General features: G+C 40.6%; 1 protein-coding gene and 2 long non-coding RNA genes across 21 annotated transcripts; 1 reads left to right on the forward strand and 2 right to left on the reverse strand.

The window, feature by feature from the left end:
* Positions 1 to 5,512: 5,512 nt before the first annotated feature.
* On the reverse strand, positions 5,513 to 12,177 carry LOC139827195 (uncharacterized). 2 transcript variants are annotated; one of them, XR_011737511.1, is made up of 6 exons: positions 12,110 to 12,177; positions 11,396 to 11,552; positions 9,724 to 9,752; positions 9,592 to 9,641; positions 8,261 to 8,378; positions 5,513 to 7,702 (listed from the first exon to the last, which is right to left on the reverse strand). It is a non-coding gene; the product is annotated as an uncharacterized lncRNA (long non-coding RNA). The 2 variants fall into 2 exon arrangements; XR_011737510.1 differs by having other exon boundaries at positions 5,513 to 8,378.
* A 33,384-nt stretch (positions 12,178 to 45,561) lies between these two features.
* LOC139827196 (uncharacterized) lies at positions 45,562 to 56,028 on the reverse strand. Its single transcript, XR_011737512.1, has 2 exons — positions 55,882 to 56,028; positions 45,562 to 48,052 (listed from the first exon to the last, which is right to left on the reverse strand). It is a non-coding gene; the product is annotated as an uncharacterized lncRNA (long non-coding RNA).
* COBL (cordon-bleu WH2 repeat protein) lies at positions 47,996 to 223,250 on the forward strand. Of its 18 annotated transcripts, none has more exons than XM_071804407.1 (17): positions 48,069 to 48,087; positions 56,193 to 56,258; positions 102,397 to 102,603; positions 115,029 to 115,239; positions 115,999 to 116,227; positions 118,299 to 118,343; positions 120,580 to 120,674; positions 124,290 to 124,373; positions 148,400 to 148,597; positions 170,714 to 170,852; positions 173,772 to 173,936; positions 196,910 to 197,186; positions 210,010 to 210,107; positions 211,346 to 213,351; positions 213,946 to 214,065; positions 216,197 to 216,451; positions 218,546 to 220,326. In XM_071804407.1, the coding sequence occupies exons 2-17, from the start codon at positions 56,215 to 56,217 to the stop codon at positions 218,567 to 218,569; spliced, it is 4,197 nt and encodes a 1,398-aa protein (XP_071660508.1). In that variant the 5' UTR covers positions 48,069 to 48,087; positions 56,193 to 56,214; the 3' UTR covers positions 218,570 to 220,326. The 18 variants fall into 18 exon arrangements, with proteins under 18 accessions (XP_071660514.1, XP_071660508.1, XP_071660507.1 ...); XM_071804406.1 differs by lacking the exon at positions 48,069 to 48,087 and adding an exon at positions 55,082 to 55,394; XM_071804405.1 differs by lacking the exon at positions 48,069 to 48,087 and adding an exon at positions 55,742 to 55,913.
* The last annotated feature ends 65,108 nt before the right edge of the window (positions 223,251 to 288,358 follow it).

Here is a 288,358-nt window from a genome sequence, read left to right on the forward strand (position 1 = left end):
GAAAGACAGCTTGTTAGCATTTTTGGTTCTCAGACTTGTTCCTACCAGGCAATTAATGATATTTCAGGAGTTTCCCAAGTGACTTGCTTTTCCTACTTCCACAACGAACAACTTCATTTTCAAATGAAGAGAATGTATTTTCTCCAGGGATGAAACCATGGAAATACCAGCATAGCGGACACTAATAATGCAGAAGTCAATATTGTCAATGCACACTTTTCTATAACGCCTGGGCACAGATGAAGGGTAAAAATGCAGATGCATCTGTTTATTTTAACAAAACACAGCCCGGCAAACATCTGATTCTGATCTGAAATAACATCTCTCCTGAAGTTACAACATGCAGTGCTGTCACGGAAAAGACTCAACTAGCTAAAGATACAGTTTGAGACTATTTTTCTGAGGCTCTGTAATTAACAAAATATTCTCCATATTTTCTGCAGTATAGCATCTCCTTTCTTCAAACGTGAATATTTGAGAAAGAATTGCTTTACCGTCTTAAAACATGACAAGCTTACGTAACATTAGGATGATCACTAGCGGCATTAATACTATTTTCAAGTCAGCTTACATTATCCATACAGACTTTTCTTCCATAAGAGGACAACTGCTACATTCAGTGCTTATCTTATTGAATGTTTGCAAGAAAATGGATTAAAACAGAATATCAGTGCATCTTTTGAGAAGAGGCAGGTAATTCACCCGGACTTCTTTTCAACTTCACCTCCATTCCATTGTTAATAGAAATCTTACCACTTTTTCAGTCAAACCCCATGTTCCTCTGGGCAGCAAAGACTTCAAGGGGTTTGGGGTCTATACGCGTACACACACACAAACCCTTAATTGAACAATCTCTTGTAGAAACACAGTAAAAAAAAAAAAAACTTACACATAAAAATATCTTACAGATGGCTTTTTATTTTCATTAAATTATTATTTATTATATAAACTCATTTTTCCTCCCCAAACACTATGGTTTTTGTTTGCTACAAAATGGGAAAGCTGGACAGGAGTATATGTTTCACCGAGTCACACATCTACAACATAAGGAAAGGAATTTTTTTGGCAGTTAAAATTACTTTTCTTCAAATATTGCTTCAAATCTGTGGACAGTCTCAGCTGGCTGGAGCAAGTGGCAATTGATCTTTGCTTAAACACACACCTAATGTGAAAGTCATTACTGAGGATAATTGGCTCTGGCTGAGATGACCAAGATCCTAAGCTCTTTCTGAGTAGCAACCACAAGTCAATATGAATTATGGAACATTGATGCAAGGTTGTTTGTTCGTAGATTGTTTAACAAATGAGTCCATAGCTCATGCATTTAAATTACATTTTCATCTTCATAATAAGTCATAGCGTGAAAGACTGCATGACATCAGCATAACCTGAAAACATGCAGATAGGCAACGTGTAAGCAAACACTACATCTGAGGAGAAAAAGTTTCGCTGAACATTTAGGGTGCAGGATGCCCACAGTAACCTTTTCAAACTCTAGTAAAAAGAATCTATGCTCAGGGAAAAATAAAATATTTGGGGAAAAGAAATTAGGTATGAACCATGAAATCTTTTCCAGCTCTTTCAGACAAATGGTGGTATTGTCGTGGCCAAAGTCAAAACTGTTTTCTTGGCTTCAAGCCTAAACAGGAATTCCTACATTTAAGTCATGTGCTTGTACCACCTGGGTGCCCCAAGAAGTGGTGCTGCTAAATGTCATCAGCCATGTATTGTGCACATCCTTATTAGATTAGTTGATGGCTGTATTCCATCCAGTTTCCGTCAAATCAGAGGTTACAAAATAAGGCCTGTAGTCTTCAGCTATAAAGAGCTTTCAGATAAAAGCCCTAATCCTTGCTGTGATGAGCCTCTCAAGTGAGTTTCTGTTGTCTGCTGTGCTGAAGGTGGGTGAAGAGAAGCTTCATTATCACAGAGCCTCTCATACTGAATGCAGACAGAGTTTGGAAAAAGACAACACAACTGTAAGTAGATTAAGAAAAAAAAGGAAAATACAGAGTAATATGGGCTGTTCAGCACTTAATAGTGAGACCTTTTAATCTCAGTCTATGGGTTGATGCATCTTACGTATCACAGTACAGGGGTGAAAGTCCTCTAAGTAACCTGGGAAATCATGAGTTGTGGCATAATTCAGAAAGTGTGAACAAGTTCTTTGAAAAGTGATATTCTAGAGAAACATCTTTTGGGTTGTTTGAGGTTTGGTTGGTTGTTTTTTAAAAATAGCTGGTCTACATCATAGCAGGGACTAGTTGAAAAGACTATTGTTTAGAGGTAAAAAAAGCCCTCAGTCTTTTATATAAAACAAAATGAGTGAGCTAGTCCTGCCTCTCTTTTTTTAAAAAAGAGAGAAAAGAAGCTAGGAGACCTGCTTGTTCCACCTGAATAGAAAGACAGAAAGGAGGGAAAAATCTAAGGCGTGGGAAAGAAAAAGTGGGAAAGCAGTAGTTCAGATGAATCCTTGTTCTCAGGTACCTTAGGTAACAGCCACCTGAAATTCAGGCCCATAATGTTGGTTAGCTAGAAAATGCTATGAAATAAAACTTAGCAGTAACATTATTTACCTACATAATCTTTTCTGTGGGTGATGTTCCTCTTACTGACCTGCTTTTGATTAATCTGAGAGATTCTAGAGTTGGATTAAGTACATCACAGAAGCAGTGGCTCTTTATAATGTCTGTTGCTGTTTTGTAATTGCCTTTGCTCTTTCTTGTGAAAAAATGACCATGTGTATTTAATGTGAGGTAATTTACTTATTTGCCTCTTCATTCTCTAAATTGTTCTTGAAACTTCATTTCTTAATTATTCTGAAACATAAATACCTGTACCAGTTTAAAAACAAAACAGTTTCTGATACATTGTATTTTTTTACTGGTTCTGTTATAAAATCATAGGGATTTAAAAAAAATAGTTTATATAAACAGCTTGATATTTTTAGAGCACAGGCTCAAGCAGATCAGCTTTTAATTAGACACAGATTAAACTTTGATCACTCCTGCAGAGCTCTCCAGCATTGACTAAAGGTAATCCTTACAAGCTTTGGAGTGAGCGTAGTTGAGACCTCTTGCCAGTGACTTTGCATTTAGAATAGAAGGTCAAAAAGTCAAAGCAGAAGACTAAAGCTGGGAAGACTTAGATCTTACCAGGATACAGACACAAATGATGTGCTGCTGGGAAACATAAAAGAAGAGCAATCCTGAAAGACAAATCAAATGTTTAAGTGCTCCTAAGCTTTCAAGGTCAGTTCATTGATTTATGGTAATATGTGAATATGTTTGTTTCACAAAGACTTAAACAAAACTGCTTAGTGTTCAAGTTCAGACCTGAGGAACGAAAATAACTTCTGTTTCTGTGATTTTTGGTCACATAAACTACTGGTATCTTCAAAATGAAATGAAAAGGATCATGACATTTGAGTAATGGTATATGTATTTGTCATCTGTCACAATAATCTTTGAGATGTTTATGATGTTTCTACAATGATGAACTATGTAAATTGATTTATCCATGTACATGTTTGAACTTTAACTTTGTTTCAAAAAATTTACAGCTACCAAAAAAAAAAAAACCCAAACCATGTAAAAAAAGTCTCATAAGGACAGAAGGGTATACATTTACTTGCAAGAAAAGCATCAAAATTAATTAGTAAAAAATATTCTCTAAGCTACCATTTAAACATCATTAATTAAAACGTTGGGTGCAACTGCAGTGGCAAAAGTATCCCTGCAAGAAATTCGAAGTGATAAGATAGAACAAGTACCTTTCTGACTATGATTAAAAACAATGAAAAAATATTATTAAACTATGATTAAAAGTAACAAAACTAAAATAGCAAATTAAAAAACCCAAGTAAAATAACAACATTTTTGAGAAAGCTAGTTATGAAAGCACAGTCCTTTGTGCTTTATTTACTTCATTATGCTTTATTTAACTGCCTCAGAAAAGTCTCTTTAAATGTTTAAACATTCTCCGTGCTTGTGTGAGTGCACATCACAACTTAGTTTACTGTGAAATCTCACTGAGGTTTTCTTTAAAGCCATTCAGCCCAGTGGACAAGTCAGCAGACCTACATTTTATACCCAGCTCTAGGGTAACGCAGTTGAAAACCATTTTTTGTTATTTTCCTTAAACTTTTTGGGTTACCTTGCCCTATTGGAGTACCATAGGTATATGGAATTTAACTGGATTATCTTGCTCCTTGCTGGTATAGTGACTATTAGGCCCTAAGTGAAGGGCATAATGACGGGATAGCACAAATGGGTGGTGGTGGCGGCTGCCGTAGCTCTCTGAGCATCTTCCACAAGAGAGGCGGTCAGATATAAATAGTCACTCGCTTTGTGGGGAGCTTCTCACTTATCTCTTCAGACTGAAGCGTATTCAAGTATTTGAGATTAAAATAAATTACTTCTGGAAGCAGCCTGGTTTTAGTAATTGAAGGTGTGTGTTTCAATGCATGTGCAGCCTTGTACGCTCCTTTCATGGTGCCCTGAGACTTGGATAAGCCCACCTGGCAAATTTTGTGTGTGAGTGAGCAGATGGTGCCACGAGAACATGGAGGTATCTGTTTACATCCTTAAAAAACATGTTTGGCTCTCAGCTTCTTTTCAGTTTAGTATTCAGTTTAGCATCTTTTGTATTAATCTTTTCCATGTTAAGCTGGGCTGGAGTGAGTTTAAGTTTGTTTTACTCTCAAGGGTGTCAGTCTTGGGATACGTGATTTGGGAATACAGACAGATGTTCCCGATACTAAACTTTCACAGGGGAAACCTTTTTTGTCAAAAATGCGGAAGTGAAGGCGTACTAATTTCTACGAGAACTTTTTCTAGAGGAACAAATAAATGCAATTATCACTTAAATTTTAAGCATAATGCTAATATTTTCCTAAGTTATTTGATTGAATACGGTGAAACTTTGAAAAGCTGAATTTAGACTAAAAAGGTCTGACTTCACAGAAGCTGGGCATTCTGATTAGTAAGAAGTTTATTTTCAAGGATTTCTTAGACCCAGCTTTCCAGGCAAAGGGCAGAAAATCTCTGAGCAGAATGCAGCAAATTCCGATTTGGTTTTTCAGAAAGACTCTGAATGCGTAGACAGATGAGCTGGATTATTATCACTCTCCTGCACCTATAATTTTACACCTCTCCCCGGTCTCTTTTTCAAACTGATGTACAATGATTGGCATCTCACTGGGTCTTTCTGCCTCACGTTTATATTTTGAACGTGTTTTTACTGGCCCTAAGGCCTCCCCGCTCACCCCAGCACCAACACTTGATAAAGCAGCATGTGGGGACAGGTCACTGTCACTAGAGGGTGCTGCACATTTAGCTTTTTGAGCACTCCGGGTTCTGCTGTATCTAACGCAATTTGCTGCTGTTGTGTTTCTGAACTTTCTGATGAGTTGTTGGATATGTCTGATAACCCTGGCAAGAGAAATGTACGACTTTGGCAAATTACTAGGAGGTATCTCTGCCTAGAGTTGGACTGGAGATGCTGTGTGTGATTTTTTTTTTTGAGCTCTTTTGGTGTTAAGCTGTGCTTAAAATCCCCAAAATAATAGTAGTCTGCCTGTGGCATTTTCTGGCTTTTTGTGTATTAATTTTTTAGACATGCATGGCTCCAGTTTTTCGTTAATTTTTGCATGTCATTAAAACATAAATTAATTGAGATTTTTAATTGGATAGGTTCATACTTTCTTCCAAACATAACTTGTGCACATACCCAGTGCAGCTGGGTTTTCTGGTAATGTGCAATGGGCAGGCAAAGCAATAGTTTATCATAATGATCTATACTTGTAAAGCTCGTTACTTAATTGCTATGAACACCTATTGACACTTCACAGCAAAAGCTATTGTATCTGAAAAGCATGAATCTGTGAGGTACATTGCTGTGACAGCAAAATTAATATGCAACTAGAAATAACACCTAAACCCCAGTATTATTGTATTCCTCTTCTGTTACCATTTAAAGCAAGTATTTGCTCTTTCAAGCAGATATTAGCAGCAGTATGAATGTGGCCTGTGCAGCAGCACATTACCAGATACCAAAGCCAGCTCTGAATAAATTGGTATGGCTGAACAGCACAAGAAGGGTCCTGTTCATTCACCTATGGGAAATTTAATGTAGCTGCCTACATCTGGGATGAGCTCAGCCTCTAGCAGGATCTGATCGTCATCCTGCAAGGACAGAAGTGTTGCCACTCAGGTCACCATAGCTGGAGTGTTTGTTTCATTTTTAGGTTAAATCTTGAGATCTGAGAGAGGTGTCCAGTTTGGAAATAGTTAGGCTTCAGCACCGAGTTATTTCAGTTTTTATTACCATCTGAGGAACAGGAGTATGTCATTATCACAGGACTCATCAGGAAGTCTGGCAAGGATTTTATTTCTTATGTTGTGATTATCTCAACCAAGAAACAGAAGGGACAGGCATGCCAGATGCTCACTTGAGGGGATACCTTTTCTACCCTCCAGTTCCTCTGAACAGAGTATGGAATCTGCGCCCATTACTTTCAAATCTGTAAAGCCTTTCAGGGAAGTTTATTTCAGTGTTAGTATAAAGAGCTGTTGTGAAGCCTTCTGAGCTAAAAAATTAGCAGTGATGAGCTCACAAATTAAGCACGGTACTGGAGAGGGATAAGGTTGGATATGTGGGCTTGCTGGGTGTATGGTCTCCCTGACCTACCACCTTCGATCACCAGCTGAGAGATTTGGTGACTTTGTGCTGCCTGGTGCAGTGGGATTCCCAAACCTTGGTTCCCACTGCTCTGGGTGCGCCATGGCTTTGGGATCTTAGAGAGAAAATACTGGATTGTTCTCTAACTTTTTTCATTTTGAGTATGTTCTTTTTTAAAGACTCAAGTTGGCTGGATGGGCATGTCTTTGAAAATAGTGCTTCCAGTATAGTCGGAACAGATGTGCTTCCCATTGGTGCACAAATGAAATGAGCATTTATCCAGTGGACGTCCTGCAGGATTGTTCCGCTGATGAGGCACAACCATGCCGAGATGTATCGTTCCACCTCTTCTTGGGCTTGGCCCAGAGACCACCCTATGCTCATGAGCAGCTGGTGTCTCTGCTCACCAGTTACTTCTGACTGGTCTGTCTGACACGGAAAAATATCTTCTTTTGCTGATTAAGTACTTTACAGTTAATTAGTTCTAATACAAAATGAACAGAGATCCTTTTTCAATAGGGCATAGACAGTTCACCATGCCCAGGAGCTAACATTCTGCATATCTGTTGTTTGCACACACACACTTGGAGGTGTCTGACCTTGTCAAAGCCATTCTTGGCATTCAAAATGGATTCACTTTATCCAAAACCTCTCCATGCTTGAGCTTACTTCTTTGCATCAGATCAGGTTTAAATTGAAGCTTCTCCCAGGCCAGCGTCCAAGTGAAAACTACTCTAAGAAAAGCTGATTTGCTATCTCATGGCAAATAACAAGTGTTAAGCAACACTGGAAACAAATATTTGGGGCTATGAAGTCTGTTCTGAGTCAAGGTCATCAGCTGACGGCTTCATGTGTCACAGACCTCATGGAAACAGGATTCAGCAATCACTGGAAAGCAGCAGCTTCAAACTTGGGGTCAAAGAGGAGAAAGTTTGTAAACATCTTCTGGCATTTATTGCTTTTCATTGTGGAAAGGAGAGGTCAGAGCTTTTAAGTCCTAGTCCTCAGATCTGGTTCAACCCTGATAGGATAGAACGTTTTTCCCATGAAATAAGTCCTTTAACTAAGAAAATAAAGTCTGGGGAAAGTTGCTTTCCTCAATAACATCTATAGTGTCATAATTGTCACTAATCTGTGAAAATCATAAAAAAGCCCCACAGCTAAAACATCACTACTGAAACAGTGACATCCAATGTTCAAAAACATGAGATACTACAATGTAGGTCAAGTCAGTCTTTTTGCTACAATAGCATGAATTCTTCAGCTTAATTTCTCTTACCCAAAAATAGCTAATAATTCTGGTTGTTAGGGTATTCACAGAGATGCAGAAGGAATGGGTTTAAATCCTGCTAAGTGCCAAACCTATTTTTGTATTTGTCCTTACAGGTATTTTTGGGATGGCTTTGCTTTGGTTTGGAGCCTACTAAGAAACTGTGTCATAACCATGGTCAGAATTACAAAGCCTTATAAAACTTTTCCGTGTCAAAAAACTGATATGATATCACCTAGGGAAAAAATATCTAAAAAAAAAAAAAAAAGACCAAATCTTCTCATAAGTGGTATAAACTCAAGCACAAACCTTCTTCCATGAGTTTCAGTGTATTTTTGTATCCTTCAGTTACTGTATTAGGACCTTCCAGTTATCCAAATTAGGATAAAATTGAACAGCCCCTATCTGTTTTCTTCTTCTCTGGTACCTGGACAAACAACAAAATTCAGCAAGTATTCACTGGTGTCCATACGAGGAATTCAGGGTAGAGACAGATTTTTCAGAAATTACATTTATTTCTTATGTACTTTGAGTAGTTGGCATTTCATGACAGCACGTTGCATTACTGACCACTTTTGGCACAACACTGCAATTCCTTAATTATTTGAAATCTCTTTTTAAGGCCGTTGGTTCAACTAACATGTTCTCTACTGCCAGTGGAAATGACCAGTGATAATCTTAAAACGGTGTAGCGTGGCTATGCCTGCTGTCTGTTTTACTATCTACTCCTTTTGTAGGCCTCTAAAAATTGGGACAGGTAAGCGTCACAAACCCTGGCTGTCAGTTGGCATGGGAACAGTCCAGTTGCTTGTCAAGACTACGATGAGTGAAACTAGCTGTGCCTTGAAGAATGACAGCCGATCTGCTAGCGATTCATTTTGTAGCTGTACCCTCCAAAATTAGGTAGTGTGTGTGAGGCAGATGAATATTTTTGTTCCATTATGTAGGTGCTTAAATTTCTTCTAACTTAATCAAGGCATAAAAAGTGAGACATAAAACATTTTACCAGTCTCCAGGAAACAAAAAAAAATGCAGTTAGTATTTTTATGTCCTTCAGGTTTGTCACTTTAGGTATTCATTATCTATGAGATCAGGCTTGGTTTGACCCAACTTTATTAATTTATTTTACAGAATATATTTGACACCTCAGTGACAGATGATTTCTTGTATTCTCGGGGGTTTTCTTTGGTTTTGGGGGGTTTGGTTTTGTTTTGTTTTTTTGTGGGGGTTTATTTTACTTTGGGTTGTTGTTGGTTGTGCTTTGTTTTGTTTTTTTAATGGCAAGCGCTGCTTTCTTGTGTTGGGGGTGTGCGTTTTGTTTCTTGTTTTTAAGTTGCAATTTTTACAAGACTGGCAAAGCTGGGAGGCTTTGGACCAACACCAAATTGCATTATCAGAAAGCCTCAGGAATGATGACCTGATTAGCACCTCTCAAGAGGAGGCGACTGGCTAAAATTCACACTGATGTCACCTCGATTAGCTTCGTGCTATGCAAATAAAAAGCAAAGGTAGCGCAGGTTGATCATATGGCAATCTTGCATCAAGAGACTAAAAATAACGAAGAGAAGGAATAATCTCTGAGTAATTTACTTCAGAACAGAAAGATTTCAGTAGGAAGGGAATCAGACTGTTCTGCTCACCTGTGCTCTGGTTTTTCCAGTGTGACAGTCTTTTTGGTCCAAGCTGACCCCTAGGTAAAAGGTGACAAAAATTGAAAAGGAGAAAGTGTGCAAATGTCGTGGCGTGAGAATTTGTACTGGGGAAGGACTTACTTTGGCTGCTCTAGTTCCGTGGGACATCTCTGAAAGGGAAGAATAAAAAATCTGCCATCTGGCTCTTGTACCTGAAGCACTGACTGATATTGCACACACACGCCCCTCCCCAGTTTACACACACATGACACATATTCATTCCTGATGGCACATTACAGCAAGCAAAAAGCTGTGAAAATGAGCTGCTTCCATAAAATGAAACTTGTAAATCCATCTCCTCCGGGAAGGCAAAGTGTGATGGTGCAGCGTTGATCACTTTATCCTGTGAAAAGATGTCTCTTGTTCTTCATAGTGCTCTGGAAGCCAAAGGTTAAAGGCTGAATTCTCCCTATGCTTTTTCTCAGACTGAACCTTGCCCAAGAGATCAACCAGATCCAGGCTTTACGTCAGAAGCCCTTGCAAAAAAAATTATCTCAACTTGAGAATGTGTGAGAAAAGCTATGAGATAAATGATTGATAGGAGAAATATGAAGGAGAAAGATTCTTTTTAGCATCTACTTCATTTTGCAATATAAACAAAGCACCTACTTGTTCAGTTAAGTTTCTTTTTTTAATGTAGTACCAAGTAATGGAGGGAAAATTGTTCATTCTCACTCAATGTGTTATCCCACTGTTGTGATTTAACCCCAGTCCACAACTGGGACTACAGTAGCTGCTCCCTGGCTCCCCACCCCCCAAGCTGGACAGGGGAGAAAATCAAAGAGAAAGGGAGAAACTCATGGGTTGAGATAAGAACTGTTTAATAAGACAAAGTATTTACAATAATGTACTAAAAATAATATCATATATATAACAATAAAATAATGCTTGGTGCAATTGCTCATGAACTCTGGTGGTGCTGAACAGCCAGTACCAGAAAGGGGCTTCACCTTCACCCAGAAAAACATACTGTGAGCTTTAAGTAGTGCTGTCTAGGCAGATGGGTAGATAATATGTTGGGCAGGTGTTTGTCGACAAATTTTTTTAGCAGTCATAGGTTGCCCTATGCTGTAATTTGCTCTTGTTGTACTTTTATAAGTCCTGGGGCAAGGTATTGTGTGGGACAAATACTGCTTTATGTCCTTGCTGATGGCTGTTGTTTGATTAGCTTATGGTGTTTATTCAATCTTGGCTTGAATGGACAAGTCCTGATCAGGTGATGTTGTCAAACATACGGTCAGAGTTTCCTTGGGGAAGAAAGAGGAAGAAAATAACAGGTTCTTTGATGTTTCTCTACTTCCAACAGATAGAGAAAAAGGGGATTAAAACACACGTGAAAGCCTTGAGCAGGTTCTCTATTGACCTTCCTCAACAGAGGTTAAAAAGTGTCCATTACCTATTGAGCATTTGTGCTATATATTTTATTTCCTTTGAAAGAAAGATTTTTATCTTGTTGCTTCAGAAGAGACCAGAGATTTGTTTTCAATATCCTTGTCCAAGCATACTGGCTGCCAGATAGTCTTTAGATATTTGTAGTTATAAGCAGAGAAAACAAAAGACTATGTGAACTCATATACCACTTCATGTTGACTGCAAAGTGTAAAAGGAAACAGGGAAAACATTCAGAAGCAAGTTGTAAAAAAAAATGTATTAAAGTCAGGCAGAAATGGACATGTAATAGACACCAAAGCAAATATCTTTTAAAAACAAAAGGAAAAAATACTGCTTTGGGGTGTTGCTGTGGTCTACTTACCTTAATATATGTTTGAGGAGAAGGTCACAGCTGTGATAAGATTGGACTTCAGATTTTCCCAGTCTGGAGCTGAGTGCACCAGAGATCCCCACTGTGCCCCCCTTGGGTCCCTGCCCGCCCCTGCAGTGTGCCAGCAGTGCTGAGCAGCCTGGAACTTCTGCAAGGAGTGAAATGAAGAAATAAACTTAACAGCAGAATCAATTATACTGTTAAGTGGCATTCTTTATTTTATCAGCGCTGGGGAACACTGGGTATCATCCTCCATAAGTGCTCCAAAGACTGGATGCTCTTGCATTGCTTGCATTCACATGGTTATTACATATGCGTCACAATTTTTGAAAATCTTGACATGCAATACATCTATACTAAGAAATAATTGATGATGTTAGTTATAATTGTTTAGTTTCTTATGATACATCTATTAATTATTAAATATAAACTAAGCACTCTGCTTCTAGACAATGTATCACTTAATCTTCTGTCTCTCTGTTGTCATGCATCTAAAACTTGAAAAATATCCCCTCATTTTGCAGGAGGTCAGAAAGCATTTATCATGTCAAGTGGTTAATGATGGGGACATCTTTTGTAACTTAATCACAGTATACATTAATTTGGCAGCTTCTCTTCAGGAGCATCACTGAAAATGTGGATGGACAACTCTTGTCAACAAGTGTGATAATATCAGAACTGAAATTTAGGGAAGACAGCACATACCTGTGTTAGCTGTTAAAAAGCTTCATGTTGACAGCACCGTAGCCGTTCAGCAACACACTGAGTTAACAATCTGGGCAAACTTCCAGTTTGCAGTTTAACAGGGCTTTGACCTTTAACTTCAGTGTTCCTTATTTTTTCCCCATTATATAACCAACTTCTATTCTGACAAGACATAAATAACCAGCTGTTAAATCATAAATACAGACTGTCATCTCATAAGTCTTCTTATTTAGAACAACTTTGCCGAGAGCCTTGAAGTAAGTGGCCACCAGAATAACAAGGGAATACCCTATTTCACAGTATCACAGTATGTTTGGGATTGGAAGGGACCTCAAAAGGTCATCTAGTCTAATCCCCCTGCTGGAGCAGGAACGCCTAGGTGAGGCCGCACAGGAACATGTCCAGGTGGGCTTTGAATGTCTCCAGGGAAGGAGACTCCAGCGCTCTGTCATCCTTGCTGAGAAGAAGTTTTTTCTCAAATTTAACTGGAACCTCTTGTGTTCCAGCTTGATCCCATTACCCCTTGTCCTATCATTGTTTGCCACTGAGAAGAGCCTGGCTCCATCCTCATGGCACTCACCCTTTATACATTTATAAACATTAATAAGGTCAGCCCTCAGTCTCCTCCAAACTAAAGAGACCCAGTTCCCACAGCCTTTCTTCATAAGGGAGGTGCTTCACTCCCTTAATTCTCTTTGTTGCCCTGCGCTGGACCCTCTCCAGCAGTTCCCTGTCCTTCTTGAACTGAGGGGCCCAGAACTGGACACAATATTCCAGATGGGGTCTCACCAGGGTGGAATAGAGGGAAAGGAGAACCTCTCTCAATCTACTGACCACCCCCCTTGTAATACACCCGAGGATGCCATTGGCCTTCCTGGCCACAAGGGCACAGTGCTGGCTCATGGTCATCCTGTTGTCCACCAGGACCCCCAGGTCCCTTTCCCCTACACTGCTCTCTAATAGGTCATTCCCCAACCTATACTGGAACCTGGGGCTGTTCCTGCCCAGATGCAGGACTCTACACTTTCCCTTGTTAAATTTCATCAGGTTATTCCCTGCCCAACTCTCCAGCCTGTCCAGGTCCCGCTGGATGGCAGCACAGCCTTCTGGCGTGTCAGCCACTTCTTCCAGCTTAGTGTCATCAGCAAACTTGCTGGTAGTACACTCAGTTCCCTCGTCCAAATCGTTAATGAATATATTGAATAATATTGGCCCCAGTACTGACCCCTGAGGCACTCCGTTAGATACTGGACTCCGCACCATTGACCACCACTCTCTGGCTTCTCTCTTTAAGCCAGTTTGCAACCCACCTCACTACTCTATTGTCTACACCACACCTCCTCAGTTTAGCTGTGAGGGTGCTGTGAGAGACTGTGTCAAAGGCTTTACTGAAGTCAAGGTAGACCACATCCACCAGTCTGCCATCATCCATCCACCTTGTTACATTCTCATAAAAGGCTATGAGGTTGGTCAAGGATGACTGGTGAAGCCATGCTGACTGCCCCTAATGACCCTCTTATCCCTGATGTGCCTTGAGATGACACCAAGGATAAGCTGTTCCATTACTTTCCCAGGGACAGAGGTGAGGCTGACCGGTCTATAATTACCCGGGTCCTCCTTCTTGCCCTTTTTGAAGACTGGAGTGACATTTGCTTTCCTCCAATCCTCGGCCACCTCTCCCATTTCCCAAGACTTGGCAAAAATGATGGAGAGTGGTCCGGCAATGACTTCAGCCAGCTCCCTCAGCACCTGCGGATGCATCCCATCCAGACCCATGGATTTATCGATGTCCAGACTATTTAATTGTTCCCTAACCCAGTCCTCATCGACTAAAGCAAACTCCTCCATTAACCTGGCTTCATCCGGGGCCTCAGGGGTACAGGGTTCCCCAGGACAGCCTCCAGCAGAGTAGACAGAGACAAAGAAGGCATTCAGCAATTCTGCCTTCTTTGTGTCTTCTGCCACCAGGGTACCTACCTCATTCATCAGTGGGCCTACATTGCCTCTGGTATTCGTTTTATCTGCTATGTATTTGAAAAAGTTCTTCTTGCTGTCCTTGACCCCTCTTGCCAGCTGTAATTCTAAGGAGGCCTTGGCTACCCTAGCTGCCTTCCTACATCCTCTAACAGCAGCCTTATATTCCTCCCAAGTGGCCAGCCCCTGCTTCCATGACCTGTAAACTCTCCTCTTCTGCTTGAGCATACCCAACAGGCCTCCTGGCTCCCTTCCTCGACTTCCTACGTGTGGGGATGCTCTGATCCTGAGCACGGAAGAAGCAATCTCTGAATGCATCCAGCTCTCTTGGGCCCCTTTTCCTTCAAGCAGTCTTGCCCATGGGATTTCCCCCAGCAATTGCTTGAAAAGGCCAAAGTTAGCCCTGCTGAAGTCCAGGGTTCCAATTCTACTTGCTATTCTGTTCCTGCCACACAAGATGCTGAACTCCACCATCTCGTGGTCACTGCAACCCAGGCCCCCCTCAACCTTTACTGCTTCAACCAGACCCTCCTAGTTAGTGAGGATGAGATCCAGCAGTGTACCTCTCCTGGTCAGCTCCTCCACCATCTGCATGAGGAAGTTATCATCAATGCACTGGAGGAACCTCCTGGACTGTGGCTGGCTGGCTGAATGGTCCTTCCAGCAAACATCAGGGAACTTACAACCACCCACAACAACCAGGGCCTGTGACTGTGAGGCCGCTCTCAGCTGCACATAGAAGGCCTCATCAACTTCCTCAGCTTGATCTGGTGGCCTATAATAGACACCTACAACAGTATCACCTCTGCCAACCTGCCCCTTGATCCTGACCCATACACTCCTGGGCAGAATTTAGTACATTGTAGTTGCTCTCTCACATAGACAGCAACTCCACCACCACGCCTGGCTGGCCTGTGTTTACTGAAAAGGGCATAACCATCCATGACCATATTCCAGTCATGTGAACTGTCCCACCATGTTTCTGTAATTGCCACCAGATCATAATCTCCCGACCGAACATAGGATTCTAACTCCTCCTGCTTATTCCCCATGCTGCGCACATTGGTGTACAGGCATTTCAGGGAGCAAGCAGAGGACACCAATTTCTCCCTAGGGGCACAGGATGCCACCCAGTCCTCATCAGTTTTAGAATGCTGCCCCACTGGGACAAGCCCAGCTACAACCCCATCCCCCTTTGAGCCTAGTTTAAAGTTCTCCAAATGAGCCCAGCTAATTCCTGCCCCAGCATCTTTTTGCCCCTGCAAGATAAACCTTTCTCGCATAACACTGTCCAGACTGGAGTCTTATAAAACCAGCCATTATCAAAAAATCCAAAGCCCTGCCTGTAGCACCAGTTTTGGAGCCAACCATTTAGAGACTGAATTTTCCTATTCCACCCCACATCGTCACTTGAAGATGGAAGGAGCAAAGAGAAGATCACTTGGGCCCCTGAGTCTTTCACCATCCTTCCCAAGACCTTGAAATTGTTCATTCTCCTCAGACTATGGGAAGCAGCTTCCTCCCCATCTGTCTGAAAAACCAGCAGCGGGTAGTAGTCTGTTGAGTGCACCAGTCTGGGGAGCTCTCTAGCAATATCCTTGATCCGGGCTCCAGGTAGACTACAAACTTCCCTAAGATGAGGGTCAACCCTGCATATTGTGCCCTCTGTTCCTTTCAGAAGGGAATTTCCTATTACAATCACCCTTTTGTCTTTCTTATCAGAGGCACTCTTAAGTTGTGAAGTCAACCGCCTCTTCCTACGTGGTCCTCGTAGGCAGGCTTGACACCATTAAAACTTTCAAATTTAAAAGAAAAACAACAAAATCTGACTTTTAGATTGTACTAGTCATAGAGCTATGAGGATAACTCCTCTGAAGGTGACTTCTAGGAAGTAGAAGCAACAAATAAATTTGAAACAGCAGTCAAGATTTCAAAGGGTAACTTTCCGCTTGAGGTGCCTCGGTTTTTATCCCTGATCAAGAGTCCAAAGACATCTGTACTGTAATGAAAATACCCTAGGAATCTTCAACTGTCTGCATATCCACGTTTAAGTAAATATAGGAATTCGCCAAATCGTGTCTGTGCATATAATGGGTGAAGAGGGTTTGGAATAACCTGGAGAGGTGAATGTTTGCATAGCAGTGGGGAAGATATGATCCATATCAAAATAAAAAGCGAAACTAAGAATTTCATGCATGAAATTGTATGGACATGATGACACTGAAATAGAACTCAAATGAAACAAACAAACAAAAAAATCTGTTTTACTTATAACTCAGCAGAGCTCTGTGGATGGTGATTTAGCTGGGCTAAGTCAGGCTCCTTTTTGCACGATCTTCTGAGTAACCCATCTCCAGTGTTACTGTGTGCCTATGGGGTGTTGTCATGCCTTGCCTTCACAGGACACAGGAACATCACAGTAGACAGTTATTTAGAACAGCTGTTTAGGGACAGTTAGTTATTTAGGGTCAGCCAGCCCTTCTGAAGGGACATAGGAAGCTGGTGGTACCATGTATTAAGAGTATGTGTTCTACGAACTCAAATATTTGAGTATGGCTTGGATTTTATTATTTGTTTGTTTGTTTGTTTGTTTGTTTGTTTTAACATCTTGTCTATTCGGAGGTTTTGTGTAAAGCACCACTCGAATAGGGTCAGGGAAATAGAGAAACATAATGGTTCTGTGTGGATTATACTATCTCACTTTGTCATTGTTTGTTTTTTCTTGGCAAGAGATCTTCGGAAGAAATATGGTAACATATGTAGGTGAGGAACTAACAATAATGAATGTGCCTCCTGGATAGAAAATGCAGACTACCTTTGACAGCCCTCCAAGATTTATGCTACCAGCCAAATTAGTAGAGTTTCAATTCAAGTGAAAACCTCTGTTGCCTAGCACATATCACAGTTGTGAGATAAGCCCTCAGAATTGCTCAGAGAAGTCCTTCATGGCTGCTGCTGCTACTCCTGAGAAAGCTAGGGTGTTGTGGACAACCAGGAAAGAGGTGACTCCTGCATTCCTTGCCACTGCCCCTGTCTTCCCTGTTTGATGGACCTTCTCTCTGAGGGTCAACAGAAGAAGTTCTCTGGTTTGGGAGGTTGTAGTTTTTGTTGTATTGGTTTGGTTTGGTTTGTTTTTCTTTCCTGGAGGAGAGGGGGTTCCCCACACTTAATGCAGTTTAACATTTGAAGACTGAGATCCTGTTCTGAGTATCCAGCAGACATGAAGAAGGTGCTGCCTTTAAACACCTAAACACCCGTGTTGATGCAGAAATACCTCTTCCTTATGCCTTATGATGTGACTTGAACACTTATCGGTGGGAACCATAGCCTGTCAAACACATCTTCCTACAAATATTTAGCTGAATACTTACATGTGCTTTGTTTGTACTTAAGTACTGTTTGTGTTTTCTTTCAACAAGCACCCAAGCAAGCAGTATTACTTGCAGGAATATATTTGGGAACTTTTTATTTTTAAGCAGTGATTGTAAAGAGTTCACAGAGAGCAGGACTTTGTTTCAGAAATGCAACATTTACAAAGTAAAAAAAAAGGTTGGTTAATCATCTGAATAGGAAAATCAGCATTTATTTATTGCATTTTCAAAATACCTTATTTTAAGTATGGTTCCTGAATTATCTGCTAAATCATTATACTGATACATTTTTTTTTGTTTAAAAAAATACTTAATGTGTAAAAAAATCTAGGAAGTTCACAAGAGGATATTGTTGCTCTTGTTTCATATACTTATTTTAAATCAACCACATAGTTCTGAAACCCACTGTTTAATAAATTAATGTCTTGAAACACCAGTGCTGTTTTCTCCATGTGAGCAAAGCTACTTTCTAATGAATCTAAAGACCTGTTCTTAGCTGTTAGTCGTGTGTTTATATAGTTTTAATATGATTCATAGCCATCAACACAAGAGCCACGGGAGGGCAACACTTTCATAGTCTGTACAGGAAGCTGTGGTTGGGATGGCTTTCCTTAGTCTCCATTCCAAAATCTATGGGGCAGTGCAGCTTTTTTGGGAAGAGATTCATCTCTTTCTCCATTAACAGCGCACCTAAAATGAGTGTTTCACAGACTGCTTACGTACACTGCAGAACCACCTGCAGTCCCAGTAGCAACCAGTGAACCTACCGACAGAAATGTCTGATTAGAGAAATATTCAATTATGTTTTAATTCATGTGGGGCCTTTTAGTGAAGAGTCCAAATGAACAGTGTATTCTATTCACACTCCCAGCATGGGAGCAGTCTTGGCACAAAAATGAATACATAATTAAAGGTGGCTTTGCAGTCCAGATTGCTCCAGACTTCGGCTAATTTTCTGCTTTAAACACTACTTTAGACCTCTGACTTCTTTTTTTTTCTGAAAAGTTATTTGAATTCCAAATCAGTAAATTTGCTGAAAGAATGTCCTCTCTTCAGAGAATTTAGAAGTTCATCTTATACTTTGTCTGCATGTCATTTGGTTGAACTACTTTGAACAAAAAACTGTCAGAAAATCACCTTAGATCTCAAAAGAATTCCTGACTTCCCATTCTTATTACAGGTGTTCATAATTTCCATCTTCTTCTATAAATCAGTAGGTGAGGAGCCTGGCTCCATTTCTCCAGAAATAATCTAACAAAACTTTTTCTGAATGAAAACAGGTTGGTTGGTTTTTCCCCTTTGATTTCCTACAGGTATCTCTCTTGATGGTTCCATTATGCTCCTTTTGAAACCAACAGGTTCCAAATTTTCAGCAAAAACAATATTTATCTGAAATGTTTAATCTGAGAAATGTCAAACAGCTGACAGATTTGGGTGTCCTAGGGCAGGTAAAAGGTAGTTCCCTTTTTCTCTACCTCCTCCATGCTCCCACTGATGAATAGTGAGATGCCCACTGCATCTGGGACAACAGAGGCGCTGTGCCACCCCGCACCGATGCTGCCACAAGTGCTCTGACACGTGAGCCATAGGGACAATCCCCTGGAGAAATCCCTCAGTGCTGGCAACGGTGTGGCTCTTGACCAGAACCTCTTGGATCAAGAGGAATACTTCTTATTAAAGAGGATGTGGAACATGTATCTGTCTATAAGAAATAAAAAAGGCTGATATTTTCTTTTTTATTTCTTAATCCTGGCAGTTGAGGCTCATTATCTCTAGAGTAGATTGCAGAAAAAAAAAAAAGACAAACAAAAAATCCCAAACAAACAAAAACCCACAAAAACAAACAAAAACCAACCAAAAACAAAACAAGACATCAAAACCAACCAACCAAACAAACAAAAGAAACACCACCCATGATGGCTTTTCAGTTCTTGGAAAGAAGTTGGAACTCGGGCAAAAAGTCACTTTTAAAATCAGAATTGGTATCACCTTTGTAAACATGATGGGGGGGTGGTGGTAAAAATTTTGAGCTGTATGAAAAGGTACCGATTTAAACTTTCTAGTAGTTGAATGATTTACATGCAGCAAAACAAGTAATTGCAAGCTGCAAGAAGTAAAATGGAAAAAAAAAAATATCTGTGTGAAACAAAGACTCTTTGTGCAATCTACAAGAGCCAAAATGGTTTGTTTAAACCAGTTGGGCAGGTTAAATGTAGAGATGCCCTTTATTTCAACAAGAAATCCCCTGGAATTGTCAATTGCTTTTAAACGTAAACAGTGAGTCATTGTCCACTGAACAAAGTAAAATAGCAGTTGTGACCATGATGATAAAAACACCTTTGAGAAAAAGCCCAGAGCCTTGAGGACTGAGATCTAGGTGACAATGATCCACCTCCAGCCTTAGCTTTCAATCACTCCCAGCTTTTTCCAAAAGTGTGGAGTAGTTCTCACTAAGCACCGTATTTTTGTACGTACCTGCCCAGAACTGAATCAGGTATGCTTGGAAAAAAAAAATACCTGGGGAGAATATTTCTTTTAAGTAGAAGTGAAGGTTTCACAATTATTCCAGCTGTATTCCAGCTGTAAATGTCTCCTGATGTTTACACAGTAAAAACAATTTGTATTGTATGTTAGCACAAGGGTGCTGAATGGAAAAAAAAAATCTCCAAATGATATTCCCATCTCAAAAGTGGTCTATTCTTATCTGAACCTACCTGGTTCCTATTAGCTGATTAGTATTTAAATCTTGTGATAAGCGTATGACGGAAAGAATGAGTTGTGCATTAGCAACCTTGATGTAGCTCCTGTTAGGTATTATAACTCAGAGTGATTATCAAGGCAGAGAACAATAACAAATTATTAAACTTCTGCCACTTCTTAGTGGCAGAGGACGCTTCTTAGTAAAAGGATGAACTGTTCTTACTCAGGGGGTGTCTTTTTAAGAACACTTAATAGATTAGCAGAGAGGTTATTTCTAGTCCAAACTACTCTGTATCTTTGTAATCCATACTGATGGGCCAAGGAGAAATGAAAGAACATCTGTTAGAAGAGCTGGTTTATTGGAAGAAAAAAAAAAGGAATATGTACATTTAACTCTCTGTAAACTTTTTTAAAAATACTTCTGCTTGTTTCTTCAATACAGACGAAAAAATGAGAACTTTCTGGCTGAATCAGACGCTTCATCACAGCACATGAATTCATCCCTACCTTGAAATAATCTTCTAGTACATAGAGCTCCTGCCAGCGTATGAGAGCATCTACTGAAAATGAATGCTGCAGTTGTCTAATGGGTGGACTCTGCACATAAACTCTAAACAAATCTTCCCATAAGCAGCCTGCTTCTAGGCAGTACCTATTCTCAAAAGGTCATCTTATTTTAGCAAAGCTATAACCTTCCTTAGCAAATCTGATAGCTTTCTATATTGGTATGACTGGATGGGTAGATGAGGGGAGAGCAGTGGATGTTGTCTACCTTGACCTCAGCAAGTCTTTTGACACTGTTTCCCATAACATTCCCATAGACAAGCTTGGGAAATGTGGGCTGGATGAGTGGACAGTGAGATGGATTGAGAACTGGCTGGGTGGCAGAGCCCAGCAGGTTGTGATCAATGGTGCAGAGTCTAGTTGGAGGCCTGTAGCTAGTGGTGTTTCCCAGGGGTCAGTACTGGGTCCCATCTTGTTCAATCTGCTCATCAGTGACCTGGATGAAGAGACTGAGTGCACTCTGAGCAAGTTTGCTGTTGATACCAAACTGGGAGGAGTGGCTGACACACCAGAAGCTGTGCTGCCATTCAGCGAGACCTGGACAGGCTGGAGGACTGGGCCATAGAAGAACCTGATGAAATTCAAAAATGGCAAATATAGGGTCCTGCACCTGGGGAGGAATAACCTCAGACACCAGTACGGTTTGGGGGTTGACCTGCTGGAAAGCAGCACTGCAGAGAAGAACCTATTCTGGTGCACAACAGGTTGACCATGAGCCAGCAATGTGATCTTGTGGCCAAGAAGGCCAACAGTATCCTGGGGTGCATTAAGAAGACTGTCACCAGTAGGTTGCGGGAGGTTCTCTTCCCACCCTGGTGAGGCCACATCTGGAGTCTCTATCCAGTTCTGGGCTCCCCAGTTCAAGACAAGGAATTACTGGAGGGAGTCCCGCAGTGGGCTACAAAGATGATAAGGAAACTGAAGCATCTTACGATGAAAAACTGTGAGAGATGCGTCTCTTCAGTTTGGAGAAGAGAAGGCTGAGAGGGGATCTCATCAATGTTTATAAGTATCTCAAGGGTGGATGTCAAGAGGATGGGACCAGACTCCTTTCAGTGGTGCCCAACGACAGGATGAGGAGCAACGGGCACAGACTGAAGCATAGGAGGTTCCATCCAAATATGAGGAGAAACTTCTTTACTTTGAGGGTGCCAGAGCACTGAACAGGCTGCCCAGAGAGGTTGTGGAGTCTCCTCTGGAGACATTCAAACCCCACCTGGGCACATTGCTGTGAGATCTGCTCTGGGTGAACCTGCTTTAGCAGGTGGGTTGGACAAGATGATCTCCAGAGGTCCCTTCCAAGCCCGTGATTTTGTGATAAGAAAGGTTTAGGGTGAAAATTATAACAATGGAAAACACCGAACTGTCTCCTTTTCTCAGAAAAATAAATTCCAGTGTGCATGAAAGACCAAAGAATAAAACATTTCCTAACGTTGGCCAAAACTTCTCGGCAATTACTGGTGGTAAGAAGTTTGTTTCAAAAGGAAAAATCTTGGCAAAATAAGGAAAAAGTACTGTTTAAGCATTCCTCAGTTGTTTTGAGAAGCATGACTGTTGCCTTCTTGATTTATCAGTTACCTTGAGACAAAGAGCTCAGAAACCCTCTATTTATTTTTAGTTTAACTTTCATGACAAATGAGAGTAGATCAGAAGGCCTAGGACCTACTACAGTGAGATTTTTCTCAAAGTATGTGTTCGGTTAATAGAACACTAATATAATAAATTCTGCCAATGAATAACAGAATAGTCTGCAATAAGAACTGAACATTAAAAGCCGTCTTCAAACTCCTGGCATGACAGTCTTCCGATGAAATAAACTCCTCCTCTATCCTACCCAAATTGTATAGTGCCATTAAAGATTTATCTCTTGCTGTGACTAGGTATTAAATTATAAAGAGAAAGCTGGAAGATATTATATAAAGACTGAAGCTACTGTTTCAGTGTCTCATTCGAGCACTGCTCGCCAGCTGATTTACTTATGCCCTGTGCCAAATTACCTAAGAGTGTATTGCAGAGACAAGAATGTTTTTCTCTGCACTTCTGACTAGTTACAAATGCACCCAAAAACTCTTCTTGAGACCCAGAGGTGTTTTAGTCTCTCTTAGATGTTTCTTGTTTGCAGCTGAGGTGAAGAGCTTTTATAAGTGTGAAATAGCAATGGTGAAGTGTTTGAGAGGGTGTAGCTTTTTGAATTTGGTGAATGCAGAAGAAAGTTAATGCCAAGTGCTTTTAGCATCTTTACTCCTTGCTTGTAATGTAGCTAATAGTATTTCATTATAATGAGCTTTGTAAAAGCCATCATCTTCACCAGGTGATATTTTCTTCACAATTGAAGAAAAATATTATTTAGTATGTGTACACTGTTAAAACAAAACAACAAAAACCAAAGAACACACACACACCAAAAAAAAAAAAAATACAAACAAAACAACAGCAATAAACAAACGAACAAGCACAAAACCCCAAACAAACTCAAAAAACCCATGAACATCTTGTCCTGTTAGCTTGAGAACCTGAGTCCTCTGCTGGCAGTGTAACTCACCCTAAGGATTAAAGCAGCAGAGAAAAGAAAACCCTTACTTGTTTGTGTTCATACACCAATGTTGAGAGAAGACCACAGAACACTCAATCAGCTTTTTCCAGGCACAAGTCTTTAGGATCAATACTTGTCAAGCTTACAAACCTCCCAGTGGTTTAGAAACTAGACTAAATTAAACCCTAATTTAAGACCAGTTGCATTAATTGAGAGCTGCTGGCTCAGAAAATCCAAATAGGGGACTCTTTTTCAGAGGCAGTTAAATATGGATGTTGTAGGTAGTCACAGAATGTCCTGGGTTGGAAGGGACCCACAAGGATCATCGAGTCCAACTCCTGTCCCTGCATATGACAACCCCACAGTTCACACCATGTCTCTGAGGGTGCTGTCCAGTCTCTTCTTGAACACTGTCAGGCTTGGGGCCGTGACACCTCCCTAGGGAGCCTGTTCCAGTCAAAACTGGTTCTGTGCAAACCATGTCTGGCCGCTACATAAGAGATGTTTAAGTAAAATTGCAGGATTGATTATGAGAAAGGCAGAGCAGGCAGCATGTTACCTCTGATATAAAACTCTTAAAATTGTAACAATATCTATTTTACTGCAGTTTCCTTTGGAGAAATACACTAATTGCCTCCTTCAGAGTTGTGTGCTAGGGATGTTCTGTTGGCAAGTGTGACCTTCTGGGTCATTTTACAACATGCAAAGACCTTCCTTCAGGGCTAGAACATGTCTTTTTCACCCAGTGGAGCCAGTAAGACCTGAGATGATGACGTATCAAGTAGGGACATTATTTGTCTTGTGAAGAAACTCATTACAGACATGTGTAGTGTATGTTCCACATATCTTATGCATCAGTGACTAAATAGCTGAATATCTGGGGATTTTGGATGCTTAACTATTACATACCAGCTAAAAGCAGTTTTGGTCATAAACCAGAAAGAACTAAGAATTAATGTTACTTGATCCTGTTTTTACTGGTATTTTTTGTGGTCTGTTTTTGTTGGCTAACTTTCCTCTTCTGTAAAGTGGGCATAATTCTCAATACCTGTACTATTTCCTAAGCATGTTCTAAAACTTGGGTAAACTGTTAATTGAAATGATTTGTAAAGTATATGAAGATTTACTGGTGGAAAGTGTTACATTCGCACTAAACGTATTAACTTTTGAAGACTATATATGGTTGTTAAGATAGCAAGCCAGTGAGTTGAAGATTAAAAAAAATCAGCACAGAGGTCCCATTGGCATGCATTTGTCTAAAAATCAGTGGGAAGGAATAGAATAGCTACAGAAAGCACTTAAATAAAAACCAAATTTCTCATTCCCTAGTGTTTCCCCAGATATTGAGATCTACTTAAAGCTTCTGTAAGGCTAACATTTCAGCAAAAATTGTAATGTTCCTAGAGCTTGAATGAACAAATAAGTTATTGTAAGATGAGATGGATCTTTACTTCTAAACTTTGCAAATTTTATGCTTGTGAAAAATAGTTTCCTTCTGCTGCTTTACCAGGAAAAAACTGATTGCATTTCTGGCAGTTTTAAATTGTTTCTGTTTGTGACCCAAGTCATGATCCAAAACTTTATCTGAGTGCCATTGTTCCAATACAGACCTTGTTAACTTATTTTTCCCTGTGCCTTCTAAAGTATTTTGCCTTTTTGCTCTTTTTTCTCACCACTTAAAAGCCATTAGTTTGTTTGAAAGAGTCACTCTTCCAGCTGAACAGATGCAAGCGTCGCATGAAAGCTCCAAGGAATGTTCCATGGCAGCATCTGGTGCTTTGCTTTAAAGTTTATTTTTAACATGAAATAGTTGTGAGCTTCATTTGTAGCTGAAATTCTGTCTTCTCAAAGCAATGCAATTAGGTCTGACCCTTCAACAGGAGGGGGGAAAAAAATAATGACATGCATTTTTAAGGTAGAGCTGTTACAGGCAAGCTGGTGACTTTGTTTTGTTATTCATCACATGTTTGTGCAGCCATGCATATCTATGTATCTTATATGCTAACACTTTCTTTGAAGTCAGGCTGTGTCATGAGGGCTGCATCTTCAGAACCCAAACTTATCAAAAACTTTGGAAAACAGTGGGGTTTTTTTTGTTTGCTTGTTTTCTTTTGGAAGGTGTTTCTTATTCTAGTTTACAGTTTCCTTGTTGAAGGAAATTAGGTGCATTTAATAGGAAATTATCTCCATTTTAATTTTACTCTGTCATCACAGTCCATCAGAATCGTTGCTACTGTTGCTGTGCACAAAACTGTGATGTCACAGAATCACAGAATGGTTTGGGTTGGAAGGGACCTCTGGGGATCATCTAGTCCACCTGCTAAAGCAGGTTCACCCAGAGCAGATCGCACAGGAATGTGCCCAGGAGGGGTTTGAATGTCTCCAGAGAAGGAGACTCCACAACCTCTCTGGGCAGCCTGTTCAGTGCTCTGGCACCCTCAGAGTAAAGAAGTTTCTCCTCATATTCAGATGGAACCTCCTGTGCTTCAGTCTGTGCCCATTGCCCCTCATCCTGTCGTTGGGCACCACTGAAAGGAGTCTGGTCCCATCCTCTTGACACCCACCTTTGAAATATTTATAAACATTGATGAGATCCCCTCTCAGCCTTCTCTTCTTCAGGCTGAATAAACCCAGCTCTCTCAGTCTGTCCTCATAAGAAAGGTGCTCTAGGCCCCTAATCATCTTTGTAAACTGCCACTGGACCCCCTCCAGTAATTCCTTGTCCTTCTCAAACTGGAGAGCCCAGAACTGGATGCAGTACTCCAGATGCAGCCTCACCAGGGCAGAGTAGAGGGGCAGGGTGACTTCCCTTGACCTGCTCTTCTTAATCCACCCCAGGATACCTACAAGGGTAGGTATGATGACAGAAGACGAGAACTGAATACCTGGGAGGCTGGGGGAGGCAATAAAAATGACTTTGCAGTAGTTTATAGTCGCTGGGGTGTCAGTGCTGGAGCACTGCGGGGATGAACCACACCATGGCAGCTGGGGCTTGCTCAGCTGTGGCTTCTCTTTCAGGGCTGCGAGAAAGAGAGAGAGGGTCCTTTTCCTGCCTGGACCCAAGTGTCAGCTCCCATCATTCAAAGGGGAATCCCAGAGCGTGGCTTACAGGAGTTTTCCAGTCCTTTGGTGCCAGGGCTGGAAGGAGTAGGGGAGAATCTATACCCGTTATTTCCACCCATGCAAAAGGACTGACAGGAAACATATTTAAGCAGATGTCTTGTGTTTTAACGAAGTTTCGGTGAGTCATCCACATGCCCTTAGGCATTCAACGCACCAGACAGCTTTTTAATGGCTGTGGCATCTTGCTCACAATCTAATGTTATGCCCACATTCCATGTAGGGAAGGTCCATAACACTTCACTAAGCTCAGTAAATTTGCTGTGCAGCTGAGGACTGATACAACCTTAATCTGATATGGTGTTAACCAGAATCTGATTCTGGGGTGCAAGTGGCATTGCTGTAGCAATCTTTTGGGCCACAGGCAGTGTCGTCTTCAAACAGCCCGTGTAGACAAAAGGCTTTTTGTGAACTGGCTGGCAGCTCATGAGGTACATATGCAGCTGTGTGTTACATTCATTTTCCCCTTCTTTGTCCCAACATGCCGCTTAGGGACTGACTCAAAGTGAATTAAAAGAGTGAGATGGTATACAGATTACTGTTTCAGCTGTTAACAGCAGCAAGCTCTTGTTCTTCTATGGCTGCAAAAATGGATGTCCTAAATCAGGTAAATCGTGGTCTTGTCACATTTGAAAATCCAGTGCAACTACTACTGAGGGTGATAGGAAAGCTTTTTTTTCCATCTGGCCTTTTGACACTCACCTGCACCTTCCTTCTCCTCCTGTCAGTAGAAGTACAGCCCTGTGTACTGCAGTCCCCAGTTAAAGCCATCTAATTAATCAATCCTTGATGAATGGAAGCAGCAGAGGAAGAAATGTATCCAGCTAATGATTTGTCTAGTGAAAGGTCAGGGAAAATATTAGCACACAACCATGGCCTGCACAGCTGATAATGAACAACCCTGCCGGCTTGGCCCTGTACTTCTGGCCTGCCACTAAGTTTGGATGTGAAGCTGTGATTTCTGTATCAGCAGGAGCAAAGCAAAGCCTCATCTTAAATATTTGCCTGGATGACTGCAAAATATTGGCTTGCACATATGCTGTGTGTTTCATACACCTGAAATAACCTGATGTCATGAATTGGCGTGAAACCCTTCCTAGGAATAAACTCTAGCTAAATAAAAACATTACAGAAGCATGTAAAAAAATATTTAAGTACTAACCTGTGTGATAAATAAATTTATAAATTTATGGCAATATGATGTCTACACTGAATATTACGCTGTTGCAGAGCTGACCTTGGATTAGCATAATTTTAGGTTTCTGTAGGCATGCTTTCCCTGTTTCACACAAACAATTCAATCACTTCTTTTTAAAAGAGAAATTAATGTTTTTTCCAGCCAGCCTCCCTACTTATTCTGTAAAAATAGTTCTCATCAAATGTCATTTTTACTTATGATTATTATAACAGACTGTCTAAAGACAATGTTAAGTATGCTATGCTACTAAATATGTTTATGGAGGGAGATGATAACTTTAGAGACGGCTTTGCAAGTGCTGCCGTTTGGTTTTGGGGTATTTTGTTTCTTTGTTTGTTTCCTTTATGTGCCCCCAAATAATGTGCACTACCTTTTTGACTAAGATGAATCCATTTTAATGGGTTTAAACAGAAAGAGGGTAGAATTTCTTCATTATACTTAATGAAGTGCTTCATCATGAAGCACTGGGACAGACTGCATAGAGAAGTGGGTGCCCTCTCCCTGGCAGTGTTCAAGGCCAGGTTGGATGGGGCTTTGAGCAACCTGGTCTAGTGCAAGGTGTCCCCACCCATGGCAGGTGAGTTGGAACTAAGTGATCTTTAAGGTCGCTTCCAACCCAAAGCTTTCCCTGATTTTAGCAGTATAGCCCATATGCTACAAATAGTTGGTTATGGAGCCTCAAAACTGACAGTTACTTCATGTAGCATGACGCAGCAAGGGTGTTTCTTCTCCAAGGAAACAAGGCCTCTTGGTTTCACCCTTTGATTAATTTCAGACTAATTTTGGTTGACCTTGAGCCTTGAATAGACTCTTATCTGAACTGTGTGGAAATACTGCACTGCATCAGCATTGCTGAATTTCTGACATTTGTGCTCTCAAATTCTCTGGTGACCTGCAGAGAATTCACACTGAATCCTAAATGGATGGAGAGGTGATCTTACTTGTGGTGGTATCAGACCTTTTCTCTCTGAAATCTCAAACTGCTGCAGCCTGTTCTGAAAGGCTTTGACTTGCAAATACTCTTCCTGTATTGGAAACTGAAGTCTTGCCACGTAAGAGGATGGCTTCTCTTGCTATGTGTACTTTAATTTGCATTGTTATCAACACGAGTGAGGAAAGTGCAAAATCAGTGTAAAGAACCTGGCTTTTGGAAAGCTCTTGTGAAGCTGAAGCGAAATCATTTCATACACATCTGCTTTTGCAAAGTTTGATACAACATAACATGTGAGATTACCTGGAAGAATGCCTCATATCACTGTGTTTTACTGACAGTAACAGGGAATGAACTTGTGTGACTTTCTCTTAAGAGCCACTATGGCAGAAAACCCAGTTCTATGAAAAAGCCTCATGATCCAGTTGAAGCCTTTCTTGCCGTTGAATTAATTTGGAATGAAAATGGGAAGAAAAATTCTTTCCTGCATGCTGCTTGTGAGTTCCTCTCCTGCTGTGAGAAGAGGGTATGTTCATGTTGTTATTAGTAAACGGGCAGTTTAACTTGCTCTGTATAGTGTAGTTCTTCGGCTTCATTCTTTGATATGAAACCTAAGGGAGCATCAAAATTCCCATGGGCTACATTAAGCAATGTACTAGAAACTGTGATGTAACTGACATTTTAAAAGATGAACCTGAATGCACTGGATGGTGACAGATCTGCAGTGTGGCTGATAGACAGCTGCATCATTACATCCTATACCAGAATTTTAAATACATTAGCTTTACTAGAGATTTTAATCCAAACTGCCTTTTTTTCCCCCACACTTCGCAGCAATCAGTATCAAAGCTCTTTTTTTCAGGCTTTGAGGACAGTCAGGAAACTTGGGTTTTCAGTTTTTTGGCTGGGAACTGCTTTCTTTTCATACTGATGACTAACAGGACTCAGCGGTTTAAATATTTTCCTGAAGGAAAAAAATGTTCAAGTTATAAATTGCATTTAGTCTGAATAGAAACCTGCTCAGTGATGTCCTTGAGGACACCATGGTTATTCATCAAGTAGGATGATACTTTGAAGGTGTAACCCCATCTTTTTTCATATCAAATGTGAGTAAAGAGGTATTGACATCTGTCCCACTAACATCCTTAATCAGTGAGATCCTCCACAATGTGAGTAGGGCTGATGGAAACAGTGCCTTTGTTTTGAAAACAAACAATCTACTGGACTAATTTAGCAACTACAGATATATATGAAGCCTGAAATATCAACAAAAGAGATAAGAATGAGAAGAAACTTCCTAGGACATCTGTAAACTCCTTGTCACTTGACAGTAATAATACATGAAGTCTGGACAAATAATGTAACATGTAAACATCTCTAACATCTCAGAGAATTCTACAAAGGAAATGGAATTGCAAATGTTAATAGGAAGAGTAGTGTGCTTTAAGAATGTGAAGGAAGCAAAGGAAAGATTGTGAGTTTCAGGAAAATCTGGATATCATAGAGCTATTAATAAATTCCACCCTGGGTCTGAGTTCAAATGTTTTTATTCACACAATGCCTAGTGGAAAATAACTTAAGCAAGATGCATCATGCTGACTTCATCTATTACAGAAATGACATTAGCTGTGGAATCTGGTAACTGTATTTCAGAGGAAGGCAATGTTATCCACAATATTTATCCTTGAGCTGTTTGGAAATCAGTTGCTGCTGCTGGAAAATGTTATCTGGGAATGAAATTTTGTGGAAAGGCTGTGCTTTTTATAAACTAAAATGAAAGGAATCTTGACTATAGAATGAATTATATGAACAAAACCTGCCTCAAAAGAATACACAAAAAATGTCAAGAAGAATGTTTTAGAAAAAATCCTCCAGTGATTTGGGAGTGAATAAGTACACTCGATTTAGGCAGAATGGGGCTTACAATCAGTGTTTCCTACATCACCATTGCAGTTCTATGCAAAGCGCTGGTTAATAGTGTGTGGTGAAATATGTTCCACTGTGCAGTTTTCCCTCCAAAGTTGAAAAAGGTTAGGTTGCTAACTAATGTAGAATGTAAACACCTTTGATATATGAGTTTGAATACAGTAGAAGTATTTAATTTCTAACTCTATGTTGAGGACCAAATAACTACCATACTCTTGCAAGCGTCCAAACAATCTGCAGGCATGTGCACTTGTTGTGGTTTAACTTGAGCTAGCAATACAAACACAATACCTACTCACTTACTCCCCTTGCCACTCACCCCTCCAACAGGGGAAAGAATCAAAAGAGAAGAGAGAAACTTGGATTGAGATAAACACAGTTTAATAAAATAACAATACACTACTAGTAAATATATCTATAAAATAGAAATAGAATATAAAATAAAAGATATTCAAATCAATTCCTTACAAACTCTGTCCATACTGAGCAGCCAGTCCCAGGCAGCAGAACCTGATCCCCAACAGCTGATCCCATAGAGAGAAGAGACAAAAAGGCAGAAAGGCCCAGAGGCCTCTGCAAAACAACAGGATGGCAAAAAGGCTGAACTAAATGTCCCAAACAGAACTTTCCTGGCTCCGACAAAGAGAGTGAAGAAAACAAAGAAGCAAGAGAGAGAGCAGAAGATCCCGATTCTCCTTAAATACGAAGCATGACGCTAATGGGATGGAATACTCTTACTGATCCGTCTGGCTGTCAGTCAAGCTCTGCCCCATCCATGCCCCCCTTCCCAGCTGCCTCACGTCTGTGGGCAGAGTGCTCAGAACATCCTTGGCTCTCAGACCAGAGCAATTAAAAACATTAACTCTGTCCCAGGGTGTTATCTTCTTGTTCTCAAACTAAATCCAAATAATGACCATGCTAGCTACAAAAAAGAAAGGTTTCTAACTGCATGAAGAAAATGAACTCATTTTCAGTCAAACCAGCACTGCACTGAAATCAAGTCCATTGTGATTCTGAGCAGGAGGGGCTAGAGCAACAATTCCATTCAAATATCATGAACTCTTTAATGCCCATTAGCTTTTGATCTGAAGCATCACAGTTTATCAGAAAGATATGCAGCTGGAAACATCCATCTCATTTCATATATGCCACAGGTAAAATTTGAACAGCATTAATGTGTAACGCATACATTATATGCCCATCATTCCTTAGAACTGAGGGTCCTAGATCTGTAGGGCAGGTGTCCATCTCCTAGCTGTTGTGTTATGACAGCTGGCTGAAAATTAATCCACTTCATTATGTAAGTAACAGTGAACCCTGTGTACGTATTTAATATTTAAACTTTGTAAGAATTGGGTCAAAAGTAGCACAAAGTTTTGGGAGTTTGGTGCCATTTCCTGAAATGTGTATCTGGGATATGGTTAGTGAATATCTTTTGGCTAGAAGCTCTACCTGCATTGGGAAGCTGTTTTTATTAAGTTTAGTTTTTCTCTTTTTTTTTTTTTCCTTGTTTGTTCACGTTCTCAATAGTTGCTCTACAGAATTTTCCCCTTTCATATTATTTGAATAGGTGCCCAATGGGATAGGTCTGATGTTTCATGGATCCTAACATTCATCAGTAACTGAATCACTTTGTGGAGAGGTACAAATTTATGTTGTGACATTCTTTTTTTTTTTTTTTTTAATACCATCACTTCTGACAGACATTCTTCAATTAGCACTTGAATTTGTTGGAGAACAGGTGTTTGCTAAACAGCAGATTTGGTTAATAAATGGCTTCAGTTATTTTTGGGTCTTTTCGAATATGATTTTCATGTTCATAAATGTGATTTATTTGCAAATCAGGTAAGCTGACTAAGACTGTCTTTTGCCAAGGGAAAAGCACAATATAACAACAAGGAATAGAAAGAGTTGAAAGATGAGAAGCTGAGGTAAAGTGCTGCAGCATTCAAGCTGTAGGCTTAAATGAACTTCTTTCCCTTTTTATGCCCTAAAAAAAGTCTTTTGGCTTTCATTTATTTTGCACCTTATTTGGAATATCCTCCTTGCCGTTTGATAAGACTGAAAGTCCAAGGACATTAGAAAAGGCATTGCTGGTTTTTAGGCAAGTGACTTGCCAAGATCTTCTCTCTGCTGTTGTTGGTCTACATCAGTATTATCTGGACTAAATCTTATTTATCAGCTACAAAGAGGTCCTGATGCAGGTTTCCACCCTGTTTAACGTATACTTCCTCAGCTATCAGATTTATAATCTCTCTTTATACCTAATGGAGAAAGAAAGAGGGATTCATCTTTCTCTACAAATGAAGAAACTGGAGTGTTCTGAACTCAGTTCCATCTCCTGAAGGCAGCGTCTGAAGTAAGAGAAAGTGAGATTCCTCACCTGAGTTAAATGCCTGAAGGTTGCAATCCATGATACCACTAACTTCAGTAAGAGCTGAGACTGTTAATTAGCATGTAAGTAGTACTCGGGTCTCTAAGAGCTCCATCTGCTATTGAATAACTGAGATAACCAGCAACTACCCTACAGCAAACAAGACTTACTTTCGGAGCACTTGCACTTTACAGGTATTTTCTTTTTCCTGTGGGTTTTACAACTTATTTCACAAGAACAACCTGAACTAGACTTACTGCAAAGACCAATGCAACTGAATATCAGCTTTGCAGCCACTGTCAAGCCACAAGCTCTGTTATAGGGCAATGTCAGTGAGGGCATCACTTTCCTCTGCTGCTACCTTCTCTCTCATAGGCAGTAGCTGTGGAAAGACTTTTTGCAAGGACCCTACACAGCCTAGTGAATTTAAAGTGAGCTACAGACCACAGTGTTTAAAAGTGCTCTGAATGTGCACCATAAATTTCACCTTACACATAAGCATCTAGAGGATAATTTTCTTACAGCTTAAGAGCTGTCTGTAGGAAGAACAGGGGTAAAATGGGATTGTATGCAATGCTGTTACTGCTACAAAGCTGAGCCTTGCAGGCTACCTGAAAGAGTAGAGGTAGTGTAGCTAAATGAAAACAGTATTTTATAGCTGTAGTAAGAATTAAATGAGAATCATTCCCATGAGAAAAGCGTTTTCTTTAGGGAATAACTCTTGTCTAAAAGTGATATGCTGGGCTTTATTATGCCATCGGGTGCTTACCAAAAGTCCTTTTCAGCTATTGCCATTTTGTTCATGGGGACTGCGGTCCTCTCCTGCAGGCAGGGCCGCTCCTGATGCCCTTGCTTGGGCAAGTCAGAGGGTGCCTGTGGAATTTATGCACAGTGGCTTTTGTGCACAGCTGCTCCCACCTTTCAGCAACTGTGTATGCATGCTGGAAAGACTGCAAGAAGAAAGATGGAATTACATTTGAGAAGTTGCCATTTTTCTTATTATCCACTAAAGAAAGTTGAGGACCCATGAAGGGTGCGTGTTTTCAACAAGGTACATGGATTAATTGCTAATAAAGAGGTTAAAGGTGATAATACAATTTATCCTATCTAGTGACTCTGTCTGAGGTTCGATTGACAGTTTACCTGTTCATTTGGCTTCCACGTTCAGTAAGTGATAGCATGCCTGGAAGCATACAAGTGATCGTTGTTTCTGTTACAGAGAGCTGGATTTATTTTTTTGTGTTGTTTGACTGTTTTCCCCAGTATGGGTCTCCTAAATGCCACACAAAGGTGTTTTCAGATATATTTGAAATGGGTCTACCATCTATCAGCTCTGAAACCAGAGTTAGCAAAACTAAAATGGAAGGGAAGGGAAGAAAAAAGAAAAGAAAAGAAAAGAAAAGAAAAGAAAAGAAAAGAAAAGAAAAGAAAAGAAAAGAAAAGAAAAGAAAAGAAAAGAAAAGAAAAGAAAAGAAAAGAAAAGAAAAGAAAAGAAAAGAAAAGAAAAGAAAAGAAAAGAAAAGAAAAAAGGAGAGAAAGAAAAGAAAGAAAAAGCTGCCTTGTTCTCTGTGAAACACATGGTGGTTTTCCCTGACAGGCAGCCGCTGCCTGTGTGGAGATAACAGTGCTGGGTTTGCTTTGTAGGGCTCCTTTGGGCAGTATGGGCATCCTCCCCACTTACTAGTGAGGTGCCCCACTGGTGTTCTTGAGATCAGTCATGGTACCTTAAGTGCTGGCCTGTGTAGAAAAAAATCCATTGACAAGAGAGCGTGACTCTCCGACTCAGCTAATATGCCTGGAAGCCCAAGGATGAATATCTTCAGAAACGATAAGAGCACTTCAGAGCTAAACAAGCAGACATGAGCGAGTGTGATGTGATGTCTGCACATGATCTTATCTCAATGCTCTTGGAGAGAAAGGGGGATTTTTTTCAGTTGGTGGGAATTTGATACCTAGGTTTCCTGAGTACTTGTTGGAAATCTTACTTTGAGGTTCATCTGCTTAGGCATGCATTCGGCAAAAATTATTTTTGTTTGGGGGGGATTTTATCTGACTAAGGATGGGAGATGGCTAGGTTCCAAGCTTCAAACAGATTTTTTAATATTGTAACAGATTCATTCTACTTACTACAAAATACAGAGAAATGCAGCTAAAAAAATGTACTTTCAGTGAATACCTGCATCTCTGAAGAAATCTGATGCCCATTAGAAAACATTGAGACTTATCTTACGGACACCTAAGACACAGGGAATTTGTGTGGCATGACTACAGCACCTTTTCTCATGATGGAAAACATATTATTTTACCCACAGGCAAGATGTGTAACCTGTTTGTAGGAAATACATTCCCTGGAGATACAGAATATCTGGTATCTGCTCTGGTCGAACACACAGTCCATATTCAAGTAACAAAATCTAAAAAGAGTGGTAGTACTTCTGTGCATGCAGTAATAGCAACTCTTTTGGTTTTTTTTTTCCCCAAAATGCTTCGCGATCCTCTCTTTCTTACTAAAAACATAAGTACCTAAAGTGTGTGTATGTGTTTTTCTACTGTGTAGGGAATAAAGAGATAGAGACCCTTGAGCTCCATCCAGCAAACTGCTTTTAGGTCCTGAAACTGAAATTGGGATTTTGTTCAAGCCACCCCTGCAACTTCTGAATGAGCCACAAGGACTGAAAGGGGCATAGTAAAACCAGGTAGGCTAAGAGATTGACAGGAGATACCACAAAATGCTATTCCTCCTTTGTTGGAGCAAATAAAGGACTCAGCACTCCGATTCAATGTGAATCACACAAAGCCATTTATTACAGAAACAAGCCTCCTTATATATGCAACTATTCTCTGATCATGCATCCACGCTCCAAGCATGCATTCACTAATTGGATATCATCTATGTTCACGAGCTGTCAACGCACCCAAGTCTCACTGCTGATAGGTCTGTTGAGGCCCTGTTATTGCAGAACTGCCTCCCTCCCATGGCAGGTCCTGTTTTCAGCTTTTCAAGGTGGCCTTGAAATTCCTTTGGGCCTGGCTAGTTCAGTAACAAATCTCCATCTAACAGAAACCCACCCACACTCATTTCCATTGGAAATGGAGTATCTCACTTGTTCAGGCACATTGGTTGTCCAGACACCAGACAAGACTGGTGTATGCAAGACTGTTATACATGTGAGAAGGCTCCAGTTTTGTATATTTTGTATACTTATTTCCAGTGTACTCCTGATGATGGACAGGACTCTTTTCCTTGAAATTTAAATGTACTGGCTAGATGGGTTCCATTTGTCTTTAAATGCCATGAAACATATGCTGAGAGTGTTATCAGTTATAGATTATTTTTTTAATTAAACTTAATATTTGCAGAATTCTTGAGTACTCCCTGATGCTCTCAAGTGCTAATGTTTGTGTTAAGACACCATATTAGCACATATGTGATGTGCTCCATCCCATCCATCATACCATCAGGGCATCCATCTGTCTAGTAACCCTTATCAAATGTGGTAGCTGAGTATCATTTATCTTCAGATCTCACTTATGCCTGAAAACAGACAAGTACAAAACGGTCATGTGCAGGGGTTTAAAAAAAAAAAATCCCCTCTGGATCAGACCTGCTACCTTTGTGGAGATTTACCTCCTTGCAGAAAATAGGGAGCAGCCAGCATGAACTCATCTGCAGAATGGAAATATCAAGCTGATCAACATTTCCGCATTGCTAGCAAGATAATCCTTCATTTGAGCTGCTTATCTGAAATCTGTCTCATGAATCTGATGGGAGGATTTACCCTAAGTAGTTAATTATCGTGTTGCTAAACTTCCTCCTCTCTCCTTATTCCTTCACTGTAAGAAAAGTCATGGAACTATAAAGACTGTAAACTTCAATTAAAAACAAATGAAACATTATCTAGCTGAACGATTATTAAAGCACCTGAAATTAGCATTTTACTTTTGTCCTGATCTTACTCCCTTCCCCAGATGCTAACTGTTGGAGGCCTCTTTCAGAGGGAGGACAATGAGAAAGGTGGATTTTTAGTCTGAGCTAATCTGGCTGTGTCTAAAAAGTTGTGGTGTTTGGGTTTTTGTTTCCTTTTTGTAGTATGTTTGGGGTTTTTTGTTTGCTTGGGTCTATGGGTTGTTTTTTGATAAATATATATAATATATGTATATGCATATTTGTTGTTGGTGTTCGGCTCTGACTCAAGGCACTTAGCTGGAGAACTCTGTGTCAGGTTAAGCCCTGTCTGTTGTCCTGGCCTGAACCTGGCTGTGAGGGAAGTGCAAAGACAGAATAAAGACATTGCCAGATTGATCATTTCTAGAGCATGTGAGAGTGTTCCACTCTAACTGCAGAGAGGAACTGTGATTAAGGGATTTGCTTTTTAAGGTATTTTGTACCTAATTGAGACTTACGATGAAGCTTCAGTATGTTTTACAATCTTCAAGTGCCAAGTTTGACCTCTAATGGGATGATGATAAAAAATTGCAGAGACATGTCGCACATGAAGGAAAACTAACAGGATAATATTGGAAATAGTTTGGGGTCCATTTCTCCTGCATGTAATATGTTTTGCCCGTGAAGAAATGTTTTGCTGGTTATTCAGATTTCTCACCCAACCTCTTTAGGAAGATCCTCTTTAGGTTCTGTTTGCACAGAAAATTTCTTTTCCCTCGGGATGAGCTAGGACAGTGAGATCAATACGTTTATCTCACTGCAGTCACTGAATGAATGTCCATTTCCACTGTGCAAGTGGGTCTGGCTCAGGGTGAGGCTTCTTAGGTAGCTTAGCAAGAAGTGCATCTCATGAGACAGGTGAGAAAGACTTGAAATCAAGTCATAAAAGGCATTTTCATACCAGACAAGAGTACCCATAAGGTTTAAGTTTTACTCAAATAGTTACAGAAGTTTTCATTCTCCTTTTACTGAGTTGCTAAACAGGATAGCCCTGGATTTCATGCGATGCCACTCTGGCCTCTTGGGAAGCTGCTGGGTGCAGCTTTCCTAGAAAGCTCTCCTGCCCAGAGCTGGGTGTGTTGCTCTGTGCAACACAGCCCCTAGAGAAGAAGGAGTGAAACGTACTTGTCATTTTTCATGCCCAGAACAATCTCAGAGACAGAAATGGCTCCTGTCCGACCTCTTCTATTAATTCCTAAGAGAGGTTGAAGTTTCTCCTTGGAAGGTTTAAGACTTTGGGGATGTTCTCAAATTACTTTTCATTAGCTTTGCAACTATAGCTTAATTCTGGAGAAGTCCCCGAAGTGCCCACAAAATCCTCAGGAAGTTTCAGACTCTAGTATTTCAAAAGCAGAGGCATAAGTTAAGGCATCTGCTTGGGCATTTTTGTGATTTTGTTGTTTGCCCCCTGCTTCCCTCATTCAACAGGACAGGTGTCACATTTTCAATGTTTTCTCATTTTTTATGATTTCTCATGTTCCTGGCTGTTCTTAATTTTTTTAGGATCCTTTTGGTATGTAGTATAGCTTTCCCAAATGTGAACTCATTTGAACAAACAACACTTCTGGCTAATTCCTCCAGCTAGGCATTCTCCATGACATGCTGAAGTGTTGCAGAACCTGTGCTTAAACTGTGACCATAAGTTGTTTTCTTCTCCCCCCTGGATTTTGACAGCTTTTTTTCTTGCACAGCATGTAGAATTTCTGTTGCATAGGTCCTGGCCATTTCGATGAGACCAAGTACTGAACTATGACAGATTTAGTATAAAGCATAGCTTCAGACTTTGTTTTGCATTTAGTTTCTCCTGCCACCTGTGCTCAGAGACTTTAGCAGCCCTGAGGCAGTAGGATCCTACATGTGTCACCAGTGGTTTGATGCTCAAAGAAACTCGTCAGTTCAGGGAGAACTATGTGGGACATTACTTTGGATGCAGTTACAGTATTTTAGCTTCTATTGGTCCTCACTACAGAGGGCTGTCTCTTATTCTTACATTTCATAGCAGTTTTGTAACTCAATCAACACATGCTGCAAAAAGAATGTGAGGAAAGAAAATTACTTTTCTCCTTCTTTCCCATACTAAGAAGTTATTTCCTAAGGCTATCTACTTAACTGCAGCTGCTGTCTGTGCCTGGAGATACCAAAAGAAATGACATTATGTCTCAGCACAGCAGCTTAGTCTCTGGTTTTGATTTCTTCTGTATTTACCACCAGGCTCTTTGGGACCCTTGTGCTACTGAGATTGAGCAGATAGATTGTTAAAAGCCCAGGCAGGGGCTGCTGTGTTTCCCCTTAACTGTTTTTCATGGTTGGTGGCGGGAAAGTTTCTTGCCACTCCCTTATCTGAGGTTTATGTAATGAATTGATCATAGGCAGTGCTGCCTCTGAACTTCTTCCAGTTTGGCAGACCTTGGCTGCTCCTGAGTCACTGCGATTCCTGGAGGAATTTTTCCTGACTTCAGATGTAGGTGAGCAAGTTCTCCCTACTATGGGCATTTTAAAAAATGTCCCCCGTGAGAGTCAGGCTCTCAGAGATACTGAAAGGGCATCATTGTTCAGGCACACTCTGAGGTTATAGAGTCTAAAAATACAGACTAGCTCTGACACTGGGATGCAGTTGTGCTTCACTGAATGAGATACTTGCTCTAAGTGCATATTCTAGATACCTCTGCCTGCTAGGGTCAGTCTGAATATCCTTACAAGTGTTTTAACACATGTTGCCATTTATGCAGTGTGTGTGTTTTTTCTCATGGTCACTGATTTCCCACGGACAAGATCTAAGTGTATCCCCACTGTCCCAGGACAAACTAAGTCTTTTGCCAAAAAGTAATAATCATAGAATGGTTTGGGTTGGAAATGACCTTCAAAGGTCATCTAGTCCAACCCCCCTGCAATGAGCAGGGACATCTTCAACTAGATCAGGTTGCTCAGAGCCCCGTCCAGCCTGGCCTTGAACGTCTCCAGGGATGGGGCATCTACCACCTCTCTGGGCAACCTGGGACAGTGTTTTACCACCCTCATTGTAAAAAATGTCTTCCTCATGTCTAGCCTGAATCTCCCCTCCTTTAAACCATTACCCCTTGTCCTATTGCAGCAGCACAATCCCAACTCTCTCAGCCTGTCCTCATAGGAATACCAGATATAATATTTATTGATGGGCAACTCTACCAGCTTCTTTTCCCAGAAGCCTATAGATACGGAGCAGATCAACCCAGGAAAACACTGATAGAGCTGAAGACTCTGTAAGCTGGAAGTTTCTCTCAGTATCTACCAACTTGGGGTTAAACAAAAAGCACAACACACCATAAAACAGGGAACAGTAAGTCCTCACAGTTGCTAAAGGATGTGGTACCCTGCTGACAGTCTCATTGGCTTGCTTCATAGCCAATGGACAAAGCACTCCAAAGTTACAGACCTGGAAAAAAACCACAAAATCATCCCCTCTCCCCACCCCCCCAAAACAAAACAAAACAAAGCAAAAAAAACAAACCAAAATCAAACAACCAAAAAAACCCTAAACAACAAATAACAACAACAAAAAACCCAAACCAAACAAAAAAAATCAAACAAAACAAACACCACCCCCCCCCCCAAAAAAAAAAAAAAAAAAAAAACCACAAACCAACCAACCAACAACAACAACAAAAAAAACACCAAAAAAAACCCCACCAAACTGTGTGGGGTTTCGACAATGAAGTGCATTTGTCTGAGCATCCCTCTCAACTTCTAACCATAGGCCATGTGGGGTTGCTTGCTGGCCAGAAGGTAACTCCTCCTTTTTTCCTCTTTGAGTCTCCTAGGGAGTTTCTGATTCATTTAATCTTCTCCAAAGAGACTAAAAACCTCAGCTCATGCATTACTATTCCTAGACACTCCCTGGGAGACATAAGCAAACATGAGTGTTCACTCACCCTCTTTAGTTCTCTATGGAGAACTTCCCTTATTCCTCTCACCAACAGGTGGAGCAGAGGCCTCTCGCCTGTGCTGCTCTCAACAGGAAACTTGCATTAAAAATAGTACACTTGCTTGTCTCCCCAGAAATGATCCTAAATCTTTACATTATTTCCCCAGCCTTTTTTGCCAACTTGCTTTTACCACCTGTGTGTATGTTCTCCTCCATTGGTAGAATGCAAATGTATCAGATGGGACCAATTATCAAGGCTTTTTTTGCTCTCCTAATCATTCAATGGTTGTAACACAAACTTCAGGACACCTTTACTGAAAAAAGTGTGCTCTTTAATGTGTGCATTCCTATACATTGTGTAGGAAACTTTCTCCCAAACCTGTGCTTTGATCCTAAATTATCAAAAGCGTTCTTCCAAATTGCAGACAGATCCAAATAGCATGTAAAAAGGTTGCACAACATACACATTCCTAAGAATTAATGTTTAACAATGGAGTGCCACTACTGGGAAGATATCTGTAACAGTGTTTGTTTACATGGGAACCCTTTGCATATTTCTGGCAGTGAAGAGCATGTCTCAATAAAATTTACACCTGAGTTATGCTTACAGTTCTTCTAATGCAAGAGAAAGCTGGCTTCCTACAAAATGAGCATGTGATCACAGAAATGATCCTGGGGACTTTTTGTTCACCACTCTTTCATTTGTAATTTATTTTTAAGTATCCTAAATGAGGCTGCTGCATTTTAGTCATATTTTTTCTTGTACAATTACCTTAAAACAAGCATAGATGCTCAGCTGTGAGACTGAGCTTGCACACATGAAAGTACATATATACTTCAGGAAAAGTAGACTTAGGTGTATGTGCATGGACACATACTTTGCCTGTGTTCTTTGAGTTCAGCTTGGGCTCCCTGACACAGGATTGACAACTCCAAAACACTGAGGTCAATGTCCCAGTATAATATTGAGTCCAAAGATGAGCACAGGGATGGAAGGGTGTCAATATCTTAATGGGCCAAACAATTAAAAGAAAAAAAGTAGTATATATATATATATATATGTATATATGAAAACAAAAGCACCTTGTTTGTGTTTTTTTTTCCCACAGCTGCAATAAATAGTATTTTGCTTGCCTGTATTCAGACAATTCATCACTGATCAGGGCTAATGGGCTGTGACCTCTAGAAGTTAATATGTTACACAGCAATAACATAAACCAGGGTTCAGCTAGCAGAGGCTGGAATTAGTGCCAACTCCAGGGTGTTCCAAGTCAAAGTGTCCTAACTGCTCCCATCTTTCCCAGTACTTGGGGTATGTTGCGGTACTGTCATCACTGCTTGAAGATATCACTGCACCACCCTCCAAATCAGAAAACCCACCTGGGTTAGCAAAGACCTTCTCTGCTACTTACAGGTTTTTTGCCTGTTGTTATCAGAAGGGCTGTAACCTGGCAGGGGGCACAGGGAGGCTGTAAGTGCATTTGGGAGCAGCAAGGTTGTCCCCTCTGGGTGAACTGCCTGCCCCACTGCATGCCATGCAGAGACAAATAAAGCTGCTCTGTGTGTAGGGAAGGGGGAGGAAAAGCAGGGAATAGTTTTGCTGGGGACAGACAGGCAGGTGCTTCTTTCCTAAATGGTGCCATCTTAGATTAGCCTGAACTGTCTGTGAAACTGCAGTCTAAATTAAGTTTCATCCAGCATTATTCATAATTGCTCAGAGCTGAGAAGTCTGCTGGAGTCTGGGATGGTATTTATTTATTTTAATACATTGCCTTTTTTCTTCTTAGAATGTCTTTGTTCGCTTCCTTTTCTAACTACACTGCCTTAGTACATCCTCAGACTACATCTCCTCCATCCCACATACCAGTGGTAGCAGGGATCCTCTAGAAAGAGTGCAGTCACTACATTGAAACATTGCTCCTGTTCTTCAGAGGTAGTTCTCTAGCCAGGACACAACTGGCAGCAAAAAGGTCTGGGTTCAAATCGAAAGGAACTGCTCCAAAAGCAGTGACTTTGAGGCCACACCTGGACAACTGGGAAAATCATACTGAACTACCTAAGTTTTCCTATTGGCAAACATGAATCAAACAGTTAACAACGGTGGGGTTTTTTGTTGGTTGGTTGGGGATTTTTTTGTTTGTTTTGTTGTGTTGTTTTTTTTTTCTTCTAAGAGAGAACAGAAATCTGACCAGATAGATAAACAGAGCAATAGTAACTGACTGTTATAGTTATTCTTTAACTATAACAGCTCATAGTCTTTTCCTCTAAGGAAGTAATTTCTAGTCTAGAGCTTTTCCTATGATGTGCAGCATGTGAAAGTTAAGATTTGTTGGGTGATAAACTGCCATGTAAAGCGATGCTCTGCTAGCTGCTTGGTCCTCCCTCCAGCTGCTCCATCTCCACGGGTCCCAGCAGCTCTGCCACCAGCACCTCAGCTCCTGGCCGGCTGCTCCTGACCTGGCACAGCCACGTGTGCGCCTTCTGCAGCGTGGCTAACAGGCTTCGGGACTTCTCTTACAGTGCTTTCATGCTGAGAACTACCCACAGCCACCAGCTGAACTGAACTGAATGGCGAACTGGACATAAACCTTCCAGGAGGTGGGGAAATTGTTTTTTTTTTCTGCCTCCTATGCTTATATAGCCTGCAGCACAAAAATCTTGTGACCCTCTCCAAGCTAGCTAAGCATAACAGCTAACCTTGCACCCGCTGCTGGACATTAGTTATTGCCTTAGGCTGGGATAGCCATTTACCCAGATACATTTCACAAAGCTACAAATAAATTACAAAACTATAAATACTATGGTTATAGCTGCAAACTTTTCCCCAGTTTGTAAACTCTATTTCTCAGCAATGCCTCTCAAGTGTAGTAACACAACGTACAAAAGAAATATTTAGGACATGTCTACTGAGGCTTTCTGTTTGCCTCTCCCTCATCCCACTGGATAGCAAAAGAGCCCTTCTCTGTTGGGGCTTCCCTCCCCTCTGGGGTTCAGAGATGTCTAGATGTCTGAGGGCAGTGTGTGTTTTATTTGTGAGCCCAGTCATCAGGTTCAGGACTCAAAGGGACTGAATTAAGGATTTAAGTGTTTGCCTTCTTTTTTCTTTTTTTCTTTTTTTTTTTTTTTTTTTTTTTTAACACAGGGTGCCTGGGCATACAAGGCACAAAAATACAAGTCTTTCACAAGCAGCTGAAATCATTGTCCTGCTGATGATACAGGCGAAACCTCTGACTCCTGGTGGATTCAGCCTGGCAACTTCAGTTCATCAAAGCAGCCATGAGATCAGGAAGTAAAAAACATCTCTGGCTTATTTTTGCACCGCTCTCTTATCAAAACTGGAAGCTCCAATAACAAATCTACCCAGGGTGTCCTTTCAGTTTCCTGCTGGAGCTTTGCTTTTATGGTGCTGTTACCAGGATCTTTCATCATTTGCCTCCCCAGGGCATCCTCTTCATGCCCATGAATTTTGTTCCCATTTGAAGTAAAATCTAAAAGCTGTTCGGCTTTGCTTAGAGTCTAGCTGGGGATTGCAAATGCAGGTAGCATGATTAAAATAAAATCAGCCTGTTAACCTTTCCAGGAGGCAGTGACATTCTACTTTGCCATCTTGGGAAAGGAGTTTACCCCTCCTCCCAGAGCTACTGATGGGGACCATTGGCCCCACGTCCCCAGGGAGCAGTGACAGAGGCCTCCCAGTGGAGGGGTGCTGAATACAAACATTTTAAAGCCTAATTGTGTAATAAGACCATGGAGAATTGTTGTTTTGGTTTGGCTTTGTTTTGGTTTTGTTTTCCTGCTGATTTCTCTGTTCCCTTTCTCAATCACTAGTCCTTTCCAAGCTTTAATCCAATAGTTGAAACGTTATTAAGACTTTCATTGGCCATCTTCCTGTTACAGATTGTCGCAAGACTGCTGAAGAAATCATGCTCATTAAAATGTACTTCCCTGAGTTTTCCACAGCCTGTTTTCTGATCATACTCTTGCTTACGATACCACTGCAGAACCACTGATTTGATTTTGAGCTTCCATGATCAAATTTAAGCAAGGGATGAGTTCCTATCTATTTTGCTGGTTCAGCTGCTGGACTCTATTCTGTTTCCCTCGAAAAACCTCAATTTAGGAATACGGGATCTGAACCCTGGGGCTCAGTTATGAGTTGACCTCAAATATCCTCAGTTTGCCAATGATGAATCTGATATTCTGACTTGGGTGCACTAACATGGATCCCCAAATTCTCACTTGGGCACTCAAGAATCACAGAACGGTTTGGGCTGAGAGGGGCCTTTAAAGGTCATCTTAGTCCAACCCCCATGCCATGGGCAGGCACATCCTTCACTAGGCCAGGTTGCTCAAAGCCCTGCCCAGCCTGGCCTTGAATGTTTCCAGGGATGAGACATCCACAACTTCTCTGGGCAACCTGTTCCAGTGTCTCACCACCCTCATCATAAAGAATTTATCTCTTACATTTAATCTAAATCTACCCTCTTTTAGTTTAAAACCATTACCCCTTGACCTATTACTATAGGTCCCGTTAAGAAGTCTCTCTCCAATTTTTTATAAGCCTCCTTTAGGTACTGGAAGGCTGCTATGAGGTCTCTACAGAGCCTTCTCTTCTCCAAGCTGAACAACCCCAACTCTCACCTTGTCTTCACAGGGGAGGTGCTCCAGCTCTCTGATCATTTTTGTGGCCTCATCTGGACCTGCTTCAACAGGCCCATGTCCCTCTTATGTTTGGGGCCCCAGAGCTGGATGCAGTACTCCAGGTGGGGTTTTGTGAGAAGCCACAGGCATTTAGATTTTCCAAGTAAGTCAGTATGAAAAAGAAAAAAAACAACACCCCAAAGACAACAAAATTCTAGAATCATAAAAATTATATATGTACACATAAATATACACATTTTATAGTCTATTACATTCTAGTTTACCCATGCTTAGTCTTTATTCATTAGGAAGGAATGAAGCATTCATAAAGCAGTAAGGTAACAAATGTAATTTTCAAGATCAGTATTAGACAACAGTTTGGAAATGCAATTGTGATGTTTAAATGAACTGCATTTTATCATTTTCTAGGGAACCACCTTAAAACTCAAAATAAGGGAGCAAGGTATCATGAATTTGCAGTGACGCTCTTGCAAATATCTTTCTTTCCCAAAGGGTTAAAAATGCCACACCTCAAGTTGCACAAATATCCTCTCATGTTACGATGTTAGTTGCACAAATATTCTCCTGTGCTGTGGCATTAAAATCTCACACAAGCTGAAGGTTATACCTGCACTGGTGTGACGGTGCACTGGAGGCCTACCTGTTTGAGGTACACTGTGATCTTGGCAATGGTTCAACTGGGATTGGGCAACCCGACAGAGAAGGGTTTCGATAGCAGCGAGCCGAAGCTGTGCTGGGGAAGGGCACAGAAATCTTTGAGTTTGCAGTGTGCACGACCAACTGCAGGTGGGAACCCAACATGCTCCTGCATCAGGGCAGGACCCAAGGTCATCTTGAGAGTGCAAGACGGATGACAAGCAGAAGGCTGCTTGCACTGAGCACCCTGAGAAAACTCTGCAGAAGTGATGATTTAGGGCATATAGGTTGCTGCAAGACCCACAGCTGGTTACTCTTGTGCACACCTATGGGATGTGCTCCAGCGGGCCCTTGCTTCATAACCATTGGGGTGTTGTGGCATGTCATATGCAAAGTACACGCGAACAACTGAAATGTTCTCTGGCCTTTCATTTTCTCTTGGGGACTACAAGGGAGCTGTAGACAGTTTTCAAAACACGTTTTGAGTGAAAGTCTCCAAAGATTTCCATATGCATTTTGGTTCAGTAGTGCTCACTTAAGTCAATGTGGCTTTTGTGACACTTGGATTTAAAACACCAACCAGTACTGTGAAAGCACCTCCACAGTTATTGCAGGCATTAATCTAATGCATTTTAGGATGATTTACACTTTCACTTGTCACCTTCCATTAAAAGAAAAAACAAAATAGGTGAATTTGTGAGTTTCTCTAATATTTCATCAGGTTATTAATATAAAAATGAAACAAACCAATGTATTGCTTTAAATCTCTGCAGACACTTGCCTGTTTACCAAAGAGATTGTGGTCCGCTTCACAGCCAGGAAGGCATTTCTGTGATACTTGCATCGTGTGAAAAGACGGGTGTCTGCAGGACTATTGTTTTCCTCCCTTGTCAGCCACCTGTGTGTCAAGAGAGGAGAAGGTGGAGACGCAGTGTGGCTCTGGCTGGCTGCCCGGTCTGCTGAGAACCAGTGTTGTGCCAAGCGGCTGGGACACCAGTGCAGTGCCAGGTGCCAGCTGCTGCCAGGAGGGCTCTTGCCATGGGGGACAGAGAAGGAACCGCATGCTGCCCTTTGCATCAGAGTTTGCTTTCCGGGCTGTCCCTGAGGCAAGGCAGCAGCATGCCACACCATGTAGCAAATTCACAGGAAGCTTTGCAATCTGGTTATTCTAGTCTGCGACTGCAAACACTAGGAAATCGGTTTTCTTTGTTTATAAATTAGAGGTGCTCCATATTTATTTTTCTGAAGGAACTCTAAGGAGCTACTTTGTATTCTTAACGCCCTGAACCGGAGGTAATTTTAACACTGTGCATATTCTGGATACCTGCAGATGACTCACCTGAAGAAAGGGAGGGTTGTTTCATTTTAATTATATCATAATTTATACCACTCCCCCTGACTGAGATATCACGGTGAGGAGATCTGGCAAGCCAAGGAGAAGACAGAGAGATAAAAAAGTTCCAAAGGTTAATCAACCACCTCATGTCAGGCACAGGGTATTTAAAACACGTGACAGACTTTTTCCTTCATGTTGTCTTTTAGGGGCCAGTAAACAGCAGGTTCCTGTGAAGCTTCATGTAGCACCAGTACAAGTGGCTAGAGATAGGATTAAGATACAATTAACCACATGTTCAATAAGAAGAAGGGAGGAAATGAGAGAAGAAGGGTTGTCTAAAACACCCAGTCATTACTGCCCATGTTTGTAAGTGATGTGAAAGACTTGGAAAAACCAGTTGGAGCCAGTAGAAAACCTCTCATTAATATCGTTAGGCTTTGGATCAGGCCAGTGATGTTCTCCAGATAATCCATAGTTCCTCCACCCCTCTTTGCTGGCCAGTTTATCCAATCCCTTCCTTGTTAATTCAAGGAGAGTTTTTCTTGTTTCTAATTATGTCTTGCTTACAGGCGCAGAGTGAGGAATGCAACTGCAACCCTTTCTAAAGAGAGGAGCGTTACCCAATCTTGTCCCTGCATAACCATGTCTGTCCAATGACACGGTGGTGAACCAACTTTGTCTCAGCACAAGTTCTCCTGGATTAGTACCACGGGACAGCTTTGGAAGACCTCCATTCCTCTTCCTTTGTCGTATTCAGCTAACCCATATTTTCTGGAAAGGAGATAAACAGAAGGATTGGTCTCAAGGTATGTTAGCAAACAGAGAGAAAATTATTACTGTCTCATCACTTATTGATATCAAGGTGTAAAACTTCTGAAATGTATGAAGGGAGAGGTAAGAAATCTTTGCTGGTGTCAGAAGGGCAGGTGGTGGGGAAACCACTCTCCACATCAGTGATTGTGTCATGACATGCTGATGGCTAGGAAAAAATGCATTGTACATGATGCCAATGCAAGTATACCCAGAGAGAATTCCTCATGGTAAGTTATTTATTTATTTACCTGTTCACATCTGTAGCCTGGGTCTGAATTGTTTATAAGACTTTATGTACATCAGTCTTCAGACTTTATCTGCCTTCTTCAGATGCTTTCCTGACAACAGCATTCATTGATGCTTAATCCTTCAGGGGTATAAGTCTCAAATTAATATAATTCAGTGATTTCAGCAAGTTCATGAAGTCTGCATTTTGGATGGAAATGAATAAAATGTATGCCTTTGAGGGTGCATGTAGTAATTTACCAGCATGCAACTATGTTCAGTTCATGAAGAATTCCAGAGATTATATGTCAAATAATCTCATTTTTTTCTAAAGAAGCGAAGAATATAATTTAAGTGTAATATTGGCAAGTTTTCACATGCATGTAATACTTTCTGTGCTTTAAGATGTTATTCAACTAAGGCAATCACAAGTTAAGTAACTAACTCAATAGAAACAGCAGCAGCACCAAGTCTGCTACTTTTCTGGTTTTGCATGAGTACACTTGCATCTGTCTTTATCTATAGCATATTAATTTTTATTTAAGTACAGAACCAAGTCCTCTTTTTTATTTATGATGTTGCTATCAATCAGCAGTAACTGCTTTAAATGAAAGGTGCATCAGGTGATGCAAGTGTGAAATTAGAATTACATAGGTAACTATGAAATTCTACAAAATGTATGTTGATATTGATCCATCCTGAAACTTGAAAATGAAACCTTGAGATACCAGTACCTCCGAACCATGGGAACTTTCTAAATTTCAGTGAAAGACTGTACTGAAAAAATCTGTTTTAAAGTGAAGTGGCAGAAGTTTTAACCCAGTCTGTGAGCTAAATATAGTTGTGAACATTGTTAAAAAAAGCTTATCTCAGACAGTGTTAAATATTTATAGAGAGGACTGTGAGTGGATATAATTCTGATTATAGTTTGGCTACATTATATAAAGGAAAATAGAAATAGCCTTCTTGAAATCGAAACCCTGGTATTGAGTATTCAGTACAGACACAGCTCACTTGCAAATTGTTTTCTAAGGGCATTTGGTGACTAAATTATCTCGAGAGTGACCTCAGCAGTTAGTAGCTGCCGCCCCAGATGAAAGCCCATGTTTCGAAGGCGGTGGGCTCTCCTCGCTGCCATCATCTGCAGCTCCAGTTGTGTGGCTGGGAGGAGAGCTGGGCGCCATGTGGGGAGAGGCGCGGCCTGGCTGCAGCACTGGAGCCCTGAGGTGCTGCATCGGCCATGCACGCCGCCAGCAAAACTGGGAACGTGCCGTGTCCATAGCTTACAGAGAGAGCGAGAGCTTTCTCTTTTCTTCATTGCTGCCCTTGACCATGCATGGAATGTCCATTCTGCCATCTCCTTGTCAGTCCTGCCTGGCTTTATGAAAGCTTGGCCTGCCTATACCTGAATGACTGGAAAAGTGTCATGCCAACGAAAAGTGCTCTGCTGTGACTCCATGTCGCTTCTAAATGAACTGTTTTCAGACCTCTAGAAAGTTATTCAGGCAGCAGTCTCATTAAGTTTCCCTCTACTAGTTCTGCTAGGCTGAGAGGTCCAAGGGCTCTGCTTCTCTGCCACAAAAACACTGAGATAGAAGGTAACCCTAAGCATAGAACAACGTGGTTTAATGACAGAAAGCAGTAAGGATGAAGAGACTTTCAGTGACACCAGTATTTGGGAGGCTGTGAGTCACTTCTCTGAAATGCCGCTTTGACAACATCATACTCTCCCTGGCAAGGCAAACAAAGAGCGAAAACCTCACCGTGAGGAAAGGCTGTAGCTGGGTCACCCTGACCAGCACGCTGAGCGGGATTGCCCAGCCCCATACACTGAAGATAACATTTACATAAATTTGTTAATGTTTTGATTCTGATTTGGTTTGCAAGCTGGTCGAGACTGCCCAGATGCTTTTTCCTGTCATATGTTATGACAGGGTCTTAAAGACTAATTTTATATTTTCCCTCGATAATAGTATTGTCTTCTCTGACACTGTTCTCAGGTGAGTATGAGTCATGCAGCTCTTTGATTTGGGGAAATATCTTACATTACCATCTTGCCTAGGAAGGTTCTTACTGCAGCTGAGCCCAAGAACATGAGCTCTGACCCAGCTGGTGAGGTCAGTAGTCTGTTCAGGTAAATAATCCTTTCATTAATGTCAGTTTAAATGCAGACTAGGCTTGGGGTTTCAACTCCTCAAAAAGTTATTGTAAAATGAATGGTGGAAAAGAGAGGATATAGAAGGGTATTTGTCCAAAATATATAGAATGAAATGTTAGGGGAAAGCAACAGACTATAAAACTGTTGGGGGGAAAAAAGGAGAATGGAAGAATAAGCATGTAATCAACACCCAACTTTTAAAATAAAATCCCCAAAGGTCTACACTTCTTAGATTCAAGACTGTGTCAGCATATTAGAGACATATCAGCTTCAGTCTGGGTTATGCTGATGTCTGCCATGTCCACTTTTAGCCACATTTAAAATAACCTGTTTTTAATTTCCTCATGGTTGCGTCATTCACAGAAATTCCTCTCATTCTATTTACATCGTGGTTTAAAACCATTTCCCCATCTCTGTTCATATGCATCACGTTCCCCGCCCTGCGTGCGTGCTCTGAATTACTCTGCAAGGCAAAAGGAACCTCCCTTTCCAGAATACTTTTACCTGGCGTGACAGTGCTCAACCTGCCCTGCAGCAGCGTCGGGCTGGCGCTGCATCACGCGCCTGCTCGTCTGCCGTGCTGCACCGTCCCTCTCTCCACCTTGCTGCTTTCCAGACCACGCTGAGATCAAGCAGGGGTTTCCTCAACAGCCTTTTCCATGCAGAAGCTAGGAAAGAGTCTCTGGATTTCTCCATCACACTTCCAATTCCTTTTTCTAGGTGTAATAAGGCCGAATACCCTCCAAACGCTTCATGGACTTCAGTAAGTTTTGGGAGATAAAAGGAAAAAAATCTCTGAAGGGATCTATCTTTCAAAACAGAACAGCTTGTGAGATAAAAAGACAAAGGGCAAGTTTCAGTATTTCTACATATGCAGAAGCTAATTACCTTATAGCTCAGAAATAATATTAACTATCTCAGCTGAAGCTACATAAACCTTTATCTGTATCCACGTGTGCTTTCAGATGGCTTCTTTGTCATGTTTTCTGAAATTTATTATCTTTTTTGGTTCTTTCCACGGGAGCTTCAATTGACATCCCAGACATCTTTCACTGAGTCTCTAAAACCATGAAGAAAACTAAAATCTATGTTCCAAAACCCCAGGTTGTCCAGGGCAGAAACTGTCCTTGCTGCCTTCTAGATGCTGAACAAGTACAGTCTGGTACCGAATCACAAAGAAGGCTCCCTGCATGACACAAGATAAGTAAGACAAACAACAGACGAACTAGAGTCATCTCACTGATTTACTGTCTGACTATGGGCAGAGCCAAGCACAATAACCTTATTTCCCCGGCGCCCTTCTAAAGCAAATTCAGCCTCTTCACTGACATTTGATAATGTTATGTTAGTCACATATAGACCAGCGAAGACTTCGTATTTGTTCAAAACTACTCATAATTTTTATTCCTTATTTTGACATGTTCCTTTAAAATTGATGCTGTTTGCTCACAATTAGTTCAGGTTCCTAATAAAAATAGGACCTGTAGGGCTAAATCCCAAAACAACTTTCTGAAGAAGGGTGGCTCTGGGACTCAATGAGATGATCTATCAAGCCCTGAAAATCTCATTTCCTTTTTTTTTTTTTTTTGCCTGTGGATAGCAAAATAAAAGCATTTGTGACCTTGGGGCTACACAGCTCTAATTGTTATAATTGCATAGCCAGGAATTTTGCAATTGTACATTAAATCAACTTTCTTTCAGGGACTAATGCTTAAATCGCAATTTCTAGGTTGCTTAGAATGGGAAAAGGATTTATGTGGTTACAAATGTGTTTGCTATTAACTAAACCTAACCACATTAACTAACTTCCATTCACAATCTTTTCCTGCTATAAATTCAGGTTTTTTGTATTTTTGCCTTATTTTAGGCTCAAACCTGTTTTCCAGTTCTAGGATGGTTCTTAAACAGCTAAATCATAGCAAGAGATACGTGCTAGACTAGAAAAAAGGCTCAGTTAACTGGTGCATGTTAGCTAATGCTGAGCTAATTTTAACCTCTTTTTGCTAAATTAGAAACAAATTCTTTGGTATTAGACTTGTCTTACTAGATTCCTTACATGTTCAGTTAAGTTTATACTATACATTCAAATTCCTGAAACATCTCAGGCCAGTTCTAGCAGAAGATTGTAGTCTTAAAGGTTTGACTCAGTAATACTGCTAGCAGTGAAGGCGAAGAAAAGCAGGAATAATGTTTTGAAGACTGAAATTTGAAATCACACTGGTGATTAGTGGGTTTTTTAATTTTATTTTTGAAGGCCTAAACTATTCTGCAGCAGGGATTTTGTCATCTAAATGACTTAATATTAGGAAATCTATTGAGGAGGCACATTTAAATCGAGATATAGCTATACTGACAGGAAAGGGTTAAAAACCTGTCCTGTGGGGGACTGAACATGCTCAGTCTAGCAGACGTTTTATGAGATTGGCAAATACATGCAGCCCCTCTCTGAACTAATGCCCTTTGCCTAAAAAATGAGCATAGCACCCCGACTGTGGGGATTACAATGCACACTAGAAATGCCCCCTTTGCCCTTTTTTTGAGAGCTGGGCCCAGTGCCAAGGACGTTGGAGAAAGGCAGATTCCCATGCCATATGGCGGAGTGTATTCCCCGCATTCCACTCGGCTTTTCCGTCTGCTAAATGGGACTGAAGAACTGGGGCCATGGGCAACAAGTGGTGCCACGCCTAGTGCTCTGGAGATGCATTAGGATGATGATTTTGGTGATTAATAGGCTTTTGCTCTTTTGCTGTGCTATATAAAAAGAAGTGAACATAAAAAGCAAATGTGATTTTGTTGTTTCATGCTTCGTTATGACAGCCTTTATATACACCCAGAATGGTGTTTTGTAGGACCTAGAAAGGAAGATGCTATCAAACAGCAAACATGTACGCAATGCTGCTAGAGAGCAAGCTAACGTGAAGTAGTGAAGTCACTAGGAGAGGATGAGTGAAACTGGAACAGCAGCAGGACCACAAATGTGCAGAGAAGATACTGAGGTGTTTCCTTTATGAAAGAAGAGTTGAAGGAAGGGGTCAGTAGCAGTGAGAGTGTCACAGGGCCCACGGGTGGGGGGGAGAGGCAGGGGTGGGAGAGGCAGGAGCAGGAGGGATGCAGGCTGAGCGCATCCCTGCTCAGGTGCTTCACAGCGGGGCAGAAGTTACAGCTGAGGCAAGGGAAGTTCATTCAGGTTCTTGAAGTAACCAGAGCCATGTAGTTTGCTAATGATGCAGACAGGGGAATATTAGGTTTTGTGCTTGTGCAGCTTTAGCATCTATTGGAAGATAGGGAAGAGTTCATTTAGATCTGGGAGCAAGAAAGCAAGATGAAAAATGATGGAATAGATGACGAATAGAGCTATGAAATCAAGTTCCTGTGATTTAAAAGATCACCATTCATTTTTGGAGCTATGGTAGCTGACAGCATGCAGACTCTGAACCAATCCACTTAAAAAATAAAGTACGTAAGCTAGCCTATTTATTTTCATAAAGGCGCAAATTAGGAACATGCATATGGCTCATTACTGTGGTGTGTGGCTCAGATGACCGGGGTAATTATTGAACTGCGGCAATTCAGTCAACTTCTACCCATGGTAACAGGGACATTACAGACCAATGTTTTGCTTCTGCAAATTAGTATTTTTGTTTCTCTACCTATGGTTAGGACACTCAGCTGCCTCAGTTGCCCTTAGGCAGTCTGTATACATCAGGGACGAGGACCAGAAAGAAGCATGTACTGAGGAGATGGGAATTAAGGGGAGACTTCAGGCTGTCAAAGTAAGAGAAGACAAAATTAAAGATGACTACACTACAATAAATGTTCTCTTATACATTGGGGTAAATGCATCAAAACAGGTATTTTGATCATAATGCAAAAGCCTCAGTACAAAACAAAGGTGGATGTTTACGGTAATATTCCATTCATTTCATACAGAAAAGGTGAATGTGTCCTTTTCCTTTCTGTTACTGGCAAATTAATCCAATGTTTGAATGTACCCAAATATTTACAATCTGCCTGGGATGGGAGTTTCTTGCAGATAGCAATGTCATTGCCTGCATGCAGCTTCTGACCCAGATTTGCTAAGTCTTGCTTGCTGAGGAAGAAACTCTCACTTTTGGGGCCAGAGAAGCTGATTGCATTTACCCTGGTCACTGAGCTGGGCAAGACACTTTCTGATGGGCAGAATATGCTGAGATATGAGCTCGAGCCTGACAGGAGGGAAGAGTTTGGGGAAAGAGGTGACCATTAACTGGAACCTGGGGAACTGTTGCTGAGGCAGACAGGTGACAGGCGAGTCTGGCAGCATCTCCCTTTCCCCTTGCAGTCTCTTGTCGGAGTTTCTCACTGTCACTTTGCTTAGCCTGATCGCTCCTGTCTCCCTGTCCCTGCCTTAGCTGGTGGCTCGACCTGTCTGCAGTCTTTGCATCCTCCAAATCCTGACCAGAAAAGCAAGGTGAAGCAAACGGGGAGGGCTGGTGGGAGCAGGGAAACTCCTGAAAGCTCCAAGAGAGGCCAGGGTGGCCAACGCAGAGCAGGCGCACACTGCAGTAACATAAGCCGGGCCCCCCGCCTCCAGCTTGGTTCTCCTTTCACACGCAAGCCTAACAGTTGCTCTCCTGGGGGAAACGGCGCGAGGGGAATGTTTCCGAAGCAGCACGCTGAGATTTTAACGTGCCACCTCCATCGCCGCCAAGGCTGTGCCGCCAGGCCCATCGCACTAGTCGGGGTGCAAGGCCCGGGGTGCAGGGAGCCCCGCGCTGCCTGCCCCAGTGATGGGCTCGCACCGCTGGCTTGAAACACCCCGCAGAAGCCTGCCTTGCCGTGCCTGCCCAATCACGGCCCTTCAGCCCCTCTCTGACCAAAGAAGCTACTAATTTTAAGAGAGTTGTCTGCGTCGCCTCGAAGAAAAGAAAACTAAAGGTAACAAGAAACAAGGCATACGTGGCAACGCTAGGTGCTGGGCCGGGTGTGCGGCTCACGAAAAGCCTTCGTTCCCCGCGGGATTCAGCCTCGGGGGACAGCCGCCCGCCAAGCTTTGGCTTCTCCAAGTTTATGGCAAGAGAGGTGCAAGAGGGTTTGCTGAGCTGGTGCTGGCCGCGGGGTTTGTCCTTCCTCTCTCCCGCGGGTTTTCCCATCCCCTCCTGTCCCCCTCCGCGGCGTGGGCGGCCGCCCCGGCAGTGCCCGCGGGGGCAGCCGCCGTGTTTGCATTTGTCCCGGACAGTCACATGGAAACGGGTTTGCAGCGCCCCCGCCCGCACTCCCGGGCTGTCCGGGCCGCCGAGCGGGCAGCGGCCAAGCCGAGCCGCGAACAGCCGAGCCGAGCCGCTCGCCCCCGGGCGCAGCCTGCCCCGCCGCCCCCCTCCCTGCTGTGCCCCTTCCTCGGCAGGCACAGCCGAGCTGTCAGTACCCGCGGCGCAGCGTTGATTCCCTGCCGGCCCGGTGAGGAGTGCGGGGGGCGGCGAAGGGCTGCCGTGTGCCGGCTCTGCGGGGCATCCCCGCCCGCGGCCGGGCTGGGGAGCGGGAGGCGGCGGCGCCCCTGGGCAGTGCCACCCGGCGGCGGTGCAGGGCGGGGAGCGGGGCCGGGCGGGAGAGGTGGGGGTGAGGGAGGGGGCGAGGCCGGCTCTCACTCCTCTCTTCCCTCCCTCTCGATCCCCCCTGCCGCCGACCTTCGCTGCTGCCCCTCTGCGGGACCGCGTCCGTACCGGCCTGTCCCTTAAGAAGCGGCGAGGGAGGCCCGGCCATGGAGACCCTCGTACGCCCCGGGGCCAGCAAGCCTCCCAGCGGGTAAGCCACCCGATGCGACCGGGGACGGGCCGGCCGTCGCTCGCTGCCGCGGACAGGAGCGACTCCGGGCAGCCGCAGCAGGCGCTGGCCGGCCGGCCTCAGTGCCTTCCGTCCCTCTCTCCTTCCTTCTCTCGGGGCGGCGAGCCGCCGAGGTCGGAGCCAGCGCACAGGTGTCCGCGCCCGCCGTGCCGGGGGCAGCCCGCCCTGGGGACGCTGGGCCGGCGACGAGTGGAATGAGGGGGCACGGCCGGGGAGCGGGGCGGCGGAGGCAGGGAGCGGTGGGGTGAGCTGGGATGAGGAAAGGTCAAGAGCGTGAAAAGGTGTCTGCTTCGCCTTTCCGCTTTGGTAGGGGGTCCGGACCCCGCTGCCGTCGCTGCCGCTCCGTCTGCAAGACCGGAGAAGTTGGAGAGTGGGGTTTACGTTTGGGGTTGGTTTCTTGCAGAGGGGTGTTCGGGCCGGCCAGGCGCGCTCCGGTCCTGCGGAGCGGCAGGCAGCCGCCACTTGCCGCTCCCGTCCCGGGCCACCGCGGTTCGGAGCGGTCGGGGGAGGCGGGGCGCTGCGGGTCTTGGGGTAGATCGGGCTGGCGGACGGGTCTGGGGAAGCCCGCGGCCGCAGGCGTCGCTTCTCGCCCTGTGCGCCCGTCTGCATGTGTGCGAATAGCTGCCAGAAGCCTTTGAAAGGTTTATTGAGCTGTCCCAGCCGTGGGTCCCTCAGCCTTACCGCACGGCCGCAGCACAGGAAAGAAAAGCGCTGCCAGTCTGGGATTAAAAATGCCGAAAATTGCCAGGGGTGGGTCGGTGACCGCGGTGCCGGCCGGGCCTAGGGCGGGCGCTGGGCGGCTGCCGGCTGCAGCTCTCGGTGCCTCCTGCCTTGGGTGACAGGCACCGCTCTGGCAGCAGTAATGGTAAACAGCGATCAGCCCTAGCGTAAAACACAGGTGGATTCGGTTTTTTTCACGAGAAGAAGTAAATACAGAATATGCCACCAGTGTATTAATTAGTCCATTAATTAAACGATGAGAGCAGCAGTGAGAGGAAGTCCTAAGTGATCTCTTTTGTCAGAGCAGAAGCTGGGCAAGTTTTAAGAACTGTGCTGTCTGCTTGGTGCAATTTACTGCTCTACTTCACACCGTCTGCATGGACTGAAAAAGACTGTGATTGCTTCAGCAGCAATTTTAGTTCTAACGTTTATGTCCTAAATTAATTTTCAACCAAATAGATGACAGCTCTAAGTAGGTGCTAGTGGGCTACTGTAGTTTTGTTAGGTTTTATTTCCTTAGTTTCTGTGTTTGATAGGAAGTCTTGTAGTGCCTAACTCAGAAAATAGAACAGGGAGGTATGAGTGAAGATGCCTTTATAGAGCCATAGTAATGAAACCGTTTGCTGCAACGTTGCTTTGACTTGCAGAGCATGACATAGCTTGCTACTCTGTAAATAAAATGCTTATTTCGAGTTGAAAATGAGCCTGTGTGATCGTAACCTTTTAAGCCTCTATAAAAACAGTGGATATAATGTGCCTTCCCTCTCTATTTAGAGAGTAATAGTATAGCTGCTTTCTAAAATTCTGATGAAGAGGAAGATCTAGGATGCCAATTTACACATGTGCTTTGAACTAGCATTTCTCAGATGCAGTGCTGATTAAAAATGTCTTGATTGCTAAGTATCCAAAGATTCATTAAAGAGTTTGAATTTGGAACAAGAAAGTGTAATGTTAATGCATCTCAGGGATGAGCACTGGAGTCTGAGGGCATTTCTGAACAAACCTCCTCAATCCTACGTAGCCATTTTCATCTGTGTAAACGCAGATATCACATATATGAGCAGAAATTACAGAAACTGCATTAACTTCAGTCAGATCGCTCCTGATACGGCTCTAAGAAGCTAATCCTGTCGTAAGGTGAAGATGTGTTTGTGATATTGTATAGCAAAGCGCATGGGTGTTAATCCACTCCTGTGGAAGCTGGTGGCAATGCTGTATGTACTGATGGAGACTGCCTGTCTGTTTCCTCTGAGCTGATTTCAGCCTCGACATACTGCTTGTTGTCTTTTCTTGCAAGCCAGAGGTTCCCAGATTGGAACCCCTGAGCAGCCTGGTCTAGTGGAAGGCGTCGCTGCCTGTGGCAATGAGGTTGGAACTAGGTGATCTTCAAGGTCCCTTCTGATCCAAACCATTCTATGATTCCATGTGCCTGTGCTGTCAGCAGTGGGTTTCACCGAACAGTTAGTAATTCCCAAGTTGCTGATGTCTGTACTGGCAACTGGTGTATATTTGGTCCATAATGAGGTTTTACTCGTTCAGTGAGGAAGTCCAGTAAGGCCAGGAAAATGCAGCAAGAAGACAGCTTCGTCTGTTCTTGGTTCCTGTGCGAATCCAAAGGTGAGCTGCATCTATGGAGCATGCCAAGGGAACACTGGCTTTTAAGGCCACTGTGGCAGAAATAGTTTCCTTTCATGGCAGAAATGCTGTACACATTTCCAGCTAATTGAGTTTCATAACTTGCAGTTATGAAAGCAAGAGGTTAAAATAACTGCAGCTTCACAGTTTTTAACAAAATTTGGGCAGAGCTGTTTTGTCTCTATGTAAATCATTAATGCAACTTTACGAGTTTCCCTTGTTAAACAGTGAAAAAATGTATCATTTGGTACAGGGTAGAGCAGCTCTACTGTGTGCTTTACACAGATAAATTAACCTCGTGTTTCATGGCACAGCCACTTAAGAACTGCACATTTAAAAGCGGGATACTGTTTTCATTTTGTTTTGTTTTAAATGGCAAAGGAAAAATGCAGTTTGTGCTGGTGTTGCAAGGTTTTTCCCATTTCTCAGTTTCAAAAATAATTGTAGACTTCAGTATGAAGAATTTTATTATTACTAACTGCTAGGCACAAGTTTTGTAAAGCTTTACCAGGTCCATAATGCTTTATTTAATTAACATTTATTTTAGTTTATGAAGATGAACTTAATCAGTAGCAGCAGCAGAAATTAGGATTTATTATTCTGTGATCACGCAACAGGTGCTAGAAGAGAGAAATACACTAGTTTAAAACCTACTGCTTTGGTGGCTGCATATGCTCTTCAGTAGGGAAAGCAGCAATAGGCCTCTGTGGGTGTCTTGGTTGCTGACTCTTTTGACTGTAGAGTAGTGTCATTGACCTACATTGGTTGTAAGTGGCATAGGAGGCTCAAGTCAAAAATGAGACTTGCAGGATCGGTTCTTTTCCACTCCATTAGTTGCTCCACAGAGTGCAGAGCATCTTCCCCTGTCACTGAAAGCATCTCCACCTCCCAAGGAAACCAGCGATTCCTGGATCCTTCTTCATGCCTTTACATCTGAGCACAGAAAACCTTCCTCTGGAATCTTAACCAAATGTGGGGAAAGCCTCTGTGTTAAACAAGATATATGAATGCTTTCTTTAAGTAGGATCTTTATTTTCTGTGCTGCAGCTTCCTTCCCTGTCTCACAGGGCCTTCTAGTACTAACACATACAGGTACGCCTGACACACTGACTTTGGAGGGACTCATCTGCTGGGTTGAAGTGACCCTGGAAGTCAGATAAAGACTGTGAAACATCAATAACGCTTACATGCCGAACCTGGAAAAGCAAACCCGCAGATACGGGGCAAGTTGTGGATCTCAACTTCTTAAAACTTTTTAATTTTATTTTTTACCACATAGTTAAGCGGGTTACTTTGTGAAACTGCACATCCAGCTTAAAAAAAAAAAGGGGCAGGGAGAAAAAAGTGGTTATCATGCTTATGTTTATCATATTATTTGTAAAACTTGACCTGAAAAGCCTGAAGGGAACTGTTGTCTGCAGAACATCTATGTGAATGTCTGTGTGCTACTGCTTGCACCATACTCTATCTCCATAATCTGTCTTCAGATGTTACAAGATTTAGGGTATACAGGAAAACCTAAATGAGTAATCTGTAAATCAAAATTGGAAAACTGGGCAATTTGCGTATGTTTCCCTTCCTTTGTATTTATATGAGATTTCAGTGTATTGTGCAGAGTACTGAACGGCAAAGGATGGTGACTGTAATTAGAAATGTGGAACAGCCACGTGGTACCTGCTTTGAAGGTTGTTGCCTGGGCCTGCTGCAAGAGTGACATTTGTGCTTTTGGCTTTATCCTTTGTGTTGTGGCTCAGTTTGTACATGCGCTGCTCCCGCAGAGTTCAAATGGTGCTTCTTATGTGCACAGCTGAGCCAAGGGACTTCTCTGTAATACGGTTTTCTGGTACCACAAGCAACATTAGCCCTGTCGTCCTCTCACAGCTAGAGTGGGTCCAAAGTACTTATTCTCCTATCTTACTTTTGCCCTTTTTTTTCTCTTTCCTTTCTTGCAGAAATCTGTTAGTCTTGTACCAGAGTAGAGGATGAAATAGATAGCCTCTTGAAGTCTCTTCTATTTCTTGGCTGTCTAGAAGGTTCAGGATTTGTTTTCACTCTCCCAGTCATCTCTCATTATTTTCTTTCCCATAGATACCTTTTGTGGTTTTTTTAGTCTTTTTTTTTTTATACCGCTGCTGCCACTGTTAGATGAGATTGAGCCTTCTCTTTCGTGTTGTTTCCTGTCTCATTTGTTCTTCATATCTTTCCCTTGTAATTCCTGCTTCATTTTTTCTGCAGGTTTTGCTCCTGTAAGTTCACATCTTAGTCAAATTGCTTGTCGTTATGAAAGTGCTTTACTGCTCAGCAGGAAGTAGCGCTACATTTTGATGGGACAGATTTCACTTGCCACCCCACCGGGGCAAGCCGCACCAATTACAGTGAATTTTCCAGGATGCTGCACTAGATAAAGTTGAGGAAAGGGAGGGTTAGCTACAGTTTAGAGCATTCACATGGGTGCAGTTTTAGATGATGCCGACCATTAAGGAAAGCAACTTCTTAAATATTTATTTTGAAGTCAGTTCAGTAAATATGTGGCTGCTTTGTGCATAGTTAATCTTGCTAGAGAAGTTGTTTATTGTTTTTTTGCTGAGTACAACTGATTAGGGCAAGAATGAAGGGATTTTTTTTTGTCTTCAGGGGAATGAGAGTTTCTCATACATGTGTATATATTCTCAAACATCTGTGGTGTTATAAATATTTGTTAAGACTCCTGTTGTCACAGACTTGAGTTATCTCGCAAACGTTTATGCAGGCTTCCTAACAATATTATTTTGGGTTAAAGAAATACATGTAGGAGACACCATTTTGTTTATATAGGTAAAAGTGTGAGCACATTTACTTGACCAGCTCCAAAAGCAGACTGTGGCAGAGTTAGGGAAATACCTCACTTCCCCTGAATCACAATTCAGAGCCTTAACAAGTGTTCCCCTGTGTCTGGCCTTTAGCTACTACTCTGTTAGCATCAGCAAGCACTTGATTTTCTGGCAACGACTATGTTCAGTATGCTGCAGCTTTTTGTGTTGCCCTGGCATTGTGATTTCCATGAAAATTGACAGCTTTCACACTTTAATGCTGCTTCTAAGAGATGAAGGGGTCTGTAGAAATTTATTTTTCTGTAGCAGCTTGAGCCAATTCCTGCATTAGAATTTGAGAATGGGAAAGACTTAAAATCTGTTTTCAGCTAAAACTGTGATTTAAAGATCTTTTAAAAGCAGCTGCATTTCCAGCTAATGGAAATTAAAACCTTTATTAGTATATTAATCTTCTTAATGTATAGCGTGTTTCCAGAGCTGTTAGTCAACCAGTGAGCCAGGCTGCTTATCGTTCAATAAGTGATGCTGGGAATAGTATATTGTTGTCATAGTTTCAGCATGAGAGTGTCAGCGATGAGCCAGGGACTTAACCCATGCCAAGGAGTGAGTCACAAGGATTGCGTGGCAGGGCCACACTACAGTGGCACTAGCACACAGCATTTCGTACCCCCTTTAGTCCCCTCACACCAGAAATGTCTTTTCAGTTTTGTTGTTCCTCCAGCTATTGAGTGGACTAAGACACTGTGCATTTGTGCAGAGTAGTCACTGCAATCAGAGAAATGGGAAAGAAAATGGATTGAGAATGGTTTTTTTTCTGTTCACGTTCATTTGTTTTTACTCTAGCTTCCAGATAGAGAGTGCCCATGGAACAAAAAATTTAATTTATTACTGCTGATGCTGTAAATTCAACCCGATATTTGCATGTTAAGCTGGGTTTTGTGTGTTCCTTGGGATGTGTTGTATGGAAGAGAGTTGTGAGTCTTGGGTCTCCTTTGGCAGTTTCGGTGATGAAATGGAAGGTACTAAGTTTTCTCTGGTAATCAGAAACAGATACGACCCTGGTATACTCTTTTTTTTTTTTTTTAAGGCTGTGAGCATCATTGAAGCAGGTAGGAGAGAGGCGTAAATGAAGTGAGACCGTGGTGTGGGCTGGGTCCGAGGTACTTGCAGAGATGGCAGTAGACAGGCTGCATTTTCATGTTAGGTTCTGTGACCTTCCGTGTCTTATTTTTATTAAAGGTGGTTGGCATGTGCAATAGTTAGAACATTGGTCTGTGAATTGCTCTGCCTCTGTTTCCATGTTACTGTGGCATATGCAAAGAGAAATGGCTCAGGAAGGTGTGACAGAGAGTCCCTCACCTAAGTAATAAGCAGCCAGGTAATTAGGGAGCTTGCTTACAGAAAACCCACTTTCAAGGACCTGCTTGGCACAGAAAGGGCTGAGGATTAAACCTTTACTACCTTTTACTACCTCAAATTGCCAGGACCACCCAACAGCCTGGTGTCCTCACTTTTTCTTCGAGCAAGAAGCCAGGTAAATGCAAACCTCGCTATTCCTGAAGCTGTTGTGTTGCAGTCAGTGTTTCCGTAGTGAGCTCTTGCAGTCACCCAAAGGCTAGAAGAAAATAGGAACTTTCTGAGCCATCTGCGTTTTGTGGCATTAACAGCAAAAACTTCCTCAATAAACTCAATAAAATAAGCAGATAAGACACAAAGTCATACCACGGAAGTGGAGCTTGAGGAAGATAATTACGTTTTATGTTATCAGTGTTCTAAATATAGTCATATTGTAAGGTTCAACAGCAAGTACCAATCCAGAAGTACTTAATCACATAGGTGTTACTTTATGTTTTCAGCAAGAGTGACTAACAAGCAGTATGATTCTATTTGCCGTATCTGTTTTTCTTCACTGTGTGTTGGGTTTTATTTATATTAATGCATGCTGTGCCAGTTGACTGTTACTGATGTTTTATTGTGAAGTTGAGACAGAAGGGTAGAGCTCTAGTTTTTTGGTTATCAAGGGTTAATCACTGCTTATTTTTTGAAGACCACACAAATGCATAGAGGTTTAAGATGGGTGACATTGATGGTCGATGAGATGCTTTCTGAATTTGTAAACATTGTTTTAATAAACATATGTGTTACCATTCATAGTAAGATGATATAAAACATCTTCGTATTAGTACTTTTTTGTTAATAATTTTTTTATGGTTTAATTCAACTAGAGAAGAACAAAATTCAAGGGCCTGCATACGAATGTGCTGTTGATGATCAGCTGCTGCCACCTCCCAGGTCTGATGGTCACTCCTCTTAGTCTACCTCTCCTCTGAAAAGGCAGTTTGTCTTCTTGAGGTGAGGCTGCTGGGCTTCTCCTTGGTATTTGCATTACATGGTGTCAGGAGATGGTGTGATGGTGACGTGAGGAGCTTGTCCTTCAAGGCTGCATGGAAGTCTTCGTGCTGTGCAGTATGTAAGAGCCACCAGATGCAGAATCAGCTCAGTCAAAGCCGACTTCTCCAGGGACATAAGAGGAAAGCTGCAAAGAGCTCTGTTTTAGATTATCTAGATGACGTGTGATTTAAAAGCGTGTCCCTTCCTTCCCACCCCACACATCCCACAGTGGGCATTATCCAGTGCTCGCCCCACAGGTCTGATAGGAGCTATGGCAGTGGCTTTCTGGCGTAAGAGAAAATAAAGTAGTGAATTCTTTTAAAGACCCTTTAAATAGCAATATTTATTTTTTTTCTATTATGTAGAGTTATAGAATAGAATATATATATAAAATTGTGTGGAGTTATAGAATAGAATATATGTAGAATTGTGTAGAATATATAGAACATATACAGAGAATTGTGTAGAATAATAAGCATTATTTTTTCCTGCTTTAGTAGGTTCTAAAAATATAATAAAAGCTCTAAGTTATTTTATAATAAAGCATGTTTAATTTTTATTCTTAATTCAGTGCCTTGATGGCTTTTCTTTCTCTATTTTTCTTTTCTGTTTGAGGTGAGTATTTTGCATGTGCAGCAAAATTAACCCCCTACGTAAATACACCAAGGGCAGCATGTCTGATCTTAACATGCATGGGATATGTGTCTTCCCTTCTGTTTTTGTCTGAGTGTGCCACAAGGGGCATTTCTGAAATCAGTAAACAATTTCAGCCAAATTGGAAGAAAAAACTGTTTTCTGTGCTTTTCTTCCATCTCTCCTCCTCTGGCAGTGCTTTATTTCTGAATGGTGCAGCAATGGTTCTGGGTGTTGATGTGGGAATGGATATCTTGATGCAAGTCCACATTCCTGCCTTTTTTTCTTTTTTTTTTTTTTTTTTTTGTCTTTTGAGTAACTACTCATGGTACTTTTCATGGATATCAAATAAATTACTCCTGGGTTCCTTGGGGGTACGGCTCATGTTTCAGTGTCAGCACAGCTTTCTCTGCAAGAGACCAGCCTTCGGCTCCTGCCATGATTAAAATCTTGGTATTGTGACACCTTCAGGAGCTCGTAAGACTGACTCTACTGATTCATTAAACACAGCAACAAATAGGTCAGATCATGTTGCTGAACTGCCAGTGTTGTAATTAACACGATTATTTATTTTGCTTGCTTTTAATTACCTGTGTTTCTCTGCCTGTGCTGAACTCAAGAGTCACTTGGTCATCTTGCAGCAAGTCAGAGGAGCATCACATGCTCAAATAATGTTACAACATCAGATGGGCATAAACTTGTGCTTTTCAAGACATGGAGTCTTTTTACTGTCTTGTTTTCTGGCTCCTGAAGGTCTGTTGTGCAGCTTCATTCCCTGGGTAGTGCCTTGTCCAGAGGGGGACAAACTGGGAGCAGTTTCTGTCCTCAGTGGGTCCCAAACCCTTTGTGTGCCCAGCGAGGCTGCGGATCCTCCAGCTCTGGGCTGTGGGCTGTATTGGATGTGTCTGAGGTCAGCCCAGCATGGGGATGCTGGGGAGAAACCAGAGTGTGCCAGGGCATCCTCCTCAAAATCCATTGGGGCTTTTATAAACCAAAAGATAGCTCTACTGTCTCACCTACATTAGTAAGTTAAGGATTGCTGTCTTCAGATCAGGTCTGTTATTCCTGAATACATGTAAATACAGAATTACTTTCTTGTTACTAAACCTGGCTCTGCCATTGTGAGACAGACACAGATGTATTCGTGTGTGATGGACAGAGTCTCCAGGATCAAACTTAAGAAATAAAAAAAGGACAACAGCTATGTCTCATCTTTTATGTGGCTAGTTACAGAAAAGTATTTTATCCTAAAGTCAGAGATTTCTGGATTTTCCAAGTTACTGTATATTTAGTACAAGGATAAAAAGTTATACTGTAGTTTTAAGTAATACATTTAATTGTCTCTTCATTTCAAGTCTTGTAGATTGTACCAACTTTGCAAAACTATCTAGAAGGACTATCTAAGCATAGTCCTAGAACTATATGTTGATGATTAAACCATTTCATTACAAAAGTAAAGTTGCTTTTCTTCCTAACTTCTAAGCAAATACAAGATAATGAAATTCGCATTCCAACTCCTGCATGGATTTGTAAGAACAGAATACCTTCCTGAAAGAGCAGTTAGTTATCCTGCAACTAATATTTACCCAGTTTTCAACCTCACAGGTATCAGGAAGCACTTTTCTAAAGAACATGGATTATACTTTTGGTGAAGAATTCTTCTTTCTGAAGAAAACAAATTGTGAATTTTGGAGATAATCTAATATCAATGGGTGCGAGCTGTTATTTTATTTATTTGCTTTTAGTAGTTCTATTTTGCAGTTAGAAAACAGTGTCTCGGTGGGTTTTAGCACTTGATGCCAGGATCACAATACAGAGTCGTCCCTTTCTTGGCTCAGCTGTGTTGTTCTTTCAAATTTTTTTTAAGGTTTATTTTCCTTCAGTCTCATGTAAGACAAGCCAGGGATTTATTTATTCATTTATTTATTTTTCCTGAGAAGCATCCTTTTTTTAAAAAAAAAAAAAGAAAAATTAAGGGTGTTAGCATAATATTGTACAAAATGACTAGTAGGGGCTGGGCAGACTCAGAGTCTGTCTGTTCCCGTGGTTTTTTGGACTCTGTTGGGATGGAGAGGGAGAGTCTACTTGCACTTGCCAGAGAGTGAAGAACAGCAAAATCACTGGTTCATTGTTTAACACGATATCAGAAATGAGGCTTTGGTCAGCTGCTCCGAAGCAGCTTGAATTTATATGACCCGTTTAGCATGGAGGAGAGCAGGCATGGCTGCACTCCCATTGCCTTAATATTCTGTTTTGGAGTTGAAGGGCCTGTGGAGTTGGGTTCTGCTCTGCTTCACTTGCTGGTCGAGGTGTGCAGATCCCGAGCAGCTTGGCTGAAATCTCCGGGTCTGCTCCTGTATGGAACAGCTGGGAGAGGGACCAGCATGGGCTTCACTTGGGCACAGCAGTGAAATAGTTGTGGGTGCATGCTGCCCTTGTCTCTTTACTGGGGTTCTGGTTTATATTTTATCTTGAAGTAACAAAAGTTGAGTATCCCATTATAAAAGACACCGGTGGGTTTGTGTGTTCAGGTAAAGATAGGTGAGTTTAATGCCTGGATTCTCCTGTATTCTTCACCTCCAGTTGCTTTTCTTTATTTACATGATGGTAAACTTCAAAGTGCCATCTTTCTACTAGTGCTTTACAGCTAAAGACTTCTTGGACACTAACAATGTATTGCTTATACTGGTTAAGGTGGTCACTTGTTTCTGTTCTCACTTGTTCTTTTTGCAAGACCAGGTAGTCCTAATATTTTTTTGAAAAGCCCACAACTTCTCCTGCTGTTATGCCTGCCTTATTTAAGAATACTGCTCATCTATATAATTGTTTATTATTGTGTATTCTCAAATTAGCCATAGTTATTTTGGAATGAAATCTCTTCGCATTCAAGTGGTTAAATGTCATACTTTCTCCTATTAAAGTCAAGATCCAGGTCTACTGGAAAATATTTTACAAATATAAAAGTGCCTGAAGTATAAAACCTGTTCATACAGATACTGTGGGTTTCTTGCCATGAAAAGCACCGTAAATTCCCCGTGCTGCTTCATTTTCATATGTAGTTACTTGGAAAGAAATATTGCTTGCGGTGCATTGCCAATTATTTATATACTAATTTGCTACCTGAGAATAATTTCAGATTTTAATATTCAGTTTAGTATTGAAGTGATGGGGGGGGAAAGGTCTTAAACTACTTCATATTTTACAGTTTAGCTTAAATTGACCTGGAAAAAACCTGGCAACACTGAATTTTTTAATTTTTGGGGGTTAGGGGTATCAGTGAGAATTAACCTTTTAAAAAAAAGTGGTGTATGTATAAACAGTTCTCAGTCATTGTTTTTTAATGTAAATTCCCACTTGTATTGTTACAGGACAATATGTAAAATATTAGGCTGTCTTCACGTGCAAATCCAAATTTGAATAAGAGGCCACGTAAAATGACTGGGTGCAGAGCTCTGCTCTGCCATCACTTGGGAGGACATGCATGTCATCCTCTGGTATAGATCAGCCCTTCAGGTGAATGGTCCCAATAGCTGAAAAGGGAAATATATTCTCTTACTTCTCTTTTGTAGGTTATCTTTTGTTCTTCGGGCTTTTGATGGATCTCAGAAAAATAATCTAGCCTATGCTCTTTCTTTTTTTCCCCGAGCAGATGGTAATGAACATTCCATTAGCATGGAGACTGAGTTTTCTCTTCCTGGATTGGCCAAGAAAGGGGTTTACTTGGGAAAACATGATGGGAAAGCTCAGATTGCAAAGAAACCCCTCATGCCCTGTTGAGCACCTGGCTATTCCTGGGCAAGAGCATTCAGATATGTATAAATCTTTCATAAGCATTGTTTATTTGAAGACAAAACCCCAAATCAGCAGCAGGGGTTTTCCTGCATTAAATTGCTTTCACCAAGCATTATTTAAGGTTAAAACCTTAAAACTCCCTGGAAGGGCTTTTCTCAGTTCTCTGTGCTGCTTTTTTTTCTTTTACCAAGAATACCGTCACCAAGTATAGAAAGAAAAGCGGTAAGTTCGGTGGCATTTAAGTGTACTATAATGATGCAGTTAAGAGACTGAAAATAGTATTGTCTTATCTTCGAGCAACCAGACAAATTTTCTTGTGAAATTCGGAGAGCTAAATGGATTGGAGACCTCATGTTCTTTTTGTGCCTTCTGAGGTGCCTGTGATTTGTTCCTGTTGGTGCTTATCACAGAAAACACCTCAGTTCTTCAGAATTAAATTATGTAGGCATAGAGAGGTCTACACAGGAGCTGTTTGGGATGCTGCTTTGTGCGATGTTGCTGAGTGCAACTGCTTGGGAGCTGTGCAGGGGAGGTTTAGTACACAGATGCTTCACGCATGGCTTTAGCCCTTGCCTACAGGTAGTCTCAGTATCCAGCCTTTGTACCAATGGGTAGCACAAGGGAGAATGAGCATGTGGCGCTGATCCATTTACTGCCCATAGAATGAAGTAGATTCTTCTTTGATCCTACTGGTTTGCTTGTCTCTCTCGGCGTTTAAAAGCAAACGTGTGACTATTTTAGGATTCTTTGAAAATTGCAGCCTTGGTCTGAATTAATGTCTTCGTATTTCACACGGAGTTGCAGATGGAAGATTAAAAGCAGTGCTTTGGGCAGCATGTGTTGAGTAATATTGAAAATAAGAGCTACCACTTGGGACCTTGCTTTTGGAGCCAGCATGTCCACTGTGTCATACAGCTGTGCCGTTCCTTCCAGAATTGTTCTGCAATCTATTTACATCGAGCAAATGTTGCAGTCATGGATGGATTTGTGAGGATAATGATCTGACAGACCATGCAAGCTTATAGCTTATAAAATTTGCTGTACACAGGGAAACTAAGCGCTCCTCGATGAAACATTCCTTATTTATGGGGGTGGTACTGGGAGTTGAAACAAAATTTGGGAGGTGGCTTATGTTCCTCAAAAAGCATGTGGAAGATGAGGAGTGAAGGGTATCAGTTTTTATTGCTGCATGGTGGGGTGCGGCCATGTTGACATCTGATGCAGACTCAAAATTACCTGAAATTCTCTACTGGCTTTACAGCTTGGTGCTTACGAGACACGGTCAGAGTGTTTCTGTGGTTTGGCAGTGGTGCCTGCCGATTTCACAAGTGACGGCATTCGGATCTTCATGGTTTTATTAAAATTCTCTGAAAGTACATGTATGTCCCTGGGAGCTCAGAGTACATAGAGAAAACGCTGGAAAAAATGAAGCTGCCCCTTGATAATGAAGTTTATTCCTCCTGTCCTTATTTTAATTCTCTCTCGCAAGCTTCTGATTTTGTGACATGAGAGGAGAATCACGTGCTTGAATTTGTATCTGGAATAAAGTTGTTGCTGCTCGGGGGCTGCATTATAAAAGCGTTGGAAGGAGCTCCCTCTGCCAGGGTTGTTGTCTGACGGCCACGCTCTGCTCGGTCTCCTGCTCTTTGGTCCTTCCAGTTCTGGTCTTGGCAGAGCTGTGACTGCCCAGGTGGCTTCAGCAGCGCTTTGGTGTCTGTAATGGTGTCCTGAATGCTGGTACCGGCCCGTAAAGTCCCAAACCCAGCAGCCCCAGGGAGTGTGTGTAAAGACACAGCTGGGCATATGGTAGAGGGAAGGTCTGGAAGGGCACAGCGATGTAAATCGCTTTCCTTGAGCTGCTTGTCTTTTTTTTCCTTTCCCTCCTGGCACCTTTCGGTTCTCTCTGCTGTCTTCTCTCACCGGGGGTTCCTGTGCTGCAGAAGGCAGAGGGGAAAAATGCGTTGACGAAATAACAAGTTAACTTGTGTGGGTATGGTAATAATCATAAAGTTTTACGTTATTAGATGTAAATTTTACAATGAGTGTGTTTACAAACACTTAAAAACCTTTGGTTTATGCTTCTAGGTGGGATTTAGGTACAAGTAGAACCACTTATTTTTCTCGCTTCGTCCGATTCCACCTCTTTTCAAACTTAAACAATATGACTGTATTCTAATGCATACATTTGTAATTAAGTAAAATTGCTAGCAAGCCATATGACCTCTGGTTACAGATCTAAATATTGGCATTGAATCACTTATTATGTCTGAGTGCGTCTCCGTGCTTAAATCAGCCTGTAATTCATAATGAGCCATCTTTATTACAGTTTGCATAAAATAAATATATGCTAATAGATCAGTGTTTCAACGAACACTTAAATGAGAGAACTGATAATGCACTTATTTTTTTACAAAGAAAAAGGTTTTCCCTTTTAAATAGCATTTAATACTCATTGCCTTAAATTATTTTTGTCACGAAGTGGCTCAGTTTGCATGTACGTATTCAGTAGATGGAGTTACATTGATACTAGTACTTCAGTACATTACTTTTTTTACCCCATCTAAAAGCTTCTTAATCGTCAAAACAAGTGCATGTTGTGTAACTTTGTGATACCATTGTATAAGTCATGACCTTCTGTTTTAGTAATGAAATTAAATGTAATATACAAAGAGCAGAGACCTTTTCATCTACAGAGCCAACTTAGTGAAAGTTCAGAACTTTACTGGTGGCAGTTTCATTTTCTAGCACATCTGAAAGCAATGTTTTCATGTCTGAATCCCATTTTTAAAAAAATACACTTGTGAAAAATATGAGATTTTTCATTTTATACAATAAAAATACATGGCATGTCTTGCATGTTTTGGTTTCGTAGTGAAGGAATTCTGGTTTAAATAACCTGCAGCAAGTTGCCTTTTAGAGAAAGAGGAGGGGAAAAATTAGATTTTTTTCTTTTTTTCTTCTAGATTAAGTTTTAACATTTTTTTCCTCTTTCAAATATGTCCTGAAATGCCCAAATCAAAGAGACTTTTGTTCTCTGAAGCCTGCTTTTGGTTAATTTGATAGAGTTTGATTTACCTACTTAATCTGAACCATGCCTCCTCCTTATCGTGTAAAGTCGCTTACTGTTGCTAAATATACCCGTGTATTTTAAAGAAGCAAAGCCGTGCGTGAGTACGACCCATTCAGTGCAGGGTTGTGGGGTAGGGAGGGACCTGCTGGTAACCTGAGAACAAGAGCAGATGCTAAATTAGCAGCTGGATCGTTAGTAACGAGCCCACAAATGTCTGCTGGGAAATGATCTTCTTTGGACGCATGTAGCGTGGGTGTGTGGGTTATTCAGAGTTTCTAGCATCTAGTTGCTCTTTACTCATGACTCAAAGGCAAGTCATGGAGCCACGAGGAGTTTTATTTGTGGAGTGACCGGCAACTTGTTTTCATTGAAAGTACAGGCTGGATTTATAAATTGTTATTGTTGTGCAGCATTTTTTATTAAGACATGAAGCTGGAAAGTGACTGCAAGTGCAAGGATATTACTGGAAGTATTTTAGCTACAGACTTAAATAAAAAACACTTAAAAAATGTGGAAAAGCCAATAATATCATAAGGGCATCATTAGTAATGGTAGGGTTATGTTCTGTTTCCACCTTTAACATAAATAGGTATCGACCATTGACCGCAGCCAGAAATAGATGAGATCGTGACTGGATGAGACCCTGTTTTGTGACTGAATAATGATGGCTTGTAAGTGTATTAAGTTGTAGCAAAGCAGGAGGATACAAATAAATAAACTATCAGCAGGGAAAACAAAACAAATCAAACAACGAACTTAGGAGAGTTGTCAGAAAAGTGCTATTTATCTGAGAGACAAAACTTTAGTTTGTCTAAGTCTCTTGCTAGTAACGTACTTTGAAATCTATGCAAATATTCAGTGCAGTTTGCCTGCAGTCTGCTCTTTCGTGCCCTCCAGCCCCAGCACACCTTTCCCACTGCAATACTGTTGACTCAGCTATGACAAAGAGTATCTGTCTGGCTTCGCATTGAAAGCTAATATATTTCTTTATTTCTTAAACCAATGATTATGTATGTAAGTGTGCGCATCTACAAGTCATTGTTATTGCACATTGAAGAAGGTGTTTGGGTTTTTGTTGAGCTTACCAACTTGGTGAAAGTCATTTAATTTTCTAGTATAAACAGGTAAAAATGATACAGACAGATAGAAAAATGTTACATGCAAACCATGACCCTAAGTGTTCACCTACTGTTCAAAAAGATTTTGTGATTTCTTTGTTAATCGGAGAAAAAGGCCTTGTTGTGGAGGCGGGGAAAAGCCTTCCAACTGACTAGTGTGACTCCACCAGTGACAGCCTTGTCGTCAACAGCGTTATACTCAACAAAGTGAGTTTGTGGTGTTCCGAGACAGTTACAGTGATTTAAAACCTCTGAAAGCGAACAAAAAAAACCTCAAAATGAACCCACTCCAAACTCGTGTCAGGGCACCCACACAACAGGGATTTAACATTTAAAGGTGCTGCGTCCTGTTCAGTTCCCCTCCCCTGGTATTTCCTCCCCAGTGCCAGGAGCTGACTGAAGGTCAGGCGAAAGTTAAGGCTTTGGGACTAGCAGTGAAGTTTTCGGTTTAAGATGTCAGGAAAGGCTCCGCAGGTTGTAAAGATGATTCTGATAAGAGCCCCCTTCTAAATGCAAGCTTCTCAGCTATTTCAGTGAGAGATGCACAAGCTGGATCTCCAGCTCAATACTTGCCTGTTCTGGAGAAGATGAAGAAGAAACTTTCAAACAACTGTTTTTATTGGAGAATCTTTTTCTGCTAAACAATCCAGCAAATAGACTAGGTCTTCCCTCCCCTTGCCTGAAGAATTAAGCATCTGTGTGAAAGAGAATGAACGAGTTGAAGTCACTGGGTTTCTGTGGGAGTACAGAAGCCCAAGGGAAAAAAAAGAAAAAAAAAGTGTAACCAGTTTTTGATTGTGTAGTGACTATTTATATTAACCTAAATATAGAAAAATGGTGAGTTAATGTAACTTGACAGAAAAAGGTGGAGATATTGCTTGGGTTTTTTTGGGGGGATGTGCATACACACGTAACATTATCAAGTTTTAATTAACATGTTACTGCCTATGTTAGAATAGGGTGTATGAGTGAAGACCATATAGTGTTACACAGTTCCAAGTACACGCACGGGGGCGGTTTTATCTTGGGAGGGGAGAAAAAAAAAAGGTTACTCTCTGGTAGCTTTTGTAAGGGAAATTAAGGAGCATAATTCTTCAGTTGCCTTTTGGCGAGGAATTGCTTTTCCATCTTTGTACGCGTGACTATAATTTAGCGTTAATGGAAAAACAGAATAGCTTGGGGTAAAGCCTCCAGACAATTCACCCCATTCTAATGGGGATTGGAAATGTTCTGCTGCACAGCTGATGTGCTGGATGAGGCTGCTCTCTGTTGTGAAGCAGGTGGGATGGAGAAGGGAGAGAGTCAGGCAGTTCTTTGTGATCGCCAGGCCAAGAGCAGCTACAAGTTTGGTGTTTGGGATTTTTGTTTTTTAGAAATATAATACTTTTTTATAAAAGAAATGTGTGTCTCTCCCATACAGCAGTTTACTTGTGAGCCTTTGTCGCTAGCAAAGAAGATTCTTCAGGGTGACGCTAACACTTGGAGAACAGTTGGGTTATTTCTGTGTACAGTTGTGCAGGTTAGCCACTGCACTCTGGATACTTTCATCTTACAGTATTTTTCTAAAGGACAGTTCCATGAAATTTTCTTATATATACACTTAAATTCTTTAAACGAAATCAAAAATTAGCCTTTGCAGTACTGTCTGTCAAATCATGTAGTTATCTGAATACTCATCGCTGCATTGATTTGTATCAGCTGTCTTATACCTGGCTTTGGATAGTGTCTGGTTTTCTTCATTTCAGTGCTTAATGTCAAGTCTAAATATGAGGGCGGACTGCATAGTCTCTGCATGTGAGACTTTCTGTATTACATTTGATTCTGCTCAGTTTCCTGAAGGCAGCTTATCTCCAATGTACCTTAACACTTCTTGGACAATTAAGTTTTCTTCGTAAACAGGACTTAGATATTCAGGGCATATTGGGTCAAATTCTCCTCAACTTGTTTGTATCAGTGTGTGTCGTTTTCTGGTGCTTCCTGATTTTGTGGGTGATCTGTGATAACAGCATCATAAGTGATCTGTGAAGCTCCAGATGACCCCCATGTAATTTTGCAGCAGAGTGCTGTCCATTGCATGTATAGGAAAGGAACCAGCCATAAGTTTCTCTCTTTCCTAATTTATATAAGTGTAAATGAGGAGTGTTTCAGTCTAAATTGGTGATGTCAGAGACGGCAGTCACATTTTTTAAGTGATGTGAACCTTTATTATTAATACAACATTTTAATGTAAGTTATATAGTAATTGAAAAAAGCACTAGTTATGCAGAGAAAATGTTTATAATTTATTGTAATTAAACATCTCTGGGAGTTGTGGGAGCTAGCCTGGAAGATTTAACCCTTCAGTCTGATGCTTTGGTCTTCACCCCTGAGCTTGGGTTGTGTACAAGAGCCAGTGAGGTCAGTTAGGGAGTCTGCTGAACAGGCCTTTTAAGATCATGCAGGCAAGAAAGAGCTCAAACAGCATTTGGGATTTAACTGTTTACCCAGGTGTATGCATCCACATTCTGTCAAATGTTATATCCTTTGAAACTGTGGTTAAAACAAACTCCTCCTTGGAAATGGCTGATTGAAGTCAAGTCTCTCTGTGGAGTTTTAAGTAAAGACCCGGGGGGTGCTTCAGTGCTGCGTCTTCTGGGAGAGAAGCAGTACAAAAATCACAGCGAATGTGCGGTTTGATGCCTCCTTTATCCTTATTCGAATTCCAGAGCTACTGCAGAAGCTAAAATACCTCAGATACAAATTAGAGCAGCCTCTTGAAAAACCATATTTGTACATCCAAACGTTGTATAAACCAATCATTTTTTTTCAGCAAACCCTGTGTTGGGTTTGCAGTGAGAAATATTTACTTGTAGTGTACAGCCTACCGTATTTTTGTGAAACTTCTTTGCTGATTAGAATTGCCACACAAAGGCTGGACTCAGAAATGGAGTCAGTTGGTGTCCTCATGACAGGTAAACTCTACAAACACGGGCACTGTTGAACTGTTCACACTGACTTGTGTGAACCCAGGTCCTGCGCAGAGAACCTGTTCCTGCACCCATGTGGCATCTTGTTGGTTGTGGATGGGGTGTGGATGGTTCGTTTTTATTACACAACTCTGGGACTGCAAGGTTAACTTCGAATACAAGGGTAATGAGCAGAATTCACCTCAGTCCTCCACTGCCATCAGAAAGGAGGAACAGTTGTTCACACTGCCTGTCTCTTGGTTATAGTATTGTCCTGGACCCTGAGCATGCAGTTGGCATCTGTGACAGATGAGCAAAGGTGATGTTTTCTGCTGTTGGAAATTGCAGTGGGTTCTTCCAACAGATCCAGCTGTTGGGAAATATCATTTAAGCATTCAGACAAAATCCGTGTGGTTTTTTAACTGGTGTGAATGGAGGTGTTGAAGACTGAAGTAAAATTTGAGGTTTTATGCCACTTCTAAGTTGTTTGAGTTCTTTTTGGGTTTCTGTGGCATAGGTCAAAGAGCAAGGAGGCCTGGCAGCCTTTGGTGAGGAGGAAGGGTATTAAGAAATGCTCATTAAAAGGTGTCTTAAACCTCTGATTAGTATGAGAGCCTCTCCCTGAAGGCATTGCAGTGGTGTACCCATTTCACTGCATGTTTTAACACAGATTCAGTATGATGTATAGTAGCGTTTCTCCTCCCTTCCTGCTCCCCCCGACACATTTTGTACCCTTTCAAGTCTGCCTTGTGCATCGTGTTTATCCTGCTGGCTACACTGACGTCTCAAGCCCCCATCTTGCTTTTTTGCTGGGCTGAGCCTCTGGCATGTCACCTGCTGCTAGGTTACTGCTTTGACTCAATTGCTTTATAGGAAAACCCATTGATGCCGGCTGGAAACCACTCAGCCAGGTTGCGTGCCCCTCTGTGCTCAGCAGGTGGGTGTAAAAAGAGCCTGCTCCTGTGTGCAGGATTATTCTTGGCCGAAGCGTTTCTCGGACAACACAGGTGCTGCCATGTATAAACCCACTTCAGAGGGCAGGGTGCGAGCAGGCTTTTAAAAGAACAGGGCATGAACAAGGCAGATCCTGTGCATTTCTGTGGCACTGCGATCCCATGAAACCTGCCCAGAAGAGAAGCCAGCTTGTGGAGAGATTACTTCATGCTGTATAAACTGAGGTTTGGCCCTGAGAGAGGGTTCCTTTTTTTCTTTCTTTTTTTTTTAATTGCTTTTTTTGGGGGAGGGGGATGCAGGGGGAGGGAGGGTGGTTATTTCCCTTTCATATCCTTGCTGACTGCAGACAGAGAAGCTGTTGTGATTTAGCTACCAAAGACTCAGTGATGATCGGCTACGAATATAAATCCAAGATCAAGAAAAACAAAGTGGGGCTCCAGTCCTGCTGAGGAAATGTTTTCTCTTTCATTGCCTCCGGAAGATGAATGAAGGAGGCGTGATACTTCAACAGTTTGAATTAAGCTGCCGTTTGGAGTGATTTCAGGCAAAACTCTCCCTAGGTAGATCACATGGTGTACTGTATCTACCTGAAAATAAAAATACCATGATAGAGAAAGTGACAGAAATATATGTTCTTATATGGGTCATTTTAGAAAAGAAAGGTGACGTAACTATCTGGATTTTATATTTGAAGAAAGATGTGCAGTGATATGCCTGAGATAACATGAGAAGGAAGTCTGTCCAACTATTCCACCCACAATTCAGTTGTGATTTTCAACTTTGAGGTTCATACCACTTACTGTAGGAGTTCCTCTAGTAGGCAGGAAGGTGCAGATGCCAGCTTGTAGGTTTGTGCTGAAATATAGTGGTGAAGGCACAAAGGGAGGCGTTTGAAAGCAACAAGCTGCTGTTTATAATAATATAATAATTACTCATGTGTTTTGTACATTTTAGGTCCTCAAAGTAGGAAGGGTTTGCATTTGGCTGGAAAGGGCAGTTGAAAGCAAAGACTTTACAGAAGGTGTCATTTGCCAGTCTTGATTTGACCAGAGGTGAAAGCACATGGATAGTTACCACAGGAGACCATCTGCTACCATGAAACAGAGGGGATAATTTTTGTCCAGTGTCTCTTGGTGACACTGCTATGAAAAGACAGGGATTTTATTTTTTGATGTTGAATCTTCTATGAACATAAACAAATACCGTTTCATTAACATTTTTAGGCATGTGGGTTTTTTTTCAGTTTGAGAAAACAAAATACATGTGTTTTGTGTGACAGCTGTTCAATAATATATGATATTGAGTTGTCTGTCCTTTCTTATTGTCAACTTTTCATCATAAAATACAGAAGCAGTACAGATTATCTTGGAGGTTATGACAGCTGGGGAGTATAAGCTTGACATAGAGACACAAACTTTGGGAACATGTCTAAAGCGCTAGTGTTCTGTATTTAATCTGAGACCAGGCTGGTAATGGGAGGGAATGTGGAGATCACTTCCAGGAATTAAATCAGACTAATAGGACCAAGGTTGCTCTGCCTATAGCAGAATATCTGTGGCTTTTCTAGAATAAATTTATAGTGATATAAAATATAATAGGAACATATTAGTGGGATTCCTTTTTGTCTCTCAGTGATGGTTCACTCATTACCTCATTGTGATCTGGGAATCCTTGTTTGAGCAGATGTTGTTCTTGGGGACTTGCATGTTCTTCACCTGCTATGCGCTTTCTTGGTGAACTTGCAATCCAATAGCCACAAGAAGTCTGGCTGTTACTGTTAGAAAACAATTCCCGCCTTTTTGAACTAGTACTGCAACATGCCAACAGGGTTCTTCAGTTTTCAAGCTGTGGATCCAACTCAGACTGAATTAATTTTGAATTTGAGTGTATCAGAAACTGACCTGCACTGCTGCTGTAGCTGGTAATATTTCTAATCTTGGGCACATGTCAGATCTCTTTCCTTCTGTATGTCCGTCTTTCAGCTTGTCTGCTAGTGCAATTCTTAAAGTTTTCTTACATGTGAGATCTAACAGTAGACTGGGGAAGAGCAGTTTGGTTTAGGGTGTCCCTAAGTGCAGAAAGTATTAATCTGCATGGGTTTTTTTACTCTGTTTCGAAGTTCATGTTTGAAGTTGAGTGTTCTGTTAGTTTCCTGTGATAGTAGTTGGCAGAGATCATGAGAAATCATGAATTATGATGTTGACTTACTTCATTTCAACCACTGGCTCTGCCAGGATATCCCACTATCTGGAACAGAATAGAAAATGAGTTAATGATATCTAGTCAAGAATTAAACCAGAGAGGAATAAATTGATGTGAGGAAAAATGGATCTAACTGTGGAATAAGTATGACTGATGCAATATAAAGCATTTTTCTTTTGGTGAGCACTTTCCACAAAAACACTAATAAACAGTCTGGAAGTCAAATATGCTTAAGGAATCTTTTTTTTTTTTAATTCATCATTTTCTTATCCTCAGCAACGTGAAATGTATGCACCCTATGATGCACAATCCCATTATATTGACTGTAAAAAAACTTGCTTCCGCTTTTCCTTCTGGCTCCAAAATGGAGTACTGTAGAATAGTTATCGTATATGCAACAGGAGTAGAGACAGTGGTCTTTTTTTTTTTTTGCACACAATGCCTTACTTGTGATACTGAAGATCAGCTTTCAGCAGATTACTGAAAAGAAAAGAACAGATACACTGGGTATCTGGCAGTACTAGGTTTCTCTGCAGACTCTGTTCAGCTGGAAGGCATGGCACTTTAAACGGCCTTTGGTTAAGACTGTATAGAGTGTCACTTCCATTCTTAAAATTTTAATAATTTAAAACATAAAAGTGCGTGTTTTAAACTGAGGGCCAAGTTGCAGAATGACAGATTTCTTAGCATTAGCTAATGAAAACATTTGTAGGAGGTTAGGTTCAGAAAACCCCCAACTCTTAATCCCTCTGTGTGCGCAAAGCAGCAAAATCTAGTCGTTCATGCATCAAGTTATTCTGGCAGCTCTGATGTTGATTTTTGGAGTGAGGGGGTGCCTTACTCCCCATTCTTTTTCTCAATTTCCATCTTACAAAAATGCGTAGCTTGCCTACCTGTTATTAATGGCTATAGATCTTGCTGAAAATGTGAAATGTTACTCCTTATTGTGACACAGGTGATTAATAGACGTAGTGTGTGATGGGAGTGAGTGGTTCAGTAGTAATGTATAATATAAAATAATGAACATTTTCAGAAGGGACATATTTCCTCTTCCTTATTTCCCAGCTGAATTTAGGCTTTTTCATCCTTTTATCAGTTTTTCAGCTTTGTAGTACTCTACCGGTCTTTTTAAGCAGCGGTTGATGATAGGATTGATCTGGCAGGCCATATGTCTGTCTCTTCCTTCTGTTTCTGTCTGTGGCTTTCTTTAATTTTTATTGTCTTTGTTCCTGCAAGTTATTTTTTCTTCTTTTTCCAGTTTGTATAAATACAGCTTTCATAGTCTTTCTTTTTCTCCTGATGTGTTGCGTCCCAAACATGATTCATGTGCTACTATTTTGTCCCACTAGATTTTAGAAGCGTAATGCTGTTACTGTATCTTAGGCTTGCTGTCCAATCAGGAAATGCTCTTTAAAATTCAACCACTGGTATCCCATTCTCTAAGCTATAATAAAAGATTATAGATCTGTTTCATACATATTCACTTACATTTTTTTAAGCATATACATTTTTAGTTCTGTTGGTGCAATGACAGCTGGAAACAGCTTAAAATCTTCATGCCTTGTGCGTTGTTTCCTTTAATAAATTCTGTGTGATTCTTTTTGTTTGAATATGAAAAAAATGAAAACTCTCAATTTCACTGTTAATTTGACACAGAGACATTTTGCTTAGTAATAGGAAGTGTGTGTGTGCTAAAGAGATCCCAGGAGCAGATTGTTTCATTGGTTAAGTTAGGGTTGTTTTATTAATATAATGGACTGTACTAATGCACACACCAAGGGAATTAACCATTTATCAATTTTATTTCTGTAAGGGTTGTTACAAAATCAGCCAGACTGTTGTTCCTCCCTCGCCTCTGGCCAGTGTAGTTAGCTGAGACGCCTGTTTGCCTTTTGTGATTACAGTAAATTCGTTCCCTAATGATGGTGTGATTAGCATAGTTTTGCCAAAGGAAAGGGGATTTCTCTTTTGGCTCTTGCGTTTGTTTTTTTCACCATGAACAATAAGAACGCGGTAGCTAAAAATAGCATTTAAAAGAACGGGACTTTTAGCGTCCCCTCCGAAACACTGGAATAGCGCAGGGTATGAGCAGCTGCTGCCAGGCTGGCAAAGCTGGAGTTTAAATACAGGCTGAGGGAGGCCCCGCTGCTGCCGGGCCTGGGCTGGGGTGACAGAGCTCCCCCGGGTGGCACCTGTGCCCCTGCGCGCTTCAAGCTGTGGTCAGACACCTGGCCGAATTGTCGAGTCCTTAAAAATACTCACCAGCATTGAGAGACAAGTATTCAGTATCAAAATGAGTAAATACCTTCCTCCCCCTCCTGCCTTCCCCATCTCTTCTCCCCTCCCAATAAAAACATCACAGGTTTTAAAGCTCTGGAAATTGAAGTATTGCTATAAATGTAAGGCATTTAAATAGATGCATACTCTTTGGTGAGGATTTTTACCAATAGGTGGCCACAGCAAATGATCAGGAAACTCTCTTGAATTTAGAAAGCTGTGTTGGAGCTGCTGTAGTTCTCTTTTGACTGAGAAAAGGGATGTGAGCAGAAGAATGTCTGCAGGAGTAGAGGTGCCTTACTAACAGTGACAGGCACCTTTATGTCAGGAGGTGCTTTTTTTTTAAATGATGTCACGTTTTTGAAGATCCTGAATTTAGTACAAATATCAGAATTTGGCTCTGTTTTTAAGGGCATTGCTACCAACTTAAACTGTGTGAGAAATTAGCATTCTAATGCTTGCAGTCCGTGGTTTATTGGCATGTGTTCAGTAACAAGGGAATTGAAAACCTGAAGTAAAAATGCAGGGATGGGGTTTTGTAGTTTGGACATTATGCAGAGCCTGTGTGCCACCATCCAGATGTGTTGCCGCATCCCTGTGCTGTGTTACTGTGCGAGGAAGCTGCAGTTGCCTTTCTGCAGTGTTTGGCATTGAAGGAGCATTCCCTGAGTTGGCTTTAAGAAGGTGCTGTTTATACGTGTCTTAATGTATTTGATTTTACTGGATGCTTGAGTGGTTCATTTTACTTCTGTATTCAATAAAGTTTTATAAGTTCATTTTAATTAAAGATGGGTCTAGCTTGTTTGAATGGTAGACTTTGTAAATTTGATAAAAGTTTGTCTAAAAGTATTCATAATGGATCACTTACGAAACGGTTGAAGCGGTAAAGGTCAAGGGCTGTCTTGGTTGCAGCGACCATGAGATGGTGGAGTTCAGGATCTCATGTGGCAGGAGCAGGACAGCAAGCAGAATTGCAACTCTGGATTTCAGCAAGGCAAACTTTGGCCTTTTCAGGCAATTGCTCGGGGAAATCCCATGGGCAAGGGTGCTTGATGGTAAAGGGGCCCAAGATAGTTGGTTAGTGTTCAGGGACTGTTTCTACCGGGCACAAGATCAGAGCATCCCAACACGTAGGAAGTCAAGGAAGGGAGCCAAGAGACCTGCATGGTTAAACAGGGAACTGCTGGGTAAGCTCAAGTGGAAAAGGGGAGTTTATAGATCATGGAAGAAGGGGCTGGCCGCTTGGGAAGAATATAAGGCTGTTGTCAGAGCATGCAGGGAGACAACTAGGAAAGCCAAGGCCTCCTTAGAATTAAACCTGGCGAGAGGGGTCAAGGACAATAAGAAGAGCTTCTTCCAATATGTGGCAGATAAAACTAATACCAGAGGCAATGTAGGCCCACTGATGAACGAGGTGGGTGCCCTGGTGACAGAAGATACAGAGAAGGCAGAGTTACTGAATGCCTTCTTTGTCTCTGTCTACTCTGCTGGAAGCTGTCCTGAGGAGACCCATACCCCTGAGGCCCCCGAGGAAGTCAGGGCAATGGAGGAGTTTGCCTCGGTTGATGAGGACTGGGTTAGGGAGCAGTTAGGCAATCTGGACATCCATAAATCCATGGGTCCGGATGGGATGCACCCGTGAGTGCTGAGGGAGCTGGCTGAGGTCATTGCTGGACCACTCTCCATCATCTTTGCCAAGTCTTGGGAAACAGGAGAGGTGCCTGAGGACTGGAGGAAAGCAAATGTCACTCCAGTCTTCAAAAAGGGCAAGAAGGAGGACCCGGGTAACTATAGACCGGTCAGCCTCACCTCCATCCCTGGGAAACTGATGGAACAACTTATCCTTGGCGCCATCTCAAGGCATATCAGGGATAAGAGGGTCATTAGGGGCAGTCAACATGGCTTCACCAAGGGGAAGTCATGCCCAACCAACCTCATTGGCTTTTAGGAAGACATAACAAGATGGATGGATGATGGCAGAGCAGTGGACGTGATCTACCTTGACTTGAGTAAGGCATTTGACACAGTCTCCCACAGCATCCTTATAGCTAAACTGAGGGAGTGTGGTCTGGGTGGTCATGTAGTGAGGTGAACTGCAAACTGGTTGAAGGGAAGAAGCCAGAGAGTGGTGGTCAGTGGTGCAGAGTCCAGTTGGAGGCCAGTATCTAGTGGAGTGCCTCAAGGGTCAGTACTGGGGCCGGTATTATTCAATATATTCATCAATGATTTGGACGAGGGAATAGAGTGTACTATCAGCAAGTTTGCTGATGACACCAAGCTGGGAGGAGTGGCTGACACGCCAGAAGGCTGTGCTGCCATCCAGCGGGACCTGGACAGGCTGGAGAGTTGGGTGGGGAAAAATTTAATGAAATATAACAAGGACAAGTGCAGAGTCTTACATCTGGGTAGGAAGAACCCCAGGTTCCAGTATAAGTTGGGGAATGACCTGTTAGAGAGCAGCGTAGGGGAAAGGGACCTGGGGGTCCTGGTGGACAACAGGATGACCATGAGCCAGCACTGTGCCCTTGTGGCCAGGAAGGTCAATGGCATCCTGAGGTGTATTAGAAGGGGGGTGGGTAGTAGGTCGAGAGAGGTTCTCCTTCCCCTCTACTCTGCTCTGGTGAGACCCCATCTGGAATATTGTGTCCAGTTCTGGGCCCCTCAGTTCAAGAAGGACAGGGAACTGCTGGAGAGAGTCCAGTGCAGGGCAACAAAGATGATTAAGGGAGTGGAGCATCTCCCTTGTGAGGAAAGGCTGAGGGAGCTGGGTCTCTTTAGCTTGGAGAAGAGGAGACTGAGGGGTGACCTCATTAATGTTTACAGATATATAAAGGGTGAGTGTCATGAGGATGGAGCCGGGCTCTTCTCAGTGACAACCAATGATAGGACAAGGGGTAATGGGTACAAACTGGAATACAAGAGGTTCCACTTAAATTTGAGAAGAAACTCCTTCTCAGTGAGGGTGACAGAGCACTGGAACAGGCTGCCCAGGGGAGTTGTGGAGTCTCCTACTCTGGAGACATTCAAAACCTGCCTGGACACCTTCCTGTGTAACCTCATCTAGGCGTTCCTGCTCCGGCAGGGGGATTGGACTAGATGATCTTTCGAGGTCCCTTCCAGTCCCTAACATTCTGTGTGATTCTGTGTGTGAGTAACACATTTCTGTATCACTAGCTAGATTTGAATGAGTGGGGGAAAAATGGGGACAAAAGTTAAATGTAACTTCATTTTTCTTGAAATAATTGGAGGTTCTGTGTTGATAGTGCCTGTGTTGGTGTACCGTCAGGCAAAGTTGCAGGACACAGGTAAGACTGAAGTCCTCTTGACAAAATCCTGAGGCAGTGTATGATCCCCTGGTGGCAACCTAGAACAAGGAATTCTGCCATCCCTGTGCCACAGGTGAAGCTTCTCGTTGGCCTTCATAGTTTTCTTCTGTAGTTTCATAAAGTACATACCACATTCAATGTGGAGTGAAGGTGAACTAGGTGACTCAGAGGGAGAGATGAATCGGCCCTGAGAGTTTTGCTTTGTTTTTACTGTGTAGCCTTCTTGGGCTCAACATGTACCTGGGTTTTAGTGGGATCTGCTGATGTCGGCTTCAGCTGCCACTGTTGGTTTTTGTTCTTCTGGAGCCAGAGACTGAAATGTCTCACACAAGGCTCCTTGTACTCAGCCTGACAGTTAAATCTGTTGTGGGTCTCTGGCAGCCCAGGTGCTGTAGGTTGGCCTGTTAGTTGATAACTGGGTGTATCATCAGGGAACTTCATTTCTCTCTTGATAGAATCATTTCAGTTGGAAGAGATCCTGGAGATCATCAAGTCCAACCATAATCTAACTCTAGCACTAACCTATGTCCCCAAGAACCTAATCTATAAATCTTTTAAATACCTTCAGGGATGGTGACTCAACCACTTCATGGGGCAGCCTGTTCCTTGGCACCCCTTGCCATGAGGAGATTTTTCCTGATATCCAACCTGAACCTCCCCTGGTGCAACTTGAGGCTTTTGTACTATTACTTGTTACTTTGGAGAAGTGACCAACACCCTCCATGCTACAACCTCCTTTCAGGTAGTTGTAGGCAGCGATCAGGTCTCCCCTCAGCTTCCTTTTCTCCAGGCTAAACAGCCCCAGTTCCCTTAGCCACTCCTCATCAGACTTGTGCTCCAGACCCCTCACCAGCTTTGTCACCCTCCTCCTCACTCTCTCCAGCACCTCAATGTCTTTCATGTAGTGAGGGACCCAAAACTGAACACGATATTTGGGGTGCAACCTCACCAGTGCTGAATACACTGGGACAATCAGTTCCCTAGTCTTGCTGGCCACGCTATTCTAGGTGCACATCAGGATGCTGCTAGACTTTTTTAATCTCTATTAGCTCTCCACTTCCACAGTGTCTGAGCACTTTGCTGTAATATGTGTTGCCAGAGAAGGAGAAACTGGATGAGTTGGGAGAGCTGGAGGGATCTGCCTGCAGCAGAGAAATGGATGGGACCTTGCTGTCCCGCAGCCTGTACTTGTGCCTCAGCTGCCGATTCCTGGGCATGCTTCTGCGACTGGAGAAGCCAAATGGAAAGTGAAACTTCTCTGCTGCTTCATTTTAGCCAGTGGTGCCAATTATTAACTGTACCATGCATAACTGGCAAGGTGGGGGATGCCAGGGCAGCCCCTGTGAGGAGTGGCTGGAGCTACCCCATGCCGGACACAGCCAATTCCAGCCGGCTTCAATGGCCCCACCACAGGCTGAGCCCCTCAGCTACAGGTGGGCGCCTCGGGGAAATCCTGGCTAAGAAAGGGCAGAAAAAGCTGAGATAAGGGAGCAGTGAGGCCAGTGCTGCAGGTGGCACCATGACTGAGCTGGTAGTGTCCTGAAGGGACTGCAGCCCATGGAGGAGGCGGTTGAGGAGGAAGGTGAGAGTGAGGAGGAAAGGATGGCAGGAAAAAATCGCCCCTGCACTGCCTTCGCCTCACCTGCGGGACCGGCATCAACCCAGCTGGTTGCTGTCTGTCGGGCGCTGGCAGGAAGATTTACCTTTCTAGTTAGATGTACAGGCCTGTACATGTGTTTTTTAAATGCTCTTCCGCTTCAGTTTAGGAAAATGCTTGGAAATACATGGCCGTGTTTGGTCTTTGTATGTCTGTGTCTTTTCTTCAGACTGGCTGAAGTAAAAACTGCAAAACAGTCGAATTAATTAGCTGTATAAGTTGCTTGTTAAATAATGCCAAATGAAGCCAGAATTAAGATTCCTGTTAACATTAGTTGTTTCTTCTTTCAACAGTGAATATGTTTAAGGATTGACAGAAATTCCCTTTTTGTATGTATATGCATAATTAAACTGCAAGTGCACATTGCTTTTCTACTAGACACCAATTCCTCTTGGGTGTAAATTTGCTGATTCAAGGGAAAGGCTGCTAAGTCAGGTTAAGGTTAGGCTATTTTATTTTTACAAAGTGCTTCTTTAGTATCAATATCATACACCGATTTTTTTTTCCCATCCTTAACCTGTCCCATCGTTTTCTGCAGCAGAAATTAAAACCAATGTTATGCTACATACTGTTTTCTCATTAGCAATACAAGTATAGGAAGTATTTCCATTTTTGTCTTTCTGTTTCAGATTTCTTCTCTCTTTTCAGTGCCGTCTACTACTACCAACTATGCAGACTGAGTTCTTGAAAAGGGTGTGCAGAATTACTTTGTAAGCCAAACCCAGATATTTTCAATTGTTCAGGCTCTTCCAGGTTTAAAAATAAGTGGTTAGACTTGTTACGTGACACCATTCATATATGTTTAATTTAGTTGTCATTTGCCAAGACTATCAACATGCCAGGTATTCAGTGAAAGATTCAACTTTTAATTTGTTATTTACTTTGAGAGAAGCAGCAGTGGTGAAATGAAATCCTCACTCTTCCTACCTCATCTCTTTGGACCTAATCCTGTGGTCAAGGACATCTGTGATAAAGCATAGCTTGCTTTTAACAGCAGCATGGTCAGGAAAATTGGAACAAGGTTGATGCATTAATAAGTCTTTGGATATTGACAGGCAAATGGAACTGCTTGCAAATAGTGTTTTGGCTGATCTCTGTATGTGTGTGTGTGAAAACAGGTGTTTGATTCACTTGGGGTAGTTGTTCTGTGTTGCTGCCTCTGTCAGGCTTATGTCAGGAGGCATCTGCTTCCAGGCTTTCATTTGCTGCCTCGTTAAATAGACCAAGAATACATTATGTTTGGTAGCAGGAACACAGCTTTTGACGCTCGCAGGCCAGATAAAAGCTTTGGTGTGTTCTTTTATTGTGTTTATGGACCTAGCAGACCAACTGCTCTGTCAAAAACATCTCATGCTCCTGTGAGGATTTGACATTGACAGTATAGTCAACAAATGACTCCACGGTGCATAAATGCCTTCAGTGTCTCTTTCCATAGCTCCGAACGTGGGCGGTGATGACACACTGATGGTTAGGGATCTCTCATGCAGTTTCCTGAGCATATACCTCCCTTGCTGGCTGATCCTATTCCCTGGTGCTGTGAGGTGGAATATAGCCTGCTGAAAGGTCTGGGGTGACTGAAATCTGGGTTGGAAGCATCCTTGCTTTGCCAGCAGCACTCGGTGACATCCTCCCATAGAGCAGCAAGGAGTGATCAAACAGCTTTGCCTCTGCCTGTGTCAGTAGATGTCTCTAATAATTCTTTATGGACAGAACTGTAGAGGAGTATCGTATCAGAACTTGCATAGAAAATATAGCGATGCTGCACAGAAGTAGCTGAATATAAATAAGGAATGCAATTTATATAGTATTTAGTCCTACTTCTCGTCTATCACCCCTGACAGAAAGAATGGCATGTAGCCTGGTAGCATTCTGTCTATGTCCAATACATATGTATGGTATTGTTTGGGTAAGGGGAAAGCAGCATTTATGTGCTCTATGTCCTGTGAAGGTGAGAAGATGCCTATGCTCTGTCAGTTACAGTATGCAGCAGCCCTGAGTGTGGTATGCTTTTTCCCTGAAAGGGGAGTGCAAGAAAACATTACACCCTTCCTGCACTGGTGTGAGCAGCCCATACTCATTTAGCAGCATTTATCCTGAACGGCAGGGGCTGGGTGAGCTTGCCGGAGTAAATCAGATGGCATCACTGTCATTTCTTTGGGATTACAATTAGACTTTGAACACAAGGTTCAGTGGTGGGTGGTGGCCTGTGGGAAGAAGCTTGGTGGTACTAGTGCCTGTATTCCTGCCGATTCTTCTGCCTGCTCTGGTTTTGGTTACACCCTGCTTTTCCATTGGGTTCAGCGTTCATTCAGCAGCTCAGAGGGATGAATGGTCCATGGAGCTAAGGCTGGTGTCTGCTTACCTTCCTGCTCCAGGACTGGGTGGTAATGATTCATTGTAGGCAGATGCATGTCGGATTAGGCACACGTACTCTGGCATACCTGAGTTAACTGGGTAGCCTGCAGAGGAGGTTTTGGTTTTTGTTGCTGGTAAGAAACAAAAAAAACCCAAATTTAGGTTTGAGTAAAGAAAGGTACCAATGCTTTTGTTCAGTTCTTTCAACGTATGAACCACACAGCAGTACTGTTTTGGGATATGTCATGGGCCTGTGGTAGCCCACTGTGTGTAGGACTTTTACATGGTCTCCTGTAGTAAGATGAAGAGGGCTGCCAGAATCTTGAACTAGAGCTCTCGTAATGACATGGATTTTAACTAACCCCCTGACCTCTTGAGTAGTCTACCTTTTGAAGGTAGAATTTTTTGGGGAAAAATACGTTTTATTTATATAAACCAGTAATTGGTTTTGCTGCAATTTGTACTATAAAAGGGGGTGCGAGAGGAGAAAAACCTTTTATATATACCTTTGCTTTGGCCTTTATTTCAAATGTGACAATCAAACATTATAAACAAGATCTTACACTGGAGGTTGTTACTTTTGCTTCAGGAAGTGGGGAAAAATATGCTTTTTTTTTGGTTTTGTTTAGTTCTAAAATAAAAGGCAGCATTTTTTCTGGAGGATCTGTCAGCTCTATATTTTTTGTTGACTTTCAGCAACTTGAAATGCTCTGTTTAAATCTATCGGCTCCCTTTTTGCTATCTGTGCTTCTGTATTCGATGTAGAAAACCCACGACTCAGCTAGGGAAGTGAGACCCTTTCACTTTTGTTTTGGTAGATTTCACTCGTGTTTCTCCTGCGTTGCTGCTTTGCTTGGGTGCAGTTTGTGTTGGGCTCAGTAGGAGTGTGTGAAAGAACCTTGCTTTGTAATCTGCATCCAGGATTTTCCTGGCCAGGAAAGCCTGATAAATATCGGAGAGGATGCTAGATCTGCTATCGGTGAAGTGTCCTCGTCTCTCTTTGGGAAAAATGGTGCCAGCACGTATGTCAAGTGAGCAACTGTTAGGCCCTGGCTCAGGGACTGCTCTCTGTATGCTGGTAATTTCACCAATTATCACTATGCCACCGACCTTCCTATTTCAGGGGAGGTGACCAAAGATGTTGTGGTGTGGCAGTTCCGACTGTATCTTGTGTCCTCAGGTTTCCTTGACCTCTCTGACCGATTTTAGAATCGGAAATGGCACAGGGTGGTAATATATGAAGATAGGCTTCCTTGTTTTTTCAATGTTTGGGGTTTTTTTTAATCTCAGTTTTTTGTTTGTTTGTTTGTTTAATATATTAGTTATATTTGATACTTAAAGTTTTCAATGAGATACAGTAAGAACATAAGAGAGCTGTGCCTTTGCAGATCTAAAAGGCAGCTGGTTGGATATCTAGGGTAGTATCACGCAGTTGCTCTCAGCATTCCAGTGCTTCTCTAGGTGCCATGCTGCTGGTGATCAGCTTTGTCCTGGTGCTTGAAAATTGTGTTCAACACAGAGATGAAAGTGAGCTCTGTTGAGGTTCTGCCAGGCTGAAAACTTGGCTTTCTGCAAGGTCAGTGGCAAATCTCGCATTGACTTCACTGAGTCCAGGATTTCTTTGTTTTGATTTTTATTGTTAAACCCTTCCGAACTCTTCTGTTTTCATTCAGGGTTCCCAGGTGGCTGCTTTCAGATGGGACAGGCACCCTTGTTTCAGTAAAGCCTGCCAACAGGTTGTGTAGCCATATAATTCCAGAGTTTAAACATGATTTTCTTATAAGATGAAGTGTATTTGATGATGTTCTTTGCCTGTATTTTCTTGTTTGGTTTTTTTTTTGTTGTTTTTCAGCCATTGGTTTGATTTCAGTTTAATTGACAGAAGGAAAGATAAGCCTGATATAAAAACTTTTTATAAGTCTCTGGAAAGTTGGTGGCTGATAGAGAGGCCTTGTAACCACCTCATTTGGGTGATAGCTGCAGGATAAGGTCCAGAGTTGAAGACAGTCATTAAGTGCTCCAGAATTGAGAAAAGCTTCAGTGAGACTTCTAACCTTTTTTGATATCAAAATCAGTCCCGACAAGGAAGCTGAAGGAAATCAGATGGCATTAATACTGCTCTTTTTTTCCCTTTTTTTTTGATGAGAAGGTTGAAATCTTTTGGTTAAAAGACTAGCTCTAAATTATAAAGTGTTTTGGTGCTTGCATTTGAGGTATGTGAGCCTTTTGCCATTTCTAGTGTAAGTATGGCAGTTCACGTTATAAGGTAGTCTAGTATACTCTGTTTCTTGTGTGGGTTTTGGAGGCTCGGCTCAGTTTGCAGCCAGCTCAGGCGTGTTTACACAATCTTGCTGCCCCTGCTGTGATACCCCATCAATACTTACAGAGCAGCCTCAAGCATGTTTGCACTGGGTTATCTCTGAGTAGCATTTAAACCTCCCAGGTAGTAGATACCTTCTCTCTCATGGTAATGTTTTCTCATTTATTAACAGGTAGCACCATTCCCATGGCTTCTAGTCTGCTGGTGGGGATGATGCAAGGTCTTTGTTGTACTCTGTAAAGTCCGAAGTGGCCCAGGCTCTTGCCCTGTGCCAGTGCCACACAGCAATAAAACACCCAGAATAATCATTCCTGATTTGAATGTGTGTGATAAAGAGGGAGGGTATTTGGCTGCTTCCTCTCCCATTTGATACTGTCTGGGTGTGTTGACATGCCTGATTTATCAAGATTTTCTTCATAGTGTGTTCTAGTTTGCATTGCATGGGGCTGTTAAGTGCTCAGTTGGTACCACATTCTTTTTTGTTTGGCAAGATTTAAAATCAGTTAAGTACCACGTGTGCCTACAGGATACATTAAACAGAATTTAAAATGGAAACTAACTAAACAAATGTTTTTTGCTGCCATTTAAAAATCTTTAAAACATTTCTGTTCTTACTTGATAAATCAAGATCAAACTTCAGAGTCCTGCTAATCAGCTGTTTGGTGTTTCAAGTGTTTTTATCTGTGTTAACGTGCAGCTTTCATTTTCATCAGACTTTCTGTTTTTATGTTAATGTAGGCCTCTTAACTCCAGTGTAGAGCTGGAGTAGGGTTTATAACTTTACAATTAAGTTTATGGTTTGTTTTTAATAAATCAAAATACTCAAATTTAAACTACCAAGTACTTGATTCCTGTGGCCTTTAGAAAGAAGAGAATATCTTAGAAGTGAAAGCAAAATACATGTGGTTCTCATAAGAAATTTTATTAAGTGAATCAGCATCAGAAAGATACACAGAAAATCAGCTGAATCAGTGGGATTTCCTGATAAAGCACCGGTGGCATCCCATAAATATAGGGGTCTGACAATAGTTTAGAATTGTGTTGCAGTTGGGTATTTTTTTATCTCATTGACATATTCCCTTCATTAACCTTTTTAATATGCTGATGTATGTGATTTCTTACTTTGTGATGGAGTATTAATTAAAACCAAATTAATGCTAATTAAGGAGATGATTAAGAGAGTAAGGAATGTCCTGGCATCTCTGCTATTTCTCTGGAAGTGAATGTAGACTGTATCTCACAAATTACATCATTAGATCATTTAGGGGATTTTTTCCCTACCTCTAAAGAGAAGCTTGTTACCCCCGTAGCTCTGGTGTGGGCTTCTTGTGTGACACATAGTTTTCTACAGATTCAGAATTTACAGAATAGCTGTAGATGAAAAAAGAGGGTAGATTCGTGCGTTTGATGTTGTAGAACTGGCAATCCAAAGTAAGTATGTTATGTCTCCTTGTTTATCATTGGATCTGGACTTATGAACACATAGGAACAGTGGGCATTGGACTTGGATGCAACCTTCCCCTCCCCACCCGAAGAAATTTGATGTGAGGTCAGCCATGACAGGATCATGAGCGCTTCTCCAAGGGCAAGTAAACTTGAGAGGAAGCCCAGGAAGCACAAAGGCCTTCCCCCTTTTAGGAGAGCTCAGTGCTGCTGGAAAATAAAAGGCTTCAGTAGGCCTGGGTGCCCTGCTCTGTGTGTCCTGGCATGCAGCCTGGAAAGACATAGAGTTAGTTGCTAGTGATTAATTTAAATTCCACCTAGAAACATAATTTCTAGTATTTTGGGAAGCCCTTTGGGATCTAAGGGGTGCTCTGGAACTGAGCCAAGATGCCTCTTTACTCTGGTCCACACCCTTCAACTTTTTGTCTGTGCCCTCCTCCTTGGTACTTTAGGGTGTGTAGGTTTTCTGAAGTAGTTGTGATCTTGCATCATGGAGGTAGATGGAATAACATAGATTTAACTCTGGAAATTCTCCTTCAAGTACCACTGCCTGCCTGTTTTTGTGGGATCGGTTGTGTAAGGTGAATAGGTGAAATGAACTTGATTAGCATACTCCTAGAGCATTCTCGTTAAATGAGGAATGGTGATCTGTCAGCTCACAGTTACATGTGTTAATGTTTGTGATAGGTGTACTTATTTAAGGAAGTAATCATTCTAAACACAATTCTGCCCTATCTGCACATCAGGTGGACACTGTTTTAAGGCTGTTCCTAGTTGAAACAGGTATTGGTGGGAATATTAATTTATAGTAATGTCAGCGTTTTTCTACTGAAGTACCCACTAGCTTGTAAGTATATTATAAAACCAGAAATTAGCACAGTGAATCGCATCAGAATTTTGCTAGTTATGTATGTTGCTTTTCTCTGCTTATTTCAAGATGATTCCATCTTTGTGTCCCTTGTAAATAGACAATAAAGAAAGCACTTTACTACAGTAGGGTCCTTATCTACAGAGTCTTCAAGCCTCTAGAGTAGGGGTGTCAAACTCATTTTATACAGTCCTAAAATTACATTCGGTCCTTTGAAGGCAACCGCGAGGCTGATGTGGGCCCCGGTGAAAATGTGTTTGACACCCCTGCTCTAGAGAATGTTTCTCAGTAGGTGGTAGTGAGTTTAAAAAGTCTGAGCACAAAAATTGAGCACAGTCTGGGATACATTTGTTCAGTAATACAGTGTAAATGCACCTTGAAGTTGCATCTTAATGGGCAGTGCAAGTTGCCACAAGAGAGGTTATAAATCAGTGGTATTAAGCAGTAAACTGTTATATTTCTTTATTTAAATAGCCTTATTCAAAGTGATTGTTGGTAAGAGATTAAGACTATACAGCACCTATAACTTCAGGGGATGTACCATACACTGCGAGTATTTCTGAGCTAGCCTCAGCCTAGCGTAATCAGACCTTTAGTCACTGACTCCTCTACAACTTGTATTCTTATTGATTTCATGGTTTGCTGTTAATAAATAGGAAGACTAATGCAATTATTGGGTGTTAATAAAACCTGTTCCAACTAATAACTTACCTTCCCAGACCTAAGAGTGTTACTAGAGAGCTCAGCATGGAGTGGTGGCACCAGGCACATGGGTGAGATCTACAGCATCCTCACAAAAGCACAGCTGACGCGTAGCAGAGTGAGTGCATCTGAAGGATGCCTGTTTGGCCCCAATACGCAGAGGATGCAATGCCAGCAGTGATTCCAGCCTACTTAGAAATATGCTTGACTTTGTTTTCATGCCCATGTTGTTCCACAGGTGAGCATGGTTACTGAGAATCCAGTTAGCCAACAAGAACCTGACTATAACTTCATGAATAATGCTGAGAAATCTCACTATTTGGCTCACCAGTTGTCTTTTTCACAGTTTAGCCATAGGATTTGCCATCTGCAGAGAACTCAAGTGTGCAGCAGCTGTCTGCATGGTTTTAGCCTCCTGTATGCTGAACTGAGCATCCTTAAAACAGCTCAGTGGAGATTTGAGAGCACTGAGAACAGAACAGAGTGCCCTGGCAGCAGGGCTTGGGCACTGTACAGTGCAAGCAGCAATATTCTGGGTGTTTCTCTATGTATGGGATGTTAGCATAGATTTTTTTTTTTTTTTTGGCCAGTAACTAGTGCCATTGTGCTTAAGCATCAGTAACATAAAAGTAGCGTCAATCTCTTTTCCTATTTAATCATACTCTGCAAAGTAGCCTGATTTAATCACAGGTGGAGGAACTCGATAACATTTCAGATGAGCATGTGCAATGTGATGTTTACCTTAGAGTGTTATTATAATTATTATTATCATAATCATAATTATTTTTGCTCAGAATGGAATGCGACTGATAGCTTGGTACTTGATAAATGGAGAAAAAACAATGTGAGTGTGTAGATAATGGAGGAAGAAGTTCAAAAATACTGGTGGGAATAGGATAGGATGGCTGGTTACTGAAGGCTTTGCACTAATGCGTTGCTGGTTCCTTTGCAAGTCAATGTAAGAGCCATTGCTTGGCAATCTTGATTTTGGTCATTGTGAAACTGGCAGGTAGTTCTAGCTCAGATGCTGGTGGCTAAACATACTTACGTCCTAGAATGTAATTGTCTATTGCTTTTATCTGTGTTTTGGTTCATCTGAGTCTTCTCCTCTGGCAGATGTCATTGTGAGAAGAGCAAGGTTTCATCATCCCTACCCAGTGTACTAATTTTCTACTTTTGCTTTTCTAGACCGAATATTTTTGAAGGGAAGGCTTGTTACCCAGCCTCTGGTATGAATTGTTAGTGGGGTTTTATTTTGATCATATCTCCTGAACTAGAGTTAAAACTATTGGTGTATATCTGACTCAGAGAAGCGATAGTACTGCAGTTTAGAATGCAGGAAATTAACGTTCCAGTATAGAGCAACTCATCTGTGCTTTCTTGCCTTTAAGCACGATAGACTTCTATTTTTCTTTATCACCTGTTTCAGCAGATGAGGCAAATAATTACATAATGTTAGCTGCTCTCCTGTTTCATTCCTCTTTACTGATGCACAGCCTGATGGAGCTGCACGTGATGGCACTGGCTGGTAGTGTGGTCTTTGCCACACACTGAATGTGTGGGTGGTATCTCAAAAGTCCTGTGATACAGCTATTAGGCCAGACCTTGCAGTGCTTACTCAGGCTGTGTTTTCATTAACTGTAGCGGGCGTCTACCCAAATCCTGGGATTTGGCTGCTTTTTAAAAGATTTCCTCTAAGGCTTGTGTTTTTTGTTTTGGGAACTGATACAGGTAGATCTATTAGGCTCCCTAGTGTGACTGTGTTTAGCAGATGTAAAGCATTTGTAGGCTGCAGTGTTGTTCCTTGATCGGTTGAAACCCATCCCACATACAGCCCCATCTTTGCTTGCACTCTCAAGTGAGGGCTCTCTAAAGTAGCAGTGGGGTGAACTGGACTACAGGAGATTGGGTTGGCGAGCTTGTGGCTTCTTCTGGCCCTAAAAAATGACTGTCACAAAACTGATACGTGAACTGCTTTTTCCTGAAGTTACGCCGGGGGATGTTTAGATTGGATATTAGGAAAAAATTCTTCATGTAAAGGGTTGTCAGGCATTGGACCAGGCTGCCCAGGAAACTGGTGGAGTCACCATCCCTGGAGGTGCTTAAGAGGCGTTTAGACGAGGTTCTTAGGGACGTGATTTACTGCTAGAGTCAAGTTATGGTTGGACTTGATGATCCTGAGGGTCTCTTCTGACCAAAATGATTCTATGATGCTATGAACTGGATCTTGAGGGAATGCTTCAGTGACTGGAAGGAGTATTAGGCTTTTATTGGAAGAAAACATACTCTCAAACGAAAGTGTGGGTGATATATAAAAAAAACTGTATTTGAGGATACATATATAAAAACCCTGTATTTGAGGATACCAGCCATAGGCTAACAAATCATTTGGCATTCTCACCAGAGGATGAGCTCTCAGTAGTTCAGCTGCGTAGCATCAGTGCAGGACTCTGAGCCCTGGCCAGGTGCAGCTGTTTTTCTCTTGTTCGGCAGCTGTGCGATGCTTCACAACCAACAGAGCAGCCAGGTCTCTGCCATGGGTTGGGACATCTCAGCCTCTCCTGAAATGGGTCAGCTCTGGGGGTATGTCCCTGGTAGCAGTTATTATAACAATGAGATAATTCACTCGTACATTTGAGACTGGGAAACTGCGGCACAGCACTTTTAAATGATCGATTGGTTAAATTTGTGAAAGGTTTAAAATTAGAGATACGTCATTAGGAACTACTTCCATTAGACTGTATCAGCTCGCCTTGACTTTTGTTTATTTTCCTTTAATTTCACCCTTGGGCAAGCATGGTCATGCACTTCCATCTCTGCTTCCTCTTCTACAAATGCTCTCTTTCAGTTTGCTTCTAGTCTTCATTTTTTTTTCCCCTGGCATTTCAGCTTTATTTTTAAAATACATAAAGCTGTAGGGTTTCTCATCAGTAGAATCAAATGGAAGATCAAAAATACAATTAAATAACTTTAATTTCTTTGCCAAAAACAAATTATTTTTTCTTGTCTATTTTGGGTGACTTTATCATGCCCGCAAGGGAATAATTTTCATCATGTCTGTCAGTCTGATCTTGCCTTAGAAACTGAATGATATTTTAAAAGTAATACGATATTCAAACAAAAATTTGGAAAAAGTGTAAAATAATTATGTACTCTAACACCTAGGAAATTTAGAGTAAAGTCTGTTTAAAAAAAAAAAAAAAAAAGAAAATCTTATTTAAAAAAATAAAGTCACTTCAGGAACCCTAATTGTTTCCTGAACCATAACAATATGGGAGTAATCCAGTTCATTAGATCTTAGTGTCTGCTGAAGATTTCAGGTGTTTAGAAAGTGTAAAATTTTTGTAAATTATGAATGTTACAAAATGCTATAAAATAACACTGGGAAAAAAAAGTGATTGTAATAGTAGTATTTTAGACCTGCAATTTACTTACTCTTTGAGACATTTAATGGCATAAGTTACCTGTATTGCACATACTTGTAATGAATCCGTGTATTTTGCCTGTGATAGACTAGGTAAACTTGAGAATGTTCTTGGATATCTTTCACCTACCTCCCCCTCCCTGCTCCCCCCCAAATAAAGAGCAGCCCAAAAGCTCAGTGTAATTGGTTAGTCTAAGTGTTGCAGATGGCAAGGTGGAATGGAGATCTAGTTTATGATGTAGGGTTCTCTGGCTGAACTCCTTCCTCTTCAGCAGCTGTGGACACGATCACACTCTCCTGGTTTCTGTTCTCCGTCCTTGTGTGATTTGTTTACTTTTGTTTTCCATTTTCAACATTCTTGAGGTGGCTTTATGTTGGTGCCAGTATGTTTGTATTTCCTTTACGTTTGTGTTGCTTTGTAATTTTTCTGAACTGCCGTGTCCAGAAGCTGAAAGGATTTTACTTACAAAGAGGGAACTTGGCATACTGTTAATTCTGATGTGGTGGGTGTCTTTTTCCCAGCCTGTAGTTTGGGTTTTCTTGCTTTGCTATTAAACGACGAAGAGTGAAAAAATAAGTGTTCTCTAAAGGATGTCTGTTTCACAGGCTAGATCACTATGCAGGAGTGACTTTTACCATGCTGTCTTTGTCTTGATGGTTCGGACTCTGAGCTGTACCTCAGGGCTAGGTTTCTAGCTTTGCTGTCTAAATTGGCAGAGGGAGAGTGAGTATAGGCACTCCTCAGCTTTTTCTTTTCTCTCAAACAGCAATGTGCATAGATTTCTGCTCAAAAGACTGCAGGAGTGCAATCACCTGAAAGCAGAGAAAGTTTACTGCGCTGTTTCCTGTTTTCCACCCAAGTGACACTTTGTCCTGTGCTCATCACAGAGCACTCTCAGGTTAATTTGTTCCTCCTAATTATGAGATGGGGTGTACACGAATGTCACGGGGGAACCCTCTGCAGCTGTTCAGCCTTGTGCATTGACAAGATTGCAAACTGACTTGACTGTTTTGGAGGTCCAGTGCTAGTTATTCACTGTATCAGAAATGAATGTTGCCCATATTTCTGCTGTGTTGAGGGTTGGTTGTGGTTTTGTTGTTGTTTTTTTTCCTTCATCTGTTTGTTTGGGTTTTTTTTGGGGGGGTGTGTGTGTTTGTCTTGTTTGGTTGCTCATTTTTTTTAATTTTTAAATGCATGGCTAGAAAGAGAATTGGCAGAGAAAGGACTGGATTCTACAAGCCGGTGTAGTATGGAGTTCTTGTCAAACTCCTGCTGACATCTATGGGATGAATTCTGCCCTTGTACCTGTTAAGTTGCCTTTGCCTTACAGGGCAGAGAGGATTCCAGATTCCAGTATGGTGGAAATTTGTAGGATGACTTCATTATTCCCCCTCTGCCTCCACCTTTTTTTTGTGTGCCTGTGTGTTAAACCTTATCTGAAGAAAGACAATCTCTGCATAGCATTGCCATGAGGGTGGAAGTCCCAGGACCACTTCTACTTGAGATAGAGATCATGTCTTTTCAGCATGGAATTGTAAAGTCCAGGCTGCCTCCTATTGCTTGGTGGTTATATATTAATAAAGTGTAGGTCCAAAGGGCTTGTGTTAACTTTGTCTTGAAGTTCTTAATCTGGTGAAGCTTTTCTTCATTTCTGTTACATTTCTTCTATGTGCTGTACTACAGAAACACTGCTCGTGTTGGTCAGTTTGCTTTTTGTTTTTCCTTTCCCGTTTTGAGAAGCCTGATGCTGTTCCTGAGGACAGCGCTGGTAGGTTATTCATGTATTCTGCGTAATTATTTAATCGCTGTATGCATTGTTTCAGCTTACAGTAAAGTGAGATGAACTATTTTGAACCTTGGTAAAAGGCATTGTAATTTGTGTATTAGAATCGGGGATTTGTTTTGACTCTGTCTCCTTATCAAGGGCTGGACTGAAGCATTTGTGTAATAATGAGTGAATCACAGGTTTGAAGTGTTCCCGCTTGCAACTTCATCCACAGACTGATAGCAGGTGGGGGAGCCTAACAAGTACCTCATTACTGAGCACACTGAAAGATGTTTGTGGGGAAAAAAATGCTGTTAAGCTAAATTTAGTTTGAATTTAGCTCACACTGAAGAATACTATACAACTTTTTAATAGTATGTTGTGTTTATAGTGTGGTAAGTACCCATGCTTAAAACAAGCTGTGAAGTGACACACTTTCTCTGTGCATTATTTTAGTGGAGGAACAAAATGGCTTTTATTATGGAGTGCTTTCATCTTGTCCTTTACAACCGTTGTGGCTCTGACAGAGAAAGCTGAATTCCTTTTCTGACTTGGGTTGAACAGCATTAACAGGCTTCTCGGCACCTTCTGGCTGCAGTTGCTGGGGCCCGTCAGAAAGCAGCTGCTCCTGCAGGCTCAAGGTAGAGCTTGAGCTGTGGGTTTCAGTCCGCGGTTCACCGAGTTACTTTCTGCTACTGAGATGTTTCAGAAAGTTAGCTAGGAAATGCAGATCTGTGTCACGGATCACTCTGGAAATGTAAGCTTAAAAGGGGTCTACTTCCACTGAAATAGTTTGAGATCTGTCATTTGGAAAATGTTGAAAACCAGGCATTTAAAGCAGTGGCAGTGTTTCAAGAGAATATGTAGTCAGTACTGTGGAAAAGTTCGTATGAGGTCACCTGAACTGTTGCTAGGTTAGCGAGACTGTAGTGAGAATGTTTTCCCTTTTGCTTTCTCCAATGTTTCTGAAGGAAACAGACCTGCACTGTCCTTTCTGCACAAAAGAAAAGGAGAGATTGTAGTGTCTAAAAGGCCCTGACTGTGTAATGCCAAAAAAGAATATGCGTTGTTACATATTTTATGGAGGTAAAGTGGACATCACTAGTCGATGTATAGCTGATGCTTTTGATGGCATGATATCTGATTTCCTAATACTGTGCTCCCCACCCCAGCCTCAAGCAGTGTTTTACAAGGTCTGTAACTGCAGAATTGGGTGTAAAGGGTACTTAAAAAGTGGCCAAATAAAAATCACACTCCCGTTTCACAGCTATAAATTGGTATTAAGGTGTCTGGCCTTGTTTGTCTGTTCCTTCAGAAACCCAGATCCAGCTTATGGTATTGCTAGGGAAAAAACACCCATTTATTACAGCATATTCCAGATTTACTTCCAGCTCCTTCATCAGCTTCAAAACTTAGTCGTTCTTCACTTCTGTCCTGCAGTTTCAAGTCTGTTCAGTTTCAACTGGTTTCAGTTTTGTGCTTATTTTATTAGCATTGCTTTGTTTTCTCTCTGTTCACTGTGAGATTGGGGATTTGCAAATCCAGGTAAATCTTAGTTTAAAAAAAAACTAGTTCTGTCAGGCTCAAGACACTTACCTGCTTCTTTCCTTCCCACTGCCTTTGGTACTTTGTCAGGAGCACTGTGTTGGAATTGTCCCCAACATTATAGGACAAGCTTTAAAACCAAAAAGGAAAAGCTTCTATTAAGAAACAAGCTGATGTGAATCTCTGTAGCTACTTATATTGATGCAGTTGATGTTATGGAGGGCAAGAATTACATAATTTGTAAATTGATCCGAAGTCCTTCAATGTTGCACCACATGATTATAAAGCAAGGTTGGCATGATCTGGATTTATTAAAAACTCCCATATCTCTCACCACCTGCTTACACATAACAACTGTAGCCAAACATAAAGGGATCTGAGCAGAAGATTAATCGCAGTTTCCTTGTTTTTCTTTTATAAACAGTGAAATAAATTAAGAGTTTGGTTCACAGACATATAGAAAGCCAAGGTAGTTAAGACAAACAATAAAGCCTTGAACTTATCATCACCTCCATGGGGAGGAGCGTAGGAGCTGCAAGTTAGTGACTGATGACTGTATGACTCATGGGGTGTATGTAGGATAAAAATCAAATGTTTAGAGAAAATTTCCCATGGAAGAAAAATTGCTGTATACTAGTAAATACAGCAGTAGCTCTCACTGCATTTTTGTAGAGAATGCCATTTGTTATGCACACAGGAAATGAAAGGAAGTCCTGCTGAGTTCTCACTGAAATGTGCATTTTCAGGGCAATGTAATGATTTTTTTCAGGTTGAGACACATTATAGAAATTGTTGGTCAAATGCAAATATTGATTAAAAAGTGTAGAGCATTTGGATTGTTTCTGAACTCTTTTTTCTCTGCTAGGAGCTTACATTGGTAATCCAAACTGTATATTTCGTCTTTTCATTTGTGAGAATACGGTTTGTCTCTAATTAAAGAAGAATTTGGTTTGGTATTAATCCTGTTCAGTTTTTAAATATTTTGTTCTTTTTCCCCTGAATGCAGTTTTGCCCCTGGCTGAACGAACCACTGAGCTTTGCAGGCTTTTACGGGTTAGAGTGCTTTTTCTGTGCTCTTCTTTTCTGGACCTCTGTTTATGTTGTTTGCAGGGTGAAAATGATGTGCGGAATCATAATCTCTTCCTCAACCCTAAAAACAGGCAGATTAAAAAATGCAGGCAGTAAGCCTGGGTAATAATTTCTCTGCAAATATTTTACTGCTTTTTACATCTGTTACACTAAAATCTGACTTAAGCTAAGCATAAATCTAGTCAGAAGAGGTCACTGGGTTATTAATCATCAGAATTAATCCTTTTAGACGTGTGCTTGGTATGAGGCCAACTATTCAGAAGTCGAACAGTGCACATATGTTACTTATCTGTCTGGCAGTTTGCCAGTGAAGTAAACTTTGAGTTTGTGGTGGTTTCATATCTCTGTAAAGTACACTGCTTGTTTGATGCACGCTGATGCAGATTTTCTGTATGTCGGCTATGGAGCATAACCTGCTACTGAAGAATGAGTCTTTTTCAGGGTGCTTTCAAAGAGCTATAGTCTCATAGTGTTGCATGGTAAGAAGTGATATCATTCATGGTTGACCTTTGCATGGTGCTTCCCTATGAAGTTCGATGAGCCAAATTTAATACTAGTTACTCAGAGCAGAGGAAGAGGCAATATTTCAAGTAGAATAATACCGTGGAACCCAAATATAGCTCAATGAAACCTCAGCCTGCCTCCACTCCTGCTGTTAGGACTTGGAGGAAACATTCATTTCTGTAAATATGACTCTTTTCTTGAGTCAGGTCTGGACTGGACCCATCATTTCCGTTTCTCTCTTCTTAGGAGCCTGCTTCATACTTGACAGAATAATGATTATTTCACTTCCTAATCATGAAACTGATTCATCCCCTGGGGCACGGAAAGCAAACAGTAGGAGTTCATCATTAAAAGAATAGCATATTTTGAGAGAGGAGGTAAAAATAAAATGCAGCTCCACTGAAAAGTTTCATGATAAAGAAAAATTACTTGCATTAGGGGAATGTTTTAAAACAATCTGAGATTATGGCTGAAAGAACATGATTTCTTGTTAACAGGTTTATACTTTGCTTATGAGAAATTATTGATTTTCTTCTTGTTTTTATTTCTCAAGGAGAAGAATGAAAGCTCGCGCTCCTCCTCCACCAAATCAGCCTTCTGCAGCAAGTAGAATTCACAGTGAGCACAAGTCACCTGCAGAGACAGCTGTAATTTCTGATCAGAACCTTGTGAGCATGAAAGAGAACATGATAAACAGATCGGTGGACTTCACAGTCATTTTACCCAGTGGGTTGGAGCAGAATTGCACAGTACAAGGAAGGTAAGGCTTTGATTAGCTCCCACTTTCTGGAGCCCTCTGTTCCCAGTGGGGTGCTTGCTGATATTAATGTCTCCCTTTCTGAGCTGATGCAGTTCCTCTGCTGTGCTTCTTGCTGTATTTTAGTGAGCTGTTGTGCTAGAGAGTCCCAAGAGCCATGTGTAAAGGACCCTCTCTGCTGGGGCAAGAAGGATTTAGCAGCTATTATGTCACTCTTTTCCCTATGGGTCACCCTCAGTATGTGTATGGAACCATCTCTTCCATGTAGTGCCACTGAGCTAATCTCAGATTGTATCTGCTCTCATAATACACAGGGGTTTTGGTGCAAGGGAAGTAGGTGCTGCTGGCAAACAACAATCCTGATAGTATGCCTGTCTGGAGTCAAGCTGAGAAGCAAGCTCAGAAGATGAATGATTCATCACATTTGCTGCTAAAAGGCTACTACCTGGTGGCCATTACTGAAACCTGATGGGTCAGATCCTCTGACTGGAGTGCAGCGATCAGTGGCTACAGGCTGTTAAGAGGGGAACACACAAGGAAGGGAGGGTGGAGGGGTTGCCCTCTACATCAAGAGATGGATAGAGTGTGAAGAGCTGTCGCTGAATAGCCATGAGCCAGTTGAAAGCTCATGGGTAAGAATCAGAGACCAAGGCAACAACCTTGTGATTGATGTCTACTACAGGCTGCCCAGTCAGGGCGAGACTATTGATGAAGCCTTCTTACTCCAGCTGCAGGAGGCATCTCCGTCACAGGCTCTTGTCCTGCTGGGGGACTTCAGCCACCCCAACATATGCTGGAAAAGTAGCACAGTGAGATGTAAGCAATCCAGGAGACTCCTGGAGTGCACTGAGGGTAACTTCCTCAGACAGGTAATAGACAGCCCTACCAGGGGAAAAGTGATACTGGATATGATGGTCACCAGTGCAAGGGAGCTAATTGGTGACATCTAATGTAGACAGCCTGGACTGCAATGATCACATGCTCGTGGAGTTTGCAGTCCTGAGAGATGTGGGACAGACAAAGAATAAAGTCAGGACCCTGAATTTTAGGAAAGCCGACTTCCAGCTCTTCAAGGAGTTCATCAACGGGACTCCCTGGGAAACTGCCCTCAGGGACAAGGGAACAGAGCAAAGCTGGTAGATCTTTAAGGATGCTTTCCATCAAGCACAAGAGCCGTCAATCCCCAGGTGTAAGAAATCAGGTAAGGAAGGCAAGAGATGGGCTGCTAGTCAAACTGAAGGTCAAGAAGGAAATGCACAGGCAGTGGAAGCAGGGACAGGTGTCCTGGGAAGAGCACAGGGACACTGCCCGGTTGTGCGGAGACGGAGTCAGGAAGGTCAAAGTGCAGCTGGAGCTGAACTTTGCAAGGGATATGAAGAATAACAAGAAGGGTTTCTACAGGTATGTAAACCAGAAAAGGAAGGTCAAAGGAAGCATAATCCCCCTGATGAGCAAGACTGGTAAACTGGTGACAAGGAGAAGGCTGAAGTTCTCAACAACTTCTTTGCCTCAATCTTTGCTGGCAAGCTCTCTTCCCACACCTCTTGAGTGGAAAATGAACTGCAAGACAGGGACTGGGGAGCAAAGTCCCTCTGACTGTGAAGATCAGGTTCATGACTGCTTATGGAACCTGAACACATCTAAGTCAACGGGATGTGATGAGATGCATCCCAGAGTCCAAAGGTAATAGGCTGATGTTGTAGCCAAGCCACTCTCCATGGCAGTCAGGGGAAGTCCCTGTAAAAAGGGAAACATCACACCCATTTTTAGGAAGGGTAGAAAGGAGGATCCTGGGAACTACTGAGCTGTCAGCCTCACCTCTGTGCCTGGGCAGATCATGGAACAGATCCTCCTAGGAGTTCTGCTAAGGCACCTGGAGAACAGAGAGGTGATTTGAGACAGGCAGTATTGCTTCACCAAGTGCAAGTCCTGCCTGACCAAACTGTTGGCCTTCTACAATGGAGTAACTACAGTGGACAAAGGAAGGGCTAGGGATGTTGTCTGTCTGGATTTCTGTAGCCTTGAACATGGTCCCCCACAACATCTTTCTCTCTAAATTGGAGATGTATGGGTTTGATGGGTGCACTGCTTGGTGGATCAGGAACTGGCTGGATGGTTGCACCCAGAGAGTGGTGGTCAATGGCACAATGTCTGGATGGACGCTGGTGATAAGTGATGTCCCTCAGGGGTCCATGCTGGGACCAGTACTGTTTAGTATCATCAGTGAAACAGACAGTAGGATCATGTACACCTGCAGCAAGTTTGTTGATGACACCAAGCTGAGTAGTACAGTTTACATGCCTGAGGGATGGGGTGCCATCCAGAGGGACGTGGATGAGCTCAAGAGAGGTTATGAAACCTTATGATGTTCATTCAACAAGGCCAAGTGCAAGGTCCTGCACCTGGGTCAGGGCAACCCCTGGTACCAATACAGGCTGGGGGATGAAGGGATTGAGAGCAGCCCTGTGGAGAAGGACTTAGGGGTACTGGTGGATTGGATATGAGCTGGCAATGTACGTTTGCAGCCCAGAGGCCAATTGTATCTTGGGCTGCATCAAAGAAATGTGACCAGCATGTCAAGGGAGGTGATTCTGCCCCTCTACTCTGCTCTGGTGAGACCCCACCTGGAGTCCCGCATCCAGCTCTGGAGCCCTCAGTACAGGAAAGACATGTTGGAGAGGGCCAGTGGAGGCCACAAAAATGATGAGAGGGCTGGAACACCTCTCCTGTGAGGAAAAGCTGAGAAAGTTGGGGTTGTTCAGCTTGGAGAAGGCTCTGGGGAGACCTTGTTGTGGCCTATAAGAAAGATGGGATCAGACTTTTTAGCAGGGCCTCTTGCAACAGGACAAGGGGTGATGGTGTTAAACTAAAGGAGGGGAGATTCACAATGAGAGTGGTAAAATACTGAAACAGGCTGCCCAGAGAGGTGGTAGATGCTCCATCCCTAGAAAAGTTCAAGGCCAGGCTGGACGGGACTCTGAGCAACCTGATCTAGTTGAAGATGTCCCTGCTCATTGCAGGGGAGTTGAACTAGATGGGTTTTGGAGATCCCTTCCAACCAAAACTATTCTATGATTCTAAGAACTTGCCTGCATAAATATATTGCTATTGTGTAGACAGCAAAGCATCTGCTGGTATTTAGGAAGCCTTTTCTATGTGAATGTGTATTGTTTTTTTCCACAAGAAGAGAGGTTGTGCTTGTCACTAGGTACAATCAAGGGCAAATGGTACTGGAAAAGCATTTTTGAGATGAAATTCTTCACCATGGGACCTTTACCTGCTCTTCATTGTCTCTGTGGGAACTGTTTTGAAAGAGGAAGACTTTTGACTTTAAGAAATAATTTGGAAGAGTTTTAAAATATATTCAATAGTATGATGAAACTGTAGGAAACAATGTTGTGGTCAGTAGTGGTCAAGAAACCGTAGGAAGTGATGATACCAGATCAGGAAGATTACGTAGATGCCTGTTGATAAGTCAGGGCCTCTGCTTATTTTGCATTTGGGGTTTGCAGTAGTTAGCCTGCATTCCTGTAGAACTACTCTTCTAGGTCTGATATATTAGTCTGTTTTGACTGTTTGTGTATTTTTATGGCTGAGGAGGATGTATACAGCAGTCTGTAGTGTCTGGTGCTTCATTTTTCCCCCTACTTGTCTTGAAGAAATTAGTGTTCTCTTAGCCACTCTCAGGAGACAGATACAACTTGTGTGGGTCAACCCCAAAGCCAAACTGATGTTAAAGGTTTTAAAGGAAAGCAGTGCTTATCAGAGCTCTCAAGTTATATATTTAGTGATCGAGTTTTTATGGGGAAATTTGGATTTAATGAGAGACGGAAGAGAACAGGTCTGGAAAATAGAACAGGACATAAAACTCGTTGGTCATTAGATCTCAAAGAAAGGTGATATTTCAGTGGCAAACACAAGCCACCTGGGAGCTGACAAGAGGCTGATCTTCAGGTAGCATTTTGTATAGAGAGCTACATAATTGCCATATAGTTAGAAAATATTTTCCCTCCAAAAACAAACCAAACCAAAACCAACCAAAACAAAACACCACAACAACAACAAAAAAACCTCAAAAAACAAACCAAACCAAACAAATTGAAAAAAAACACCAAACCAAACACTCCAAGAGTACTACAAGGGTGGTGGTTTAATGTGGCCTTTTGAAGAATGTACAAGCTAAAGGAGCAGAGAATAAATGGAAGATCCCTGTACGATAAACATTCTGTCTCTCACACAGATGTTTATTATCGCTACCATTGCTATCACATACACTGAGCCTGAGTATTTTATTAGAGTCTTTAGTTAATTTAGACCTAAAAGAAATGTCGAAAATTAAACCTAGACATTTCTGTGGGGTTATTTATATCATCTATATTAAGCACTCTACATGACTAGTATGATCTTGCCATTGTTCTGTGAAGGTGCCCAGTTTCCTCTATTGACTGCATGAGAGGTCTAGGCCCCTGATTTAGACAGCAATTAAATGCCTGCTTGTACTCATCTGCTAATCTGAGTATCACCAGTGCCTAAACCTAGGTAGTAGGTGTTCTCCCTCAGCGCTATCTTGAATGCTTGGGGTGGAGAGTGAGTGACAAATGTCAGCCACTGTGTCCATGGTTAAGTCCACTCCTCGGTCATGAGCCCCTTTATCTATTGCATCCCCACCTTGATGGCCCGAAGCATCATGGGCCCACCAAGCTAAAAAAAGTTCACCTTTATGTTGCCAGTCCAAATCCACCTCAGCTACTTAAGTCTTAGCAGCCTGATCCGCTTGCTGGTTGTTTTGATGTTCCTCAGTGTCTCGACTTTTAGGCACATGGACGCCTACATGACGAACTTTTACAGTCAGGTTCTCTAGCCGATCACCAATGTCCTGCCACAACAAGGCAGCCCAAATAGGCTTACCTCTGCACTGCCAATTATTTTGCTTCCACTGTGAACTTTAGCTCAAGTACGTTTAAAATCTTGAATAGTTGTCAGCGCAGAGGTTGTGGGTGGCCAGTTGTGGGAAACTGAAGATTATGGGAACTGAGGGGAATAAATAATCCTAACAAGTTATGAAATAAGGAATACCCTGTAATGCGCCCTGCCTTACAGTGGCATCAATCTGTGAACAGACCTGGCATCTACTGCTGTTCTTTCTGACCACTGGAAGTTGAAATTTTCTGGTTACATTTTTAAGCATGTGGAATAAAAAAAACAAGTCAAGAGCAGGGGAAAGTTTTAGGGGATGAACTGCCTTAAGACTCCAGGTTTGGGTGAAAGCCCAAGCTGCTTAATCTTTTTGCATTGTTTTGACATTGCAAACTGGACAGCTACGAGGTACAATGATACGCAGAGGTAAACATTTAATGGTGAAGATACTGGATTTAAAACAAATGTGTTTCTTTTAGTTTGAAGGAAGTATGGGAGCCAGTGCAGGTAATAAATTCTTTTCCCTGATCACTCTTTTTATCTATGGTGATAAAATGGAAAGACATTTCAGAAAAATTCTGCTGTTGTTTATACTGCTATAAATCTTCAGTATTTTCACTGCCATCTTAAAACTGCGTTCTGCAAAATCTGCTTTTGGGTACCCTGGTGATGTAGCTTTTCTCTTGCAGAAAAAATTCGCAAAACCTTGCCCGGGGCATCATCATAATGAAAAATGATTCTGCAATTTCTGCAGTTCACAGTGCAGTGAAGTACATTAGAGGATGTTTGAAAATGTAACTATTCTAGTTAATTAGTATCACTTAAGGTTATTGTAAATGAACCAAGTTAAAAGTCAAAATTACCTCGTTCAATTTGTTTGTTGTATGTAAGCACAACAGCATGTTGTTAATTTTACTTTGTTCTCTATATAGAAAGTTCCTATAAGTATCACTAAGAGGGCGAAAAATTCTCATTGTCTTGAAAGATAGTTCAAGGAAAAAAAGAAAGCGTGTGCTATTTTAAATTATTTTATTGAAATCTGGAATTTTAAAGTAGATTTATTAATAGAAATTAACTCAAGGTGACAACCTCTTAAAGAGTTTATTGCCATCTTGTAACACACAATTTATTCGAGATTTTGAAAATACATAGTGCAGATTTTAGAACAAAGTTGAGTCCTTAAGAAGTGTGTGCAGCAATAGAATGGTATTAGAAAACAGGGTTTTTTTAAAAATAATTGGTCCCTATCAACTCTATCAACTCTACTGTAACACATGTAAAAGTGTTCATGAAAAACTGTTAGCCTTCTCCCCCTGAAAAGGATTATAGGATACCCCACAACTAATTTATATTTCTGCTGTTGTACGAGCACTAACTGATGTGCTGAAAGGATGGGCAGAGCGTTGGCCACTTTCTTATTTAATTCTTATAGATCTGTAGCAGATCCACACAAACTGTTAGCAGGTCTGATAGAGGCAATGGCTAGATGTTTAAAAAGAAAATAAGTGGAAAAGCTCACAGGAGTTACCAGAAATCTTTTCTTTTTGGAATTCTCACAGATAATACTTTCAGTGGGTAACCTGTAAATAAATGGATCATGCATCTGTCTCCATTCACATTGAGTGACGATGAGGAAGATTTCCTGATTAACAAAGATACAGACAGTGTGAGCAGCTTGAGAAGTCAGTAGTATTTGAAATACATTGCAGAAAAACTGGGATGTTTGAAGCTAAAATGATATTTGGTTTGGAGTAGTCAGCACATGGATGACCAAAATGCAGAAGAGTAGACCAAAATGCAGAAGAGTAGACTGAACAGCAGTTGTTCCTGCTGTTATCTTACATAGAATCATAAAATCATTTCGGTTAGAAGAGACCCTCAGGATCATTGAGTCCAACCATAACCTGACTCTAGCACTAAACCATGTTCCTAAGAATCTTGTCTAAGCGCCTTTCAAACATCTCCAGGGATGGTGACTCAACCACTTCCCTGGGCAGCCTGTTCCAATGCCCAGCAATCGTTTCCGTGAAGAATTACATGTTAGATAAATTCTCTCGTCCAGGTGATGCAGAGAGAGCAGAATACTAGAACAAACAATAAACTAGCTGAAGCTGTAGTCATGTTCTGCAAATACTGGAGAACAGAGCTCAGTGCAGAGCATAAAGTTAATGTCATCACAGAAAGAATATTCTCACATAATTTGCAGTAAAAGACTCTTAAGTGATATTAATTGTGGGCCTGTAGCTCAACATAGAAAACTACGTCTCAAGAAAGACTGAAGGTGTGAAATTAGACCAGGTTGGCGAAACATGAGAGAGGTGTTGTTAGAAGAAAATGAACAGGGCAGATATAGCAAAAGGGTTGAAAATGAGCTTAACTAAATACTAAATAGGGGTCAGGTCAAGACTACAGTAGCTCATTGTAGGCTTTAAAAAAAAGTACTAGAATAATTTTTAGAATAATTTATATTGGAGAAGGGCCACTGTAACTTCCTGCTTTAACTCCCTGCTCAGAGCAGGTCTCACAAGAGCACTTTGCTCAGGGCTGTCTCCAGGCAAGTTTGAATACCTCCAGGGAGGAGGTTTCCAAACCTCTCTGTTCCAGGGCTTGACCATCCTCGTGGTGAAAAAAAATGTTTCTCTGTACCTAAATGGAATTTCCTGTGTTGGCACTTGGCTCTTGTCCTCTTGCTGTTCACCACCAGGAAGAGTCTGGCTCTGTAACCCTGCAGGTTGGTACTTATAGACAGCAACAAATCTCCCTTCATGCTTCTCATCTTAAGGTTCAACAAACCCAATCCTCTGCCTCTTCTTGTGTGTCATCTTGATGTTCCTTCTGTGGACTTGCTCAATTATGGATATAAAGAGCCAAATGTGCATTAGCAAAATAAGGAAAGAAATAGAAAGCATTTATGAGTATCTGTTTATCATGCTTCCTGTAATTCTTTTGATGCAGTTTGCTATTTAATGTATACTTTTCTGGTTGTGTAGGAAAACTAGTATTTTCATAAAATGCATGCTGTACTTCAGAGCATAAGAAAATAATAATATTAATGCTATTTTCTGGTTTTAAATGCAGATAGTCAACGTGTCAGAGACTTGAGGTCACCCTCTTTACACTACTGCTTTGCTTTTCCATTCAGTTGTGTCTTTAGATTCCTAACAAGTGTTTGGCATTGCTCTAAATAAAGAAGATTCTTTCCTCCAGTTTGAGACTTTTTTAATGTGCATTTGTAGCATGAAAGTAGAAGGTAATAATCAAGTCAATGCCATTTGATAGAGTACAACTTTATCCTACACATTATTTCCTAGATGTACAAGGCTGTAGTTTAAAATTGGTTTCTCTGTGTAATCCAAGAAGATGAGGCCAAGCCACACCCAAATAAACGTGGTTGTTTTCCGCCTCTTAAACTATAGATGTCTTTGCTGCATTTTACTGGTGAACAGCAGGATGCAAGTGGTCTGACAAACTCAAACTTGACCAGGACTTCAGCCTGATAAATATTACTGACAAAGTAGTTATTTTTTACTGTTCAGAATTGGTGTTAGATGTCAAACAGCTTAGTAATAAGAGTATCAGAACAGAACTAAGTACTCTCCTTTGCTAAGGATAGTTGTCTGGACCATCCTCTCTGAATGTTAGATTGTGTCCATCCTCCAGTTTTATTTCTGTGCTGTAGTATTTGTTCATCAGTGTTTGGCATCTGTCACGTAGTGTTTGGTCTCTCCATCCGAAATTTCAGCAACATCTTATTAAAATAAGAAAGCAGTGTGTTTCTTGGATGAGTAGCTGGAAAGGCAGGAGACATTTCACTTCATTTTAGCTTTAGATTTAATCCTTTATGATCAAACCTGCCTGAATTGAAAGTAAATTATGCTCTCTACCAGGTCTCAAAATCAGGTTAGAATAAAGTGCAGATATGTCTGGAATGAGATGGAAGCAAAGGAAGGGCTGACTCTTTGTATCATCCTAGAGCCATATTCAGCCCAAGGTCAGAAAGAAAAGTTGGTCTAGATTAGTAGGTGGCTCAATACCATTCTCTTGCTGTGTTTAGTGGCGTTCTTCTGTGTGTGGCATATACATGGAGTTACCTGAAAAAAAACTCCCATTTAAAATAAAGCTGATCTTTATTACAGTTACAAAAGAAAACTTTTCAAGTTTGTGAAATTGAAATCTGATGTAAGAGTAACTTCATTGCAGGGACTTCCCAGCTCTTTTTCTTCTCTGGAAACACATGAATTTTGAATTTTGTTTGTAGAATTCATCACAGAATTCTTCCTTTTTTATTTTTTAATCCTTTTTCAAGTTTTGTGGAGATTATTTTTCCAAATTTAGGTTTGGGAAGAGCATACTATTCGCTGGAAGTTGTTTCAAAAAGTTTGAACAGACTGCTTAATTTGTGCTTGTAAATGGTACAGATGGAGCCTGGGGATGCTTTTCATGGAAAAATTGTGTTTTCTGAGCAGCATGACTCAGGATGGGATGTTACAGACTTACTGAAGTGTTATATTGAACACGTACCTGCTCTGTTATCAACAGTAAGATGAAACCTCAAATTTGGCTGGATTTTTAAGTTGTTCATTGTCCAGACAAATCTGTTTAACTTGCGTGATTGTCTGCAACCTATTTTCTTAGATGGCTGGTGTGGATTCTTGTTGCAATGGTGGTGCTGTTGCTTGCTGGACATATTTCATAATTTCAGGGGAAGGTGCACAGAACCACAAACCGTTCTTTTGACAAACTATGTCATTAAAAAGTCCTTTTTCAAGTGCTGTTCTTTTTTTTTAATGAAATAGTTTACATGAGGTAAGATAACTGTCCAAATTGGAATGAATTATGACAATATTATGCACTATGGAAATATGTTAGTGTTCTACTTCAAAGAGAAATGTCTAGCACCTACAACACCATCTACTGAGGTTCTGCCAGGTTATTTGCTTTTCTCTGAAACAATAGTAATAAGGCTGAGGGGAAAAAACACATGCAAATTTCCCTTTAAAAGAACTATGTCTGTGAACAGACAAGCTGAGATCTGTATCAAGCAGACTGACGCTTCCTTAAATGCTTGCTGCTGCACAACATAATGAATATTCATGTAAATATCACTGTAGCTGGGGTTCTCCTGTAGTTTGGACTTAGTAGATGTAAATGTTTCTGTTGGTTTGCGGCATGTTACATGTAAATTTGACCTGGTTGTGGAAAACAGACCTTTGCAACTGGGACACAGTGCCAGAATATGTCATGATGAAATGACCTGATACAGTTTCACTTTTTGATACTACACATTTCTATTTAGATTCTCTCTAGGTTAGCAATTACCACAATGCTCTATTTTTCTGAAGCCTCCAATACATATTAATGGCATCCGTTCTCCTTGTTTGATCTCCAGTCATCACCTTCTCACTGTGTTCTTCTCTTTTCAATGCAATCACCTATTTAAAATTTTCCACATTTGCCACTTTTTCAGCTCATGCTGTGTAACTCAGTTAAACTTGAAATAGGTTACTGTAAAGAAAGTCCTTTCTACTCTCTTTTGTGGGAAGAGCTGTCACCTATGTATGTTTTCCAGTTGTTGGCCAACAATGTATACATAGAAGATGATCATCCAACCACACAATTGGTTCCCAAGTGCTGACAGCTTGCAGTTGAAGAGCAGTTCTTGAGCTACGGATGTAATGCTGGTAGCTAATAACCTTTGAAGGATTTTATTTTATTTGAAATTGCTTGCATTTTGAATCTGTATACAGTTTTTCCAGTTTACATATTAGAAGAGATGCCAGTTCATTTGGCAAATACATGTTCGATGCACTTGCTTTCATTTCTGCCAGAAGAAAAATACTCCATGTATATTACAGGTTTCAGGTACTGATGATTATTTTTTTCAGCTTATGTTGTTTTGTTGATGGTAGATACTGGTTTATAAACCCCAAACTTTTCAGAAACATAACCAGTTTTTATAAACTTGTTTTCTCTGATCCTGGATGGAATTTTAGGGAGGAACATTGAAAACAAATAGCTCTTCAATACCTTGGTTGAAGAGAATTTCTGGGGTGTGGAGGAACACAGTTCATATCTGCTGTCTGGCAGTATTAAGCTGTAGTGCATGTTGAGTTATTGACACAAAACAGAGTACATCCATGCAGAGGCGTGGAATAAAAGGGGCAGTGACTGATTCTTTTAAACTCGTGGTTTAAGAATCACATCTGCAGTAAGAGTTCTTGATAATGCAAATACTCAAAACCAGATGTTTTTACACAGGGTTGGTATCCCCCCCCAAAAAAAAAAAAAAGAAAAAAAAAGCAAGGGATTTCTTCTACTTGGAAATATTGCTGATGTCAAATGGATAGAATAGGGGAAACTTGAAGCTGTAAGCTGGAAAAAATATTCCCATCTACCTTTTGTTCGAGATTTAAATGTTCCATCTTTAGTTGCATTAGGTGATGTTTTAAATCGTACAATGAGTGCATCATTTATTTATATCTTGTCTTTGTGTTAAAAAACAGAGTATGAATTGGAGAATTTAATGTATGGATTTAACAGACAGGATGTACTTTTTCTGTTCTTGGCTTATGTTTCTTAGTGCTATCTGGATCTGGGAGTGATTGACAGCTGCCTGAGTATCAGCCAGCAGTGTGCCCAGGTGGCCATAAAGGCCAACAGCATCCTGGCTTGTATCAGGAATAGTGTGGCCAGCAGGACTAGAGAAGTGATTGTGCCACTGTACTCGACACTGGTGAGGCCCCACCTTGAATCCTGTGTTCAGTTTTGAGCCCCTCATCAGAAGAAGAACATTGAGGTACTAGAGAGAGTTCAGAGGAGGGCGAAGAAGCTGGTGAGGGGTCTGGAGCAGAAGTCTGATGAGAAGCAGCTGAGGGAGCTGGGGGTGTTTCGCCTGGAGAAAAGGAGGCAGAGGGGAGACCTTATGACTGTCTACAACTACCTGAAAGGAGGTTGTAGCATGGAGGGTGTTGGTCTCTTCTCTGAAGTAGCAAGTGATAGGATGAGAGGAAGTGGCCTCAAGTTGTGCCAGGTTTAAATTGAATATTAGGAAAAAATTCTTCACAGAAAGGGTTGTCAGGCATTGGAACAGGTTGCCCAGGGAAGTGGTTGAGTCACCATCCCTGGAGATGTTTAAAAGGCGTTTAGACAGTGTTCTTAGGGACATGGTTTAGTACCAGAGTTAGGTCAGGTTATGGTTGGACTTAATGATCCTGAGGGTCTTTTCCAACTGAAATGATTCTATAATTATTGGCACTGTTATCTGCTTCATAGTGAATAGCTAATTTCCAGCTCATCAACACACACTGAAGTGGGAATATATTTAATTCCTAACATTTTATCTGATCTGTTTGGCATTTCAAAGTATTAGTACTGTTCCCTCCCAAAGATGGTTAACTACTGACACATCCACAGCTTGTACTGTGTTTTTTTTTCTCCCATGTTAAACGCAAGGTAACTTTTTTAGCAACTGTTTTTTCTCATGCTAATGGTGAATGTCGTCTTCCTTGCAGTAAAGCTGTGATGGATCTGTTGGTTGATTTATGCAGCCAGTATCGCTTAAATCCATCCCAACACAGTCTTGAACTGAAGTCTTCAGGAACCCAACAGCCTCTGAGTTACAAGCCAAACACTTTAATAGGAGCACTGGACGTACAGACAGTACTTCTGAAAGAGAAGGTTCCCGAAGAGAAGATAAAGCGACCTCTGCCAAGGGCCCCTGAGGTTGGTACTCTGTAGGGCTAAAATGATGCCGTGAAGCATCATTGTGTTCTTGTGATTTCAAGCAATTCTTCCAACCTTTGCATCTTGAAACCAGATGGGAAAGGCTTGAGATTGACTATAACCTGCTTTACTAGTTTAACTGATTTGCATGCAGACTGGCAGGTGCCGGTCTGGAGTCCGGCATTTAGATAAAATGTTAGTTGCATGTGGTTGGATAGATGGAAATCTGATCTTATAAAGAACCCTCAGTTGAAGGCCAGGGTGACAGAAATTTGCTGTAGTGCCTGAAATTAGGGTAAGGGGATTGTGTGGAGGTAGGTAGGGTTTTGGTGGTATTTGGTTTACCATCTTTATTGAAGATATGGGAGAAGTCTGATAGTTAATAATAGTGTATCACAGTATTGACAAGATTCAGAAGTAACCATTTTCCAAATACGTTTGCTGATTTTTTTTTTTAATCCCTATAGCTAATTATACTGTCACGCCTTTCGGATTGGTACTTTTAAACATTCACAAATTACATCTGCTTCTGATTCCTTCTCCATATTTGCCTGTTCTTGTAAATGTCTCCTTAGTGAGAAGGGAATTCTGAGGCTTTTAATAATATTTTTTTAATAATATTTTTTGCAATAGTATGCATGTTGGGTAAGTTTGCCTGGGAGGAGTATAGATGATATAGAAGTCCCCAGTGTTTTTCTCATTGTAAGAGAGACGAGCTATCATGGAGTGAGGGCTGAGAGTTTGTGTTTGTTTTTGCAGAAATCTGTGAGGCTGGTTGTGAACTACCTGAAGACACAGAAGACCGTGGTTCGAGTTAGTCCAGAGGTGCCTCTCCACAGCATTATCCCAGCTATTTGTGAGAAGTGTGAAGTCAGTCAAGAGCACATTGTTCTTCTGCGAGATGGCATCACTGGGGAGGAGCTGGAGCTTACCAAGTCCTTGGAGGAGCTGGGGATCAAGGAGCTGTATGCATGGGACAGAAAAAGAGGTGAGCTGAGACTGAAGGCGGTCGCTGCATGGTTAGATTACATGCCAACAAAATTATGAGCAGCTTAAAAGCACTTGTGCTCTCGTTCCTTTGGGGCCCAGCTGGAAAAGCAGAGTGACATCTCAGTCTGGAGAGCAGCATGGGTTTGTTCAGAGAGCCGTGCCCAGAGCGGCAGCCAGGACAGCAGTGTACTCAGCCGTCCCTGGCCGCTCTTGGGCACCCTGCCAGGCTGGGCTGGCTCCTGGCGGGTCGCAGGCTGGCCTGGGGCAAGGCCAAAGGAGGAGCTTTGCTACCTCCTGGAGCTGCTGTCAGTACAGGTGTGTGTAACACGGGGGCCTCATCAGGGCAGAGCCTGTCACACACCTGTGCTGTGGTTTGGAGAGGAAGAAGGAAGACATGCCATAGACATGGCAGCTGCGAAAGCAGAGAGGCAGAGGCGACAGACCAGGGCTTATGCGGAACAAACTGTGGATAGGTTCGGACGCAGTCCCTCCAAAGAGAGAAGTTATTGATGGTCTAGTGAAGAGCAGCTAAGAGGTATTGGTATTTAAAATTTTGTTCTTTTATTTATTCACTCTGTGTTCTCATAGACGATATTGTAAGTGGCAGCTTCTTGGGCTTAAGTTTTTTCCAACCTGATTGTGTATTCAAATAGCATAATTATGCGATGTGCTTTAAAGTACCTACCTTAAAAATACGCATTGACAAGCGCTATTTCTTTGAGGTCAGGAAGCGATATTCATTAAAATTGTCTCCTACGGTTTGTCTCAATCGGTATCGCTTCTAGCACGGTAAATTTCCTTTTTATTGTTTAGATAACGTCAGTCTTGTAGGCGCTGAGCAGGAGGCTTATTTTTTATTTATATAGTTATTTATTTATGTTGACGTTCTGTCTCTTCTTTCAAACTGCTTTAGTAAGTGACAGTTCTACCTCTGTGTGAGTCAAATTTCAATGAGTTTAGACTTTTAAGTAAACTAAATATCTCCTTTTCCTTTGAATTGTTACGATGCTCAAAAAAGTGGCTGACAACACGTCATAATTCAATTGCATGTTTGTTTTTTTGAGACATGTTTACAGTAATTAAGCCAACCATTTTGGAGCAACATATTGAACATGCAGAGTATTCAACAGGATTCCTTCAGCATACTTCAGGGACAACTTATAGACCAATTAGCCTAAATCTTACTTGAAGTCTTTTCCTTTAAAATGAAAGTGATGGTGTATATACTGGTGCAACATTCATCCTTGAATCTGGTTGTAGCCTGGGGAGTCAAAACCAAGACTTTACTTCAGGACTGGGTTTATAGCAGCAAGTTATATAACGCTTCGTAATGTGCTGCTCTCTGCATTCTGATTTTTTCTTTATATTTTATTCTTTTTTAACCTTTCAGTGTATCTTTCGTTATGATAAAATCCCCACGATCCTGAGTGTACTTCAGACTTCTCTGCCTTCCTCTTACTCTTCACCATGGTGTCTGATGAAAAAAACAGTAAATACACATGCAATTTACAAAAGGTTTCCTTTGTTCCAGCAAATTCTTTCTTCCTGTGTTCTCATTTGTAATCTCCAAGAGGAATAATCCCATTGGTTTCAGTAGCAGTTGGTCTACGAATTGTGCATTGAGTAGATGTCCAGTCTGTTTTAGTTGTCAGAACAGATGGATTTTTAAAACACATTCTCACTAATGAGTAAGGCATCACAGGTGTTGACAGCGTGGGCTGTGCTTGTAAGAGCAGGTTCTAGAAAAACTTTGTGCTCGTCATTCTCTCCTTAGGTGAAACAGAAATACCGAGTGCTGAAGGACTATTAAAAGGCAAGCTCTGCTGCCACCTGCTTGCTTAATTTGATTTAGCAGTTGAAGCAGCTTCATGAGTGAATCGGGAATTAATACAAAGACAGCTAAACTGCTTCTAGTAGCAGCTCTGCATATCTGTTGTTGGTCAATATTTTTTTTTCTGTGATGCTTAGGAAAGCTTTACTAGGAGTAATCAATGGATATTGTAACTTACGAGGCAATATTAGAACTTTAATGTGTCTTCTCTTGTCCTTTCATTGCCTGCCTTCTCCAGTTCCTCCATCAAAAACTCAGTCTGAACCTTCTCTGAACTATAGAGGTACTGTACAACGCTACTGAGGGAAAACTATCTTTCCCATCATACTATGTTTAATGTGGGTTTGGTAGATGGATCTGGTAGAATGTCGTGTAAAATGCTGTAGAGAAACTAGCTAATTTCCATCTGTGTTGTCTTTTGTGAAGTGTTGCTAACATGTCTGTGCTTTTGGTTGGAATAAACACAGGTCTGTGCATACTGCTTCTTCAGTAATTGTCATTGAAATGCCAGTAATTAACAAATCCTGTCATTTTGCTGTTCTGCAGTATGGTATGTTTCTAACAATATTCCAAACTTATTCAGGTTACCTAAAGCATGATTAGTTGAATTTCAGAAATATTAACATTTCAGTGGTCTCTTGGGTTCACAATTTATTTAGTAGTAAAGACAGAATATTTTGAGATCCACAAGATCTTCCACCGATTCCAGTATACATTCAAAATAGCATTTTAATATCAAACCTATGCAGACATGTTGAGTAACTCTGGATAGGTGCTGACTTCTGAATTGCTGTGACAGGTGGGGTTTGATTAGACTACATTAGTGCTTCTGCTTCTAGTTAAACAGAAAGTATGTATATTCAGTATATCCTTTTCTCCCACTAAGTCTGTTATAATAAATTTCTTAAATTAATTATCCTCAGGAAATGTATGGTTGGCTCTTGGCTTCACTAATGCCAGCACTTTTCCCCCTAATCCTCTGTCTTCACTTGCTGTGACTTCCTCTTACACAGAGCGTAATACTAGAGAGAATACCTACTGTATTTATTTAAGAAAAAATAATACAGCTCTATAAAGATTCCTTGTTTTTTTGAGATTATATGTTGTGTTTAAAATCCCAATTTATTGGTGTTATACAATGTTTAGTGATAACGCTGATGATCAGCTGTCACTGAAATACCTTATGCCAGCCTTTCATTGTCATAGTTGAAGACTATGTGGGGAAGAGAGTCGCGACCCACATTTCATTCAATCTCAGAACAGAAAAACAGCAGTTTCTGATGAATGGGCACAGGCAGCACTTAGTATTTGAGGAAGGTATTAATTTATTACTACGTTTTTTTGCAGTGGAGTTGCAGCATTTCTTGGGGATAGTTTCTTCCTGTTTTCCTTTGGGTTCATCATCTTTTCTATTGTGTGTAGAAATATTGTATGTTCTTAACACCTTCTAACCCCTAACATTGTTGATATGCAAAAGTGATCTGTGTGAAAATCACGTGCTTTGTGTGAAGTGCAAATCAGTTTACAGAAGTTCTGGGATGAGGGTTTTGTGAAGTAAACATTTGTTTTGTGTCAACAAACAAGTAGTTTTGCACATTATTGTTAATTGTTATTAAACAAATATAGCAAATATTTAAAAGATAAAGCATTTTTTCTCTCTACGTTAAACTTTCTGTGTGATAGTGGGATACTCTGTTGTGCTTGGAACCAGGGAGCAATCTTTATAGCATTGTGCAGTGTCTATTAAGAAAGTGGGAGAGCTTTATACTCTATATTGAACGTCAAACCAGTGGCTGTTCCCTGTAATTCATGACCTTATCATTTTGTTCATCCAGCTTAGCTGATGTGGGGGACATAGGAAGGAGACTGAATCATCTGAGTATTCATACAGTTCCTTAGCTGGTTCAAGGAGGACATGCATGTTTGAGCTCTTACAGCCTGAAATGCCTGTATACTTGCCTCTTTTCCCTCCTGAAGTAAAAGCACCAAGATGAGAAAAGATGAGCACAACCAGTGGGTTTAAGTTCATTTCCCTTTTCCAAGGGAAAGGTCTCCTTCCTCTTCATGGTGCTTTATCCAAATCCACATCGAGAGTCTTTCCATTAACTTCACTGTGTTAAGTCAGAACTGTGAATCATTAAATCTAGTCACCATCATATTTTTTAAAGTTTTTTTTTTTAGTATTACAGTACTCCACAAGTTTTAAGTGAGACATCTAAGGAGTTCTGAAGAATAAACAACTTGCTCATGTTTTGCCTTTTAATAAGGATTACTAAATTACAATTGAAAATATTGCAGTTTATTAAATTATACTATGTGCCTCCTTTAGATTTTGGAACAAACTCAGAGCAAATAAATATTTGATGAAAAGTGCAGGATCTGGCAGTTACTTAGATAATTCATTTATTAACATCTCCAGCTCATAAAAAGTACACTGTTAGTCCATGATGTTTTAAAATACTGATCTTCTGAATCTTTATTTCAGAAATGTAAAAAATATTCCATTGTAATTGTTTCAGAACCAAGTCGGAAAGTTTCAGTAAGCAATGATGCAATAGAAAAAGAAAAGACAAGACTTCTGGGATTGTTTAAAGCTGATAGAAGAAGCAGCAAGGTAAGTGTTCAGCTGTATATTATCTTACTAAAGACAACTGTTTTCTTTCCAGATGTATTGTGTCTGTTGGTGGTGGCATTTGATTGGGGGATTTTGTCCTTTCTTCCAAAGAGTAATCAGCAGGTGCATAAGCTATGTTTAATCAGTGCAGCCTGATGAAGATAACAGCTGCTTATTGAATTGAGTCGGGCACGTTAACCAATTACTTTTTGTTAAACTGCTGTGGGTTCAGAAAATGTTAACAGATGCCAGTAGTTTCAACCAACTTCTGTTCATTTTTTAGTAGTACTCAGACCAGAAACTGCATTTATGAAAGAACTTATGAAATACAGAACAATTAAGATATCAAGTAGAAGTATCTTCTTAAATCTTCTGTTCATGGGTGATAAACTCTTTTAAAGCATATATATCTTTAGGAATCTCTCTACAGTCATGCTATTGCCATCTCCAAGTGTGTAAAACCCGTTAATCAGGTACAGAAGAAATAATTTGCAGTGCTAAACTGAAGGATCAGTATCTGCTGGGTGCATGTTAGGCATTTTTAACTTTGTTATTAGTTATGATTTGGAAAATTTTTAGAAGTTTCATATAAGATAGTTTTTTTCTGTTGAGATGCCTTAATGAAAAAATTGTCATTCATCACAGAAATAAAATACAGAAAAACTTTCTAACTCTAGAACATAAAAAACTACTGCGCTTTGAACTCCATACTTCTTGCATCCTTCGCTACAAATATCGGCGTCAACGGATTTTGACTGTAAAATATTTAATACTCTAGGATGTCAGAGTAAAAGGGAAATTTTCTTTTGTCTAGTTTAAAAAGCCCTCCAAGACATTTACAATGAAATAATAAAATCTGCGCCTGGCTAACTACTACTAAGAAATATATGCTTGTTAATGGACTGGTGTTTCACTTACCCTTCCAGTCTTCTCAGTCATGTTTTTAAAATGGTGAAAGCTTTCCAAAATCTTTATTAGTTTTCTGCCCTTTTGATTATGATCAAATTTGGAGGGCTTTTGCTGGAGAATAGCTTCCTTTATGGACATTGAGAATTACTGTGTTGATCTGTCATTGATGTTGAGCTATTCTTAAGGTGTTAGAAAGGACACATGGAGACTGTATTTTATGAGATAGCAAGTCAGTCACTTTCAGAGTGTTTATTCTCAATAAGATAATATTTCCCATTTAGAAGGGAACAAAAGTGTAACTGGAAAAATGATGTGGTATCTGCCTGGAATAGTAAACAAGGGAGCTCAGCTGGAGCCCCTGGAGCATGCTGTAGGGCGGTAGTTGCTCTGAAAGGACCAAATACATTCCAGCACACAGTTTCTGCATTATGGTTTGTCCTCTGATTCCATTTTCCTGAACTTCGGCATGACGTCTGTGCTTTTGGAGTTCTAACTCCTGAAGCAGCTCAGATTTAACTTGTACAATATTTACGCTCGCAACCTTAGAAAAAGTTGCATCCCAATTGTGTGGTTACTGCAGTGAGTTTCTCACACCTGAGTTTGGGATGAGTGTCCCAAGATTGCAAACTCTTTTTTTTCTGTTCTCTTCCTCATGCTTGTTAATCAAACACAAAGGAGGTGATACTGTGAGCGTTTTCAAAAAACAATTTTTGGTAGATGCTAAGGATACTGAGGAGCGCTTAACAAGTTGACCTGTGAAAAAGAAGGAACTGTGCAAACCAGTATGAGAAACCGTTTCAAACTCTGAAATAAAGGTGTAAGTCTTTCTTGCTGTTGATTCTGACAAGTGAATTTACCTGGTCATCTTTTTTTTTTATTGGACTCTTAAATGACAAATACTCTGCTGGAAAATAAACTAAATCAATCAGTTTAGTACAGCAAAGAAGTCATTGTTGCCTTTCCAGTACAAACCTGTAGGAGTTTGAACTCAGACAGATGGAAGAATTACAGAAAACTGAAGAATAGCGCAGCGCACAGGATCAAGCAGGTGTTAAATAGCCATAATACATCTGGCTTGGTATTGTGGAAAATTTCTAGCCAAAGCACCAGTGAAACTGCTCAACAGATTAAGCAGAATGAGGGCAAATTAATTATTTTAAGAAAGGATTTGGTAGGTTTATGAACGGATTATATGATGGGATGCCCTGTGATTTCAGGGCACTGGAATCAAAGGGCCAGAGTTCCTTAACTCTGCTCTTTACAGCTATTCTTACATTTTTACTCCTCCACAAGACTTAAGTTGGTGCTGCTTATATGTTTTTTTATTTTTTCCTTGTTTGCATTATGAGTAGCATTGATGCCGTGGCCATGTATAGCCTGTATTTTAGAACTGTTTAATAGCAAGAGTTGTCCAATGTCTTGCACAGCAGTAGGACTGCAGAGTTACAGGGGGAAGGTGATTTCTTTTGCAAGGGAAGAAGAGTATTAGCGTGTGCTGCAAACTGTCCTGGGTCAGGTGTCACTGCACACCACAAGCCCACGCTCAGGTTCCCGTGCCCACACACGTGCTTTCTTTCTCAGATAGGTCACTGAGAGCAATAATCATGGTATGACAATACACAAGATCTAGCTTTTTGGAAAAACTTTCTGCTGTATTAAAAACACGGTGACACAGAATGAAAGCAGATTCCTGTTCTCATGGCTGATACAAATTTGTTGAAAGTGTTTCTTTGGTTAACTTTGTGCTGGCAGGCTTAATGCTAGATCAGGTTTCATCTTGTTCTCTCCATTCTAATTTTGTGCTGGATCAGTTACCCTCTGTTCTCCTGCAGCTGACATAAAAAAAACATAAAGATGGTGTGAACTCCTTATCTTTTTGATGTGAAATGAATGATGTGTCTGAGGCTAAATCCAGATCAAATTGGCACTGCTAAGCAGTCCAGTGGAGCAGAGGTCCTGTGCAGATAACCTTTGGAACCTGGGCTTAGGTAGGGTATGTGCTACTGCACAGAAACAGTCCAAGTGACAGGGAAGAAGTTCTCTGCTTGTTCCCCTGTGTCTGCATATAGCAGAGATTTACGATCTGGTCTCTGGTGCTACAGGAGTTCCTTACTACCTGTTTAACTCCTTGCCCAGGAATTGTTCTGCTTCTTTATATTCTTGTTATTAAACCTTTCTGCTAATGGATTTCTTAGAGCCTTGCTTACATTAGTGAAATTTTGTAGAATCATGGAATTGTTTTGGTTGGAAAAGATCTTTAAGATCAAGTCCGACCATTAACTTAACACTGCCACGTCCCCCTCTAAACCATGTCCCTAAGAACCTCATCTACAGGAAACATTACATCTGTTAATCCCATGTTTGAAGACCGTATTCTTCAACACACAGCAGTCAGGAGAAAACTTGGAAATACAACAAATATAAAAAGATAACTCAGTAGCTAGCAAATAACACAAGATCACAATTATAATTGAAGTATTCTCCTGTACTATTTCAAGCTAGAATACTGAAGCCCAAAACAATTCCCACATTCTAGCACTGACACGGAACTGCAATACACACTTCAGAGTTTCTCAGCAATCAGGTTCAGCACTACTGAGACATTTTGTCTTGGTTCTTTGGTGAGGTTTGATGCTTTGCTCGGACATTTTTTTGCTGTTTTCTTTCCTTTGCTGCTGCTGTGTAGGATACTTGTTTGTGTTGCAGACAGAAGAACACTTGAGGATGAACAGAGATTGGGGTGAGGAGGATGTTTTTAGTTCTGCATCTACAAGTGAAGGAAGCTTGGATGTAAGTACTAACATGGCTTGTAGATGCTGCTTCGTTCCTGTTAGATCCTGCAGTTTCAATAACCAGAAACCTCTGCTATTCCTGGTGCTTAGCAAAGTAGAAGTAGAAATAGCTTCCTTCTTAGTAGACTTAGTTACATGAGTGCACAGTTTGTGTATCTTGATGAAGTTAAAATACAATATGCTGTCTTCAAATTATTTCTAGTGAAGCTAGCAAATTTTAAGTTTCTTTTGAAGTTAAATTCTAAGCCGTTGTGAGAAAAAAAAAAAGCAGTTTAACCAAGGACATAGGTGTTGTGACTGTAAAAAAGTGACAGTACTGCATGGTGCAAGGATATGTTTGCCTTATCAGTGAGATTTAAAGGGGGCTTTTTTGTTATAAAACCACATCTCTCATTTTTATCCCTTCACATGTCTTCTGCAGCATGGTGGCATTCCATTCATTTCATAAGTAGCTTTGAGGGTGGAGAGCACTTTGTTTTAAACACTGGAAATAGCAGAAGGGATTTTTGCTAAGTACTTCAGTAGGTTTTGGGGTACTAAAATCCCATCGACCACATTTAGAAATGTTTTTAAGTGCCTGACAGGTTACTAAATTATGAGGGTTTAGGAATTTAATTAGGAAGTCTGAACCCTACATATTTTTGTTAGGCTGTTCCGGTGGATTAGGAATCATTATAAATGGTGTGTCTTTTTGTTGCTTTTTTTAATTGCTTGGTTTTTTTGTTGCCGTATTTTCAAAACCTGGAGAAGACTCTGATGATGTGATAGAAGCCTGAAATATGAAGTTCAGCTCTGAATCCCCCTTTCACAAACAAATATTTAGAAAAGGAATGCCGATCCACAAACTGTACAGCTCAACAGTCACAGAGAAGGGTGACAGAAAATTGTGGAAAAAACTGATAAAAACGATAATACAGAAGAAGTCAAAAAGGGGGAATAGATGGAGAAGTGATTGTGAGGTTAAAAAAACCCTAACTCTACAAACCTGTGAAGACTTCATAATGGAAGGGTACCGGAATGGGAAAGCTGCTTCTGATATTAAAAATTTGGATAACACTATAAAGATGAATGTTTTAGTGAGAGAGCTCCATTAATATAAAGACCTAGCAGTGAGTGACGTGGGTAACTCAAATATACTAGGTAAAAATACAGAAAAAACATCACAAGCTCTGCTAAAATAAATTAATCTTCTGTTTTATATTCATTGTCATTATGAATTAATCTCAATATCTTGATACCCAAATACTAGAAGAGGAGGAGGAAGAAGAGGAGTGATTCCAAGTGAGGGTATGAAGGTGGTTCAGATAACTCTGAATGGTCTTTCACGCTAGTGTGTGGTGCTTTCCTCAGAAGAGAAACGTCTCTCAATATATTTTTGTAGAGAATCTTATAGGGCATATAATAAATGAAGATCTTCTTTTTCTTTTGACACTGATGACAAAAAGTTTTCAACACTGTCTTGGACATGTAACTGCCTTCTAAAGGCACAGGTGATAGGGAGCGAAGGTGTTTTGAAGAGGTAAAAAAGGTTTTATTTGTATTCAGTTACATGAACCTGTAAGGGGTTTATTTTTTTTTTTTTTTTCCCATTTTGTCTTAAGAACACTTCATCTTCAAGAACAATGTAGCCATTGTTCAGTGTTTGTCTTTCACTTCTGGCTTGACACTCGTGTTTATATGAGCACTCATGCTGTTGAGACAGAAGTACATACTTAAATGAATGTATTGACATAGTTCCATTCAATTTGGTACTATTCTGTTAAAGCTTGCAGAAGATGTATAAAAGAAGTCTAACAGATCCACTCAGAAGTACAGAAGGTCCATCCTTTGAACATGCTAGATGGGCTTCAAGGAAAAAGTCAACAATTGTGACGTCTAAGGTGAAAAATTCTGAAGTACTTTAAATTTGGCATAAATAGGTGGCTTAGATAACTTGTGTTAACTTAAGATGAAAACAACAATGACAGCACTTTAAAAAATTCAGCTTGGTTCCTTATGGGCTAAACTTTGAGACTCTCAGTCATTCTGAGTAATTCTTTATTCCATTTGCTCAGAATTTTTCCTCAGATTTTTACTTTGGTGGAGCTGAGTGTCCTTATTCAAAATAAGTGATATCTTACATAACCATATATGCGAAATACACATTTAGAGCTCATTATATAGAAGTTTCATTGAGCTAAGATAGGACTTTTGGCAAAATGTCACCCAGTAAAAGCTTCCTGTTTTGCAGATTCCTCAGGTCTACTTTATGTTACTGTTTTGGGTCATCTGAAAGTGTTTTGCATGTGCTGTGCAGTAATCAAAGTCAAAATTGCAGATTTATTTCTGAAAGGAAAATAGTTTGCCATTGCTTTCAGCATAGTGCCAGGAGATGAATTGGCTGGATCAGGAACATTTTTCTTGCTTAGAAAGAAATAGGCAACTCATGAGATACAACTGAGGTAAGGGTATGCTTAGTTTAAATCCTTTTCTCTATTATGTGGTGTTGAAGTGCACTGAATTGTAGAAAAAACAATAGTTCTGTTCTGGGTATTGATTTATTTTAAAAAAAATCGAAACCAAAACCAAACTGTGCAATATGAAGGAATGGAATAAATGTATAAGAAAGAACAGATCCCTAGTATTTATTTAAGCACAAATTATATTAACTTTTTAACAACCAAACCATTCTCAGTGTCATATTTATCTAATTATTATTGGAATTATTAATGCCTCTAAAAATACTTTGGATTGTTGATGAGGAAGCAGATTTTCAAAGTCTAAATGGGAAAGTCAACACTCATGCTTGAGGTGAAGGGACATTTGTTCACATTATCGGCAAAAATAAAGGTGGAAAAAGAAGAACGTGTTAAAACCTGAGAGACTATAAAAATGCGAGAAAGGAATTTGCCATGACAATCCTCAGACTGCAGCCGTTCATTATACCAACTCAGTAAGGGATCTGAAATCTAATGGTGTATCGTAAATTAAGCAGAAATCTTTGCCCTTAAGCTGTTCCAGTTTTGTGCTAAGCAGATGAGCTTTGTATCCGGGTTGATTTTTCACAACCCAAATGCTATTGAAATACACTGGTGTATAAATACGACATACAAATAAAGCAGTTGGAAGTTGCAGCACAGTTAACTATATTCTGCTTTTTCTATGCCAAAGGCGGACAAAGCTGGAATTTAGAACTGCTGGGGAAAAAAAGGGAGTTGAAGTCATCTCTGCCACGTGGTGTCACTGTCCTCAAATAAACAGTTGATCATGATGAAACCCGATACTTGCAATGTAGTGCTAAAATTAGCTGGTTTTATTTTTGGGGCCTTCGTGTTTTCATAAATCAAAAGCGAAAAAACACATCCCAAGTGCTGAACGAGGTGGAGCTCTGATGTGGAATTTGTTTATGTAATAAATCAGCTTTGGAAAAAATATTTAGAAGTACAGCCAGGGACACTTATCAGAGGATTTGAAGCTTCAGCACAAAGTCTTATCACACAAGGTTTCTCTAGTTCAAACAGGGCTTCAGCAGAGCAGTGTTAGAGGAGTTTCATTGGGACCATTTTTAAAAAATCGTGTCTTCAGTGTATGTCTGAATATGTGTTACTCAAACAGAATCAATGAACCTAAATGAAGCAGATAGTCCAGTAGTTCCCTCCTTAATGAATCTGTCATAGGTATTATTATATATGTTTGTGGACAGAATTATCAGGGAAAAAAACAATGTCATTTTGAATTCCAAACATTTCTCAGATACATTTAGGATATGTGTATGGGTGTTTTTTATTTCTTAATACCTGTATAATTGCAAGATCAGGTTCTAGAAGAAGAATACAGAACTTAAGTTTGAAAAAAGTCATCAAGACTAATTGTGCATTAGTAACCATGGCAGTCACTTCTTAAATGATGGGAACAGTTATTTTCCCTATAAAGGCCTTAAAAACAATACATAATTTACCTTTTCAGGGCCTTATTTGCTGTTAATGTACTCTAACTTTTATGCCCTCATTGATGGCAGGAGTTACATCATTCATGATACGCTTCCGCAGTTTAGAAATGGTTGGAAAGAACGATCAAGTACAGTGATGTAGAAGTGATTGGAAATGTGATTTCTCTTAAACCATGTCAGGTCCCAGGCCATCAGTTAATGCCGTCTGCTGTCAAGGATTTCACCTCACGTGGCCAGGTACTGTTTAGGGAATTAGGCATGTCATCTAAATGAAAGTTAACAGCCACCTACTTTTAATATTCCCTTGTGTGTGACAGTCACATTCACTTAAAATTTCTATTTTCATGTTCTTGCTCCTTGGTCTCCTGGCAGTGCTTAGGATGGTGTTGATTACGTGTGTTTATTTGTACTACCAGAATCAAATCCTGGGATAGTTCTGTTGCGTTTTTTGCAGTTAGAGCTATCTGTGTACACTGTCAAAGGCGTAGCTTGTGATCTGGCCTTGAAACAATTTTGCTTAGTGTGGTTTTGTTTGCAAAACAGAAAACTCAACAGTATAGAGAGTTGTCTAAATACTACGTCAGATGGGTCTGTTCTGCCCAGTCTTATGTTACAGGGTGACCATAAACCAGTAGTTAGATGCCACAGGACGACACTAGGGAAGATACAATATAGTTGTGAATGTTTTCATTTGTGCCAATGTTTACATGATTAGAGGAAAAATAGGTTTATTAAATACCAGATATCTCTGGAAAAGGTTTACCATCACAGTCGGGTTAAATTTATTTTGATCTCCTGTGGTACTCTCAGAAAAAGAAGTATTCTTGTTAACTTCCCTTGGTAAGAAAAAATGTTTGCCAGAGCTAAATGGCTCATGACTGGCATTCAGAAAATTCCAGTAAGTATCCAAGATGACAGTGATCAACTTGCTTTCTCCATGTCTGTTGAGGGCAGGACAAGAAGTAATGTGCTTTATATATAGCAATGAACATTTAACTTAGAGCAGGGGTGTCAAACTCATTTTCACTGGGGTCCACACCAGCCTTGCGGTTGCCTTCAAAGGGCTGAGTGTAATTTTACGACTGTGTAAATGTATCTACTCCTACCTTTATACAGTCCTAAATCTGGCCTCTGGTGAAAGTGAGTTTGACATCTCTAACTTCACGGACGTTTCACAAGGGAGCAGGTTATTGAAGAGACTGTGAAATCCCTATCATCACCTAATCTATAAAACCTCAAAAAATGTTTAGAGGACGAGCTACACATACTTGATTCTGTCTTTGAGCAGAGGGATAGATTAGGTAGGCTGTGGAGGTGCCTTTCAGACAGATTATAGCTACCGAAGAGATGCAGCTGTACCCACCTCCTTTTGTGGTGTGCACTCACAGGTTATTAACTGTCTTTGTTCATGTGAATCATAGGTACTTTTACGTAATATAATATCTTTAGATTTTTCTTAGAGTTTGTGGTAGCAAAAGGCAAGTGCTTGAAACGGTGGCTGTCTTCCACCAGATTTGAAGTTCTTGCTCCAAATCACGGTGTTACTAGTCCTCTTCAAAGAAAAGGTCCTTGGAGTTAGTGTAAAGAAAAAAATTAAAATCTCAGAACCAGCTGAACTACTCTGGCTCAAAAGGAAAAAAAAGAGAGAGAGGAAAAATAGCCTGAGGCAGACACCTGGAATGGAAGGTCTCAGCATCTATGGTTTAAGCATGGTAAAGTTACAAGCTATTAAAAACAGTATCTGGTGAAGAGACGTGTCAGCTGACCCCTGTTCTCTCTGTGCTGCTTGGCTTGTGCTACCACAGGATTGCCAGCTTCATGCATTCAAAAATCACTTGTCAGCTCTTGCCCTCACCACACAAAAGTGGCTTGAGATCATGAGATTTGCGAACAAATCATTAAGGATGGACTTCCCTCCATTTGGCTTCTGAGCATTAGGTTTGTAGGGATCACATTTCTAAACTTTTTTTTTTTTTTTTTTTGCGACCATGAAGGTTTTGTTAAAAACAAAAATTATCATGTCATCATTAGTTACAAGAATCTGCATCTTTACATAAAACTGTGTGATTCAGAGTAAAATCATTGCAACGCATTACGTTCAAGTTGTTGCTTTTAAAAAGACAACTCGGAAACTTCAGTTTCTGCAGTGTTTTTTTCCAAGACGTTTTGAAGGAAATATTCTCAGGAAATGTTCTGAGATTAACAGAGAGACATGGAGCGAGTAGGATTGAAAGGACTTGAGTACAGCTGTATCTACAAAAAGAACTGGACACAACTATGCCTGTTTTAAATCCCTGGCAATGCAGGTTTCTGGCGGACACTGTATCTGAGCATCCCAGCGTCGGATTTCCCAGGTTTTAAAGCCGCTGAATTCTGCACAACAGCGGTTGCACGTTAAACTCTGCCCATCCTCTGTGCCTGCTACCTGTCTCTTGTCAAGATTGAAACCTTGAGTCAGCTGCTAGATTTAGGGATTTAAAGCTTTTACTCTAAAAGCTTTCTACCTAGCAATGTCAGCCAAAATGTGAGAGCTAAGTTCAGTTCTCTTCCCTGCCTTCAGAGATACCAGCCAATCTTCTATCTCTCTCAGGACCATTATTGAGAGAATTATTTCCTCCTTTGCAAAGAAAACCAAAGTACTTGTTGGGCTGGAGACTGCCTGGAACAAAGCTGTGAGGTATTCTTGATGTGGGAAGCACCCTTTTGTGAAAATACCCAAACATTCAGTGACTCAGAGAGGGAGCAAGAGCAAGCTTAACTATTCAGACCAGAAACGAAATAACTTAAGTGCAGTGGTAGCTCTGGCTTCCAGAGCCAGCGCCAGAGATGTTTTTCTCTGTTTTATGCTAATCAGATGTTAGATCCAGCAAATAACTAGTCACTGAAACTACAACTGAAAGAGCAAAAATGCCTGTTGCTCCTTTCCCAGATGAGTGCCCCAACCTCAGTCTCTTTCTAGCTGAACTCATGTTCATGTCCTTGAACAGAGAATAATCTTACTCTGCTCACAAGAGAAGGAAGTTTGCTTTTTCTCAACTAGAAGAAGGTTTTGAATCTGTATTTACTGTATTCTTACTGAATCACTGAACTTGGGGCAGGAGGGAGGATGAGGCAGGAGAGAAATGCCGAATCTGCCTCTTCTAGCAGTCACTTTTTTTGTGGAGCCTGGTTTCTTAGTTGTGCTTTAAGTGCGCCTGTTGAATCAAGCCCCTTGGCTGATGAAGATGGAGAGATCTGCCAGTTTATGGATTCTGATGGGGTTTACGCAGAACTAACTTAAAACTGAAGCATAGTTTCTCAACAGTTTTCATGCTCAGCTCTCCCAGGAGCAGAATTCGGGCACCAAAATGGGGGTAAGCACATCAAAAGTGTGTGTGTCAGGCATATTGAAGGGAAAGCACAAAGCACCGTGAGTTAGGGAGGCCCAGCCTAACAGGGGCACAGTAAGTTAGGCTGGTGTGAGGGAATTCAGCTTTGAGACGTGGGCTGCATGACATGGTTCTCTACGCGGTGGATGTACCCAGTCGGTCTGGCGTAAATTGGCTCAGATATCTCCCTCGGATGTTTAATTAAGACCTGGTGACACACCCTTAACCACCCAAATCCTTTTATGTCTGATTCATCTTCTCTTACTGATTTCGCTGAAAAGTTCTGAAGTCAACTCACTGGAAAAAAATAGAATAAAGCGGCAGCTAATAAGACCAATGGCTTTTAATTTGCATTAATAAAAGGACATTAAAAAAAAACCCAAAGACAAACTTAAATTCCATTTGAGATTTTTCTAGTGACATTTCAACCACTCAAGCTTTGCTGCTTTGGTATTTAATATTACCAGAGCCCCTTAATAGGGTATAATAGCCTTGTAATTCATGTTCGGTCATAATTTATTCAGCATGTTGTTCCTGGTATAACTGGCAAGCATACAGTGATGTGGAAAATACCACCTTTAAAGAAAAGTTTATCCCAGGATCAGGCTTTTCTGTAGTTGGATAAGCAGAGATGTAGTTCCTTAAGAAAGTCTTTCACCTATTTCTGTGAACATAAAATGTTTTTTGTGTTTAAATTTGGGGTGGTCTGGGAATGAGTCAGGGAATTATTAATTCCACTGCAAAGTACATTTCTGTTTGATTCAGTGATGGATATCCAAAATATTTCTTGTAATGCTTTCCAAATTTAGCTGTAATGAAAGGATTAGTGTGTATTTATCGACTCCATATTTCTAATATGCAATAGAATTTTTTTTTCAGACAGTAGCACCTGTTTTTGTAGTGGCATAATCTGAATCTCATGTAACTATAGATTTATTACATTAGTCTAAAATGTTCTATTAGCATATGTAGATTTTAGATACAGTGAAGATTTTCAACACTGGCTAAGGTATAATTTCTTTTCTTTTGCAAACAATTTCTGAGGCATGAGCACTAATAGGATTTGATTCATTTCCAGCTTCTTCTGTGGACAGTGAGGACTCAATTTCATTAAAAGTAGTGGCAAACAATAACATTTCTTTTAATTAGATGATCTCATGATTTCCACACGTATTTGTTCTATGTATTATTGTTCGCTGGCAAAACTGAGCTGCTTGGTAGCATGTGAAACCTTATGTCTCAATAACATCTTATGGTAGGTGAGGGAGGATTTGCAAAACAGCATTTGCTGACAGGACACAATGCATTTTACTTTGATGGAGTTTTCCTAAGTGAACTCTATGGATTAGTTCTCTCATGCAAAGTCAAGCCTACATGAGGCTTAGCAGGCCGTACAGGTCTCGTTTTAACTCCCAAAGGAGTTTCGTGTGTGAAGCAAAGACTGTGTAGCACTCGGTATTGTGTGTGCTGCTCAGTTGTTCACTACAAAACAACACCTTCTTATGCCTGTAGTCTCTGTAGCTGTTTCACATTCTTTTTTCTTTTTTAATAAAAAACTGTTAAGTTAGGTTTTATTGATCTTATGTGCAGCTCCAATACTGATATCCTCTTTTGAGATTAGCAGAAATTATTACAAATAATTTCAGGCACTACTTTTATTCTGCAGTGTTTAATATTTCATTTGAATTCTCAGCAGCGTTTTGGGATGTGAGCTGGAGAGAGGAAAGAGTGTGACAAATAGCGGTCAATCTTAGAGACTTTCACAACAGCATGAAGTAATAGTACCTTCAGGGAGATCCGGTTTCTTGAGTTATTTTTTTATATCATTTACACTTTCGAGCAGCGCTCAAAATACTCGGGGAAACTAAGGAAAATATTTCTGGTTTTATAAATGGTCAGCTGCAAGGCCAGAAGAGAAAGCAGATCAAGGCAAATAGCAAGACGTAGCCCCACGGAGTTCTTAAATAGGTGAGTAGCTGTAGGAGCTGGACCCACTGACTTTTTCAGTGTCATACCAAGCACCTGTCTTAGTGTTTTGCTGGGTCAGTACCTCGGTGACCTGATGAGAGAGCCAGAAGCGACCGATGTCTGGGACATGAGCTGTGTAGGCAGCCTCTCAAGTTTACTGACACAGAGAGGTGGAGAGATTACCAGTAGATTTATAATTGTTAGTGTTCGGTTCCCCCACACCTCGCCTCCTTGATGATAACATTTTCTTCTTTCCATCCCAGGAAATGCTCAGGTACACATGTTGATTTTGATCTCTCCCAGTTCAGCCCAGAGATGGTCTGATTTAATTGACTCTAAATGGAGCTTGTTCTGATTTACAGTTGTTTGCATAGGACGAGAGTCAGGCCAGTAAAGTGCACTGTGGAGGTTTGCCTACTAAAAATCTAATGGCAATGGATTTGACAGAGGGAGGAAGGGAAGAAGAAATATTTAGGACTATTTATTAATCAAGAATTCCAGCAGTGAGGCTTTTCTTGCTGTGATTCTGGCAAATGTACAGTTGAGAGATACTGTGCAGAGACCATTTCTTCACAAACAGAGAAAGCTCTTCAAATGTAAACATTTGGGCAGCTGGCCTGGGAGATTAGTGCAGCAGCGGTGGGAGGGGGTAATAGTGGATAGTGTGGCTGTCTTAAATGAACAAACGTTAAACAAGATCCTTCTAGTTTAAGGGTTACAGATCAGAAAGACAATATCAACTGAAAACACTTGCAATTCTACAAGTCAGAGTCATTAACTACTATTTAATTAAAAGCCACTTGCCTTTCCAAAGTTGTGACACATTCCTCCTCTTCACAAAATAAAGAAAAAAAGAAAAAGGTTTTTGAGGGAAAATATTCTATGCAACTTGTTTGCATTAAGAAAAAAAAAAAAAACACCAAAACCAAGTAACAACAACACAACAAAAAAACAACAAACAAACCAAACAAAACCCAAACCAAAACACTTTATTCTCTACCTATGGAAAGGCAGCACTTTGAGATTTCTTCATGTTCTTCCTGTGGATTGTGAACTGTCTTAATATATTGTTCTACTTTTAATTTCCTGTGGCTGAATATCATGTCAAAAGAAAGCATCGTGCTGAGGGTGAAAGTAGTGTGGGGTCTGTTAGCTTTGTAGATGTGTGTTCATGTACTGTTTAACATCATTTTGGGGGCTACATTTTCTTTTTTTAAACCCCTGCCAAATAGTTACACAATAGTCTGTACATCAGGATATCTGATCATGCATTGGGTTTTTTGGATTTTGGTTTTGAACTTGCATTTTACTCACGCTTTTAAAACAACTCCTTGTCTCTTGGTTGTGACCCGATTCACATGTGTCTTGTGGGAGATGCTTTACATTTTTCATTTCTTTAGTTGCAGAGACTAAACTATGGGTATCATCTGCAGCCAAATTTTGTGTTTAAAAACTCAGAGCTATGCTTTCTCTTCTGGCGTTGTTATGATTTTTATTGAGTTTGAAAGTATACTGAAAAAGATTTCCTGGAGAAATGACAGCGGCAGCATAGTTTAGAGCATTACTGTCTCCTGGCATCATAAAGTTAGAGTGACCATCAAAGACTTGATGCAGACCTCGCTAGAGCCAATGGAAAAATTCCTGCTGGTTTCAACAGACTTTGGACTATGTCCTTGATGAGTCGTTAGCCATTATCTACGCTAGGCCATTTTGAAATAATCTTTGAAAATATAAGACCTTCATTCCTTCTTGTGGGGCGGTTGACACGGATAAACCCATTGAAGTTGCTTAATTTATGGAGCGTTTTCTCACTGGGGAACGAGAAAACCCCAGAGTAAACATGTTAAGTCTTGTAGAAGATGAATTGCAAACAGAGGCAAAGAAAAGGAGTGGCTTTCACGGACCAATAATTTGTTGCAAAAGCAACAAATATGAAGTGTATATGAAGTGTATACCCAGAGAAGTGTATACCCAGAGAAGAAAGCAAAATTCTCAGCATTGCTTGCCCAGTTTAAGATGTATTGTGGCAGTGAAAGTCCAAGTGTAGATATATGATGTATCTATTTCCGTGGTTTTTAACTTCAGCGTCTGTTAAATTTGGGACTGAAATTGAAAAGTTTCCACCCCAGCTTCTCAGTGGGGAGTGCACTGTGGTGGGTTGGAATGCTCCACTCAGTGGGAGTAAATAGACAGGAGAACTGTGACTTCTTAGTATTTCACACTAAATTCACAAGGGAAGCAGGGGTATACACAGTGGGAAAAACTGTTTCTGAGGAATAACAAACATTCACAAGTCAGGCTCTGGTGTTCTAAGGCTATAGTGTTGAATTTTTAGACTTGGAGGAACTGATTCAGCTATAGTATACTGCAAAGGATGATAAAAATATGGAATATATGAAGTGGGAAGAGGCTGAAATAGCTTGGACTTCAGCACAGCAGTACTTCCAGACTTCCAGTTGCTTTGCAGTAGTAACCACTTCGCTTTTATTTAGAAAGTGAGCTGGTCTAGTCGCAGTCAAAGAATAATAATGAGTGCTCACAATAGGAAAAAAATAAAAGGCCATGGATGTTTGAAATAATATTTGAATGTAATTCTCAGACAATTCAGAGAGGGGTACGTGTCTTTATTCTTAACCTGTTCTTTTGTACCCAGTTATTGAACTGTGATTTTTGCCAGTGTGTTGGGGATATTGATTATTCCCCAAAGAGGACAGCCTTGGAGAATCCTCCAGGATAGAAAGGCAGCTTGGATGTGAATTTCAGCCTCTTGCAAGACTGAGATCCTGAAATGAATTTGCTTGTGACTTGTGTTGAGTATAAGCATATATATTTTCTGCCCAAATTGTTCATCTCCTTTAATGGGACAAGCTTAATTTCTGTAGGTATTGATCTGTAGGTGTTCTGAAACAGAAGATGGATGTGTATGAAACGTGGATGTGCTCTATCCATTGTCCAGCAGGAGAGGGTTGCCTTTTGGTTTTGTCTTCCGCAGCAAGCTGTCAGACCTCCTTAAAGTACTGGTCTGCTTCAGTGCCGTGACTTGCTGCTGGAAATTCTCAGCATAGAAGCTGCAGATACAGTTTGGGGACTTGCTTAAGTGTACATACACACACGCACAAGCATGCACGTAGACGTCTGAAAGAGCTAATGGAAGTAATACATTTTGTATATGTATACATACCTGGGTTCGTTTGTAGATACACGTATGCACACACACACAGGACATGTACACACACACACGCACACGTGTGCATCCAAACTTCTGAAAGAACTAATTGAAACAGTAAAATTTCTGGCTGTTGACTTCTGATTCAGGTTGCTAGAATCCTCTTAGCGAAACTGTAATTAGGATTTGTGTTAAGATTTGCACTAGTTTCAGAGTTCAGAAGCTGATTTGTTCTTCTAATTTAAGCTTTAAAAACCTCAGAGGTTGCATTGTTTTTCAGGAATATTTTTGGCAGTTTTATCATTAAAAAGTGTAAAGCTTACTTTTTAAAAATCGGCTTCGACAGTTGAATGATCTTATTTGTCTCCTAGCTGAACACCTACAGTTACCATAGACTTCAAAGGGAAGAGTAGCTGCACAACTTCCTGCTAAATTAACAAAGTATTCGTGTGGGAATTGGGTTTATAGGGACGGGAGCTAGAACTCAGTTCCCTGAGCTTGAATAGATCAGAGCAATTCCTTTGAATTTAGAAAAGTTCTGCAGTTCTTGGTGAAAATTTGCTTTTGAATTTCGGTACAGGTTTTTCCCATTCATCAAGAGCTATAATAAGTAGAGATTTTGAGAGGCCAAAGGTCATATGTATCAGAATTTCTGCAGACACTGAAAGTTAATGAGAGTTGGTCGTTAATGTTTCTTGTCTCTGGAAAACTTGTGTAAGGACAACACTGTCATTAAAATGGCGAAAAAACACTTTTTAATTTAACTGGAATAAAAATACTTTCAGTAAAAAATGGAAATTATTTCCTCAAAACCAAACAAATACACACCCAAATAACGCATGCCAGGAACTATTCCATTCATAATTCTGATCCCCATAAAAATTTGCTATGCAGACATTAGAGCAGACATTTTTTAAATGGTATGTTTTATGTGAAGTTTCCATCTCCTACTCCAGTATAAATTGGCATATCTACAATGAAAATATATTGAAGATGATCAACACTAGGAGTTTGATAGTTCCTATACACTAAAAGAATTTATTGCAGCAGAAGTTCTTCTCAGTAGTTTTTCAAAATATTTTCAATTTTGGAAGGACATATATCGCAAATGTAACAACTGCCAACTTCAATGGACCAAATACATTGGCTGATTGATTTAAAAGGCTTAGTAAACCTAGAGAAAATAAACTCTTGCTGTAATGATGAATTCGTTTAACTCAAGACCTCTGATCCATTTTGTGGTTATTTATGATTGATGAATGCTTAACACCAGTGGAAATTCTGAAAATGTCTTTTTCACTCTTGTTGGTCTTTGACCTTTTGAACTGGAAGCTGGTTGCCAGACCATTACTGAAGACAGATTTTGATTTTTGGCTTGGTTATTCAACACTATTTGATTGAGCTAATCTCTTTTCACATAGTGCAAAATTGTAAGTGAAAGGAGAAACCAGCCTTTTCTGACCTACAAAAATTTGGCTTTTTCCATCCTCATTCTTTCAAGATTGCTCTCACTAGATCTACAAATGGCCTTCGAAGGCCAAATGGACATGGCCTCTTCTCAAATGTTCTTTCCTTGTTTTCCTTCTGGCTTGATATTTTTCTGTCTTCTTTCTACACTGCAACTGAATTGATTTTTGGAGTCCGTGTGAATTTTCCCCTGTAATTCTTTCTTCTTCAGATTTCTTAAAAATGCATTTTTCCATTAGAGTCTGTCGTTGACTTTTAGACCTCTTGTGGTAGATTTGAAGATGTGTCTTAGGTTATTTTGTTCCATTTTGTCTCATTTCATGGTTTTGTATTCATTAAATCCCTGCTCCAGAAATATTTATTACACATTCACAAATCTTTGTATTAATCCCCTTTCCTTTTAGTACTGAATCTTTACCAGTTTGAGTTCTGTTCATGTAACTTTTCTCCCGCTGTCTTCATGTCAACAAGCAAGCATTAAATCACCATCTTTCTTGGTTAACATGTGAGCAATCATTAAATTTTCTTGCAGAATATGGTTTCTGTCCTGCACAGTCTGCTTAGTTTATTGTTCCTTCCCCAGGATATGAGCCAGTGCTCTATCATCGCATTTTCTGAAGTCGTCTGCTTTTGCTTTGCTCCTCTTCTTTTCCAGACTTTTGTCTTTGAACTTCTGCAAGGACTCTCTGGTCAAATCTGGTGAACTTAGTCACTTCATTTTCCCCGTAATAACTGGTTTTGTTTCTCTCCTCACTTCTTCCTATGTTCTTTCCTACTTCTTTCTCTGCTTTTGTACCACTCGGACAAATATCCAAAAGAGACTTGTAATATATTCCACGTTTTGTCCCGTTTCCTTTTATAATTCACCAAACGCCCTGTCGTGATTGATACGGACAAACAACATAGAGCAAGTTCTTCCAGGATGAAAGTAGTAGGTGCCATTTATTGCCACAAGTGCATTTTTGTACAGTTTTACCAATTCGTGTGTCCCTTCACTATTGATTACAAGTTACAGCAGTAACATCTCATGGGCTATTTTTGCTATCATCAGTGTTACTCTTTTACTCCCTTCTCTCTCACGGGTACATCCTTAACATCTCCGGATACTCCTTTACTCCCATCTCTCTCACAGGTAGGCCTTCATATCTTCAAGGCTAATTTCTGTTCCCATGCCCTCTGTCAGGGAATCCAAGGACCCACTGTAGTCCCACAACTCCCTGTACGTCTGTTGTTACAAGCCCATCTTCTGTCCTCATTTTATGAGACTTTTCATATAAAATCTTTATATATTAGCTGCTCTGGTGGTGGTTGGTTGGTTTTTTTTTTGGTCTGGCATAATATGTGACAAAAGCTTTTCTTTGTTATCTATCGCGCTATCAAGTCATTTAATGCTTATTCAACATATATGCACATAGCTATCAAAAAATTACAAGTAACACGAGTAGCTGAGTTTGCTGACTACCTATTTTTTATTAGCCATTCCCTTCTGGGAATATTTTGAATTTAATCTGTCTCCCTATATTGACTTTGTGTATTTGTATTTCTGACAGTTATGAAAACTCTGTTTTCAAAATATGGTCTTTTTTTTTTTTTTTTTTTTTTTTGGTAGACTGATACGTTTTGACAGTGCACTGTGACAAAAAGACTTGTACTTGCGGAAGATAAGTTTTTAGCAGTTTAACCAGAAAGATGTAAATCAGCCCTCAGGGGGTGCATTTTATGTATAAACTGATTCTGGTATTTTCCCAAAACTATATTAAAAAAAAAAAAAAGAAAAAAAGGAAACCAGCATTCTAGCAAATGAGACACAAAGTTGTCCACACACTCCTGAAAGTCAAGATAAATCATTTTACAGTTGTATGAAATGCAAACAAACGTTATTCTAAGGATCTGCCAGCATCCCAGATTATCACCCGTGGTTCAACTTAACTTTGGAATTAATTTCAGACTGTATCTGCAGCCTGCACTCCTACCTCCTACCCAAGTGATGGACCCACCCAAGTTTCTATTGAAATACTGAGTAGCATAGAAAATAGCCAATGCAGAAATGTTTTCTATGCTATGTTAATGATTATTCTGTCTCACGAGGGTTTACGTACCCATAATAAAACCAAGGATATTTACACGTCAGTGGTATTCAAACCTCCTTTGTCACCCAGAAAGTTAAAACGAACAAAAAAACCCAACCCAACCAACCAAAACCAAACCAAACCACCACAAAACCCCTAATAAACAAACAACAAAAACCTCCAGCAATAACAACAAAAACCAACATGTGCTTTGTGTGCTGTCCTTCAGCCTATTGGTATCAGTAGCACAGCACACAGGCATGAAGCGGGTTGGCATGTTCTGGAAACTTGTGCATATATGACTATGATTTCTTTTGTCATGTGTCTGTCACCTTAGTGTGGCATTTTAAGGAACTGCACATCCATGAATGTTTTAAAAATCATGGTGATTTTAGTATATCCATGTACAGAAATACCTGTAATACACACATGCTGAAGCTTATGGCTATTTCATGGATGTAATTGGATTTATACAAAAGTTGAAATATATTCTAATAATTTTATGTTTCACAGCTTTTTAGCTGTATTTCTGCGAAGTGAGAATCTGCTGGATATCAGAATATTAAGTGGAGAGTGTATCAGCTTGTGTAGTTACAAGCTGAAATTTGGTTTTCTTGAACATACATCTACTTGGTTTGCTGGTCACGTTTGTTTAGAAAAAGAAGGTTTAGCAACCTGAGTTTCTTTTATTTGTGACTGAATAGCTTTATATTTCAGCAAAACAATTTTTCATCCTTCATAGGACACACAGTGTCATAAATTAAAGAAATCGTGCATTAGAACGATTTGTAGCAAATCAATTTTCCCTGCATTGAGTTGAGGCTGACTTGTTAGTGCTAACAACTTTGAATCAAAGGAAATACATTTATCTTCTTTAACAAGTTCCTCAACGAGGTCCACAGGATACGTGCTTGTTGGTTACTACAATGACTACAGTGTCCAGATTGACAGGAGAGGACACAAGTGATTGATGTGAGCCTTCTAAACACTGATTTATACACTTCAGTCTTCTCATTAGCACCAGGCAGCTGCCTGCTCCCAACTCCTGAGTTGTTCAGACAGGGCCCTGCCTGCTTTCCCTCTGTCCCACCATTCAGAAAAGCTGTTGTCTGCCCTGTCCTGTTGAGAGGTTATTTTTGCTTGTTCTGTTGGGATTCTACTTTTTTAAAAAGCAATGGGTTTATTTGAAACACACTATCATTTAAACAGAAGGGATGATACAAGCACACAAATTTAAATCAAGTTAGCTTGTCTTCACTTTTCTATGTGTATTACTGTAATGGAAAAAAAATCATTGCATGCATTTCCCTTGATAGTACGACTGTCTTCTTCATCCTACCAGGGAGACCTCCTCAGATTGACATGGGTGTTGTTGGGTAGCAGTAGTAGACAAAGATTTTGTTAAGTGTGAAGAGTAGTGTGACTTGGGAAGATCTGAAGAGTGAAACACAAAACCAGGAGAAATTATTTAGAGGAAACACACTGAATTTTAAATCACCAGAGGTGACTCAAGAGATTCTATTCTCAAAGCATTGAGGAATTACATCTGTCATAAAATCTCAAAAAAGTGAGTTGCTTGCATATTGAATATACATTATTGAATTCATCGATCTGTATTCTGCTGCTTTATATATGGCATGGTAGTTTATTCGCTTTTGGAGAACTCAGGTGAAAGTTGTAATCTCAGGCTGAGTGAATACTGAGGGAGGTGGTTGTAGTAGGTGATATCAACATTAGCAGTTAGGCTTGGTTTTACTGCGTGTCATTCTTCATATTTTCAAGAATTTACAGACGTGTTTGTGTTTAGCTGGAGTGCATGTATTCCCAATCCATGTTTTCCAACCTACTAATAATTTGAATAAAAAGTTTATATTCCTAAACATTAAAGTAAAATATTTGTTCCTAAAAAAAGGAATCAACTTATTTATGGTTTTTGCCATATCCATTCAATATCCGTCTGATGGAAAAGGAGTTTTGAACACTGCTTCACACACAAGAAGTGTAGCAAAAACTAAACAAGATTCTGGGAAGCTCTTTCTGGTTGGGCACCATCTTTGTCCTCAGTGTAGTGCACGGGGCTGGAGTTAATACCCACACTTGTTCCCTACTTAGTTCATGAACAGTGAATCTAATCTAAGCCCCTCAATCTGTTACTGAATTTTTTTCTCCTGGAGGCTTCCACTTCTTTAGTTCTTTCCTTCGGGTGGTTGTTCTTTCAACTTTTCTACTGGGAAAGAGTTTAGACACTGCAGGAGGTGCAAAGTGAACAGAAATCACTTGGTGCTGGAAACAAAGGTGGTGCTCCAAGCTGTAGAGACACACAGAGATTCTTTACATCATATGGCCTTACCTGAGGAGAGGACAAGAAGTAATCAGATAAACCTACAGGAAGGGAAATTTAAGGTACAAGGAAGAAAATTCTCATGATGAGGATAGTTAAGCAAAAAAATAACGTAATTGTGGATGGTGTGGACCTGTGTTATAGGAGGGTTTTAGTAACCTCTCTAGGGACAGATTGGTCATGCTGTTTCAGTGCTGGGAGATAAAGCAGATGCCTTTGTGAAGGAGATGACCTCCTTGTACCTGGCACTGCTATGATTTGTGATCAACAAACTTTGTACTAAAACGAGAGGAGCGTGGTTGTCCATGGTGAGGGGGAACTGGCAGAGACACAGCAGAGGAGCATTCTCAGGCATTTCTAATTCTGTTTGTGTGAGTTCTGGCTTCCACCAAATGGGACCTGACCACAAAATGTGGAATTCCTAGCTAGATACTAAAATAGACTCATACAAGCACAAGAACACTGTAGTTTTACAGACTTCAAAGTATAACTCAAAACTTTTACAGTAAAACCTCAAAAGCCTACTCACCAGACGTATAAAATTGACGTGGTACTGCCTCTAAAGTAACTGTTGCAGAAATTAGGTAGCTGCTTCTCTTTTAATATTGTGATGGATGACCAGATAATTTCCTACAAACAGCAAAATGCAATGAGATAATAAAGCAACATAAAGTGCATTAAAAATATGTTTCATTTTTAGTTCAGAGTAGGAAAAGGTTGTGGGTGTTTGTTTGTTTGTTTTGTTTGTCATATCTGACTGCAGACTGAATGCAAGTACCAGAATCACAAGGGGCTTCGAGGAGTGCAAAACACAAATTTCATTTCAGTGTGGCTGGTTAGAAAGGAAAATCTGAAACAATTTTGTTGTTGTTATTGGTTTTGTTTGTTGGTTTGTTTTTTGTTTGTTTATTTTTAAACTATGTCTCCAAGCAATATCATGACCGCAGTATTATGCTTTGGTTTTGAAACAGGAGCTTGGATTAATTCAGTTCTGGTGTTGTCGCATTTAGTGCTGGTATAAGGAATTTCAGTATCATGTGAAGGAAAGCAGCCTCCAACCTGTCTGGCATTTTAAATGGCCAAATGTAATCAGTTAAGGTGTCACTCAGCAGATCAATAAAAGTTCGCATTAATGGAGTTTAAATGTCCAACAGTCATAAATATTCTTGCTATCACTGAGTAGATGGATTTGTCTGCCTGCTCTAAATCTCACCTTTCATATTTACCCACAGTACACTTGCAAAAAAATAAAAAAATTTCCTTTATTCTTATTTCTGTCTTTGTTTTAGAAAACAAATAAAAACTCTTTTTGCTTATACATCTGGTATTTTGAGGGCTTAAAAACAGCTCAATTGATTACTTCTGATTTAAAAACTTCTCAGAAGGAAATTGCATAACAAGACTAGGAGCTCAAATATGTGAGTTTTGGCAAAGAGCTGCGGAAGAAAGGCCTGGCTGGAGCAACCTCGCAGGAAAGGAACTTGACATTTTGAAAAATTTTTATTGACCGGTGTGGACAGGGAACGGGAAGTCAAATCACTCTCACAGGCAAACGGCAGTCTCTTCCTTGCTGACCTTTAAATGCCACTTAGTGTCACCAGAAAATCAAGGAAATGCTAATAACAGGGCTTTGAGTAAGAGAGTTGTATATGAGGGATACCTTTTGAAAACAAACATAAACTGACTTCCATTTTTGTACGTATCTATTTTTGTAAAACTGAATTTTCACAGCAGTACAGTTATATTTTAATAGATTTATCTTACATTATTTTAGTAATATTAACATTAAAATTTTCAGAAGTATCCCTAAGATGTCAGAGCTTCTGTTCATCCTTAAAAAGAGATAGTTTGCAAAAGACATTTCGTAATTACACTGTAGATTTTTGACCTTGGAACGTAGAGTGGTCTTTGCTTTAGGTTCTTAATTTAGCTTGTATTGAGCTCAGCAGGCTGTGGGCTTTGGGAGTCTTGGAGAAAACTGACTTCTCAATCTCTTTTGAAAAGGGGACTGGAATGCCCAAGTCGCCAGATTACTCAGAGCCTTCACACTTCTGTGTTTTAACAGCCCCTCTGCCCTTCCAAAAAAATCTTGGAAAGCTACATTCCAACTAGAAGGACTAGTAGGAAAGATGTCCTAAAATTAAACTGCTTGACCTGAAAGAAACCATCTTGTATGTTGGAAAAAAAAAAACGAGTTATTTAGATTTTGGAAGTTCAATGAGAGGGAAAAAACTACCTGCTAAGTATAACATAAAACAGTGGATCCATGAAACCAGATGGCACCAGATGTAGATATGGAGGTGCTTCAGCTCTTTCTTGCCTCCTTCTGATTTCTGCTTCATGGAATTGAACTGGGCTTTAGGCCGTGGTTGTGGCTCAGTACACGTTCAAGCCCCGTGCTCGACTAGAGACTGACTTGACTGCCGGCCTATGTTGGTGTATCTGTAATTGTGTTGGGTTTGTTTTGGCTTAATTTAGGGAAGAAAAGAAAAAAGAAAGGAAACTTTTTTCTTGCTAGGTTGTACTACTTAATTATTGTTTGGACTGCTAGCAAAGTTCTTTTAACACTAGTGGTCCATCAAAGACTATGTTTTTACAACTTGGGAGACATTTGTAAAAGCTCTTTAAGTCATTGCCATGAATTTTCTTTTTCTGATACGATACAATTTTTTTTCCTTTTTTTCCTTTTTTTTCCTTTTTTTTCTTTTTTCCTTTTTTCCTTTTTTCCTTTTTTCCTTTTTTCCTTTTTTTTTCCTTTTTTCCTTTTTTTTTCTTTTTTTTTCTTTTTTTTTTTTTTCCAAAAAAACCCAAAAGACGTGGCTTGTAGGAACTGATTTTGATTCTTAGCATGACGTTAATGCTAACCTGTTTTTCAAATGAAATGAAGGATAAGGGCTGACTTCTTTTGCCACCTACATTGGCTGCAAAACTTAAGCTTGGCTTTCCTCTCACTTACACTGCTGTAATTTGAGGAATTCCACTGAAATTGGCCCACTGATAGATTAAAACAACAACAAATGAGAGATGGTTTGAGTAAATGGCATGTACATATCAGGTCCCTACAAGTTTGCTTAATTAATGTTGTATGCTCTTAATAGTTGCCTTGCTAACCTGCCTGAAAACCAAACCTCCCAAATCCACTGATTTGGAAAGAAACTGCACTGCATCTAACACAACATAAAATATAAAAGCTGGGTAAGGTTTTGTCTCTGTAGACGAGGTTTACAATAAAAGACGAGTCAGGCTAAAAGCACTTGTGTCAGTGGTTTGTGTCCAAAGTAGTTTTTTGTTTTTGTTTTGTTTGTTTGTTTGTTTTTTGTCTTAAAGCTAATGAAAAGGACTACACACAGGGGAGATCTTGAAGGTCTGCCCCCAGTTAGACAGCGCTCTCATTGCTGAACGGTGGGGTATTCAAAGCTGCTGTGCATTCTATGCCCCTGGAAGCTGTAGTGAGTTTTTATTTTATGGGAAGATCTTAACATGAGCATTCTTGAACTGCTCTTTCAGTAAATAATAGGCTTGATATAAAAGTTGGACTTGGAAAAGAAAGCATTGATGAATTTCCAAGATGGTTTTTTTTTTCCTTTCATTAAAGTTTTTTTATTATAAACTATTTATAGTGTCATGTAAGTGTTACATTTTTTTTCTGTATCTTCTGTTAGGAAATCCAAACTTCTTTTAAAAAATAGCAGCTTTAAAATGTTTAGTTGGTCATCATTGTATTCCTTCACAGTGGTCTGAAAAGGATTCTGATAGCTCTTCAGCCACAAGACCTGGAGGTAGAATTGACTAGGATATTAATTGAAAATCCGATATATCCTGTCTTCTTACTGGTACCCTATAATTTCTAATTCTGGGAGGGAAGTTTTAGGGGTTTTTTATTGTTTATATATATCTCAAAATCTCTTAAAAAAATTTCTCAACCTTTTTGTCCAGCAGAGAAAATCAAATAATTAAAACAGTCACAAAAGCATAACTCTGCAGTATACTTGAAAATTGTTTTGTTTAGTCATTTTATAAGTGTGTGAAAAGAGGAGACAACTTTATATTCCACCCTGTGAATGCTGTCATTTCTTTAGGAGTAAACAAACTTTATTTGGTAGGACCAGGTACATTATGCACAGAGAGTGGCTTAAACCTGCAGGTTACAGATGAGATCATTTTATTTTCCACTGCCCAAACTATAGGGCCAAGAATAGAGTGTATTTCTTTATGAGATTAGACCTAATGTTTTAAACCCCACCTTCCACTTGGAGTTTCTTTCTTCATTTGCTACAAAGATGAAGAAGCTGTTGTTGCCCTTGAGTTCAGAGAACTGTTACACTCCTAACAAAATCCAGATGTTCACTTCAGTGATGAGGCAGCCATACATTTCAGGCAAAACATTTTCCAGCACTTTCCAGAGTGGACAGTTTAGGTTCAAAGAACTTTATTTGGAAAATGGTGGGATTTATGGTGTCCTTTAGTTTCCTGCACCTATGTATTCTGTAGTCTTGGGCAAAATTCCACTTGAGAGCTTTATGTCCTGAATGGGTGAGCTTGGAAGTGTTGTAGCATGTTGTGTTGTGATAAGAACCGCCTTATCAGCCACGGTCACCACCCTGTCCTCCCAGAATAAGTATCCTGCTCCAGCTCACGGTGGATTGGTATCAGTGATGGTTTCACAGAAGATGTTTTGTAGCAGAACCGTCTCATAACTTAATTAAAAAGTAAAATCTTCAATTTACCGTAGAAGCTTCTCTTAATTAAAAAGAGCAAAAGGTGACTCACAGGTTTTGAGGGAAGAGGTTTTGCAAGATCTTTATTAGCAGATTCAAAAATTAATTATGTTGAATTTTAAGTGTCAAAACTAAATTTAAAATGCACGGTTTCAAGCAATCATGTTTCCCAGTCTTTCTTATTTGTAGATTTACTGCTGTATGACAGCATGTATTTCTGTTTGTGTATTAAAACAAAAATGCATTAAAGCCTTGATCTGAAATCGTTGAAACTTTTTCCATTGATTTCATTAAGTTTTCAATGAAAATCAAAGTAATTTTTAACATTAAGAAATTACTGAAATAAAACTTTCTGCTCCTCCTTTCATCCGGGCCTGCTGAAATCCAGAGTGGTACCTGACAGTGGGACTTCTTTTGACCAGGTTAAATGGTTGTTCTCAGTAGACTGTGAATGATTATGCTTGTTTGTTCATGTAAATTGGAAATAGTTTGAGGGTAACAAGAGTTTCTCTTCAGTAATCTGCAGAGAAGACTCAGGTACATCAGGCAGATTGATAATGAAATAAACAAACCTGGGACATGGGCAGCATGTGATTAATGCAGTGTTGTCATTTAAGAGTAAATCTTGCTTTCAGAAATGTGTATTGTGATTTAAATACAGGTGCAAATGGATTTGGATAACAGCAATTATGTGTCTTGATGAAGCTTATACTTCAAATAGCAAACAGCAGTAGTGTTCCCATCAATAGTACTGTTAAACTGCAGCAGGTGCTCATCGTGCCTCCTGACTTATTAATATTGCCTGTAAGCTTTGTTCCAGTTGACCTTTAGAAGTTTCCAAAAGTTACAAGTTTGCAATTCACCAAGTTTGGCAGAGGAGCATACATGATTATTTATGTCATTGTTTAAACAGTAACCAGATGCGTCTTGTTTTTCTTCTTTCTTTCCCATTGTTTTTTGAAAAAGTTATGTTAATTCAAGATGTTAATCCTTTTGCAGGGTTTTTCCACAGCACCAAATTCCCCTTCGGTGAATTCTCGTTCCGGTAGCCTGGGTCCATCCCTGTCCCTTGGTAACATCTCAGGAATGACGGCAAACCCAGAAGTGAAAAAGCGCAGAGCGCCTCCTCCACCAGTGGCGACACCTGCGTTGCAGAACATGGAGACGAGTAGTGGACAGGACAAGACAGCAGCGCAGGTAACAGTGACACCACAGAATGGGCTTCTTTGCTTGGTGTGATGGCTGCCATCAGTTCAGTCGTCAGAGCTGAAGCCATTAACTACAACTCACCAGAACTATTGATTTTATAAATTAAAATTATCAAAAGTCTCAGAGTTTTGTACATATTTACTGAGCTTTTTTGAGACTGCCTCAAGCTTTCTTCTGTGTCAAGAATCTTTCTAAATCAGGAAAGTGTCATGAAGCATTACGCTAAAAGAAGGAGGATGAAGAAAAAGTCAGAAAAGCTGGAAATTCTGTATGGTGACTAGGTATCCTTATTGGTCAGGGCAGTCCTGGAAAACAGGTGACAGTTGAAATGACTGACGAAAATCTTCAGCCTGCTGTTTTGCTGAGACACTTGTCAGACTTGCCTGCATCCCTGTTTTCCAGTGCTGCCGTGAGATACCATTGCTCTGCTTTCAGAATTCAGCCATGTGACCTTTTAAAGCACTGCTCTGGTTTTGCTTTTAAAAAAGGTCACCATTCTGCAATAAAGTTATCGAGAATTAAACAGAAATGGGGGCAAAGCTTTCTGAGGACCCAGCCCTTCGAAAATAATAGAGTTAAGGGAAAAGGAAATTGTTCTTGTTTTTATAGTGATATTCAGGTATGTGTTTTACTAAACATGTGCAAGCGCATTAGGACTTTTGGTTCCCTTATCAACAAAAGGCATTACTATAAAAATCAGTGTGTAAAGGTATATATGGATGCTAAATAAGAATGCAAGGAACCAGTACTTTCAAGGTTGTGTAATGTGCACTGAGTCTATCTGCTCCTCTACAGCAGACTGGTCTTTGGAAAGTGAACTATGTTGGTGTGAAATGGAGTCAGGACTCTTTGAGCTCAGGGTAGCCAAGGAGGACTCTAGTGCCCAGTCTTGCTCCCTGACACTCTTTTGTTTATATGCGTTAAGACATAACGTTAAGTGCCTTCTCCAGTGAAGCGCTGTGTAAGCAAAGTTGATTCATACTTTGGGAAAGGATTGTGGAACCTTGTTTTCCCATTCTTAGGATATCTAAAAATGTGATTGCTGGAACATAGTGATGTTTCATCTTTCAAAGTTGAAGTAGGATGCCTTTGAAATAGCACTCATTTACAGACACAGCTGAAGAGAAAACAAGGTTTTCTTGCAACATCTAGTGCACTTTCTTTTTTAAAATTTCTTTTTGAAATTCCTACTGTAAATATTTTGATGAGATTTCTTATGTCCCCCAGAGTTAAACATTTAATCTGTTTAAGATAAATCTTTTGATACAGAAATACTATGGCATTATAACTCTTAAATTTATGCAAGTATAGTAATCACAGAGTATATTATTCTTCCATTCTCTTAGGCTTATCTCCATGCAATGTGGCATTGAGATTTTACATTGTGTTGCACAAAAGCTCTGAAAATCTAAACTCTCATTAAACATGTTAACATTTCTATTTTCAGCATTGTTGCAAATAGATTAAAGTGCTGGCTTTCTGAAGCCATTGGGAGAAAAGTATTTATTTATTGCAAGTAGCATACATTACAGTGTCAACCTCTTAGTCTAAGGAAAAAGCTATTCTGAAGAAAGGAAAGAGATGAAGGTTGCATTAGAGGATTTTCCATGACAAAGTAAATTTGGGGCAACAGAAATGTCTTGTGTAGCTGACAAACAATGAAGAGCACAGGAGATTATGAGCACAGTTGCCTAGGTCAAAGTATTAAGCAGTTCTGATGTGCCTCTGAAGCTCCCAGGCTGGAAGTTGCTCACAGGCTGCCCTGGAGTTTGAACAAGAGTGTGTGGAGCTCAGCTGAAATGAAGCACAAGTTCCATGAAGTGTTGAAAAACTGAGAGAAGAGATTAATTATTCAGTATTATGTGGCAAGGTAGCAACAGGGTTATTGTTTATGAGAAAACCCAAACAGTTCTATTTCATCTACGTGCAGACTATCCAGTTTGCTGTGAAAATAGAGTAAAAAATCTCAGGGTGTAAGTTTATTTCTTTAGTTTATGGGAAAGAATTAGCACTGATATTTTTTTTTCAGGGAAGGACGTCAATTCCTTATTAATGGACTTCCTTCCATAAGAAGATAAGATGTTTGTTTAGAAGACTTTATTTATGTGCAACTGTTACTAACAGGAAGATCCTGCAAAAGGGGAACATGTTTATTTCCACTGAAGCTAGCACATTAATAGAAAATGAAGAAGGTGGTGTTCTGAACTTTCAGAAGGTTTTTTCTTTTTAAATTGTGTGGTTCCATAAAGTTCTTCAGGAAAGTGAATACTGTAGCTGCTATGCATACCTGTAGTTTGACTTTGCAACCCAATAAGCCTGTTATTTTTAGCCCATTGTTACACTCCAGGGCATCCAAATTTCTTTACAGCACAGATGATTCTTGAGGAATATATGTCCCATCTCCCTGCCTAGTGGTTCCAGTCGGAGATTTCCATGTGTACAAAGACTGGGGTGTTTTAATTTATGTGTTAGATTTAGATTTTCTCTACTCACTTTTCATGATAGGTGGATTACTGCAATATAATTTTACCATATTGCAGTTTTTGTTTCTGTGGGACTTACGGTAATTTACCTCTTGAAGGCAAGGCCCCTGCAGTAACTTGAATTACTTTTTAGTGCAGCATCATTAGTTTTCCATGTCTATTTAAAGGTAGTGTTCCTTTTGTAACTGTTGTAAATCTTCTTCAGAAAATCTTCATTTCTGTTCAGAGCATAATCGAGCAATGTTTCTGAGTGCGCTGAACATGCACTAAATAGTTTGCAAAGGAATGCAGACTCAAAGAAAGGAGTCCATAGGTCTCTTCCCTGGAGACTGCCTCTCTGTTTTTTTTCTAAACATCTCCCAAGTGATGTTATTTTGAATAACGACAAGTCACTTGAAAAAAATAATCTTCAAAAAAATAATCTTCAAAAGACCAGGGTATGGAAATATTTCCAGTATGAAATCCAGAAGGTTGAATGCTTTGGAAATAAGTCCATCCCCTCCTTTCTTAGGTTGCAACATGAAGCCCACACCATCCAGAGAGTAGAGTAGAACTGTGTAGGGGGTGGACAACAACTGCACCCCCTTTACAAACAGTCTCTGTTCTCTGTCACAGCACTTTAGATGATGTGCTAGCAGAATTTGGGGCCACCTTACGGTAGGCATAGTGTAAACTTAGTCCCCATCTCAAAAAGCATGCACTATATAGACAAAATACACAAGAGAAAACCTGTATGAGTATGCCATTGTAGGCAGAGCACACAGAGAAAAGCGGCACATGAAGTCTGACAGAATTACACACATCTTCTCAGAGGGTTATTCAGTGACCTTTCTTTAAAAGAAAAAGAAGTGTGTTTGGGTCATTTCTTGGAAGACCTGTAGAATTTAGTATTTGAGTCTTTTGGAGTTCAGGAGTGTTGTGTGCTGGCAAATTAGTTCATGGGAATATAATTTTTTTAGCATGTATGGGGAAGTACAGAAATTGGAGTTGGGGGGATGATACAGAAGGCTTCAGGGACATTCTGTGAGACCCTTTTCTATGAAACTGAGTAGTTTATTCAGAATAAAATCCCGGGACTTTTTGGAGACAACATCAGAATTAGAAGAGGGTTCTTCGGTAAAGCACTTTCATGTAATATATAGATGTGACAGGAGGCATTTGGGATTTGTTATTAGCCAGTCAAATTCCTGTACTAACAGAAGAATAAGGTGATATAACAGATACAATATTCTAACATTTATTTTATAGATTTTAATCTTAGTTGTCATACGGCAAGACAGTGGGTTTAAATAAAAATTGTATCGGTGCTTTTGGTGCAGGTTGAGGAACTGGCCTCACACTTTAGAAGGCTCCATTATAAACCAAAATGATTCTCAGGTTTATTTCCCTTTTTATATAGTTTCCTGGAGGTTGCTGTAGACAAACTAACATATATGACGTCCAGTGGGTTTTACCCTGCATTTTCCATTCCTCTCCATTTGGATCTCAAACTTGGGTTGCTGAGGACAGTTGTTGATGCCCAGTTCTTGGTCAAGGCTGCACTTTTAGAGCAGGCAGCTTGCCGTCAGTTTTATCAAGGCTGATGTTTTCTCACCAAGAATAACGTATTCATTGGAGAGGTTTACTCACAGGAATAAAAAGGAATATTCCAGCCAAAGAGAGTCACAGGCTTATGTAGATCGTTGCTGACAGGTGTCTTTCTCCCTGCCTCACTTTAATTATGACCTATTTGATGCCTAAAAGCGAAGTTCAGCTTTTAAGAAAATCATTTTAAAATGAGCAAACATAAATTAGACTTTTATAATTTTCCTGGAGAAAATAATGTACTCACACTAAAAATTTACCGGATTTCTTGCTTATATAGAGAAGATACCTTCAGTATTTGCTGTATGTTTTATTAAATTGAAGGAATTAAAAAATGTGGAAATGCAGAGGAGGTGTTTCTTGTGCCATCTTGGTTGGTGATTTGTAGTACTGACCACCATGTAGGGTATTTCTTTTTCCTTCCTTCCTTCCTTCCTTCCTTCCTTCCTTCCTTCCTTCCTTCCTTCCTTCCTTCCTTCCTTCCTTCCTTCCTTCCTTCCTTCCTTCCTTCCTTCCTTCCTTCCTTCCTTCCTTCCTTCCTTCCTTCCTTCCTTCCTTCCTTCCTTCCTTCCTTCCTTCCTTCCTTCCTTCCTTCCTTCCTCCCTCCCTCCCTCCCTCCCTCCCTCCCTCCCTCCCTCCCTCCCTCCCTCCCTCCCTTCCTTCCCTTCCTTCCCTCTCTCTCTTTTTCTCTCTTTTTCTCTCTTTCTCTCTCTCTGTCTTTCTCTCTTTCTTTCGCTCTTTCTCTCTTTCCTTCTTTCCTTCCTTCTTTCTCTCCTTTTCAAGTGTGTCTGTGGTCCTGTTGGAGATAACAGTCTCCTGTGACATATGTTCCCCTGTTCCAGTACATATTGCACTTGAAAGAGTTATGATTCTGCTGGCAATCACTAATAGGTGCTCTGTGGAGCACACGGGACACTGGATTAGGCATCCTAGCCATTTAATAGCATTTTCATGCTTTTGGTAGGGATGCCTTTCTCACAGCAGAATTTGTGTTACAGTACTGTTCACTGTCGTTTTATATAGAAACCAATATGAACGGAATACACCAGTGATTAAAAGCTTAGGTCCCTTCTGGTTGATGGAGCATATTAAGACTATGTCAAAAGGAGGAAATACTCCAGCAAAATGTCCTGCTGAAAGCTATTGAATTTGTACCCATCTGCAGGCAACCCTGAAATACTTTAAATGACATTGCAAATGAGCACAGTGTATGTTGAAAACATACCTGGATTTCTTTCTGCTAGCAAGAACAACACAATAATGTTCAAGTAGGAAAAATAAAGGACAGGCAGTGAAGGAAATGTATGAATAAAATTATATTGAAATAATAACTAATGTACTACATTTGTTCCAAGTGTTGTTAAACCACGTATTCACCCAAGTTTCCAGAATCAGTCCCTTGAATTTGCAGTTCTCACATTTCCCATGTGTATGGGTGTATGTTACAGACATGGACTTGGATGCCACTTGGAAATGTGACTCATTATCTCCCTTAGAAATAAAATGTATTTTAAAACAGTAGCCAAGATTTTTAGAAATGGTTAGCTCAGCTGTCTGTAATTAGGAAGCTGAGTTTGTAGCTTGACGTTTTCTGAACTTTTAAGATGTCAGAATCTACGTCTGGTTGCTCAGCAACTCAATATCTGGCCACTGTGATTTTAATATCATATTATTCTTTACTGTGCCACCTTCTGTTGCAAAAGGACTTTAAACTGAGATTGTTAATATATAAATGTGAGCAAAGCAAGCATTTCTTCCACTGATGTCCGCTGAGCATAGTGATTTTTTTGCACAGATATCTTTCTTACATGTTTGCACAAAGTGATTACCTTACTTCTTCATAATCCAATGCCACAGATTTGTGGCTAGCTGACTGCAAGGATAATCTTGATTGGTATGAAATCATACTGTTACTGCTGTATTTCTTAGGTTTTCAACGTTTTATTTCCTTCTGGCTGCAAATTAGGCCCTAAAGGAATGAATACAGATCCTATAGAACAGTGTAGAGTAAGGAATGTTCCTTGTATGCACAGTTGTGTCAGTAAAGATGCCATCAGTAGAGCTCTGTATGCCCTGTGATTTGGAGTTTGAATCTTGAATCTGCTTTGTCCCTGAGGATTACATATAAAGCTGGTGTTTCAAGTAATAATACTCCTGCAGTTGGTTTTCCTTCTGAGAAACAGCTGAGTGTTTAGAAAGAACCCGTGTTTGCGTGAATGGAAGATTTTTTTCCTCGCAAATCTTTTTGGACTATCAGAAGCATCATTTTGTGGGAGAGGCATGATACCAGCAGGCAAAAGTATCGCAACTGGATGAGAACAGCTACCGCAATTACCTGTAGAACTGAGGTTTATCTTAGGCAGGTGTCTAAAACCTGCTTGATTAATATCTGCTTGATCCGCCTCTATAAGCACCATACTCTTACCAGCTCACTGTCCTCTACCTGTTCCTTTGTGCATCTGCTGCACTTTATTACTGTGAAAACTCCACTCCGATCAGTCCTGTGTCCTGAGAGCAAGAGTTTCCAATTGCTTTAGATTTGGTTGATGCTACTTTTGTACAAATTATTATAGTTGTAGTCGGGGGAAGGCTGGTTGTTTTTCATACTGCAGCAGAACAGCTTTGTGCTGTTAGTGTTTTCTTCCTTTGTACCTTATATTTTTTTTCTATACTTCTGCATAAGGTGAAAGATAATGAGAAGTTTATGGTGAAGACCACCTGACAGTTGTATTCTGCTTTAATAAGGAGCCCAGAATTCAGCAAAAGGGCGGATGGAGTCAGATTAGTTATCTCCCTTTCACAGGTTACACCTAAGCCAGAAATGTCTAGTAGAAGTCAACAAGATATGAGTGCATGTTTTTTTATCATCTTTCTGAGAGGAAGGGAGGTTTCTTTTGACTCAGAGGTCTTCTGGGTGAGGTCTTCTCAACCTTTCTCTTATGACACATTTCCTTTCTCCCTTAAGTGTTCTGTGAATATATTTTTGTTTTGCCCTTTTTTTTTTTTTTTCACTGTGGAGCATCCAGAAGCCTCCTTTGAGAATAACTGATACTTTTTCATGTTCTGAGGAAGGATGCAATGAATCAGTTTCTGCTGTAGGAAAAAAATGGGGTTTTTTTAATGTGTCTCTTGCTTTTGCAAAATATTGCATCTTCTAGCTTATTTCTCGGGGTTTTATAAATTCTTTGAGGATGTGAAAGCAAGATTTGAACTGAAGGAGGAGGGAGAACACTTGACTGACTTAAGTTTTTTAAAATGTTGATTAAAAGGAAATTAATAACTGGGTCTGTACGCCTTTTTAGTTTGTTCTGGTTTGGTTTTCTCTTTGTGTGAGAAGGCCTGAAATATGAACAGAGGATGCTGTTTTTAAAACGTCCTTTGTCATTCTTCATTTACTGAGGATATGAGGAGTGTTAGCTATGATCTTCTCTGGTTTTGGTGGCAGACTTGTTAGAACTCTCAGGCATTGTGTGATTTCTCTCGACAGCATTTTTGTGATGAAGGCAGGGTTATGGAATCTTTATTAAAGATGCTCCTTCTCCAGAATACTCTTCAGGTGCCCAAGTCATGTAAAAGAAAAGAAATTATGTTTACATAACATAAGCATAAAATTTACCTATTTTATAAGCTTTTTTTAAAAAAAATAAAAAAATTTAAAAAAGCAGGTAGTCAAGAATGTATGAGATGTCCTTTCATGATTTAAGAATAATTTCCAAGGTTCTTGAGACAATAGAGGGGTAGTAGAGCTGCTACAAAAACTTGTTAAATCATGCTGTCGTCCTAGTTTTTTTATTACAGTTTGGATATTAGGTGCTGGAGTGCACACTGTACTGCTGTACAATGTCAGATCAAGAGGCTGAGGGCTTTTTACTCAAGTGGCATGAGGCGACATTTTTATAATGTCAAAGAGTAGCTGAGTCTGTCTCTGCTTGTTAACACAAAAAGATTATTAATAGGTAAACTCATTAAAGTGGGGATTGTATCTATTTCTCTGTATTTCACATCAAATTCATACAGCAGTGGCTTATTTTGGATGTACAAGACTGTAAATACCATATAGTTACTATGAAACTTTCAGTTAGGCTTTTAGTATCCATCTCTATTTGGGGCTTTATTCCAGCCATTCTGTCTGAAATCTCATTTCAAAGCATATTTACTTAATTTATGCATTTCTGTAGAAAAACATTGAGAGTAAGATGTTGAGAGTTTATGGATAAGATAGGGTCTTTGTCCTTTGCTCATATAGACATATAAAAATAATTTATTTTGCCATGTTGCCATAAAGACTACCTTACTCCTTGGCTGGAGAATTGCCTACTATTCTCCTAGGATGGTTAAACAGTTCTGCTTTGGTTTACATTTTGTGTAGATTAAGGTTGCCCACGTAGGCAGGTAATGAACATCAAGCTTGTCTAATAACATGGATAAGAAATGCACTGTAGTTCCTTTGTCAAATGAGTGCACTCTAGTTCCTTTGTCTGAGTAGTAGCTGTGCAAAGTATTTTCAAAATAATGCACCAGAGACTGCAGTGCTATCTGAAGTGGAGAAGATCGTGTAAAGTAACTGTATCTATATAAATTCTCTTTCTGCTGTGTGCAGCAAAGAAATAGAGAAAATACAGCTGAATGCTACCGATGCCACACTTTCGATTTTCAGAAAGAAATTCAGAGAAAAAAGGTGGAAATGGAGTTGATGTTTGGAAAGTATAAGGGAAATCAAGAAAAATATAAGCTTCCTAATGTGGCATATGTACTGTGAAAATTACTAGAAATAGAGTATTAAATTAATTGATATCTCTATGAAGATAATGAATAGGGTAAATTTAGCTTTAATAAAACAGAAACCTTGCCTTATGACTCTCTTAGAGTGCCCTTGACACATTCAGCAAACAGATGGATCTTTGTGATCCGATTGATAACAGTCTGTCTGGGTTTCTGCAGAGCTTTCACCAAGGTCTCTCACCAGGGATTTCTTAAGGAAACCAAGTCTCCATTCCATAAGCAGGATGGTCACCTTACTCTTAAATAACTGACAGTACAGAAAAGAAAAGAGAATTCACAGGTTAGGAGTAAATGATCTGCTCATCTAGTGGTGGAATGTTGCAACGACTGTAGAGTATTTGAGAATCCATGTTCACCTTATTAAGAAGTGATCTGGAAAAAAGCTGTAAAGTGACAAAAATTTGTTGCTGGTAACTGAGTTATATGGATAGTAAGGATGAAGGCTAAGTGTGAAGATCAGCTGCTGAAAGACCTTATGAGATGGAGTACTGGAAGCACTTGCAGGTAAAAGCAAGTAACGTTCTGTGTAGATAAGCGTGAAATTATGTACGTGAGAAAACACCACTCTTCATTTTCCCTAATACCTTGTAAAATACTGGTCTGTCAGCTGTCAGTAACCAGTTAGGAAGATCTTGGGATTTTAAGACATACTTCTTTGGAAAAAGTCAACTCAAAGCTCAACAGCAATCAAAAAAGAAGATCAGATGCAGAACAATTTACAAGAGGAAAAGAGGGTGAAAAGGTAACTTTATTACACTGCTGTATTGTGAACTTTCTTATGCCATCTTAAATACTACAGTAGTGTTCCCCTTGTTTCAGAAGGGGAAGAGACATGAAGATGGTTGGTGGCTGCAAAAGTATTAGAAGGTAGTATTGAACATAGCTTCCCTTCTGTCCTTCTCTAGGTGCTTGCCACAGTCTGATACAGAAGCCTCAGCAGAACCCTTGAAGTAACCCAGTGTAGCTAGATTTTGGAGAATAATTGAAGAGATTCCTACCTAAATATTTGTCTCATGTGATCTGATACCACTCCAGGAAAGTCACTGGCAGCATTCTCAGTGACTTCACTAGGCCTTCTTATCACTGGTAATGAGATGAACAGGCAACGTGTCTCTCATTAGAAACAGAAACAGCTGTCTTTGATTGCTATTCCAAATCATTGCTCTCTTTGTTTTGTGCTCGTAAGTGCAAAAATTTACACTTGCAGAATGAGACCATAAGTTTTGCCAGTAAATCATATCAGCAGTAAGAATTTTCCAGCATGAACCCTAAAGCAACCAACTTGGTGTTGTAAAGACTTGATCCCATTCCATTTGGAATCAATATCAGATCCAGGTCCATGCCAAATATTCTCTAGATTGTAAGTCTTGTGCAGTGATCAGGCTTAGCAAATCATGATTTCTGCCTTTCAGGAGATAGCAACACAAAATGATCTCTTATGGTGTGCTACTTTCCTGGATCTATCCAGTTTTGCCCAAAGGATCAGGCAATATCTCTTTAAGAAAAGTATATAAGGGTGGAACTTTTCTTAATGATTTCCAGTTAATTGCCCTGTGTTGAAAAAGACATGTGCAAACTGTTGCCCTTCACAGACATGAAATTCTGTGGTGACATATATTAAGTTTTATAGAAACAATGGTCTTTGTAACTGGTCATAAATCTGAAAAGTTTTATCTATTTAGTATTTCCACTGGAGCTGGCCTTGGCCGGTGCTATCCTACTGCAGAGTCCATTATCAAGATGTACTGGCACCAATTAGTGAGTACTAAAAGAGGTCTGTGGTCCTTAAAATGCCCTATACCACAGAAAGTGACTGAGAAATTAGAACACAGAACAATAATTTCCAATTTGAAGGTGACTTGTTAATGTTTCCCTAACAAGCTTTTAGACATGACATTCAGTTAGCTTATTGAGGAGTATCCAGACTTGTTCTTTTCATGTCTGACAAAACAGTGCTTAGATGGCAAACGTGAAACAAGTCGACAGAACATCAGATAATATTTGCTGTGCAACCTGGATGCTTAATCTAGCTAGACAAGTACACTTTAGTTTTTATAAATGATGCAGGCCCAAATTGAAAGAGAGAAGAGTGCAGTGATGGTTGAAGGCTTATCTTGCTGTCATGTAAATTATCAAATTTAAGAAAGCTCAGAAAAAGCTGCTAGGGAAAGGGAGTAATTTGTACCTCTTTTTGTGAGAAAAACAGCTCTAAAAATTAATTCTGGTATATGCACATTTAATCAAACATTAATTCTTTTACAATGCTTATCAAAGGTGACAGCTAGAAGATATAGGCACTGTAGTGGCTACTTTCTCAATATCTTAAAAGAGTGTAAGTTAAGGATATTTTACATTTTAATATTATATTATAGAATTCTCTTTTTTTATATATCTGAAGAAATTTCATAGTTTCAGTCCAAATTGCCACCCATCCTCTTTAGAATGCTCAACTTTGTGTTGCTACACATTTATTTACTAGCAGCATGTATCCCATTTTAAAAACAAAATTTCGGAAAGCATTTTAATAACTTCAGGCAATGTCTTTTAGGCAACCACCTTATTTTCCAGGACTTTTTGTGTCCCTGCCCTTAAAAAAAAAAAATTGTAACTAGTATACTTATTTTCTGACTATTTTGTCTTATAATTTTAAATAATGTATCCTTGAGTGATGAATTATTTAAAAGGAGTCTTAGCTTTCTCAGTCACAAAGTGATCAAGTACAGTTGATTATATTTTTTTTCTGAAGTTTGGCAAGTATGAACGAGGATGTCAGTGTAGAATTTCACTGAAGATTTTGATGTTAGCCAGAAGGTGCAGGCTCTCAAAAGTGCACGGGGATGTCAGGCTGCCTTTACACCAGCCCTTTGAGAATCTGTCTTTACTCAGATAAAGTTCACGGTCAATTAATAGGTTTTGCACCAGAGGAACTTGAAATTTTAAAGTCTACTTTAAAATGGTGTCTTTTTCTGAAGGGAGATTATTGCTACTTTAGCTTGGCAAAAAACCTGTTGCTGCATGAAAGGAGTCCGCTGTGTGGCTTTATTGCGTTGGAGAAACAGTTATGTTTTGCAGTTTTGTGTACGAAATGGTAGCAATGTCAGTTCCCCAGGGATTTAAATTGCTTTACCTGCTTTAACTGAAGGCTGGACTGTGTGAAGTGCTGAGTGTTCCACACTGTGCCTTGGATAAGCTGTTACTGTAGAAGGGTGAGGAAGGTACTCTACAGAATTTTGTAAGGTCCCTCCATGGTCTGATTTCCTGTTGCTCTCTGCAGAGTAGTCCAGTCCTGCCTTCTAACCTGTGCAGATACAGTCTCTGAATTGACATCAAAGTCAGAATGACCTGGTGATCCTTAATATGTTACAAGAACTCAAGTACGCTGAGCTTGCAGTGTCTTTATTTTACCATTTAACATACATCACATAATAATCATGCAAGAGTATGAGATTTCTTTGACAGGGGAACTTCTGATTTGAGATAGCAGTTAATAAAATAAATCCTCCTTTTTTTTTTCTTTTTCTTTTTCTTTTTTTTTTTTTTCAAGAAATCATACAACTTCAGAGTCAAATACTTGAATAAAGTACAAGAAAAATTCTTGGAGTAGTCTTTTCACTAACATCAATAATGTTCTTGGTCTTTTGCAATAATCCAGTTGCTTCTGGCTGTGAGTTCATGGATCACCTGCCAACTGTTTCTGAACAGACTATACTACCTGTCTTGGGAATAATACCACAACTTGCCATCTGGTGAGATCACTTGACCTCCACATGTGGTCTCTGTCAAGCACTTCATTGAAAACTGGCAAGACGTCAGGGCCCGAACATACTGTTCTGTGCAGCCTTGAATTTTGGCGGGGTTGCAGCATTTAGTAAGTAAAATTCATCTGGCTTGCAAGTCACAGACAAATAGAACAGGCTGATGTCATCGTAAGCTTTAACTCTCATTAAAGAGAAAGTATTTGTCAAGTAATTATTAGGCTTTGCTGGGCAAAGTATTTAAGGGAAGTTAATAGACAAAAGTCATTTTAAGCAGCAAGGCTTCTGAAGAACTGGCATTCAGTAAGCAATGAAAAATGACCCTAACACTGGGCTTAATTTGTAAACGGGATTTGTGTTGTTTTTCAGATTTTGCTTGTAACTCCACATTTCTTAGATCCCAAATGAAAAAAGGTAAAAAAATTCTATAATAGAAAAATTAACTAAGTAAGTACATTCAATGAAGGTCAGGTTTAATTTAATAGCTTAATGGCATTGCATTCTGGTCATTGTTTAGCCAAATAAGAAAGCAGGAAAATACATCACAAATAAGTACAATCTAGTAAAAATACTTCTCTGCTTCTCTGCTACTATGTTTTATTTGAGTTAATTCAGATATATCCCAAAAGTAATAGAGGAGAGGAGAGGAGCGCAAATCCAGTTCCTCTGGCTACACATCACTTCAGTTTTTCACTTCTTTAGAGGATGGATGGTGCAGGTCCCCAGGGGTACCTGACTCTGTTTGCAGTGTGCTCACCTTGATCAGAACATCACAGCTCAACAGATGCCCCTGAGTCTTGCTCAGCCATATGTTGCTGACACTTCCAGGCATGGATAGCGAGCAAAGTCCCATGGTGGGTTTCTCTAACAGGTCTTTGCAGCAGAGTCTGTTAGTAATTTTGGATTATAAAAATCATATACTTGTGGGGAGTAACTTCATGTAGGTCTATGTTATTCTGCAGTCCCTAGTAATAAATCTAATCACCACTCTGGTACCACTTTGCTATTCCTCCCTCTTCCTGATTTATGAAGACAGTGGAAGTCGGAGCTTCTGGCAGCCCTTTGTGAGTGCTGGAATGAACTAGGCTGAAATAAGTCAGGTATGTTTTTCTCTTAACTGAGAAGACTTCTGAGGTGATTGCCTAGGACTTAAGACTACGCAGTAAAAATTCAATTTGGCTGTCTCTACAGAATAAAATTGTAAGTGTAAAGGGAAACTTAAGCTCCAGGGAGATCTGAGAGTAGAAGGGGTATGGTTCTCCTTGTTACTGGTCAAACATCTGTGTGATTGCCTTCCACTTTCTAGCCCTAACAGATTTGAGGCCACAGCCCACCATTTTGGTAGAAAATAAGACAAAGATGCAAAGTAAATTTTGCACATCTTCAGCTGGCTCATAACATCTCTTGTATTTTTAAGGACAGAAAAGCAGACCAATGAGTCAGCCAACCTGTAATCCTGGACGTGAGACTGGGGAGGAATAGGTGATGTATAAAATCCTTTCCCAAAGACAATAACTCAAGGAGATACATTGATCTTGTCAAACTCATTGACAAAGCTGCCAGACAAAATACTGAGCTGAGGTCCTACTATGTATTTTAAGCTTATATTAATGTTCATTTGTTCTGTTTATTGTATTGTTCTAACTGAAGAGGTGAGCACAAATATGAAATGAAAATTTGGAGGTGGCTTTTTTCATTTTTGTTTAACTTTTCCAGAGAAGGAATCTTAGTAGAAAATCAGTTTCTGGTGGGTTTAAGATGTGATTTTTAAGTGTTTCAGGGTTTTTGGTTTTTTCCCACTTTAAATGAAGACATCAATGAGGAGGATTACATTGTATTCAGAGAAACAGAGGAAGTTCAATTCCATGCCAAAGCAAACATCCGCAGACTTGTGTAGTCTACATGTTTCAATGCATGTGAAAATATTTGGTGTTGTAGAGTGACTTCCTTGGGTGGAAATAATATTGCAGCTAGTAATGAGATTTTGCAAAAGAAGGAAATCACAGCTATGTTAGTAATTTAACATTTCGAATTTGTTTATGGATAGTTTCCTGCCTGACACATTTAACTGAGCAAGTTAAAGTGTTTAAAGAAGATTAGAATGACATTAATTTTTAACTGCCCTTGACCATGACATTTCACAAAGGGTGTGTTCAGTAAAAACAGATGGAAAAATGAGCTTGCCCCTTCACCTTGTGGTGGCTTTCTTGTGTCAACTGATTTAGCTTTCTGTCACCAGTCAGCTGAATATTCAAGGACATCCTTGGCTTTTGTCTTCTTCATTGTATGAATAAAATAGCACAAGAGCACAGCAATTTCTGTAAAATCTAGTATTGCTAAGCTTTTCTCTGTTACTAAGACTGAGATGGTTTTGCAGTCACAGCTTCGTTTTTGGTAATGAATACTAAATTTCATTACAAAACCCTGTTTAATACCAGAGTTATGTAATGAGAAAAAAAAAAAATTTGAAATCCAGCAGCGCAGAAGTAGGCAAAACGATACAATATTTTTGTCATCTGATTAAAATATTAATGGTAAGGGTGTTTGCAGGCGAGCAGTGCAGTTTGCAGTCCAGTAATAAGCCAGACTTCCCACTTTAACACAGCACCTGAACCACTTCAGCAGCAAAGCAGCTCAGAACATGGCTTGGGTGCAACCATCACATGGGCCAAACCCATGCCAAGGAAGCCTGGTGCAGAGCCTCAAATTAGGAGGAAACACCCTGATACAGAGCGACATCGTGTCACAGCACAAACGTGGTTGTCCTGTTCGTAGAGGCTGTTGGTGGCACGTTGTGGACTTGAACTCATGTTGTCAGTAGCTTTGGAACCTCCCATCTGCACTTGTTCCGTGCGAGAGCGGCATGTTCAGAGTAACACGAGCTATTGGGTCTTGTTGGTCCAAATGTCAGTCTTGCTGTCACAGCAAGCATTTCTTAATGTTGTATGGCTTATTTCAAAATCTCCCTTTAAGTTTAATATTATTATTTTACTGTCAGCTTTGCAAGATCCGACACTGGAAAAATCAAGATTTACAGAACTAAAATGACTGACCCAGAAAACTTGCTTGCTAATTTCTGAAGTGTTGTTATTTCTTTGCTTTTTATGAAAATGACCAGTTTTCAAAATAATGTCGTCTTCAGAACTGTTTCCATGTGCTCAGTTTTTTAGTATCTCTGTGTATGTTGTTTTTGCAATGTGTTGTTGCATTGCATGGGATCCTAGTGAGCATTTTAAATAACCCACACAAATGCATTGTGCAGCATAAGGACATGTTTTTGGGAGACATCAGACTGCTGTCTTTGAATGTCATTTGTAATGTACTTGCGGATTAAACATTCAGTTTTTAATCAAATGAAATGGGGTGCTGCCTAATAAGGAAACAAATTAGAGAAGTTCAGTGCTGAATAGACAGTAGAATGTGACTTAAAGTGGTCAGCCTCATGAATTGCTCATACACCTAGTTTCTTTGAGAGCTCCCTGAATTTTCCTTTGTCAGTGTATGCCGGGGAAAAGCCTAATGATATATGACCTGTCCAGGGAATATTAGGTATGTGAATAAATGTTTTTTAAGACACATTAATGTTCAGTTGGGACTTCTTGTGGTTTATAGTGCTAGGCATGTCGAAGCATCTGTTGCCCTGTGAAAATGCAGAATCAGCTCGATAGAGTAGCTTTTATATCATCAAGTTTGGTGGACAGCTTCGCGTCTCTCTTCTGCAGCTGAAGGATTTATCTCTGATTTTCCTAGAACAGCTCCTCTTCGATCCAGAGGTTTTCTTCTCAACTGGTTTAAATCATGCACAAAATCATAGCAAAATATTTTTGAAAACTCCCAAATAATAAAACTTACATGCCAACTTGTCTTTCACACAATGCTACAGAAACCTCAGTACAGTTCTGGTTATATCAAGTGTTAATAAAATATGTGTCTTTTCCTTTTACTTCTAGCACTTCTTGTAAAATGACTCTTAATTAGTTCAAGATTGCTCAAAATGCTTTGTGAAAGGAAGAGGCTTGCGATGGTCACACACATAGTTTGGGGTGATCCAATTGTTTGTGCAGTTGTAAGCTAGCTCTGAATTTTTCTGTGGATCATATTTAAACACTTTCTAATTCGACAGGTATTCTGACCCCACAAAATGTCATCACCAGCAGGTGTATCAGAATCTGTCTTGCTTAAATCGGAGTGTGTGTCTAGTCAGTGTTGGATGATAGAAAACAGTTTGTAGTCAGGGCATGTCAGTGATTGAATCCATGTGTTCTTTTTCCAGTCCTTTTTATTTACTTCTAAAAATAATTTGTACAAACAATCACTCACTGTTTCTCCAAACAGACATTTTGTATACAAATTAGACAGAAGTCACAACAATACTATCATTCTATAAAACAATAAAACATCCTGACATGTAGCGTTGCATAAAAAGGAGAAAGCAGCAAAAGAGTATATGAGCTTTTTTCACACAATTTATATCAAATGCTATACAATTTTTTTTTTATATTTGTAGATGCTAAACCACCATGAGACATCCCTGAAAAAAAAAATCCTTATTCCAGACATCATCCTATTGCTGGTAGAATATGTGTGTATTACCCATAGCTACAATGTTGCTGTAAGGCAAATGTTTCTTGTCATATTTATGAAAATATTGAAGAAGATTGGTTTGGATTTCAAAACACAAACTATACAGGTCGTTTTTTTTAACATCTCAGTCACATATTGGCTACATCCACTGAGGGGTTTTCTATTAAGACACATTTAATACTGCTTAGATCTGTCTGTCAGTTGTCCAGGCTTTCTCCAGTAGGTGTGGATGCAAACTACAGCAGAAATCTGCAGTTGTTCAGGGAAAACCTGTTCCAAGTAACTCAAGAAGGTGCTGTTTGCTTTTAGTATGCACGTTCAAGGAAGTCTTTCCATGGCAGTTTTTAAGTTGTTCTTCCCTGCTTGTGTTCTTAGTTGTGCTTCTGACTTGAGATCATGCAGCTTGAAAAAACAAGTTCTTTCTCAGTCCTGCAGAAAGTTTGTCTCTCGTATGTCCGCTCTTCTCTGTGGACATCAATCTTGGGAGAAGGAAGAAGACATGATTTGTTCCCCTGGTCTCTGTGTCCCAACTCGGTAGTCATTGAAGACTATCAAGTCCCCCTTGGCTATTCAGTAGGTGGGCAAAATGTGTTGCTTGAAAGGCAGTAGCTGCCACAAGGTGCTAAAGTGGCCTTCGACATCCAGTTTAGAGGCTATGCGATATTTTTCCCTCAAGCCCACAAAATCCAACTGGGCTTTCTAGTGTTAGCTTAAGGATTTTTACTTGGCCTTATCACCATTTTGGAACACCTTGCTAGTTGCTGGGTTCTTTACTGGTTGAGATATAACTGCATTAATTACAACATTAGAATGCTTTGCTGTTTGCACAATGTGCGCGTTTCAAGGTTGCATTAAACCCAGACCCTTTGCCTCTACCATCTATGGCAAGAACATGCGGGCTGTCCTTAACGGAGCAGACTTGATACGTGTGGCTTTCCAAGTATGCTATAGTAGTGTCTTTAATCTGTCTTTGGAGACAGTAGAGTGAGATTTCCTTCTTGGTCAAAGTATTGACTCAGGCGACTGAGGTACATAGTCAGTGTCATCCAGTGGGTTGCAAATGTGAGTAGATGCTGGAGGGGCAGAGGAGCACAAATTAGTGATATAGTTTCTGGCTTACAGAAGGACGCTCGGTTTCGGGAGCAGTAAACCTGCAGTAAATTTAGGCCTAGTTTGGTCTTTGAATAAAAGAAAGGTGGGATCTGCCAGATGACTTAGCAAGTACTTACACAGATAAACATTTCTGTTAGAAAGATTAGTAGTGAAGGGTTGATAAATACAAAACGAGTGTCTGACCTTAAGCAGAAGACAGGCAGGGAGTGAAGCTCACGTTGGAACTTTATCTGAGAATCTCCTTGTCTTTGAATGCTTGATGGATTTGTAGTGGTGGTGGCCTTTGTTTCCTTGGGCCTCCATTAATGTTTTTTATGAATTCATATTCAGTGCAACATAACTCAAAGAAAATACTGAACTCTTACACATGAGGGAACTCAAACTCAGTTTACACATCCACTTTTAGTGTATCCACAGAGCTTTTGGAAGTAAGGTGGCTGTCAAATGCTACTGATTGAAAATTTCAAGCATTAGCCTTGGGATTCTTTTCTACACAATTTTGATACATAACCTCCTCATGACATTGTTGTTATGCTCTAAATATATTCTAAAATCTCATCTGAAGTCCTCAAATTTAATAAAGATGTTGAAGGAAACAACAAAAGGAAAACCCAGTCAGCACATTCCTTGAATATTATGTCTGCAATATTGAAAGTATTTTTTCAAACAGGGTATGAGCCATGACATGAATTTAATGGAAAATTGTTCTTTTGCATTGTATGTGGTCTCATCAACATGGGAACAGAAGTGACACTATTTGTCAGTCTTAGGTCTTTTTGGCCCGCATTATTAATCTCTGGTTCAGTTGATGATGCTAATTCTAGTCAGGGAACGCTTAGTAACATACTTAAACGTTATGTATTAGTTGCATAACAGAAGCTGACGTAATAATTTCTTCTGGTTAGAAATGATACTTAGGTGAAGCACAAATGCTAAGACTAGGAAATATTCTGTTACGCTCAGAGGGAGGCTCCTATAACAAAGTTTGGATGGGAAATTACTTCAGATACTGTTGTTAAGGCCTGATTTCTTTAGAAAAGAAGCAGCCAGCCGTAACAAATTATTTTCAAGTTCTATTGTTTTGGTATATACAAGTGCAAGAAAGAAACAGAATGTTCTTTGTGTTTTTTCCATTTATGTTTAGCCTCATAGGTTTACCGAGGTTGGCATTAAAGAACTACTTTAACAATTTTTATGACCTGTTCTTGAACTAGACACTTCTTATATACATTGTAGTGTGGCTGACTTTAAACAAGCTTTTCATCTTCTTTATGGTGTTTGTGAAGTATCCTGCACTTAGCTGACAGTATAATAAAAGCATTTTTGTGTGTGTATATTGCAGCTGAGCATTAGGTATTTTCTGCCCTTTTCTTTAGTAGTAGCAGTATGTCCATCCATACATCTATCTTATGTTTTTTCAGATGATTCAACTAAATAAGAATACATAGAGCTGGAAAAGATAAGCTGGCTTCTAACGAGGATCCTTTCTTCTTAGTAAAGCACTAACATATCTTTGAGGAATTTTAATATACCAAACTGACATCCTTCACTCATCTGGCACTTGGGGAAGGGTGATCAGAGATCTTTATTATTTCAAGTAGAAACACACATTTACTTTCTACCTTGATTCTCAAGATTTCTTAGATTTATCTTTTAAATCACCAGTCCATCCATTTTTTTTGTCCTCAAGTAAAATGACCTTTCTGTCTGGAGAGACGGGAGTGAATATGGAAGCTGCAAAGTGCCATTAAGTAACCTCAGAAGTCATGACTTGTGCTTGTGAAGTGTTGAGGAAGTTCAAATGCTGCCTGTCTCCCAGATGATCCAGTTTCTCCATAGCTACTGAATTTTGGAGACTTCGTAGTCAGATTAATCGAAGCCACCACTTCAATAATTTTCTCCTTTTTTATAAGGTAGTATCCTGAAGAATCAAGATACAGTATTAAGTGCTCACATGTACTTTAGTTATTTAAAATGCAGTGCAGGAGAATGTGATTTTTTTTCCACGTACCTATTTGCCTATTGCCAGCTCAGTATTGGGTATTCTGTTTCTACAAGAACTGAGGGGGGTGGGATTCAACTTCAGTCAATTGCAATCAGTTCCTAACCACTGGCAGTCAGTTTTTTTCATCAGGAGGGGTGCTCCATCTTACTATGGAGTAACATCATAACCTTGGGCAAAAATGTTTCACAGGAGCTCCAGAATTTTACTGTATCCATTCCTGAACATTTGACCTGGTGCTCTTTTCTTCATAGAAATCTAATTTCTCAAATGCCGTGAAGTTTGGTGGCCAAAACTGTGTGCTGTAGCCAGCGGACATTCAGTTCAAAATGCAGAAATAATCTATGGTAGTAGGAAGCAAGACCAGAACATCTTTCTTTCCCACCCTCTGACCCCTCCACCTTATAGAAGCTGTTTGCTATGAAAGCTGCAGCTCATCCTGGTTAACATGCTCCATGTCCAGTGCAGTTACTACCAAGTTTCTCCATATGCAGATTCACCAGGAAGGAGTGGAGAGTGTCCAGCTGTCATGTGGCACAGTGGTTAAAGCATTAGCCTGATGAATGGGAACTGAATGTTCTTGTTTTATAACCTAAGACCCTCCTGAGTGCTTTTGAAAAGGGGGACAAAGTAAAGGAGGCTCTACTCATGTCCTACTATTTGTAAAATTAATTTATTCTCAGAGTTTTCACTCAACATATAAAGGACGCATCTAAATTAGTGTCTTTCCTCTGAACTCTGATAATAGCTTTGAGCAGTGTGAAGCTACTATTTGTTTAATGAAATCTCCCACAACAAATGTATTTTAAGGGTTCATTAATCCTCTGGATTAAAGGAAAGATTATTATTATTGTTTAGTCCTTTGAAATATTAGAAAACCACCAGGCAGTTTTGTATATTAGATATCTTCAGCTATGGGGAGTATGAGGATGGACAGAGAGTGAAGTGATGCATGTGAATACTGAAGAATACCAACAGCATGCCATGTGTGGGCAGCTCCCATTACCCTCTGCCTCGACTAAGCCTGGTTCTGTCTAGTGTTGTCAGTACTTTTCAAATATAAAAAATCATTATATTTTCCTACAGAAAATATTACACAACCCAGTGAAACCCAAGTCATTTGTAATGATTTTTTTTTTTGTATTTTTAAAAGCAGTGTAAACTGTAATGAAGTCTTGGCTTGCCAACCAGCATGTTGCAATTATTGGAAGCCGAGGTGTTACAGATCTTCAAAAGTATGTCTATGAAGTCTAGTAGACATAACTACAGCAGAGTACGGTATAATCTCATATCATCATGCAAACAAACTTTTAACTCTGGCTCTTCTCTCAGAAGTCCTCAAGCAAGAATTTGAGAGGAAAATCAAAGAAATGAGAGTGAGTTTACTCCCTACACATACAAATGGGAGTATTTAACCGTAATAAAAGGTCTGAAGAAACCAATAGAAAAATAAGATGATACTATGGCTCAAGCTTAACAATACAGGTAGTGTCGTACTGTGCATTGCTGAGTGTTGGGCTTTCTAGTTCCCTTTTACCAAAAACATCAAATGTCTACCAGACTGGTACTTCTGCCATGACATTCATCTGCAGTTCTTGTCCCTTTCCTTCTCTGAGTGCAACATTACTATAGCCCTTCTGATCTGTCTTTTTAATCTTCTGTTCTCACTATAAATGCTCATTATAAGTATACTGTGCTGAGAAATTAGGTCATACGGCAATCACCTTTTTTTTTTGTTACTGTCAATTTACAACATTGACAAAACATGCCATTTACTGTACCTATTTTTCAACTTATCTAGATTTCACAAGGAGCATCCCTGAATGATTTACACAAAAAGAAGAGGCGTGCTCCTCTTCCACCAGCTGCGTCTGCTCCACCCACTCCTGCCATGCCAAACAGGACAGAAGAGAGGGAAGACAAGAGGAAGAGCACAATGGGTGAGAGGTGTTCTTCTCTTCCGTGTAATCCCATGCATGTGCTTTTAGTGCTCACTGTTTGAAGTTTCATTAATTCCGTTATGCTGTGAGCTTGAAAACTTTTTTGACTTCTGGGAAAAAAAATGCATTTCTTTGCAGAATGAAAGTCTGGAAAGAAACGTTTGTATACTATCTCATTTTTTTTTAATGACACCATTCAGAGTAACATAGGGTAGTGAAAGGTAGATAACACTCATCGGATGATTTAAAGCTTGATACAAAGTGGATGTCCAAAAGCACAAGCCCTGGGCCTGTTTTGTGCCTTTAAGGTCATGTTGGTTTTGCTAGTACAGAAATAGTAAACGGAAATGCTAGTAAATGGAGATAGTTTTATTATAAATCAATCTGTGCTGAGTATTTAGCTAATGAACAGAAGAAAAGGACTGGTGCTCTCAAAGGAATGCCATATGTACCTGGAGACAACAGAAGCAACTTTAGTGTTCAGCTGTATGTGACATCCCATCTACTGTCATACAGAAAGACCGAAAAAAGTTCTGGACCTCTGTCGTTATCTGACTGCTCACTTATTCAGATCAGTGGGAGCTTTGCCTGAGTGAGGACCCCAAAATAATGCTTTTAGCAAACAAAGTGGTTCTGTAATATGATGGGTAAGATATGAGATAATAACCCCACATATTTAAACTCATTTTTCAGTACATTAAGAGAATCATTCTTCAAGTGCTATAATGCATGCAGTGCATTTCAGTTCGTGCCTTTGACCTCATGTTTCATAAAGTGCCTAAGACACACAGATATGACATCCTGTCATACATAATTGCTTACATTAGAAATGCCTCACAGTTTAGAAAGAAACCTCTTGGCTTTGTTCCAACATTTATTTTCAGTAAATGCTTCACATTTAATGCCTCAGCATTTGTGTAGCAGCAGGAGTCCATTATCTTGTGACATGTTCGACTCCATTGACATTTCTTATTTAAACCCTCTAAGGGGAATGTTATCACTGTGCCATATAACACAGGACTTTTTCAGCAAATTGGCTTACTTTTAACCATTGCAGATACCACAGTCTGTTGCTCCTCATACTTTGCCCTGCTGCTGGTCACTTATTGATGACATTTGGTGCTTTACCTTTTTGTAAGTGTTCATTTTAATTTGCATCAGTGCTCATAATGTTACAGATGATATAAAGCAGAGCAGAGCCACTTCTAGGCCGCTCTGTACTGTGTACGTAAGTGCTTGCTGGCCAGACCCTACTGATGTAGGATTCTGTAGTATCGTTTACTGTAATGGAGCCTTATTAATTTACACTGACAAAGAACTCGTCCCACAGTAGCCCTATCTTCAGTGCTTTTCATTTTCTGCTACTTTCTTGAATGAATGTGTTCATTAACAAGAAAAAACGTTACGGAAAGGTTGGTAAAACAGCTTCTCTTTGGGGCCCTTGCAAGAAAATGATGAGAAAGCACAGATGGCTCTGAGAGCAAGAGAGAAAAGCTGTGAAAAAAGCAAGACTGTAGTGAGGGGAAAAACGTACTGCAAGAAGTAGGCAGCCACGTGATGGAAAAAGCGTTAAAGCTGCCTATGTAGATGCCCATCACTGGAAGCATTCAAGGCCAAGCTGGACGGGGCTCTGAGCAACCTGATCTTGTCAAAGACGTCCCTGCTCATTGCAGGGGTGTTGAACTAGGTGACCTTTGAAGGTCCCTTACAACCCAAACTATCGTATAGTTCTGTGTATCTCCAAAGTTAGCCACATGAATCAAAGCAAAAGATCCTATCAAGAAGATGCTCAAACTGGTAAATCCACTTCAGTATTCAGTACTGAATCATTTACTCTGACTCCAAAGCATTGTGCCCAGTTTTCTCAAAACAGTAACAAAGGGTCTGCACATTTGCCAGCATTAGATTGTGTCTTGAATCTCTGAAAGCTAGTGACTTCTAAATAGAAAATAATAATAGTTGAATCTTTTTTCCTCCCTCTTGGTGCTACTTCCCTTCTTAGCAGCACCAGAGCATGAGACAAAGAATACGGGAATGATCAGAATGGATTAGACCAGGGTTCATCTCTGCCACGCTCTTCTTCAGCAATGAGCACAGCAGATGCTTAAGGCAGGGTATGAGTGCAGAACCAGCAGGTAGTCATTGTTCCTCAGGGCACTTTTAGCCTCTAAGGGCTTTCCAAATTGCAAGGTCTGTAGGTTTTTCCAAGCTCTAGGTCTGTACACTACAAACTGGCAGCAGCTTTTTAACATTGCAAATGGTTAATAGAATATAGTGCAAAGGTACATGTATTTATTTCGCTGTTGCACATGGGATTGAAATAAGCCCCCAGCCAAAGTTACGAGCATTTTCTTTGGTAGCTTAAAACAGTGTTTTGCAAAAAAACAACTTAATCATCTGCTTCTCCACAATGTCAAAATAATAAAAAACCTACTCAGAAAATAAAAACCTGTCAAGATACCTACTTCAAAATACTGACTGGAGGCATCTTTTTCTTTCTCTCAAAGAGTCAGGAAAATAGTCACGTAAAGTATTCTAGAGGTCAACAAATTCAGGCAGTTTGGCACTTAAGAAGATAAAAATAAAACACATTTTTCACATTTCCTTACATAGCTTTTTTCATTTTATTTAATTAAACTTTTTTTTCCTTCTTTCTATTTGCCAAAATAGTGATTTTTAACTGTTAGTTTTTATATATATTTATGTGCTGGGCCCAGTTCTAGTCCCATTGCTGTTGGTTTAGGAGAGACCTCGATTTTCCTTCTCCTTTAATTATTTGGGGGTAAACAAGGGCAGAATTAGATCCAGAGAGACTTTGGGTGTGGGTAAGGGAAAATCAATGTGTGTTTAAAAAAATAACAGTAAGCAGAGTGATCATTTTCTTGCAATGAAATAACAAGTCAATTGATCCCCCTGTAGGTGATGGACGGCAAGTGCCACAAAAGCCTCCTAGAGGCACCACTCGTGGTCCACCCCAGTTAGTGATCCCCCCACCCCCACCTTACCCTCCTCCTGACATTGTGGATCCAACAGTCTGTTACAGAGAAGCAGATGTTACACCACCAACAGAGCTGGTACCTAAACGTATGTTTGAAACTACATGTATTTACATTTCCGTTCTTCTGATGGCTACTCCCAGGGTTAGCTTTTCCAGACTTTCCTCTCTGCTCTTTAAACATACACGTCTGTTTTTTTCCAGCCTGTTGTCTTTTAAAATGCCCAATGCAGTATAACTAATTAATATAAAATAAACAAAACACTCGTGTGGAGACAGTTTTGCGGATGATACCTGGCCATTGTATGGAAGCATTTAAAAAAAAACATCAAACCTTGTGACTTTGTGCTGCTAGAAGCAAAAACCTGTTGTCTGGTATTGATTCTCCGTGTCTGTTTTTCTGTAGTAACATTTTTTCTGTCTCTCTAGAGACGCGTTCCTTTGAGACTCGATAGGTCTATCAGACTCAGTTGAAAACTACAGGGTGTCTCCCTGAGGAAAATTAAACCATTTACAGGAGCTGCGTGCTGTTGAGGGCCTTCCTGTCCTAATGGGTACATCTTCCTTGCCGTCTCTGGATAGTCCTTTGTGTGCTCTTCCCCTTGGGGCATAACAGCAGACAAAGAAACACAATATTTTCAACATCCTTGTGTATTTGTGAAAAGCATGTCTTCATACTACTTTTTCATGCTTATCCATCGATCGTCTTTGTACGCAAGCCAAGTCTTTGATCATGTATCATGCTGCCTGTGGGCTTGCCCTGCACACCCATGTAGGTCCTGTAAAGAGAGCAAAGCTCCGCATGTTATGGCACCTCATGGACACACTTCTTTTGGAGGTTAGGAGGGTGTCTCCTAACCATGTGATAGATAAATGTTTCCATTAGCTGCTAATTTGACAAAAGGTCTTTTTCCAGAACATTTACCAACATTATTCTGCAGGTAGCTGTTGCTCTGTCACACTGAAGTTGGTGTGTTTGCTCCTGGATACTAGCTAAATCTAAAGCATTATTTTTCAAATCTGTGCTGAGGAAATATAGATTGACAGAATTTTACTGGGGAGAGAGAAGGAAATTAAGAAGATCCAAACTTATGTAAATCCTGAATCTTATTGAGAATTAACCCTAATTCGTTTTTACCAGCATATACACAGGAATCATATAATACTTACAATTTTCTTTACCCCCCCTCCCCCTTTTTTTCCCCTAGATACCATCAGCTTGCCTACAATGCTTTCTTTATTAAAAATCCCTTGTGGCCTTCTTTACATTAATATCTGTGCTTCATTTGAGTTTCTACCACTATGATTTTGCAATGCTTTCCTGATCTACCTTGGTGATCAAATACCCTTTAATCAATGCAACTCTGATTTTATCAGTCTGATCATTCGCTCTTAAACATAATATCCCAGCCAAAAGGATTTGATTAAGCTTGTACATGGAAACATAACATGAGCTTTTATTATCCTCAGTTTACCAAGAGCAAAAGAATAGTGCTTAGTGGGTGCTTATTTTAGACTTAAAGCATCAGTGTTGGAGAGGGACAAGTTTAGCTTTATAATTATGCTGTGCTCTGCCTAAAGATACGTGCATAGACTTACACAAGAGAAATGTATATAGATGTACCCATGAGAGAAAGTAGCACATATGACAGATGCTAATTATATTGCCCAATGGCATTCTGAAAGGTGCTTAGATACTGTAGCGATTGAGCAGTTTAAGAACAGAGTTTTGCAATGTTTTTTATTGCCTGAGAATGCCTCAAGCAGTGCAAATAGGACCTTAGCGGTAGATTCAAAGAACAACATTTTCAGTCTTCCTCAGTAGATGTGTTTTCTCATGGAACAAGGTGGGAAGGAGGATAAGCTACTGATGCCAGTTATTGATGAAAGGCATATTTGTTCTGAAATCACTCTCAAAACAGCTTTCTCTGAGGATTGTGGTCTTGTTTGCTGAGTGGGTGACTGTTAGCAGCAGTTTGTCTTTCACAATATGCGATTTCCATTCAGAAATTAAAACTCCGTGATTGTGTGGAGTTGAAATTCTTGTTCCTTATGATCTGCCGCTGTGTGTGGGACACCATGCCTCACCTCTCGTTGCTTCCCAGCAAGCACGCAGTTGTCCCTTTGTACCCTGGGAAACCCATGTTGAGGAAATTCCATTTCATCAAGGATGGTGGTAATTGCTCTTCATGGAGTTTTCCAAACTTATGTGGAGTGTAAGTCATTAATGAATAGGGCCTTCAGTAAGATACTTCTGGCTCTAATGGTAAGAATCTCTTCCACAAACGAGTACAATTGTTCCCAACAGTTTTTGCTCTTTAATCTTTTTATTCTCATTACATGACCTTTCCTCTTAACTTTTGGTCTGGTCGACCCTTAGCTGCATGTTGTGTGCATGTCTAAAATGATATGTTTATGAGATGCTTTCTCCATCCTTATCTTACTAATCTGGTTGTTCTTGCCCTCCAATTCTGAGATTGACTGTGCTTTGGAAATGCAGAAATGGAGACTGTCACTACTTTTGCATGGAGTTTGGTTGTGTCATGTAGCTTATGAAGTTCCCAATTAAAAAGTCAGTCAGTAGTAAGCTCTGTCCTGCTTACCTCAGGTAAAGAATGCACATACTGAAAAATTTCTGCACTTAGACGAGCAGTTACAATATGCTGTCTGGAAATGTTTTCAAGTAGTTCCTTAGAATAAATGCAATATTTCTGTGAACCTCCATGGTTAGCACTTTATTTGGTTTGTTATGAACCATCATTAAGAAATGTAGTAAGAAATTAAAAGTTGTTTGCCAAAGAGTAAACAATTTACCTTCCTGTAGAGTCAGATCCTAAAACTAAATTCTTCACTCATGACACTGGATAAAGCACTAGTGAGCTCAGGGTTTCCACTGGATTGAGGCTTGACAACTGATGGATTTTTAAATTTCGTAAAGTGTTCTGTCTTTAAAAGATTGAAATAATTATTTGAACCTGTTTTTGTTTTTAACTATAGATCAAAATAATCAATCATCACTTAACCAGAAAGTTTGAAAGGACCGTAAGAGTGGGTGTAAGCATTTCCCAGTTATTCTATATAGATGACATGTAAACTACTAGTTGATGGATAATACCAGGCTAATTTTAAGGAATAAGGAGAACAGAAAGGAGCCCTGTCTCCATATCAGATTTTTAATGTTTTTCATTAGATCATTAATAAAGTAACAGGTAATATAAGCCACTTGACAAAAGCTGTGGCAATTTCACAAGCGAGTTGGTCATATTTCTTCAGTCTGCATAGATACATAGCTAGTCTTTCACAGTCTCTAAGAGCTGGACTTTGTTAACTTGAAGCAAAAATTGATAGAGAAGCTCACAGAGAGGAAACTACATTTTGTTATATATGGTTCTAAATTAATTGGGAACTGCAGGCTGGTGAGTAGGGGATTTTGCTGACCTGTCGTAGTGCACTGCCTCAGAGGGCATCTGCCAACTGACCCAGCCTTTCTTTCTTAAAGGTGGTCTTTAAAGTAAGAAAACTTGCAAGTGTGACTTAGGAGGCTTATACCACCATCACTCCTTACTCATCCGGCCTGATCTGAGGCTAAAGAATGAAGCTGAATCTCCAGCATAATCTGTCTTGCACCTTCTGAATAATTAAAACTCAGGCCAAATAAAGCAGGATTCGTAGACATGCTGCATATCAGTAGGTGTTGTGCTGTTGGAATTGAGTTATCTTGTACATGAACCCAGGGGGTCAGTCTCAGAGCATGTGGGGTTCTGAATTTTAATACATGTGCCCACGTACCTGCACCTCTTTTGGGCGTCTGATTTTGAACATCACTGAGCATGCTAGCCGTTCTGCTGTCTGACCTACACAGTATTTATAATTCTGTCTTTTACTCTTTTCCCTCAACAGTTTACTGTTGTGCTTCATTCCCTTCATATACCAAGCGCGTCTGACAGACTTTGCCTCTTCCTATGGCCTTCATACCTCTGAACCTCCTGTTGCCTCTGCTGCCCTGATTCTTCTGTTGCCTTCCTTCCTCCCCTGCTGGAAAAGAACCTTTTTTTCGCTGAGATTTTGGCTTCCTTTCTCTTTGAACTCGCACATTCTCTTTTAATTACTATTGATTATTTTTGGCTGTGGTTCATATTCATTTGTGAGATGTATGCTCCAGAACTGAATGCTGTGTTATATAAATCTATATGTCAGCCTCAGAAAGATTATCCATACATTTGTTTGTTCTTTTTCAAAAGATTCTCTTTGTTTTGATCCATGGCTTAGTTTGATTTGGTGTTTCAAAGAGTGTGTTTTTGGGGCAGGGTGTCTTTCTTTCAATACTGTCTGAAGATTTAATGCAAAAATTCCTGAAAACATTTTTTTTTTCCTGTTATCCTATTATTTTACATTATCTAATATATTATATTTTTCCTCCATTGCGTATGTTCTCTTCCTTTGGAACAAAACTAGAACTGGGCATGGCCAAGTCAAGTTGAAGTGGAAGATTCTTTCTATATCTTCTATCAGTCAAGCTGCTGAGAAAAAAAGAAACAAAGATCTGATGAGTCTATAAGTGGGCATAGAAGGAATGATAAGAACAAGTATCAAATGCACTGATTCATAGGCTTTACTTCGGCCTGTCATCCTGATGCTTAGTATGAGAAATTTTATCTTTATGCTGGAGAGATCCTATGGAAATCAAGGTGTGTGTTCTATTTCTGTAACAAAAGATGCAAGCACTATTTGCTCAAGATAAATCTCATTCCACAAGTCTCCTTTCTACAGTTGTACTAGGAATGTTCAGTGAGCTATAATTAAAATATCAGCTATAGGATTGTACTTAGCAAAAACTTCTTTGCGCTGAAGAAAGTTCTATATGTGAACAGCCCATAAGGCATGTATTTTTAATCATTCTGAACTATGAACTTAGGTTTTATGAGTTGCAATGGTGCACACACCCAGAACTATTCTGACCTTACATGTACTGTGATTTAAGACATTTATGTTATTTAAATGAGTTGCAATACGTAACTCTAATTTAAATGACAAAAAAATATTGTTTTACCCTCAAGCAAATAATCATGCTCATCTTGGATCCTTTCCAGGTAGGCAAAATGGAGAATAAGAAAGCAAAGCATTCCTACAGATAATGTGAGACATGACTAAAAAGGGTTTTGACAATTTTTAATACAAATATGACATGCAGTTAATAAGTTTTAAGTGATGCTTCAGAAAGTGTACATGATACCCTAAGGGTCTTCTAATAAAAGTGAAGTAGAATTGAACTCTCTGTGCTGCCAGGTACTTTGTAATAGCTTCTTAAGACAGGACAATGGTTTAATTGTAAGTCTTCTTTTAAAAAAAAAGCAAAACAAAACAGTAGATGTTCACAATGTGAAGATTAAGAGCCTAATTTTCCCATTCTCATTACTCTATTTACATCCTATTTGTAACTTCACAGAGTTACATGCCCCATAGTGTTCAGACTAGTATAAAAATGGAATAATGAAGTGAAACAAAGTTTTTTATATTGAGTACGATGTAGAAGTACAGTGTGTTGTAAAAGCAGTTCTTTGCATTGACGCTGGTTGAGCTTAAAAGAAGTTTTAGTTTTCAATAGAATTACATTTTCAACGAAAAGTTTCCTTGCTTTGAAGGAGTACAGCTATGACCCCTCTCCACATAGCTGACAAGTTTACTGTGAAAAGCTGTCTGTCTTCAGCTGGTCTGCTCAAACTCTTAAAAGCTCAAAAAGCTCATTACTCATCCTTAATTTACTTTGTTTTTGTACTAAAATGCAAAATTTTCCATGTTCATGAGAATTAACATTTTCTGTGAAATTTCTACATAAAATCTTTTACTGACCAGTTTAAGCTTTACAGCTCTGCCTTTCCAAATTTAAGAGAAAAATTCTTGCTTATGCTAATTCATAACCTTTGTTCCTTACAATTTTGTAAGTACCAGGTATATATACAGTATTAAAAAGAGCTTTAAAAAAAAGAATTGCTGCATCTTTACAAGAAATCATCTTAATTATAAGAAATAATGCTTATACTATAACATTAGCATATTTAAAACCTCCCATTACTATACACAGTGTGGGAAAGAACTTCCAGTGACACTCATTAAACCCAAATCTATTCAGTGGAATTACATAGATACTCTGTTTCACAACTGTTGATGCATTAATAGTGTGTGTGATTATGGGAACATGAACTCACTGGAAGTTCGGTTCGCAAACGCCAGCTCAGCACCGAGGGACAGTTGGGGAATCCCTGCTTGGTCCAGGCTTTGATGCAGGATTTCTAATGTCACCTCAATTTGACTTCTGGAAGAGAATGAGAGGTTTTCTGTCGTTTTCAGTGAGAGGAAGAAACGTCAGTTTAGGTAGGTTTGATGGACTCTCAGGTTAACAGTGATATGAAAGGACATTGGCTTGGGTTTACTCCATTTATTTTAACCATGCAAACATTAGAAGTGAACCAAGAATGTAATGGAGAGGTTGATAACAAATTGAGCATTATACTATAATTTTTTACCAAGACATTCTTATCAAAATTAGTAAGAAACTCATTTGATGTATTCAGGATTTATCTGCCCTACCAAAGAGCATTGCTCAAATACTGTCGTTCATGGTGAGATATCTCAGGTGAAAAACAAACAAACAAAGAACAACCAATGGAAAATGTTATTGAGACCTTTTAGGTGGACAAGTACATGCATAAATAGCTTATAAATCAAAACAAGTTCCAGTATTACAACTCTGATGTCCATGACATTCAGTGCTCTTAGGAAATAAGAACAGATGTATAATTTATGGTTAAACTCATTCTGATACCAGATGAATGTCGTCCACCCGTACAAAGTCCGGTGAATTAGATTAAGCTTCCTGATGCGTGGATTTTACGGAATGGCCATGTAAAACTCTTTTTATGTTGACCAGCAGAGGGAGCCGATGTTGTCATATAACTGCACTAGATCGCAAGTAAGAATAATGCTGAAGGTGAATTTTAAGCTAAAACGTACCACACTTATACAAAGATTTTCAGTTCTTTAAGAATGCATTAAACTAAACTTAGTTTACTGTGTTGTTTTTTTCAGAAACTAAAAAGAAAAATATTTTTCTAGACTTTTTTTTTAATTGTTTTCATCGCTAATAGTAAAATGAAAATAAAATCATATTTGCAGGTGATGCCACAGTGATGGCATCTTCCAGATGCAAGCTCACGTTTTTACTCTAGATGTTCTTGAAAAGGATGGTGGCAGGTTGGGTTGGCTGTTACATTGCATAGACATTGCCCCTGTATTTGTAGCAGCTGTGTGTCCAAGGTGTGGAAATTAGTGCATATGGCTGGTATATGTGCTTCAGAACAAGTGCGTAGGAGCAGGTCAGATTTAGTGCCCATATAGAAAGACATGTTGTGCTAGAAAGGTTTATCAGCCTGAGTTTTAGAATTTTAAAAGCATGAGTAAATTGTTTCGGTATTCACCCTCTTTCACAGACAAATGACTTCATTAGAAACAAGTCAGATGTTCAGATACTAAAATCTAAGATTGAGAGACTCTCCAAACATCCTTAAATGTCTTTCCTACATGTAATGCTTCCTTTTTTTTCATTAGGATTGAAATCCCTGATTATTGAAATGGATGTTGTCTTTTTCACTGAGCAGCTGGATTTTTTTCTTTTCCAGGGACAGGACTGTAGAATACTAAACTTTGATCTCTTTCCATTTTTATCTTTAGAAAGTATGCTACTGGTCCAGAACTGAAGCTTATTCTGAAAAAGTAAAATGTGGAGAGAATAGTCCAAATAGATTAATGCAAAAGGAAATATTTCCTTTTGTTCATTTTTAACTGCAAGTCTTTAAAGCTGTCCATGGCATCTAGAGTGCTCAAGGGAGAGTGACTAGTAGAGAAATCCTCCAGTCCAAATTGTATGATAAATCGGAAAGGCCTATGATGCATTTATTTATTAAACATGTGACCACGTAATCTGTCGTATGCTCATCATCTGTCGCTGTATTCTGTGTTTGTAAGGTAAACTCTGTGGTCATGATTCTCATACACTCATCATTTATGTTTACAGCCACTTTAAGCCCTTTTTATTGTTCCATCCCAGTATAAAAGTGTCTCTTTGTGTGAGTTGGGCCATGTGTGTGTATGTAAGACAGCAGTTCTGTCTTCTGAACTTGGCTTCCAGTCCCTGCCATGACTCTCAATATATATTTAGCACATGCAGTAGGCACCATTTAACTTTCCATACTAAAATACATGTTATTTTAGAAGGCAGAATGTAACTTACTCCATCCCTCCAAAATTACAACCATGTTGTTTTCTAATGTCATTGCAAAACTATGAACTCTCCCCTCAAGAACAGTGAGACAAGCTTGCTGCCACTGCTTACACACTTCTTACTCAAATATCTCACATATAGTATGTAGATTGGCTTCTCTATATCACCTGTATGGCTAGAGAAATCCACCATTAGGATTTATATGAAGTTGACAGAACAAAAAGTAGTGTGATTAGTACTTTGTTCATCCAGAAGAGCTTACACATAATAAACTCTGCTGACTTTTGCTGAGGTGGAGAAGGGAAGGTGATCTGGTATTTTTCTAAGCAAGGATCAGCTGCTTCATTCCTTATTTATCGTCTGTTCTTCTGTGATGCTCTGACTTCAAGTGGTAAATGACTGTTGAAAGGATCAAGCCCAGTAGCAAGAGTGAACTACTTTAGAAGGTGATAACCTGCTGAATAGGTATCAACTGATGAGTCTTTTATACCACTTGAATATTGTTTGAACACGAAACATACTTTTTTCCTATTCAGTTCTAATAAGAGAATTGTAAATTTGGGTCACCAGATCTGCTTCATTTTCTCATGACTTGAGGAAGTTCTGAAGAAGCAGATGCAGCCCAGGGTAAAGGTAACACCAGTTGTAAAGGGGGTATTTTGTATTCCCTTACGTGTTCACTCTGCTGCCTGACATGATATTGAAAATAATACCTGTGATTTTGCAGACTTTGAGCCAGAAGTCAGTCGTACTATAAGGGAACACAATTCCTTCGAATATAATGAAATATTTCCTGGTTATATTAAGTATGGGACTAGACTCCAGTGAATCAGATAGTCTTCCTAGTTTCATTTCCTGCTCTTTAAGTTGTTAACTGTTTTTGTTTTACCTATTTCATGCAGTGTGGAATAAACCTTAGCTTCACATTTCCCATCCTGACTAAATGTAAAGACATTTTTCTTCTAATTCCCTTGCAGCCCAGCTCTGCAATTCAAGTGGTCTGTGGATAAACCATGGATGTTTATTCTAAATGAAACCAGATTCCCTGTTTTCCTATTCCTTAGTCAAAATGAGAGCAGTGTAACTCCGTGAGCTGTACCTTTAATAACTGAGTGGCATCTTAAACATACTCTGTTGTACTTGAACAGTGGAATATGAAGAAACCATCACACTCATACAAGTAGAGGGACACAGGCTTTATCAGTACAAACCAGACTGAACATCAGTGTCCAGCCATACATGCACGTGATGTGAGTGTGTGTGTGAGAGGACTTGAATCCTGGGTATGAATTTGAAGCTATGCTTGATTTACGCATTATGTATGGGCCAAACAAAGCTGTAGGGTTGGTATTTGAAATTGCATTGACATCTGTAGTGCAGGATCCTACTGATTCAAATGCAGGCAGTGCACAGAGAGCTACAGAAAGCAAACTGTTGGAAATGTTTGTATTCTCTGTTCCAGGTAGGTGATAATATCCCTACCAAAGTGTTTGTCCATCCTTAGAGATGCTCATACTCAGCTTTTTGTATTACCACTTCTAAGTCAGTAAACACTGACTAAAATGCCTACCTGCTTTCTTCTAAGAAATTGAGAATTCTGGCCATGCACGTTCGCTTCTGGGTTTTAGGGCCTGAAGGAACAAAAGGCTGAGACCAGAGACAAAGTCGCTTTTGTCAGCTCCTTTTGTGGATTCCATAATTGGCTCCTGGCATGGATAAAAGAATTACCTTCCAACCTACTGTACCATAAGCAAAGGTGGGGTGTAATGGAAGACAAAGACCTGAGACAAAAGAAGACCAAGGAAAGAATGAGAAAGGAGGACTGTGACAAATATTTTTTCTTGTAAGATTATTGTGATTAAAAGGTGGAAGTAGCTAAATATAGAGTAACATTGCATAAACAGTGAAGGAGACTGGTAGGGAAGCACCTACTTACTCGCTAGAGTAAACAAACAAAAGGATTAATGTTTTAACTTCAAGCATCCAATGAAAATTATTATTGATATCTGATTTTTAAAACATGTAGGTTAGCATTTTTCTTCTTTTCTCTCCCATGATTGTTTCTTTCCTCATTTTTTTCAGTTGACACAGGGAGTTAAAAACTGAAGGGGAAAATACTTTTTTCAGTTTGTAAAAACATGGAAATTAATGGAGAAATATTTTCAACTTTTTTATTAACTAAGTGAAAACATGCAACAGCTCTTTTGATAAAGGTGTGTCTGTAGATGTAACAGTCAAGATTTCAATGTAAGAAGATAAGAATTCCTATCATTCCTAAATTATTAGAATTATGAAGAACTATGTAAGAATTATAAAGACTGGAAGAAAAACTAGTACACTGCCTTTAAGTTCAGGTAAGGAGTTCCTTTGCTTGACTTTGGCTCGTAAGAGATGGAACATTTTGGAAACTAAACAGATCCTTATACTTGACTTGCTTTATGGAAAGCCTCATGTTGGGCTGCTGAGGGCTGTAGGAGGACCAGCGTGGAACACCTCCTGGTGTTGCTAGAAGTAGAAACTACTTTGAGGACTGTTGCAGGAATGCATTGGTATTTCAAATTTTTTCTGAAACCTTTTTCTAGTACTACAAGTTCCTCAGACATGTTAAATCAATGCTCAGGAATGGCGTGATTCTTTTTTACCAGGTAAAACTTATACTGATTTCTCCCCAAAAAGAGGAAAGCTTTTTTTTTTCCAGAAGAAATCTTATTTTGTTTAAACACGATGTATATGAACATTATATTGATTATTTATAATTTTTTAAAACGTATTTTTAAAACCCTTCTCTGCTTACCTTCACAAAATGAGAATAATATGACCAGTCAGTTAAAGAAACTTGGAGGTTTAAGTGTCCAAGTTTTCCAAATGAAAACATTCCGTTAAAAAAAAATAAAAAGGGCATGCGTACACTGTAATTTGCTTGTTTGCTCCACTCCCTTGTGGACATGCCCAGCTTCCTCTGTACCTGGCAGCTTTCCTGTTCTGTATTCATCAAGCTGATCAATGGGATTCAGATGTTCCTCAAATAAAATCATTTGTCTTCAGTCTGCTTGTACAAAGGACACAGATCGTACTAAAAAGGCTTTTCTTCACTTCCAGGATACATTATATACATGCCGCTATTCATAGGACAAGGCTTTGGCAAGGTATCGATTGCATTTTTTCACACAAAAAATCCTTGCACAGGGAAACTCCTTGTGGTTTTCCATGGAGTGAAATTAGTGCCTGTGAGAAAATTAGCAGACTGAAAGCAATGGAGACAGAAGTCTTCAAACTGACATGCTGTGATGCAAAGAGTAATAACAAACCACCAGTTTGATTCTGTGCTGGACTGATAGAGACCACTCTAAGGTGAGAGGAGAGTTTTATAATCTCATGATGAAATTATTTGCAATCAAGAGAATGAAGATAATGTCTGGGCATTACTGTACTGTACAAAGTGACCAGTCACACCTGCTAAAAAATTTTCCAAACACAATCTTTGTGTGCTGTTATTAAGGAAAAAACCAAACCAAAACAAGTTTTTGGAGTCTAAAAGAGGAGGTGCCTTTTGTTTGGTTTTGGGTTGGTTTTTTGTTTGTTTGTTTTGTTTTTTTTAAATGTTCTTTTTTAGTTAGGGATAAGAAGGGGAAGGAGAAGGGATAATGAAGAGATTAATAATGGATAAAAAAAGGAAAAAATAGATGGAGGAGAAAACCCCAGAAGCTTCACCTTCTAGTTTTCAAAATCAAAATGGATGTTAGGATTCGGGAGTTTTTCCTTTTTATTCTTTGCTTTCTTCTTCTCTTCCCTCAGACCCCATCAGGTGATTCCCAAAGCATATTTTTTTTTACTTCTGCCCTAACTCGGTTCTCTGGTGTCTAAACCCCAGCACACTCTGGGTTGAAGCTTTGCTGTTGTTCATTGCATCCTTCCCTCAGGTATTCCTGGTAGATAACAGAGAATGAGCTTTTATATCAGCACATATATGAAGAAAGTCACCTTGCTCTATCCTTCTACCTCTTTATGAGACTTCTGGCACTCAACTTTGGACTTTTATCCTTCCTGACTAATTCAGGAGAAGCTGGCAGCCAGTTTAAAAGTTACTGAAGAGTTTCATAGACAGACTTATAAAACTACAACACTGTGACCTTCTCAACCTAATTTCTGGAGGAACTGAGGCTAAAAAGAAAGAAATTCAAAGACATTTCCAAATTTTCTAGAGGAAAAATGACCTTATATACTGATCCTAATTAAGCCCATTAACTCGGGTGAAAAATTCCCCAAACTAGCTTGTCTGTTTTGACGGTATGATCATATTGAACCTTCACATTCTAGAAATGGCCCTGCTCCAGCAGAGCACTTAAGCAGGCTTAATCAGGTACCCCATTATACAGCATGCACGTTATTATTGAATGAACTGTGTAAATGAAGGCCTTAAAATGCTTCACATGAATAAAAATGCAGACAAATTTTCCCTGTGGCGATCCATCCCATGCAGGAGATCGCTTCAGCTTTGCATTTCAGTCAATGAGAGGCCCAGTCCTGCACCCATTGAAGTCAGTGGCAAAACCCAACTGCTGGATTGAAAACAGGATCTGATGCTGACAGCACAAAATATGGAAGGGTAAAATTCATTCCAAGTGGGTGTTCAGATAATGACCTATTTCTTGCATCAGGCTGCTGTTCATCGTACTACCAGAGATGACGCTGCCATTAACATTTTGTTATCAGCAAATCAGCACAGAGTGTAACATCCAGTTACCACTCTTGCATGTTTGCATTTCTTCCTCCTGGTGTTTCAAGTTAACAGGGAAAGAGAGCCCCAGGGCAAAGCAGGATTGATGAGATAATTGACTTCACAAAAGGACTGTGAAAGAGTGGGCCAAATTCAGATCTCACTTAAGTATTTCCATCTCTGCTTATGTTTGAAATAATATGATCTAGCCCATCTACTGTCAGAGAGGAATGATGACATGACAGCAGAGCTCTTCCATGAGCACTTCGTTCTCCACCTGTCCAGTGTTCCCCTCCTTACGGGGCTCCCAGGGAGAGCTTCAGCTTGTGCTACTGAAAGGGAGAACCTCATGGCTAGAGCCCGAAGTGGAGTTCGTGATACCCCTGCATTTGATTCTTGCCCCACACAGTGATTTCTTGGTTACATCTGTGTTATTGGGAAAGATGACTGTCTCTTGCCATCCTTCCCTACAATCAAATGCCTTTCTGGGATTCTGCAGCATGTCGATGGGTGTTTGCTGCCAGCTTAGCCCCAGGATGCCTGGCAGTGTTTTAGGTGGTGAGTGTGCTTGGCTTTCACTGTCCTGCCCTCACTGCCTTCGATTTGCCCTCGTCCCAGCAGAGGAATCTGGTCTGCAGAGTGCCCAGGAACTGCTCTTTGAAAATGGTACGTACCCCTGTGGAGGTTATCACACAAGATCTTCAGGGAGATACTTAGCATACGCTGGTGCTTAGTTTTGTTCTCTGCAAGAACAGGAAAATGTGCCAGGGGAGGTTTAGGTTGGACATTAGGAAAAGGTTCTTCACTCAGAGGGTGGTGGAGCACTGGAACAGGCTCCCCAGGGAGGTGTCACGGCCCCAAGCCTGACAGTGTTCAAGAAGAGACTGGACAATGCCCTCAGACACATGGTGTGAACTGTGGGGTTGTCCTGTACAGGGACAGGTGTTGCACTCGATGATCCTTGTGGGTCCCTTCCAATTCGACATTCTGTGATTCTAAGAATAATTGTTTCTTCACTGGGCAATTTCAGAGGCAAAACACCATAGTGATGAGAAGTGTTCAGGTATTCTAAGCAGTGTCCCTCCAGGTAGATACTTCTGTTGACATCATTGGATGTCTTCACAGCTATGAGAAATATGTTAGCAGAGTAATCGAGCATGAACGTGCAGTAAAAAGATAACTAAACTCAGAATGGAAGCATGCTTTTCTAGGTTAAAGTATTTTTTTAAATATAATTGAAAAAGTATACTGAAAAGCCTGTTGTTCTTTGAACTTTGGAGGACGCAGGTATTCCATTACTGAGGAGGTCCAAGAAGAGTCAGTTATGTACATCAAAAGAAATCAGAGTAAAGCTTTGTGTCTTTATAGCAGAGAGGTGCATGAAAATGTTTTCATATTTATATTTGGAGCTAGCTGCTGAAAATCTTCTGTGAAAGTATTTACGTTATTGGTGGTTTGGCTGAAGCATGCTTTGGCCAATTAAACAGAGTTATTTTGTTCCGTCCTAATTGTAAGTTAGGTGGTTTGTACATGAAACATTTAATTTTCTCAGGGCTCTGTCTGACTTCAGATGATACTATAGATACTATCCTTTACAAAGATAGAAGGTGATGTAAGGGAAAATAATGGATGCGCTGACAGTGGAGCTGAAGGGCGTTATCACAGATCTGAATGGACTGAAGTGCTGTGAGGATGGATAAGAAAAAAATTTACAGGTTTGATGAAATCCCATTTTGTTAACTGCCACTCCAGCCTGGAGTTCACTCTTAGCTTTTGGTGTTAAGCAAAACCAGTATTTGTTGCCGTTACAGCCTAGTAAGTCTCCATTGTTAGGAAGGTTCTAGAAGTATTTTTTCTCATTCATGCAGCAGTTTTCAATGGAAGTATGAATATGCCCAAGGCAAGTCCCCATAAACAGAAAGCAACTTTCCAAATTTGTTTATGTGTGTAATACCTAATGTCTCCAATAATACATTATTACAGACTGACCTGATTCTGTTCCACACGTCCTAAATTTTAAGTCACTTTTAACTTGAAATACACAACTATGAGTAGAATAGTACCTCTGTACTACAGAAAGAGCTCTTAAATCCCACAAGTGTCTGTGTATGTATGTGTATGTGTGTTTGGTTTCGGGTTGGGTTTTTTTGTCTCTTTGCTGAGTTTGCTGGCAGCTAGTCCCTGGGGAAGAGAAGTATATTTACAATGCAAAAGTGTTCTATGTTTTTCTCTTCTGGATTATGCTAGAAATATGAAACTGTAGTAGAGATTTCATTGAATTGTCAACAGACAAACGAAGGAAGAGAATGAATTGATAGAACAGAGTGCACAAGAGGGGAAGATGGTGAAGTTTAAAAAGAAAAGTTGAGCAAATGGCCATTTTTCTGTGGTCTTAAAAATCACCTAATAAAACATTGTTTTATTGCATAGGTGCACTAATAATTTCTGGTTTTAGTTGTTACACTACGTATGCTTTTCATGCAATTTTACAGGGTGTGTTCTCTAAGGTGGCTCATGAAAATCACCTTCACAGTCCATTTGTTTAGATTCTGCAGTGTGCTTCACCGCCTCTGTAAAGGATGCAGATTGCCAAAAATCTGTCGCTTAAGACTAGTAATTTGCAGCAAAACATGGAGAGAGGTTTATTTCTTCACCAGGCTCCTTATATTGGGCAGTCTGGTTTTAGATCTAGATTTTTCCTTTCCTGCAAAGGCCTCCAAAGAGCCCCATCATTGATCACAGCATGTTACCAGTGTTACACATGGTGATTTAAGAAGTGCAAGTCTATTATATGCTCTTAAATATGTTTCCATGTTGTCCTCCTCCTTTAACCTACATTGTCTGCTTGTCCATGATCTGTCTCTGAAGTGCACAGACCAGGCAAACTGTCCCTCTCCTCACACCGAAGTAAAGGACCGACAAGAGGCAGGAAAGCACCTTGTGGGTCGTTCTGACTTGCTGTTAACTCCAGATAGTGAACACCAGGAGCTGTTCTGAAGGTCTCGCCATTATACTTCACCATGTGTAAAAGGAAATAACTCAGACTGCTGACTCATTTTTTAAAATCTGTCCTTCTCCAAGACAAGTGGCAATGTTCTCCAGCTTATCAGGGAAGGATCTACTTTGACACATGGGTCCTTTTCCTGTCAAAGAGCATTTTGTTCTTCATGTCGCTTTTGCGACATCTGATCTCTTTGGAAAAGGAAGGCTGGTTACTTGCTACAGTGTGGACTCATCAGAGCCTCAAAACAAGGCTTTTATAAAAGCAAGCAACTAGTAGGTTCAAGAGAGTGCCAAAAAGGAGAGGATCGAAAAGCAGTTTAGCAATACAAGCAGCATTCTAGGTCAAATGGGCTTTGCAGATGCCAGAGAGGCTTTTTCAGTCATTGAAGAAAAGATTGGTGGAAATAAATGGGGATAGTGAAGTCCAATATGTTAATTTTCTCCTGTCTGAAAATCTGTGTTGTGTTAGTTCAGAAATTTTTCTTTCCTTGTTTGGCAGGTGGTAAAAATAAAGGTCTGAAATGGGAGAGGGTGGCAGACATTTGCTTGAAGTGGTAGTTTCCTCTGAGTCTTTGAAGAGCCAGCAGACAGTCTTACCTAGTGTTCTTCTGAGAGAGAGACTTCACGATAATTTTCAGCATGGGTTTGAAAGGAAAATCAAACATTAATGCACAGACCTTGACAGTCACTAGTACATGGACAAAACAGTGGAGGTACTGGGATACTCTTCAGTTCCTGCTCCCTGGCTTGATCCTATCTTTTATTGCCTTTGGTGTAGGAAACATCATTGCCAAAAATGCTTTTGTAAAAAGTTACCTTTGTGTTCCGATATCAACCAACAGCAGACAGGTTTAACCTCAAGGGAAGTTCTTACGTACCTCAAATTGGTAAGGCAGGTTAAGTCAGTCCACACTGCATTTATTTTTCAACCATAGGACAGTACGTCTAGGTAGCTAAGTTAACTGATTAGCTTGAGAATGCTGTATATTCACAGGGTGTATCTAATAATACTCCATCTGTAGCTTTCTGATTATATGTCTGGTGAGACATGTGCTTTGTGAGTCTTCTAATTTTTGTTATTTGCTAGCATGTAAAGGAATGGATTTACTTTTGTTTGCAGGTTTTGTGCAGTAAGAATGACTTGCAATTAAAGGACCTGTTGGAAAACATGAGCGTGGGGCATAAGACTAGGAAGGAGATGTGAAAATGTCTCATTATGTGAGAGCTGGGAGTCACATGCAGGACTGTGTGAGTCAGCAGCGTGCCCTCACAGTGATGAAGCGCTAACCACGGGCTGGCTTGCACTAGCAGAGCAGAGCCAGCACATCAAGGGAAATGATTGCTCCCCTTTTCTTGGCTGTGAAGCCCCATCTGTGTCCATTGTCCAAAAACTGTTTCAGTTTTGAGTTCTGGAGAAGAAGATAGTGACAAACCAAAGCAGAGACAGCAGGGTTTGGCAGAGGGCATTGAAGGTGCACATGAAGGTACTGAAGCAACAGGGCTTATTCAACCTGCAGAAGGGAGGGGTAAGGAGAATTCGAATGCTGTCTTGCATCTGAAAGAAAAGGAAGAGTGAGCCAGAGTCTTCTCTGAGATCCACTGCAAAAGGCTAAAACTGCAAGTGACAAGTTGCAGCTAGAAAAAAATCGATTTGGAATAAAAAAATGTTCTTTATGGGGAGAAGCATTAAACATTACCGAGAGACTGGTTCATGGTTTCCCAGAGGGGCTGTGGAGTCTCCATGTTTGGAGATTTTCAAACCTCAGCTGCTCAGGGTCTTGGGCAACCTTGGCTAAGCTGGAAGTTAGCCTTGCTTTGAGGAGGACATTGAACTAGGTGACCTCCAGAGGTTCTTTCCAAATTAAATGATTCTGTGGTTCTGTGACCTAAATGAGCTGAGCCAACATTAAGCTGCTCTACATCCTCATTCTGGAGGAGGGCTGGAGCTGCAGAGCATGGTTCCTCACCTCAGCATTTCCTAGCGTCACCTTCAGTTTCTGCAAGGCAGTTATTGGAATTGGGAGAGAAGGAGTTCCTCAGAGCTCCGTCTGTTCCCCCACTGCCCCCATGCTATTGTTAATGTGTAACAGTAGTCATTTATTTTCTCTTTGTTTCTTTTAATTAAAAAACAAAAGGAAGTATGTATGTAGGCTCAAATACACTAAGAAGCATGTTGGATTAAAACAATCTTAATTGTGATAAATAGAGAGAAGTCCTCCCATTCTGTCTTGTGCTTTAACTGCTTAATGGTTTTTAACACCTGTCTCTACGTACAAGTTTTTTATCAATGAGCAAAATGAGTAAAGTGGAATGAGAACACATTGTAACTGTGTGAAAAGTCTTATGATAATCCTGTGTTGTCCATTTTCATAATCTCTGTTAATCATTGCCATGATAAATGTTTTATTTTCCCATGTCTTCTACCGACCTTCTTCTAAGTGTATGAAAAAATGTACACATTTGTAATACTGGTCTTTTTTTTACTGCTAGTACAAATAATTAGAGCAGTGTTTCTTGCTAGAAGTTTTAAGTACTGTCAGTGAAATAATTATGTTGTAATTTGGGAATCATTATAAGAATTAATATTCTTTAACATCATGAAGTTTTTAATATTTTTTACATCTTCATTGTAATAGACCATTTGAACTACAGCAATGCAATTTTAGCCCATGAAAAGAAAGTTTTTTGGCAGTGAAACAAGTGCTGAAAGAAATTGGAAAGTAATTATCAACCTCTTAGCAAGAACACAGAGGAATTAGAGGAACTCTGCGTCTCTAAAAGCATTATGAAGTTCAAATTATTCACCATGTAAGGTTAAATCAACTGCTACTGTTTTGGTTATACAGTTTCTGTCATTACTGAATGTGACAGTACACCACCAGCAGAGCTGTAAAACCAGGAGGTCACAGCAGTTCGCAAACAGTTACAGCCTGAAAAGACTTACACCCTGTGCCCATTGGACTCGAAGTGATGGCTTGGGCTTTGGTGACTGATCTTCCAAGTCTGGGTAGAATGTGCATCTTTTGAACACTTAGGTCCAATTCTAATTTAATTCAAAGTCAGTGGCGTTTATATTCATGGTAGTAATCAGATTATTTTACCCATGGTAGTCTTCAGCTATTGAATTAAGTCTTCATTTCTGAAAGTGCTGATTAGCATTTAAACCAGGTGAGGTTTATCTGTCTCCCCATCGCTGGCATTCTGTATGAGTAATGTGTACATATATGCGGTATCAAACTACACGAGTGCAGATATGACTCCTCAAAACTCGGAGTTCAGTGTTTTCCTAATTACTTACAGCCTATTGAGATTAAAGCGACAAGATCTCCTTTGTGTTAAACAAGAAGCTCACATTCTTTACTGGTGAGCTACTCTCCTCTCTCCCTCTTGATGATCACAGGCAACATTCTTGCAAACAGACATCCCAGTCATCATCTGCGCCCCCCCCCCCCCCCACAAGAAAGCCTTTGTAAATTGTGGTTGACCTAATTGTTCAGCGGCAGTGCCGCTGATGCTGAGCAGGGGAGATCTCTGGTATGGAACAGTTCGCAACCTGGAGCAGGACGTAGGTAAGTGACAATGCAGGGCATTGAGGGACACTCTCCAATTTCATCTGGGGGCGACATGTCCCATGGAGACCTCAGTATGACCTGGAAACCACGGGCCAAGTTCTACACCCCTTTCAATATCGCACCCCACCTGAAGCTAATGAACAGAGATCTTGGCATTCTTATAGATTTGGAAACACAGTCTTCTGAGGTACATCAGTGTTTCAGTAATATAGTGTCTGTGGCAATTGTTATTTGTGTGTCCAATCTTGAAGTACTTGCCGAATATTCTGTCATAACCTCAGTATCTCTACATGAGGTCTTGAAGATCAGAGCCCATATTGAAATCTTGTAGTGTCTTGACAGAGAAGAGAGAAACAAATGTTGAGATTTTTCTTTATTTGACCAACAGATAACCTCAGTGGCCACCGTCGTTGTGACCACACTCTGCTTTGTGTGTGGTGGTTTCCTGCATGTGCATTCCCTGTGAGAAAAAATAGGCAAAAATCACAAGGGAGAATCACATCTACTACTGCATGTTACCCAGTTCTCTCTGTAGAATTAGAAAGTTTTAAAAGGTATTTTCTGACTCCTGAAGTCAAGACCATTCAGTGAAGCTGAGGAGGGCTTTGTTCATGTCATGTATCATTACCCAGTAATGCCAATACAACTTCAGTTTGCACCAGTGGAGACTTAATCATGCATGTAGAAGGAGGAATAGATTCTTTCTTAATCCATCCAAGGATGGCTCAACTTTAAAACAGGGGTGTTTTAGTACTGCTCTTAGCTGAAACAAGGTTGTTAACATGACACGGAACTGTAGCAGTCGTGTTTTATGTGGGTGCTTTCATGTTCAGACGAGTAGTAGTAGCAATCAAATGTGTTAACTCTGTTAAAAATTCATGGATCTTCTCAGTGAAGATAAAAGATTAGGGAAGCGGTTTGACAATACTGATAGACTTGAAGAACGGGAGAAAGTTTGGTTTTGCTTAAGTGCAGGGAATTTAGTTGTTGAATAGAAAGGTGTCTTTCTGTAGTTACATACTTCAGGATAAAACTGGTATTGAATGAGGAGGTTCTTACACTGGGCTGGGTGATTCAGCTGCTGAGATCTAGATGTAGCAGATCAGGATCGATTCGCATGTGGACCCTGATTAATAAGAGACTTGGTTTTCATTTTGTTTGTTGATATGTGAGAAGAATGGGCTGGGGAATGGAGATCCTGCCGTAGAGCATCTTTCTGAATTGCATCAGGAAGAGGCTCGGGTGTTGTTACTACAGAAGGCAAGTGGGGCTGGGTGACCAAAAGGATCTGAATCCCAGAGCAGAAAGATGCAGGAAATAGTTGCAGGCAGGCGAGAAGAGGATGAGGAAATGAGATAGACAGCTAGGGAGGAAAAGCCTGCCATCCTGGTGTCAGGAACTGGAAGCAAGTACTTTGTTATAAATGGCTGTGCCAGCTATAGGGTGGAGGTCGTTTATGGCACCCTGGTGACAACAGACGTGGCCTGTGTTATATAGAGGTCTCTTTGCATTGAGGTATACTGCATTGTGCATTGCTTCGCAATCTTCCCGTGTGCTTCCACTCTTCAACTTCCACTCTTTAAATTTATTTCTTTGCTATCCTACTTTATTCTCTTCTTAATTGCCTTTTATTAATGCTTCGGTGGTGGGTTGTTACTGTTGGGGTTTTTTTGTTCGAAAGCCAAGCAGACCATATTCTCTTACCTGTTCGTTTACTGACAATCTTTGTGGGCTTTTATGATTTGGAGCTTAATGTCAAAATTATTCATATTTCTCCTTGATGCTGGTGTTTTCCTAACTGCAATTTTGTCATGAGCATACTCTAATCCATTCAGTGACACATACTTGGTTCCTATAATTGCCATTTTTAAACAGAATTATATCTTGGCTTAAATCTGGAACCTAGAGCTAATGTTATAGAAAATAAGGTCAAATAAATCAAGTAACATTACTTCCAAAGTCACAATAGAGTCTTTGGATCATCTTGTATTATTAATGTGAATTCTTGACAGCACTTACAACTTTAATAATGATTTGTAACCCTCTGAATTTTATTGCTTCTGCTGTCAGAAATCAATTTCAGTACTTAATGGCATCTTGTAACCTCAGTCAAGGAGAATGTTGGTTTGATTTTTATTTTAGTTTTACTTAGGGCTTCATTGCTAAGCTACACCCTTTCAAAATTATTTCTATGACATTTTTTGACAAAGTTGTTTTCAGTTCTCTGACTTAAAGAAAATACTTTTGTGTATGCAACATAATAGAAGTATTTCTCTCTGATGATCATTTTTCTTGAGCTGTAGCTTCGTGTGTGCTTCAAAAAGTTGTAGATTCTGACCCTAAAAACCAGTGAGGTGTCTGTTTAATCTTAGTCACACTTGTAGACCTGGAACTTCTCATATAATTAACATCTACCACAAATGTCTTCAGGATCAGACCATAAACTATTATTTAATCTTCCTTTTGCTTACTGAGGTTGAAGAAGAGAATGGAGCACACTTATAATTCCAAATTAAACATTTAGATTAGTCTTTATTGATTTCTTTTGATCAAAATAAGTTTGTTTGGGCTTGCTTCTGTCTTAAGTCACTCAAGAATTTCAGTCTTTGAAATTATTGACCTTCTTGGGAGTTTCTCTTTAATGGCGTGATTGCAGGAGAGAATGTAGAGTTGTACATTTCTGAAGGGAAATAGCAAAAGTGTATTTAAAAACAAACAAACAAACAAACAAAAACCCCAAGTAGCTCATAGGAACCAAACTAAAACAGAGTATGAAAAATTGTTCTGTGTCTAATCTTTTAATAGAGTTAAATGTGCAAAGGGAATATCCCTTGATCTCCTTTGTAGATGACTAAATGCTGAAAAACCTTCTTCTTTGAGCATAGTCGTGTCTACTTTTCTGTACACTTAGTAGTAGATTTTATATGCTTTGAAAAAAGAGATGATTGTTATTCTCCCATTTAACACATAGGAAAATGAAGCATGGTAAAACGAAGTGACATCCAGTGGGCCAGCAGCAGATCTACTTTACCAGTTCAGTGTCCTGACAAGGAAATGCTGCCCATTGTTACCTGTGTATAGACTTCTTATTGGAAATTTCATTATCTGTTTGGCAGTGTGGAAGAGGAATAATGAGAATATGTTGTCAGAAGCAATAACAGGAGTGATTTCTTGTACCACATCATTTAAATTTTGGTCTAATTCCCCAAGAAACTGTCCCTGGAAAGTTGTTCCTTCATAGAAGTAAGGAAACTGATTTGATATGAAAGGTAAAAAACCCAAACTCCACAGGACAGGTATAACAAACCACCTTTCTAAAAGCAAAGACGGAATTTTTTGTCACTTTTCAAATAATCTTTATCCTATATACAAATACTATTATATACTGTTTCTTTTTTTCCAATTACAAAGGAATAGCTCTCTGTGTTTGATTTATGTACTGATGACTTTTAACTAACTTTCCTTGCTGTATTCCATTTAATGTTTATGTAGTGGATGACGTGGTACTGGAGCTATCAGAGGTGGAAGAAACAGCATCAGAAAGCAGCTGTTTTGCATCTGAGGACACCACAGAAGACTCGGGTGTGGTGAGCTCCCCATCCGACATAGTCTCTTTGGATTCACAAAATGACAGTGTGAAGTCGAGAGACGTCAAGCTGGTCAATGGCTACACGGACTCAGCCGAGGCAAATGCGACGTGTGGCACAGAAATGTGCCCTGTAAGGAACACCTGCTGCCGTAGCGTGGGATCTGACAGTGCTCCACACAGGTAAAACTCGGTTTGCAACTGGCTCTTGGAAAGTATCTTCCGTGTCCTCCTTGTAGGGAATCATTTAAGAAAACCAACCTCTGCTTTCTTCTGCTCTTTCGAAAACCAGCACCAATGCCAAGTGACTCCTCCCAGTGAAGAGTTCACTGCCAAATCCCCTCCAGTGACATACTTGTAGCAACAGGCAAAGGTCACTTTTCTGTTTGAACTTGTAGTTATTTTCCTTGCAAAAGACCGCTGCCCTCCGGAGTCAATTTCTCCAAGAAGTCTGAAATAATGCTGTTACAGTTTAGTTTATTTTGTAGTTCTGATAACATATGAAGTGCTTAAAATGTTACTATATATTGATTTTAAAAAATGACATGGGACATAAAATGGAAAGTTCATAAAATGGAAAAAATTCAAGCTACCAAAAGCCAGGTGGAAAAGGATTGTATTCAGTGAAATGTGGGATTGGTTGATGAGTGTGTGCACCCATATGTATGTTCACCTAATTCTAACCTCACTGGCATTATACATTTGGGGTTTTTTTTTCAGCATATTTCCTTTTATTTTTTTTCTCTTTTTTTTTTTTTTTTTGGCATAAACAAACTTTTTCCTGCAGTTTTTGCAAGAAAATACGAGAACCTGGAATTTAACTAGAAACTGCCTTCAAGCACAAGTGACTCTGACACTGTTTGTTTGCCAAAACTCACATAGTTGGTGGCAGGGCTGCAAAGGGAACCCAAAATTTATAGGACTTTGCAAATACAAACTGGCCAAGTAGGAAGCTGTGCCTCCAGCAAGGAGGGTGGCCTGGTAATACTGACAGGGATCCGCTCTGTGTGATGCTGCGGAGTCATGGGACAGGGGCCAGAAATTCCTCTGAATTCTCAGTTGACACAAAGTCTGTGCTTTCTGGTCTCCATTCAGCTGCTAATCTGTAGCTCCTTCATAAGAGCATGTTTCATGACCTAGTTATTTCCTTCCTCACATTTTTGAGGGAGAACTTCATCTTGGATCATTCAGTGGGTGATAAATTAAGGATAAATTAGGCTAAAGTCAGTATTTAACCTATTGGAATGATCTCAGGGCTTTTCTTTATCCATCAGTATCAATAGGGACAAGGTCAAGCCTCACTTAGATACTTGCTTGGCAATATGTTTTTCTCCTGAATTGTCATTTTACAGTTTCTTAGGTCCTGAGCAGTCTTTATTTGGTGGATTAGATAGGCTAGTATAGTAACTGCAAATAACTTTCCAGACCTGATCCAAAAAAGCAACCTATTAATTTCTATAGACTTAGATTGGGCCTTGTAAGGAAATTAAGGAATCTCAACTTTCCTCAAAATGTGGGTTCTAAACTGGTTAGGAAAACACACATGCACACTGAGTGGTGGGGGAAGAAGTTGCCATAATGTTGAGCAAAGACATCAAGACAAAAGCCTGTAAGAACAATCATAATCAGTGAAAAATATTTTTGACTTCTTTTATTTTTTTAGTAAAAGAAAGTATCACCACAGGTCATTAAGTGACACACTTCCTCTTGGAAGTCTGTATTCTCTCCGTCTTTCACTTCAGCCAAAGATTTATGTTCTGTACATTGCACATTCACCACACAAAGTTTTCAGTAGCTGGAGAAAGTGAATGTAGAAGAGGCAACGGGACGCTTCATAAGACGCTGTCAGGACTGCTGCTCAGGGGTCCAGCTGAGCCGAAGGAGTGAAGCTGAAGGGTGGCGTGGTGTACAGCCTGTCGCAATTGGGGAGGTGATTGCTCCCCTTGCTTGGCTGCTGTGAGGCCAGTGCCATAGCACCGGGCCACCCGTTCAAGAGAGAGATTGACAAACTGGAGAGGGTCCAGAGAAGAGCCACAGAGAGGTCTGGGATGCTGGAGCACACGAGGTGTGAGGCGGAGAGGAGGCAGCTGGGTTGTTCACCTTGCAAAAGCGATGTGGGTAAGGAGGGACCTGATTGCAGTCTCTCCCTCAACTGAAGGAGGACTGTGAAGCTTCTCAGCAATACGCAGTTGAAAGACAAGAGGCAGCCGTCACCAGCTGCTGTAAAGGAAATAAAAATTGAATGTAAGGAGGAAATTCCTCGAAACAGGAGTGGTTAAGCAGTGAAAGAGGCTGCCCAGAGAGGTCAAGGAATCTCCATGCCTGGAGGTTCCAGAATGTAGCCAGGCAAAGCCTTGGACAGCCTGGTCTGGCTTTGAAATTAGCCCTGCTTGGAGCAGGAGGTTGGGCTGGGCTTCCAACTCAATCTTTTCTGTGATGTTATTGTGCTGAATATTCTGTATCTAATACGTCCATAATTTAAAAAAAGTGGGCTTAGACTGAAATGGGAGACAGTTACTGTTGTTGGGGGAGCATGGTTATTTTTCATAAGTTCTATTGGAGACAGTTGTTGTTGTCTGGGGAGTGCAGTTATTTTTCATAAATTCTATTTGTTTTTTAGGCTCTGGGACAGTAAAATTTCTTCAGATCAGTTTTAGGATATAGCAGAAACTTAACGTTTGTGATTTATTTTAATCTTATATTAGCAACCACTTAGACTGCCACAGCAGCAATGCTGACAGTAGTATCTTTTAAACTTTTATGCTCTGAATGTGCCAGTAATATTTGAAGGTAAATCCAATTCCACTCCTAACCTATGTTTGTAAACAAACCAGCTTTGAAAATTCTGCTTTTGAGGTCAACTTGCTAAGTTTTCAAAAGCCACTTCCTAAGTGTAGAGGGAAGGAAAAAAATGAGGTTTTTTAAAACCTATTTGTATGAAGTTCTTGTTTTAGTGGGATGTAAATCAGTTCTGAGTACAAATTTGAGTACAGCCAAATTTGGAGAACATCAGTTTCAGCTTCCACTGTCAGAACAGCTGCCACTCCACTAATAAATTTTTTTGGGAGCTCTGAGATTGTTTGTAGTTCTTACGATGAACAGGCTGCTTTCAGGACAAAACCAGCCTCCTAAATTCCCAGACAAGTCAAAGTGCCATTCATGTGAATAATTGATACCAAGCTACACAGAGTGTTAAATATATATCAGAAGCTACAAAACTTAAAGGAGAATTTTACATGGAGTTTATTAATTCGTTTCTGTCTTCTAGTCAGTGTACTACGATCTAACTCAAACCTAAATGGAAGACAAGAAAAATTGGGAGAACACGTAGCTACTGTAAAGAAGTAGTGGTTAGTAGTAGTGAGTCAAAGTCCTCCTTTAGTCTGAGCTCCAGTGAAGCCTGAAATTTTATTTAGTGACTAATTTGGCTGAGGCTTGGGAAAAAAAGGTTAATCAGAATAGTGGGAATATTTAGCTCATCCTTTTAAATTGTAAATCTGACTAAAACTTGGGCTTTTCACCCAGTGAAATAACTAATTCCTAAGAATTTATATGCTGTATACTAAAATTATTTTGTACTCTGTGGGCTGTGAAAAGTGCCCTTAAAGTGGAAGCAAATTATACTTGGAGCGTTTAGGGCTATAAAGAAAGCCCAAGTGATTCTTTGCATGTGCACTGTGAAGAACTGCAGGGAAAAGTAGAATCAGCTCCACAGTTCTTACCTTGATTTGGTCCAGGGGCTTAGCCTGTGCTCCAGGAGATCAAGGTGATTTTGCCATATTGCTTACTTTGGTTAATTGTATGTTTAGTTTTAAATTCATTTTTCTTAGGTTTTCTGGAGTTGTTTATTGGGCGTCCTGGGTGGTCTCTGCATAGCTGAACTGTCTGATAGCATTAGAACATCACGGGAGGGTCTGCACCTCATCTACCACTGAAGTCAAGGAAAGCTGAGAGCATTTATGGGTACAGTCTTCATCATGCAGTAGGTTTGTCCGCATATAGCAACATAATAGTATAGCCAGGTCAGAAATGGCACGTACCGTGGGCTGTGCACACACAGAAATGACAACCACAGCAGAGCTCAAATCCTGTTCAGTTCCCAAAGCAAAGAAATGTCTAAAATAAGATCCCTGGATTCAGAGGTTTCCAAGCTGGGGTCTTTCCTCCATGGTTTTGTTTTCCAGTACACGTAAGCAACTTGCAAGTGCACTGTCTTTTGTTTTCCTTTGGGGTTCTGGTTCAAGCAATCTTAATCCAAAAACACATATTAACTAACATGTAGACTATCAAATCAAATCTCAGAACACTCTAGTTCTACCCTTGGCTCTGCCTCTAGCCTGTTAAACTGTCTTTGTCTCTCCACCTCTGATATCCCTTTCAGCCACTGATGGGGTTTTTTTTATGGAAAAAGCCATAACACAGCTGTCATATCTCACAACGTATTTGTACAGCGCCTGGTGGAGCAGAATCCAGACCTCAGCTGGATGTGCCAAGGGCTAACCCCATATAAATAATTGACTACATGCAAAGTTTGGCTGTGGATGTTTTAATATTAACTGCTGACTGAACACTGTACTACATAGTTCTCTTTCTTCATATCCTTCCTTACGGTTGATTTCTTTGTGTTATGTATCTGTTCGCCAAATTTTAATATATAGTGTTAAATGAGTAACAAGAAAACCACAGAGAAGCTGAAATGTTGCTTATGTAGCAGTAAGTACATCTCATGATCTCACAGTGTTGCAACTCTGTCCTCCCGTACCCCCTCCTTTCCCATCCCATCTATGGTGTCATCACACAAGCTCCTAGGGGCAGGGATCAGACCATTTTATATGCCCATAACGCATCATGCACACCTACTGTCTGGAGCTTTATAAATAATTACATATTAAAAATTATGTTAAAATAATATTATTAGGGATGCTAGGTCACACGCTCAAGGTTAGGTAACATTAATATTAAGGCTGTCTGTGTAACCTTAGCTTCCTCCCTTTAACCTTAATTCTCCCCTTTTGTACAGTAGGATATAGTCTCTGTTTAAAGTGATAATACTCTGTTTTATTTTATTTTCTTTCTGCGTTTCAAAGCTCAGTTAATAAAGCAGGTATACCACCATTCACTCTCAGTTCAAATTCTCTACTTAATTTCCTTTTACTGTTTTTATGTCGCTCACCACACCAGTATCCATGTGCTGTGCAGACTTTAATTCCTTTCTCGGCACAGTACTCACTTAAAATGAAGATGTAGTGTTATCTGATTTTGAAGAAGGAGAGCTGATGTGCAGGGAGTCAAGGCAGACTAGTGACTTGTTAGACCACACAGGAACCCTTTTTTTATTTTTCAGAGGACTGAGCATTAAGTAGCATTTCATGTATCAGAATGCAGCTCTCCTCTTCCTCCAAACTCTGTTCTTGGAAGACATTTAACCATTTTGGCTTAAATAAAATAATAGAGTGATCATGGACATAACTGAAATCGTCACATTTGGACTGCCACCTAGCAAAGATACATAGTTTCTCCAAGTTACAAGCAAGTGAAATGAGAGTTTTAAAAGGGGTCTTAAGAGTGAGTGATTCCACCAGCCTCTCTCAGAGTAGGAAAACCACTTTAAAATACAAAACTTTTTTTTCAACTTTGAAAAGGTTTTAAATGTATTAAAATATTTTTAAAATAGAAATATTTTTTAAATGTAAAGGAAACTTGGCAGTTAGTTATAAAGATGAATAAATACAAACTTGTCTGAGACAAAAAGATAAAATACCTTCCAAAGATCTTGAAGGGATTTTCCCCTCCCTTGGGTTTCTGTTTCAGTAGCCATGAGAGAGGAACATTCTTTCAGGTGCAGCTGGTGGAGGGCATAGGGTGAGGGTGGGGGAACCCTCCTGAGATATGTTCATGTTGTGGGTCTGGACAGAGATAATCCCATTTCCTCCCTTTCTCTTGGGGTAATTTGTTACCTTTGGCTCTGGTTGGGTAGTTGAAGCTGTTGGGAGTAGAAGGAGAAGAATCCTCTTTGTTACAAACCTGAGAAATACTCACTGTCTGCTGCAAAAGGGTTTTGATGAGTTATTAGTAATTTAAAACAAACGCTTGAAAGGATAAGGGTGCATAAACTTGTTCTGCTTAATTTTCAAACCATTCAAATACAAGTGTTAGAAGGTTTGACTTAGGAAGGGTAAGAGGGAAAGAAAAGTCAGTAGCTGTAGAGAATTCAGCAATGAAACTGCTCAGAGGAAGAAAAAATATAATAGTGAGTGGCAGAAGGCAGGCAGGAAGGAAAGAGAAAAACTGTAATAAAAAATAGCAGTGTATGTATGTATTATATATACCTCTTTGTGCACAAACATGTTCTGTATAATTACATTTCACTTGTAACTGTCTCTGAAAAATATGGGAAACTTTTATTCTGTTATTTCCCTATAGGATAGGTTTCATTTTAGCTGGGGAGGCACTTGGTTTACTTTTTTGAAAACAGAAATGTGATTTTAAGGGGGAGGAAAGTACAGGAAGAGTTAAAGCGGTAGGGAGAACTTCAGGGATGAAAAATTACTTAATTAAGACCCAGATGTCTGAGAGATTTGCAAGCCTCTGCTTCTTACATAGTTTTGCTAATTTCCTTCCTTATCTCTGGCTTTCCCTTTCTCCTTGTTCCAGAAAACTCTTTAAATTTGGATACTCTCATGCACTTTCTTGCTGGCAGATCTTCATGGAGGGAAGATGCTAATGATATGATGGTTAAGTAGTAGACACAGTTGTTATAGAGGCAGAATGCAGATTAGCCTTTCTGTTCAACTCATCCACTGGAAAAATGCCACGTACTTTGGTGTATTTTACATGTTAGGAAGCAGCTCAGGTTGCTAAAGGTGTAGTGCTGGCCTCCAGGAAAGAAAGGCTCAGGTCCTTGCTCCGTTTCTTATTTTTTCTGTCTAAACCAAGAGAAGTTATTTAATCTCGATCACCACACTTTCCTGACTATTTCTGTCAAGGCTGTCCACCTGCGGGCTTCCCCATTGAGAAGCTGTTGCCAGCAGCCCATGTGAGGAGGGGGTAGCGGGGACACGATTCCAGCTGTATAGCAACTGCAAGCTGCTGCTTATGCAGCAGGACTCTGGAACTGACATATGTCAGGGGACTCTGGAAGCTTAAGTCACCCTGGTATGTTACAAGCTTAGGGATTTCTACCATTAAAACACAAAAAGATACTAGGCAAAAGCATTTTTGTTTGCTTCCTGGTTAGATTTTTGGCAGTAACCATGGAGGAGGGCTGTAAAAGGACCATAAACCCAGCTGCTGCTGAAAAATTTCTTCATTTTCCTTCTCATCTATATTTGCAAGTTCTTCTTTTTAATTGGGTGGTGTTATATCTGAAGGCACCACTGAACCTGTGTGTTCCAAGATTGGAAAATAATTTAATTTAGCACAGATATAAATGCAATCTAAAAACCTTTGTAAGTGTGATGCAGTCCCACAGAACTAAAAACAGAACACAAACTAAAAATTTGGAGTGGAAATTGTATCTGTACATAGCTCTCAAAAAGTATGTGCAGCTTTTCTTTTGTCTCTCCTTGAAGAACATAAAAAGCAAGGTTATCATAGAATTGTCGAATGGTTTGGATTGGGAGGGATATTAAAGATCATCTAGTTCCAACTGCCCTGCCATGAGCATAGTCACCTTCCACTAGACCAGGTTGCTCAAAGCTCCATCCAGCGTGGGCTTGAACAATTCCAGGAATGGGACATCCACAGCTTCTCTGGGCAGCCTGTTCCAGTGCATTGTCACCCTCATAGGAAGTAATTGCTTCCTTATATCTAATCTAAATCTACCCTCTTGCAGTTATCTGACATTCAACAGAGTATGACCGTGTGCTTTTTCCTTTTCCTAGTTGTCTACTACCTTGCATCAAAGACAAGTGATGACTGCTATCTAACCAGCCCTAAGTTGGTTCTTCAATCTACAGATTTTGCATTTTAACAGGCTTTGGTCATTTGAATATTGAAACTTTGTGCTCAGAAATGGAAAATATCACTGTCATAGCTTAGGTCTCCAGAAAGTCCACCATTTATACTAGCCGCTCTCCTGCTGTTACATTCCATCCTTGGAAGGAAATAGAAAAAAGTCATCTAGTAGTGTCATATAGAAATGCAAAGAATGGAAAAATAGTCCGAAAGATTTTGTGAACTGTTGGTTAAAGCTGGAAAATAGTTACCTCCGCTTTTGAAGAGTAGTTCACTTCATCACTCACAAACACAGAAATATAAACACCTTGAGTTTACTTAGTGACATCTTTCTGGCCTGGTTGAATAGAAGGTTGTATTCAAAAAGCTTCAGCTATACTTTCTACAACTTAAAACCCTTTAGCACTAGTCTCTTTTTTTAACAAGCACCTTGATATATACCCAAGGAAGAAGCATGTCTCTTTCTATCATTTGTGTAAGAGGAGAATATTGTGGATGCATTTTGAAGAGGACAAATTTGGATACATACAGACGCGTTGATGTAATTCCCCAGTATCAGGCTGAGAAGACTACCAGAGCTGGGAAAGGAGCCCTGCTACTCGAAAGCGCAGTCTGGAGTAACTATAACATCAGCTTGCCCTGTTGGTCAGTCTCTGTTAGCTGCCTAGGACACATGCAAGAAACTGGATGCTCTTGTCCATTGAACAGCCTTGTAGTGGTCACTACGTCTCGGTGTGTGCCTGTCTGGATTTGACTCTGTTATTTGCAATGGCTCTGTCTTCCCTCCCCAGCTAGTAAAAAAGTCACAGGAGCCGTATTCTCACAGAGTGCAAAATGAATGAGACTTTCAGGTCACATTCAATTAACCTGAAAGATGTCTACTGCAGTTTCTTCTTGCCTGCTGCCACACCAGCAGGACATGGGTCTCCCTGTCTTCCACATTATGTCTCCCAGCCCCAGACAGAATATCCTGCAGTATTTCAAATGGCACCAAATGCCTGGGTTTAGACAACTGAAACTCTTCCTCAGTCCCTTCTGTGCAGTTACACAGGTCTGTGTTGTGTTTAAGCGGTTACAGTGGGAGTTGTGATCTATACGTCTGGTACCATACATGAGGCTCACCAGAACTTCTGAGGAGTCCCCGAAGACACTTGGATCAGTTTTAATAATTTAATAAATTTCTGTCATTGTAAATCCATTGTCTTACTACTAGTCCTTTTAATGCAGCATTTCCAGCTAGGTTTATCAGAGAATTTTCTCTCTTTCTTAGAATGTAAACTTCCTCATAAGTGTCCATGTCCCGTGGCACTAATTTGATGAAATGCTGCTGTAAGTTTCATTTTGTCTCCAACTGTGTAAACGACCGTTGAGGAGTAGTTCTGTGTTGTAGCCCGAGCTCAGTGGGACACTAAAGGCTGTAGTTTAGTAGTCACTTTGCTCTGTTCTGTGCTCTTGCACAAATCTCTGCTAATCTACATAAGTAATAAGTGCACAGGCTTCCAGGGACCATGCATGTTTGCCATTTCGAACTTGTGCTAAATGCCCACCAGTGCTGTATTTTTAGTGCCTCACATTTTACCAGAATGGCAGCGTAAAGCTTATCAAGTTCTCCCCTAAGTCAAAAAAAGTGTGTGTGAGAAAATACCACTGGTAATGTTTATCCAGAATGTAAAACATGGTATCAGAATAATTCATATTTTTCTTGGATTCTGACCAAAATAGAGCTGTCAACAAAAGTGAATAGGGTTAGAAGGGAAGAAGGCTATGAAAAACATTAGAAGTCCTTTTGTTTTCCTTTCCCAAATACTGTTGTAAGAAAGAGTCATCGTAGGCATATGTGTAAATCCTGCGAGCTACTGGAAACTACCAAACTTTCACCTCACAAAACACATATCACATTTAAAATTCTCAATGCTAAGAACTTTAAGAAGATCCCTGTGATTAATGTATACCTTCTGGCTCACTTTGTAGGTAAGTTTGGAGATGAATTGAACAATAGCTCTTTTAGGAATCTGGAAATGCAAAAGAAAACATCTGCTTTTTCTGAAGCTCCCTCTGTAAGAGCAAATAAGAATCCTTTCATTTTCACTGCATTGTTCTCTTTCCTTCAGAAAAAAATCTGTGAATTGCATATTATTATCCCACTTGTCTAGATAAGGAGATTGAAGAAGGGATTTAGAGGCAAATTATGTAGAGTCACTGCGTAAATGCACAGAGGATAATGAAAGAGACCTCTGCTGATTCTTGCGTCCATCAAGAAGATAATTTTGCTATAAGAGGCATTGAAAGATTCCAACTGATTGACGTGAGAAAAGATCTGGTCAATCCAATGGACCAGACACTGCATGGATGGAGCCCGGGAAATCCTGTTCCCATCCCAAATACATTTTCCTAGATAAATTGCCCATAAAATTTTCAGACCAATAGTTTCCATTATTTCCTGGAGAAAGCCAAGCACAGACAACCTTAGTAGTTCAGATTTTGGCTGTATTGCAGAGCAGTCAGGCAATAGATGGAAAGGCATGATCAGGTACCAAGAAGGTGGTAAGCTGGCATGGCCTTCATGAAATTAGGTCTCATTGTCTGATAAATAAGGATTTGCACATTTTTCTTCCAAGGTTATGGAAATAACTCCTTCACGGTACTTTAGGGAAAGAGTCTCACTGTGTGCCAGGAATTTGCTTCCAGCTGTGGACAGTGATCTCACAAGACCAGCTTTGTAAAGAAGAAAAGCAATATTTGCCTTCCATGCTAGATAAACCTGTTACTTAGCTGGTGCAGTCTGAATGATTCTCCCATCAAAAATGCTCCAGGTTTCCAAACACATTGGTTTAAAATACACTCAGAGGAGAACAAGTACTTCTTATTAATTTTGGAAGACTTTCCACTACATAAACAACATGAAATTCAGTTGGTTCATTCTTTGTGCCAACTTCAAGTTGAGCTTTTCCTTTGCCAGACTTCTGTCCCAATCTGAATGCTGCAGTAAGCTTATATCTTTTTTGTTAGATTGCTCAGATGAGTGGTCTCATTGATTTGTGTATCTATGTGTGTGCTTCAGAGTACAGTAGGTTTGCGGTCTTATAGTGCCAGTTGCCTCCACTGGAAACTTGGACTGATCTGTGCCACCTTTCTCTTAATCCGTCAGGGAGAATCACAGAATCACAGAATGATTTGGGTCGGAAGGGGCCTCTGGAGATCATCTAGTCCAACCCACCCGCTAAAGCAGGTTCACCCAGAGCAGATTGCACAGGCGGGTTTTGAATGTCTCCAGAGAAGGAGACTCCACAACCTCTCTGGGCAGCCTGTTCAGTGCTCTGGAACCCTCAAAGTAAAAAAGTTTCTTCTTATATTCAAATGGAACCTTCTTAGTTTACCATGAGTCTTGCAGTGTGGGTGCTGGGCTGGAGTACTGTCAGTTCTCATTGGCTTCTGGGGATGTTCAGGGCCTGTCAACACTCAGGTCAATGGCAAATGCTGGAAGAAATTTTATTCCAGTCACAGAGCGGTGTCTCTTCCTCAATATTCCAACAACCAATACAGGTTTCTGTCTTAGATTCCAGTTTAGGAAACCACTTAGGCACATACGTAGCTTTGCCACCTTGAATTCTTCTCTGTTTAGGAAAAGGATGTGTACGTGAAAAACATTTTGGAAGTCTTCTTTGCAGATGTGTGTTGCTGTTTTCATTGATCACACATACAGGAACTCAGCTTTGCAAGTGCAAGGCAGTTTAGGTACGAGTAGAAGAATCAGGTTCCAGGACTGTTACAAAAGACATAAAGGAAGGAAAGGTGAATGCAAAAATAAATAAATAGAAAATAAAATAAAACAAAATGCTTCAACATGTGCTTTCAGTTGGTCCCGCTATGAACAAGGGAAGAATCAAACAAGAAAATAGCGAAAAAGGGAGCACACTGTTAGACATCATTTAAATCAATGTCAGGAAACACCCCTGCATTTTTATTCAGATAATCTCAAAAGACAGCAGAAAAAATGGCCTTTTTCAGGTACCGTTCGACAAACTGCCAGAAAAAAACCCATCATCTGTTACTCTATCTGTCAAATTAAGGGTTTGATCTTGAAAAGGGCAAATCTGCTTTTCCTGACCAGAGTTAGTTTAGGTGTGGCTAGAATGGAAAATTGTTTTTTCAATAGGCTAATCACAAGGGCAAAAGTTAGATACAGTGTCACAGACAACAGTGTCTTAAATTCAGGTGAGGAACAGGTACCTGGAAAAGTGAATTGCCCAATCTGAAATGCTAAGCTCAATTATTTAGATAGAAAAGCTCTCCTGGCCAAGATTTTTCTTCCTAGGAAAGAGGTCTGCTGTGTAACAGGTTGCCATGCGTTTTGTCTTCAATTTTAGTGGTGATTTTTTGCTAGGATTTTTCTTTTTTTATTTTTTTAATAAGCCAAGACAGGACTTGGCACTTATTCTGACTTCAGACTTGCTTTAGATCATTGTAAAATTCATCAAACACCATGGCAAAATCAGGCCCCTTGATACGTTTCATTAGAAACAGCTCTCAAGGGATTATTTTCTCTTTCCTCCTTCCCTTCCTCCCCTCAGGATGCAGAGTGATTGTCTAACAGTACTTTGCTGTATTTATTTTTCATTGCCATGCGATTTTTATTTAATTAATTTGCAGATATATTGGCACAGTGTTTACACAGAATGGCTAGTGGTCTGCTTTGCAATTATGTGGATGTGCAAAACCTTTGCCTGGGCATACACTGCATTCCTGCAGCCCAGCTGAGATGCATCCTTCACAGTGAAGCTACATAATTTCTTTGCAACAGGCTTTATTAATCCTAATTTTTTGATGGCCGGCGCACTGAGTGTGCACAGGTACCACAGAGATCCTTCCTGGATGTGGACGTGTCAGTGTGGTAGCTTGTGCCTCTAAGGCTGCACATTTTTTCCTGCTTTCGGGAATGAGTTTCAGAACCCTAGTGGAACCAAAGGAGCTGAAATCAGAGTGTATTTCAGAGCAACAGGGCAAAGCGAAAAAAGGGGGAAACCCAAACTTTTTCTCCTCTTTCATTTAGCAGGAGAGATGAAGGAATGGCTTCAGCTAAGCATGAGGATGAGGATATTGCTGCACAACTTCAGTGGACTTTGGCTGGCCTGGATGAACATTTAGAAGGTAGGGAAGTGTGTTATCTCTGACGTACAAAAGAGAAAGTCATAGACAGGAGATGCAGAGTCAAACTGGGCTCTGAGACACCTGCGCATTTGTCACAGAGGTCACTGGGAGCAACTCTTGGGTCTAAGACAGAATGTGGTCCACCCAAAGTGGCTGCTCTCCCTTCGCTTCTGGTGCAGCTTCTCATTATGGGCCCGCACTGAATATTTCTCAAGCTGCTTATCAGATTGTCATAGTATTTCAGTGTCTGCTGCCAAAAAGAGATGAACAGCAGTTTATGGACACATTTTATGGGCCAAATTTGGTATATTTTCGTTGACTTCAGTGAAGCTAAATCACTTTTGAATTTAGCTCTGTGTTTAATGAACAATGCCTCTGTTTTGTATTTTATCATAAAAAAGTAGAGGGAAGGAGGACGTTTTTGTACCTAATACTTCCCCTGCATTAGCAGATGTATTAGTTAAAATCTGAAAAATATGCAAAGAAATGGTGGGAAGAGTTAAAACGTCATATTGTGCTCCTCCTTTTCTACAGTGAATAAAAAGGGTTTGTAACCAAATGATGTTGGATACTTGTTTAAAGCTTCCCATCTTTATTTCAGTACTTCTGCAGTGGACTTTGATTGTGATTTAAATTCTGTGAGTTCTCTAACACTGCAATTTCTTATTTTCTGTGTTGTAACCCTTGATTTATACCAGCAAATCTGAGAGGAGAGTTAAGCTTCTTGCACAATGAGACTTCTAGAGTCACTGGTAATGAAGGGGGAGAAGAATGGAGAAAAAATACAAGTACTGTTTCTTTGTTTGCTTGCTCAAGGAAATCCTTCAGATGGGCTGTTATTACTAACTAGGTCTGGGAAACATAATTTGGAGTCACTCAGTGTTTCTCAGAAATGTTTCTCCTTTGGAGTCATGTGGTGAAATGTTTATCACTGAGAGAACTTAGTCAAAGATAAGGTATGAACAACAGATTAAATTCTGCTTTCAGCTGCATTTGTATGTTTCCCACTGGCTGAAGCACGAGGACTGCAGGAATATTTGGCTGGTCCTAATCAGCAACCAGACAATAAAAAGAATCCAGATCTCTCCTTTTTTGTAATACAGGCATAAATATATTCCTGTTAGTTTTAGTTTAACTGAAATATCTGATCCGCTTAAGCTTGTCCTGCCTGTTTGTGTAATTTAAAGTCATATTGTCTAAATACTGCCTATATGTAACGTTGTACATGTATTTTGCAGCAGTGGATAGTATAAGTAATTCCGACTCCGGGTACATCAATGAAGCGTTGAGCCCACACATAAGAAAAGTTGAGGCTGCCCAAGATGTTACCGTTTCTGTTCCAGTAACAGTCATAGATGATGCTCCAGAAGTTGGCACCTCAATCTCAGCTGGAAATCATGAGACAGAGACAAGGGTTACACAAAATATCTCAGCTGACTCTGTTAATACAGGGAACTTTACAAATAAAAACAACAATGCAGGTTCCTTCGATAAGGGACATACAGATGGTGGGGCTATATGCATATCCAAGGACCTCATTCACCAGCAACCATCTGAAAGCGAATTCAGTCACTTGCCTGTGGAACAGAGGAGAGATATGTTTGAATCTCTCACATGCTCCTTCGAAAAAAGAAGTGAGAAGAACTTACGACTGGAACCTCCCCCCAAACATGGTGTAAAGTCTGAGGAATGTAAATCTAAGCTGATTCCATCTCACTCCAAGACCACAGCTGAAATCAGTACAGCAAAAGAGAAGATAATTCCATTTAATGAATGTAATAACAGGGAAAGATCTCTGAAAAAAAGTAAATCAGAACTAGAAATCAAATGGCCACCATCAAAAAAATTTGAAGTAGAAGAAGTCCCGTCAACACCCACATGGTGTCATCGTGCCCAGAATTTGGGAACAAACTATGAACCTAAAATGGGTTTGACAACCTTTAAAGTTGTCCCTCCCAAACCTGAACTAAAACATTTTGACAGAGGAGTTTCCCTCTCCACTGGTGCCATTAAGATAGATGAACTAGGCAACCTCATAGGCCCAAACACATGTGTCAGTAAGCACATATCAGGTACCTCTATTGATGAAAGTGAGGAAATTCATCTTGGGAAAGTAAAGGCATTCTGGAGGTCAAGTTCTATGGAAAAGCAAAGCGATGACTCTGCTGAGCATCTTCCTAAGAAGTCAGCAGTCACCACAAACTCAAAGCCCTTTGCTATAAAACAAGAACACAGACCTGTCTGTCTTGCTGCTCCAAAACCTGCAGCATCACAAACTGTTACTACCCAGGCAGCCAAAAGACAGTCTGAGAATGAAAGGACCAAACCACCTCTTCCAGTTACACAATCTCAGGTGACAGTCTCAGTGGCCCCCACCGTTAATAAGGACAAGCCGGAGCTTCCATTTCTAAAGCCACACAGGAGAACTTCAAGTCAGTATGTTGCCTCTGCCATTGCAAGACACATCAACATGAGTAACTTTAAGTCTGACGCTATGGAATATCACGAGAAAGATGAAAATAAGCAAGAGACAGGAGGGGTTAAAGCTGAAGCAGAAGTTTCACCAAAAAGATGTATTATTGTGGCCAAATATAGCCCTGTGGAAACAGAATCGGCAGAAACAAGAGAAACACTTTCAAGGATTTTTACTTGTAGTCAAAACGCGTCCCACAGGTTTATACCTGGTGATAATTCTGGCATGGAAAACAAAGTAGTTAACATCAGGGCGCCAAATCAAGCAACTCCTGTGAGTGTCTATAAAAAGAATGCTAGTGTCCCACTTACCAAATCCTCTTCAAAGGATAACAACAACCTGGAAGATCATGGTTTAAACAGCAAACAAAGCGTAGCAGAGAAAAAGATGCATCTTTCATTTGACCAGAAATGTGAGACTTTGATACATACTAACGCAAGCTCACCTCTCAAATCTCCTGATATCCAAGGAGTCCCACCCTCGTTCAGCTCATCTTTGCGAGCCACTAAGTGGCCTCCCGCTAACAATGTACAAGTTGGTTCCCTTAAAGCTTCACCTGAACTAAATGCAGAGTCAGAACAGGAAGAGAAACCTGATGATTTGGATACTAATGCTGTCACTGAACTGGATGTTAATGTGCAGACCAATATCTTTGGACCAAAGAAGAAATTCAAACCCGTTGTCCAAAAACCAATTCCAAAAGACACATCACTGCACAGTGCCCTAATGGAAGCCATTCAAACAGCAGGGGGAAAGGATAAACTCAGAAAGGTAAAGTGGAGCCTCTTTTTTAGCCTGTATCCACCCTGTCAGACACCAGAGGTTTTATAACAGGTACAGTTGCTGGTGAGCTGGAGCACACAAGGCATTTGAAAAATTTGTAATGGCAAAATACAGACCAAGCCACTGCTTATTCTGCACATCCTGTATGTTATGCAACATCATTGCTGCTGCACTACCTAAAAGAGGCAGAGGGTGCAGAGAAACAGCAGAAAGGAGAGGCAATTTAGGGTAGCCTAAGAGCATTTTTGTGTTTTATGTAAAAGCAGGAACATACAGTATGAAGAAAACTTGTAAATACCTACACTGAAAGAAAACCGCATTTTATATTAGTGGGTGATACTAGTTTGCCACTGACCTCATGCTCAGGGGATATGGGACTGCATCTGTAAGTACAGCATTACTGTCTACATGTAGTCTCCTTTTCGGTGTAAGGGCTGTAAAAGCAGGACTGAAAGGCAGACTTATTAGTGTCCATAGGTTGCATTGTGGTAGAAGTGCCAAAAATATTTTTAATAGTGTTTCCAAACTGTCTCTAAGTAAATATCTAATAACAATGTGAGGTTTATTCTTTTCATATTCTAGGTTTCAGACAGTGCACTGAATGGCAATCACAGGAAACCCTCATATACTGAGCCAGAGAATGAGCGCTCAGCCCTACTAGCAGCAATTAGAGGCCACAGTGGCACCTTGAAGCTGAAAAAGGTGAGAAATCAAGATGATGAGTGAACTTTTAAGCACAGTCAGTTCCTACTGGGTGTTTTGAATAAACACAGTTATGCCACAAACTAAATGTTGTGCTGTAAAGAGAGAAGTTGAGGGGGAAATAATATGACGCACAAGACCAGATCTGATATATGCAGCTAGCATGGTGGGTCCAATCCTATCCTCTGCTATAAAACTTAACACTGTCAAATGGTGTGCATTTAGCTGAGAAAGAAGCACATAGAAGTCCAAGCAAATTACAGGGAGTGTACATAGAAGACATCAAATGTTCATTATTTTCACATTTCGATGGGGCTTTTTTGTACTTTAGGAGTATGCAGTTAGATTAATATGTTTGAATTACTTACCATATACATCCAGTCCCAGTTACCTGAAAACACACTAGGAATTCTTCATGCCTGCTGTTAATCTGTTAACATAAGCTGGTGCATGCAAGTTGTATGCAAGTAATTGGTGTTGGTGGGACATCAACTTTCATTGCAGCAAGATGATTCCTTCTCTCTGAAAGATTCACCTCATCATTAAAGCACCTGTTACTCCTAATAGCCAAAAGCTGCATTGTTCAAGCCTTAGTTTTCATTCAGTTATCTGGTCCAGCCAAAGATGTGTATTTGACAAGGGGGGTCCCATTTCCCTCATGACTCAGACCATTAGCATAGAGCCTGATAGCTGCCATTAGATAGAAGGAATCTTTTGCCGGCGTTAGGCAATTACTTCATCCCTCAAACATCTTCCTGCCTTTGCTGCAGGTACAGTACAGCTTCCTCTGAGCCTGAGAGCAGGACAAGCTGAGCAGCATCCGTCTTCACACATACTTACCTGCATTCTGCATTCATTTGGAATAAATGTAAATGTGTGTAAAGGAGGCTCTGACAATGAAGTGTGGTGTATTATCACAGAGACTTTTTGGAATACTTTCCTGCAGCAGAGAAGCCCTTGCTATCATTTAAAGGAAGTTGCCTAGAAACCGTACGCTTCTTTTTCACGCGATGTCACCTGTGCTAGTTAAAGCACCATGTTTGTATGCATACAGGGTGAGATATAGATGTTTATCATGAAAGGTCTGTCCCTTTCACATTATCTTGAATATTCATGTGTTACCTTACGTGACTTTATTCCCATGTATTGAGTGTGCATGTGCAGTGAAGGAATAGAATATAGGAGCTCTCTGAATGTGGATTATTTAATTGGAGATTAATCCTTTCATTTTTCACTAAACAAGTTTTGTTGCCTCAGTTTCTCTCAGAAAGGCACACTAATGCATCTGCTTGAAAACCTCCTGTTTGGCACATGATACTGAATTTCCTAATGATCACCAAATCGTTGTAATTACTAACAATTTATTGTGATTCTTACTAGTAATGTTAACAGCGAAAATATTTGTTGAGGCAGCTGATGGAAAAACTAGCGAGTCTGAAAGCTTGCCTCTTCCCTCTGCATTCATTTTAAGTAGGATGAGTTTTCAAGTTGGTAGTTCGTGTAGAACTTTTAGTTTCAGAAATGCCACAGAAACATGCTTGGAAAAGCGATCAGTTGATTTTGTTCTCGGTGCTTTCACGTAGTTCTCTGTGGTCCTGTTTATTTTATTACCATTTTTTTAGTAGGGCTGGAGAATTCAGGTTGAACAACATTTTTTTCAATGAAGCCATGTCTGAGAGCTCAGATCTAGAAGAGCCTCCCTGTCATCTGAGATTATTTCTGTGCAGCTCAGACTGCAAAAAGTAACAAGATTCCTGCATGGCTACTGCAGCCTTCATATGTCTTCCTGATTCCAAAACCCTTGTGGTTGTTTCCACATGAATACAAAGTCCAACCCACTTTCTTACCTTACATGCCAAGAAGAGTTACAGGATGCTGGAGCTCACAGTAGAAAAGATTGAGTTTCTGAGACAGAGTCAATGCCAAATTCTTGATGCTGGTAATCAGCCCAGCTGAGTGATGTGAGTGAGTAGTAACAGATGTTCAACCCCATGAGCAAACAAAAGTTCTATGTGTTCTGCATCATTCAAGCAAAGTGAAAATGGGGTTCTGAAAGTGCATCAAATGTCAAATAATTACAGTTTAGTCATGCTTGATATTAATCACCTTCTTTCAATTGCATCATGAGCAGATCTCCTCATTGGCCTCTGAAGAGCTGCAGAGTATTAGGAACGCAGAACTGTCCATGCAGAAGGCCAAAGACACTCAAGAAGAGCAGATTTGTATCCCACCAGCCCCTGCCCAGCCGCCACCACCACCACCTCCCACTCAGATGTCAGCAGCAGCTCCTAAATCTTCTGCCACGGCTACAAGTAACCCTGTGGAGGCAAGGCAAGCCCTAATGGAGGCCATTCGCTCTGGTGCTGGAGCAGCGAAGTTAAAAAAGGTAAATGTACTGTAGTTTTTTATTGTGGGTGAAACAACCTAGGCTTGCTGTGATTTGAGAGCCATTTAAGATCTGTTCTATCCACACATTTCTTTCTGCCATCAGAAGGTACATGCACCGTTTCCTCTAACTGCATCGAAGATCAGGAGTATGTTTCAAACCTTTGAACAGCTATTAAACCATAATATTAAGACTAAAACATGCCTGTGCATATCTGCAAGCATACAGATAGTTAATGCGTAGGGGTTTTGATGAGAACATCAAGAGCATGAATAGAATTTCAGAAAGCATTTTCATACCTTTTTCATTCTTGTGAATCTGAGATAATAATGTCATTTAGACAAGGTGAACCTAAGAAAGATCAGATGTGAGACCCTGAAGCAAATTTACAGATAAGTATTCTCTCCTAATTTCAGTAGTGTGTCCTAGACCTTGATTCCCAACACTTAAACCTTTGTTGCACATGCTGAGAGCTGTCAGTACAACTATGGGGTCATTTTAATGTCTGTCTGAACTTTATTAATTGGATGGTGTGTGTTTCACTTCTGCGGTCAGCTATGGGTTAGTCACCTCCCAGATGGCTAAATGCTCAGTTCCAGGTGTGATTTTTGGAGTAAGTTCACTTATCTCTTTGATCAAAATTTGTTCTTCCAAACCTCGAGTTAGCCTGCATTTCTTGGTGAAGAGAAGTAGATCAATTGGCCTTAGTATAGTTATCCCAATATTACCCTTCAGTATCCAAGAATAGACTTCAATCCAAGGACTTTAGGGAATGTACAAAAACAGATGTAGTTTTCCCAACACATGATTTAGCTGTTGCCAACCATAAATGTGTAAATAGGCTTTAACCTTGCTTGTCCTTTTTAAAATAATTCAAAAAATACAATCGAATTTTAACATTAAATAAAGTAGCCCAAAAAATCCTGGTTCTGGTAAAACAGAAATTCCACAGAATCATACAACTGACAAACAAATCAGTGTTTCAGGGAACTTCACATCAGCATGCAGTCAGAACTCTGAATGTGCAGCTATTTTGCATGTGAAAAATTACATCTGTGTTACGCATGGTATTATGAGGAGTGGCTGAGGTGACTTGGTTGTTCAGCTTGGAAAAGAGAAGGCTGAGGGGTGACCTCATTGCAGTCTACACCTTCCACAAGGGGTGGTAGTGGAGAGGAAAGTGCTGATATGTCTCCTCTAACCAGCAATAGGACATGAGGCAATGAAATGAAGCTGCATCGGGGAAGTTCAGATGGGACATTAGGAAAAGGTTATTCACCGAGAGGGTGGTCAGTCACTGGAACAGGCTCTCCAGTGCATTGGTCATGGCACCAAACCTGTCAAGAGTTCAAGGAACATCTGGACAATGCTCTTAGTCATGGGGTTTAGTTTTAGGTAGTCCTGCGGGTAGCAGGGGTTGGACTTGATGATCCTTATGGTTCCCTTCTAATTTGCAATATTCTATGATTCTAAGACTACAAATTATGAAGAAACAGTACACCAGATCAGACCTTTATTTCCCCACTTCACCAGTTTACAGGAAAAAAGGGATTTGCACATTCAAGAATGCTTCATGCAGTTGTTTTCTAGATCTGTCCAAATTCTTTGTTCTTTCAACTGCATTACGCTTGCAGAAGTCTCTGAGGAGACCCACAGTTGTACTCATTAAAACAAGTCTTTATCATATCCTTGGGGATTTATTCCAAAACAGTTGGATAGCCAGTGCAGACCATGAAATTAAGTTGGATATACTGATGTATTCTGCGATATACTGATATATTCTGCTGAATACTGTGCCTGTCTTTTTTCATTTTCAAGATGGAGTAATTTTTGATAGTTCTGACACTGAAATCATAGAAGAGTATATCTCTTATTCTATAGACCTTTCATGAAAATAAAAGAGCAGTGTTTTGTCCAAGACAGAGTATGATCTTGTTATTATTGTGCTGTCCTTCGTGATACTGGATATGCAAGCTAGGTCTTGGATATGCCAAAGACATCTGAGATATCATGCCCTTGATCACTGATAAGAGTAAAAATGTTGCCAGATTTCTGAAAGAGTTTCTATCCAATGCATATTAATCTCTCTCCTAGCTTGCGGAGTCAAATAAGAGATGAATTCTGATCCTTCCCTGCAGTTGGACAACTTGTGACAGCAAAAGTTGACTTGGTAGCGGAGAATATATGATAGCTGCACATCAGGGTTTTCTTCCTTTACAACTGAAGAACATGTCTCCACAGAACACTGAATTTTTGGTAGCGAGTGGCTGGCAAGTGATTTTGTGCCAGGGCAAAAGCAAACTTTTTTCTTTGTTTTGCCTTTTCTGTCAAAGATCTGTTATGTCATTATTTGGAGGTGTGAGCCATTTTTGGTTTTACTTTCTAGAAGATTTTGGTTGCAACTGGACAGCAGAGGAGGTAGTTCAGTTCTGTAACTGTGTCTGTTTCTCTTCCATTGTCTTCCCGAAGTTTGCTGGAACAAGGACTTCTGATACTGAAGTCATTTATTTAGCTAATATTGTAGGGAACCAGGAAGAATCTGCATTGCTTAGTTACGTGTTTGTGCTTATTTATGAGGGGTTATTTGCAATGGAAGTAGATCAAACAGGGCTGTCAGGGGAACCAAACATGAAAAGCAAACAATTGCCTAGATAAGGAGCATCCCAACAAACATTTGAGCTCTATTAATATCTGTGAAAAAGGAACTCCTCCACTCCTCCCCTGATTACACAGCTGTTTGCTAAAGTCATGAACCTTAAGGTTAAAAGACCCACTGTGCAGGAAGGGAGGAGAGAGATTGCCGCAGGCTGACCCTGCCTTGCTGAGAGTCAGGGTCTGCACCACACAGGCTGTAATTGGGTCACCCAAAACAAACCGGAGCAAAAATAGTTACCTGAGGGAAATGCCAAGTATGGGGAAGACAGTATGCACATAGGTCTCCTGGCTGTTCTTTAATCCATTTCTTGGAGTACTGTGCCTGCTTTGGCAAATAAATCATACTTTGTTTTGAAGAAACGGCTCCTGTTTTATTGCACACTGTTGCTGTCCACAGACTCCCAGAGGAAATTTCTTGTGGGTGCCAAGCCCAGTTGTGCCTGCTCATTAAAATGGTTCATCCTCAGTGCAGTGCAGTTGAGAGACCTGCCAGAAAGTGGTTGGACTACAGATCCTACCCAAAGGGAACAGAGATGCAGACGTGTTATTGGAAAGGGGTGAACTTACCAAGCTGGAAAGGACCTGACAATGTGCAGGAAGTAAGCTTTTTATTCAGTTTTCAAAACGGTCTGCCCAAGAACCAAAGTATAACAGCAAGTCAGAGAGATGGCATCAAGCAAGGCCACCAACCAGGATGCCTGACCTAGTACCTTCGGTGGTTCATTGTCTTGAGAAATGAATGTGTCTCACTAGCGACGAGCCTTCTACTCAGCCCTGCAGTCTGCCTTCTGTGCAAAGGAGAATCTAGGAAATAAACAGCTGATCTGAGACCAAATTTTGGCTAATTCTGGTGAGCAAAACTTAGGAGCTATACCATTTGAACTTCTGGTGTTAAAAGTGAACTGGTGTTTTCTGTAAATTGAATCAAGGTAGTTTTGTCACAATTTCACATACTTAAGATCTTTATGTTTAGTTTTTAAACTTTCTGTCTCAGCAAATGCAAACTAAGCTAGCTAGATTTCTGAAATTCTGTACATCATTGCATGTATATTTTTGTGTCTGTGTAACTTGCCTTGGGATTTACCATGATTATCTGCAGAAAAAAAAACATAACTACGCATGCAAATAACCCATTAGATGTCTAGCTGTAGGTATAGTTGCAGCACAAGCCCATGCAGGATTGAAAATCTTACCCAACAAGAAGCAGCTATGAAAGTTGCATTAGCTTATATGCTAATATAATATAGCATATAATATAATAGCTTATAATATAATATAATAGCTTATATTATATATATAATATAATAGCTTATATGCTACTCGTTTTAGGTAGAGCTGTACCCAGGGATATGGTAGAAATATTGCACGGAAATGTGCCTGCACAAGGTGGGGAAGGCAAATTGTATATTTGAAGAACAGACTTTTGCTCATGATAGAATGATTTCTTCAGACCGCTGTCTAATGGTACGTGCAAGAGAGGTTCTACAGATTTCACATGTTTTCCAATAAAGATTGGAGCTGTACCTAGAACAGCCTTTTCTGTTTACTTGCTGGGATTTTAAAAATTAGTTTGGCTCCGTCACAGTATCCACAAGCATTTGTGCCAGTGTTGGGCATCGACATTTAGTCACATGAACTCTTGATACGTGCAGTATATCATTCAGTTGGCAATCAAAGGAGCCAGGTAAGGCAATTACTGCACCCCTTACAATGAGTCCCTGGTATAAGCTGGACTAATTTGAAGTCGATTGCCAACAAGTAATGGATCGATCTGAATTATGGCACACTGAGTGTCTTCTAGGAAGCATGACCTAGTTCCATACCTTTATGTCAAGCAGTGGACTATTCTTCCCATGTAATCAGAGATACATAATTGTGAATGATCATCAGTGTCTGTGGATGCAATGACAGAGATTACAGGCTCAAAGCCACAGTTGATGTTGGCATCGGTCTGCTGGAATTGGGGCAGCAGGCCCACTGAAAGGTTGGCTGAGCTTGACATGCAGGTAGTCAAATGAGCCTATAGACTGATTCTAGTTCCCAAGCGCAGTGAGAAGCAGTCGTTTGCATGCTGTTACTCTATTTGAATCGAAAGATAAAATTTAATTTGAACTCTTCACCTTAATAATTTGTACCGTGACCTATTTTTCTCCCTAAGAATAAAGCTTCTGCCATGGATACTGAGGCCAAAATAGAAGGTTTAGACTTGATCAAATACATTATTCCTGTTTAGCTTTTGTGGTGACCTTAATGTATATCTCCTTGATAGAATCAAGCTCATTAACTTTGATTTTGGAAGAGCATCCTAGCATATGTATTTAAAATTGAGGATATGGTTAGATGACCTGAGGACTAGGAAGGAAGATGCGCATTTGTTTAAGGCTTTTCTGAAACAAAGCCTTTGGGAGTTTCCTTCATTCAATCAAGCAGCGAAGTACTCATCAGTCTATTTTTTACAACCAGTGACAGCTAACCACAATATTGAAGAGATTTCAACTGTCAGGTATTTCATACTCACAGCCAGGGTTTCTGTTTGTTCCACAAAATGAAGGAAGTTCACAGAAAAATACTTCACCTATATTCAAGTATTCATGTAATTGCAACTGTAATACCTAAGGAGTGTGAAGAGTGGTTTTTTTAGGGAAGGAGAACACCTTTCATTAGACCAACCGATACAGCCAGAAGAAAAGCAGATAAGCTGTAAGTAGTCTCTAGGAGCTGAAGAAGAGACCAAGCTTGAAAACAGCCCCACAGGAGAACATTTGATTAACAATATCAACAGTTGGAGGTTTAAAAATACCTTGAATGATCATGTGCTTTTCTTTTCTCTAGGTCCCTCTGCTCGTTTGAATCATTTATAAAGAGCAGGTAATTGGAAAATCTTACTCTGTATGCACCCATAATCATCATTCAAGGTCTGAAGTGGCAAAAAAACATCAAGAAGTTTAGTTTATTCTTTTGTCTACAAGCCAAAATAAGTTGTAGTTAATCTTCTGTGTGTTCCTGCATAATGGTTGTAAGGGGAAAATATGTTGCTCTGCTATAAAGCTTCTGTGCCAAGGAATTGTGTTTTGCCTCTGAATATTTAAGGTTGCCAATAAACTATTCTTGTTGGCAGGTTAATAAGAATATAAACACTGCAGTACTGTGTTAATACTTAATTGTGTTTATGGGCAAAATTAAGAAACTTTGCTAGCTATCTGAAAAGTAATACTTATTGCAAGTTGTTAAAACTATTTAACTACTTCAAACTATTTACTTGCTTCTTATTTGATTTGGAAATGGGCTGTAAGTGATTAGGGTGAAAACCAGAATAAAGATGTATAAAAAACTATTACAAGAAAAAAAGTTATGGTATATTATGAAGGACCTAAATTGTCATATGCTGGAGTCACTGGTTTCTAAAATCATATGAACTTTATATCTCTGGTGGAGCTCCGAGAAATCAGGCAATCAATAATGAATGTGAGACAGTGTCTTTTGAAAAGTTACTTATGGGATATGATGTATAGAATGCTAATGCACAGAGATATACTGAACCCTAGTAACATTCACGGCACTTTAAAAATATTGAGACACCTCAAAGGATCTCTATTTGCAACAGACTGTGAAGGTCATAAATGAGATCCAGAGTAGTGCATAGAGGTCCGGGATTTAGAATTCATTCCTGCGCTGCAGAATGAAGTGAAGCTGGTTTATATCAGTGACCAGGACTCTTGTCCTCTTGTTCAGGTCATGCATAAGCTGGGCCTTTGTTTCCAATCCTTGTGGCTGTTGAATGTTGTGTCATGAGTATTTATAGCAGCATCTTTTTCAAATGTTAACTACTTCGGTAGTTGTTGTTGTACATATTTTGAAAATATTTCGCTAAATTGATTAACTTAAAAAGGACAAATGAAAATGCTTTTTCACATTTCCTATATTGTAATGAAATTGAAGAAGTAGTTTGTACATTTACATTTTTATAATCACAGACCAGAGTGGTGGCAGACTCTTTTTTTGAGCTGAAACTTAAAATGTATAGCTGCGTAATGTTGAACGTACAAGAATATTTAGCCATCTGCATTTAATGTGACTATATATTATATATTGTAAAATATTGATGTCTGTTAGTGCCACAAATAAAAACAAAATCAAAACCTGACTCGGCTTGAAAAACTCTTTTTGCCAAATGTTTTCCATTTACAGAAAGAAGTTACAAGAGATGGACTTAAGCTAACCAGTATGCTGTGTTTGGTATCTCATGTCTAGTCCAAAATGTCTCAAGCCAGGAAAGGGCTCACAACTAATAATCTGAAACACAATAGAAATCACCAAGTAGAATCAAGATGTCAGAGTTACATACATGTTGATAATAATGCAGTACTGCTAATGATCCATTTCCTCTATAGGGAAGCTAATATATTCAGAAATAAGGTGTTCTGTCACACTGTAGAGAAAATAAGATCACCTTTGTTGACTGGTTAGCCTTCTTTTGCCTTAAAAGTTTTCTCAGTATGCTTTAGATCAGAAAAAATAGCATTAAAAAAATAGCATTTTAAAAATGCAGTCTCAGGAAAGGATTCAGTCACTCATAAGCTGCAATGCTTGCAGATAGTCCCACCAGCAGCAAATACAGTTTCTTTGGTTAGGTGCTGTAAGACAGTATTTGGTGCAGGTCTCCTCCTTCTTGTTCCCCATGTTGCCTGAAGGCACTGGGTCTGCGACCCCTCCTTACTGACACCTCTTCAGTGTAATAAGTTTTATGGGTACACGCTTTTTAATGTAAGGGATCCAGAACTGAATTTTGGGATAATAAGATCCTCCAGGCTTTGCGATGCAAAGGTTCTGGGTGCTGGCACTGCATAGAACTAAAGTTTATAGAAGAGTTATTCACGGATAAACTTCTGAGTATTGAATTCCCATGGGTGAAAAGCTGTAAAACTAAGAACAGCTGCAAGACGAGATGTCACCTTCACTGTGACAGCAAAAATATTACGAAAAATCCTGCTGGCTCAGTCACAGCTCAAGCTAAAAATGGAGAAGAGGGAGTTCAGCTGTCTACAGTAGGAAGCGAGACTGGGTGTTCGTTCCCTTCCCTTCTCTTGTTGATGGCAGACGTGTGTGCTGTCACATTGTCATCCAGGTGCTGCTGAATTCCTGGTAGCAGCTTAATTTAACCCTAAATTAAGGTCACATTTAATATAAACCCATTTTTAATGAAGTCTAGTTATAGTTATGACCATCCATATAATAGCTTCCTATTATTGCTTTTTGCCATCTTCATTTGGGAAATAAACATGTATCAGTGTTTAGTGCACATCAGGCAAGCACTGTCGAAGCTCTTTACCCCATCATCCCCTTTTCTCCCACGCCTCAGGACTAGGGAACTGGGTTCCTACTGGATGAAAAGAATTTGGGAGATGTGCTCCAACACAAATCGGCATTCTGTCTGTGAAGCCACACTGGAGCTCGTCCTGAGTTAAAACAAAAACCCTGAAATGTGTCTGGTAAAGACATCGTGTCCTTAGCACCAAGTATTTGCATCTATACATCTCCTTCTACTGGTCCAGACTGTTTGCTAGCGCAGACACAGCCTATGTCTAGAGGTAGACGTGCTGCCCTGAGATGACCTTTCATGACTCTTGTAGGTGGACAAACTGCAGGCTGGTTTCTTTTTTGGAGGACTGAAAGAAGGCCAGTGAGCTCCTGTTTTCCCCACCATATCTCTCAGCCTAGATCTTCCCCACGTGCTCTTACCTCAGGTGAGCCAGAGGAAGGAGTCCTAAACATGCCCTGTTCATCTGGTCCAAGTAAGGTATTCAAATGAGGTCAAAAATGGCATCACCAGCTAAACTGAGTGGAGAGCTTGGATTAAGTATCTTTATTCCTTGCACACTTACAAATCAATGTTCAGGCCTTAGAGAAATCTGCTCTTATGTCTCAAATAAAATTTGTAGGTCTCCCTTCCTCTTTTTTCCAAGTCCTTAGTAACTTTTTTTTTTTCTACTGAGCTCAGAGTGTTACTAAACCATAAAGCCAGCATTAAATCGCCCTGATTAGATATTTAATTTTAAATAATATTGGCTGTCTGCATGAGCTATTTGACTTACAGGACTTCATTATAGATTCTTTTTTTCTTGTACAGACAGCCTGCTAATGCTGGTCATGCAAAGTATTGGACTACACGACCTTTTGACGGGCACATCAATCTACACAGTTTTGAACATGGCAGGATTCAACTTCCCCAGCTCATACAAGTGATTTGTGCAATTTATGCTACATTTCCCACAGCCAAAATTGGCGTTTAATCAGTGTATGGGAAAAAGGAAGGGAATGAGAGACGCATTTATGAAACAATGGAAAATACCATTCAATGCAGATAGTTTGTGATGTTTTCCCTCTCCAGAAAAGAAAGCAGCAGTTCTGTTGTTCGGTGCTGCTTAGCATTAAACAGGTGGTTTAATTTCAATGCAAAACTCTGCACAAATCCTGATTTGAGTCGGTTTGTCTGAGGTGTTCATAAATTAGTTCTTTGTTGGTGCAATATGAAAAATAGCTGTCTTCTACAACCACTAATTAGCAACTTTTACATATTTGGAGTATTTATTTGTGTGCACTCTTTCTCTACTCACCTAATCCTCTGTTGAGTTACATGTGCAATATGTGTACAAACGTGCTTTGCCGCTGAGACTTATGTTAAGATTTATGAGACTATTCCTGTTCTTACTCCATTTGTTGCTGTTGAGCACACACAATAAAATATGCTATAATCCTGCCATAACTGCCATAACGGTTGAATTTCCCCCCTTGCAGAAATTACTTTTGCAATGGCAGACTTCCTTTTTTAAAGACAAAATGAAAAAAAAAAATTTAAATCCTGATTTTTCAGTAATATTCACCTGGATTTGGTGCAACATTGTTCCAATCTGCTTTTTTTTTGGGTGGGTTTTTTTTGTTTGTTTGGTTTGGTTTGGTTTGGTTTTTTTGGGGTTGGTTTTTTTTTTTTTGGTCTGAGGAGGGTGTGGAGTTTGATTCATTGCTGATGTCTTCATTTGGCTGGAGAAAGTTTCCATGTAGTTGAATTCCCAGGGTTGTTCATCGAAGTTTGCTAAGATGGAAGCTCCTAAGAGCTAAAAGGTACTCTTGTTTTAATTGTTATTGTTACTAAATACTATTTAAGTATTTGTTAAACGAATATCATTTGGTTAAGTCCTAACAGGCTGCAAGACACTGAATGAGAAAATAAAAGTGACGCTCCCTTGTGCTTGTTTACTAATTTGAGGATGTTTTTGTTCTTGTTTAAACAGTTTTCTGATTTGTTGCAATAGTGAAGACTCTAAAAAGAGAGATAAAATGGAAGTACTTAGCAGGACTATTGTGTTTTTCACAGTTAAGGAGTTCAAGAACAAGCTCACTCCGATTGTCTCCCATCACTCACTCCATACATATGGGAACATGCGCCCATGAGTCTCTTTCCCCATTTCAGGAAGTCAGGAACAGTTAAAAAAGGATCTTTACCGCGGGATCCTTTTCCATTTTTAACAGTAGCTTTTTTTGTTCTGTAAAAGAGGAACTTTCAGAAAGTCGAGAACTAAGTTTTGCCACAGTCAAAACAGCTATACGCAGTCACTGCTGGAAGCAACGTCAAATCCAGCTCCAGATAACGCTGCCTTCAGACAATTTCTTTTCCTTTTGCTTTTTTTTTCTTCTTTTTTTGTCTATAGACTGGTAAAAATGTACGTGCCATGTCTCTTTTCTGAGGTCATTATTGTGCTCGAAGCCCTGAAGGTTTCCCCTCTGAACAAAGCATCGTGGTGTTGCAGTTGAACATCAGACTGAAAGGGGACATTATTCCTACACAAACACCACTGTGCAGTTCACAATTCAGGAGTCGAAATAGGAAACCTTATTGAAAAAACAAGACTGTGGAACATCATTGTCTTGTACATTGTAACCTGTGTTTACTGCAAGAGGAACAAGGCAAACACAGTGCAGATACGCGTGGGTTTCCTTTGTCTCATTCGATGCATTCAACAGAGGAGGTTCTGTCCGAGGCGCTGGGATCTGTCCCTTGTGGTGCTTGGTACAGGGAAGTGGGTCACAACTTGAGGGTGTGGGTTTGGGTGGCACCACTGATTGGCTCTTTTTTTTGCCTTGCAATAAGCCAAAATGTGGTTTGAAGCCAGCACTCAGGACGTCAAACCTAGTGCTTTCACTACAACGATGAGCAAAGGCTCCGCAGATGAATGCCAGTTGAGCTGAAAAGCAGTTTGTGATTCAGCCTTTGCACAGCTGTAGTACCCAGGTCCCAGTAGCCAACAACCCGTGTGTGCAGCTTCATCTCCTTCTTAACCCAGAGGTAATGGTGAAGGGAGAGGAAAGTGGGTGCGCCTGCCCTCTGACAAAACCTTGGAGTGAGGCACATGTAACCCAAAGACCCTCCCCTACGCCACAACACCCGTGCAAACGACATACAGGACATACATCAAAACTACTGATACATAAGGGGGAACCTTATCGCTGTCTACAACTACCTGAAAGGAGGGTGTAGCATGGAGGGTGTTGGTCTCTTCTCCAAAGTAGCAAGTGATAGGACAAGAGGAAATGAGGGGAAGGTTTAGATTGGATATTAGGAAAAAATTCTTCACGGAAAGGGTTGTCAGGCATTAGAACAGGCTGCCCAGGGAAGTGGTGGCGCCACCATCCCTGGAGGTGTTTAGAAGGTGACTAGATGAGATTCTTAGGGACGTGGTTTAGTGCTAGAGTTAGGTTAGGTTAGGTTATGGTTGGACTCAATGATCCTGAGGGTCTCTTCCAACTGAAATTATTCTATGATTTTATCTGGATTTTGGAAGTCACCGAAGAGATCCTGAGACTGCAAGTGCCTCTGCTAATAACGGCTACACGGTTGGTTAACGTGCTCAAGACCAGACTCAGCCATCCCCACCGCAGACACTTCTCTGATAAAATCCAGCCCTTGGTCCCGCAGTCAGGCGTGGTGGTGGGTGTACGCAACACGTTCCCTCGCCAGCCCACATGGAGCACAGAGCTGTGGTTTGGCTGCCTGTGCAGCGCTTGTCCCCTCATTCATTAGCCCCGCTGCTAATGTTCCAAACCTTCCAGCTCATGGAAGGAGCTGTCAGAGGCAATTTGCAGATAGCTAGTGCTGCAGAAGTGCAAAGAGTTATATTTTTATGTGTTGATGAATAATTTAGCAACAATTCTGTGTTATGTAAAATTACTGCTTTACTGCTGCTGGGGCCAGTGTTCGTACAAAGTGTTCTTCTAAGCCCAGTTATACAAGTTAAAGCTTGCTAGTTTTATCCTATGCATCTGTCATAAGAGAGAATTTTTCCAGGTTTAAACTGGAAATCAGAGCAGGTCTTTCATTCCAGGAGAGGGCTGTTCCCCTTCCTCATTCACATTTATAGTCCTGATCATCCCACTTATTTTCCAAATAGTCAGTTTTGCACTAGATTACATGTAACAGCACTGTTTTTTTTCCACAGAGAAGGATGCTGTGTAATGTTTTTTGATATAAAGACCATGGAAATCATCCATCCCCATAGACCTTTGCTTTATATTAAGGAGCAAACTATGACACCATTTCAATGCAGAACAACCCCAGGTTTCATCCCCCTACCCTGTGGCTGAAGCCTGTGCACTTACATGGGCAGGGAGCACAAAATATGGACAGATTTGGACATCTCTTGTTTTGGTTTTGTGTTGGAAATTGTTCCTTTGAGATTCTACCTCTTCTGTGCTCAGCAGAGGATTAAAAGATTAGGGAATGAAAACAAAGAGCAATATTATTGCCACCCAAAAGCACACTTGTAAGGACTGAAGTGAGATTGAAAAGCTGCAGTAATTCAACACCAGGACACGTCCAGAAATGGAGAAGCTCATGGAGAAGCTCCTTAGGACTCTGCATCTCAGCTATTGCTTCTGCCATATTCTCCAAGTATTGCAAAGAGATGCTTAGTTGAAAATGCAAATATGTTCAAGGCTGAAGGATCAAAGAGCAATTAAATTAAAAACTGCTGACAGGTCAATCTTAATAGTCATTTCCATGCTGAAATAAGTCAATAAATCTTAGCTTGCAATAAATCTTACCACATAAAGGTGGGCTTGCATAACAGGAAAATGTAGTAAAATATAGCAATATATTTTATGCAAATGCTTTTTAAAAGTAATGAGTAGCATGTTTTATTCATCTTGTCCTGGCATCAAAGCGGTCAAGAAGACATTGGACTTCTGGAACGGTATGCTGAGCAGGCAGAACATCTTCTATTTATATTACTATTTACTTACATTTGTAAATACAAGCCTTAATTGAGCTCCTGAGCCCTGCTGCATGTGGCACCGCGCAAATACGAGTGACCACCCCTGCCCTGAAGACCTTTACGAACTAGAAAAGTCGGAAGAAGAAGAGGATGGGAGCAAAGCAGTCGGGTGACTTGCTTGAGGTCACCCAAGATGTTAGTGATGGAGGCAAAACTGGAACTTGGGACTCTTGTGTCATATTTTGGCCCTGTTCTCCAAGTCATGCAGCTTCCTGGTCTATATACTAAATACAGTAGGTATGGATGAAATAGGAAACAAGCTGAACCTTTCATGGCATAGTTCAGGCTTCAGAGAGAGATGAGGAAAGCAGCTGCTCATCTGTCTTTCATACCAGACGCCTTAATGTACCCTTGTGTTTTTGTTTATTCTCACAAACGCATAAAGTCTGAAATATTAGATAATATTCCTAGGTACTTGTATCTGTCGCAGCATACGCACAATACAAGAGGGAGCTGGGATACAGCAGCTAAATTTAAACCAGATTTTCTGCATGGCAGAAGTTCCCGGGTTGTTAACTTGCTTATATCTGCGTTACAGCTTCCTGCCCACCTGTAGCTGTACTCCCTGCGATCCCCAAGGGAAGACCTGAGAGGAAAAAGCTCCTGATATTGCTGCTTCAACAGCGCCTGAGCGCTTTAACAAGGATCTTTCTATTAGCCCCTGTATAAACACAGGACGGCAGCCCAGACGGGCAGCTCCAGCTGGAGGGAGCACAGATCGTTTCTAAATCATTTGCACATTCTAAATCATTGGGCACAATCTGCGAAAAAGTAGATCTTGTGTTACATGCTGTGCTTGGGAGGCGATGGAGACTATTTCAGGCCAATAAAATTCCCAACAAGTGACCCAGCACAGGAGAAGTCCTGTTCTCAAGGAAAAAACCTTACATCGGCACCGGCTCACAACTCGCCCTTCTTTACACAGTGGAAAGAGTGGGGATTTTAATCCTGATTCTAAAACACATCAAAACTTGGTGAGCACAGTAATTGCACAAGCAACAAAAGGGCTTGGGGACAGCCTGTACTTCTTCCCCCCAGCCCCCTTTTCCTTTTTTTTTTCTTTTTGCATTGAATTAGAATAGCTGTTCTTAGGTTTGTGTGGTCTCCAGCGCAATGCGGTACCTCACTTCCAGAGTGTTTTTCCTGGCACTGACAAACCGCACAGAGCCCAACCCAGAGTAATAATGTGCTGCATGTTCCCAAAACTGGGAACAAAAGGTGAGGATTTCTTGTTTTCGTCGGAATGCTGATCTCATGTTATAATACTGAGGATGCAATGTGAATATTTCAAAACTCATTTCAACCAGGTCCCTTTTCGTACCTTTAACCAGAAGAAAGTTTGCCACCATTGCCAAAAATGGGAAAAATGCACATTTACCTCATATACCCAGAACAGTAAATTGTCACCAGTAATCAAAGGTGGCATTAAAAAAAAGTAAAATTAAATTTAAAAAGTTAATTTTCAGGGGAGCTTTCTCCCAAGAGCAGGTAATGTTATTCTCCACAGCAGCAAGCCAGTCCAGCACTGAAGTCTGCCAGTGAAATATGGAATGGGAGGCATAAACCTTGTTTTAAAAAGAAACACATCCCAGCTCTGCCTGACCTGTGTCTAGGAGCAGATTTTATTTTTAAGCGTGTGAATTATCAGAGATGAAGAATCATGAGTCAGACCCGCAAAATCATGAGACCGGTCTCCAGCATGATGAGGGTTGCATTTTTTTCTGTTTTTAAGGGCACAGCTTGTGCCGTGTGGTTTGGTCTGCCTGATTTCTGAAGCTCCTTTGTCTGTCCCTGGGGTGTGGGTACGACCATCAGCGCCGTCCGCTTCCACCTTGTCCCCCCAGCTGCACTGCGAGGCAGGCGGGGAAACCCAAACTGGCCCCGCAGGTCCAGCAGAAGGGATGTGGCGGCTCAGCCAGCCCTGGTCCACTTACAGGTTTTGTACTGGTACAACTATTTCCATTAGAGGTGTGATATTTTTTACTGAAATAGATAAACCAATATAAGCACTAGCTGGGGGAGACTGTTGTACTGGCACAGAGATGCTTTATACCAGTACAGCTTACTCACTTTCTTGTATGGAAATAAAAAAAAAATCAGCATATATTAGTATCTTTATCCTGGTACGACTGTTTCTACCTTAGGGAAATCTAGGCATTTTTTACTATACCAGTGTGGTTACAATTTGTGTGTGGCCAAGCCTTCACAATGGTACACGTTTTGTCTGGAAAAGCCTTCATGGTGACCAGTGCCTCACTGTGCCAAAAAGCTACAGGAAGTCAATGAGATTATTCAGGTATTAGTTATTCCACTGGATCAGACTATCAAATCTGGAGGAGGAGGAGAGGTGCTTTGGTTTACTTTTGTTGGCTGGTAAAATAATCCATGTATCTGGCATTGACTGGCAGTGGTTTTGCTGGTCCCTAAAGGCAGCGGACAGATAAAACGAGAGTCAATTTTTGTAACAACTTACAGTGAGGAAGGGTTGCTTTTACAATGTCTGCTTAACTTAGTTTTGCAGAAGAAGAGTAAAGCTTTGGGAGAAAAAGCATGTCACTGGGTGTCTCTCTGCTGTGGAAGCGAGCATCCTTTCCCTGATTGCACATGGGTATCTCCAGTTCACCTCAGCACTGTGTATAAGCAGAAAGGCATTATCCTCCAAGAGAATAGCCTGTTCAGTTGTCATCACTTACAGGCAGTATACACTAGGCAGAAAAAGGAGAAATACAACTTTTAAGGGTAGTCAGCAGTTATGTGAAGCTTTTCACCTTAAAAAGCCTTGCAAACTCTAGTTAAACTCATGTCACTGGAATACGTATGTGCGAGTCTATCATCTGTGTGGGTGCTCTGTCCTTTTTTATATGCTCTACATAAAAATACAAGGAAGACAGACAACACTCGGTAGGTCAGTATATGTAACAGGAAAAAGAACCTGTGCAGAAGAGTGATTGGAAAAGAGTAAAGCTCCTGCTGTCAGGACTCCTGTGGGGGGGAAGGGAAGGACATTGTCTCACAGCCTCCAGTTGTACTAAAAATGGAGTCAGCCTCTCCAGTTATGTGCTAAGAAAGGTAACTTGAAGAATGGGGTGGAAATTATTTTTAAATACCTGCTGACGGTGTGATTACTTACAGTATTATTGATAGAGCTTGCAAGCTGGTTACCCAAATCCTGTCCCACCATATACAAGTGCACAGTTTTCCTCTCTTTGCCTTTAATAATTTAGAGATTGTTTTGGCAGTCTGAAAAAGAGATTAATTCGCCTGCTGTCCTGATGGCCATTACGAAAAAAGTCAAAAAGTCAGAGCTGTATCTTGATTTTTATGACTGAGGTCATAGACCTGAGTCTATTATTCAGCTGCAAAGCTCAGCAGCCCTTGAAACTGAGTTGCAGGGGTGAAGGTCTCTGCTCTCCCAGTAACCACGGTGCCATTACATGAAGTTTTAATCAGCAAATGCTGGGCAAATGTAGCTGTGGTACTGTAATGTTAAATATAATGGAATTTGCCCCACAGATGACTGTTGGTCCTCGTTGTTAAATCAGCTCTGCCTATTACCTTTCAGTTGCAGCTTAAACATATGAAATGTGTCATAATCCATCTTTTCTCACATCAGAGGCTTCAAGAAACCGCTTTGCTGTAGCATTGAATATAAAGAGGTAACTTTTCTTCATTTGCCTCACATATCAAAATTCAAGGCAATCAGTCATTCATTCTGCATCATAAATAATACATGTAGCCAACCAAACACAAAAGGCTGTACTTCTGTCTGCTTTCCCTACACACTTTAATAAGATCATCTGAATTTCAAGATGAAATGTGCAGTCTCATATTTAAATCATTAGGTCCCAGTGTGGTATTTGAGCTCATTTTTGCAAGGTTGGGGTGGCCAACATGGTCAAAGAAAGAAAGACAGATAAAGACGTTATCAGCAGAAGAAATGTAACTGATTCATGTTGAAGAGGACATAGGTTACCCAGAGAGGGTAAACACTTGCCAGAGATGTGCAAGGGAGCTGTAAATCAGTGGTTTCAGTCCATGGTGAGGTGCACCTGCCCTGTGGCACACTATCCCACAGTAATGAGCCCTCAGCAAATCTGTCAGCCCCTTCCTGGGTTTCAATAAGTTTTGCCAAAAGGGTAGCTGCCCAACTTCCAAAATATATGTGGCAATTTTTGGGAAACTGGAACAATCACACAAAGGAAACAAAATTTCACAATCTCAGTGTGTGTTGGGAGCTAAAACCTCCTGGTTTCTGAGCAGTTTCTGGACACGATTTGGTCTTGGGAACAGGTGATGGTCCTGAGACCCAGCAAGCCTGGGTTACATTTTTAGCCTCCTCACAGACTTCCTCTGTGACCCTGGGTAAGTCACTTAATTCTTGCATACCCCGGTTTCCAGTCCTTTGTTTGCACAGGATATCCCCTCTGCTGGCCTCCCCTGTCCAGGTGTTTCAGAAGAAACTGGCAGAGAATGAGGAGGCATCTGAGCTGCTGTGATTTGTGAAACACTGGGGATGTCCAAGTATTGGGCAGCAGTTGTGATCCTCCTATTATATCACTATTATAATAAGAAGGCAATTAATTTAACCCATCTATGCTAGCTTCTCTGGATGTGAAACTGCAGATATTTACAAATATTGCTGACTCATAAAGGTGATGTGGGTGATGTTTGTGAGGCACTTTGTTGATTAAAGGTGCTAAGTTGTCTTTACTGCCAGAAGATCTCAGCAAATGTTCCTATAAATGCATTGAGCACAGGAGTATCTAAGTAAATGGTACAACTCTTATTAACTTTAGCACAAGCAGGAGCAGGACCTCAGTCACAGGCAGCTTCCAAAAAAAGAGTGAGACAAAAATTTGGCAGGCAAAGTACAATATATTCTTATGTCATCTTTATATAACCATTTAGCCAAAAAAAGAAGGTCACCTATAAATCCAGATAGGCCCAGACAACTGAACACTGAAGCTAGTTTACAGAAAAGGTTTCCAAAGCCTACACGGTGTTGTATGAGATTAGAAATGGATAAAAACATTTCCTTGGACCACAATAACCTGGGCAATACCAGGACCGCTCTCAGCAGTAACAGCTGATGCACAGAATAGCTGCAGAAGTGCCTGATTAAAGCACATAGAATGGGTAACACTAGCAGAAGTGTCAAGCCTTGCCCCCTAGTTATACCCATGGTAAATTTTGCCCAGTGAGGTGCTGCTCCCCCTCTTCTGTGGTGTCTCTTATAGAACCTCTCAGGAAGGAAAGAGGAGATCAGAAATAGAGGACCTTTAAGGGGAGCTAACTAGGCTGTGGTGACTGCATCCACAAGGCAACTTCAACCCAAGTGAACTTGTTCAGTAATAGTCCAGTTTAGGCTAGTTGTGGTCTTTTGGGCAAGTTACTTGTGCCTTGACTATATGAAGATACTTTAGACACTCACTGATGCAGCGCTGAGCTGTGGCACAATGTGCTTCACTCCCACCATCTCACGGGCAGCTCCATTTCCAGCTGTGATGCTGGAAGCACGAGCAGACTTTGGCAGCTGGGATGGAGCTCATGGCATCACTGCTTGGGGAAGAGGTCAGAGATTTTCAGAATTTCATGTCTCCTCACAGCCATCACAGCCAGACCACGGTGGTCAACAGACCGCTGACCACAGAGCAGTCATTGGCCCATGCTGAAGATTATTCATGAGAGGAATAGATTGTTTCCCCCTCCAATTATCTTTTTATTGCTGAAAGCAAAAAAAGAAACAAAAATCCTTTAATGATATGTTTTTTCAAGTCCATGGGTTCATGATAAACTAGCAAGTTTAAGAAAAAACATGTCCATAGAGGACAAAGTGAAGAATTATGACTATTCAAAATACCGCATATTCTTTCCTACTGCTTTTTCTCTCTTCTCTAAGCTGCTGAAAGAAGATACACTGACAGACATGTTCCTGAACAACCCTTTGTACATAACATATCTAGAAATTGAAATAAATATGTAGAATGAGTTATACTGAATGCCTTATATCTAAATTAATCACAACCCAGATGGAATGGGGAAGATGTTACACACTCACACATGCACACAAGCAGGAGTCATACCTCCTGAGGAGGTTAAAAAGGAAACCTGTAAACTGATGGATGAACAAATAAGAATCCTCTCTACATTTATTTAAATATGTATCCTCTGCAGTGCTTATCTGAACTCTGAGCTCTTAGAGGCGCTGATAAGCAAGACAGGCCTATTAAAGCCTCATTTGAAAATCTCCAGAACGTGCACTCAGCCCCATGTCAGCTGAAACCCTGCTGTCCCCAGAGCCCTCAGGCTCATGCAGGAGCATTAGCGATGCCTATAATAGCGTGGTGTGTTGCTTCTCTGTGCCTCACCCCTTACAGGCCCCAACTCCATAACCAGTGGGAGTCCATGTCTCCCCTCCCTCCTTTGCAAATACTGTTCAAGCATCAATCAATATTTTCTTGTCTCCAGATCCTGACTGCCAGCCCAACTTCATCTCTGAGTCCTGTGCCACACATTTTAAGCCAAAGGCTGAGGTTTTCCTTAGAAACTCCCTCCCTAGCTTGCCCTACTCTTCCTGGCAAGCAACCAGCTCAGCTGCCAGGATAACCCTGGCTCCTGCTGGAAAACAACCAAGTGGGCCTGGCTTTCTTCCTCCCAGAGGCAGCAGGTCTTTCCAGGTGCCTGAATGGCTTGAGCTTCCTAGAGGGTTTTTTCTGATGCTCAAGCAGATCTTATGGAGGGAAGGAGAAGCCACGAACAGAGCAAGGACAGGGAACTGCCTTTCAAAAGCTGCTTCATGTAGTGTGTCTCCTGGAACACGGCAGAGACTTTTGGGGTGGCCTCAGAACTGCTCTCGCTGTCTGTCCCTCAGTGAGTGGATTCACCGGTGATGGCCTTAAGCCCTTTTTACACATGTAGTCCTAGAGCCAGCTGGGATCTGAGCCAGCTTCTGGAGTAATTGTGGTCCTAAAGGGTCATTTGACAGAAGACAGTCAAAGGGGTACCGCAGGGACTTGCTCACACTTGGTCTCATCTAAGCCCAGTCCAAATAGGGAGGGGTTAGTGAAGGCATGACCACAAGTGCCTCCCCCTTCTCCTACCTTACCACAGGACGATTAGTTAAAACCCCACCGTGAGTGGTTTGTCTCGCCAAGCAGCTCCCCTGTGAGTGTAAATCTTGCCTTCAGATCCTAGACAAGAGTTTGTCAGCAACACGGTTCACATTTTGCTCCAGCTATATATGGATGGTTTATGAGCTGTCATTCCCTTTCACCAGGTCTTGCCTATGTGTTTGTCATAGACCTGTGAGCTTCCTGAAGCAGAATTTCCCATGAGAATATGAAGCTAGAAAGGGTCTTTTTGCTCTGCTGCTGCAAGTCACACTTACTGTTACCCCATTCACAGATCATTGCTTTTCTAGCACTAAGGTTTGGAACTCAGTCCTTCCTTCCCTTGTTTAAGCCTAGTCAACGTGTGCTCATTGGCAGCTTATATCACTTACAGCCTTTGGAAATGTTGGAGAAATGCTGCAAAACTTGTGAGCTGAAAAAAGGGCTACACATTGACTTTCACTGACTTCATCTTTAACCACAGTGAACTCCCAGGGGTGGCCCTGCCTCTCCTCTGCAAGTTCAAACCTTATCCCTATGGCAGGCCGCTGCTGCAGCAGGACTGAAGAGGTTTTTTTCTTCCTTACACCGAGATCTGAGCTCACTTGCAGCTACGTAGCTGAGAAACGTATTTGCACAGCAGAATAGCTGGTAGCTATTGTGGTAGGAACAGGCTCTGAAGTCTGCTCAGCCTTACAGGTAAGTACCTGCCTGCTTAACAAGCTGTTGCTTTGGAGCAATGTTTAGGATCATATTGTATTACAATAGTCCAGGCTTAGAAGCTTTGATGTCTCTGTGATAGAAACGTTTACTCAAGACAGGGTTTTTTCCCCCTCTGTTTTTATTTTAAAAGTGCATGAAGAAATCCTAAAAGGTTTGGTTGTTTGGTTTGTTTTTGTTTTTTTATCTGTAAGGTTGTTTCACAATACCCTTGTTCATGCCTGCTGACAGGACTAGTGAAGTGGACTGGGAGCTTTCGCTATCATTTGCTGAATAGGCAAGGTCATATATTTTTTAAGAAAGCTTCTCTCTCAACTGCTGGGAGTTCAATGTGTATGAACAAAGAGCTGGGCACATTTGGGTTCACCTGCATGATTGCTTTGCTAGTGGTAGAGGTACTCCACAGGCTCCCCTGCTATAGGGCACAGGTAGTTGGCTTTCGTCAAATCCTCAGTACTCACATCAAGTATGCCAGAAAGAAGCACGTCTGAGAGTCTGAGCTGGAAGGGAAAAAGGGAAAAAAAAAAGGCTTCTGAGCTACAGTTGAAAGAACAGAGGTAAACAGCTTCTCTATCTTTTATGAGATGAGAGAAGCAGTCAGGTAGACTGAATTTTTTGTTATGGTTTTCTTTAAGGCCTTAAAGGAATTGAATAAAAAGCACAATCTCATATCTTCCTTTCTTTTCTAAGGATGCTGAATATAATAAGTGGTTTTCTTTGATTAAAGAACCAAAATCCTGACAGAAGGGGAAAAGAAAGAATGATCCCTGATGGCTTGCGTAGCTCCCGCACCAGGCTGCTTGCCTTTGGACATGATAAACTCTGTGACCTCCTCAGGGGAATTAAAGGTGGTTTGATTTTTCCTTTTTCTTTTTTTTTCCTTACTGCTCCAAGTGATATGAAGCTCGGCTGGAGATATTAAAGGAAGTTAAATTACTTGGTTTCCAGAGCTTACTTTCCTTCTTGGAAGGACTTTTTTTTTTAGCTTGATAATTTGTTGCTGCAGTCTGGAGAAAGGTCAGGCTTGCTCGCATTGTACAGCATTTCTTTCAGATTCCTGGGTATTTTCTTAGATGGGGAAAAGCTCGGTGCTGTCACCCTCCATGCTGTACAGGTTCTGTCTTGCACTGAATATTGGAAAAACTTCTCCTAGTTGCACTAATAGGATTGAAGTCCATTTGTAGAGGAAAATTGCTCTGTAGAGCTTTTGCAGAGGTGATTGCTGTTTCAAATAGAGATGACATCTTAATTGCTGAGTGCCAACAAATCCTCTTCTTCAACAGTAAAGGCAGCCCCTGCTGAGTCAGCATTCGTAGCTTTCCTGTCCTGACCTGAACACAACGGTCTGAACTTCTCTCTCTAATATACTTCATCAATTATACATATGATATTGGCTAAGCTAAAGCATGAGCTCTTTCTAGGTGGAGGGAGCAGTGTGATCGCTTGGGTCCTTTCCTTCTGACACTGAATAAGGAATCACATCAGAAGGAGGAAAACTGGTTCCCCCAAACTTGCTGTTTCCCTGCAGGACTGGAGTAACAGAGCTTTCCCAGCTTTTTTCTAACTATCCTTTACACTTATTTTTAACTCATATCTGCAAGGTAGGCTTTTTAACATTATCTTCAGTGTGTCACATCTATGGCCATGCTGGTTATAGCACGGGGCTTCATGAAGCACGGTGGGGTTTTTCCACAAGCTCTTATGTCGCCACAGCAAAGCCTTGTTCTCTCACCCAACTTGTGCATGTGGTGCAGTAGCTCATGCCTCTGTGGAGCAGCTCTGCATGAGGAGCACAGCTGCCTGCAAAGCCCCAGTGTCCACAGCCTCATTGCTGGCTCTCCTTACAGTGATACACTGTTAGCTCTACAGCTAGATGTAGTTTAGAAAAGCAGAGAGATCAGGGTTATTTTCTCAGGACACCTTGAGGAAGAGGCAGGGACAGGAACAACTGTTCCATATGTGTTCCCTTAAGAACCTTGGTCAGGTGCTTGCACCCAGGTCTGGGGAAGAGGCACATCCTGAGCCAGAAGTGGATGAGCGCTTTTAACCCACTAGATCACTCTATGTCTGTGATACCAAGTCATGGTATCAATTAAACCATTCTGGACATAATAATAAATGAAGATCTCTATCGCCTTACATCTTTTAAGCCACCCTCATCCGGTCGCTACTTGTGACACCCTGGATGCCAGCATTGCTGGTGGGACACTCAGTGTGCCCAGCTGCGTGTAGGCCAAGGGTACGACACAGATCTGCTGCCAGTATCTCCTGAGATCCTGCAATTATTCTGCTTTAAAGGACATCATCTGTTTTACTGCACAGTCCCACTGATCAGTACAGGCTTCTACCCTATTCCAGGTGTAGTAATCCACCTCCACAGTAGCTCAGGTGCATCCCAAATGACCATCAGGTATTATATTTGTTTAAGCAAGCTGTGATGTGCCTGAAGGCCAGCTGATGCTGCTGACAGGGCCAGCTAGCTGAGCAGTGCAGCCAGGGCTGCTGTGGGTTACTGTGCACTTTCCAGCCCAGCTCAGCACTGTGAGTTGCCCTGTCAGTCCCATGGCTCTGGGGAGATCACAGGGTTCAGAGAGGGCTTTGCCCAACCTGACACCAATTTTCAGCGTAGTTTGATCCTAGGAGATGTGGTCCTATGAGGGAAGCGCTGGATAATCATATGCCTCTTCCTGTCCCAGATATCACATCAGTTCTTACAGCTATGGCACTGTTTGTTCTAGGGTATATCAACTCTTTCTTCCAGCTCCTTCAGACAATGTTCCCTGTCTGCCTACCTTTCCCATCTCATCAGCCTGTGTCCACCCCTGCTCTAACAACTTGCATTGACCACTCCGGTCAGCCAAGCCGACAGAGATCCCTGCCTGATTCATCAATAAATCCTCCTTATGTAAAGAAGCACAACAAAACCACTGGCTTTTTCCTGGAGTCTCTGGCACTTAGCTGCTAAGAAAGGGGCTTTTGTCACTTTCCTTCCCCCAATACTCAAGGTAAAACACTTCCCCCTTGTGATGTCCAGCATGCTGGACACGCTCCCTTGTAAATCCACAACTCCTGCCACCCACACATGCACACCACACGAATGTTATGCCACTTCACAGCCACCCTCAGCTCCCTGTCCTCCCACTTCGTACAAGCCTCAGGGCTTGCCACAGGGATCTATCCCCAAGTCCACCCATGTCACAGCTCCTGTCCATGGCTGCCCTGGTGACTGGACCACCTCTCACCAACATGCCCTGACGACTCCTCCCCTCCCACTTTCCCCAGGATTGCTGGAATGGCATTTCCAGTGATTTTGGATGAATACTGGCATTTCGAATCATAGAATCATTTCAGTTGGGAGACCCTCAGGATCACTGAGTCCAGCCATAACCTAGATCTAGCATTAAACCATGTCCCTAAGAACCTTGTCCAAATGTCTTTCAAATACCTCCAGGGACGGTGACTCCACCACTTCCTTGGGCAGCCTGTTCCAATGCCTGACAACCCTTCTTGCATGATTAAATCATATCAGAAAAATACTTGAACTTCTGGTACAAGATTGAGAGGTATGCTTCATTGCAGCAGCCCAAGCAATTGAAAAGTACATTGGGTTGTCTTCCTAAATTAATGAGCCTTATTTAAACTTCTGTGATTTTAAAAGTATGTATTTTAATTTCTCTGTTTCTTCTCTAGTTTTGAAGTCCTTTCAGTGCAGTCAGGATGACTTAGAACTACCATTTCAAAAATGAAAGTTGTGTTTCAGATGATATTACTATGTCCAGGCGATGCACTGAGCACAGAAAAAGGGAAACAAACAAATCAAAAAACACAATGCAGGACTCATTATAAGATCCTGAGCTGTCAACATTGAATACCTCAATCTAAGTAGAAGACCAGACATGTCTAGCTCAAATGGATATTTGATTTACAGCATACCATCACAAATATATACTCACAGGTTTTTTTAATCACTGTTTCTGATGCAAGGTAGAGTCAGTAGTAACTTCAGGCAAGCATACTGCCTTCTAGAGATGGGGATGGGGTTGGGAATGGGGACCCCTTTCTTTTTGTTGACTTTGGCTTTCAATAGAGAAGCCACCAGGAAGCACAATGGGAGTCGGGAATTCTTGTTCCCATCACCTTTCACTGGCACTTGTCACATCTTTAGTAACCAAATGATCATGTGGTCTAGCTCTTTGCAGCACTCCTGTGCTGAAGCATTTTGGGTGGGCCTGGCTGTTGGGTGTAGCCTGTGCATAAGTACAAGGAATGGTGGTTGTGCTGGAGTTCTTTGCATGAAGCTGCTGCCCAGACTTACTCCTCATGGTGGGATCACCCAGTTTGCAAGCAGAAATTGAACAAACTCACCACACAAGAAACACAGGACTCTGTGATATTCGTACCTGCTTGATTTTGATCCCAGCTCTCCTCAACTGCCTCTTCTTCCAGCCCGTGAAGAGCAGGGAGATGCTCTGGGGTAGATGAGGGATTTCTGCCTTAAAATGAAGTTGGAGGCATGGGCAGGGGGCTCTTGGAGTCAGGCACAGGGGCTAAAATAAGTAGGAAGAAGGTTTTTCACCCCCACAAGACAGTTAAGTGAGAAATTAAACCCCCATGAGAGCTGAGGAAGAACAGAGAGATGCTGGGCTGGGACAGGACTGGGAAGTCACTGGTTGTACCCCAGCCCTGAGCAAGATCCCTTTTCCCCCCAGGGAAACACAAGGAGGGGACGGAGAAGGGACAGGCAGGTTTAGTGCTGGATCTGCCCTCTGTCCCTGGCACTTGTGTCTTGGGGAGAAGCAGGTGGGAGCCCCGGCCCAAGGGGGCAGTGGGAGAGCCGTGGGGAAGTGCTGGGATGGGAGAGGTTCTGGTGAGGGCGGTGGGACGGAGGCAAGCCCCAGCAAAGCACACTTTTCAGTCCATAGTGTCAGGCAGGATCTGTTTAGGGACAATATATTTCCCCACCATGACAGCTCTGGCAGACAGTGCAAGCGTGGCTGGTCCAACGCCCTGCTCAGGGGCTCACTTCCTAATTAAGAAGAGAATTTAGGAAGAAATCCTCAATTTTTGTTGCTGTTTACCAACACCCTGGTGGCCACCTTGCTAGGGCAAAGTAGTTCTGCAACCTGGAGACCTTCGTTAAAAGCTCACCGGAGGAAAGCTGATGCAGAAAGTATTCATGGTACAAAAGGTCACACAAAGAAAATGTTTGCACACCAAGAGATGCACAGGCTCAAAGCTGACAAAGGAAACAAACATGCAATGATTTCTGAAGATGTATTTAAAGCAGAATAATGAACCTTACAGAGGAAGTAGCCATACTCAGAGTGCAGGAAAAGGAAATACTCAAGCAAATTAGGAGGCAAATGTAAGTAAAATATAGTTCTTTTAAGCAAGGTGCTTTAGACACAACCAATAATTAACTTGTGGAACTTACTGCCCCAGCTGCTATTATTGAGGTCGGCAAAGAAATAAGATTTTAAAAGGCCCATGAATAATAAAAAAACACCAAGCATTGCACTCAGTAGAATAACAAATTACAGGGGATATAAATCACCATGCTTTAGATCATAAATAACAATAAATTGCCCAGTGATTAGAAAGCAACTTTTGCTAGGGGCAGGTTCCTTAGTAATTGCTCATTTTAGCACTTCTTGCCCTTTTTTCCTCTGAGCGTGTGGTGCTGGCCACTGCCTCTACAAGAGAAATGGGTTTAGATGGCAAGCAGGCATTTTCTGTGCACAGTGTATTGTAATAAAGAAATTCAGCTTCTTCTGTTAGATAAGAACTATTGAAGAGGGAGTTTCCCTTACAGAAACAGAATGGTAGCAGCTGGAAACCTGCAGTATGCTATTGTAATCTGTTACGTGGGGGGAAAAGCTTAAAATAAATACATTTTGAATTATTTTCATAGTTTTAGCCTTCCCAGGCTAGCATTTGTCATAATTTTGTTTATTTATTTGTTTTGGGCTTTTTAAAGTAAGTTGTAAAATGATTTCCAGATAAACACTGTGCTTAGACTATTGTGTTTTTGTGGCACTTTCTTTTGGCTGATTTGTCAGACAAGCTGATTTAGAGATTGGATAAATGCATGTTGCTTCAGATGACATACCAGAAAGCCTAGACTTGAGCTATTTAGATTCCAGCTCCTTGCTAATAGAGATTAATACAGTTCCCTGAGTTAACATTAAATTCCTAGGCTGCCAAAAAGAAAGTAATTTGAAGCAACTAAAGAGACAGTCGTGGAGCTGAGCTGGGTACAAATTGAATTAAGGCTTTCAGAGCTCCTCTTGCTGAAGCGTTGCTCCCTGGCTTGCTTCCTAGCAGGATGCAAGGTGATGTTACTGGCACGGGCCCTCTACAAAGACAGTTTGTGCTGTATCCCCATCCTGAGGTTTCCGTATGCTTTCTCCATGCTCAGTCATTAAGGGGGACTCAGGTGGCAGCACGCACCTGCCCTCGGGATGAGGAACGTCTGCTTGGGTCAGCTTGTAGCTTAGATCTGCCTGTATAATGGGTCAGACTGGACCAATGAATATTTGGGTGCTGCTCAGCTCGGCAGGGCTTCTCTATGGGTATTTTAGCCTTTCAAGATGTGTGGACTGCAGTGCTTCGTATAAACAGGTCTGTTTTTTCTTCCTATAATGATTCATTACTGCCTTCATCTTATTTTCAAAAAAGGTTCTGTTTGAGCAGCAGTTGCATTACTTCTCTGTCTCTTCTCCAGCACTCCCTGAAATGCAGCACTTCACCCTCCTGAGTGTTTCTAACCCTTTCCTCAAGCTCAGCTTACCACCAGAGCAGGACATGGCCAGCTGAAACCAAACTTGGCCATTTCCCCTCCACTGGGCAGCCAGATTGTTCAAACGGTGAAAACCAGACCTCTGTGTGACACCAAAGCTGCTCCTAAACTGCGCCTGGCTGTTCTCTCCATGGGAAAGCATGATCAGTCCTGCCTCAGAGGAAGAAACTAATAATACAGCCTCCACTGTTTTGGACCAGCTGCTTTCCTAAAATTAAATGCACTGGAGTGCCTGGCGTTTCTTCTGAGGAAGTGTTTATAAATGTTAGGCAAGGACTTTACACCATGAGTTATCATTTTGCAGGATGTGCTAATAAGGCAATGTGCAACAAAGCACATATATCACTTGTACTGCACAAGCAAAACTAGTGGCAACATTCATCTCCTCAGATGAAAAAAGTGAACAACCTGGCGAGTTAACATTCAGATAGTGAAGGAACTAGAAAAATGTACTTGCACTAGAAGGCAGCCTGCATCTTAACTCTGTACTGAGGACAAACTTCCCAGTTTTTCCGTAGTATTTTTCACACCTGCCCTATTTTCCATACACAAACACATACACACACACGTATTTACTGTTATGAAAGGTGGGATAGTCACGATCCTTTAATGACTTTTTGCAATTCAGGCCAACATGGTACAGTACTCTCCTAGCACAGCCCTGGCCAAAATCAGCAACTGGTTCCAGAGGTCTCTGTGGGAAGGGGACACAAAGGGGAACGGCTCTGTTCATGCATGGTGACCTCCAGGTGCCACCTTATGAATGGACAGCGTGTGGCCACGTGGTATTTACCTGTGAACACAAATGTTTAGCAAGAGGCTTTGGTTTGTTTTATGTAATGTTTCTCTGTCACCACCGGGCACTTATCAGCATTTACCTGATTGTTCGGTGTCAAATAATGGTGTCAAATGGTTCTGCTAACTTTATTCAGCTGGGTTCTTCTCAGGGAAGGACGTCTGTTCCCATCCACTGAGTCCTTGGGACAGCAGTTAAGTCAGCACAATCCAGCCTTTTTTCTGGGCTTCCAGATAATGGGAAAGTAGATGAAAAATAATAGAGCCTTGAGACCAAAGGGACAAGACGATTATGGAGGTTAATGATGTCTTGGATTGAATCGAGACAATTTCAGCAGATCACAGGAGGAATTTATGGTACTCGGAGATGAAGCTCTGCGCCCACACAGACAACTGGGCATTCCTCCCACGACAACATTATTCGGCCTGCTGCATGTAGCACGTAAATCCACTGCTGCTTTTCCATGCAAGGAATCCCAAATAGTACCAAAAAGGCTTGTGACAGTCGTTTCCCTGGCCAGCTCCTCCTTGTCCAAGATCCTCAGCTCTTGGTGGCACTGACAAAGTGTGGGGAGCCCTGGGGGTGCATGAGTACCCCCCTCTGAGGACCTGCAGTGGCACAGAGAAGAAGTGGGGGATGCAGAGTTAGAGGGTGTAGAGGTTCTGTCCCAAATGCTTCCTGGGGCCTCTTTCCTCCTCTGCCACCGCTTTTCACTTCAGCTCAAGAAAATCTGACTTTTCGCTGTTGGCTGAAAGTTATTAGGAATATTGTAGCATTGACAGTTACCATGAAAATAAACCCTTCCCATATGGCACTGCAAACCAAGTTAGAGAACAAAACACCATCCACAAATCAAGTAAAGTAGATAGTTTCAAATGAGGCAATTTTTTTTTCCAAACTGTTTTTAAATGAGCTTTTCTCCATGACAGAATTCTGCTGGAAAAGGACTCGCTTCAGCTATTGATTGCAAACAGATTACCCAAAAATGCTCCTTTATTTGTTTGTTTGCAGAGAGAACCTTGTTCCCCCCCTAGAGACTGGGTAAACTGGCAAGCCACTCAAAATGACTATTTGCTCATCCTCATTTAAGGCCTGTAATTGATACACTAAATGACACTACATGTTTCTATTCCCTTGGTGCTGTGATTAGACAACTGAATCTTTTTTCAACAGAAGAATAATGAAATAATGACTAGTGAATAATAAATCCTTGTTTGTATGCTAATACTCTGTTGCATATCAGGTGTGGTATAAAAAGTGGCTATTCCCCAAACAATTTGCTCAAACAAAACCCTTGTTCTGAATTCAAACACTGTTTCTGCCATATCCAGTCATCTGTAGCCGGAGGCTTCGCAGAGAAAGTGCGTTTCAAGGAATGATTTAAATGAAAATGGGCGGCTGCTTGGATCATAAAAGAGGGAAGGAGTTCCAAGAATGAGAAACAGTGCAGAAAAAGGGCCAAAATCATAAAATGTAAATTGTGCTTTTAGGAATCGTTCACTACTTTTCAGATAAAAGGAACCACTTATCCTCCACTCACTGGGAAGCGTGTCCTTGGCTCTGGGAGAAAAGGAGGTTGTGAGTTTGATGGGAAGCTGATCCATACGGTAAAGGGGGAGCTCCCCCCATGAGCACATCCTGCCTCTTCATCCCACCACATGAGGCTGTGCTGGAGCCTCGTGCTGCTGGAAGGACAAGAAGACGCTCCAGTGCAAGCCCAAGGGCTTTTGCTTCATGAGCAGAAGGACACGAATTCTGCACCAGCGTGCCCTGTGATGGTGTCATTGCCAATGTTATGATGGAGATTAAGGAGGAGCGTGACCTTTAAGAAGTATTACAGAATACATACACGTGCATGAGCACCACACATGTAGGTAGCTGCCACGATGTGCCCATGGAACGTGGATGCATGTGTCTGTGTGCGTGTGTTTGAAGCATCAGATTGACAATTGAAGTTTGTTTCTAAGGAACAGTTTGCTTCTGACACAGTTTGGTGATGTGATAAGTATGACTGTTTGCTGAGGCTGAAGAGTTAAAATTGTCGCATGCAGTGCAAATGATTTTTATATCATTATATTAATGTTAAATTAATTTTAATAACTTTATTAGATTTACTTAGGTATCTGCTTTGTTTTCTAGATTGGATTACCCATTATGAGGACTAGATTTCCTTCAAATGTGGCAGTACACACGTTGCTATAGCTACCCCAGTTCTGGCTATTTTTTTTACGTAAAACAGTAGTTCTGAACAGCCTTCCTGTTCCAGCATCTGAAACGGTTCACCTATCGTTTTTGTATTTGTGTGTATCTTGCATTTAAGACTTCAGAAGTTTTTCATTCTCCTCTTGAGAAATAGTAAGGACCTTCATCTGAGGACATTTAAACTTCACTGAGGTATAAGAGGGGACAAAATGAGTTTGAAGAACACCTTTGAAATCAAGAATTCACAGAAGGGACAGTGCAGAAACCTTGGGGAAGGAGAAGTAAAAGCCTTCCTCTGCAAGAAATAACTAGTGGGAAAGTAAAAAGGAAAGGCCAAAAACTAAAATGCTGTGGAGTTGTAAAAGTTCAGCAGTCAGACAATTTTCTATAAGGTGCCATCCTTTCTATAATGTGCCATCCACTAGGAAATCCTAGAGATGGGGGAAAACACATACAGCTGCTTGTAGACATCACTGGAGCTTGTTTCCTACCAGGACCAGGGGACAAATCTGACCCGAGATTCAATTTCTCCATGCAAAGCCTCACCAGAAAGAATCCTCTGTAGATGTTCTCTGAATACCAAAGGTCTAACACTGTCTGTCCAGAGTAGTCCAGGTGCACACTGCAGTCTGCACTCATCAACACTCCTCTGATGCTTGTACTCAGGTGAGAATGCAAGGGAGAACAGAGGGCTGTGCAGGCAGGTGGGTGAAGGAAGGTGTGAGGAAGATGTTTTGCGACTATTATGCAGACAGGGCAGATGAAGTTTTACTGCCTTGGCAACAACCATCTGCCCTTGTGGCCACAAATCATGCCTAAGCAATCATTCTTACATGGCTCCTGATGTTGCTTCACCTAGAAGCAAACATAATTTATAGCTCAGAGTTTCTTATGCAATGTGGATACCAACTGGCAGACTGAGAAATATTGCAGAGTTGGTGGCACAGATGCAGAGTGTGGGGTCAGGGGGTGCACCAGAATTTCCCTATTTGTGCTTGACAAGCTGTGTGGACATAGCCTAGAATTATCACCGTCCTCTACTCCATCGACATCTCTGGTATTTCCTCCAGGCCTTGCAACTGGCAGCACTGGATTCTTATTTTACCTGGCATCTGTTGTTTCCTCCAGACCAAATGGTAGCCAGCGTGTCTCATACACTTTAATATCATATTAGCAAAGCCCAAAAATATGTTTGAACACTAAGAATGTGGTTTCCTAAGGTTACATGTTGTCAACTATTTCAAAGTGCAATTCAAGGTTTTTGAGTCAGGTAAACAAAATAGGGAGGAGAAATAGTTTCTGCCCAAGTAGGAGTACAGTCTGCCTGAAAATCCTTGAAGCTGGTTCAACAGGGAAGAAACAGTTGGCTCAGTGAGGCACACCCTAACCCCTTACAGTGATCAACTGCCTCACCTCAATCAGCCCCAACTGTTTGGACTGAAGAACTGACATTTAACCTTGATTTCACATTTAGTGGAATGCCAAGTCCAAAGGCTTTTATTATTCAACAGCTCGTCTAAGCAGAAGGGTGTGACTCTGCAGAAACTGAGATTTCAGACTTGATGAGTGTCAAGTTACACCCTTATCGCCCACTGAATTACTTTACGATTTCTAACAGCACAAGGTAGACTGCTTGGGATGTGCAGTAAAATCTCACCATTCATCAGCAAATACCATAAATGTGACCTTATGTTCCTCGAATGAGCTGTAGATGCAGTTCACATTTCCCTGACCCCATCTGCCACCCATCTCACCTCTCCTGAGACCTCTCCCAGCTCCCTAAGGGCACCCTTTCCAAGAAACAGGCAGGTCCCTTCACTTCTTTCTTGGTTAGGAGTTAATGATCTCATTACATCTGTCTCCAGGCTATATCTTCATGCCAGCTGAGCATGATGCTCACCCTTTACATGCTGTTGGACCTCCACCTGGAATCCAGCTTATGCTTTGGGTAGGCGTAACTCAAATAGCCTGCTTCCCTGGAGAGCCCAGTTAGACTTTGATCTCAGGCTCTCCATGTGCCTGCTTTTGCAAGTGACAATTTCTTCTCTTCAGTCCTCCAGGAATCAGGCCCTTAGCAGATCACTGTCTTCCAGTTGCTCTCCTCTAAGATTTGGCAAACAACCCTGCTGTGGGGAGAGCAGCACCAACTGAAGAGTCACCTTGAAGCTGTAAATCTTAATTAGGGCACTGTTTTGATCTTTCCTGCACCATTTTTAGCAACCACGCATGATCTAATATTAATCATTCAGATAAGGATACTCTGCAACACACATACACTGAGGTTATATAATATGCAAATAAGTAATACATATTAAAGTTCAAACTTTGTGCTAAGAAGCTAATAATCAAGTTACCCACGTCAAGGATACCTTGGTCCAGTAACCTAATAGAAACAGCTTCCCTTTTACCATGGGCACAAGGCAGATGTTTGTGCTCATGTCCCAGTGCCAAATAACCTTAAAGCAATGCTTTGCCCAGGGAACATTATATCTCCTTGATGTCCTTCAGGTACAATCTTGTTTATTGCCCACTACTCAAGTCAAATGCCTTCTGGATATCAATAATCAAAGTATAAGGATATGCATAAAAAAACAGTATGCTGCTAAATGGTAGCCGAGACTGATTTCTGTAATCTCTTCTATACAAAGACATCTCCATCAATGTATTTGAAAATTCATGGTAAGAAAGAAGTGGTGCTTTTCCCAGCCACTGATGACCTCTTGTCTAGAGAGCTATTGCCTTCCCTTCTTTATCCATAATAATTTCATGTTCACTTCTTTCCTCCTCTCCCCCACTGGCATCATTTCCTTTTAAACCAGTTGATCCCACTGTTACCACCTTCTCTTTTTTTCTTGCACATGCACCTTTATAGTACAGAGCACCTTACCTCTCTTTTGTGCTCAGAAAAGAATCCTTGAATAAGAAAGGATTAAAAAGCCTGAGCTTCTGTTTCTCTAGCTCCATGGATTTAAAACTTTCTATTAGTGGGGGTCTCCAGCACAACTTATCTGCTATGTGTTCAAAGACTTTGCTCATCTTGGTCCTCACTTGGTAATCTGAATTTTGAGAATGAGAACTTTGATGCTATCAAGAAACTTTGCTTTAACAGAGGAATATGATTTATTTTGAACTTCAGCAGAATGGGGTATTCAGCACTAAACTGTTTAAGAGTGAATTTGTTGACCTTAATTTTTAGAAACAAAGTTATTCTTCATATTTTCTTAAAGTAGCCCATTGTGCAATTCTCCAAAATAACAGAATAATAACATTTAATTACACTGGGATACACTGAACTCCCAGCACACTTCTTTAATCAAAAGTAAATGTTGTATCTGCAGAAGTTTGTTAACAATGTGTTACGACTACAGCATGTCATATAATATGTTATTAAACACAACTGAGAAAGCAATAGAAAAACATCTGTTCTGTAGGACAGTGATATTTAACAAAATATCTTTATGTATTACCAGTCTGCTACAGAAAATGAAAAAATATAATAAATAAGACTGAATTATCTAATGTTTTATCTCCTTCTAATTTCAAATTTGGCTTTGGCATCTTTCAACTTTCAACCACTGACTGCTCAGCACAGTATTTAAGTCACCCAAAGACATATTATATAATTTATTTATATAATTGGTTCCAGCAATATGCTGAGTGTTGTTTGAAGCACGGTGATAAAAACAGCTCTTGCCCCAAATTATTTACAGTCTAGATAGAGGCATGGTCCAATTCCCTCACAGCTTAAAATTTCAAGGCACAAACAGCCTTTAAAAATGTTAAGGCTCACACTAGTTTCCAGAAATTTCACCCAGTACCAGCAAGCTGACCGTGTGCTTTTTGCCCAAGGTCTCTATGGTGGACAGCAGTGTTACATTCCACCCTGTCTTTCTGAATTCTTCAGGCACCCTCAGTCTCCCGCTGACAGGCTCCAGAGCTGGACAAAAGTGATTTTGGTTGTAATCCACCTCACGTCCAGAGTGCAGGAGTTTGACTGCTCAGGAGAGATGCAAGGGACCTCCTCCGTTCCTTACACCAGTGAGGACAAACTTGTGTAAACCATGAGGCAAAGGGATGATCCCTGCCTCAGAAAAGGAGTCTTCTGATAAGTGTGGTGAATCATATAAAACACAGTAATGTGGCAGTCCTCAATTAAACCATTATGCAAAAAGGGGTTGCTTCAGCAATTTACTTGCATCAGGCATTTCTAAAATATATGCTGTCCCACCCAGATTCTTCATGACCTGTAATCTTGGGACATGTCTTGATCACCAGCTGTGCAGGGGTGACAGTATTTGTCATGTGGTGAATTAGAAGCAGATGAGGTGGAGATGATTCCTGCAAGGCAGCTTAAACAGGTTACAGTACCTCATGCTGCACCACAAGAGAGCCTAACTGCAAGCGGAGCCTTGCACGGAGCAAAGCTTCAGGATTGCTGCTGTCTTATTCTTACATGAACCGAGCATCATCCAGCACTCACCAACTATCTCCCTCCCTGAACAATATTTAATTTATTGGATTATTTCATTTATCACAACCACATGGCTGCTTTAAAGCTTGGAACATATTATGTCACTAAGAAATGCATGCCCAGAGAGCCTGAACTCTCCTGCTGTTGCTGTCATTACTATGGGCGTCAAATGAGATGGTCGGAGTTTTAATTGTTCTCCTAATCATTGCATCATATCTTGTTTGGGTTAGGGCAAAATGCTTTATGGGCTAGTCATCATTCCAAAAAGTGTCAGAAATTAATCATCTGCTGTCTCATTGTGGTCTGTGGATGCTGACCCTAAGGAAAACAAACCACAAATCACCTCTCCATCAACAAGCAAGGCTGCTGAGCTGTATGGCTCTGATTCCTCGTGTGCTCATAGGAGAATTGGGCCTGACACCACTAGCATTACTAGGAGCGTCCTCTACCTTGGAAAGACTGATAAACACATAACCCAAATGTCTGCCCCTTGTTGTCTTCCCACCAGGAAAGAGGACCCAAAGAAAAGGCTAGTTTTCTTGAGGGCATTGCCCAAAAGCTGAAAACAAGACCATATTGGTTTTAGAATGTAGCTTTCCAGAAGGAATCGGCACGGGTTTTTAACTGGCCAACTGCCTCAAAATGAGTTGCTCTAAATCAGTCCCCAGGAATTCCAGCAATGTAAACCTCTCCTGTCCCCAGCACATGCCAGCATTCACAGCTGCTGAGATGTGGGCATACTCCTGCATCCCAAAAATAAATTGTGACCATAGCCGATATACCCAGCCCTGCACCCGGGGCTGCAAATGTCTTAGAGGCCAGCTGTGGAGAATGCAAGGCACTTAGACAATTAGGAAATGCTGGCTATAGAAGGGAAGAGAAGACGGCAAAATGTTTTTCATAACTTGTCAGTTGAGAAGCCACGGAGACAATAGATTCAAGTTAAGATGGGGCAAGAGCTGAGGTGGACAGAATAAAAGGGGTTTGGAGGGCAGAAAGTGGGGATACATTGAGCTATCCTCTCCAAACCATTGCCCGTGTCTTCTCTGGGTGTCTTTGATGGGGCTATGCTGAATTACACCACCCGGAGACTCTGACCCATGGGGCTGGGTTGGATGAGAAGGTTCACATAATAATTTCTTAGTCCTTAGGAAAGCAGAGAGAATGGGAGAGTAGCACCTTGCTGCAGCCAAGCAAAATGCCAGATAATGTAAAATGCCCAGTGGAGTGTCCCATCACCTCTAATGTGGTGGACAGTCATTGGAACTTAAGAAAAATGAAAAGGTAGTGAATAATGATTTCAAAAGGACAAGGTTCAAACTATGGATGTGGTAGGAACTGCCTTGTATCTCGAAGAACAAATCAGCTGCAGGAAAAAGAATTCATGCCCATAGCTCAGTGTTCAGCCCTTTCTGCCCGTCTGATTCCAAGAGGTGCGATGATTGACAGACTGCCATTTTATACTGGTAAGGGCTGAAGCTGCTCAGCACCTCACAGAGGCAGATCCTGTGGCTATTTCTGAGGAACATTTGCATTTAGTGATGATCTTAACCACTAGTTGAAAGAACGCTGCAGTCTGCCATAGGCCCAAATGCACCAGATAAAAATGTTAGTAAAAGCTGATTTTCTGGGACTGACTGCATTTAAATACTTCACTCTCCAACAGAAAGGAAATCTGCATGAAATACAGCTTATTAAAAAAAAAAAAATATATGCTACAGGAATAGCCTAGACACCTTTTGTAAAAGACAAATGATTTAATTATAAACTGATGCTGCTCAGAGTGCATTCTTCCATCTCTACAGTGATGATTCTTGGAGCTAAGGGCTCATGGTTATTCTTTCTAATTTTCATTCTGGGTGGAAGATAACTCTGTTCAGAGAGAAAACAGAAAAGAAACGAGATCAGGAAATTTAAGGGAAGACATCACACAACAGCTTCCCTCCTGCTCCCAGTCGCAAAATAAATTGATAGCTCCTCTACACTCAGTGTTCACCTTTCAGAGTTGGGGATGAGGATTACACAGACAAGACCACGGGAAAATCTGTCTTCCTCTAAAGTAAAGAAAATGACAGTCCAGCTTGTGAACTGCTGACACAGGCCATAATTTGCTGCTCTGAAAACACAGACATGGTCAAAATGTGCTGGATGGAGATCATTGAAAGGATGATCGGCCAGTTCATGAACTGCTTGAAATCTAAACACTGTGTTCAATTATGTACCCCCTTTCATGCCTGCTCTGTTGTCTGACTTTTCCTGCTATCTAACCAGTACTGCTTCTTTCCCTCCGACACACACACCTACTGGCAGTCAGTAAAAACTTCCTGAAAAAATAAAGCCAATCTCCATTGGACTAAGAACCATCAAGTATGACTGAGGATCCTAAGAGAAGAATTTAATTTCATTGCACATGCCTAAATCCGTAGTCTGTTTGAAACATGACTTTTAACCACGAAAGTAAACTTTAAAATATTTTTATGTGGCAAGATCCAGATCCTAGCAGTATGTGTACCAAAGGACTGTGTCACTTGTCATGTGATATGTGGAGTTACTTATACATTTGGAAATCAAGTATGGATCAGGAAAAACTGAGCCATTCAAATTAACAGCAGTATCTGCCTACCTACCTGACTATGTTAGCACTGTGTGCTGTAAAGGAACTGCTCAGTTCACTGCTGCTCGAAGACTACGGCACCTTGACTTATGTTTGGTATTGTCAATAACTTCGAGTTCACCCTTTCTGTACCTCAATTTGCCTACTAGAAAATCTGAAACAATTATACACAGTCATTGCAAACATTCAAGCAAATGGTAGAAATGTGATACTTCATAATATTTAGGTAAAGGCATCAAGCAATACCTCAGGGTCCAGACATGCTGACACTCCACAGAGGATTTTATTTTATTCCTGTTTTCATCTTTTTATTCCACTTTCTGCCTTATCTGCCAGTCTCATACCCTTTTGATACTCCTGCCAGTGCATGACATCTCTCCCATACCAGCCTCAGATGGGATCTGGGCATACAGACTCGGCCACCCCTTGAGTGCAGAGCAGCCACCCATTGAGGTGCTGAGACCTGGCTGCCTCCTTTCCTGCCATGACCACCCACTAGGATTCCTCAAAATAATAAGATAATTACACTGAGAAGGAAAATTCTGGCAGAGATACTACCTTTTTTACTATATCCTAATAAAAGGACAATTTGATACTCAGCCACATTGTGTGACTAAATCAGTCCACATCAGACCTAGCGTGTTTATTTCTGCAGGGCCTGTTTTAGATGGGACAAGGTGAGCTTGCTGAGGTTTGGCTGCTCATTTAGTTTCTGCTGGAAGGTTGTCTTGGACTCATCATGACCAGCATCATAACAGGCAGATAGGAACTACTTGATGATAGAAAGGCTGACCACAAAAAAAAAAAAAAAAGGCTGGCCTTCTGCCCCTCTGGATTTGCTTGGAGGATGCACAGATTCTTCAGACTCCTACTGACTTTTAATGAGGTTCCTTCAGGAGGGATTCATTCGCTGAAACTCCTTTTACCAGGAGATAACAAATCAGGCTAACCAGCTCTATCCGACATGGAGACAAGATGGTAACATTGCCTGTGCATAACATACTGTCCAGGCTGAAACGTAAGCACAAAGCAGGAGGACATACTGTGAGTCTTCTGCTCATGTGTAACGTAGGATTATATCACCATAAATTTTTATTGCTTTCTTTTTTATAGTTCTGAGAGATATAGAAATGTGTACAAAGGACAACGTGGGTCACTGAGTTTCTTTGCATTTGTATGTCATATATGTCCAGCTCTGAAATGTCCAAAGATTATCCATTTCCTCTTAGATCATCTGCAACATCCTAGAATCAGCACAGAAGCCTTTTAGCTGAAACCTAAAATAAAACCTCAGATGCTGCAAGAGGCAGAACAGAGAAAACCCTGATCATGGGGTTGAATTTCTATCAAAGATGCTCATATTTGCTTCATTTCAGGAAGTGTTAAGTCTACCATGCAATTAGGCAAGCTCTTAACCCATCATGTCGCAGCACTGGAACTCTACTGACTTGTTTCAGATGTAGAAGACGCTCTGACCCTGCAGTCCAGCAGTCTCCTTCACACTGAACAAAACTAAAGCATGGCACTTTTATCATTTTCCCTGCTGTAGATTTAGGAAAGGTACATTTTGAAGTGGACAAGAGTAAATAGCACCATTTCATTCTTACTCTAGATCTGGTAGCCACTCTTTGCTTCTGTGCAATTAGCAACTGAAGTCTCATTGGGTGGTTTCTGAGACATAGAATCTGGGAGCTGAACACAGCAAACTGGATTGGCAGGAAGCTTGGGAGATTTTGTCCTTTCCTAAACTGGGATAACATTGGAGAATACAATAGACATCCTATTTCCCTCAGCAATAATCACGTTCCCATGCAGGGACAAAACTATTCAGCCCTTCAGCATTCATCATTTATTCAGTCAATAAATGTATTATTGCCTTATAAAATGGGACACCTGTCTCATTGTCCATTAAATATTAACAGCAGCACCATAGAAATGCACTGTAATCATTTCATTATAGCAGTGTTCTGGGTAAATCTTATTACAGTGTAGTGTGGATGTCAACAAACAGAAAGTATGGAAATAGGGATTTTATAGGAAAATTGCAGACTGATATGATTTAGATGTAACTGCATCCTTCTGGCACAGGTAACAGTATTGAGTACTCCTTCATCTTTCAGTGCTATGCTGTAGAAATGGTAACGCTTATTGCTTCTGAAGTATCTTCTTTATCAGTAGATATCGAAGCATTTGTCTAGGACTGCAAAAGGCCTCTGTATCCTGCTTCTGTAGCAGAGGAAACCAAGGTACAGACAGCGCCTGGAACTGGTTGCATCAGCCTCAAGAAAACTGGTGCAGAAATAGGTCTGGCACCCTGATGCCCGCTCCCCAGCACCCTCTTTTATCCACTTAACACCGCTTGCTATAAAAGGGACAGTACACCACGTCTACTGGCGATTTATATCCCTTGCAAAGCTCATTAGCTCTGCTGCCTGGCTCCTGGACTTTAGCAGCAGAGCACACCAAACTGGGGGGTCTGAGAGAGCCTTGCTTAAAAAAGCCACGTACTTTACACTTCCTCGCTTCAGCCCAGGCAGGAAGCAGTAGTACAGAAATACCATGCCAAAGGCTATTCCGAGCCTGACCCTCAACATCCCTGTTCCTTGAGGATAAAGCTCCAGAAGGACCTGGGCGTCTCCAGAGTCCAGGCTTCCTTGGGGGCTTTCCAGTTGGTCCCGGGTTTAGCTGAGCTGGGAAATCTGCAAGAATAGCTTTTGTCCTACCGCTGCTTTATTCCTGTTTCCCAGCCTCAGTGAAACAAAAGAGGCACGGGCAACATTTTTGGTGTTGCAGATGAATAAGATTTTCCTGGAACGAATAAAAAGGTCAAATTTGGTTCCCGTCACAACTCCTGCACATTTCTAGCTCATAAGCCCTTGCCTAGGCACAGCCGCTTTATGCTCAAAACCGGGCCATTGCCTTTCCTCCCAGTTTTAGTCCTTTGCACAGTAATTTCTTTAAACACTAAAGCAAATTAACGGTTTAAGTTAATTTTGTGGATCCAAATCAGTGATTAATGCCATAGATGTGAAATAAAACCACTGAAGACTCAGTTTTTGGGGTTTTGTCACATTTCTCAAATAATTTGAGAAAGCAAAGCTTTCAGATTAAATTAGGGGGACATATAATAAACCAAGTTAAGCTGTCCTTAATGTGCTCTGCTCACCCCAGTGGTATCCAAATGGTGCAGCCTGGAATACAGTAAAAATTGAGCTGAGAAATGGTCACTTCAGTTGAAATTTGAAAGTAAATAAAAGACAAACTACCCCAAATACTTGCCAATAAAATCTTGCCTATAGAGTACCTTCATACACTCTCTGTATGCTATTTCATTAAGAAAAAAAGGCATCAGATAATCAAATAATTCAGAGAAGACTTTTTTTAATATTAGTTCTATTTTTCATGTGACTTAGTCTGTAATAAGGTCAGACTCTTGTCATACTATGCATCTGCCATACAGACCTTGAGGGGTGGAAAGAAAATCATGATGAGTAAGTTCTGGAAACACAAAAGCTGCCTGCAGTAAGTTTTCCATACATAAATAACAGTCCTTAAAGCAAAGGGGTATGAGAAGGAATATGTAACTGTCTAGTCTCTATTTCTTTACTTCTTAGAGTTTATACCAGGGTATAGTCCTAGACTAAACAGTGTGTGGGAACTGAAAAGAGAGAGGGAATTTCACCTTAAGGAAGTGCAGGATTTGTAGAGATTAGGGGGGAAGGTGGGGGCTGGGGAGGGGAAGTTAACAACACTTGGTGTTTGAAGCTGATCAGGGCTTGTCAGAGCCAGTTCCAGCACAGGTGCTCAAAGATTTTTACAATTTTAAGTGCTTGATAAACATTTGGGACTATCCTGGGAGCTGGCTGAATGATGAGGAGAAGGTTTACAAATGCATGTGTGAATAAATAACCTTACAGCTGCTTGTAGGGCAGCAGCTTTTCTTACTTGAGCTGTTTGTAGGGTCACAGTATTTGTTCTTCTAAAATATTTTTCTGACCTGAAATTGTAAGAGGTGGTTGGTTTACTGGCTTTTTTTCTTTTTTTTTTTTCCCTAATCGTTCTTGAACATTATCCTGTTAGACTTTTCGGTTATCTAGTCCAGGTGCTAGAATTATGCAGTGTAACCCAGCATGATAGAGCCAGTAAATACCCAGAACAAACAACTTGCAAAGTAACCATGGGTAGACATGCCACTTATCCAAACAAGCTGGCAATTTTTTGCAACAAATGACATTTACAGGCAAAAGTAGGAAACATTTCATGACGGGTGAACAGTCCAGAGAAGAAGACAGAATGTTGCAGAAATCTATGCAGTCCTGATCTTAGTAACTTTTCCTCCAATATATGTTATTTATACACTATTTATTGAACTTGGCCTTAAAGCGAACAAGATCCCATCAAGTACATTTTGTACCTTACGGAATTTATATTCCATCATTTAAAAACTGTATTCAGGATGCTCTGGTGTTCCAGATGATAAAGTTCAATTCTGGATTAATGAAGAGCATGCATCAATGTTATATTATACTTGAATAGACAAATTTTTAAGGATATTCTTTCTGCACAAGAAATTGCACAAAGGCCTCACACAGGTATCAAAAATGAACTTCTTTAATTTCTGAAAAGGCTGTTACTTAATAAATTATTTATACATAGTTAAGAAGGAAAAAATGGAGAATATGGAGCTGAGTTCTATGTAACTTCTCTCTGGCTGAAAAATGTAAACAAATAAAAAAATAGAAGCAATAATTCTGTTCAGTTGTGTCTAATGGCAGATAGTGTTGGTGATAAATACTGTAATATGTTCAGCCTTCTTATCTGGAAAGACCACAAACAATGACTAAATACTGATAAAAATAACAATCCCCTTCACAGACTCACTTTTTCCCCCTCCGACTATGTGCGGACTCAGTGAACAAGAGCCCTGTGATGATGACGACTTCTGAGTAACTTATGTGTTGTCTTGGAATAATTATTTAATTTATGACTCTGTTGATTACCCTGGCTGAAGGGGAAAAAGCTTGGAGCTCCCAAACCCCCACCTCCTCTGCTTTTTCATCCTCCGATGTTTTATTTTCCCAGCAGTCCAGCTGCACTCTCATACTGTGTGTATTGTCAGGATTATCTTCAGCAATGTGAACTATAAACACGGCGCACTGCAGCCCAGCTAACGGAGTGGCAGAGGGCCAAGAAGGAAAGCTGTCCTCTTCGTCTGAGAGGCATCTGGAAAACAGACCCAGAAATGGTCTTTCCCTCATTCTACTGGAAGACCTCTGACACCACTCGACGCACACCAGCACGGTCTCCTCTCAGCCACGGCGTGCTCCACAGGGGATATTTTCAGTAGAAGATGACTTCTGAGTTTCAATCTTATTTAAAAGCTCATTGGTAATGTTTGAGAAATCATCCTTGCCTTGCTATTTAGCTTCTGGAGCAGTTGATGTGGAACATTGTCAAAGGGTGTTCTGACTTTGTGAGTGACAGTGACAAAGTAAAGCCCCAAAATAATGGAGCACTTGTTTCTAGGTGACAGAACACTCCTGGGTAATCATGGTGATCACAAGGATTTCTTCTTCTTTTTTTAATTTTATTTTTAATTTTGAGGGAAAGAAAAACTTGTCCAAATTTTCCACCAGAGGTAGGGATGTTCTTCAGCCAGATTTTCAGAGACCAAAAAGCAGAACTTGGGGCAGTCAGTTTCCAGTTGCTATAAATTTGGGTAGTGCGGTTCCTCTGTGTCCCACATTACTCACATGTAAACATGGAAAGCAAATCCTCCCACTGGTTTGTAATGTTTTCTTGTAGCTGTAATGTCCAGTGCTGAGCATACTGCTATGAAGTATTTTATTTTATTGAAGTCTATCTCAAGAGCAATGATAAAGTCCACGAAGGTTTGAAATAACTTAACACTCCTGTGGAAAACTAATTACCTTCAAATTTATTGTGGAGTAGAGAACAAAGTGGGAATTAAGAGTATAAAGAGTTCTCTGTATCTGTGTCTGTGGTTCTACTGATATAACAAGGCGTACCAGAGCTAGTCCCTAATTAAAAGAGAATAGTTGTCTGATTAATGGGCAGCACCAGATGGCATCAACGGAGGTGCCTTTTTTAGCTTCACTTAGCCGTTCTTCAAAAAATGCTTATTTCATGCTGTGGAGAAGTTCTGTTCAGTGGGGTATCACCTATAAATGTATGCTTCCTCTGCGAATTCCTCAAGTGCCTGGGAAGCAGAGTTCAGAGTAGGGCAGCTCATCAGCCTTAACAGGAGCTGTCATCAATGCTCAAACTGTATTTTTACATCCTTACATCACATGCAGTTACTTTACAGTTTGGCGAAGGAGAAGGAGGGTCTTCATCTCCAGCCCCAGTTACTGATGTGCTGCAGAGCCACGCAGACGCTGGAGTCAGCAGCGTTGGAGCACGGGTGTGAGTCCTATCTCCAACAATCTGTGGCATGGATTTAAACTTCAGACTAGATCAAAGGTCAAACTTTACTTCTGTCTTTTTTTGACTCGGAGAGCCAATGTCCTTGGGGAAGCAAGCTATTATGTTTTATTTCATCAGTTAGTGGAAAGCAGCTGTACTGCTTAGCATAATTAACAAGGGGGTCAGACAGTAATGTTTTGTATACAATAGTGTCATATGCAGCAAGTAATTGCCCATAAAAATGGTATCTTGTAAAAAGGGAGGGAAAAATCCACCTCTCTTGTAGAAAAAATTAGGAGCACAGTACTTCCTTCTAGTCATCACTAAAAACATTCACCCTTCAGGTCCTTCAAAGCCAGAAAAATCATTTCCCAAAAATATTCAGGAGGTAACCCACAGCAATATTCACTACTGTTTACTAAAAGTTCGCAACTGACTTTTGTTGTTATACATGAAAAATATCTATGTAAAAGGAAGGCAATTGCACACAGTACTGTATTTATGACCTATCCTGGTGTGTCCAAAGGTAGTTTAAAAGATAATGCAAGTTGATGTTCCCCATAGTTTCCTGTAAGTTCTGTTGCAGACGCCTCTTGTTCAACTCTTCTTTGATTGCAAAATAATACATTTCTCCAGACAAATGGGAGAAAAGCCAGTGGTACATGCTCATTAATGATAAAATGTCTATTTCGCTCCTACTGAAGCCAACCAAGGCAAGAGCAGGAGGCACACTTTCAGATGTACTGAACAAACTAACCCAACACTAGTTCATGCTGAGTTGTTCATCAAAAAACTGAGAATGCTGGAGAAAATGGCAGGACAAATGGTGCCCCTCTCAAGCTGAATTTCAATGTTTAATTTGTCTTCGATCTTTTTTGATAGAAATGCAGGGTGGCTTCTGAAAAACCCAAAGGTGGTAAAATTCAGCATTCATGAGCAGCTGCCTGATTCGCTCCACTGAAGACATGAGGTTGAGGTCCAGTGAAAGGCCTCTGGCTCACTACCTGAATATCTTCTTACGGTAACAACAGACCATAACACAAAGCGTTTCTCGAATGTCCCTTTACTTAAGAAAACTGCTTCTGTCTTTGCTGTAAACCAGTGACACCTGAAGACTGTTCTGCCAGACTTTCTCATGCTGACTAGTAACCTGTCTGTGCACAAAATTATTCAACAGAACTGGAGGATGCCAGAATCAAAATACATATTATGTAGGTTACAGCATGTACACAAAAATTCTGTATGGACCCTTGCTCTGTGTGAACACTGTGGACCAGATACCAGGCAGCACCTTGCTCCATTTACGGTTTCACTAATTTTGGTGAGGATGTTCCCAGTGCCGTATTGATCAATGCAGCAGATCTGAACAGGTCTGGTCCTGTATTAAAATGTTAGGTCTCCATATAAGAAGGAGTATTAATGTACAAATTCCTCTGGAATAGTCTATTTTATACAGTTTGTTTGTATGTATTGCATGGTACTAATTGCATGTGACCCAACCTGTCTAAAAATAAAGAATCTAGTCCTGTCTAGTTTGTAGGAAGGTCATTCCATCCTAAGGACCTCATTGACTATAGACACAATTTAGACAGTCACTTTGGATTAGACTCCTAAACTTTGGGTGGCCAAAGCTGGTTGAGATAAATCCTCTTTATTCTCTCAGTAATATTTTACACATCCCCCCCCACAAATTTACATATGTAGATATGTTATATTTTTAAAAAATATATTTATGTTATATACATACCCTAGGTATATATGTCAGTATTACTGAAATCCATACAACAAGCTATTTCCCATGTAGTATGCTATTGCAAGTATGAATATACATGGCAAAACTTGTAACACGCATTTAATGGTGTTCAGCATTTTTTTTCCTGATTCTTCTTCTGATCTATGGAAAGTTACCTAGTTCTTAGAACTAAAAGGGAAAAAAAAAACAGTTAACTACTGCTGACTGGCTTTGCAGTGGGCTGCAAAAATGTAAACCCTACAGTAGAGAGGTAGGATGGTTACTGCCTCCCTCTTGTTTCCCTTCCATCTCTCCCCAGTGCAGGGAAGCTGTCTCCCCCTGGACTCCTGCTCACCATGGCTGGGACACTAGCTCGAATGAAAGGAGTGTCTGGTAGGAAACACACTTGTCACTATGTGCTCTGTGAAAATTTTATGTTGAAACCACACTTTTATTTCATGGCTGTTTTGGCATGTCAGTGACTAACTTGAGGACTAGAGAATGAAGCTACTAGAGCTTGGGTTGTGGGTGGTTATTTTTTGTTGAAGCTTAGAACATTAGGTAAAATCTCCAGGCATATTTTTCAATGCACTGAAGAGGCATGCTAATATTTTAACCTAAGACACAATGTTAATAATATCCTTATGGCTGGCTCTTGGACTCCCTCCTTGCAGAGACAAATGCTACCCACACATTCCTTCGCCTGATACACAGACAGTCATAACTTGGATATTAGCATGGTTCCAAGGCCTACTGAAATAAATCAGAGAGAAGTGCCACATTGCTTTATATAGACTAATAACTAGAAGCAAGTGAGGAATGCAGCAAAAACCGTAGGAAGGGATATTTCTAATGAGGAGCTCTCTGTCAAAGATAACAGCAAGGAGCACAAGTGACGGATGGCACAAGCAGAGGATGGAACGCAGGAGAACCACAGAGGAATCTGAAGCCTAAACAGCCAAAGATATAAAGGCAATTTGTAAATTCTCAGCTGATTCTGCCATCTCTGAGATGTGACTAATGCGGAGACAACAACAGCATGTGGATGTCTCGGGGAGAAGGAAAATGGTGCAGGGAGAAGCAGCAGAGTCTGTAATTCCTAAACTGAAAGACAACAGTGTCTATTTCTTTTTTTAAATTAAGCATCATTAACAGAAGGACATCACTGATTTTCAGAAGCAAGTACTCTCCTGGGAGTCGCAAAACTTGGTGTAGTGTATGAGCAGTGTCCCTGCAAAAAAACACAATTACCACGTAGGAAAAAAATGAAAAATCAAAGCATTAATTTGGCCCTCGCAGGACAGCTGAACACATGAAAAGGATAGTTAAATGTCTCCAAGTACAGAATAAAATGGAGTTGCATTTTGAATCATTTGCAATAATGGAAGACTAACAAAAAAAAAGAGGAAAGAGGAGTGTTGACTTTATAGAGAGTTTTTATATTTTGTTTGCATCCATATTGATTTGAGGGGTTTTCTACTAGTTTTTCTCTTCTCAAAAACAAACGTATAAAACATTGCCTGTAGATATATTCTGATTGCTGCTTCATTGATTCAAAGCTGAAATAATGTACCCTCCAAAACCACTAATATTTCTATTGTGACCAGACTTGTCCAGAGTTTTACAATCCTAATTAGTTTCACAGTTGTCTTGTTGTTTTCCTGTACTCCCCCTCTGTCTGCTCATCACCATCTGCTGTCGTCCACAGAAAGATCTTAAAGGAAGGACCATCTCTTTGTTCTGCCTTTACACAGCACTTCACAGAAATAGCTCATTATTGGAACACAGGGCTGAAATTCCTAAACAACACGGCAATAAACGTAGTGGACAGGAAAAACAAAGAGTCTCAGAAACAGTGGAGAAATGCCCAACTCCTGGCTTTTGGATAGCATCTCCTGCTTTCGGACTCTGTCTCTTGTTCCAGTGCCATTTCTGCCCTACCCATCACAGGAATTGCTGGAAGAAGGAGTGAGACAAGAACACACAGCTTGATCATAATGCAAGTGCGATTTGGGAGGAAAAGGCAATGACGGACGTGGGAAAAGGAAAAGTGAACATCAGAAACAGTCCTTTATCAAATTCACATCAGGGCAATAGGGAAACCACCTTCATCTGTATCTGTGTTTCTGATTCGCTGTTTGGGGGGTTTGTCCTCTTCTTACCAAGTCAGAAATACCTAAATGAAGACACATCAGATGCCAGCCTGTCCCAATACTGAACTTTTGGCTGGCAATGAGTGACTGTGTACTAAAATTGAGCTTTAGCCCTAAGGATCTGCTCTCCTCCTCCTTCAGTAGCTCCTTCTCTCATCTCTCCAAAAGCAGACAGTAGCTTGGCATAATATTCAGTGGATGCTTCCTACTTACTGCTCTTCTGTCCCACCATCTACCACGTGAGCTTTATGTTTTGTCATTTATATGTATTAATACTAAGAGCAAAAGACTCTGGTTCATTCAGTAACTGAAAGAACTGATTCCATAGGAACAGCAAAACAAAAATATCATTTGTGCTGCTAAGTGAAGGGGTGATCAGAACTGACACTGCTGCAGTTTAGCTTGCTTGTAAATTCTTGTATTTGAGATCACGGAGGTTGCTTAGATTTTTGGTGAACGATATGCAAAATCTGAAATAAATGCTACTCCTTAATAGAAAAGTCTAAACACAGTGAAGGCAGGTTAGTTGAAAGGCCTTGTTTGGACTGGGTGTGAAATGTGGTTGAATTACTCCCCAAATCTGAGGTTTGTGTATATTAGATATACAACTGTTTGGGAGACAGTGTCTTGAACCTAAATGAATGAGTTTCAGTACTTGAACAAGTCAACATAAGATGGTGAATCTGAATGTTCAGAATTCCTTCAGAGACATGCATTTTCATAGCTGTTCATCTTAAGTTGTGGTCCATGGTATTCAGTTGCTTATAAAACCTTCCTAAAGGAAAGTGTGTTTTCAAATAAGGCTGAGCTTCCTATTTATAAAGGTTTATTAAATTAGTTCAATTAATACTTAATCAATCGTTACAAAGTTCATCAAGTCAGTATGTCGATTACACCCACAGTTCATGCCCATTTTCAGCATTATCTCATAAAGTACTTATCCTGCACAGTACTATAATTTACAGGACCATTATGTCAAGCCTGTAATGTTCTTTCAACTGTATGAAAAGTTTCTAAATGTATCATTACAATGAAATATCACCTTGATAGATATTTATTTTTAATGTTTTGGATATTAACTTTTTAAACTAGTGTACAAGTCTGTCTTAGTATTTTAAAATTATATGACTGATGAAGTAAGTCAAGGCCCTGTTTTAAAGAACTAGATATTATCTCTGCAATACATGCAGTCTGTGTTAATCTAGGAAACTGCAAGGTGATTAAGCAAATGCTTAAGTCGCACTATTTAGTTGTTTAGGGTGACTTTAAAAGACCAAGATGACTACTCAGAAGATGACAGTGTTCCCAGGGTAGTCCCTAGCAGGGGTAACAGAGCAGTCCATTGTGCAGGGCAGCAATTAGGAGTGCCAGTGCTGATTGGGATCCTGGGGCACATTGTTCTTTCTGATTTTCAGGTCATTCCACCCAATGGGCAGATGCTGGGGAAGTCATAATAGAGATTATCAGTTTGGGGATGCCACTTCAACAGACCATGGATAAGTGTGGGATTTTCACTCATCTGGACTGTTTCCTGGAGGAAATAGCTGCATCTGAGAGAAGAGGGGAAGCTAACTACAGTGAACACGCGTATTTGGTGTTGTGGTTTTGGAGGTAATTGCCAGTGTGCCTCTGGCACCTTGGGGGAGCCATACGGGCTCACATTCCTTTCCCTCCTGACACCCTGTAATCACTGGGGTAAAGACTTTCATTACCTGCTCCCTGCAGAAGAGTTCCCAGGACAGATCAACCATTGCACCTAAAGCCTAGGCATACCTGAAAAACTTCAGGGGAGCAGTAAATGGCCCAGAAAATGCTTGTGAGCAGTCTGGCACAGCTAGCTTCAGGCAGATTTCTGGGGAGCTGAACACCTTGAGTACCCCCTGGTCTGTGCTGGTGTTGCTCAGAGGTCAATGCAGTGCTATCAGTGGCATGTGAGAAAGTAGGAATCAAAAGGGAAAGGCCTCCAAGTTCTGCCACGGAGAGACCAGTTGGTAAAACCAATCTTTTGAATGAAGTGGGGCCTCAGGGCAAGAGCGGTCAATGGTTAGCATCCCTTATTAAAACACTCTTTGGGGAGCAAGTTTTTTGAGCAATATCATCATGTTCCATCCATCATCCACCACCTGAGACATTTGTCTCTTCCCCTTGCCTCTCTCTTGGACCAGACTATATTACTGTATTCTCCTTCCCTTCCTTTGCTTTATTTTTCCTCTCCATTTGAGCATTTCCCAGTAGCAGCATCATGACCATTGCCTGTGGGGTTGATGCATGGTGCGTGCGTGCTCGGTGACAGACTGGGGGCTGCCTTATCCTTGACCTCACCAGGTAAGGCAGGCTGGTTAGCAGTGCCCACTCCCACTGCCAAGGGATCAGTCCCATATATCGCAGGAATAAAGCAGGCAGGTGGCATGGAGGCAGCATTCAGGAGCACAGTGACCTGAACAAAGTAGTGGCACACTACTAACAGCTAACCTGACCACATCTCCAAGTGTGATGTTGCTGTTAAGAAGGCACATAAGAGTCCTTAGGTGGATGACACTTAGCTGGGGAACACTGAGCTGGAGCAGGGAAGAGAAATTCTTGTGGCTGCCTCAGGCAATACAAAGACTATGGCTGAAAGACTGAGCATTTACACTAGAAAAAGGACACTGAAAAGTTGGAAATGGTCAGAAAAGGGTAACAAGAGTGGCTGGGAAGGCTTTGCCTTATAGCAAATTACATAAGGATGCTGATCTGTCTAACTATTTAACAGCAAATGTAATTAATTGTTGATGCAATTTACTCAAGAACATGGTAAAATCTAAATCACCTGATGTCCTTAAATCAAGCTGGCTGTCAAAAATGTGAGAGAGATGAAAAATGACTTGAAACAATGACATAACAAAATGATGTCCTATGTCCTTTATGCTGGGTAATCCAGAAATATTTATACTGGCATCTCAGAGCCACTCTGTATCTTCATTAAGCACAACATATCGTTCTTAGCTAAACCAGTACCTGCGAGTTGAGCAAATTCCTTATGTTTATAAGAAAATATTTCTAATTTCAAGCCAAAGCTTTTTTTTTTTTTTTTTTGTGCCTGTGTTTTGCAAATTTTTCCACTTGCTGTGCAATAGGTCATGAAGAGGCAGGAAAATTTGTGATCAGGTTTCTATATGGGTGTGTAACTGTGCAGTGGTAATGTATTTACTTGCAGCAGATGGAATGAATATGGGAGAACATCTAATGTGGTAATTGACGCTAAAATCTAAGGCATTAATTAAATGTGTGTTCTACTTAAGGAGTCAACTGAATGATGAGTGACAATTAAAAATGATGTCTTTATAATTATTTCAATTCCTATTTATGAAAGTAGAGTGTGACTGCATATTAAAATATGATTGAAGGTTTTATGACTTCTTATTCTTTCACAGTTAAAACGTTTGTAATTATTTCTCCCTCAGATTAGAGCAATGCATAGCAATGTGAAGTAAAACAGCGTAGGCTTGATTCTCCAGTCACTTAACACAGGCTTTTACATTGGCATATGGTGACTCCCTTAAGCAGAGCACTCCTCAGTTAGGGTGATTTGAATGGACAATTAAGCTTAGCATGCTGAATACTACAAATTCAATATGAACATCTGGGGATCTACTTACAGATCAATGATTCATTTTTTAAAATAATATTTGGTCAGGTTTGGAAAGTCTGTTGCAGCTGTAAGGGTGGAGATTTCTCATTCCCGACAAAGCAGTGGGAAAAATCCCTTTCCTTCGCAGGGAGCAAGATTATCCCATTCATAGAAGTCAGGGTTCTTTTCCCCAATCTGCATGTGTCTAATATATTTCTTTGAGAATTCTTAATTAGTATAGCAGATTAAAACTTTGCAAAAGGGCTGCATACAGCTTGCTTTGGATTAGGTTAGCTGGGAGTTGTAATTGGTCATAATACCAAGAGATGTTCTCAACCAAAATCTCCCACACTTCCACAATGACTCCCTAAGACATCAGGCAGTGGAAAACTCCCTTCTCTCACCAAGTTTTTGAAAATTTCTCACAACTGCAGGCAGAATTGGTTTTCTTTCTTGCCTGTTATGTAACCATTAAGAGTCCTCATTTTCAGTTATTTTTCAGAAGTTATATTGGAGATATTTTTATCCAGGAAGAGAAGTTTGATTTTTATATTACAGCCAAGAATTTCAGGGTAGACAAAACATGTCCTTCCTTTATTTGATTTTTTAAAATTTGTTTCTACTGTGCATATTTTTTAGCCTTTCTTTCACCACCAGTACTTGTTGTGGATGTGCCATGGAACCACCGGTGCATATCTTTGAGAAGGTAGTAACCTCAAAGATGATAGCTGGCAACGCCGTTGATTATTTTTACTGCAACTCTGAAAAGAAAGAGAACAAATAGTGTGTGTATGTGTATATATCTACACGTTTATATACACACACACTAAAGATAAATATTCACTGAAGCTTTAAACCCAGTGCCAAGCTTGAGAAGCTGGTTTTTGTACTGGAGTCTTTCATAGCACCCAAGGCAAAGGGCTCTCTACCCTTGGCTGCAGAGCAGCAGTGGGGCATCTTTGCAGCTTCTGCAGTTGCTGCTCTCCAGATTGGTCAAAAGCTCCACTTCATCTCTCTGCGTTTCTTCCTCCAGTACCATTAGCAAGCTTCCCTTTCCAGTCTCCATGGCTCTCACCTCTTCTCCTATTTAAATGTGCTCAGTATGTTGTGATAAAAAAGCCACCATTTCTCCTCTTAGCATCTTTGCTGGCTCCTCCACCCTGCTAGATACTAGTGTCGTCTTCTGAGTGCTACTGCAAAACACCTTTGCTGCCTGCCCTGAGTCTTACACCTTGCTCGGTTCTCCTTACACTTTCCAGGTGTTACACAAGCATTTCTACATTTCCGTGTTGTATTTCTGTCTGGAAAACAACTTCTCTCTTCCAATTCATCAGCAGGCCTCAGATATCTCTTCTTTTGTTGATTCCCCAGTCACTTGGTGCATTGCAATAGATTAGCTTTTCTATTTACCTTGTTCGATTAGTTTTTATTCTGCTCCAAATTGGATTGTAGCAGCCCATAATTTGTATTTAGAATTAGATATATTTTTGTGAGCCATTTGAAAAACAAGGATATCAAGCTTCCAGATGGCATAAAATACTGGTTTCTGGATTTAGTACTTCTCAAGATAGAACCTGTTAAAATCATGCCTGACTGGAAGGGTGGAAAAAAAGTGAGAGGGCAGTTCAAGTACCTTGCTTCTGTTTTGTTTTGTTTTGTTTTTCTTCTTTTTCTTCAAAGTGGGTCTGTTACAGGTGACAGTTACATCCAAATAAACAGAGAAGAGCAGGACAATCCACTCCCATATGCAGAAGATGTGTCTAGAAGGTGGCTGGGACATGCCTGAGTACCTAAACAGACGCTCAGAGACTTCATGCTCCTCTTCATAGTAAACAAGATGAAACGAGACGGTAGAAGTGCCAACATTTTAATAAGTGACGCTAGTTTTATTCACATCACAATACAAATTCACTAGTATAATGCTATTAATGACAAACATCTGTATGGTTTAGGATTTTTTTATTTCAATATATGTTAATGCTGCAAGTTATAAAAATCAAAAGCTTATGTCTTGAAATAGGGTGATTTTTGAGGTCAACTCTCCACAACCCATTCAACTCTTAAAACAAATCTTGATTTTTTCATTAATGCCACTCCATTTAGCTTTTTTCCTTCTTCTAGCTTCCTTTTTACTTTATAAAGCTACTGCTCATCAGCTTATCTCCCCTGCAAAGCTCCCCACACCTTTAATCTGTTTAGCCCAAGTGTCGTGGACTTTCTCCTTTTTTAATTGGTGGAATTCAAATATTCTCACTGACAGCCTATCTTTCTCTGAGAAGATTAGATTATCTCAGGATCTTATAGGCAGAATTATGAATCAGGCGCAAAATCCACATCACAGCTTGCTCCTGCTGTGGAGACTTTCCAAGTACTGCTCCCTGAAGATCTCTTTGCCCCAAAGCAAAGGGCTAGGAACCTTGCCTGGCTTTCCTCCAGCAGAAGACAACTGATGAAACAATATGGGAAAGAAAAGTCTAATTGGGAAGTTGCTATCTGGGGAGAGGAAGAGCACTTCTACTACACATGGCAGACGTCCAGAGGAAGGCAGGTCTTAAGAAATATGAAAAAGAGTAAAGCTGCAGGATTTTGGACACAGCAGAGAGTAAATGCCAGGAAAAGTCCATTCCTTGGCCACAGTATGACTGTGCATGGAGGAGAGAAAGCCACTGCCTGGCAATCCCATTGAGCATATGTCCTACAAGAGAAAGTCCTTTATCTCAGCACCTGTTGCACCAAAGCCTCCTCTGACAGCTCAGCACTGAATCCCCACAGAAAGAATCACAAGTATATGAATTGGTACATTTCCCTAACATTAATATCTGCCCATGCACTGTGCATACACCATGCTACATGTGAGCTGCTTCCCAAAAGCCCCAGAATATTGTACAAGAGCTATACAACCCCAGAATCACATGTTGTAGCACAGCTGGCAAACCCAGGTGTATGGTGGTCCTTCATTCAGCAATCTTATTTTATAGTGCTGACAGAGAAATCTCTCCATGTTTGTTTGCAGATCTGCTGTCAGTATTGGGCTATTTATATTGTAGGTGCATTTACGTAATGTTTATGTATTGGTATTGTTTTCTTTAATCAGCTTTCCCCTCTGGCAGTTGGCAATGAGGCTGGCACCTAGTAATTGTAGATTTAAGTGGAACTGTTGTGCTCTTTGGGGCAACAGGTACATACATTTTTGGTGGCTGAATAGGCCAGGTAGTAATGTTAAGTATGTGGTTATGCTTATTTATCCATGCTTACCTACCAGGCTAAGACAATCTTAACAAGTTTAAAAACATATAATGCTTCATTTTTCTGTCTGATGGCAAGTCAGAGTATCACTAGCCTACAGACTTATCCCTTCCAGAAGTTAGACATACTGACAAATTACTGCTTTAAACTAATAGCAGTGTTGAAGACCTCTCTGCTAACACTATCAGATAAATACTTCTACAATCTCTGCTTCCCACATTTGACACTTCTTAAGGGCTTGCCTACACAACGAAGTTGTTCTACATTGGTTTTAAAAAATGTCATTTGGTTTATGAGTGATTTAGTTCAACCTAGTTTAAATAGAATCTTTTGAAAAATATGTGTTTATATAAAACATTGCATGTATGCAAGTATAAAAGCTCTGCAAAACCCAACACTATCCAGTCCTGGCTTGGATAGAAATTGAATTGTAGTACAATTTCCAGTCTTGGACTCAGATGAAGGTTTGTGCTTGGTTTTGGTTTTTCCTTCTTTTTTTTTTTTTTTTTTTTAATAGATCCACATATATATACACACATTTTCTACTGGTATGACTGATGCTTTTATTTAGATGTCCTCATCTGCTTGGAGGCACTGTCACTGGATAAAATGAAAATGAGTATGTGCTATCTGAGACACTCTCTCATATAATTCTAGTATTTCTAGACAGAAATGCTTTCCTCTGCAAAATACGGAATCTTTAACAATTCCTTCTCATTGATATGGTTGTAAGTGATGTGACACATCCTTTCTCTGTTACCCACCCAATGCTCTAAATAAGAATTGGCCCAAGTGGGATTTGTCTTGTTCTGTGATGTAGAAGAATAGCCAGTCATGGTTTGTATAAATTACTTCATAGTCACAGTTACATATTATATAGTTTCCTAATGAGGCCAATTCCCTAGGCAACAGCCCAACCCTGTAAATGTCAAAGCACCGGAATACAGCCAGCAGGATGTCTAATTTAGTTGAATTCAATGGAGATGATTCGGTGCTCATAATCACCTCACCTCCAGGAGCTGTATGCCTGTTTTAAGTAATGTGTTCTGAAAGAACAAGGTATTTAAATACTCCTTCTCAAGTGAATTATTTCAAAACCTCCTCATTTTCCCTGTGTATTCTACCATCCATGTTTTGAAAAATGGTTTCTCTCCTGAAATTCAAAACAAAACAATCTTCAAGAAAAACAGCTAAGAAATTATACTGAAGAAGCTCTAAGTACATTTAACACAATGTCTTGTGGTTTGAGTAACCAAGGAAGTCTACCTGTGAGCATTTTATGTTCCTGAAATAAAAATAAGTTTCAGCCTTTCAAATCACAGCTCACAAACTGATCTACTTTCCTTTTGGCTTGCCTCTCCTTCATTCCACCTCTTCTCCCCCACATCTCTATTCACCTGTGTGCAAAGCAGTGTAAAAATACTTTCATTGCAAATCAGTGGGGTTTTCTGTATTGTTAGTTCTTTTAGGCAACTTCACATGCACTTTTGCACGTATCGCAACAGATGCATGTATTGCACCTCAATCAAAAGTTAGGCCTAATGGATTTCTTACAAGAAAGCTGGGCAGTAATGAGGTAACTACATATGTTGATGATTTAGCTCATTTTATATGCACTGTATGTCTGTGACAGCACGACGTTTGCCTGTGTCCAGACAATACCCACAAACCTGAAATCCACCATCCACTGGAGCTGATAAGTGCCAGTGTAGGTCACTACAGTGTTATCATGAAGACCTGTGTGAAATGACCCCGAGATGGAAGAAAAATAGATTTTGAAGTTATTTCTGTAACAGTGCCTCTCAGTTGTGCTTAATGCTCCTCAGCCCATCTGTGTCCAGGAACCTGGTGGTCAGAGCAGCTTTGCAAGGCTAATAAAAACAGCGATCAATTTTTACTCCTCCTAAAGGACAATGAAAAGCATGTATGCCCCAAACCCAAGATTAAAATAGAGTAGACAGTGTGAGGGTTTTACTAGGTCATAAATGTGTGATTCATTATAACCTGGCTTGTGTGATTGGACCAAGCTCACCTATATGTTTGTTGCACTTTTGTTCCCAATGAACTCGCTGCACCATGTAATATTAAACTGCTAGACACGCTAATGAAGAGAAGCTTGAGGAACGTACGGGTACATTGCTCTCTATCTGTCAGAAAACTGCCTAGGGAAATGAGGTCAGCTATCTGCTCAGAAATTGTGCTTGAGGATGAGGGAGCCTAGATTTGTTTCTGTAAATTAGAGGGGGTTTGGCCTTGCTTCCACTGAAAGTGAAGGAAAATTCCTTATGCACTTTCATTAGAGCTTTATAAAGTACAAGGATGCAAGAAGCATAGGAACTTGCCATTTAAACTGAATACCAAAGTTTCTTTGAACTGTATGTAGCGTTCAGTTGTGTAGTGGTAAAAGAAAAACTGAAAAACTCATCTCTTTGGTTTTGCCTGAATTTTTCCTCCACTGCCTTGCACTTACCCCTGGTTACCCTTGCTGCCAAAATAATATAACCCAGTGGAGAGATATTATCTGATATAGACAGATGTTATCAGGAATAAAGAAAAAGGACTTTCCTTTAGTTGTGTAGAGGGACTGGTAAGGTTTTATGCTCAGAGTTTTGGTATCATCTTGAGTTTCCTATTCTGGAGATTTTATTTTCTGCTTGGGTAGATTTGAACCGCCTTTTAGTAACACAGGGGAGAATGTTCTCCTAGCTATGGCTGTTGTCTCTGCTGGACCACTCTTTTTGTACATGGAATGTTTTTAGCTAATTTTAAGTTGGAGATAAAAATAAATACCTGTTGAAAAAGCCTCTGTGGTTATGTCTGTTTGGAACCAGAATATCCTGGACCTGGTCTCTGCAGTGCAATGTGCTAGAAGACCTGCAATTTGCTTGCCCTTCTAACTCCTACAAAGATAAGAACGAAATAAAGTCTGTTGTTTTACATAAAATCTAATAGGGTACGTTAGGGACTGTTTTCCAGCACATACAAATGGAAGAAGCTTTTTAGGGAATGCCCTTCCACCTAAAAGCCTTTAGTGAGAAGTTCCTAAAAATTGCTACAGAATCTAGATGACTAATTACTGAGGTTGTTTGAGGACTTAACCACAACACAATACAAACTTGTAAAGTCTGCCGGGCCTATGAACTAATCATCATACAAGGAAGAAACTGTTTTCCATTTCCCCTGCTTAGCTTTTTCAAGTAGTCTGCCACTGAACTGTGCACTCGCCTGGAAAGCTGGGACTCTTCCATCTCTTATATCTAAAGTCTTGCTGTCCAGCTCTGGATTTGGGTGGAGAATGAAGTCTCTCATTCTGGGGCCACTCATTGACGGCTGGAAGACATTAGAGCTGTTGACATCTGTAAAGAATTTCAGAAATTACGAGGATATATTGTGATGAGCAACACAGAGACCACATCAGACCAGAGCTTCATGGTCACCCAGGAGTTGTGTAATTGAAGAAAATACATGGATTCTTTCCAGAAGACGTCAAATCTAGTCCATCTGCACTGAAGCAGAGCTGATGTGTACTGTGTTCAGGCATCCATTCAAGCAAAAACTCAGTCAGAATTTCCATTTTGCAGCTCTGTCTGATGTGTAATTCTGTCTTTACTCTGATGGGCTTCTTTACATGTGTATAGCAGCACATTTCTCCTCAATGTCTTTAACAAGAACAGACTGAAATCCACCTATTAAATCCCACCTTCCTTGCACAGATTCTTTTATTATTGTATTTGCATTCCTCCACAGCATTCTCCTGCATTTGACTTTGTCCTCTTCCCTAGGCAGGTGGGAGAGCTAATTAATTAATACCGTTATTATTTGGAGTAGCTCAATATGTAGTTGAAAATGAGGGCCATTACAGGTACTCAGATGAGGCACTGTAGGGACTGGGTGGAAAATGCTTAATCAGAAGCCTAGGACCTCATAGGTTTCAGGCAACAGTTTCATCCTTGGGTCCTGCTGTTCCAACCTCTGCAGGAGTTACTCACTGGATGTCTGATCCTCCGTGGCGATCACAGGGGGATTCTCTGTTTTGGGTTTCAAGAAGCCTGTGCTGTTTTGCAGCATACCAGAAGGCTTTTTGTATGCTGAGCTGCTACGCTTCACACCATATTTTGATTGCATCTCATTTCTTTCCTGCCCCTGCCCCGTGCACTGATGTGTTGATTGCAAAGCTACCATTGCAGCTTGCCTAGTGGTTTATGTCTGTGTAAACAAGGCACAAAATCCCAGCAAAACAGGCTGCCATAAATGTTTTCTCTTTCTATTATTATATTATAGTAAACAGTTTCCACCTCTCCCCCCATGCTTCTTGCATTTTTGTAAGATGTTCTTCTTTGCCATAGGTCTTCTTTTTGTACATACAAGGCATCAACTAGAAATTAAATTCCTTTTTTTCTTCAAAGAGCGAACTAGAAATATGACCACCTGCAAACCCATCCAGTTTTTTGAGAGCGGGGATTACAATCATACTTGCCTGTCTTTCTACATTTGGGTTTTTTTTACACACTGTCATGAATAGGTCTTGCACAAACAAGGAAAACTGACTAACTAAATAGTAAGGAAACTTAAACTATCAAGAGCGCTGTCAAACATGGTGAGTAAGTGGGGAGAAGCAGAAATTTTCTTCTAATCTCTTTCAGCTATTGTAAACACATCTCACTTGCAACAGCACATCTTATCAACAGATGTTGGCTGTTCTTGTCTCTAATTGCTGCTGTCAATTTAGCTTCTAGCAGTTCCTACTGCAACGGCTCAGTCATTAAAAGGACACTTCTCCACCAAGCTCTTATTGCTCTGTTATCCTGTGGGGGGATGTGTGTGAGGGATGTGGGTATTGGGGGGGGTGATGTGTGTGTCTGTGTGTGCATTCTTTGCAGCTTTCCCCCCTTGCTGCCGTGCTTGCATGGTGGTGTGGGTGTGTGTGGGTGGGTGGTGGTGTAATCCCTCCATGCTCGGATGGCACCTCTGACTCAAGGGATGAAAACTGTCGTCTCCCATATGGTCCCAATCCTGGGAGGCTGCAGGAGAACGGTGTGGCAGGTGCTACTTAAAGAAAGCTCTTCGCATGCTCAGACAGGATCCCCTTTTCATTCTGCATAAACAGTGGCAAAGTATTTTTCTCCACATCATCCTCTCAATTTCTGCCTCTTTGCTGCTCTTCTTTTCCTACCCCCGCCACTGCCTTTTCTTGCACCCATGGGACTGGCAGAATCTCAGAGGAAATAAGTAAAGCTTTCCTAATATAGAAGATCATGTTCTCTGAAACCACTTCTCATTCTGTTAATGGAGTTCTGGAAATGTTTCAGTTCTCTCCCTACACTAATACTTTATTCTTTTCCTCTGTTAGCTGTCCAAGCACGAGTGTCATCAGTTTTCTTAGCTTTATTAGCTTGTTTTGCAAAGAAATGCACAAGCAGTCTAACAAAATAGTAATAAAAAATTGGCTGGAGAGTTTTATAGCTATGTAGTCTCTTTTAAAATATAAATATGCATCTAGAGACATCTTTCTGAGCCCATTCCTTTACTGGAGTTTTACACTTCACAAATATATGTGCTCTACATACAAATATCAATAGAAGATAACACAGGATGCATAATAGATTTACACACATTCCTTCCCCCTTCCTCTCTTACCCTGATGTATGTTTGGTCAGGGCTCTTCCTTCAGAGCCTTTCCACCTTTGTAGATGTGACATCACTGCTGAATATTTGCAAATCCACTCTTGAAATTTTATATAACAAAAGCATGGAGTGCCTGTAAATCCTCCGTGTGGCAGGGAGTGCTTTTTCTGTGCCTCCCTCCCCCATAGTTACACTTGTTCTGGGGAGAAGCAAGGGAAGCACAGAGCAGCAGACGTGGAAACATTCTTGTTCTGCAATGAGAATAGGGTTTTCCACCAGGGAGAAGACGTGGTTTAGTACCAGGGGACAGGTGGATCTGCCGTGCCCAGCACTGGTTCTGCAGGAGTGCAGCAGAGATGGAAAGAAGCTCAGGTACTCCTCCTGACCCCTCAGAACCCCAACTTCAAGAAGGGAGAGAGGAGGTTGAGCAGGGAGCTTTCCACCCTCAAAATAGAAATTGTGGGGAGGAAGAATGTGCTAAGGAGGAATGCCTGGGAGGGTGGGAAGTAAGTGGGAAGAGAAGTTCTTCAGAAAAGTGGCATCTGAGGAGGGTATGACTGTATGCAGGAATTATGGGTGGCCAATAATAGGAGAAATGCCTGCAGTCACCCTCAGAGAGAACTGTTTATATGGAGCATATGAAGCAGGCTTGGTAAGCGCATGTTCGAAGTACTCCACTTGCGTTTTGGAGGCATCCGTAACCACCAGCTACCTCCCTTGTGCCTAACTGCAGTTGCCCAAGGCATGCTTCCTGCCTCTCCTTTTCCAGACACAACACAGGCAAAAATGGGAACCGATTGAGATAAGCACCACGCAAAACATGGACAATTGCTGGCAGGCAGTGCCCTGTCTAAATGGCTTCTCCCAAATGCACAGGAGGTGGGATAGGAAAAGAGTTGCCTGGGATGGGCTTCCATTTCACATCACCTCTTCCAATGAAAACTAACAAGTGACACAGTCAGAGGGTGTCTTGGACCAGCACACGCAGAATTTCCAGGCAGGGTGTAGCACCTGGTCTTGCGGGTATCCTGTCCCTTTATGGCCCATGAGGATGTCAACCAGACAGTTGCTTGTCTGTGATAGGGTCTACCCAAAACTGAAAGTGAGGGCAAGAAAAAGGAACTGGATCCCTACTAGCTCCACTCAGTTGTATGAAGTCTAATCTGGGAGTCAAATTGGTCTTGATTAAGGCTAGCTATGCTAGCCTCAGAAATTTGAAGTGTGGATTTGGTGATAGCTGTGTGCACACAGCGCAGAGACAGGAAAAATCTGAGCCAAAAAAGTGTGCTCTCCAGCAGGAACACAGAATTAAGGTGCTACTTTTATACTGCATTTTTATTAGTGGCAACTCAAAAATATCACTTTCAGCATGCCTTTTTCACTTCTCCCACAGAAGCATGAAAATTAACATCAGCTAACAAAATTTTCTATTGCTCTGGAGGAAATGTTGTTGAGAGTTGTTTATACGTTATTTGTCTCATTTGCCTTTTATTTACTTTATCTAAGTCCAGTTGTAATGAAATTCATGGGTCGGTTTGGTTTTGCTTGTTTGGTTGGTTTTTTGTGGTTTTTGTTGGTGGTGGTTTGGTTTGGTTTTGGTTTGTTTTTTGTTTGTTTGTTTGTTTGTTTGTTTTGTTTTTTTAATTGTAAGGCATAATTTAATTCCTTCTCACCTCTCAGAGTTTAAGACACACACAAACCTCAACAAACAAAACCCAAGACCCTCCATGCAGAATCATTTCCCATCAAATTTCACACTGGGCATGATATTCCAGCTCAGGTAAAGTACAGAAGTGAAAGCCACGCGCTCTGGCACACAGCTCCCAGGTGCAGACAGCAAGCTTACCCCCTGGATGGTTTGGGAACATCTTCACTGATTGGGTTCTTCCATATGAAGAATAACTCTGCTGCTCACGTAAGCGAGGTGCGGTCACATTTGGAGGTTTCAATTCATTCCCTACCTGTCCTTCATGCCAAGGGAGAGGTGTTCAAGCTCATGCCTTCTTCTGGCTGCTGCTGTGCCACCTGGAGAGGTCAGAAAGGGCCTGCTCCCACCATCTCTCACCTTACCTTTCCCCCCAGCACCTCTCTTTCCAATGCAAATGGGTTGAGGAGACATTGCAACTGCACATCCAGGTGCACGCATCTCTGCAGCTAGCATGGGAGGAGAAAGCACAGCCAAGTCCTGAGTTTTTGTAGCCCTTTCCCTGCTCACCAGAAGCCCAAGCCACCACACGTTCCTGTCTTCACCCAGTCCGTAGATGCACAGAAGCAACAACCAGTTGTTTTCCCCCAGGCTGAAGTGCTACTACTTACAGGTAGCTTATGCAATCCCGTACGTGAGTTAGACCTACTTCAAGCAGGCACCTAATCAGAGTGAAGGTCAGTCCCTGTGAAAATATCCTGTGCTGCTGCTTGGTCTATCATTCAAATTACTCAAGGTCAGTTTTTATTTAATCATGCTTCTTTCTATGAATTTTTCCCTTCAATATTAACAAACAAACAAACAAACAAAAACAACAAAACAAAACAAAACAATTAGATAACGAAGCATATGTAACTTGTTTTCTTGGATTGTTTCTCAGCTTTTTCCTAAATTGTCATTGCCCCTTTGGACTTCAGCAGTGGATTGGGTGCCAGGTTTCCAGAGAGATGCAAAACAAATTTTATGCAATAAAATATCATCTCTACATAATTTAAGCCCCAAATGTACATGGTGACAGTTTTATGTTTGAATAATATGAAAATCCAAGATATTGGATGTGAGCATAATTTAGGATTGAGAGCTGCAAATATTTCTGTGCCCTGCAATCCAGTTAAAATGCACCATTGCACATGCTGTGTTTTGGTGGTGAAGTATTGCTTGCTTCTGATTGCTGCAGGGTAAGAGCTTTATTTTCCTAACTCATGATTTAGTGCTTTTCACCCCCTGTAAAGTGTAACTAACAATGCCCTCTATGTGAGCTCTGGTAGCTGAGGGGACAAGGGGGACATGGCTGCAGCAAGGAGAGGGAAAGCAACGGAGAACAGAAGGGCGAAAAAAAGGGACGTCTGCAATGGGTAAACACATCTACAACTTGCCTTCTTGAAGAGCTGAAGGCTGGATATTGGGCCAAAACCCCAATTAGATTGTGGCAGTGGAGCTGCACTGATTTTGAAAGAGCTGAGCCAGTCTGAACCAGCTGAGAAGTTGGCCTGCACTCTCGCATTTGGTGCCCAAACTGGTTGGAGCAAGGGAGGTTTGAAACTGTACTCCTCACGTATCATGGAGGGGCTTGTAGGAATAATGTTTGCTTTGGCATGGAAGTACGTTAGTGTAGACCTAGCAGGTCCTGCAGTGAAAGGCTCCTTTCTGCTCTGAGTGATGGTAACTTCCATAAAGAGAGCAAATTCATTCGGAGATATGGCTTAACCCACATCCCTCTTTAATTCAGAGGTCCTTGTGCAGTGCAGATCTCAAGGCAAATCCATGTGGATACTCTTGTCCCCGTTTTCATCCCTGGATATCCTGTGTTTCCCTGCAGGACACAGATCTTGTGGCATTTTCCCTGGATACCTGTTCCAGCCTCCCTCTTTAGGTAGCCATCAGCAGAGAGAGAGTCCACATCAGGAGCTGATGAACTCTGATGTGTTTGCAGTGCCTATTTCCACAGTTGTGGCTCTGGGTTAGGGAAAAGCAGCTGCTGAATTTCTCCATCCTCCCTTTGCCATGCAGAAAGCCCTTAAGCGTGGGTCTGTGCTAAGATTTTCCCATTTCTGGCATGCTTTCTGAAATCTATTCTCTTCTTCCCTCCTGTCCTCTTCTCTTTTCCCATAATACCTGACCTGGCTCTGGCTGGTTAGAAAGATTATCTTCTCCCATCATGGGAACCTAAGAAGTAGCTGTGATGAAAAAAGCAGAGGCAGATAAGAAGCTTCTCTCTCTGTGGTCAGCCCAGTGCAAAATCTTTCAAGCAGTGCAGGAAGGCCCAAATGACTGAGGGATGCAGCAGAGCTAACATCTCAGGATCCAGGCCATGAAGGCCGCCTTCTTTCAAAGGGATGACTAACGGGGAGAGGACAGACGTACAGGGAATGGTGCCTGCTTTATTTTCTGATATAATAATCAGAGGATATAAAAAAATAATAGTAGGCAACAGGTTTAAAATAGACAGAGATACCACGTTATACAACTCATAAGAAGTAGTTCCACGGTTTAATCACAGAATTTCAGGAAGACCGAAAAATTGTATGGGTTCAAAAGGTGATTGGCAAGTACATTGAATTAAAAGAAAATAACTGATGCGGTGAATCCCTGAGGCACAAAACCTGGAGAACGGGGAACTACTGAAGGAAATACCACTTTGTATTTGAGCTGCTGCTATGGTCTCCCATAAGCATCCACATACTGGCTATCTTCATAGGTAGGACACAGGGCTGGTGGACCTTCATCCAATCCAGTACCACCACTGGTATGTTCAAAGGCTCAGTCAGCCAGGTGCTACATGCCACCAGACCTTCAGCACTGTTCTCTTGAAGGACTCTGAAAATAGCAGGCTAGTTCAACTTTCTAACAAGACCAAATACTGCAATGGAATTGGCAATTCCAGCTTCTCCATCCAGAAACTCTGAAAGCATTTTCCTTCCAGGTAGAGGAAAATGAATGCCCATGGTAAATAGTGACTGTACGTATCAATGAAAATGCATCTAGTTGATGCATATTTACTAAAAGAGAATCCTTACACAGACTCAATTCAATGGTAAAATGGATCTGCTGCCAATCCTAGAGAGATATGCAAATCATTCCTTGTTCACTTCATCTGCATTCATATTCCTCACCTGATTACAGCCATGGAAAAACATCACAGGTGAGAAAAATAAGCCATTTTGAAAACCAGCACTGGATGGATTTTGTGTGGCAGAACTCCAAATACATTATTTTCCCACTAGCAATTCAGAAGGGTGGCGTTGGTACGGATGAAGGACACACACTTGCTGTGTTCAGGAATGGATGCTGATTCCTGAATGACTGTACTGTTTACTTCTGATGGCAAATTATCTCTCTTCTAACATAATTACAACAGAAATCCCAACCCAGGACATGTGTCCATTGTCTTGTGGAGGCATTCCAAGCTGCTGCAGTACCTTGCGTTTGTTGCAGGCCAGTAAACGGTAATCCCATATCGACTGATATTTGGCAATATGTTAAACATGGCAACTTGAGCAAGACTCTCAGTTAGAAATGTCAAAGGAGTTGCTCTATTCAGCTTAGCTGTTACAGCCCATCCCACCACACCACGATACTGCTATTCAGGCTTCTCAGGATCTTAGGAATGTAAGTAATATTTACCATTTAAAGACCATGCTAGCGATGTGTCTGGTTTTTTGGTAGTTAGCAAAACCTCTGTATTTCTGCTTTACAAGTATCTAGGATTATTTTTTAACAAATGCAAAGCAGACACCACAGCTTACTACTTACGATTTCTTCTAAATTATAGAATATATGTCATAATGTCAAGTCTGCTTGTTAGAAATAATTGCAAATATCTCACTGCTATCTGTCTGGAATAAACGTCTTATGCTCTGAATGCCCTGGTGTCAGCTAAGGAATACATTAATATTGAACATGTGAATTTATTAATTCCCTGCTGAATGAGGATTTATGGCCTGATAGCACTTAACAGTGGAACAGATCATTCATCACAACAAACTGATTATGAGCATTTGTAGGAAAATGGGACAGCATACGCAAATTCTAGATTCTGTCACCCTTCCTCACATCAAACCCTCCCTTGGTGAGTGACTGTAACATCTCTTGCCTTCAAGAGCTACTCCAGGCGCAGGAATTGCTCAATGGAAAAGCAGTAGTGTATTTACAGAGGATCAAAGAGTGTTTCCACCTCTCCCAAAATTCTCTTGTTTCAGGTCCCTGGTTCTGACTACATAACACAAAATAGAAGCCATATTAATCTCAATTCAGCATGTTTGAATTGGCAAAGGTTCTGTGATACCTGAACTACGAGATGTTGCTTTAGGTTTTGGTGGGAACTAGCTAATGGTTCCTGAAGCTAATGGAGATGAGGAAGGAGAAGTATTTTCTTTCAATGGATTTTATGTGATTGATTTCAATGGGTTCTTTAGAGATTCAGTTCACACTACTTGCAAATTCACACTACTGCATGAAGAAACATCAGACACAGAGGAAAAATGTATGACTGAATTAATGTATTTATTTAGTGGGTCTCAGTTTGGTGTTGAGGTCTGTTTAATTAAACCACATTTTCTCCCTTCATCCTTTTTTTTCTGGTTATTACTAATTGTTTATCACACACAGAATCACAGAATAGCTGGGGTTGGAAGGGGCCTCTGGAGATCATCTAGTCCAAGCCACCTGCTGAAGCAGGTTCACCCAGAGCAGATCTCACAGGAATGTGTCCAGGAGGGTTTGAATGTCTCCAGAGAAGGGGACTCCACACCTCTCTGGGCAGCCTGTTCAGTGCTCTGGCACCCTCAAAGTAAAGAAGTTTTTCCTCATATTCAGATGGAACCTCCTGTGCTTCAGTCTGTGCCCGTTGTCCCTCCTCCTATCATTGGGCACCACTGAAAAGAGTCTGGTCCCATCCTCTTGACACCCACCCTTGAGATATTTATAAACATTGATGAGATCCCCTCTCAGTCTTCTCTTCTTCAGGCTGAACAGCCACCTCAAGGTAATATCTCCAGAATATTTAAGAGACAAGTAAAAAGCATATACTAGTGAAGATCCTACAGCTATCTTACCCTTCCAGCTTTTCTTTCCATCTGAGTTTTTTTCATCCTTTCTCTTTTTCACCTCTTTGAGAATGTGTGGAAGGTGGGGAGGAGAAAACTTCTTGTGGTAGAAAGAAGAAGAAGAACCAATTCTGTGCCACCTATTGTCTTTGATTTCCTGCTGGCTGGTCACTCATCACGACTGCTAACACTACACCACATATCTGTCCTTCTGCCCTTTCTTGTCCTGGTCTGCTGTTCTTCCCAATGGCAAAGTGCCATACGCTCCATATACCATCTCTTCCACCTTTTCAGCTCACGCTGGTTACCTTCCTTTCTTTCTGACATAGCTTTGTGGCTTGACTACGCACATTGTTATTTCCTGTAGAAGCACAAATTGATGGGTATGGTCTACCATGTGTTTACACTGACTTCAGAGATTTTTGGATGTAATCCCCTGCCTGCAAAGCAATATGTTATTTCTTCCTTGTTGGTTCTAGAGCATTCCATGTAATACTGCAAACTCAGTCCTCGCCTTGCACACAGCATTCAGAAAGTTGCTGAATGTTGCTTCTGTGCTGTACATTTATTGACTGAAACATTTGAGTTGTTGCTTTTCACACTGGTAATTTTAGAGCGCAGATGCCTAGCATGTTTACTCACATACCAGGGCTCACATTTAATGAGCAAAATGTCAAGTATATTGTTATCCACCATAAAAACTGTGAAAAATATCCTTGCCATCTGCAGTGTGCCTTCTGCTTCAGCCTAGAAGACTTTTACAAGCAACTACATGAAATTAACATTAAAGTCAATATTTATAAATGGAACCACCTCTAAAAGGCTGGATCTTCTCCCCTCCCACATCCCTCTTCCTCTGGGAGTTAATGAGCTGGGGAAGAGGCTGTAATGAGCTGGGGAGGAGGCTGGGTGCAGGAAAGGGAAACCAAATCACGCTTGGCTCCTGCTTGTCATAAGTCCGAATAATCGCTCTGCGCGAAAGAAGAAGCAGAAAGAGTGGCACTAAGTGGCATTGACAGCATCTGAGGGCCAGATCCCACACTGATATAGTCGGCGGGACTTCATTGTCTTCACTGAAGCGACACAGCAAGCACAGATCAACACAGCTCAGCTGATTAACGTAGCACGATTTTTGACTTGTGCCAGCTGAGGATGGAGTCCGAAAAAAACATTCATGAAATAGATGGTGGATAGCAAAACTGACACTGAGATTTGATAAACTTCCGCAAACAAGCTAGCATCTTTTACGAAAATGTTTTCTATTTCTCCACCAAATATAAGTTTCTCTGGGACAAGAATCAGCTGTTTTTTTCTGACTTTTTATGATGTTGAGCACAATGGAGAACTTGTCTGCCACTAAAGCTTCTATCTTGTCCTGCAAGAATAATAAAATGAATAACTGCTCCTAAATGTCCTTCTCCAGACAGGCTATGGCCTTTTAATTTTGCTCTTGCAAAGCCTTCAATCCCAGAATTATTAGTGCATTGCAGGACCGAGATCTAAGCACATTTTGAAAAAATGCTGTTGCCCACTGCTGTTATCCCAACATCCAGAAGCAGCTGAAATTCCAGCCGGACCGTTATGGGGCAGAGCTGAGAAACCAAAGCTGGAACATGCTCCCTCATAGATATGAGGAAAGATCATTTTTGTCATTTGTTCCAGCTGTTCTGCCAAGTCACCCACATACCCTCGGCTCCACCAAGCTCGTCTGAACTTCAGTCTAGCACAGGCATCGTGAAAGCTGGTCACTCCCACAACTGGAGGCTAATGAAACAGAGAAAGGTAGCATAATCGTATAATTGACACTGTCTTGCCTTGTTCCTTGTACCCATGTTGAACAAGAGGATCAGGAGAAAAGTGCTGCAGTAATTAGCACACATAGCATAAATATTTATTGAGGAAACTCCAGGTCAAATGGATTTTAAAATTTTTATTTTGAGTTGTTTAGATGTAAACATATTTCCTTAATTGGACTTTAAGAAGGGCACTCACATGTTTCCTTTTGAGCAGTTCTAATATAATCATTGCTTGGGCAATTAGGCCACTCGCTAAGCCATAAATCTTATCTTTCACACTGGTGAGTCATAAATAAGGACTGAGTCACAAATAGACCAGACAGACAAATGGTGGTAGGAAGGAAATAAGATTGGCTGTGAATATATTTAGGCTGGAAATTAAAAGATGGCTACAGACTACCTGAGGAGTGCAATACTGATACAGTTTTCTAATTGGGAGGAATTGAGGGGAAACAAGTAACTTAAATTGCTTTTTATCATTTGGCTTGATAAGCTCATTAAAGGGATTTTGCCCTAAGTATGAGAATTTCTTAAGACTGAATTAGACTATAGGAGTCCTCAAGCATTCACAGTTACTGGCTGCCATGACTACCTGCAACTAGAGGGTTAGTGGCCTGATTACTGAAGTTGTCTCAGCCATTTCTGTTGCTATCAGTGGTCCTTAGCTCTTACACAGCAAAGGGAGATTGCACAAATACAACTATGCCAGTGTCATACATTCAAGGCTCTACTTCATGCAGGATCTAGGGTTTAAAGCAGTGCAGCTATGTTGCAAAACCCTCCTGCTAGAGAAAGTGAGAACAGCTTGACTTCATATGATGGCATTTGAGGTCAAGTTCAATTATGGGGTATTCAATAATGGGGTGCACCTAATAAGATGGAGATCGGCTAATAGCTCTATCAGCTAATGAAATGTTTTCCACTGTTTGACCAACACAATGACTTTCTGTCATGCAATCAGAGCTCCTGGGAACTACTGTAATACAAATAATGGGACTCAGGATGTTTGGCTTCTCTATTTTTCAAGGAGAAAGGGAGACTGGAATTTTTGCTGGTCATGGAAGATAATTCACTAACTTCCTTTGTTTAAGTAATGCTGAATATGCTAATGTAGCAAATAATACAGGCTGGAAGGATAAGTATGAAAATGCTATCTGTTAAATGAACAAAGTCCCATGTCTGTGAAAGCATGGATTTCACTGTGCCTTCCAGTTCCACATCAGCTCTGTTCTGCACCAGTAGCCTTGACTTTGAATGTGATCCCTGCTTTGCTGTGACATGATGTGACTCCAAAATGTTGTGCTTTTATTCAGTCCCTAGGTCATGGATGCACATATTGTACCATATTAGCCCCATCAAGTACTTTTACCAGTATATCTAGGGCACAGCCTGCTCCCTCTTGTTCCCTTTCCTGCATGCCCTTTGATCTCTGTCCTATCATATGATACAGGTGTCTCCCAGAGATATTCATGCTTGGTTATGCAGCAGGACTGCATATGATGTGATGTTGAAATTATATAGCCATGTGATACCAGATGCCTACATTTTCTTATAATGAGGGCCATGTTCTCCAGCCAGTGCTTTATGCATCTGAATGAAATGACTGTAAATATCAGGGCTTGCTGGCTACAAGGTTCAGCACTAGCATTTTAGGGTCAGTTACTGCATGTTTCTGCAAACTTACAATTAGGTAGTGTTTTACCAACCTGGAGAAATACTTCTATTTCTTACTGTTTCTTCACATGTGGTAATTCCACACCTGGCAATGGAAAGGTGCCCTACTTCATTGTCTCAATATGTGGAAAGGTTTCAAGTAGACAAAAGACCTTAGTGATTTCCACTTCAATTTCCTAGAAATAAAGAACAATTAAAATATTAGTGTGGAAACAGTTAAAATTAAAAGTGACTTTTAGCTATACAATATGTGTTGCAGACTTTGGAGAAGAAGAAATCAAGTGTACCTTGAACTTGCACTTCGACCTCACTGGGACCAGAATTGCATCCTACTATATAATACAGCCTGCATTCTTGAAAAGTAGCCTCTCAGGGTATGTGTCAGCACTGAAATACATTCAGATTAATATGCTAATTGAATTCTGTAAAGTAAAACACATAAAGAGAAGTATATTTGGTTTTCGCATACTAATTTTCTAAACTGCTAGGTGAAAAAAAGGGATTTGCCTCTCCAGAAACTTGTAATTTTTTTGTCTCCTATGTGGTTTTTCATTGGTTCAGCATTCTTTTTCTCCTTTGCTAACCTACATGGTGAAGAACATTATAAAAGGATTTCTGTTTTGAAAGAGTCAACTTTCAAAGAGCCCTGAGAAACCATCCTTACATAAGTACAAAATAAAATCTTTGTGAGCTGAACCCCCACTTCAAATCCCACCAAAGTTCCGAAACCTACCTAAATGCTATTTTGAGCTTTGCAAACCAAGCCATGTATTTCATACAACATAGACCTGAAGATAATGTTTGGCTGATACACGTTTTTCTAGCTCCACTTCTATACAGAGTTTATACCCACTTACGGTCTGCTGTTGTGGGTATGAACTGTAATTTACAGCAGAGTTGTTTGCTGTGTGCCCAAAGTTGTTCATACTTGAGGGTTTTCCTTTTGACCTCTCTACGTGTAGAATAAGGTCTGAGAAGTATGCAAGCTTTCTCCCACTCTCAAATTAACTTATTTATACCATTCCCCAACATTTGGGCTGAAATTCTTCACATTTCAATATCATGACTCTATTGGTTACTGCATCAGTGCAAGAAGTAGGAAAATCTTTTTCTTTTTCCATTGTAAAAATGTCTCTTTCATTATCAAAGAGTTGGCTTGTCCCTGATGAGGGAAGCATACTGGCTGCCTGCTTGTGGAGAGTTT

This window comes from Patagioenas fasciata, chromosome 2 (assembly GCF_037038585.1).
Source record: "Patagioenas fasciata isolate bPatFas1 chromosome 2, bPatFas1.hap1, whole genome shotgun sequence".
NCBI lineage: Eukaryota > Metazoa > Chordata > Aves > Columbiformes > Columbidae > Patagioenas > Patagioenas fasciata.

Excerpts from the sequence above, each read along its gene's own strand:
- COBL (XM_071804407.1), top strand. The coding sequence starts at position 56,215 with ATGGAGACCCTCGTACGCCCCGGGGCCAGCAAGCCTCCCAGCGG. Across the intron at positions 214,066-216,196 it reads GCACCTTGAAGCTGAAAAAG|ATCTCCTCATTGGCCTCTGA; the intron begins GTGAGAAATCAA and ends CATCATGAGCAG. Across the intron at positions 216,452-218,545 it reads GAGCAGCGAAGTTAAAAAAG|CTTGCGGAGTCAAATAAGAG; the intron begins GTAAATGTACTG and ends TCTCTCTCCTAG.